This window comes from Sebastes umbrosus, chromosome 22 (assembly GCF_015220745.1).
Source record: "Sebastes umbrosus isolate fSebUmb1 chromosome 22, fSebUmb1.pri, whole genome shotgun sequence".
NCBI lineage: Eukaryota > Metazoa > Chordata > Actinopteri > Perciformes > Sebastidae > Sebastes > Sebastes umbrosus.
Window position 1 is genome coordinate 7,382,641 of NC_051290.1, and position 234,631 is coordinate 7,617,271.

Below are 234,631 nucleotides of genomic sequence, written 5' to 3' on the forward strand. Positions count from 1 at the left end.
TGCTTTGGAAAAAAAAAAGGAGGACTATAATGAGAAATTAATGGGAAAGTCATGGGATTGAAATAGTCGGTTTTTTTTGGAAACCCTGCAGATGCACGGATTGAACAAGTTTCTCCAGCTTTTTGCTTTTTCCCATCCAGTCCGAATTTCAATGCATTGTGGATCCATGAGGTTGTACATACATCTGGCTTTCACTTACCACTTTGACTGCCTCTACCTACAAGCCTGATCGTCCATTGTTTAGAGAATCTCTCCTCCCATTGAAAACGCACCACAAATATCTCTATATATATATAGTGCCCATTTTCTTTAAAAATGGGGCTACATATGCTGGGTGTCAGGGTTGAAATGGTGTGTCGAGGAAGTGGGAATGGATTGGGACTCATGCTGTTATTCTTACTGGATTTACTGGGGACGACTGCCAGCAATATGGAGCCCATCTACTGGAATTCCCTCAACGAAAGGTAAGAGCAGTTCACCTTTAACTGCATGTTTTAAGTGTGATTATGGAACTTGTGCCACATTTAATGAATGCAAGTGACTCTTAATGACATAGAAAACACCATAAAGTTCAATAAGGTCACTGTTTTGTCAACTGAATGCACTTTCTAACCAAAGTAACACCATTGTTTACGCGCTTACAGCAGGGGGTCAATAGAAACAGTGTAGTTAGATAAATGTCTGCACCTTGAGCTGCTCTGGTTCACAGCTGTTCTGCATTTGTCTCACTCCTGGTTGACTATTGTGGCTGATCCAGCTGTGGTTCTGCTCATTGGTAAAGTCCCTGTGAGCTGCAGGGCAGGTAGAAGCAGGGTAATAGAGAGAGAAAGTGTGTGTGATGCTCTAATTGCTGTGTCTGGATGACCTTGGTTAAAAGTGTAAAGGCCCCACAGGCCTCCTCTCAAACACCCCACTCGGCCACACTCATTTGCATTTTTTCCCCCTGTCCTCTGGAGAAGGTGTGAGGCATTAGCTGAGGAAATGTCATTTTAAACACCTCTCGGGTCGTAGGGGCCTTAACGACCCACACCACTTTTCTCACACCTCTGCCAATTTTCCCCACCAGTGTCTGAATAGACGCCTGGTGGCTGTGAGGAGGAGGAAGGGGGCTGGAGAATAACAAGGCGGCTTGTAGGCTATGCATGGAGGCGACTCGGGCTGTCCTCAACCAAAAGAAATCCGACTAATCGGTTTTAATCGACAGATCTGAGTTTCCTCACAAAGAATCGCAGAAAAAATCGGGTGTTTATCAGAGATGTGCTCATAAGTTTATTAGAAATAAGTCATTCAGCATGGAAAAAAGCATAAAAAACAGCTAAATGACGAAATAAATCTTAGTCGGCTAAGACCAAAACGACCGATTAGTCATGTTTAGGACCCCTAAATTGACACATTAGGTCACGGACCCCCGTTTGATAAGATTTTGCATCAGTGACCTCCATCTGAACATATTTTGATTGTTAGATATGATTAAGATCAACTACAGTCTCTCAACCCAACCGCCTAAGGCATCCAAATAGAGCCGGGTGCTGACCGAGGTTTCTACCCGCTAAAGGGAAGTTGTTTTCTTGCCACTGTCGCACCAAGTCTCTCGGGATCTCTTGTTGGGACTCTAAATTATAAATAGTAAAGGCCACCAAACTGTCAGCCTCCAGGAAACTTCTATGAGTAGCTCCCAGTTCTTGAACTTGTATCTACATGACTAACATTATAAAGCAAAAAAGCTACAAAAGCAAATTTACACTCACTGAGGCTTACAGTAACAGCCTACCAAACCCTTCCATCAGCTCACACCCAGGCCAGGGGCTTCTTTTTAAAGAGTCTAACAGGTTTTTAATGTGCTCCCGTAGGCTGTGGCCTGCAGTTTCTCCACAGATGTGACTGTGCGTGGGCCCCCGCTGTGGAGCCAGGCATGAAGCCCTTAATGAGGGCTTTTTGTCAGCAGTGGGTGGATTCACCCAACAGGGAGTAGAGTTGGACACGGGAGGGTAATTTTCAGCGAGAAAGCTAACGGCTCGGGCTTTTCGAGGCCTTGCAGGTGATTCCAACGCTATTGTCTCCTAATGGAGTCTGGTGTTAGGTGGGTGTCGGGGCTTAGTGGATGGGCCTGGCTGGCAATTAGAGGGGTGGAGGCTTTGACGCCAGACTCCGTAGTCGTCCCCACAGATTTGCTCACTCATATATTCAAAATACAAAGCCTATTGTATACTATGAAGCTTATTCATGAAGCTTACTATTCATAGTTAATCAGCTTAGTCATTCCTCCAGTTTATTTTCTTGGCTCCTTTCTACACACTTCCTTCCATGTACTTGTTTCTCTTCGGTCTCTACAGTAGACTACTTTTCAGCTGCCTCGGGGCAAAATAGGTTTTGGCCCTGGGCTGAAATATGTTAAGAGCCCAAAGCTTGTCCGAATAGTGTGCATCTTCCAAGGACAGACAAAGTCCCGAGCCCACACACATGTGGTTTGTACTTCTGAAATGAGGCGCAAAGCGAGCAGAAAGCAGCAGTCTGTATCAATCAGGCGCAGGAGGAGCACATGGATGGTTCATGTCTCGTCTGTGTAGCAAATGGACTGTCACATTGTTAACCTCTAGACCTCTGCTGGATGTTCAGCTTTGAAGTTTAGACCGTCCACCTGCAGCAACCCCTTCTTTCCGCCTCCGTGAACATCCTCCAGCTCCTTCTCTTCTTCACCCTCTTGCTTCCCCTCATGACGCCTCTATTTCCACTCCTCTCCTGGCTTCCTCTCCATCCACCATCTCCGTCCTTCTCTTCTTCCCCCCCTTTTTATTTAACCTCCTGTCACTTTCCGTCTGTCTCTATCTCTACCTCGCTCCATCGCCGCCCCCCCTCCGGTGCAGTGACCAGACGTAGCAAATTGGAAACATGTGTCACATCCAGCCACTAATTATAGCGCTACAGCAGCCGCTGACGCACCCAAAGATGTGACAGAGGTGAGGAGGAAAAAGGAGGCACCCCATGGGTGTAGAGGAGGATGCACATGCCTCAGACTCTGATTAATTCCTGGTATACGTTATAAATAAAATAGGGCAGTCAATCAATAAAAATAGTTAATTAAAAAAATGAATCTCACATTTTTTATCTGTTCAAAATGTACCTTAAAGGGAGATTTGTCAAGTATTTAATACTCTTATCAACATCGGAGTGGACAAATATGCTGCTTTATGCAAATGTATGTATATATTTATTATTGGAAATCAATTAACAACACAAATATTATCCCTAAAACCCTCACAGGTACTGCATTTAGCGTAAAAAATATGCTCACATCATAACATGGCAAATTGCAGCCCAACAGACAACAACAGCTGTGTGTCAGTGTGCTGACTTGACTATGACTTGCCCCAAACTGCATGTGATTATCATAAAGTGGGCATGTCAGTAAAGGGGAGACTCGTGGGTACCCATAGAAAAGCCTACATTTCTGGTAGGAAGGAGAAATACACCTACTTTAAAACATTTATGAAAAAAATATACAGCATCAAAACGCTAGAGGCCATCAAGTGCTGCATCCACCCTCTTATTGACTGCTCCATCAGTTGAAATTACTACGGCCCAGCCCGGAGACGAAGAGAGGCAGAGATGTGCAGGGAGGCATATAAACAGATCCAGGTGCCAGGAGGTGAATGAGAAGCAGGAGGAGCGGTAGAGACAGTCCTAACCCTAAGTAAATCAATAGCAGTTAAGTCTCAAGTGCCAATACAGGTTCTGCTTGAGGAAGAGAGAACTGAACCAGAACGATCACCTTGGGAAGAACCCCCCCCCTACCAGACATACATTATCCTTATCTCAGCATCTCCTATTATCGGCCTTACACGGGCGCCTAATGAAAGATCGAATCTTACATTACTGCTCAGGAGTTTGGGTGCTGGGGTGGCAGGTGACCCACACACACACAGAGAGGTCACGCTAGTGGAGGACACACACATAGAGAATGAATGTAGGCGTTGGTTGCTCCTCTGATCACAGCATGTGGAGATTTGTAGTCTTTGGCCCTTTTGCAGAAAGATCTGTTCTAATTCAACCCCTCCCTCCGCTCCCTGCTCCTTTCCTCTCTCTTTCCATACTTTAGTAAACGGCTGTAGATTAATGTAAACGGCTGCCGAGGGTGGGCGTCTCCTCGCTCGGCGCTCGCGGTGACTTGTAATACAACTATTCCCCCTAAGATCCACATTAAAATTTAATCCCCCCCTTTCCCGTTTCTCAATAATTCATTAATCGCCGGCTAATTGGCGCCGGATAAAAGACTAGCTAACTGGGCTAAGTGTTTCAACTACAAAAAAAAGAGAAAAGACTCCCAAAAATCACTGGAAATCGTCTTGGCGAGGGGCTCTCTGGGACTGAGTGGAATAAGTGTTAGTGGGTCAAACAAGGGTGTCGTATCAAAGGAGCAGCATTCCACACGTTTATTGATTGTTTGTATGTTTGAAAGTCCACACCCGGTTTCACCTCCTCGTAAAAATCCACCCGTAGGTTTCCTTTTTCATGAATAATGCATGCGTGCACCGAGGCTTTTCTGGGCTGTGTGGATAAGTAAGCAGGAGCCTGGTAAGCCTACACGCATCCTTAGGCTAAATGATTAGAGAATATCCACTGGGTAGTATTTTTTTTATTTTAAGAGCGAGGGAGTGTAAAAACAAGAGAAGGAATGTAGTAGAGAGGGAAAGAATATGAACCATATTGCCGTAGCCGCCTGTTAAAAGCGAGCAGCTCCCTCTCTCGAACCCTTTCTCTCCCTACCTCCCCTATCCCTCGGTGAAAAAAAAAAAGAGGAGTGTGTGTAAGTTTACGAGCTGAGAGCAACAGGAGCTGTGAAAAGAGGTTTCAGCTGATGTGGCAGAATGGAAAGGCCACGGGGGGAAGGAGAAGGCAGCCAATCCCGCCAGAGGCTGGAATCCTTTTCTTTCTTTCTTTCATTCGTTCATTCATTCCTTCTTTGGGCATTGCAGATGGACACACAGGTATGCAGAAATCCAGATCTGTTGCATGTTCTCAACAGATGCCTGCACACATAAAAGAGACTCAGGGGGCGCGACCTCCCCTCCCCATCGATGTCGGACACATGTGTAAAGAGTGTGTGGTCCTAATGCATCTCCTTTGTCGCATGTGCAAGTGAGCATTTAACACACACACATTGAAACAACAGATGTACACACACACACACGCATAGGAGAGGTGAGGGGAAATTGGCAGGCGTCACGGACTGTTGTTCCACTCGGAATTCATTCATTATTTTATCACTCGATTATAAGTTTATTTGGCAGGAGCAGTGCACATTCATCAACATCATAACAGCTATAAAGCGGGATGTTGTAAATATGCTGGGGTTGGCTAAAGAACTAATTTACTCCCCCCCCCCCCTCCAACCTCCCACACCCGCCTCCTGGTTCCCGGGGGCTTTAGAAGTGACTTTGGGATTTTGGTAATTGTTAAAAGTGCTGATGATTAGGACGGAGGAGATTAAAAGCGTGTGGCTGAGCTGAGCTAGTTCAGATGTTGCAACACATGCAGGAACAACTTTCTTCCCTGGAAAACAACATGCATGCACACATTCACAATGGTAGCGGCGGCGGTGGTAACAGTAATCCAGGCCTATAGGTCTGAAGGGGTCACATGCGTCTCAGCATCACCGGGCAGATTGCCCAGGGTGGCTGAACCCAGAGCCCCTTAGCAAAGCCAGACAGCACACACACACACATACACACACACTGGCCTCTCATTAGCTTGCTTCACAGCACACCCTGCCTAAGCAGGATCATCCAATCCTCCTGGCAGCATTTGGACTAGGCCAGGTCAATCCTCCTCCCCCGGGTGACACAGAGAAGCGGACTGGTGGGATGAGAAGCCAGTATGAAAGTGTGTGTGTGGACTTTATAGGCCAGACGGGAGTGCAATGTAGAGGCAACCTCTGTCACACCGCTCATCACCTTCTTTTACTCGTAGCTCTTCCCTTTCTTCTTCCTCCTCCTCTCTTGCCATCCCTCCATCCTCCCCCCTCCTCGCTCTTCCGTTTTGTTTAGGCTCAGTATCACAAGACTCCCAGATCTTCTGCGGCCCCGCACATCTCCACAGCATTGGGTTGCAGCAGCTATACTGTGGCTTCGGCATCAATCCAGATAAACAGCATAGCAGCGGGAAGGAGTTGACGCTCTTGTCATTTCGTGTGTGTGTGTGTGTGGATTCTGGTTCGTGACAGAGGATGTGCTGGTATGTGTGCGTTTGTGCCATGAATACTAAATTGTGTGTTAGGATCTCCAACCTCTAAGCCGTTCTGATGCATGCCATGTGCAGAAAGTCTTTTTTTGAGTGTGTGTCTGTAATTGAGTCGTAAAGCCTTGTTTTCTCGCCAAAATCCGCCATTGTAATAAGATTTTTCCAACCTGTTTCCAATAAAAAAATCTGGTCGTTTCAAGTATTTTCCACAATTAAGTTGAAAATGTCTCGATTGCAGTGCAGCAACCTGCGTTATCCTCACCTGTTTCAATATACAGGCACTCGATTTTGGAACATTCTTAAAAGGTTGATTTCTGCTGGAAAACAAGATTATTATTATTTTAAGTGTTTTGGCAGATTTCTTTTCTCTTCTTTGAAGAAAATAAGATTTAATTTTAATACTCTTGAAATTACATAATTACATGGAGACTTTTTTTGCAGTGCGTGTTAAGTCTTTCAACAAATCCTCATACAATGGTTCATATGTTATCTTACAAAAAGATATTCCTCATTTTTCGTGCCTTTTCAAACAAATGTACAGCAACACGTGTCAGTTTCTGCTTGTTTCATGCATGCAGTCTTTTCAAAATAAACTTCCGTCTTCACAGGAAACAACTTTTTTTAGTTGAGGCAACAAATATACTTAGTTAGGTTTAGGCAACAAAACTACTTAGTTAGGTTTAGGTAACAAAACTACTGAGTTAGGTTTAGGCAACAAAACTACTTAGTTAGGTTTAGGCAACAAAACTATGTAGTTAGGTTTAGTTAACAAAACTACTGAGTTAGGTTTAGGCATCAAACACACTTAGTTAGGTTTAAGCAACAAAACTACTTAGGTTAAGGAAACAAAACTACGTAGCTCGGATTAGGCAACAAAACTATTTAGTTAGGTTTAGGTGACAAAGATTGTGGTTTTGGTTAAATAACTCCTAAAGTGGCATTAAGTGACACAACGAATAAATCAACGTTGACTTCTGGTTTCACACTGGGTACAAACTCTGTCTCCTGGGCGAAAGTCCGGTGTTTTTTTGACCCACCCGACCTCCCTACACGGCTTTGTCGTTTTTATACTTCCTGGTTCGGGATTACGTGGATTACACACAAATTGATTTTGTGGGATACATACGAGTTACAGTGCATTACTTTTCGTAGGTATATCTACTAACGGTGTACGAGAACAGCCTGAGTCTTTTCACACCTGCTCTCCCCTCAAGTAACATGAAGGTGGAGTCCTCTTTTGCATATCCACACACACAGGCTTATGCAGAACTTGTAAAATGCAAAACAAAAGACAAATGCTTTGTCCTCCTATCCCCCAGTCAAGTCCTCAGCAGCCAGAGTTCATTCCAGTTTCAGTTGCCTCTGCGTCCCGTCACTTTCATCCGCGCTTAAACTCCATCACTCCAGTGGAAGTCAACGCGCCGCTTTGATTGGACGCCAGCCCAAAATGGTTTTGTAACTGAATGTTAAAGAGAGAGAGAGGGAGAGAGTGTGTGTGTCTACACAAGAGAGACAAATGAGCGGGGTTTGCCGTTGGACAGCTGTGCCTTGTCACAGCTGACGTTTTGGCAAACATCTCCGACCGATACGAGCAAGAGGGCAGAAATAGGAGAAGTGGGTGTTGTCGGGGTGAGATGAGGGGAAGATGGAGGAGGGTAGGGTCAGAGAAGGAAACTAAAAGCATGAAAGACAGCGAGGGAAGGCGAGTTATTAAGAGAGAGATGGATGGTTTGACAGCGGTACTGGCTGATGTGACGCAGCCCAGACAGGGAGAGTGACTGATGATCTATAGGTCACCACCATGACTAGCTGCTTCCTGCTCACATACAACCGAGCCGGCCCCTCATTCCTCATTACTGACACGTCCCATAATATTTATCCCTGTGAAGTCCAGCATGAAACCTGGTAAGCTTTAAAGGAATTCATTGACGTTTTTTGGGCAGAATGAGCTCTTTGATGGACTTAGCGCGGAGCGATTTAAGACACTGGCAGCTGTTTCCTTTCTCTGTATTTACTACAGTTCATATGATGAGATGAGACGCGGCAAACACACATTTTGTGCTTCAACTTCACACAAAGCATGCAGGACTAACAGAGGCAGAAGTGATGCCAAATGCCTCGCAGCAGAACAATGTGTTGATGGACTTAATTTGCCAAAAGCGAAATCAATTCCTTTTAAAAAAGAAAGCTTTACTGTTCCGCTGTATAATCGATATTTGAAGTTCATTGCACTCCAGGATGAAGTGTTGTAATTTACCACCTTTCATATACTAAAAGAGAATGTGTTGTGTTGTATGTGTGTGTGTAGGGGAAGATATACAGAATGCAAGACACCAAAGTATTTTTTGAGTCTTATTCAAAAGTCAACTTTCATTCCGGTCTATTGAGGCTATGTCAAATGGTGCCTCTGCCTCGTCTTTGATGGATTTCATCCTGTGCGATTGTTGGCGAGTCAAGGAGTCCTCGCTCTTTGATTCCGCACACCAAAAAACCTGACGTTCACCGGGATGCTTTTCCTTTTTATTATACTCCGTTGTAGCTGAGCACAATCTCTCAAAGACACGTCGGGAATAACAAAACAAAATACACGAAATGGACCTAGAAAATGCGAGGCACACACAACCAGTAGTGCTTTTTATAAAGCGGTTACAGGTGGCGTTCTTTCTTTAAATATCTCATTTTATATTTTTGGCATAAGAAGCTGTCATCCAGAGATTTGCAGAAACATACAGAGCCGCTAAAAGTAAGCACACATGAATCACCCTGCCTGCGAGGAGCCCGGTAACAAAGCAACCGCTCGACTACAAAACAGTACTTTTATTTGTGCGGGGGGTGGTTAGAGGGGGTGTGGATCCTCTGGCGGTTGCACTAGATGTTTGGTCTCTCGTGTGGGAGATGAGGAGACCTGTTCCTCCAAAGCATCTTAGCTTTAAGATAATCGTTACCCGTTGACTTACAATGGGTCAGAGATGATCCTCATGCTAAGAGGCTTTGGTGAGGGAACCCTGTCCCGCTCGGCCCCTGCTGCTATAGCAACCAATCATCTTGAAACTTGGCTTACTAATAAACAAACGCATTTATTACCCCATATGAGCACAGGCCTACTTCTCCACCTCAGATCTTTTGTAATATTCTCCATCACAAACGCCCAGCACCTTGATTATTTTTCCAGCCTTCACGCTTTCTTCTCCTCCGATATGTGTGTGTGTGTGTGTGTGTGTGTGTGTGTGTGTGTGTGTGTGTGTGTGTGAACATATGCATAGCTCTAATTAGGAGGTAAAAGACCGTACAGTCCATCTGGCTTTGGCATTAGCCCATAGTTGTTACAGTCTATGGGGAAACTGACCTTGGCTAGCTGCGCTGGGGGAAAAAAAAAATCATGCTCCATTTCCTGGGTTCTGCATTGAATATAATTTAAGTGGGATTGACGTTAAAAATGCACGATTAAGATGGAAAATGTGAGATTAGGATGAATTCTCTTCAGTTTCAGATGTGGAGGGTCTGGGCTTCATGTGGGGTGGCTATAAGCTGTCAGTGTATCTCAGTGTGTGGAGATCACATACTGAGATGGAAGGCAGCACATGCCAAGTGTTTAAATTGCTTTTGTGATTTGAAAAACTTTCTCACTTGTGGTTGAGCACAGGGAGCTTTTGTCTCAAGGTTTCCTGCTTGTATGTTTCAGAATGCTGAGAAGAGAATAGAAACAGTGAAAGCAACAATATGTATTTCAGTCAGTTTTTTTTGCATAGCTGGGCCGGCCGTGTGTTCCTGGTAGTGCATGTGAGCTTGGTCCACTGCACTGCGCTCATATGGTGGTTACAGCTGATAACCCGGTCTGACAGCGTTGTCACAGAAGCGTAGCACCAACCCTCCAATTCCCCCCCCCAGGTTAACACTGTTAGCTCTGTTGCCTTTGTTTGCACTGTTAACACCATTAGCTCCGGAGGCAATAGAAATGCTCTGAATTTCGTGTTGAGCAGCTTTTAAAGGAATAGTTCAACATTTTGGGAAATCTGCTTATTTGCTTTCTTGCGAAGAGATCAATACCACTCTCATGTGTTTGCGTTAAGTACAGTGGGCAACCTCCGGGTCTGAGAAGTGAAGCCAATGCTGAAGTGCCTTAAACCTGCATTCTTTGTAACAGCCAGCAGGGGGCGACTCCTCTGGTTGCAAAAGGAGTCTGATTGTATAGAAGTCTATGAGAAAATGAGCCTACTTCTCACTTGATTTATTACCTCAGTAAACATTGTAAACATGAGTTTATGGTCTCAATCTCTAGTTTCAAGTCTTCTTCAATACAGCATGATGTTCATTTAGTAAATTATGGTCCCATTTAGAGTCAAATAGACCATAAAGCAGGGGATGCTTTAGGGCGGGGCTACCTTGTGATTGACAGGTCGCTACCACGGCGTCGTCTGCTCTGGGAGTTGTCTTTTTGTCTTATAAATTTAACCCTTTCACAGTGTGTTTTCAGTTCATGAAAGTTAATAATAACCTTTTTGAAAATACCTTATTCAGCATTCGGTTGTACTTAGCTCCACCCCCTTGTGTCACTTCTGGTTGCACAAAACCAGAAGCAGGGGGAAACAGTTAGTCTGGCTCTCTCCAAAGTTTAATAATCCACTTACCAGTACCCCTAAACCCCAGTATTAACACGTCGTATCCTGTTTGTTTTATCCAGACATAAACAGCAATGTAAAAACGACTCTTTATGGAATGCTTAGCAAAGATAATTGCCACCTGGCTCTACTTCCATTCGCTTAGATAACTTGGCCGCGTTCTTAATGTCATTGTTAATGTCATGTTACATAGCCTCACTCTGGCATCGGTTGCGTTGCATTGTTCTCTCTTTGGACTGACAATATCCAGCCTCCTGGGTTTATGAACCTCTTTCCAAAGCTGCATTGGATAAACTCCAAAATGCTCGGTTGTCAAACCAAAACAAGGCTGTTTCTCCCACTTCCTGAAGAGCGGACATTTTGCCGATAAAAGTATTTCAACCTGAAGCGATGATTTAAGGCCGAGCATGTAAGTGAGCTAGCTGACTGCTTCCAAATGGTCGTTTTTTTTTGCTGTAGCGCAGCGCTTTGTTGTCTAAGACAAGTAACCCTAACAAGATCCATCTTGTATAGAGAGAGCGGTGAAGTGGATTGCTGTTGCCCCGTCCACATGCCATCATCCGATACCCCGGCACTGGCTATAATACACGACTCAGTGCGCGCTTGAAGCGACAGAGCTGCTTTTTAGCGGTTTTACCCTCCTTTGCTCTCTCTCTCTCTCTCTCTGTTGCCTTTGTCCTCATGTCTTGCAGCCAGCGTTAACACACACCAGCATTCACTGGCATACACACAGCCAGGCAAGCATGCACACAGTGGAGGGCTTGTATATACACACACATACTCATGCATGCACAGATGAAAAATGTTATTGCTCTCAGTGCTGGAAAAAGTCCAAGTGGAAGGGTTGAGTTTCTTCAGAGGTACACTCCACCCCCCCATCTCTCTCTCTCTCTCGCCGTCAGTAGCATATCCCTCACTCCTTCCCTTCCTTCCACTCCTCCTTCTCTACTCTCCCTCCTTCACTTCATCCTCCTCCCTCTGCTCCCCCGTGAACAAAAGAGCCCCCCCTCCAAGCGCTTCCACTGAAAGCCCTCACACACACTCGGCTCTCCGACATCGCACTCTCCCACACGCACTCTTACCCCTCTCGTCGTCTGTAAAACCGGTCCACTTCTCCGCGCTAATCCCCCCTTCATTTCTTTTGTCTTTCCTTTCACTTTCTCTCTCTCTCTCTCGCTGCCTGACTCACCACCGGGCTACATTTCCTTCTCTACATATCCACGGCCGTTATCATGTTACAGCTAGTTGGCAGACAGTAAAATGTATTCCCTCCTTTATTTAAAAAACGCTTTCTTCTTTTTCTCTTTTTTTTTTTTTTTCTCCCCCCAGACTGGCCCTTTTTTTTGTCTCTCTTCTTCTTGGTGGGTGGTTTTTGATGTGCAGTCTCTGTTTCTCCTCACTCGCTCATCACTGTCCAGCAGTAAATAGGTCCTCTGTAGTGAAGACAGGATGAATAATCATGATTGCCTATCACTGCGGTGTCAAAGTAATTTGGGAATGACTGTGAGCCAGAGCTCGGCCTGCACACACACACACACACACACACACATGCATGGGCAGATGTACCACTCCCTCAAAATCCTCTGCAAATCAGGAAGCCATTCCCTCATTAGCTATCCCGTCCTCTATACCCTCCCTTCCAAAAATCCTTCTCTCTTTCTTATTCTTTATCAGTCTTTCTCTCCATCGAGGTGCAGCTGTATTGCAGGTCCCCAGCCACAGGAGGTGGGGGGGGGGAGAGAAACAGATGGAGCGCCCTCCTTTCTTCCTTTCTTTCATCCTTCCTTTCTTTCTTCCCTCTCTCCCTACTTCCCCACAAAGCAAATCAAGCCAGAAGAATGCTGGTGTGCAGGGGGGGAAAAAGAGGGGGAGATGGGACAAAAGCCTTCCTTTTCGACAGTCTCTCTCTCTTGTGTCCTTTGGTTTTCACTTGATGGATGGGTGGCACGACTGTGGGTCACTGTGCTCAACACGTGCAGTCCTGTACCTTGTGTGTGGATGCATATTTCCATTACGTGGCACCATAGATAAGAATAGGAGTACATATTGAACTGTTTTCCGTGGTAATTTGACTAGTACAGAAGAAAAAAAGGCGATTATTTTTTGTTATGTTGCAACAGAACACACGTCAGTGGGGCCGTAAAGTGTGGTCGCGGCTCGCTGGGAAGAGAGCGGACGCAGCTCTGGAGGGATAGCTGGCTATTTAGATTGTCCTTCTCCCATGTGTGACGGGGTGTAAGAAAATATCGATATACGAGTATCACGATATTGTGTTTTGGGATATTGTATCGTTTCTCCAAAATGCTGTATTGGTTTTTAATTAACCTCTTTAAAAATAAAAAGGCAGCTATTCGGTCTTTCGGAGGTTGTAGCGGGCTAGAGTGAAAGTCCTGTCGCCATACCTGCATGTCCCAAAGGAGGCTAAATAATGCTCCAAAGTTACGCTAAATTTTGGCAAGGAAAAACTAGCATGGCCAATATTTCTGCATACTGGGGTCCCTAAACAGTCTTGTAATTGCATAAATTGGGTATCACTGTAAAGCTGAGACTCTTGTGGATCCAATGAGACCAATTGTTTTTTTGACTTTCAAGACTTTATACATATGGTGGTGTGTCTTACTATGACCGTTTTCCTAAAATATGTCACCTTCCTTACAGTATCGTGACCCCTGTATCATGATACGTATCGTATTGCCAGATTCATGCCAATACACAGCCCCAGAATGAGGCGGAGGGACCGTTGCCGCTGGCCACCAGCCCGCTGTTCGGCTCATTTTCTATTACCAGTGTTGCATTAAAGCATGGTGGAATTAGCAAGCTTGCTAACTAGCCAGCTGTCCGCTAGTTAGCTGGCTTGCTTGCTAATTCCACCATGCTTTAATGCAACACTGGTAACAGAAAATGAGCCGAACAAAGTTGTCACTCATCTGGCGATAGCAATGTGCTTTCCTACGCTTTGACAAGTGTGTGTATGAGGCATTAAATGTTGAATTTGACTCATTTACTCTGGCTCTCTATGTTCGTAACGTTCATACTCCACTGCTCGTTTTAGTAGTTACTGCAAAATCTCACCACAGTGAGTACGCGACTTACCGTTATTTGGTTTAGTAAGTTATATGTAAGTTAGTTCACTACAACGGTCGCAATGGCACCAGTTCACATAAAAATTGCCCGCCGCTCTGAACATCCTGCTACATTGATTTGAATGGGAATGTCCCTTCTACTCCTAATCTATTTCTGTGCGTGGCACTGATAACCCTCCGTACGGCCTTGGCGTTTTGAAAAGTACACGCACGTGTGTCCTTGCGAGCTAACACACACAGCTGCCGTGGTGTTTGTATTTGGTTCCCCATTTTGTGTGTTTCAGTAAAGCCACCGGTCCCAGTTCGGCCTATAGCCCATCTGGAACCTCAGTCCTGGGTGGCCGACCGTTATATGTGTGTGTGTGGCGTGTGTGTGTGTGTACACAGCTGAGCGTCTCTGAGGTGTACACTTGGTAAATCCTACATAGTATCTGACTTCTTAACATAGCTGCCTCCGAGCGTATCATGAATAAGTGTTCTAATTCAACGGTGTATTTTTCCTCCATAGACAGCATGTTATCTCTTTTTAATCAAAACCTTTGTTTCTCTCCTTATGTTTCCTCTCAAATGTAATCACTCCTGTGATGGGCGAGCTAACTCTATTATGGTGCTACTTAGCTAGAACAAAAGAATTCACTCAAGGTCTTGTTTAAGTGCTTCTGTACCCTCACGGTGCCCTTGCATGCTGAATAGAGTTTTTCCGTGTGTGTGCGCCGAGTGTGATTGTGTGGATGTCAGGCATGCGTCATGCGTGGGTTGCGTGTACTTGTGTACATGCCCTGCGTGGGTTTGTGTACACCCCCCCCCCCCTCTCTCTCCTCTCCCTCCCCTGCTGCTTACCACCCACCCCCCCACCCCCCGTGTCCCTCCATCGCCGCATTAAGCATTATTTGCAAAACAACACAATCATGTGAGACAAAGCAAGGTTTCTGGGCGAGCATGAAAAGAGAGCGTGAAAACAACAGAAACTGGCCTGTACCACTTGACCCTATCGAGGGGGTGGGGAGGAGGTGATGAGGTGGTGAGGGGGGTTGTAAACCAGGGGAGAGATAATCCCTCCTGCCCACAGCAGCCTCCGTGTGCTCGGGCTCTAACGTGGCGTGCTGGGCTGTCAATCACTCAACAAAGCTGTCTGTAAGGGGATTATGAACCCACGGACCCTCCCTCCTCTCCCTCCTCTCCCTCACCCCTTCTCTTTTTCTCCTCCCATTGCCTTTTCCCCTCTCCCCATTCATTCCCATCTCTTTCTCCCAGGGCCATCTCTTGCATCCACGCCCCTGTTTTTCCACCTTGCCTGTCAGTCCCCTTGTCCACTGTCCCCCCAACTCCATCACAACAAAGTACGTCTTTACCCCAACACACATTTTGCTTCGCTGTCTGAAGCTTAGTTTATCTGCAGCTTTCCATCCGTCCTCCCTCTGTCCTCCGTAAGCCCCGTTTCTCTCTCTCCAAAGCCCGTCTCGCTCTTCCTCTATCTCTTCGTCCCACCCGTGCGCTATGCCTCACCTAGAAGACAAGAGACAGGTGTGTGTTTTTTAGGAGGTGACAGGTGTCCCATCAGACTGAGGAAATCGGCACCTATACATACACAAAAGAAAGAACTAGAAAAACAAGTAGAGGTGAGCAAACAATCAGCGCATACTCGTTATTTTAATTTAAATCGTCACCATCGTGGTTATTCTTCAAGAAACATGTCAACTTTCTGTCCTTCTCGTGGCATGTGCACACACACACACCAAGTGTGTCGTGTGGCTAAATGTCACCCCTCCTATAAATGTGATGAATAGCTGGTAGTCCTATCTTATCTACATCCTTAAACGTGCTGTTTTTAAAGCCAACCACTGCTTCCACCGGCTCCTGCGGGTGGTGACGGAGGCCCCTCCTCCAGCAGTCACCCTCCATTAATTCCCCGTTTCTCCTCACCGACTATCTCTCCATCTATCTGTCTGTTAAACGTCTGTTTAGTTTAAGCGTCTGTCAGTGCGCCGACGAGCTTTCACTCTTCGCCTCCTTTAACCGGTTGGCCCGCCTGTGGTCCTGTTTTTTCTCTCGCTGTCTCCTTTTGTTTAACTTCACTCTCTGTTTTGCATCTCTCTCGTTCGACGTTTGTCTTGCGCGCTGATGATCCGACCAGTTTGGTCACATAGTCTGCTTCAATCCTATGAATATTCTCACTGCTTTAATCAAACATCCAGCAGTCAGCCCTGCATTAGAGAAATGTGTCTTTCTGTTTGTAGTGAAAGATGTTGAAGGGTCAAGGTTTCTACGGTTTCACAGCATCTTTTAATTAAAGTTCTGTTTAATATCAGGTTGCTATTAATGGTTCTTATTTCAGGTCAGTTTTAATGTAATATCTGACAGGTATTTCTGTATTTAAAGGGGACATATTATGCTTATTTCCAGGTTCATATTTGTATTTGGAGTTTCTATTAGAACATGTTTACATGCTTTAATGTTCAAAAAACACATTATTTCTCTCATACTGTCTGGCTGAATATGTCTGTATTCACCCTCTGTCTGAAACGCTCCGTTTTAGCGCCTGTCTCTTTAAGACCCCCTTTCCGAAAAAGCCCAGTCTGCTCTGATTGGATTGCGGGAAAAATATGGTGCAAAGGTAGTTTTCAAGCCGTGGGTGGATATTTACTGATGTATTTTATATCGTAGAACAAAACACGTTAACTACAGACCTTATTTCAGGCTTCTACCTAAAAACCCGTTCAATAAACCCATTGACTTCCAGACGAGGGAACAGGAAGTGCTTAAATGGTAACTAATTTCCGGGTTTTAGGACTCATTCCTGTAGCATCGATTGTCTTATTTCACAGTTTGTGGGTTGGTAGGTACTCCAGATACCCAAATGGATGTGCACAAGCATTGAAAAAGTGAGTTTTTCATGATACGTCCCCTTTAAAAACCTTCCAAAAATGTTTGGAATCGGTTATTTGATAGTTTTCTCTGTATTTTTTGGCAAAATAAATCATATTTTCATTAATTTATTTAATGTCTCCATGAGCATGATTTAATTTACTTCAATTTCTGCCATAATTCACTTTATCCAACAGTGTTTTCCATGGCTAGATTTAGACTTCTTGTTAACAATAATAACCCTGAAGGAGACTATGACGCAAAGAGACTTCAATTAAAAGAAAAAAACTGATGGGGAGATGCTGACATTTAACAACCATTCATTTCACCATTAAGAAAGCGAGATTCGACAAAGAGTGAGAGTGAGGGAGACGGGAGGCGGGGGAGAGCGAGAGACTTAATGTGGGTGACAGGGTTGTTATCTAGCAGGCGGCTGATGGTTTTAACAGCTGTATTATCTTGTGTATCTTATATTGGATTAAGCTTCATTCTCTCACACGCGTCGCACTCTGATTGACGCTCTGATTAAAGACATCCACTGGCAGAGACAGAGGGAGGGGAATGAGAAAGAAGGGGGAGGAATGGAGAGAGGGAAGAATTGGGTGAGGAGCAGTGCTTGAACTGGGCCAGTACTTATCAGCCAGGACCACAACTTCCTAATGAATGTAGGCATAGTGATTATTGTAATGCCGTTTTTTGATATGGGTGGGTGCACAGAGCTGAGTTTAAACCATGCCAGCACATGTGTGAGTTTTTATTTCCTCCTGCACAGCACGACAAGGTGGAAAAAAACTCACCTCGAAGACATTAAAGTGCGTGTATTGCTTGACTTATTCAGTCCCGATAGTGATAACGTCACCTGGGCTTTGGATATCAGCCAATACCGAGTACCGATCCGATACCAGTGTTTAATTATAAGCTGTATGCCTCACTGTGTGGAAGTGACTGGGATCATTATTTTATATGTAAGTCAACATCAGGCTTGATTTAAACATCACTTTCCTAACATTGTAAAACTAAATGTAGCAAATAAATAATATAAATTTAGTTATTTATAATTAAAATAATCAATTTTGCACCAACAGCTTGGTGAAAAATCTTCAAAATTAACAAGTGCCTTTTTAATGCAGCAACAAATTGGTCAAAACTTTAAACAGGAATTAAAACGACAGTATATAATGTATATAGGATATAAACATAGAACTGAATTTAATAGATTGGCCCCATTGTCATGTTACCTGATCCAGGTATTTGAGTCGGTATCGGCCCGATATCCGATCCGGTATCGCTGCATCCCTAGCTCTCTGCAAGCTCAACTGTTCCTCCCTGCAATACTGAAAACTGATCTGCTGACCGAATACTGCTGATTATGTCCATGTCGTGTTGTGTAGAGCTTCTTTTATTCAAGAATAGAAACAAATACACTGCATTTCCTGTAGATGTCTCACAGTTTCTCCACAAAGAATCACACCAAAGCACCACTTTAAATCTCATGTTTACCAGAGATGTGCTCATAAGTTTCTTGGAAATGAGTCATTCAGCATAACAAAATGACTAATCGACTAAAGATATGTTATATAAATATAAATATCATCGGCCAGTCAACAACCAAATGGATACTCCAAGATGTTACAATGAAACGGTTAAGCTAAGAGGGGTCGTGGTTGCTGCTATTATTAGTATTAGGTCCATTATCTCAAGATCACAACTTGAATATCTTTCAAAGTAACAAGCAGTTTTTCTCTTTATTTAGACTTATATTTACATGACATAAATTATGATTCTGTGGTTCTAATTTTGAATTTCAAAATGTTTTTTCCACTAATAATTATCTTGATGAGAGACTCGAGATCCGGATCTTGTAATTATGAGATAATACTCGACTCGACTAAGACCAAAATGACCGATTAGTCGACTATAAGAGGGGGCAGCTCTGTTCACAATAGAAGGCTTCCACCGGTTCGCCATCGTAAAACTTTTAATGTGCAGCAGCAGCACACTTTGGCGCAATTAAAGTGGGCTTACCTGGGCCCGCGGAAAAAGGAAAAGCAATATAAGCCTCAGCCAAAATAGGCTTGTTTCCTGCTCAAACAAGCCAAGAGGGGTGAAAGGCGAGAGGTGAGAGGAGGTGTGAGGTACAATATGAGGTCTGGTTCAGTCAGAAAGCAGCTGGATAGGAGCTTAGATTTCTACCAGCGCCTCCGAAATCCTCTGGCCATACATATTATGAACAGATCCCAGCAGGTCATCTGTGCACATGAAGTGTTTTTCATTATGAATTAGTAATTTATACCCTCAAATTAACAATTCTTGTGCATAATTCCAGCCCACGCATGTGATGTGCACACTGTACTGTTTTTTTTTTTTTTTTTTTCCAGTTCAAGCACTGACGAAGAGTAGAGACACAGGAGAGATGAAGGGAGAGAGAGGGAGGTGGAAAAAAAAGAGGGTTAAGAATAAAAAAAAAAAAAAGAAGAAGAAAGGTAAAAAGATGAGAACGTGTCATACCTCTTATTAGAAACTGTGACTCTGATCTATTCGGTCTCATCTCACACCTCCGCCTTTGCACGCCACTTTCTCTCTCTCTCCCACTTCTTTTCTTACCCTCCCTCTCCCCACCTCCCCATTCTCTCCCCCAACGTCTCCTCAAATTCTCACCCTCCGCTTGTATCTATCTCTCGCTATTTCTCGCTCGTTCTCTCTTTTCATACCCTGCAGTCTCTCACCAGCAAAAAAAAAACTTCTCATGCTCAGTTTGGTGTGCAGCCTGTCAAGCTTGCTTTGAATACACACACACACACACACACATACAGACACACATACGCACGCACAGCAGCATATACTCCTATAACTCTAGCATACAGCCAAGGGAATAATAGAATCAAGGAATACTCTGAGATAAAGCGGGGAAGAGGGGCGAATAAAAGGATAAAGCAGACTGAGAGGGATAGAGAGCTTCATATTATTAATTTAGCTGGAGAAAGAGAAAGCAAGGGAATTTCTTTCAATCCCCCCACCCCCCACCACCACCACCACCACCCTACACCGCTGCTTCCATAGAGCTCTATAGTGGCACACAATGGAGAGATTGGAGCAGGAGGGGGGGAAACAGAGAGGTAGAGATAATCCATCCCTCTGTATAAACCACGGAGTTAACTGTTTCATAGCACCGGCTCGGCCCGGCTTTTATCCTTCCGTCATCATGCCTCTCGATCTAATTTCCGTCTATCCTTCGTTTACTTTCTATTTCCCTCCATCCCTCCCATTGCTCCTCCATCTACCTCTCCGTGGGCTCCCTCCCTAATCCTCCCAACATTTTCTTCCAGACCTATAGACTAGAATAAACCTGCCCACACCCAGCCAAGATCGTGTTTGCGTCTCTTCCCGCGCACACACACACACACACACACACTGCTCTTTGTGTCCTATATGCATGCGTCACATGCCAGCGTATGATTTTCGGTGTGCGGTTGAGGGTGTATGTTCGCAGTTGGCAGCCCACTTGCTTCGTCGAAATTGGCAGAATATCTCCTCATCTGGCACGGGAAGAAGGCAGGGCGTCCCACAGCGAGGGATTACACTGACTTACACACACACATGCATTGGCACATTTTTGCACATTAAGAAATGCAAAGCTTTCAGCCACACACACGGGCCGATTTTTTGGGGGTGGCTCGCTCATTCAGACATATCGGTTTCTCTTTATTACGAGCTGGAAAAGTTTCAAGAGAAGTTCAATCCTTTCCTCAAAAGGTAGCGTTCATCACTCCTCGAGGTTTTGGAGAAGGAGTAAATATATCCGCATGCAGCGAGAAGTCGACACCGCTTTATGTTGCTATAAACCGAGCTGTCTCGGCAGGATGTGTCTGGTGTTGTGAAGCAGCCTTTCTAGCCTCCCTGCCCAACAAGAAGTGAAATGCCAATGAAATGCATTTCTGTAATGGGCCTGCTGACAGTGCAGCATGATACAAGCACCGGGAGGAAATAGTCTCGAGCAGCAGCCTGTTACTGTAAAGTGTTTCTTTGTCTCTGAAGAGAGATGGAGGGAGCTGGCGAGAGGCGGAGGGAGCCCAGACCCACGGCCCTTTTGTATGAACCTGATTGATAGGTGTGTCTGACCTTTAGCACCTCTTGAGAAATCCGACAAGTCATTCTCTCACCTTATATTTAGTCCCCTCTGTATCTGCCTCACACACACACACACACTTTCAGACAGGCCCTGGATGGAAACCTAATTCTGTCTTTTCTTTCTCTCCTTTTCAAAAAACCCTCCCAATTACAGCCACTCCATTTTCCACCTCCCTTCCTCTCTCCTTCTCTCCCTTTTCTTAACGAGCAATCTCGTTAATGTCAGAGCGTCTCTTTCTCTCTTCTCATTCTTTCTCTCATTCAGGCTTTTGGCCCATAGAGAGAGGGAGATATGAAGAAGTAGAGATAGAGAAATCAGAGCTCAGCTGAAAAGAACAAGTGCTGGATGAAAGAGGTCGAGGGGAGAGGCGGGCAGGCGGGCAGGGTGTGGGCAGAGAGAAGCCAGAGCCTCCATAATAATGGCCAGACAAGTGTGTGAGATTACTGCCCTGGTTTCAGGGGGGACATAATTATATGCTGCACAGGCTGTCAGAAAGAATGAGATGAGGGGGGCTGTATTTAGTGATGCACCACTGAGAGATTGGTGAGGCGAGGGCGATGGCTAAATCTGCGCCACAGCCTGGGCGCTTCCAGACCTGTGTGTGTGTGTGTGTGTATGTTCGCAGGATGAGTAATGTTAAGCCATTGAAAGCTGTAAATTATTCAGAGGCTTCATGCATGGAAACATTATAATTCCATGTCTGAGTGTGAATTACCCTCCGTTTTACCCCCAGGCACATATCTCACTCTAGCCCAAGGCCTCATGGGAGATTAAAGGGAGTAAATACTATGGAAGCTGGACCAGCATATAAACCACATATATATCCCAGCAGGATGTTGCACCTCAACTGGACTCTGAATGGAGTCGGTTTGAATCCATCTCGCTGCTTGTTATCTCTGTCCTGCTCCCATGTGTCCCCCCATGTGCTCTAAGCAAGAAGAAATGACCAAATTAAAATCAGGCCCTTCTGGTGATTGGTGTCAGGCGGTTCAAGGCCGCACTTCCCACCGAGCAAAGGCTGGAGGTGTTTCCAATTCATCCGGTTCAATTACTGCAGTGTCTTCACACTGGGATGTTATTTACTGTCTGGCCCTGTCCTCGGATCGTCCTCATTTGGGCTCCTTTAGTAAGGGATGTCCAATGAGTGTTTAAAGGGGACATATCGTGCTCATTTTCAGGTTCATGCTTGTGTTTTGGGTTTCAGCCAGAACATGTTTACATGCTTTAATGTTAAAAAAAAAACATTATTTTTCTCATACTGTCTGTCTGAATATACTCATATTCACCTTCTGTCTGAAACGCTCTGTTTTAGTGCCTGTCTCTTTAAGACCCCCTCCTGAAAAAGCCCAGTCTGCTCTGCTTGCTTGCTCGGCTTGCAGGAAAAATATGGTGCACGTTTCCCCTAGGAAGCGTGCTGGGCTTTGGCTTTTTATAAATAAAGATACTCAGATGGGGGGCGTTATATTCTAATGAGCCTGCATGTGACATAGGAAGGGGAGCCAAATCTGAATGGCTTCTTGAATCACATGTTTTCTGATCCAGGCAGCCCACAAAAAACTGACTAGGTCGTCTTATTTCACAGTTTATGGGTTGGTCAGCACTCCAGATACCCAAATGTGCACAGTGAGTTTTTCCATGATACGTCCCCTTTAACTTTTTAACACTGGTGATATCAGCACTACAGGTTGTTAAAACAAATAGGTAAATATCTCAGTAATATCAGTGCAGAGATATGTTGGCAACTTTTTAGTTTTACACTGCAAAGAATCAGATCCACATGGGAAGCATGTGAATTTGTGCTGAAATGCTAAATAGATGGCCAACTGGGGAAAGAAGCATGAAGACCCACAACACAGTAAAACCCCAAATAATGAATATACATCACCCCAAATATGCTCCCTTTGTTGTTGACAAAGTCTAGAAGTTATGATTTTTTAAACACAGAATATGTTGCTCATGCATAATGATGGGTTATTTAACTACAGTAACATATGGTACAATAAAATGTGTTTTCATCCCGCTGCCATATTTTGTCAATAACTCGACTGTGATTAGAGAGGCCACTTCCTGTAAATGGGAACGCATCCATGCACACAATAATGCCATAACTGCAAAAACTGTGAGACTTTGAATTTAGGAAGCTGAAACATCCGTCCGTAATACTAAACTTGATGTGACAGACTTTTACTTACAGTAAAATTAAAAAGTCCAGATGGCTCCGATGGAGCTCAGGATGCAACCTGCGCTCTTTGTAATGCTTATGGATCATAGTGGTGCTGAATATGTTGTGCCTTGAGGCTTCCTCTATATTTGGTGTGACATTTGTTCCGGCAGCGTGAGAGCATGACGCATGAGAGTTGGCAACCCTGGCTAAACGCTGCCATGCTGCAAAGCCTGGAACATGCTAATGCTAGTCAGTTACGATCGTGCTTCGAGCTAGCTGAGACAATAATGATACACAGTATATTTCAGGGATATACTGTATTTATAGAATCGTCTCATAACTGACGTGCCTCTTTTGTGAAGCCGTTCATACACCAGTAGAGACGGGTTATTTAAAGTGGATGATACAACACAGCTTAAAGGCACAGTAGATTTCTATGTTTTTTCTCTCTGTTCCCTGAAGGGTCAGCTCTATTAAAAGGCACATATCATGAAAAACTCCCATTTGAAGTGCTTGTGCACATGCATTTGTGTATCTAGAGTGCCTACCAACCCACAAACTGTGAAATAAGACACGGTTTTTGTGGGATGCTCCCCTCCCAATGTCCAGCCCTTTCGCTCAAAAAGCTGTATAAATGCCATGATGATGCGCAAAGCGTGCAATAAGTACGCCTTTTTTGATTTTCACGTGTCATTTGTACATCACGTATCCTGTACTGACTGCAATGTAAACGCGTCCGCCTATAAATGTAAGGTAAGGGTTAGCGATGTAGTATAAAAAGCGAGAAACAGCACTTATGGCAGATGGATGGGTCCAAAAAAGTCACGTTTTTTATTGACGTTTGTCACGTGTTTTCCATAGTTGTTACGTTGTTTCCATACGTGTTTAACTTAGTTTACCTACTTATTTTAAGCCCAACGTAGATGTTTTTCCTTACCCTAACTAAATGGTTTTCTTGCCTAAATTGCGGGCATTTGCATGACGTACAAATGACATGCAAAAAGGCTGAAATGCGTCCTCATTACACGCGAAATGTCCGTGTAATATTGTGGTATTTATACGCCTTCCCGTCACATGGAGGCTCATTAGAATATATCCCCTACAGCTTGAGAACTACCTTTGCAAAGGTGCACCATATTTTTCTTGCAAGCCAATCAGAGCTTTTTCGGGAAAGGGTCTTAAAAAGACAGGCGCTAAAACGGAGCGTTTCAGGCAGAGGGTGAGTACAGGTATATTCAGACAGTCGGTATGAGAGAAATAATGTGTTTTTTTGAACATTAAAGCATGTAAACATGTTCTAGTAGAAACTCCAAATACAAGTATGAACCTGAAAATGAGCATGATATGTCCCCTTTAAATATATTTTTTCATAGCAGCTTAACATACAGTATGCTTATAAAGTTAGCTGTAGAGGGGAAACAAGGTTGGTGGAGGATTTCTAGGTTTTTCATTGCTTTTGTAATTGTAGCACTATACTGCGTTCACCTGCAGAAAGTGACAGTTTTACGGCCGTTCATTAGGAGCTGTCTACTCTAAATACATCCCGGAGCAAACCACTAACTTATGTTGACACGACAAGAAGAGCAAATATGGGTTCACCGATGACGTAAATTACAACGCAAGACGTTAAACATCACAGACTGGTAATAAACGGCACAATGTTCCCTTTAATCTGCAGCTGGTGGGTCGTCTTCGTGCCCTCCTCCAACTGTATTGTCACATTAAAGCTTTCTTCTCACAAGTCCGTTTCCTCCTCGCAGCTGACAGGAAGTGAAGTTAGGGAGAAGCAGGGTTGCAGTTGGTTTCTTGTGTGTGTGTGTGTGTGTGGGTTGTGGAGTGTTGGGTGTGAGTGGGAGGTGAACTAGCATGCAGCATTAGTTCTGCTTGAGCTGATGTGTTAATTAGCCAGCCGGGTGCATAGATAATTAATGAGAATCATGATTAATGACTGTACAGTATGCACGGCTAAGGCGGAACGCAGCCCACTGATAAGGCGGAAGGAGGAGGAGGAGGATCGCTGGCTATTCACCCTCCGCTGAGTGCCCGTCGTGTGTGTCTGTGTTTGCCTGTAAGAGCTTGCACATGTGAGTTTGTGTTTTCTGACCGACGTGTGTGTGTGTGTTGCCAGGCGTGGGCGTTGATGCCAGTATGAGTTAGCAGGCCTGGCAGTCGGTAGGCCTAATAACAGACTGCAGCAGGTCAGGGGGGCATTTAACACTTCTAAACACACTGGCAGAGCTGCCCACTGATGCCAGATCAGTAGGGAGACCTCACACACAGATCAACAGTTGAGTGAAGGACATCTAAAACTGATCTGTTGTTGTTCTGCATTCTTTCTTAGGCTTTGTTTTACACTATTACACTGTAAACAAAGTCCTCAGAGGCTTAATTTGTGAACAAATCTGTGAGTGCAAGACTTGTTTCACTTATCCAAAATCAAGTCTAATTTTTCTTGATTGCAGTGCAGCAATCAAACCTTTCTTTTTCTGAGATATATACATAAACAGCTTTCTGTTAAATTCTGGAAAAAGTTGATTTCTACTGGAAACTGGTTTAAATATTCTCAGTTCTTTAAAACAGTAAGCTTTAAGGACCCAGTATGGGGATTTTGTAATAACGTGCATACCACAATAAGCAAATATAATCACCCCTTTTTTTCCTTCTTGGTTGTTGTTGTTATTTATGCTGCCCATGTTACTATCTTGTTTCAGTTAGTTTGAGTCGAGTTCTCCGGCTTTACTTGTGCCGTGATATATGTTTTATATGCATTTTATTATCATAAAGTGGGCATGTCTGTAAAGGGGAGACTCGTTGGTACCCATTGAACCCATTTACATTCACATATCTTGAGGTCAGAGGTTCAAGGGACCCTTTTGAAAATGTCCATGCCAGCATTTCCTCGCAAAAATTTAGTAGACGTTTGGAGCATTATTTAGCCTCCTAGTATGACATGGTTGGTACCAATTGATTCCTTAGCTTTTTAGTTACATATGATACCAGTATCTTCACTCTAGCTTTAAAACTGAGCCCACTACAACCTCTAAAAGATCGATTGCGTTAATGCGTTAAAGAAATTAGTGGCGTCAAAACGAATTTGCGTTAACGCGTTATTATCACGTTAACTTTGACAGCCCTAGTTTTATATGTTTGTTTTCACGTTGATCACATGTAGCACTTAAACAAAAAAATAATTATAAATAAATTATCTAATAAACAGGATATTTTCCCCCCAAAGAATTCAAAAAGAGTTAAACTTTTAAGCCTGTTTGAAATGGAAATTTTAATTCCATATGCTGATAAAGATAATGTGATATCATACATACATCATTAAAATACATAAAAGGATATTCTTCGGAAACAGTTTGTCAATTTAAGTATTTGTGTAGTTAATTCATTAATTAATTATCAAAAGAAAAATGCTGAACATTTGCTGGTTCCAGCTTCTACTCTCTCTTTTTCACCGTAAATGTATAATCTTTGGGTTTTGGGCTGTTGCTTTGTCAAGACGAGCGATCTCAAGACATCACCTCGGGCAATGAGGAATTGTAATGGCCATTTTTCGACATGTTAAAGACCAAATGTTAATAATCCATCTGAAATAATCCTTAGTGAGGCCACATAATATCATACAATGTCTGTGGAGGACCATTAACATTAAGTCCTAGTGGTTAGAGAAACTATCCTCGAGGTGTGAGATCCCAGGTTGGCGATGCCCTGGGACAATTTCCCACCGAGGAGATATAAAATAGGACATTATTTAAGCCGATAGCATAAATTGAGTTTGCATATTAATCTTATCTTGAATTCCCTGCCAGTCAGAGCGGGGTCAGCCTAGATGACTAAATGAAATTAATTTAACACGGCACAGATAACATTCTTCCGATTCTTATTGAGTTTAGAGACTGAATGGAGTTGATCTTATAGATCAGTGAGCGGAGCACGGCACCAGCGCAGGGTTCAGCTTCCAGGTGTGCTGCGTTAAGAGTGGATAAGAAGAGAAATGTATCCACTAAATGAGGAACCAAATGACGCCTAGTGTTTGTTCGCTATGAATACTAACCCGGTTGTGACATCACCACCCGTGGCAAGAGCTGGTTTGACCGCTGACCGCACACACAATGAAGGCCTTGACCTCTCATTGGTGCAACCTGCAACATATGATGCTATCTCACCCAATGAGACCGCGGCTTGGGAACATGCTGGGAAGAGGGAGGGGTGACATACCACTGCTCGCCCTCGGTGTTAATCTGCTTTGTCTGGCAGGATGCACCATCAGCACTCAAGCGTGACCCTTGACCTCTAACCTTAAATAAGGGAGGATAGGGGTGTGGAGGTCCCTACACCCCCACTGCGTTAAATCTATTTAGATCCATGACACACAGAGGGAGAGGAACTATGTTTAAGTGTGTTTGTGTTGCACAGAGGAGGGAGACGAGCAGGGGGAGAAGCAAGAGCGAGGAGGACGGAGATGAAGAACAGTGCGTTCTGTACTTTCTCTCCTCTCTGATGAGGAGACAAATAGCTATTGTCATCTAAGAGATGCTGGAAAAAAAAGCAGCTCCCGCTCTCTTTGTCTTCCGTGTTTGAGAATGGATGACAAAGGCCGTTTTCACGCTCTGCGTCTATCTCCGTCACCTCCTCCTCCTTTTCTCTCCTCTTCACTTTTAAACCTCTGTCCTCCGGGCTGCCCTTTCTTCCCCTGGTCCTCTCACGCTGAGCCTGCCATCTCCTTAGTCATGCCTTCGCCTTTTTTTTCCTTTCTTTCCCCACTGCTATGTCACCGCGTCCTTGCCTTCAACCCTTTCGCTTCTTCATCTCCCCGCCGTTCATCCATCTTTCCCCCCTCCGTTCGTCCTTTCACCTGCCACGCTCCTCTGCCGGGGGTCGGCCTAATTATTCCTCACTCATCCTTTTTTCCATCATTTTCTCCCCTACGACTCCCCGACAAGCACACCTGTAACCCAGCATGACATCTCACAGTCTTTCATCCCTCCTCCTCTTCATCGCTCTCTCCTCCTTGCTCCCAAATTTGCAGCCTATTTTTCACTCTTGCACAAACTTACGTAAGTACCGAACTCTCTGTGTTTCCCTCTAATTCCGCCGTTTGCTCTTGTTCCTGTTTTTCCTCTCTGTATCTGATGTTGCACCTGTTTATGCGCCGGCTGCCGCTCCTCCTCGCCGTCTCCCTCTCACTTTTAGCTGTCAATCAGCGAGTCACTGAGGTTTCTTTTTTTGCCAAGAACATAAACATGCACCCAATTTGAACCAGTTGCACTCAATCCAATTTCTCTCTTTGAAGAAGAGTGTTGCAATCCAGAGATTTGGGTGGCTGTAGAGGGAGGTGTTCACGGAGAAGCACAACTCTTTCCTTCTCTTTCTCCGTCTCACTCTCTCATTGTCAGCCGGTGGTCTCTCCGGAGTTCCCCCAAAACAAAGGGAGGAATAAAACAGTATTTTTAGACCCCTTTCATTTTTCATTACCATAATGATTTGGGCTTTGTAGAATCTTTTTCATGTATATTCGACTGTGTGTGTGTGTGTTCAACAGGGTGTGCAGTGTGTTTCTTCTGCTACACTGCCGCTCTCCTCACTCGGGAACCCAGAGGTTGAAAAAGAGAGCGCACACACACACACACACACTCTGCAAATCAGTCATACTCATCCCCAGCCGTGCCTCCTGTCTATTTATTCCTCGATTCATCCGATTCTTTATTTATTTTACACGCTGCTTCCTAATGCAAATAGGTTTGCCTGCTCCCTGCTGAACTGTGGGAGCAGCATGGGATCCGGCGTGTGTGCTTCTCAGTGTGTGTGTGTGCGCAGGCGTGTGCATGTAGGAGGATGGGTGAGAGTTTATATGTGTGTGTGTGTGTTTGTGTGTGTCTGTGGGACCCAGTGAGTAATAGAGCCAAAGTCCTTATCTGTCACCAGAGAGCTGCCTGGCTCTCTCTCAGCTGTCAATCATCCAGCCCTAGAGACAAACACTCTGCTTCAAACACTATGAGAGGCAGAGAGAGAGAGAGAGAGAGAGAGGATGAGGGATGGATGAGGTAGAGAAAAAAAAGGGAGAGAGAGCAGGAGGGAGGTGGGGAGCGAAGGAGCAGGGAAGAGAAGGAGGGATAAGGAAAAGATGAATAGAAAGAGAAGGAGTGCAGCGGGAGGAGGCAGGTGTGGAGGGACGGGAGGAAAGTGAAGGACAAAAGGATAGAAGTTGTGATAAAAGTGAGGGAGAAGGAGGGGAGGGTAGGAGGGGAGGTGTTATTTCAACACCTCTGTTGTGTGTTCTTCAGGCCCCGCAGGTAAACTGGGAATGGAACTTTAAAACACTTCACCTGCATGAATTAGACAGGCCCCTTGAAAATACCCGGGCGACTTTTTTTTTTTTTTTTTTTTAAAAAGCCACTCTTTAGAAAATAAAGTGGGAGAGAAGTGGCGAGGCACGTGCACGGACGTGCTCAAGCACATGCCCACACACAGCCATGCACATGCACACACACACACACATTCTGGCAAAGCTATCAGCACTGAAATATTGGCATGACACACTTCAATATCCTGACGGGAGTGAATAGGATTTTTGATGACCTGGAGGCTTTTCTCTTTCAGCATGTTTGTATGTGCATGTGTTTGCAATTGAGGCAGCCGTCAGCTAGCCCTATACCCTGTCTGTCTGTCTGTCTGTCTGTCCTACTTTCCTGGACGCATCCCTCCAACCGCTCGGACTCTCTGCTCTTTGCAGCGGGCTAACTGTTGATTTTACCGCGGGGCTCCACAACCCCTGGGTCGAGCCGGGACTGCCGCTCCAGCGCTTTCCCCTAAGCCCTTAAAGCTTCCTTCAGCCGAGAACGGGAGGAGGCGTGAGGGGGGTGGTGGTGGTGGTGGTGGTAGGGGTGATGGAGGGGGGGGGGAAGAGAGGTTGAAGAGCCAAAGAGGAGGGGAAAAAAGAGAGGGAGCAGCAGAGGGTTTGAGCCCCAAATCGCTTCAAGATGCGTTCCACTGGAGTCGGAGTAGCTGAGAGTCTGGGAGTCGGGTAGCGCTGCTCGGAGCCTGTGGGGAAACCGAATGGAAGCCAGGTTCCCATTTCGAATGGTGGATTAAGCACTGCTGCAGATACACAAGGCCCCCATTGGGATACACACAGCAAACACACACATATATTTGGACTTATATCCTTATGAAAACCTTCTCAGGAGTATAATAATTCTCTTACCATAAACTATCCTTAACATATAGATATTTCTTATTCTATTTGTAAACTTAAGCATGATCGATCAAAAATGAGGATAAAACAACCCCAACTTGACAAAAATGTTGTCACTTAAAGGTGCAGTGTGTAGGATTTGGTGGTGTCTAACAGTGAGGTTGCAGATTGCAACCAGCTGAAACGTCTCCCGTGTGCCAAGCGTGTAGCAGAACTACGGTGAAGAGGACTCGCTCCGTATGTAGATATAAACGGCTCATTCTAAGCTAACGAAAACACGATTCTTATTTTCAATACCCCCCCAGGAAATGCACTATTTACTCCTGTTTGAGTAGGGTTTGCTAAAAACGACAGTATCCAGCTGTTCTAGGAAATCGTTTAATGCTTAAACTATATGTTTGTGACTGTCTTCAGTAGGAACTTGGAGCTGAGTTGACAGGGTTACGGGAGTTGGAAGCTTTTAGTTGGAGAGACAAAAAAATATTTTTTTGTCTTTTCATGGGTTTTGTTGACATTAAGAAAAATATAGAATAACACCAGCCTTATCTTTTAAGCTGAGGTTCACACACACAAATAAACACGGATATACTACTCTGCTCTTTCGCTCACATCCTCAGCAAAATAAAAAAGATATGTCCCAGGAGCCCTGCATACTTGGTGGCCCCTAAGGGCCCCCTATGGATTACACTGCTCCTCTGACACCGTGGCCTGCCTGAGCTTAAATCGAGTCGCCTTTAGCTAAAGTTTCAGCTTCTCTGCACCCTGTGGCCTCTCCGGAGCAGAGTTGAGCCTCCACACACACACACACAACTGGCCCTCCGGGGTCACAGATGGGGATAGGGGACCCTCCGGAGAACGCCTACATGCATGAACGCATGTGGAAACACACACACATGCAGGGAGCTTTGGAGCTGTAGGTGACCCACACTGTGGCAGGTCAGCGTCTCACCTCACTCGTTCACTCCCTGAGGGACGGCCCTTGGATGGTTCTCTTTCTCTTTCTGTGTGTGTGTGTGAAGCATAGAGAATGAGAGCCACCACATGCATTATAACCTTCAGTCCTCCAGAGCCAGGGGTGACCTAATTAAATTAGCGAGGTGGTGTTGGAGTGAATGAGCTGGAGCTCAAAGACTTTTTCCCACACCGGGCATTAACACCAGCTGCCACTATCCGTGTACGTGTGTGCAAATATGTCATCGTGAGCTATATACTTAAACACACTAAAGACCTCACTGGGAGTTATAGAGGGGTCTGTAGCAGGAGTTTGTGTGTGTCCGTCTCAAGGGTCTCCTTCGGCCTCTGTCGAGGGGTTCACATGCGTGAGGTGTATCCATTTGTGAGCTGGGGGGGCCTCTCAATCTCTTCTCCTCTCCCTCACACACACACACACACACACACAGATTTGTCAGGACCGGCGGTGCTCTATCACCACACACCTCCACTAGACGACCTTAATGGGCCCAATCCAGACTGCTGCAAATCATCCGGAGTACATGCTGAAAATGGGGGAAGAGGGGGAAAGGGGACACAGAGCAGGAGGAAATGGTGGTTTAGGAGTGAGAACAGAAAAAGAAAGAGATGGAGGGGATACTGTAGCCACGAGGAGGGACGTCAACAGTATGATTTTAGGTTTGTATGATTCCCCCAGAGGAGTGGTTCGGTTTCATGGTGGAACAATTCGTTCAGTCAGGACGCAACATGTCTCCGCTGTGGCTTCATGGCTGCTGGTTAGTTCATGGCTTCGTGTTCACTTCCAGACAGAAGCGGGAAATACTGCCATTAACTGTCGCTGTTGAAGAATTACAAAATAATAAACAGTTTCACACAGGAGCAGAGTTATTATAGTAAACTAAAACGAAAATAAGCAGTGAAAATTATTTTTAGTAAACTGAAACTAAAAAAAAATATATGCTTTTAGAAAAAAACTAAACTAAAATGATATTGACTGGTTAAAAAAAATAATAAAAATAAAATAAAAAATATTGTTTTAGCTTTAATAGATCACTACCAAAAAAAGGAGACTAAAACAAACTAAAACTGCTGTAAAACTAAAACTAAATACATAAAAACTGAAACTAAACCTTTCTGAAAAACTGAAACTATACTAAAACTAGCAAACACTCTCTGAAAACGAACTAAAACGAAACTAAAATTAAATCAAAAAGTCCAAACAATATTAAAATAAAAACTAATTGAAAATTCTGAACTCTGACATTGGACGGGGGGGAATATAACGGACAACAATTTTGATAATCAATTAATGAGAGGAAAAGTGATTTGCTTGTTCCAGCTTCTAAAATTTTAAATTCAGTTTCCTTGTTTAATACCACTTTAAATCAAATGTCTTGAATATTGATTATGAAATAATATCTTGAGTTTTGGACTGTTAGTCAGACAAAATTAGCCGTTTGAAGATGTTACATTTTGGCACTGGGGAACATTTCTCACTATTTTATTGACTAAAAGATTAGAACAATCAAGCAAGGAATCTATAATGAAAGTAATCATTATTGATAGTTGCAGGCAGGGGAAAACAATCTTTGAGTATTGATTTAGAGATTAATATATCATTGCTTTCCAATGAAAAGTGGAAATTGATACTTGTTGCTGGACATTCGTAAACGCACGAAAAATTAGGAATAACTTTTCGTAAGATATCATAAGAACTGTTCTGTGAGTTTATGTTGCAGAGACATGTAAAACGGTACTACAAGATACTGTAATATGCATTAAAATACAGTAAAATGAATTTGTGATACAAAATATAATACAAAGCAGAACATTAATAATATAAAGATAAATATTAAAACTATGTAAAAATATATAATATAGTCAGCTAATACAAGTACATGCAAAACACTGAGATTTCAAAGCATGTTCCTAAAATGCACCAGGAGTAGATTTTAAATTGCTCTCTAAATTTTTTCTTTGCACCACGATAAAGTGTTTTAGAACAAACTAAAATCAAAGCAAAGCTGCGAATTAGTGAGGTGACATATGGTTGTCTGGAGAGAGAAGAAAGATGGGTATAAAGAGAGGTAAAGAGAGGTGGAGAAATGAATAAAAAAATAGAGCAAGGTGGAGGCTCGGTGAGACGCGGGATTGAATATAGAGCAGAACTCACTTCTGGTGAATGTTCGGAGGAGTCAAAAGAAGCCACGAACAAAAGTTCTGAGCTGGAGATGCAGGAGCAGAAACATGAAGAAAAAAAAACAGGAACAAGGATGCAAATGAGAGAGAGAGATGAGGAAAGAGAGAGAGAGAGAGAGAGGAGATGTTTGCTTGAGAAAAGTTTTCTGTTGACCTGAATATGGATGCGTTGTTCAGCTTTGTTCAAAGACGAGAAGAAGTCTTTCTCCACAGTTGGTTAGTTAGTTTCTCTTCATGGTGCAGCTACAAGTTTCAACTCAATGCGATACGCTCATCTGCTGCATCGTATTGTATGGAAGGTATTGAACGCAGCAGGAGCGTAGCGACAAGGGACATGAAGGGTGTGTGTGTGTGTGTTTATGGGAGAGACAAACACAGTGTGTGTGTGTGTACGTGTTCTTTGTAAATGCCAAGGCATCCTGCGTGCCTCCATCCCGTGTCTCCGTGGTTACGCTGGGTGTGATATGTACTGGATGTGACACAGACGCTGCAGCATCCTGGACCGCCTCTGGACACGGGGATGAGAGTGTGTGTGTGTGTGTGATGACAAGGACGCCGTTACCTTCAAAGTCCCAGGATGCCAACTAACTATTCAAACACGGCTCTGCATCCCGTACCTGCTGACTGCCACCTCCCGTCTCTCCCTCCTAAACATCATCAGCCTCTCTCTACCTTTTCTCTTTTCCTCTCATCCCTCTCTCTCTCTCTTCCCCTCCCTCTCTCTCTCTCGCCATATGGAAACTATTACCGCCGTTGTCGTTTCTCACCACCAACATTCCTGAGGGCTTTCCAGCGCTCACTGACTTTACATCAACCTTGTGCTCCTCTCTCCTTGTTCACGCTGCTCTTCAGAGTTGGCTTATCTCTCATTCTGTCTCTCCTCTTTTTTTCTATTTAACCCTTTAGCATCCAGCTGTCCTCTTCTAGTCCCATGTGAAGATTTAAAGCTGCATTCATTGCTTTTTTTAAAGGGCTACTTGGAGTAATAAATATATATGTTATACGGTAGCAAACTGTTACAAATTTAGCCACGATAGCATCAATTAGAAGTCGTGTTAGCTCCATTTTGGTCTCCACCAATCCCTGAGGGAAATATTAGGCTCTTTAGCTGCTAAATGCTCCGCTATGTTCACCGGCTAGTTGCTAACTTTTCTGTCTCGTGCTTGGTGCTGGGTAAGTAGTTGCTTTATTAGAGCTTTTTCCCCGAAAAAGGCTTCCTGCTGTGACTGGAAATGAAGTTGGTGAGAGTGGAGTTTATGAGGCAGAAAACCAAAACAGTGAGATGCTAAAAGGCTCTTTGGGGCTTAGAAGAACTGCAGAGTTAGTGATCAATCTCTGTGGGTTCATCACTACGAGCAACCCCTTTAACATTATGCATTTGATCCATTGTTTATGCAAAAAAAAATATTCATTAGCGCACCTTTAAGGTTGGAATAATTTGATGTTTTCTATGACTGTACCATTCCATCAAATGCAAATATTCCTCATGTTTTGTGCATCATTTTATACACATTTTTGGCTCCACAGCATACGTTTGTGCTGACTGATCTACCAGTCGAACGGTGGGGTTGAAGAGGATACGTTTTTTGTTTTTAAATAGAAGACATTTGTTCAAAATGTGCTCTTTCCATCCACCTTTTTCTAACTAAACGGATGCTAATTTACAAAACAAAAGTTCTTGGATGAAAACCAAGCTTGTAACTTTCTGTCTCTCTCTCTTCCTCTCCCCCGCTGAACTCACATCCATTCCACCATTTCATCCATAATAGAAATGTTCGGAGGTATCTGGGCCATGCCTTCTAGAGAGACTCAAACTCTCATCAATTTACATTATAGCTCTCTCGTTCCCCCTCTCTGTCTCTCCCTAACCCCTCTCCGTCTCCCTCTATTTCGCACAAATTGTATCTCTATCCCTCTCCGGCTCTATACACACAGTCAAAGACCACTTTCTGCAGCTCTTCTCCAGGGTATATGGTTCTTTAATGAAGACAGTAATCATGATTATGGATATTTTAAAACCCTCTGTCTGCCCCGCGCACTGACGGAAGCGGGGCGTCTGCATGATGCTGAATTTCAAATAACTAAGTTATGAGCATCGATTATTAATTCCAAGAACAGCTTAAGATGACAAATATTGTGTCACAGATGATGCAGGAACTGGAAAACGTCCTTTAACTTGACGCTACAGCGAGGATCTAAGGCGCTTTATGAATTTGCAATGAACAATTTAGTGCTCTCAGACTGATATATGAGTAAATTATTCTGTAAAAACATGAATGAGGTATTAATTCAGCAATATTTCATAGGATGACCTCACACTGATACAGCTGCAGATGATAATGGCGTTTTTTTTTTTATGCAAGGCCGCAAGTTCAACCTGCAAAATGGGCTTCAAAGAGGCTTGTACCTGCGGTGGAAAAAGCCCTTTTTCGATTACAGAACCGATATCAAAGATGAGGTCAAGATAAAAGCCCGAGAGGAATTTAAAAGCTCCTGAATCTTTTATTGTAAACCTACCAGACGGACGATGTAGGTGAGACGTGCGGAGCGCAACCGGTCAATTTTGACGGAGCCGCCGTTTCTTACAAATACTGTGTCAAAGAGAGAATGTTTTACGTACTCCCGGACATATGTTTTACATTACACATGGCTGGTGTTTCACAGCGTATAGGGGTACTGATTGCTACAGCAGAACAGTGGAAAACGATAGCCGCCGCAGTCCCCTCTCTGTGTGGGTTGCTCCATCGTAGCAAAGTGATTTAATCCAGCGCCGAGGCTTGGAATAATATTTTTCTTAAAGTAGGTAAAACAGTCTGTAAGTAGAGTGAGATAATTTTACCTTTCCAGATCTCTTGAATCATTCTCCTCACACCAGAGGAGTGTTTTTTTAATTCTTTAACATTACTTTGAAAGGAAATTAGTTAAAGCAAATGAAAGTGCGTCGGCGTAAAGTTAAAAGTGCGGTTTAAAGGTTCCATGTGGGGCTTTAAATGACATGTTCGAAATGGACGTCTTCCGCTGCGTGTGTGTGCGCTCATTGTGGCATTCTTTGGATAAGCACCTCTCCTGCAAATGAGACCCGGCGGATTTACTTTAGACAGCTACTAGATGGCCTGCAGGTGTTGCAGCTCAGCGGGTGTGTGCGCGCCCCGTCCCATAGAGTGTGTGTTCTCGCCGTAGCCGATCGGTTTGCTACTCTTTAGCGTGCGTGCTCCCCTGCTGTGCGTTTGACAGCGTGTGTACATTAAAAGAGTAGGGGGGGGTGCACTCAGGAGCCCCTGTGTGTGTGATTACGCTGTGTATACCATGAGATTAGTGCAGACAGCTTTATGCGCAGGGCCCGCCATAAATCTCCGCCACCGAACCGAACACCGCCATCGTTTATTATTCCCTAATAGATCAGTGCTCTGCTGTCTCTCCTCGGCTCCACACCGGGTTGTGGTTATAGCTCAAGGACGAAACCCCCGCAGAGGATGGAGGGAGGTCAAAGTTGACGTGGAGTTGTGGAGTAAATCCGCCACGCTGATTTCATTTTGCCATCTTCAGTGTCCTTCCCCTCTCCCTTTTCTTCATCCTTCTGTTTGTTGTTTTTTGCACTTTTTCCACATTATGTTCTGTTGCAATCTGTTCTTGCTCTCTTTGTCTTTATGTGTGATGCTTTATCACTTTGAATCCCACGTCTCTCTTTTGCCTCCCGCCTCATTCTTTCACCATCTCCAGTATCTTCGTTTTTCATTTTTCTCTCACGGACTCGCACTCGTCTGCCCTCCCTCACCCCGCCTTCCCCTTCATATTCTCATGTTCGCACAGACATACACTGGCACACACACACACCGCCCTTGTCTCCCCCCCAACCCCCCCCGCCGGCTGCACCTGTGTGCCCGGCTTTTGGTCCGGACACGGCTCGGGTTGCCGCTGTGGAATCTGGGAAATGTTCGAGCTGTCCGATACACCGCCCAGAGCAGGTACAACTGCAGACAACATGTAGATGGACACGAGAAAAAGACACACACATGGAGCTCACAGAAAAAAAAAACGGCGTCCAGGAGGCTGGCTTTTAAATGTTTGTTTTTGAATTTTATTGGAAATCAATTACAAACCGTCTCTTAGTGGTGTAAAATGGAAGTTTATATGTTGACAACTGCGTTGAAAGGGTGGGAGAGGAGTGGAGGGTGAGAAGCAGGAGGTGTAAGAGGTCGGGGGGGGGGAGGTCAGGGAGGCTGACACTTGAGTCTTCTCAGCTCAGCCCGGGGGTCGCGGCGGGGCGACGCTTGGGTTGAGAAAATGATGTTTCTGCCCTCATAAAAGAGCTGCGGAGAAGAAAAGAAAGGAAAGCTCCCCCCCCTTCCATCTCTTCCTCCTCCTCCTCCTCCTCCTCTTTCTCCTCTTCCCCCCTCAGTGTCACCTCTGGCCCCCTCCAACCCCATGTTTCAAAGTGTGGCCACATGAATGGCTCTATTGTTAACGGCTGAGAAAAAAAGGGGAAGGGGGGGAGAGAAAGAGGGAGAGAGTGGACAGCCGAAAAGAGATGAGGGAGAGTGAGAGGGAGAAAAAAAAGCAGACACTCGGAGACAGAGAGAGTGTCTCTGTCTGAGCAAAATGTGGCAAAAAAAAAAAGCAGAGTAAAGGGCTCAGGGCTGTGTCTCAATGGGATGATTTATTTAGACGTGGTAGCAGACGAACTCCATAAAGTTGTTTATAAGTTCACCTCACTTCACTTCCCCCTCCTCTCTTCTGCACTTCTCCACTGGAAGTGTGCTTCACAGCATCACAGCACGGCGGACGGGGAGATTCACGACGCCCACAAACCTTTTAAGGGGGATGATTTAAAGCTGGAGTAGGCAAGGGGGAGCAAATATGATTTAAAAAAAAGTTATTTTTATAAAACGGTCACTATATCCTGACAGTAGTGCGTGAGACCGGTAATCTGATGTGCCTCAGTGTCCTCCGGTGCTCCTAATGGCATCTGCAAGATTTCACAGACCGGAGGAAAACAAGCAGTAAGAGCCGAGCTGGAGCCTTGCCGTCTCTGAGCAGCTGTCAATCACTCGCGAACGCCAATCAAACGGTCAAACTAGGCAGCGCTGATCAAATATGAATCAATATTCTGTTACTGTAATGCCTATTTCTCGCGTAATATTTGATCAGCGCTGCCTAGTTTGACCGTCTGATTGGAGTTTGCGAGTGATTGACAGCTGCCTCCGTTGAATGAACAGCCAATAGGAACGCTCTCTCTCTGAAATGACTGCGCTAGGTTATTTAAAGCCTGAAAACAGAGCCATGAGGAGGTGCAGAAGTCTAGTTTTTGAATTACAATATGCTGAAAGGTTATTTTGGAATTTTTTGCCCAATGATGCCAAAAATATTCTACCTACTGTCGCTTTAATGCATCAAAAACTGTACGTGAGTGGTTGTATCCTCGCCGTTTGAATGCAGTTCAGGTTTGTTGACATTGAGGGCGTCACACGGAGGAGATCCTGCGATAAATGCGCGCTATTTTTTTCTTGCTCTACCAGATGATTAGATTGGGACAAGGTGTCCCTACCTCATCCTGTTTACACACACACACACACACACTATCATTCACTCACACACACAAGGTTAACCTGGGTTAACTCAGCAAATCTGACACCCTGAACATGGAGCCTATCAGAAAATTGAGTTCTGTCGCAGCCAGGAATGTGCTGGAATTCAGTTTCCTCCTTCCCTTCTCATTTGTCCTTCTCCTCCTCTCCCACGTGATATTTTAAGGTCTTTTCCTTCAGTGTTTTGTCTCCGTTTCCTTTCTGCTTGTTCGCCACATTTCTTTGTTGTTGCTTCATACCTTGCCTGACATGTTCAATATTTTTTTTTTCCACTCCCCTCCCGCTCTCTCTCTCTCACTTGACTGATTTCTCCCTCTTTCTTTCTTTCTTCCTTTCTTTCTTTTTCGAGCACTGCACCTGCCCGGTGGCATTTTACCTTAACACTCATCTGTGTGTGTGTGTGTGTGTGTGTGTGTGTGTTTGCTCTGCCATTCTGCAATGCAGCTCGACTGTGACTCAGGGTACCATCAGATACACTCGCAGAATGCGTCATGCAGGAAGCAAAAGGGGCTTGTTTTTATAAGATCGTGCATGTGTGTGTGTGTCAGTGGGTTTCAGTGTTCATGTTTAGGGAAAACTAAACCTGTGTTTGGATGTGGGTGGATGTGTTTGGGCGAATCTTTTGTGTTTAGCAGGAGGGCATTTGTGTGTGTGTGTGTGTTGAATAGATTTTTCTGTTTAGGCTGTGCAGCAGACGCCTCAGGAACCACCACCGTGTTTACAGTTCATACTCTATAAATGGTGCGAGTGCAATGGGCTTGCCCGTCTGAAGCCGACAGGAAGGTGAAATATGTGTGTGTGTGCGTGTACGTGTTGAGTGAAGCTGAGTGCCTGCCTCTCCAGTCTGAGTATTGCCTGATAACCCCGAGTGACCCGGGTAATGAGAAGTGGAACAGTGGCTTCCCAGCAGGCCTCTGGGCCCGCCTCAGCAAAAGCTCCTCCGCCGCTCAGTCTGCTTTCTCGCGTTCCCCCCCTCCGGTGCTCGCCGCCAGCCAAACACGCCAGCAGATAAAGCTTTGCGTCTCAATTTTACAGCAGGTTTGAGGTTATTAGCTGGTAGCGCTAAGAGGTGGATGTAGACATCGTAGAGGGGGGAGGATGTGGTCAGAAAGATGCAGGTACAACAAAGGACACTCATAAAACCCCTCACTCGACCTATTAAAACTCTAATAACGTGTCCTGTATAACCTGATATTGCCTTTTATCACATAATGGGGCTTTTGGAAAACAGATGTGTTGTCCAGCAGCGCTAACCAAATACCTGCAAAACAAATGACATTCCCATCAGCTCAGGGAAGGCCGGACCATGACCGGGAGGAAAACTGTGGAGCTATCAAGCTTCAAGTTAGCAAAATTCATTTGGACAGCAAAATTGAGCTCATCTTGCCTTTTGTGTTCATCGTCAATATGGTGAGAGAGCCTTGTGTCTTTTATGTCTAAAAACCAGTAAGCTACCTCCAGGTCTGAAAAGTGAAGCCAATGTGCATTGCATTCTCTCTAACAGCCAGCAGGGGGCGACTCCTCTGGTTGCAGAAAGAAGTCTGATTGTATAGAAGTCTATGAGAAAATGAGCCTACTTCTCACTTGATTTATTCCCTCAGTAAACATTGTAAACATGAGTTTATGGTCTCAGTTGCTAGTTTCAAGTCTTCTTCAATACAGCATGATGTTCATTTAGTAAATTATGGTCCCATTTAGAGTCAAATAGACCATAAAGCAGGGGATGCTTTAGGGCGTGGCTACCTTGTGATTGGCAGGTCGCTACCACGGCGTTGTCCGGTTTGGGAGTTGTCCGTGTTTTACAACTTTATCCCTTTGACAGTGTGTTTTCAGTTCAGTATGGTCGCCTAAAAATGTAGCTCCACCCTCTTGTGTCACTTCTGGTTGCAAAAAACCAAGATGGCGACGGCCAAAATGCCGAACTCGAGGCTTTGAAACCAATGGGTGACGTCTTGGTTCCTACGTCCACTTCTTATATACAGTCTATGTTAAAAACATTGGCAGTTTGTGCGAAGTTTGACTTCACACATGTGGATCAGTTTACTTCTCATGGTTAGTGTTAGTGCTACACTGACTTTTGTGACTCTGGAGGGACATTTCTAAAGTCTGAGAAAATAACCCTGCTGATGTCATAGTGATGTCATCAGCTATCTGAATTTGGGCTTGGAGACCTCAATAATTTAATGGAAAGCTTGTGTTAAAACTGGGGGTGTTGAGTTTGTACAGATGTGGGCATTTAGCAGATAGAAAGGGTCTAACAAAAAATGCTGTTAAGTTGCATTATGGGGAATGTAAGATCCAGTGGTTTTGGAGCTCAACCCACGCAAGGGAAGGCGAGATATCTCAGCCTCTTTTGCTCCAATTCTGACAAAAATCTGTCTTTCGCAATACCCTCAACTTTATGGAAGTACAATATTAAATTCCTGAAGTGCCCCTTTAATTTGCACAATTATATCTGATGAGAAACATGCCTGCAAAGAAAGTTAATGTTTTTCCAGATGAGGTTATAACAATAAAAATCCACTTGGCCTCTTTCATCATGTAAATAAATAGTTAATTGGTATGAATATTTGTCAGCTTTCAAGTGGAAGCCAGAAAGAAAATAGTCACTGATTTAAGCTAATTGGACAAATGAAAGTGCAATTTGTTGCTAATGTGACATTAGTAGGATCCATTCAGTCTTTTTAACAGCACATTTACGTAGCATAACACCCGGCGTGTTCGTGCTTTGTGATCCTGCATTGTTTATTTTTTAATGGTCAAACAGTTGTCTGACAGCAGAACAGAGAGAATAACTAAGCCGGTTTGAGTGCTGTGACTCCCGAGTGTTCCTGTGGATTTGTTAGAAACAGAAGCGTCTGAGTCAGAGGTAACGGAAAAAGAAATGGGCTTCTTATTAACATTACAGGCGTTTTGCTTCCTCCCACTTAAACATCAAAGTGTCACTTAACATTCTGCGAGAAAATCCAGCAAATCTCCTCCTCCTTTTCATCTTTTACCACTGTAAACACTTTACTTCTTTCTGCCAGTTATGTGACATTTATTTTAACCTGAGATAAAGTCGCTATGCATAGACTTACTTTGTGATTTCCCACTGTTGGCCATGCATGCTAGAATGGAGCGTTAAAGTCACGACAGGCCTCGGGAGCGAAGTTGATAACTCATACTATTTGGCCTTATCAGAAAGAGATGCCCCTGTGCTGTGAGGGGGATGACAGAGTTTGAGTCATTTGTTGAGTTTATACCCCTGTGACTGCTGTGTTTTATGTTCTCTGCTCTGGAGAGACCTCTGAAAGCTGTACAGCCACACAAGTCAGCCCACCGGCCCTCTATATTGCTTTTCAAAAAACACTTTTCATGTCAGCTTCTAAATGGATTTTGACCAATTTGGGTTTTTGCTGATATGCAGAATTCATTTCAATTTCTGTGTGGAAATATTCTCTCAAAACGTGCTGCAGTGTTTACCCCCAGGAAAGCCATTTTAACGACATTAAAAGGGACCTATTATGCTTATTTTCAGGTGCATACTTGTATTTTGGGTTTCTACTAGAACATGTTTACAAGCTTTAATGTTCAAAAAACGTTTTACTTTGCACCTCTTTTCACCCTCTGTCTGAAACGCTCCGTTTTAGCACCTGTCTCTTTAAATCCCCTTCCCGAAATACCCAGTCTGCTCTGATTGGTCAGCTGGCCCACTGTTGTGATTGGTCAACCGAACCAAACTCTTCGGACTCTGCTCCAGCTTTGCTCTAACTAGCTTTGTCTGAGGGCGTGCCAAACTAGCCGCTAGGCAGGTATAATGTAAATGTGTTACTTGGTGACATCACCATGTTACGGAAGAAAAGGCAGGACTTCAAGCAAGGCTTTTTCAGGCAGTCCAGGCAGCCGATTAGACTGTTGTCAGGCAATTATATAGGCATTATCAGTCGCTATAAGCCCCATTGATGTGGGTCAATAGGGGCCCACTACACCCACTAGTAGGTTTTGTCATCTATTCACGTGGTAGATCACTGAAAAAAGGTATAAAAGTACACGACAGCGAGCTCTAGCGACCGTAGTAATTGTGACAGGAGCAGAAGCGGAAGTCAGATGCTGTAGTATAGACAGTGTGAAACCAACAATGTGTAGTTGTCTTTGTGTTCGTAGATATTTTAACCCATAACACAATAAGTTGTAGTTCCTTTGCCTAAACCTAAAGAAGTTATAGTTTTGTTGCCTAAACCTAAAGAAACCCTTTTGTTTGTGTTCAAAATGTAACGTTTCATTCAGTTTTACATATTAGAACGTGTTGCTTTTAAGTTTCATTTTCACTTTCATCAACGTAGAGGGAGTAGTAGGTCCCTACTGACCCATATCTATGGTGCTTGTAGCGACTGTTAATGCCTATTTAATGGCCTGATAACAGTCGAATCAGGCCGTTCAGGAGCAGTGTTTCTGTGGGAGAGAGTAACTCCCTTTGGCGTGGACTTTGGGCTTTTTAACTAAGGGATAAAACACAAAAGTATAATAGGTCCCCTTTAAGACCACATTACATCAAAGCTGTTCACTGAAAGACACTAATGGTGACGATAATAAACCTTATTCAAGCATATTTCTGTTGGATTTAGTCAAGCTGTTGCATTAGAATCACTTCAGGCTGCAGGTTTCATCCCGTAGATAACAGGTTTCGAATCGCCAGTTAGGCTATAAACAAACAGACTGCACATCATTCATATCAGACGCTGGATGACAGACATCAAAACAACTAATTAGCAAACTAATTAGCTGTACATACCTGTGATTTGGCGTTGGTAGCGCCGTTCTGCTGATCTGCGGCGATAGCTGTCTGCCTGTTTTCTTCCTCTACGGACATGCTTCAGTTCTCACTTCCAAACGTATGAAAAAAAAAAAGAAATGAGTGCCAGAAAGAAAAAAGTTTTCGTTGCTTGCGATATTTCTATTTCATTTACCATGCATACATTCACATGTGTGTATACATTGCAAGTCTTTGTGTTTACTTCACATTTGTTTGCAGTGTTTTGAATTCTCTGTAGCCTCCAGTGAATTCCAGGCTTTTATTTGAATGCCAATATTGCTCCCGTTCCTCCACTTGTGAGTGCCAGAAGTTCACTTTTGCATACATTTGTCTACTTCAGAGATGTACATTTTGAGGCTAAACATAAAGTTAACTAAAGGTAATTTCTGTGGGGTAGTTGTGGTAAGTAGGAAAAAAGCATTTTCTAATAACAGAAGTCTTTTTGGCTTTGGATAGGGGGTTATTTTTCCCATGTGGATCATCAACTGGTGGTTATATTTCCTTATGTTTTTCCACCACTTCACAGGGTCAATAGGGGATTGTGTGTTAAAACTTTATTTGTGCAGTTGATTGCACAGCAGTTCCTCTGTAAAGACACCTGTTCTCAGTGAAGGAGAGGAAATAAGAAAGAAGTAGGAGAAATAAGAGAGGTACAGGACCCATCTGTTGCTCATTCAGCAGCAAGGACAGGTGGCTCTGAACTGGTTTATTTTGCAGGAAGCAAAAGACTTTAATTAATCCCTGCCTCCGTTCTTTCTTTCTATTTTCTTCTTCCCTCCATCCAGGTTCAGAGACGACAAGGGCTACGTTCTGTACCCTCAGATCGGGGACCGGTTGGACCTCATCTGCCCGCCGCTGGACACCGCCAGGTCCACGCCGGAGTACGAGTTCTACAAGCTCTACCTCGTGTCGTCGCGGGAGCAGGCGGACCGCTGCGAGGTGATGGGCCAGCCCAACATCGTGCTGACCTGCGACGAGCCCACCCGCGAGCGCCGCTTCACCATCAAGTTCCAGGAGTTCTCGCCCAACCTGTGGGGCCACGAGTTCAAGACGCTGCACGACTACTTCATCATCGGTGAGTCGGGGGAAGCGGAGCGAACGCTGGAGATTATGGGATGGAGAGTGTGTGTGTGTGTGTGGGGGGGAGAGGTTGTTATGATTGCATGGCTGATTTCTGATTGTGCCTGAATGTGTTTGTTTATTTCAGTGATGATGGTGATGATTGGGCGGGCGTGTTTAGAGTAATTAGGTTTGAGGATTGTGTGTGATCCGGCCCACGGGTGGATACACCACAGGACTTACACTGCAAGAAATGACCAGATGAGACAGTTGTTTTCAGGATATTTCAGGGATTTTCTTTAATTGACTAGCTTTAATTGATTTCCCTTGTTTCACCTTTATGGGATTAAACTAGGACTGTAAAGGGCAGACTCGTGGGTACCCATAGAACCCATTTTCATTCACATATCTTGAATTCAGAGGTCAAGGGACCCCTTTGAATATGGCCATGTTTGGAGCGTTATTTAGCCTCCTTTGCAACAAGCTAGTATGACATGGTTGGTACCAATGGATTCCTTAGGGTTTCTAGTTTCATGTGATGCCAGTATCTAGCTTTAAAACTGAGCCCGCTACAACCTAAAAATCGCAAGTTGCGTTAAAGAAATTTGCATTGACGCAAGGTCTCTTTTTTGAGCAAACGGAAAAAATAGTTTTATTTTTTTTTTGCAGCGTGGCCCAGGATTTGTCCTTGTGCAACTTGTGCGGGATTCTGTGTTTAGTGAAGTATGGTTACATTTCTAAGAGTGTGTGTCTGTCATTGCTTTATCCTGCTCTGATGCTGCGCCGGCCTCGGGCCTGTTTATTGTTACTGCCAGCCTTGCTGTGACCGCAAACGGCGGAGCACAGTTTGTTTTGGTTTATTCAGAAGGTTTGTTTGGAGCTAGGTCGCGTGAAGACCCGATGAGGTCATTAAGGGCGAGCCAGAGTCAAGCGTTTGTATCGGACGGAACGATCTGCAAGTAAAGGTCGGCGTCAACCGAAACCTGCGGGTTGTTTTTAAGCACGGAACCAAGAGCCAGGAGCATTCAGCGCTCACAATGCACACAAACACACACACACACACTTCTTGTGCATGTATACACACACTTTCTCGCACACCCACAAGTTTCCAGTACAAACACAAGCGCTGTAAAAACACCCCAGGAGTGAGCGAGTGAGCGGGGTAGACAAAGAGAGAGAGAGACCCTGTTTGATTCCCATAGCTCTCCTCCCACGCACCTGCAAGCTCTATTCACTCAGGTGTGCAAATGCTCTTTTCTCTTCTTTTCATCTGCGGGTACTAGAAAAAAAAAAAAAAAAACTAAAAAACGACGGAACGAGTAGAGCCAGGAGGAGCAGGAAGCTGGGACAGAGATGGAGAGACAGACCGAGATAGAGAGAGAGACGGAAAGAGACAAAGAGAATACAAGATCTCTCGAAGTCTGTGAAGTCCCTCATGCCTCTTTGTGTTCTATATTTGTTCGCCGGTTTCAGGTGCGCTCTGGTTTTTTCGCTATCAGTCCTCGTAGCCGGCGTGTTTGTGAAGAGAGGTGAGGCACTGGGCATATTTCTCCTGCTCCCTGCATCATTATCAACATACAAGTATTTCTCTTAGATTAGATACGAGGGCGTGAGATAGCATGCGTTGGTGCAGTAAACCACCACGTACTGTATGCATGTGCACCCAGGGACTCCATGATACAGGAATTTTGCCTCGATAAGGCAGGAGGAAAATTAATGCAATCTGATACCTGCTGATACCTGATTCAATGACTGACAGATGTTGAACAGCCACGTCAAATATGGCTGCAATAAACTGACACTTACAGGATACTTAAAACTACAATTTCTTCATTTAAAATCCATTTATGTGCACATACACGTTTTAAACGACTGGGGTTTTTGTATATCTTTATTATTATTATACTTGCCTCAAGTGCTTTATGGTGTACTGTAGTGGAGATTTATCTATCTCTACGGTACATTTAATGACATTGGTGTATCATTACTATATCTTTTAAAGTCCGCTACGCACCCATTGTTCAATATTTGACAAAGCATCTCACTTTTATTGAGTTGCAGCCGTGTAACACTGTCCACGTCTCATAGGTGTGGACTTAAAGCTGCAGTTGGTAACTTTAGTAAACAAACTTTTTGTCATATTTGCTCAAACTGTCACTATATCCTGACAGTAGTAGATGAGACTGATAATCTGTGAACAAATCAGGTTCCTCTGCCTCCTTTTAGTGCTCATAACGCCATTTTTGGTTTTGGCTCAACTGTTTTCAACATGGCTGCCGGGTCACAAACTTTCTAATTTTACAGCTAAACAGTACACTACAAGATGATTCTGAAAACATGAAATAGGCAGTAACAGAAACGTAACGCTTCATTCAGTTTATTTAGTGTTAGAACATGTTGGTTTTAAGGTTCGCTTTCACTTTTACAACATAGTAGGTGTAGCAGGCCCCTACTGACCCACATCTATGGACTGATAACGCCTATTTAATGGCCTGATTACAGTGAAATCGGGTGCAAAAGGAGGCAGAGGAACATGATTTTTTCACAGATTATCTGTGTCATGTATTTCTTTCAGGATATAGTGACAGTTTGAGCAAATATGACAAAAAATATTTTTACTAAAGTTACCAACTGCAGCTTTAACATGTTGATTTTGACGTCACACAACCCAAAATTCCGGAGAGGAAAACACACGAGTGGTTGCCTCATGATCTGCTACTGGGCATCCATAATTCAGAAATACAGTATATACAGGTAGTTTGAAGCGAGGTATATCATCCAGGGATTGTGTTAGCATTGTCATGGGGGCCTCTGTCGAAATCTATTGCAACAATATCTTTTGGCTGTTATATGTCAAGCCAACACATGATGTGTTGTTTTCACCTTTGACTTTCAGCAAGATATTCAAATTTCTCATACTGGTTATGTGTCGAACACACCCAGTCGACTGTTTACTCTTAAAAGCCAGTGCACACAAGATGTTTTTTTTTCAACATCTGTCTCGAACTTGAATTTTACGACATCGCAGTAAAATAAAAACAGTCATAAAACCCTTCGCAAATGTGGCCCGCAGCCTCCATTTTGCCTACCTCTTTTCTCTCTACTCCAACTGTGAGTGTCCAGAGATAGAAACACCTTTATCTCTACACACAGACCAGACTGATCGATTGACAGCTCCAGCCCAAATCAATGAGGGCTGCAACACAAGGTCACACACACACAAGTGCACTCACACATTTAAAGAGAGGGAGAGAGAGAGAGAGAGCGTCGGACAGGTGAAGAGACGGGGGAGTAGCTGATCATAGAGAGCGTTTGGTCCTGATAACTTATTGATAACGTCCGCAGATAGCTTGCTTTGATCATGTGCTCTTAATGAAGAATTGCAATCCGCCTCTCACCAGAGCTTCTGTGTACTTAATGAGGCTGGGAGATAATTAATAATCTACTGCTCATTTAGAGGAGAAGCGTGTGTGCTGAGTGGCCTTATAGGGAAGATTTCATGCATACTGAACACCCGGAGTCTGGTTACAGTAAATGTATGTTTGTGCATGTGTGTGAGGGGAACCAATGTATGCGCAGGCCTCGGGGAAATCCTGTTTAATTAACCTATAGCATAACGTGGTTTAATTTGCAAACTGCTGCAGACCATGCAGGCACACACGGAAAGTGTGTGATGTGGTTGGATGGTGGAACAGCAGGAGGAAGCAGGCCAGTGGAGGTTAATTTCAAAGTTAAACCCATTACAGATTACCGGTAACTTGCTTTAAGTCCACTTTCCTTTTGCCACGATGATCCTCTTTAGGATTTCATTCCTACGTGATAATTTGTGTTTAGGTCAAGAAGTGGCATCACTGATCATTTCTAGAGAAAATCATGTTTGTGTTTTGAAAATCTTGCGAGAAAACTGCAAAAAAAATCCAAAGTTTCCTTTGTTTTTTTTGTCACTAATGCATCACACATGCCACTGTTTTGTAATCAGATTACATGAATCCCATTAAATGTAATTCTTAACTTCTGCTTCCTGTGGAGAGGAGCGAAAGAGTGGGGAAATTGATTAGTTCTACTCATTGATTGATGTTTTCATTCATAACACAAGGTCAGAGTTTATGTAAACCCATTTCTCGTCACACTCTCTTTCTCCCCATCCCAACCCCCCTCTCTCTCTCTCTCTCTCTCCGTCTGTTTTGTCTGTCTCTCCACCCTTTTAGTTTCTCCTCGCCATTCAGATCCCACCACACACAGACATGCTCAGTACATCAACCCAAAACCGCAGATCAAGCCTTTTCACTGCTTCTAATGAATCCTTTGAAAGCAGGCGCCAGGGCCCTGTGAAACACACACTCTCATTGCATGCATGCACAAACACACACACACACACACACATTCACAATCAGAGTGCGGTCTTTGTGACGTGTTTTCTTAATGGGAACTGCGGGAGGAAGCCGTCTCCATGAAGCTGATTGCTGCAATTTAAAGGACGGCGTTCACATGGGGGAGAATAGAAGAGTTGTTGTTGTTAAAACTGGTTCAAGATCAGCTGATTTTTTCGGTCGGACCGCAGAGGGCCAGCCCTACAAACGCAAAGGTCTGTCACTGATTGAGTGATGAAGTTACACGATTGGTCAGCCGAGTGTTGGAGTTTCCTCACTGGCAGTTGCTCTTTCAAAATGGAAAGGTGGGGAACCGTCCTTTATGCAAATGAGCCCGTCCAGCGTGATGCGTCCGCCTCACGAAACGTGGACTAAGCTGTCAAACTCGGCGATCTAGTTGTAAAATGAAACCAGATTCAACCATACACGGTCCAGCCATATAGTCGGTTTTAACCAAATCTTGTTAAACGGTCAGTTCACCCAAATTACAAAAAAGACCCCTTCTCACTTACTCCTTGTGGTGGCAAGCCATGCAGATAGTTTTAGTTTCATTTCCTCAGGTTTTGAGGTATGTCCCTGCTGATATATATATAAAAAAAGATCCACCGCAACATCTCCAGAATCAACGTTAATCTGGATAATCCACAGACCTCAAACTGTGGATTATAGTGTTATTAGATTGTGCTGAAACATCATTTTTAATCTCTTCTTTTTAACATGAATCATGTTCAGTTTATGGTACAAAGTGGCAAAAACAATTTCCATCGTGCACTAAAATGGGCTATAAGACATAATATTAAAAGTAACAGGCCTGGCTAGCAGTCACACCAATGTCCTTTCCTTTGGGAGATTGAGTGATGGAAGTGAAGGCTGGAGAGACGTAGAGAGGAAGAGTCACAACAAGGAGGAGAGACGGGGAGGATGTGGGGAAAGAACAAGTTAAGAAGATGTATGTGCAGGGATGAAAAGAAAGAAAAAGGGGGGAAAGAGATAGAAAGATAGATAGAAGAAGATGGCAACCGACAGGTGTGTCGTTGTGTGTGTGTGTGCGTGTTACTGATGGGAATGGGATGTGAGTGTCAGTCGACACACACACACAGACCCGGCTTCTCATCTGCGGGGTGACACTGAAATAACACGGCCACTTTCAATCACCGCTGCTGCTGTCAGGGGACACACACACACACACACATACATGTTTGAACACACACCGCCGTGCACGCCAGCGGTGAATGATTGCAGGCTCACAGTCAACATACATATGACCTCATATGTGAGTGACCCCTCTCACTCTCACTTTCTCTCACTCACACACACACACACACACACACACATGTCACTAATCTTCCTCGGCGCTCCCACTAACATATGCATGCTCACATCGCCGTACACAGGGGCGCTCTCATAAATATATGCACTCACACACACTTTGGCGTACGAGCAGGGTTGTGGTTGTAAACACACACAAAATAGTCTGAAAATAGCACACACACACACACACACACACTCACACTGGTTGCAGTGAACGGGTCAGTCGCAGTGGGACTGCAGTGTTGTTGTTGTTGCACACTCAGGCAGATGGCAGTGTGCATGTGAGTGTGTGGTACGAACATTTTGTGTGCAGCTATGCGGCTATAGCATGTGCACGTATGCATGTGCCGAATGGACTTGAAGGTATTTTTTTTTTCTGTGTTTTTGCGTGCGCATGAATGACTCCCAGCGGTGTGTTTAGGGAGCAGGGCCCCCGGGGCTTTGCGGAGAGCCTGGTGCTTGCCGTCGCACAATAGCAGAGATAAACAACCCTCTCCGCCCCTCCCCGCTAATATGAATAATAGAAGAGCTGAGGCCTGCACACCTAGAAAAATAAGTCTGTGTGTTTGTGCATGTTTGCATGCACGGGGGAAAGTTAATGGTGTGTGTTTGTGTTGCATCTCTTTTCTGCAAACTTTAATTTTCTCTCTCTTTGAGTTGTTTTCCTCTTCTCTGTTTACCTTTCTTTTCCATCCATCTGTCTCTTTTCCCCTTCTTGTGTGTATTTATATGAATTTGTGTGTCGTTAAATGGCAAATTTCGGTGTCTCTGTGTGCGACTCGGGACAGGGTGGGGCTCCATGTGTGCGTGTGTGGTCTAATTGTTGGACAGCACGGGGCCGGCACAGCGCGTGCAGACAGCAATGTCGAAGTGTTCAATAATGCAGAGGTACTCGCTGGTTTATTTATCAGGGTTAAGCTGAAATAAATGACACAGAATCCAGATGGGGGTGGGGGGGGACGAGAGAGTGAGAGACAGATGAAGAGAGAGAAAGATGGGGAACATTAGTGAAACGGAGAGTGAAATAGAAGAGAGAGAAGAGACAATGGAGGAGAGGAAGCGGAGAGAAACACTGCAGTGCAGCCTAAATGAGCTGCACCTCTCCGCCACTCTGCGTTAGTTTATGATTCGCCGTGTGCATACGTGCGTGGCTGTCTGCGCGAGTGTGTGTGTATGTGTTTGTCAATGAGCGGCACACAACTTTCGACTGCAGCGAGGAGAGCGAAAAAGTGAGAGACTCAAGGAAAAGGACAAGAGGGCGGGAGGGAGGGAGGAATGAGCAGCTTGGGTGGAAGAGGTGGAGAATCCAGGGACTGTGAGAAATCTATATCTGCTGAATATTTGATCAAGTTTAAGCCCTCAGATTTGAGCCTCCTGCCGGGCTCTAAAGCAACCGCAGACACAGGGGAGAGAAGAGGAAGCGGCGGGAAGGAGGGTTGAAGGAGGTAGAAACGAGGTGACCACAGCGAGGGGCTTAGAGCCGGGGTAGGGTTTGTTTTATACAGAAGAATCCCACTGAATACTAAATGCTTGTGCAGCACTATATATCCCGTCTCTACTTCTGTCATAGATAAAGAGATACACTTTAATATGTGTTGGGAAAGTGGTCATACATCTCATTTAAACATTATGTTGGGATATTAAAATGGTTTACACATAGAGAATATTAAGGCTCTGTGCTTTCACCAGATGACGTCTCATTCTTGGCCCATATCAGGGTGGCTGCTTTTGTTTTTTTAATAATCTCATCACTGAGAAGGAACCAGAAATCCCACACGATGTCAGTCACTCATACTAACTTTATTTATTCGTGACCTTTTGTTTGGCAGATCTTCATCATAAGTCTTATGCGATAAATCTCACCGGATGAAGGAAAACACTGTAACTAAATAATCGAGTAAAATGACTGACAATGTGCAGGGAGGCCCTCTTCACACCTTAGCATTAGCATGTGTCTTGTAGAGCTGCAACGATTAATCGATTAGTTGTCAACTATTAAATTAATCGCCATTATTTTGATTATCGCTTAATCAGTTTGAGTATTTTTTTTATGAAAAAAAGTCAAAAATCTGTGATTCCAGCTTTTAAAATGTGAATATTTTCTGGTTTCTTTACTCCACTATGACAGTAAACGGAATATCTTTGAGTTGTGGACAAAACAAGACATTTGAGGACGTCATCTTGGGCTTTGATCGACATTTTCCACTATTTTCTGACATTTAAAAAAGAAGAAAATAATCGACAGATTAATCAACAATGAAAATAATCATTAGTTGCAGCTCTGAGTGTCCTGAGTGATCCGATCACAAGTGGACAGCTTTAAGTACTTCAGTTCACACCTAGCATTAGGATGCGTCTCCACATGCGTCTCGAGTGACCACTTGTGATCTGAATGTGGTCTGAATTTGTCTTGAGTGCATTCACACCTACATCTGTGTGGTTTGATCACCCAGGACGCATATTAATGCCATGTATGAACAGGGCCAAAGCAGACTCTTATGTCCTATGACTTTAAGGCGCGCAGAATCTCCGTCAAACTTTTTACCTGTTCATTTTCCTCCGATCCCCATGAATCCATAGTGACACACAAATAAAATTGTGTTACACATTTTCTCAACTTCAAGTGTGTTAAGGCTTTTTCACATCTGTTGTGGCCCCCGGGGGACATGCCTCGAGTTCGCTCCGAGCCAGCCGCTGACAACTATTTTGAGGTGGACCTGAGACTGCTCTTCTAGCCCCGCAACACATTTTTCACACCCCACTAAACACATCGAATTCTCGGAGGCGAACCGCCTCAGTTAAACTCTCATGTGTGAAAATAGCCTCAAATACAGTGCAAAAGTGGAAAATGGAATTGAATAGGCCAGCAGGGGTTCGGCGCAAAGGATCCGACTAATTTCCCCTCTCGAGATAAAGTTTATCTGCATCCCTCAATGGATGTGAAGAGGGAGTGAATAGTAGAAAAGATGACTCTATTTAAAAGGGTAGTCAACTCAAGTGTTACAAATGATTAGGCTTTAAATTGCCCCGAGCTGTACTGTATGTATCTTCATTATATGAACACGTACTTAAATACAGTATACAGCTCACTGCGAGAGCACTGTAAACATGCAACATACTGCACGTTGACACCTATGGCGTTGGATACAAATGAGGTTTTTGTGGTAAAGATAATAGAGGAGAGGAGAGGGGAAGGGAGTGAGCTGATGTAAAGTGACACTGGGAGAGAGAGAGAGGGGATATTTGGGCAAGAAGAGAGAGGGAGAAGAGAAAGGGGAGGAAAAAGATAAAAAAAAAAAAAGATGTGTGTTGAGTGTGAGTAAGAGAAAGTGACAGATCGCCTGGCCGATTTAGGTCAGCAATCAGAGCGGCGCTACTGTCTGTGAGATTGGCTGTGCTGTGGTATGTGTGTGATGTTGTGTGTCTGTGTGGGCGGAGGGTGAATTTGTGGGTGTTGGTGTGTTCGTCTGTTTGTGCGGAGGGCTGACTGTGGAGTTTGTGTGTGTGTGGGGGTTGATTGTGAGTGTGAATACGTCTCTCCTGTTAAAGGTCAGACAAGAAGAATCCCTCCCTAATTGGATTGGGCCTGGTTTACATTGTATGATCCATTTAACCTTCCTACACTGTCTGTCTTGTCTCACGCACACACGCATAGATACACAAACTTTTCTCGTTCCCCATCGCAGCTTGACAGACAAAGGCGTCATTGTGCCGCTGCCTTCTGTTGCGGAATCTTTTTTGCAGAAGGACGTGTTACCCGGCAATCAGGCGTTGAGGGGGGGGGGTTTAAAACAAGCGCACCTCTCGGCTGACCTCTGCCATCAGTAGAACGCTTTAGCCTGCTAATATAGCTTTGATTTAGTGTCCAGGTTCACGCAAACATGACCCCTGATCAACATAATGAAAACAGTCACACAGATGCGTAGCCCCGACACACAGATGTGATGTGTGTGTGTGTTTGCTGACACACACATCACATCTGTGAAGAGTGCAAACAGTGGGAAACTGCTAGCCTGGCTCCGTCCAAAATAAAAAGAAAAGCAACATAGCTGTCCTATTTACACATGTATCTTTCTTTTGGAAAGTGAGATGAGAAGATAGCTGGAGTTGGGCTGTGTTTATCCTAGCTTCGCATAAAGACCGGAAGCAGTGGCAAACAACTAGCATCCTGACTCACAGACAAGAAATTGATATCAATCTTCTCCTCTAACTTTTCAGAAAGAAAACAAACGATTCCTCCCAGAGAAAGCAATCACTCTGCTGTTGCTTTTCATGGGTTTGTCTGTAAGTAAGAGACGTGATCTTTGCCATGTGTGAGGGAGATTATGGTTGTTCTTGGAGTCGAATTGGACCCGACAGCTGTTCAGATGGAGAAGATGGAGAGGAAGAGGAGGAGCAGGAGGAGGCAAAGTAAATTACAGGGGAAAGAGACGAGCTAGAATAATTTGAGCACGCAAGAAGAAGAGAGGGACGAGGGTTGTCTGCGGACGGGGCTGATGAAAGAGACAGTGGAAGAAGACAGTGTTGACACTCAGTGGAGCAAGAGGGCCCACGGCTCAAAGACACAAGGACAAACAATCGGCCGCAAATCCTTTTTAACCACCATTTAAGCGGCCCTAATTACCCCAAAAAACTCCACAAAGAACATCATTATCACCCTGCGCGCGTGCACGTGCACGCTGTGTGCGCATGTGCACGTGCACTCCACTTGTTTATCGAAGAGAGATTCATTAGCGGACTGGCTGTTTACTTGTTCTCGACTAATCGTCATTGTTGTGAGATACTTTGGGTGCATTTCACAAATACAACAAGGCATTTTCTGCAATTTTCCTCCCTCCCCGTCTCTCGCCGTCACAGCCCAAATCCTTCCCCCTCCACACACACACACACACACTCCACCTTTATTGGCAAGAGGATCTCTCTCTCCCTCTCTCAGCCGGGCTTATTTTTACTCTGGGGTCAACTCAAGCCAAAAAAGCTTAATTTGATGCATGTTTGTCCGCTCCGGAGAGCCAATGGTTTTGATAATCGTTCAGAATGCGCAGAACGCACGAGCCAAAAAAGAGGCTGGGAAGTGGAACGGGCGGTGGAACTAATGGTTCTGATGTTGTCATGGTCCCTGTAAGTCTGCGTGACGTGCTGCGGGGCCAGACGGGGCGAGGCTCGACGCTCGCGAATCAGCGGCAGCGCCGGGGTTTTGGCATCTTGAATGTCAGAGTATAGAGCGGCGGAGCGCTGAGTAAGTGATACAGTGAAGAGTTTCAGATGAAGACTGCTTCAAGTAGTCCCAGTAGGTCTAATATGAATCCTTAATGTTCCCTCTGGGGGAGGGGGGGGGCTTATCGTCCATATTAGTACCGCACATCTGCCGCTGCTATATACGCTTATTATATATTGATGACGATGGGGGGGTTGGATAATTGAATACCCTCATCATGGAGGGGAGCGCTTGGTCTCGTTTCTCCACTTCAGACTACCTCAAGTGGGTGGGGGAAGGTGGAGCTAGTGCCACTTCTGTCTCTGTGTGTGTGTGTGTGTGTGTGTGTGTAATACCCTTTTGTCCGCCCATACCCACCCCCGGCTCCAGCTTTAGATCCAGGCCCCCACCACGGCTCCAGCCCTGCTAACCACTGGTTTAATATATGCAATTAAGAAGCTAATTAGAGTAATTAATTCAGCCAGGGCCAAGGCCCAGCCTGGCCTCTATTCACAGCTTTGGAACTGCCATAATCCCCTCCCTCCACACACACACACACACACCCTAACTACACAAAGAATAACACACACTCAGACACCGCTATGCCCTCATTATGAGCGGGGTCTTTGTTGGCCTGTGTGTGTGTGGTGCCAGAGAAGTCGGGAGATGAAGAAAAGGGTGTAAATAAAGACAGAGAAAAAGTGAGGCAGTCAGTCCGGCATAATGAGTGAAAACAGTGAACTAATTCATTGGCACCTCCAGCCTCGCTCCGTTGCTCTCTTGGTGGCGCTGCGCAGAGAGAAGAGGGCCCCGTTGTGGCGTCTTACCTCATCTGTAGCAACAGCTCTGCTGTCATTGCCTCTGGAAGGCGGCCGGCTGGGAGGAAAGACAAGGTTTAATGGAGAATGGCCGCTCTGTTTTATTGGTTTAACCTTTATTTATCCAGGTTTGTCCCTTTCGAAGATTTAAGAACTGTTTTAACAAGCCCGACCTTGCCAAGAACGCACTATTACATTCCTGCCGGTCCATTTCAAATTATTTGAAGCTTTAATTAAGAATAAAGTCCCATTTTTTTTCTTTTATTTCCCAATATAACAAGGTGAACGGGGTAGTTTGTTAGTCTTTAGTGATTTATACGCACGCCGTAAACCTTTTGATGGCTTGCATTTGGCTCGGCTCGCAGAGAGAAGAGAGTAAGTAATTCCAGGTTTGTTATTTTTGGAGTGTGATTAGGAAATGTGTGATGAATTGAAGATTAGAGGAGCGGGACAGATTTACGGCACTTGGAGCACGCCGCTTTGAACGGATTACTGATAAAGTAATCGAAGAAATTTTGGCGGCGGGGGGAGAAAAAGGTCGCTTAACCCCACAAATAGGACACCGAGTGTCAAATTAGTCATAGTTTATTTAGGGGATATATGAGATGCTAACGCGATTCAGCCTGTTTGCTGGGATTTGTGCTACCTTTTTTTTTTTATCTATCACTGAGTACTCCTGTGGAATTGATATTTTTAGCTAAGTACCCCTCATTGAAGACACTGACGTTGAAGTGCACTCTTTTTGCTCCCCGAGTGTCGAGAGTACATCACACTTATATCAATCCTTACACCACCAAATCAGTTCTTGTTATGTGAGATTTTGACAGTCAGTCAGTTTGTGAGTGGAAAATGTCTCCCATCTGCCGTGTTTTGGCATGCAGTGGCAGCTTTTTTTTCCTCTTTTTTTTACCAGGCCTTTAAAAGAAGCTCCTCAGAGGTAGGAGTAGTGGGAGCTGGGTGTGTTCGTGTGTGAATGGCACTTTTAAAATATGAATCAGCCTGAGCTGTTTTTACACTAGAACCTCATACTTGACCCTGTTAAAAGTTTCACTCAGGTGGTCTTTCTCTGTTTTTGTCATTCTGCATGTCTGTCACTCTCTCTTTCTCCATCTCTCTCTCTCTCTCTCTGCACGGCAGCACACTCATTACTCTTTTAGTCGCTCTGTCCTCTCTCGGTTCCCCGCTGTAACTCGAAGACGGCACGGAAAAGTGAGCGGTGAAGAGATACAGTACATGCATTCCTTTTGCTATCAGATGGAGCAGAATGATGACTTTTACCACTCAAATTTCACATGCACGAGTCAAAAGATGAAATCAGAAAATGAAAACGTTATATGCTATAGGTGTCCAGATCAGGACACAATGATAATTTTCTAACCATCAAAACACGTCAGAAAATACACTTAAAAGAGAATATTAGGTTGAAACTTCTTAAAGCTGAAGCAGGCAAGTTGGAGCAAATATTAAAAAAAAAGTTATTTTTTGTAAAACGGTCACTATATGAGACAGGTAATCTGGAAAAAAATCATGTGCCCTCCGTTGTCCTCCGGTGCTCCTAATGGCATCTGCAAGATTTCACAGACTGGAGGAAAACAACCAATCAGAGCCGAGCTGGAGCCTTGCCGTCTCTGAGCAGCTGTTAATCACTCGTGAACTTCGATCAAACGGTCAAACTAGGCAGCGCTGATCAAATATGAATCAATATTCTGTTACTGTAATGCCTATTTCTCTCCTCAAATGTTTTCAGAAACGTCTTGTAGTATACTGTTTAGCTGTAAAATTAGATAGTTTGTGATCAGCCATGAGGAAATACTAAGCACCGCCCACCAGCCCAAACACGGAAGAAGCTTCATTTGGTTGCAATCTGCAACCTCACTGCTAAATGCCATCAAATTCTACACACTGCACCTTTAAAATGCAAAGAAATCTCTCTTGATTTTGACTTTTTTGGACAAACAAAACTGCATGTAAATGAGACTGAATTTAACAGGTTTACTTACAAGAAAAAGATGCAAGCATCCACTCTGCTGAAGTGACCTTGTGCAATCTTTTCCAGCAAAATAATCAATGAAGCTTCATAATATCATTCATGCATTATATGGAGACTTTGATCAGACACATAGATTAAACCTGTAACCTTCTATTTTAATGGTCAGTCACTCCATGAATTGAATGTGTTGCTTGAGCCAGAGTTTTTAAACAAGCACGTACACATAAAATATTTGTTACATATAGGAATGTTCTAGTAGACTTCACAGTTAAAGTTGCAACACAGGTTTGTTTCGTCTGTGTCGACCTTGACAGACTCCGCGTTGTTTACTTAACTTTGGCGGCGCGAGAACGATCTTATCAGGCTAATAAAGCTTGTCGAACTTGAAAAACTGAGGTGACAGGAAGAGACAGACGGATATCTCTCAGCTGTCAGATGAAATGAAGTCTCCCGTCAAGACGCACAAGAATGCAAACAAACATCGGGGGACAGCGCCGAGAGAAACCTTGTGCTAATGAGCGCACGCAGGTTTTTCCAGTTCCCGCGTGCCCCAGACAGATTTCACTTAAGCAAACGGGACCGCGAGATAAGACGTTAAAACACACATTTGGGGGAGATGCATCGCATGCATCAACCCCAAGACGCACTCGTGACGTGCAAATAAGATTTAAGACACATAAACACAAACCGGAGAGAGACTGACACATGCGGCGTGCAAATACACCCGCATTTCTGAAGAGCGAAAACAAGCACGAGCATGCATGTGCACACACACACACACACACACAATAAAAACCAGACAGACTGCCATACAGCTAAGCACACAGCTTCTAGCAGGCTGCTTTAATCACAGAGGAGCTAAACAAACACAACTGTCATCGCTCTCTTTCTCCTGCTGTTGCACACATATAGAAATATACACTGACACACACATTCAGTGTACATGCACACACACACAAACAGTATATAATTGCCCTATGCTTTCTGCTGTCCATCATCTTCCCCTTCATATCTCACCCTTCTTCTTTCCACTTTCCCCTCTCTCCAATCTCTCCCCCCGAGCAGTGTGCAGGCGCAGATGTCAAGATGTATTATTTCGGCTGGCTGGCTCCCATGTTCTCTATATGTGTATGTGTGTGCGTTTCTGCTGCTTTTGGAAACAAGAATAATGGTGGGGGGTGGCGAGGAAGAGGAAAGGCGGCTGTACTGGTAAAGATGAGTCAAACATTTATGTATTACAACGTATTATATGCCCGTATAGGCTAAAGCATACATTATAGAGAGCAAACACACTCTGTATTCAGGTATTACAGTCGCGGTTCAAGGACATTTAAGGCAAGTATACACACATACCGGCGCATTGAGTTGAATCTGTTTTGATCCATTAGAAGGACCTCCATGCTCGTCAGGATTGTGTTATAGCCGAGTCTTGGCTGGTGCATTTAAACACTAGGACTGAGCCAGGTTTAAAGTGCTTCTGTGTGTGTATGTGTGTGTGTACACAGTGTCTGAAGTGGATGACATAGCCGCTGGTTGAAAGAATGGCATGCAGTGAAAGAAGGAAAGTTGAGGGAGAAAGAAAAGAGAGACTGTTTTCTGTGTCTGTAGTGTTTCTTGATCTACGAGTCGGGGCCCCGACATGGACGGTGGCCCCTGACGTGGAAAGAAATGATAATAGTAAAAGTAAGAGTAATAGAATAATAATAGTAGCGATAGTTCAAATGTGTCACTGCTTTTAAGAGATCTTCTTTATACCATCTAACTATAAAGTAAGAAATCTCTTTCTGTCTGTGGGTATGTGTGTGTGTGTCCTTCGTATATCTTGACAACTGTTCATCTGATCGACTTCACACTTGGTGGGTGTATTGCTGGGGACCTGAGGACGTGCAGTGTCGAATGTGGTGCAATTTGGCCAGATGGTGGTGCTATAACAGTGAACTCTATGTTTTGGCCTGTAACTTTTGAACCGTAAGTCTCCATAGACTGTATGTAGGAAGTGGACGTAGTCACCATGACGCCACTCATTGGTTTGTTGGCTGCCGTTTTGAAGCCTTTAGTTCAGCATTTTGGCCGTTGCCATCTTGGTTTTTTGCAACCCAAAGAGACAGGAGGGTGGAGCTAAGTACAACCGAACGCTGAACAAGACATTTATAGGCGACCAAAATGTTACAATTAACTTTCATGAACTGAAAACACACTGTGAAAGGGTTAAAGTTCTAAGACGAAAACACGGACAACTCCCAGACCGGACAACGCCGTGGTAGCGACCTGCCAATCACAAGGTAGCCCCGCCCTAAAGCATCCCCTGCTTTATGGTCTATTTGACTCTAAATGGGACCATAATTTAGTAAATGAACATCATGCTGTATTGAAGAAGACTTGAAACTAGTGATTGAGACCATAAAGTCATGTTTACAATGTTTACTGAGGTAATAAATCAAGTCCAGATGAATCTATTTATATAAGCCACGCCTGGTTGTGTCAAGATTGATTCTCCGCCAATTTGAATTGTGTCCAAATCAAATTTGTTGCTACTCCTCCTACAAATTTTGAGCAATCGTCACCAAATTTGGTACAGAATATCTCTGGACCAAGCCGGGAAAAAGTTTAAAAAACAAATGTCATATCGCGTGAATACTTTGTGCTATTGGAATCACATTTGGTGGACATGTGTAGATATGATGTCTGAGTGACCATGACAAATTCGGTGCCATTTGGCCAATAGGTAGCGCTGTAGCAGCATAAAAAACTATAACTTCACACTTACCACGGTTCTCTACAACGCTGCAAGCAGCACTTCTTGGGCCAAGCAATTGGCCCGTTCAGGACGGGCAACCGCTCCAAACAAGCGCTGCACTAGTCGGAGAAGAAGTGAGAAAACGTGTTGTTTTTTTGTATAATTTGGGTGAAATGACCCTTTAACACAACAGAGTGTACCCTCTGCCATCATTATGCATGCTTTACCTCGCCCACCCAAAATCAAACAAGAGTTGATTCTGTTTATTGCTCTCTATCTGCCACTGGATCACGACCTAACATTTCTCCAGCCTTTGAGCGCAATCTATTTTCCTATACCCGGCCAGCCAACAACAGAGTGCAGCCAAGAGTCTTAGCAGCCGAGCTTAATGATGTATAATGCAGATTAGCCCTCTGAGGGGAAGTACTTTAGCTACAATCCTAAATAAAGTTTTCCTTAATGGCAAATCCAATTGTTTGAAAGGTCTTTCCTATAGGTCCAGTCACGCTTCTGCAGTGGGCCGGGCCTCAACACTTTATCACCATAGAAAGTGCGACAGGAATAATGAGTTGTGTGTGTGTGTGTTGCAATAGGAGACCCAGGTATGCAGCATGTTTATTAGATGGTGGACCTCAAAGCTGCACTCGGGCTCATTAAAATGTTTGATTGTGTTGCCGTTTATGCGCACGTTCTTCCTTGAGCGCATCATTTATCACACTCACGCACAAACAAACATGCGCGCGTTCCAGCGGCTGGCGGCTTTTTGTCCTTTCTGAGCTCTCTTGGAGTTCATTAAAAGCCTTAATTAGACTGACAGTTATGTGTAATTACAGTCTTTAAGATGTACAGCTCCTCTGCAGGCCCACTCCTTCACTGCCTCCTTTCAAAAAGTCATTGTCTGACGGGAGAAACTCTTGTGTTCGAGAGCGTCCATACATGTGTTTGCGTGTATTTAGGAGACCTAACCTCCTGTAAGTTCCACGTCTTTGACATTTGCCATTAATATCACCCAGAGAGGAGTGACATTTACGAGGCCATTTTCTCTAACTGCCTCCCGTGGACTCCCATCTTTCTCTCACATTTCCGCCCTCACTCGTCCTCCTCCTTCACACCCTTCTGCTTCCCTCCTTCTTAATTTAGAAAACCCCTCCCCTCTTCCCCGCCGCCATCTTCCCACTTGCTTTCGCCTTCTTTCTCTCCTGCTACATGTCACAGATCGCTGTCGCGTTCCTCCCTTCAGACCGTTGACCCACTTCCCTCTTTCTTGCATCGCTTCCTGTTTTACCAGACGTTCGTCCTTCAGTCGGGCAACTTCTCTCCCCTTCCTGTTCCCCCTCCGTTCTGCCAATTTCACCAAAAGAAGCATAACCTAGATATCAAACCCAAAAGCAAGAAATAGGCCCGACGTCATTTGACCGCCTGTCCTTCAGAGAGCTTTTATATAATCTCAAAAATGACTTAGCCTGTGATGTTTCAACATGATGCTTTTCTTTTTTAGCATTTCTTTATGTTTTTGGCGTGATTGATGTTAATAAAAGTGGATATTAGCCAGCGTCAGATGGACATGATGCAGCTCAAAGTGTTATTTTTCCTATTTTGTCAGGCGTAGCATTTCAAGGGGACACTGAATCCGGAGATTTGTTTTGATTTTAAAAGGAATAGAAAGATACGAAATATCAGCCAATAAATGAATCCAAAAATAAGTATTCTCACCTCTCCCTAAACAGTATCATGCCAATTCTTCTTCTTCTCTATTGTGTGAAAGTCACCATCAGCTACAAAGTTGACTCAAAGTCACTTATATTATTATATCTGACAGCTCCAGAGGGAAGTTTTGGCTTCAGATACATACAGTGTTTCAGGAGTTGTTTTTCCTAGTGGAAGGGTTTGCACCCCGTGGCAGAGCAGAGCGCACGCGGCGAAGGGGTCGCCTCCTCCGCGTCTTCGGCATGTTCGTGGCGAGGCGCCAACTCTGTAATCCCGCAATGACAGACAATGTCACAGCGAGGTTCTGCCTGAGAGGAAGCCCCTACAAAGAGGGGGACGGCAGGAAGGCTGGAAACATAAAGGCAGTAATTGAAAGGAGAGGCAGAGGGAAATGTTGGAGAGGAGGGAAAGCTACTGGAGGAGAGAGTGATTGCTGCAACAGACGGCTTCTTCTATTTTTTCCCTCCTCCCCTGCGATGAAAGTATGACAAAGTGACAGGAGACGTGGAACTGCGAGTTAGGTGTTAGTTGTCTCCTGTTTTCCTCTTCGCTGCACAGAAACCGTGCTTAAATTGAGACGGTAAATCAGGCTAATGTGAGACTGAGGGGCTTTTATTTAGAGATCGTGTGCTCACACAGGTGTGTGTGTGGGGGAGTGTGTGCGTACATGGAGGAGGAGAGGGTTTTGAGGGCAACTTACTGGCCCAAAAAAGACAACAGGATGAATGATGGGAGCATTAATGTAAGAGAGGGAGAACTCTCTCCAGTACTATTAGTCATGACTGCGGTATCCTGTTACCTGTGTCGTGTCTCACCGCCTCCGACTGGTTTGGCAACAGGTGTGTGTGTGTGTGTGTGCGCGCGTGTGTGTGGCCACCCTGACGAAACACTTAGATTTGGTCACCATGAGCCAGACCCTGAGCTATAAGAAGAACGAAGACACCAAATATAGTGGAAATTCACTGTGACATGTTTTCAGTTAAGTCGGCTCAGGTTCATCAAAATCATCATAGTCGATCATAAGACTGTGCTCGTGTTCGTGACTCCTTCAATCTTAATGTCAGGAGACGGCAAGAAGTGTTTCACCGTAATTGGAAAAAGAGGAAGGAAGGAAAAAGAGGGAAGAAGTGAGTGATGGACTTCGCCGGTTTAACCCAGATCCAGGCAGCCGCAAGGAGGGAGTGGACAACCGGAGGTGTTTCGTTTTTATTCTGGGAGCGACTTGGGAATAAAAGAAAAAAAACACACGAGCAAAGAGCAGGAGAGACAGCGAGAGGGAACGACGAGGCTGGCGCTGACCCATTTCTCCAGGCCTCCAATCTAGCGGCAGATATAATGCAGCGCGGCTACCCGCACGCGCAAACCTGAAGTCGGACGCATGCCGCCAGACGGCAGCAGACGAGGACACGCCAGGGTCCAGCCAGATTCCTCCTCGCTTCAAGTGTTACTGCAAATCACCTCAGCCGACACTGGAAAATAATATCACATTCAGACGTTCAAACGCGACCGTGAACTCCTCTTTTTCTGCCTCGCCGGTGTCGGTGGGGTGCGTTGCGTGCCTTTTTAAAAAAAAAAAATCAGTGCTGTAGAAGTCACTCAGGGATTCACTGATAAGTATTCATTAAGTATTGATAAGTAGTCATTGAAGTATTCATCCAATATGCATGGGGGTCCACTCAGAGGTGCACTTGACAGGGATTGCAGTGGATGGCGGTTTTCTAGTGTGTTTGTGGAAGTTAACGGACAGATACTCGCTACACGCAGAATGCCCTCGCTGCCCCGGGACGGGAACAGCTGACCCAGTTGTAAAGAACATTGGTCGTGACTGTCCTACATGGCTAGCACTTTACTGCCGTTACACAAGGCTCATCCACCCAGTCACTGGGCCTCTTTTTAATGGCTGCCTCTCTTTTCTTTTTTCTCTCTCTCCCTCTCCCTCTCTCTCTCTCTTGCTTTGTGCATGTCTTTCTTTCTTTTGCTCCATTATGCACGTCTATGCTCTGGCGGTCACATTTATTCGGCGTGGATTATTCGCCGTCGGACTTAGTACGCTTGCTCGTCCACGATTTGTTTCTCGTCGTTTAATTAATGCTGGAATGAATGGGAAGAAATGTGCTTGTGTGTTTATGCCTACTGATGACTAACCCCCCCACCCCCTCTCTCTCTCTGTCTCTCTGACCCGTCTCTACCCTATATATCTCTTATAGAGACATAAGCAGCTTTAGGGGGGTTGTGCGTAGATTGGTTATTGATGCGCAGAGACACAGTGACCATACTGTCGACCGCCATCATTAACCCGCTGTGCGTCAACCAGATTATGAACCGGGGGATCTGACCTTTGCACACATGCGTGAAACATTTAGACGTATGAGGTTGCACAAGTGAGGTCACACACACACACACATGACAACTGGATTATCTATAGTGCCGTCTCATAAATCGCGATATGGATTTAGTCGACGCCAAACAATGTGACAGCAGCGTTTTTCCGGCCTCCAACAATGTTTTTTTACTCACCGCCTCAGAACTAAAACCATGAAATGGCAACGGATCTGTCACAAGCGATCAGACTCCCTCTCAGCGGTGTGCGTGCATGCGTGTGTTTGTCAGATGTGGAGATCAGGTGCGTTCCACACTCTAGTCCTCCTTTTCCGGGACTCTGACGGGCAGGAGGAGGAGGGAGGAAGAGGAGGAGGGAGGAGGGAGGAGGGAGGCTGCTGTGCCGTGGCCCAGTTTGTTGTGTGTGTTTTGGTGCTGGAGGTTAATACGATGTGATTCTGAGTCGCCCACCCTCCAAGCGCACGGGACATCGAACGACAGAGGGGAGGGAGGGGTAGAGGAGAGAGAGGGCGAATGAGGAGGCGGCGGGGCGGAGGGATGATTGTAATAGAACAGGATGGATGGAAAGCGAATAACTGCTGAGAATTAAAATGTCATCGGGCACGGAGGAGAGATCAACCGCACGCAAGCAAAGACACTGAGATCATTCTCCCCTGGTGGATTGTGTGTGTGTGTCATGTCTAGGGATTGAGGTAATGGCGTCCTCCGTGGAGGCATGTGTGAAATCGGGTCTTGCGTGAGATTCTCTGTGAATGTATGTGTGTGTGTTTTCGGTCAGCATGTGACGCATCATGTGAGTCCAACCTGTGACCGTGACTTTGCTCCCGATGTTCCAGGTCCCAATCGCCTCGGGTTGTCTCACGAGAAGCAGGTTAAAAATAAGTTTACTTTTATACGAGTTCACACAAGTGCGAATGTGATACTTGTCTGCGTTTTAAATCACATTATTACAGAGTACAAAATGAGAACGAAAAAGGGAGAGTTCCCATCAGTTTGGTTGCCAGCAGAAATTTGGCTTTAATTTGTTCATGCACTTTAGGTAGTAAAGTAATTAGATTTATCTTACCCTTTCAGTATTGCATGGGTCAGATTAAATGTCCTCCTCTGTAAAGAAAAATAATTAAAAAGTAGAACAGTAACCATAGTAACCAAAGTATCCTTGAAGGCCATATTTTGGTGCAGAATATATTGGTACCAGGGCTGTCAAAGTTAACGCGGTAATAACGTGTATTTTTTTATGTTAAATGCAGTACCTGTGAGGGTTTCTGGACAATTTTTGTCATTGTTTTGTGTTGTTAATTGATTTCTAATAATAAATATATACATACATTTCCATAAAGCAGCATATTTCCCCACTCCCATGTTGATTATAGTATTAAATACTTGACAAATCTCCCTTTAAGGTACATTTTGAACAGATAAAAGATTAATTTGCGATTAATCACGATTAACTATGGACAATCATGCGATTAATCACGATTAAATATGTTAATCGATTGACAGCCCTAATTGGTATATAATGTAAGAGGTACTTTGGCCACTATTGGATCATAAATATCATATTTAACAAGCCAACAACAACTGTACCAGCACAAATCTCTTCCCATCCTCGCATTACCTCATGTGACAAACACACCATCACACTTGTCCCGTCTCCAAAACCACATACATACTGCCATGTCACCGCGCGACAGCGGCGCCGAACACGCAGACGTCTGTGTTGCCGTCCTCGTTTGTAGCCGGTCCCATTTCGATCAAGTGCTACCACAACACAGTCAACAGTGGCCCTTTGTCTGCAACAATAGAACAAGAAACCTGCACTCTTTGCAGAAACCAAAATAAGTTTGGAAAACCTCATGCTATGTTGGAAGTAATGTAGTGTGTTGTGTGTTTGGAGGCGGAATGTGAAAATAATACTCGGCTGGTGTTTTTTTTTTTTTTTTTTTCGAGCGGGAGGGAGGGGGGTGGGAGCTAAAATAATGCCCGTTCTGTTTCAGTACACAACTTAATACCTTTTCCCCCCTCCTCGCCGCCGCAGAGAGGTAATGGCTTGTGATAGCTTCGTTAATGCGTCATAGCCAGGTTATAAAAGCGCCATAGGAGATTTATGGAGACGCTTTTAGTTACAGGAAATTTCGATGGCGAGATCCAGCATTTTTTTGGGGGGTTGGGACGTGGGGAGAAAGAGAGAGAGAGAGAGAGAGAGAGAATGAATCCTTCAGCTTCGCCTCAAGGGAGAGGGGATCAGGTTATATGCTCTTCATCATCTAGATGACACACATTGAGATCATGGAGCCTCTAGAGAGTGAGGACTACAAATTTAAATAGGAAGGCAACTGTAAATCCCACCCCCAAGTACTCTCTGCACCCACCCGACCACACACTCCCACACACACACACACACACACACACACACACATCCAAGTCCACCTGAGTGACAAACTTAGTTTGGTGGTTTCGTGTTTTTAGAGGATGTGGTCCAAAAGCCAAACTAGTGCAACTAAAAGGGGGATTTTAAATCTGCTGTGAAGCAACACATTGGTTTTAGGTTGATTTGCACAGATGGGATCACTTTACACACACACACACACACACACACACTCAAACCACTCCAGCCTCAGCGTGCACCACCAGTGGGCCCAGGAGCAAAACAAGAACACCCACTTGCATTCGTGTCTTTCACGTCTCATTTGCATTCGTGATCATCGCGTCCGTTGACCTGACACACTCATGACGCGGCTAATGCGCCATCGCACACCAGAGGCTAGCGGGGGCGCCGCTGTGCTCGCGGAACATGAGACGGCATGAGCAAGCGAGCTTTGTCCTTCCCCGGCCCGTGTTTGTTTGCTTGTTTATTCAATCCGTTTGTTGTTTAATCTGCTCTTTCACTGCGAGCCACATTCCCAGTTTTGCTCCCTTTAATCTCACTGTCATCGGAAAAAAAAAGATGTTCCCGCTCGAGGCGCGCTTGTGTAATTTGAGTGTGTGTGGTACAGTAGCGAGCGTGGACTGTTGCAATAGCTCCGCCACACATCCAGTATTTATGCACAACAGCAGCAGTTGGACAGCTCCGCCTCAATCTCTGCTATCATAACAAACCTGCAGCTTCAGAACTTTACAAGTTATGGCATGAATCTGCCTGAGGTCCCTGGTGACCCCTCCTTCCTCTCAATGTATTCTGTATCTTGTCAGGCGCCAAGTAAAACATATTAAACACATATTTAACAAGTCGTTTTCTTTGCCCCGTAAATGCCCTAACCACAGCCTGAAATGATTTTCTGATTAAAAAGAAAAAAAACATTTTATTCAATTTTATTTCCAGTCAGTTTTCTAAATAGATGCTTGAATTAAACATTAATCAAACACAAGGACACACTTGTTTTGAAGCAGAGATGCAAATATTGTTATAATGTATTCCATTATAAAGTATGAGGTCTCTGTCGGTGAAAACAAAATGTGTGTATTAGTGTATTAGTCTTAATGCTGTAATGTGCATAGCATTACATTTCTTTCTGTTAGAGTAACATTAATTTGGAAATCCCAAACCAGCTTAAGCCTGATATCTTACCCCTACCTCTAAAACCAAACCTACACCCTTACATGTAGGCGCAGGGACCCTCAACAAGACAGACAAGACAATGACCCAGTTATAGCCACTTATCTTTTCATTTGATACTGTCATTTATTGGGGATATTCTTAAACAATTTGTAACTTTTGCAGACCCTGTGGTCGCGGGACCCTGGGGTAACTGCCTTAGACTGTTTATAAGAAGTGGACGTAGTCACCAATTGGTTTGTGGGCTGTCGTTTTGAAGCCTTGAGTTCGGCATTTTGGCCATCACCATCTTGGTTTGTCACCATCTTAAAGTCTATTTGACTCTAAATGGGACCATAATTTACTAAATGAACATCATGCTGTATTGAAGACGACTTGAAACTAGCGATTGAGACCATAAACTCATGTTTACAATGTTTACTGAGGTAATAAATCAAGTGAGAAGTAGGCTCGTTTTCTCATAGACTTCTATACAATCAGACTTCTTTTTGCAACCAGAGGAGTCGCCCCCTGCTGGCTGTTAGAAAGAATGCAAGTTTAAGGCACTTCCGCATTGGCTTCACTTCTCAAACCCCGGAGGTTGCCGCTTGGTAGCTGCCCACATTGCCTGGTCGATAATGCAGCCGTGGAGCAGTGCATTTTGGGTTAAATCACCTCCCTGTTTCCTAAAACAACACACTGCACCAAAACCTGGAATGTATAAATGATGTCAGAAAATACGTGAAAATCAGGCAAATAAAACAGCACTTCTTGTGACTTTTGAGCAGTGCGAGTCGTGTCCCAAAGTAGACAGAAGGACGTGTTGGAAATAACAACATCAGCATGTACACAAATTCACATCACTCACATAGGAGCGAGTGTTTTGCTGCGGGAGGCCGGCTGTCACTCAGCATGTTTGGAATGTATAACCAGGGCTGCAAAACACACCACAGGAGGGGGGAAGGAATAGAGTGGGATGGCAAACATCGCCGAGGTCCGGGGCCGCGTCTTCATGCAAATGAAGTCGCTTTGCATATAGTCCACTGCGAGAGTCAATATGGAGCCGGACGCATGTCAGATGTGGGGTTTAAAAGTCCCTGAATGAGTGAACAATGTCATCTTCCACTTTTACGCAACTTGCGCAGCGAGAATGGAGGCAGAGAGGAGGTTTGGCCCAGCACTGACCTTGGTAATAACAAGAAAGACTCTCATCCAATCTGTGATCTCTTCTATGGACTAGATACACCCTCCTCCCACGGCCTCCCTCCTCGTGCGCAGAGCCCCAACGCTGTGCAGTCTGATTGAGGTTGACTGCGGTATTATTTCATTAATTAAGTTTTTCCACTTCCTCCGCCTCTCCCTCCTGTCTTCCTGTCGAGCGAGGGTGGCGGAGCGACGCCCTTCCTCTCCTCTGTCCTCTGGCGCTTCGCATCCCCCCCCATCACTGCTGATCACCGTCTCAATTACTCATCCCTCCCCTGTCTCCCTCTTTCTCTCTCCCGCTGCTCTTCCTCCTTTCTCCTCTTATCTCGTCCCAAATTGTTCGACACACTCCTCCCCGCCTCTCTCTCTCTCTCTCTCTCTCTCTCTCTCTCTCTCTCTATATCCTCCCAAAGTGAGGTGGGAAAGATTTGAGGCATTCCTACATCTCTCCATCTCTCGGTCTCTCATCAGGATTTCACAGATGTTCTGTGATTATTTCTACCTTGATTTGGTGATATCTATTCCCCCTCAAGTGCGAGGGGGAAATTTCCGCACTTCCAGTGTTTAGCAAACCGAGATTGGGGTAGGGGAATATTTTCGATCCAAGGACAAATGATCTCTTTGTTCGCTTTGTGAATTGAGATTCACAGAAATAGTGGCACCTGTAAGAGGATTTTTGTCGTGATCATTATTATACCCTTGTGATATTTGTGACCTGTTGATTGTGATGTTAAAAAATGCATTTGCAAAATCACGTATGTGGAAGCTCTCCTGGTTCCATTTGTCTTCTTTGTGTCCATTACCGCTGCACTTTTCCATAATGGAGACATTAGAGTCTTTTACCTCCCTGCTATCTATCACGCCATTTAAACTCTTCCCTTACTTTCTGTTTTTAACTGCTCTACTTTCTCTCTGTCCCCCTCTCTTTCTCTTAATCTCGTCTTCCTCCTCCTCCTCCCTCCTGTGTCCACTGGGCTCTGTATGGGTCATCTCCATCGTCTCACACAGTCTCCTGTCCCCATCATATCACCAACAGCTTGTCACAGGCAATCAGTCTCCCCCGCCTCGCCTCCCCGCGCCGCCTCATCCTCCCATCCTCAACCCTCTTCTTCCTCACCTCCCTCGTCTCCTGTCACCTTCTTGTCCTCCTTCGTGTGTCAGGAGTTATTACTCTCCGAAATCACAGTCCTCCACCCTTCTATCTCAGACCAGTTGAGGGTGTTTACTCCACCCTCCATCCTCCATCCATTCCTTCAGTCAGAGCTGCTACATCTTCATCACAGTGTGTACCCCACTCTTCTGGGATGCAGTCGAGGGTTAAACAATGATTTCTAGCTTTAAGATAATTAAGATAGATGATACATTTTAAATCATTGATTTAATCATTTAGCAATTTTGTTTTCACACACTATGCCTCTGGACGTAGATATGTAATCAATGATGCTTAAAAAATAAATGGGATTTTGTGCAGTTTCTTAAATTAAAATATTTTTAATCCACTTATAATAGAGGTGGTCCCTCATGGGAATAGAAAATATTTTTTAAAATATTTTTATATTTGATTCAGTGTCAAAAAAATACATGGTTTACATGGAAATTTACAAAAAAGATGCAGAAAAAAACTGCAAATAAATGTGATTTTGTGCAGTTTGTTAAATTAAAATATACATTTTTTTCCACTTATAATAGAGACAGTGCCTCATAGGCATAGGAAATATTTTTATTAATATTTTTATATTTGATTCAGTGTAAAAATGTACATGGTTTCCATGGAAATCTACAAAAAGATTCAGAAAAATACTGCAAATAAATGGGATTTTGTGCAGTTTATTAAATTAAAATATTGTTTTTATCCACTTATAATGGAGACAGTCCCTCATAGGCATAGAAAATATTTTTAGAAATATTTTTATGTCTGATTAAGTGTCAAAATGTACATGGAAATCTACAAAAAGATGCAGATAAATAATACAAATAAATGTGTTTTCTGTGTTTCATAATATAAAAGGAAAATAATAAATAAATATCCTCTGAGTATCTCTGAATGATGTTCAAAAACATATTGAATATGACATCTTAGCAGCCAAAGATATATATATATATATATATAAAAAGTTCAATGACACAATTAAGCCCTGATGAAACTAGAGCTGTACTTAGTTTGATACTCTATTTATTTCCATTTATTTGAACTTCATTGAAATAAATAAAATGTTCCTCCTACATTAGCGTAACAGGATATATTACACCGAAAAATAAATACTATGATTTAAAACGCCCTGCTTACACAACAGATAGTAGAAGAACTTGAGGAAGGTGCAAACTTTATATAAACCTTCTTTATATATCCCCTCATCCATCCCTGTCTTCCGGCTTGTGCTGTCCGCCTTGACCCCCGCCTGCTTCTCTCCTCCTCCTGCTTTCACACTCCGCATCCTGCAGAGATGGAGAGAGAGAGAGAGAGTGACGGAGGTGTTAGAAGTAAAGCTGCCTCTTTTTCACACCTCCTTCTCCTTCTCTCTCTCTCTCTCTCTCACGAGCCATCCGCCATCCCTCCCTCCCTCCCTCTCTGCCTCGCTTCAGACAGGCTAATCTATAGCCTGGAGCGGAGTGGCGGGGGGAAAATGATTTTTATATTTCTTTAAGGAGGCAGGGTGAGGGTTAGCCTCGGGGGCTATAACGGAGAAAATAAGGATAGACGGGTGGTGTGTGCCGGGGTGAAGAATATGTTTACTGTCTTTTTTTTACTAGCACTGTGGCTGCACATCATCTGGAGTGATGAGTGAACATTTGTGTACAAATGACTGCAGCTGCAGAGGTGTGATTCTCTCTTCACCCCTCACCTCCTCCTTCCTTTCCTTCCTCTCTCTGCGTCTTCACATCTCCATCCTTCCGCTTTTACCGTTTGATTCTCACTCGCTCCTTCCTCCTTCCTCCTCCTTCCTCCTCGTCCAGCCTCTGTGACCTGCAGACCAGTGATCTTTAATGCACTCGCTGACATGCTTTATGTAAGAAGAAGTGTTGCAGGGATTCATGCGCCCTCTTGCCTGTTAGTCAGCACTGCTTGACCTCCTTTGGCCTCCTTCCTATAGCTTCACTAGAGAGAGTTTGATTCAAGAACAGCTTATTTGAAATGTGACACAGTATCTCTTGTCAGCGTTAAGAAAAGCTTTTTTGGCTTAAAAATGCATATTAAATCCCCTCATTGCCTGTTTTAACACATCAGCCCCTCAATTTTAAATAAAAAAACGCTTTAATTTGCTTAATTAAAACATAAGCTAGTGATAGTAATGGGGTATTAAACATAGCTTTAACTCATTCAACACAGTCTGCATGCTAACCAATCAGCTCCTCTCTACACACTGTGTGTTTTTGTGTCTCAGGGGCTCAATTTTATTTTATATGCGCCCCTGATTGGATTACCATCCCTTTTTTTTCCATCAGCCAGTCTAGATTACCCCCCTCTCCTGCTATTTTCCCAGCCCCAGCAGCAGTTGCAGTTGACTGAAATGCGGTTGAGTCCATGCGGCGCGACGGGGGTGTTAATGAATTCCAGTGGACTGCTAAATGAGGACTTATTAAAGTGCTGCCGCCTCGTAGTTTGACATTTCAGAGCTTCTGGTGGAGTTTTAAATCGCTGCCTCTGCAAATGTCACTCGCTGACTCTGGCCATATGAATAGGAGCTATTGTTGGCGTCGGCTATAGATTGAGAAAGAGAGTGAGAGGTTTGTGTGGCTTTAACGGATGGTGTGTGTGTGTATATATAGTATACCTCCCTGCTACTTGGCTAATTGTGCAATTTTGTGTTTTCCATCCCTCCAGCTACGTCAGATGGGACGCGTCAAGGCCTGGATGGCATGAGAGGCGGAGTGTGTGCCACGCAAGGCATGAAGGTGGTCCTGAAAGTGGGGCAGAGTAAGTCTTCTCAACTCTCTCTCTCGTCCTACATTACTTTCTCTCACACACACACACACACATGTGAGCTCTCCCATATGTGCAACTCCTGTAGTCCACCACTCCTCTTCACACACTCGCACATTGTTATTCATGCTTCACACACAATAAACGCTCACTTAAAGGGATAGTTCGGGTGTTTTGAAGTGGGGTTGTATGAGGTACTTATCCATAGTCAGTGTATTACCTATAGTAGATGACGATCGGCACACCCCAGCGTTGTGGAGTAACAGCACGGGAGCAAAGCAATGTACTGCTGAGGATTTCAAAAAGATATTTTAGGTGTCTAAAATACGTTTTGCTGCTGCCCCCGTTCACAGCAGTACATTACTTGGATCCCGTGCTGCTACTGTAGATAATACACTATGGATAAGTACCTCATACAACCCCACTTCAAAACACCCAAACTATCCCTTTAATACACAGTACGACTACAACCAGTGGCTCCAGCCCGCCTCATCTCCCACCATCTCCCGTCTGTACAGCACAGAGCGTGTACACATTCCTTATCTGACATGCAGCCTCTTCCACTTTCAAAACCATCCCTCTTATCTTCCCTCTCTCCTACACACACATATACAAAACGTGTACGCACTCACTTTCTTTGCGAAGCGTGTGTTCTCTCTGAGCATATTAGGGCTCGTTAAGTGGTGAGAACAGCAGAGAAGTGTGGGATCAGTCAGCTCTAATGAGCCCTGTTGACTCCCTTCTCACTCTCCCTTTTAACTACTACTGACTCATGCTGGACACACACACACACACACACACACACACACACATTGCATATATCCCAGTGCGGGATATACATTACAGGCATAAACATTAGCTCACGTATGCAACCCTGAGGTGGTCGTGCAGGCGCGTGGACGCACACGTACACGCCAGAACACACACATTTCCCCACGCGGCTGACCTGCCGGCGAAAGCGCGATAGCGAAATGACTCCATTCAGCGTCGAAGCACACAGTCAGTGATTTTTAATGAGTCGTAGCTGCGCACACTTCTAATTTGTTTGGAGAAAATGTTTCCAGGTAATGACCCTCACATGGAGGCTTTTTGAGAATAGCAGCAGAAAAAAAGGCCCGTTTAAGCATTTTCACTGACCTGCACATTCCTACACATAATGGACACCTGTCCTTCACACGACCCCCCCCTTCTCCACCTCCCACACACACTCGCCTAATTCTGTTTCTTTAGCCTATCCGGTGTTATCAGGCCTTGTGTATTGTAGGTGCTCTCCAGCAAAGAGCCAAGTGGCGCTGATGTGGCTCTATCAGCCAATAAGATCAGCGTAGTCAGCTCAACTCAATAGAAACGCCACACACACACACACACATTCTCTTTCACATGGCTTTTCACCACATGGGCAATGGAAATGCACACACACACACACACATTCAAGCCACTTTTACACAACTCTATGAAGTTCTAAGATGCACACACATCTTTTTATTTGTTTCCCTTTTCTCTCTGTCTCATCTTCTATCTTTTTCTCCTCCTCTTCTTCTCTATTCCCTCTGCACTTCTTTCTTTCTTTTAACCCCTTTTCATTCAAGAGTCGCTTCCTTTTCAAATTCCCCTTTTCCCCGTCCTCATCATTCCTCCTTTCACTTTGCATGCTGGCCAATCTCTCCTCCCAACTCTCTCCTCCCCTCCTCTCTCCGTTATTTTCAATTCTTCCTCTGTCTTTTCTGTCTTATCTGCTGTGTGGCTGAAAGGTCACGTCTGTGTTGTTTGTCATCTAAATAAGCGGCGTGCCGCCTCGCCGTGATCTCTGATGAGATATGCCGCTCCGCTCCGCTCCGAGGAACACACACACACTCGTGAAACCCACACTTGCCCCACACACACGCATTGACCTGTCTTCTCTTATTTTATTCTTTATCTATCTTGCTTGCTCTCTGTCTCTGTCACACACACACACACACACACACACACAAACACACACACATTGAACCTCCCTCCACGGCCGACCACACAGCAGTTTCTATTGATCCAGACAGCACCGCCCCTAACTTCTGTTTGGTCGACTGTCATGAGGGAGCCGCCGGCCAATAGCCTCACACTCCTCTAAATGTCAGCATGTATAGGTTGATGGCTGTGCACGAACACACACACACACACTCACTAGTTTGTGCATGGAGTGTGTGGGTTTACTGTACACTTTCATCCATAAGCACCCCACGGTCATATCCATTCTGCTCTCCCCTGCTGCTGCAATGACCAATAACAGACTTTCTTTTTAAAAGCTGCAGAGCTGAATAGTCATACATCCCAATATAAAACTACATGGGAATCTACAAAAAGATGCAGAAAAATACTGCAAATAAATGTGATTTTATGCAGTTTGTTAAATTAAAATATATTTTTTTATCCACATATAATAGAGCCAGTCCTTTGAAGGCATAGAAAATATTTTTATATATATTTTTATATTTGATTCAGTATCAAAATGCACATGGCTTACATGGGAATCTACAAAACGAGGCAGAAAAATACTGCGAATAAATGTGATTTTATGCAGTTTGTTGAATTCAAATGGAAATTTTTTTACCTACTTATAATGGAGACAGTCTCTCTTAGGCATAGAAAATATTTTTATAAATAATTTTTTATTTAATCCAATGTCATAATGTACAAGGTTTACATGGGAATCTACAAAAAGATGCAGAAAAATACAGCGAATAAAAGTGATTTTGTGCAGTTTGTTAAATTAAAATAGAATTTTTTTATCCACTTATAATGGAGACAGTCCCTCATAGATATACAAAATATGTTTATATATATGGCAATCTACAAAAAAATGCAGAAAAATACTGCAAATAAATGTGTTTTTTGTCCGTTTCATAATATAAAAGGAAAATAATAATAAATAAATATCTGGAATTCCTCTGAGTATCTCTGAATAATGTTCAAAAACATGTTGCTACAACCTGAATATGACATCTGAGTAAAAGTTCAATGACACAATTAAGCCCTGATGAAACTACAGCTGTATTTAGTTTGGCACTTTACTTATTTCCATTAATTTGAACTTCATTGAATTAAGTAAAATCTTCCTCCTACATTAGCGTAACAGGATCCCTGTCTCCCACTCCTCTAAATGTCAGCATGTATAGGTTGATAGCTGTGCACACACACACACACACACTCAGCAGTGTGTGCATGGAGTGTGTGGGTTTACTGTACACTTTCATCCATAAGCACCCCATGGTCATATCCATTTTGCTCTCCCCTGCTGCTGCAATGACCAATAACAGACTTTCTTTTTAAAACGCTGCAGAGCTGAATAGTCATACATCCCGATATAAAACTCTATTCTTGCAGCCCACTGTTGGCCAGATGGCTCCGAAAGCGAGCAAAATTAGTATTTTCTGAAGCGTCTCTTTCAGCGGCGAGGAGTGGCACTTCTACAATGGCTGCATCTGTGTGTGTGTGTGCATGCGCGCGTGTGTTTGCATGTGTCACATAAACGCACTTTAATGCCATCACCATTACTGAGGGCTTGCTAGACAGATGGCCTGATTTAGCGACTACAGATTACAAGCCGTTATGGCCTTGTGTAAATTCGTTCTGGCCAAAACAACAAGCGGCCTCTCTTTAGTTTCCCATTCAGACAAATGGAAAAGTGCTTATACGCGGCACGTCGAAGCCCCAATCAATATGTGCTCTCCTATAATGGCAGCGGAAAGGAGGGAAGCCTTTATTACAGCTCCTTCGTTGCTATTTCTCTTTCTGGCCGGCTCTCTCTTTGCTAATGTCACTTATTGGTTCCAATTGCGAGAGCCTTGGCTGCTGTAGAAGATGTGCTCATATTGCAACCTTATTTTTCCTCCACAGGCCAATACGGGCTGCCTCCGAAGAAGGAGCCGCCAGCAGGACGCACCACCAGCAGAAACCCAGGTAAGCAAGGCAAGGAGACCAAACTGAAGATAATCCGCATCCACAAAATGGATGGAGGGAATACGCAGAGAGTGGTAGATAAAAAAAGAGAAGCAGCGGGGAAAGGGAGGGGAGGAGGCGACAGATGGAGAATGTGCAGCGGTGACATCTGTGGATCTCTCTATTTAATTCCATATCCTTCTCTCTCTCTCTCTCTCTCTCTCTATCCCCTCTCCTCCCGGTCCCTGCGCCCGGCCCTCCGAGCTAAGTGCTGCAGGCGGGGAATGGATGGCTAATAGCTACCTTGGGAGAAGGACAAGAAAAAGAGAGGGAGGAAGAAAGAGATAGGGGGCAGCAGGAGAGAGGGCTAGACCGGCGGCGACATTTCACAGAGTTATTATTGTCATTAGTTTGGGTGGCCTGGATTCTCTTATTCCGTCAAGAGAGAGAAAGAAATGAGAATTATGGAAAGATGAGGGAAGGGAGAGAAGACCGGGGAGTGATGGGAGTCACATAAGGAAGGAAAAGAAAAGAATAATTGAAAAGCAAAGAGGAGAAGGGAATAGAACAAGGAGATGGAAACAGAGAGAGGCTACATTCATACCTCATTCAGTGGAGGAGAAATGTTCATTTCTTTTTAATTTCTGCTTTTGGTTGTGAATCTGTGTACTATACCAAACGTGTGATCGGGGGCATTCACACGTTGTCCAATCACGTGTCCTCACATACAGCACATAGGTGAGAACTGTACGTGTGAAGCGAAGCAACAACGGTATGCATTGTTTTTACTAGAACGAGACAGATAACACCGGACACGCCGCGAGAGTGATTTACATCACACACATAATGAGGGGTTTTACACGTTTGTGACGCTCACACAACGAGATATTAGCACGCACTTATGTGAAATGATTGTTTTGTCTTCTGACACGACCACTCTGCCAGAATTTCTAATCCTCATGTGAATCATTGCAGCTAATAACTGGAATAATGCCGGTTTATTCACAGTCATTTTGTTTGTTTGTCTCATCTGGTCATTTCTAGGGATGCAAACAAATACATTATGAACAGATAATGCTCTACACACCACGCTCCTTCTCAGAGTCATAACTCAGACATCATACACACTACTAACTCACTCATTACAGTGGTGGCAGGATCTCAGTCGTCCGTAAATCTTTTGAAACCATAGACATACTCGCCAACCCTCCCGATTTTCCTGGGAGACTCACATTCTTCATTTCTTCTGATTTATGACTAATGTTCATACCTTTTATTTTCCTTTTCATTATCTCAACCTGCTTGAGAGCTGCTTGCGGTTTGAGTTGTTTCCACCGCTGGGTTCAGCACACATTGTCAGTGCGTGCGGCACCCAAAGTTGGGCTTTGCTCGATGCAGCAAATAGCCACCGCGGTGCGGCACAAGCCATTGGAACAATGGGTTTCAGAGCGCAGTGGTGCCGTTGTAGCGTTGTGTCTTAAAGGACCTTCAGTGAGTGAGAGAAGGAGAGTATTTAACGTAAAACTTCTGTTGCAGTGTACTCTATAATTATAATTATTTTCATTCTTTAAAAGTCACCAGAATGTGGTGCTCAAAGTGCCCCAAAAAAAAAAAACATTTGAAAAACACAACAGCAATGTCTCTTTCCAGAAATCATGACCCGGTTACTCAAGATAATCCACAGGCCTTGTTATGAGCAGTTTGATGTAGGAACTATTTTCTCTCTAAACTAAACTAAATCCACCAAACATATCACCGTGCAGAAGGAATTGTGCATCTAGCTCACCTGTGCTTGATAAGGTTACAGCTCAACCGAGGACGCCATTAATGTTTACATCTCGCGCTGTCACGAGCCTGTCCTTCATGAGTACACTGTCCCTTTAAAACTTTAGATCTGGTCTCATAGTCATTAGATTCAGACAATCCAGTTTATTGTCGCCCGTGCCATGCAAAGAGGAACTGCCAGTATGTAAAGGACTTTTCATGGTGCAGATTTACCAGAATGCAAACAAGTAGCCTGTAGCATGGAGGTGTGGACAGTTTAAGGTTCAATATCCTGACATTCATTCTCAACAACTTTTCAGTTTTCAAAACAACCAACCTGAGTGAAACCGACAGACAGTTTGATCAAAAAGTAAATCGAAAAAGACAGAAGAATGTTTTTCTAATACACTTGCTTCTGCATTTTTCCATTGTAAAACCAAGTATTCATGTCACTCCATAACAAAGGATAGAAAGACTGAAGGTGTCAGGACTGTATGCAACACACATGGATAGAGACAAATGAATTCATAAAGAAAGGCAATCTGTTGTGGGAAGCTGCGATGAGATGTCACGATGCATCAGAGTTACTGGTGCTCCATTAATTATGTAATCTTCTCCGATCCTCTTAATATCTTCTCATAGGTTGTTGATGGCACTGATTCACACAACACATTCAGAAATTTGCAACAGTTTAGTGGGGAAATAATAGTGTCTCTAGCCTTGTAAAACAGTTTTAAAAAAAAAACGTACTCGAGACACAGAAGAGGAAGTACAGCTGGATAAAAAAACAAAGACAAAACTATGTTATCACCTTGACCTGTTCTTTCTTGACCTGGATGTCTCTCTCAAAGGTGAAGTTCACTAATGAAATCAGAGGGATCAAGGGGAAATAAAGGTGCCAAAGTCTGAACTTGTGTGATTAAAAAAAGGGAACACAGGAGGGAGTGAGAAGTGGAAAATAGGGGGAGCGAGAAGAGAAGGCAGAGGCGGAGGAGGAGAGGTGAAGGAAGAGGATATAATAAAGAGAGCCGGTGAAAGGCGGCGATCATAATGGAGATGGAGAATGAGGGATGTTGGCTTAATGGAGGGAGGAAGAAAGCGGGAGGAGGAGAAGGGAGTGTAAATCGACGTCCGGCATTAGCGCTCCGTCTCCCAGTCAGTCCAGCGCGACGGGGGGCCTGGTGAGCAGGGGGAGGATGAGCTGAGGTGTGCTTGCACGTATTTCCTTGCACGGTTGTGTACGTCCGTGTGTGTCTGCGTTGCTAGGCGCTGAGCTCAGAGCAAGGTGGGTCATTACGGCTACAATAACCCGAAGATGGAGAGAACCACGGAGCGAGGGAGGGCGAGGAAGCGGGGGAGACAGACGGGGAGAAAAGAAAAAGGATGTGTGCCAAGAATAATGATAGACCAATCCAAAGGCTCTATATAGCAGGGACTCGCATTACCGGCCTTAACCAGCTCGCCACACACGTTCACACGGTCCGGTGCCAGAGCCTGAGCCCCGGCTCACTCTATAAACACACAGATGCGCACGCTCGCACACACACACACGTCCAGACCATCATTCACCTGCTGAGTTCTGACCCAACCTCCCGCTGAGGAAGCTCCGAGCTCCGAGGCTGTGTAGATCTTAGGTTTCGGGCAGACGCGCAGCAGACGGGGGGAGCGATCGGCTGACAAACACAAAGATAGTGTGACAGACAGTTTGATAAACAGACAGACAGATAAAGAGACAGACAGGCAGGCAGGAAGGCCAGCAGGCACGCGGAGTGTGTGGTCTGGGTGGTGGAAGCAGAACGGGGAGGCTCTCTTCATGTGGTCGGCTGTAATGCTAAGTAAATACAGTTGTTAAGGTTAGGGAAATAGAGTGTGTTACCTTGATACACAGTGTGGCTTAGCCCGGCTGTCCACAAGAGTATATACTGCGCAGCACTCTCACACTCACACGCAGAGTCCACGGACATCCCTCTCCATTTTATAAGCTCCGCCGTCCACTTCATCACGTCAATAAAGAGACCACATATAAGCGTCTGTGAGATTTGCTGCATTCCTCTGGGTTCGGTCTTCACTAGCAGAGCTAAACCAGCACCATTACTCATGTTATTGTGGTACAGAACCATACGGATCGGTATGTTTATTTAAAAGCTCACGAAAGCATAAATTGTGAAAGCAAGCTGTGTTATTGCTCTGGTATATTATGATTAATATGCATATATGAATCAAAGGGAAAAGCAGCTTGTGGATGTTGGAGTAAGATTGTTCTGTGATTTGTTTCAGGCGGAGCGGGGAACTCCACCCAGTCCCGAGGACCCAACAGCTTCGGGAACGAGGGCGGCGGCGAGAACGGGCCCCTGCAGCCCTCCAACATCGCCCTCATCGCCGGCGCTGCCGGAGGCTCCGCCTTCCTCCTGCTGGTGACGGCCGTGATCTGCGTGGTGTGCTACAGGCGGCGGCACGCCAAGCACTCGGACACCCACCACCCGCCGCTGTCGCTGTCCTCGCTCACCAGCCCCAAGCGGGGAGGGGGCGGGGGCCTCGGCAGCTCCAACAACAACGGCTCGGAGCCCAGCGACATCATCATCCCCCTGCGGACGTCGGACTCGGCCTACTGCCCGCACTACGAGAAGGTGAGCGGAGACTACGGACACCCCGTCTACATCGTCCAGGAGATGCCTCCTCAGAGCCCCGCCAACATCTACTACAAAGTATGAGACGGCCGCTGCTCTGGCCGCCTGGACACATCCACCTCCCTCTAACCATGACCAACCAATCCCCTGCTCCACAGCAAAGCTCGCCATCACAGCTCCGACGCTCAATACGACCAGTATTGTCCCATGGACCCCCCCCAATCCCTCCCTCACTGCCCCCGTGCGCCCGGCCACAGTTGTGTTTCTAGCTGAATAAACCACCCCACCCCGTTCTCACACACCAAGTGTGTGTTAAGGGCAAAGTCGTATTGGTACATAGCCCTTCTTAACAAGGCCCTCACGTTTGGGCGAGAGCCTCTGAGTGCCCCCTTCTTGTTAACTCAGAGCTAAACGAGACCCACCCGAGCTCAATTGAAGAGTCGTCCCCGTAACGCCAACGTGTGTGTGCGGCAACACACTTTATTTCTAGGAGTATGGACCTGGCGTTGGGACTTGAGATGTTTTACAAAAGAAAATAAAGACTACAAAAAAAAAAAACTACACCCTCGATCCCACTTAGCGCCGGAGAACTCTGATTCCCAGAGGCCATACCTGCCTAGCCCACCGCCCCCCATGCCCCTGCCCCTCAGAGCTCCATCAGCCAACCAGAGACCGGCCCCTGCCACTAACTCACCAATAGGATTCTAGTTTGTTTGTGTTTGTTTCTCCTGAGAAAACGAGGGGCCTCGGACTCACCCAATCAGCAAGGCCCCGGGCGGCGGTCACATGACCTGGCCCGGGCGGCGGTCACATGACCTGGCCCAGGCCTGAGGAGCCAATCGGTGACACTCAGAATCTTGTATATTTTAATAATGTGTGTGTGTGTGTGTGTGCGTGACTGCGCGAGTGTGCATACAACTTGGATAATAATTATGGCGCTGCTGCTCCACATTAGACGTGTGCGTGCAGTTGCTTCAGTACAGCAAGTTTGCATATGAGTTTGCATATGCGCGCGTGGGGTTTTAGTTTGTGTGCGCTTTGCGTGTGAGTGACTGTGCGTACGCGTGCGTTCTTTAGACTTGTCTTAAATACCAAAACACAAAATAGTGAGCGAATATCAAAAAAAAAGTGAGATTTTTTTATCGCTATCAACACTTATAGATTATATATATGAATATCCAGTAAATAATTTCTAGATGGTTTTTTTTTTCTATTGTTTTATTATTTTTACCCACTCTGTTAAACTACACTTCTGTTGCTAGACATTTTTTTTTTCTTTATCTGCTGTTTTTTGTTTTTCACAACTTAGAACGACCTTGTTTCCTTTCCTTTTTCCCTTTTGCGTTGTATATTAATTTAATCCCTTTTTTAAAAAAAAAAACTCTCCCGGCGAACAGAGGTTGTGTCTCTCTTCCTCTCTTCCCTCTCTCATTCACTCCCTCCCTCCCTTTTTCTCCCCCCCTTCCCTCCCCCCCACCCTCTCTAGGGTCTCTGAACTCTGTGTATATTTTTATAGCTCCTTGTACTATGCTGTAGTTTTGAAGTTTAGACCTCGTTTGTGGAAGTGTTGAGGTAGAACCATCTATGAAAGTTTTTTTTTTTTTTTTTTTTTTTTTCAAATGCTTTTTTTGAAACGCAGAAGTGAAAAGAAGTGAGGGGCGGGGGTGGGGTGACGGGGGGAAAGGGGTGGGGGAGGGGTGAGAGGGGATGAAATGAAAAAGAAGAATAAAGGGAAAAGAACAGGGCGAGAGAGAGTGCTGTCTGGGGAGGAGGAATAAAGCGGCGTCTGAATGCAGAACTTTAAAAAAAAAAAAAGAGAGAGAGAAAGAGAGGGAGGGAGACAAGGGAAGAAAAGACTGTGAAGGAATTGCACACTAAAGAAAAAAAAAAAGAAGCTGAGGGGAGGGGAGGATGGGAGCGGCAGGAGTGAGAGATGAAGGATCTCAAGGAAGGAAGGACGGAGAGAGCAGAAGTGGCTGGCGAAGGAGAGAAACATTTTCTTTGAAACGGAGGGTCTGGACGATGGACCAACAGCCTGAAACAGATTGAACTTTTAACCACGGAAAGGAGAGATCTCATCACACACACACACACACACACATCTTCTGTGACTCAGTAATGTTAACGTGAGGTGGCACATTTCAGATTTGCTCCTCTTTTCCGCCAACATTTGTGTTGAAATGCATCTCTGTATCTGTTTATTACAAAGGCACACTGCTAGCCGCGGGCACACACACACACACACACACACAGGAGAACCCCCCCTCTCTGTTTGACACACACACACCCCCTCCCACTCAAACCTAACGCAGATTTCACACCTTTTAATGACTGTCACAAATGCCTCCTGATTGCATTTAACGACATACATTCTCTCTCGCCACCGCTTAGCTTTTTTCTCACACACTTTTCACCCACACCTCGACGGAAACGCTGATTGCTTTCATATGACTCTATTTCTGTGATTAAGACTAACCCGATGGACGCGGGAGGGGTGAAAAGAGCGCTTGTGTGCTGGTGTGTTTTCTCCTCTCTTTCACACACCCTCACACACACACACACACACACAGACACACACAAACACGCCAGTGCCCAGCACCTCGACCTCGAGGGCGATAACACAACGCTGTGTTCAGAGGTGCAATATGTTCACATGTGCATACTAGAAAAAAAAAGAAGCTGTTTTTGTGTTGCTCAAACATGTTTATGGCTTAATGTGTAAAATGGGTGGCGGCGGAGAGCTTTTTATTTTCTTCAGACACACACATAAGGCCTCCAGTGATGTAGCCATGTTTTCTGTGTGACGCCAGTGTTAAATCTGGACCTTACGACATTTCTCAACCGTGTTTCGTATCAGTATCTAACATCATGTAATTGAGATATCTTTTAAGTGTCACATTCGTCCGAATTGTTCAACACATGACGATGATTTTTATACCATGAGTTTTGGATTGTATTTGACTGTATCGAAAATTGATTTCAAAGATGAAACGAGGGGGAAAAAACACCTCAAATTCTTCTTTTTGTACAACAACAATGTGTTTTTTTTATGTATGCTGTTAAGTCTGTGTCTATTTAAACATGCTCAGAGTACCTAAAATATCCTCCAAGCCAAATGAAGTGTCTGTTTCTCTCTCTTCAACAACTCTTTGGAGCACTCCAATCCAAAATGACAGTATTTTTTTTGGTTCAAAAACGGCTGCAGGCTCGCGAGGGGGACTCTTCTCGGACTTTTGCGACTCCGACGAAGACGCCAACCGCTCCGTTTTCAGTCCATTTCGCTCCCTCTACCCTCGTCCTCTCAGCAGAATGTCAAGTATCTCTTGGACTTTTTTTTTTTCTTCTTCTTCTATTGTTTGATTTCCATGTCGATGTTATTTCAAAGTCGTGTCTCTGGCTCTCACTGTTTGTGTTTGAGCGGTCGACTCGACGTGTTCTTAAAAAAAGGCACGGACCCAGCCGCCGCTCGTCAAAAAGAGAAAGAAGAAAGTGCTGTTTCTATGGAACGGGGGAGGAAAAAAAAGACGCAGCTACCTACCGCCTAGCTCCCTCACCTCTCCGTTGGTGAAAGTGTGTGTGCGTACACGTGTGTGAGTGTGTGTTTTCTTTGTGCCAATAGACAGCAACAAGGCGGAGGCCGCGGAGCGAGGTGGTTTCTCGTATGTAAACGTGTTGAGACTTTGTATTTGGGACACCTCTGTGTGAGAAGGGTTTTTTTGTGTCCTCTCCTCCTCCTCTCCTCCTTTTACCCCCTTGTCTACTCATCACGGCGACCCCTTTCCTCCCCTCCCTCCCCCTGTTCTCTTGCCTCCTCCTCCCCCCCCCCAACACACCTCGAAAGAGAGGAAAAAACTAGTACATTCCTGGTTTGGAAAAAAAGGTTGAATAAAAAAAACAAACAAAAATGTTTAAGCACCACTCTTTTGGTCCTGTTGTGTGATTCATTATTGTGTGGGGGTCTGCTGAGGTCTTTTGTTCTGCGACCGTGTGTGTGTGTGTGTGTGTGTGCGTGTGTGTGTGTGTGTGTGTGTGTGAGTTCCTGAGGCCCACCAGTAACCCAGCCTTTAATAGAAGGTCTCTCTCCTTATCTCTGCTTTGGGCTTGTCTCAGCAGGGGCTCTTTCACTGCCTCTGCTAATAACACTGCCATTACACACACACACACACACACACACACTGGCTCTCCCACCGGCGTTATCAACAAGTTATCAAACCCGGCTTCGTTAGTGTCGAGTGTTGCTTGGCAACGTATTGACGGAGCTGATTCCACTCTCTGTCTCCGTCTCTTAACACCCCTCTTCCTCCTCTTATTTCCCCCTTTCCCTCCAGCTTTGTGCCACGTTTCTATGGTAACCGTTAGCGTCTTTTGCTCCCTTCCAAAATTCATCCGGTGTTGGATGTGTATCTGTGTGTTTTTTTTCCAGAGCGTGGCGTGCCACCAGGGTGGCCTATAGGGTGAGATGACCAGACGTTATCCCCTTTGATCTGTGATGTGTGAGAGTAGATCACATGCCACACACACACACACATTCACTGACCCACAACTACACAAACACCAGCACATGTCCAATCTTATGCGCTGCCACACACCGGCGTTGATCCTGGTAGACACTCGTCACTGCCTCTGCCATGACAACCTGTCATTTGAACTGAGGCCAAGTACAATGAAGGTCGGCGAACAGTAAACATCCATTTACCAGCAACCTGCTGCTAATCTACCTTCAGTCGGTGTCGCTATCTGCTGACTTCTGCAGCACAGCAATGTTTCCCTTTTTAAACACACAGCAGCGCATTTTCAACCATAAACCATAATCATAACCTGCACGTAAACAAAAACAGGTTATTTACTCTGACTGGGGTTTGGAATTGAGCAGCGGTTTCTAATTAGAGCTGGACCGAATTCAAACCACTTCCTGTTATTTCCTGCATGTGCCTGTAGGGCCTTTTTTAACAGCAGACGTTTTGACGAGTCATAGCAGGAGCAGCACAGGTGTTACTGATGTCGTTAACGACGGCTCTGTTCTGTTCAAGTGTCTCAGACATGCACGACACCAAGCAGGTAATTCAGCCATCATTATTTTATTATTTACACCTGGGCTTTTCCTACCTTGACGTGTCAAAATGTCTTCCGTGAAAAGGTCTATTTATCTAACATTATAACGTCATTGCGCACTGAAGACATTAAAGCTACTCACTCACAGAGGTGTTTTCACTTTGCCTGATAAGACCTCTTCTCTTCACCCTCATGTTGCACCTGTTGGGTTGTGGGAGAACCTACACCTCTATCATTTATGCTGCGTTACAGCCAACTCGGAGATTGGAATTTTCACAGTTGAAATTTCCCAACTTCCCACTTCCTGCACGATGCCAAATGTAAACAAAAAAACATGGATGACCGTGACAAACTGATGTTTCTCTGGTAAGTGTACACACAATTGAACTCTCAGCGGTTCAACCACCACTTTTCTTTTGTCACTTTTAACATTTTACCGAATAGCTTTTGTACAGAGAAGATAACTTTCAAAGATTGTTTACTGTAAACAGCTAGCTAATAACGTTACATATTTTGACATCAATTTACATGCAGAACAGGTTTTATGAGATGATAGTATGAATTATTTTAATTAAATACAGGCAGAATTACTTAACGTTGCCTTTCAGATGATGGTTTACCATTCACAATGTGTGCTTCCATTGTTGTGACATCAGACAAATGCTTCTTCATGAAGTCGGGGTAGATGGATTCGCCCCGGTTTCACAAGTAGGAACTCAGACTTTGAGTGGCGTTCCATTGTATTTTTTGTAGTAGGAGGTCGGGAATTTGAGTTCTGAGTTGTCTGCAAAGCAGCATTATACATGCAGTTTGGTGACATCACATAACACCCTGCATAGCTCCACCCATCTTCAACCTGACTAGAGGTCATTCAGCGTTCGGTTGTACTCAGCTTCTTAGCTCTCGTATTACTTCTGATTGCAAAAAAACAAAATAGCAATGCTGAACTCGAGGCTTCCAAACCGTATTCCACAAACCAATGGGTGATGTCACGGTGACTACATCCACTTCTTATATTCAGTCTATGTTGGGTGTGCAGGGCCTGACACAACAGGATGCACTTTACCACTAATTTTATTCATGTAATTGGAAAAATTAACTTATTCAGGAGACCAAAAGCTGTTCTTGTTCTCCAAAGTGAAATGGTACTATATATGATGAGTGAAACCCATTGGGAGGGTAGCCTATCTATGTTCCCAGCGTCCTATGCTGCTTAATATCCTCTTTTAATATGACACATTAACGAGACCTTTCAAAGACTTTTATGTTCTCAGAAATGTATGTTTCATAGGTCAAATGTTGAAATCACCCATCTACGGTTTATAGCCTGCTGACGTTCTTCTCCTTGAAACCTACGCCCTCAAAGTTGGGGCAAGATAGATTTCTTTAGATTCTTTAAAGCCTGAAAACAGAGCCATGAGGAGGTGCAGAAGTCTAGTTATCTCTCAGAACACTTGAATTACAACATGCTGGAAGGTTATTATGGAATTTTTGCCCAATGATGCCAAAAATATACTGCCTACTGCCACGTTAAGGCTTATACTATTTATATATGCAGTTCGTATTAATCCTATGTAATCATATTTGATTTATTATTATATCACATTGTCACAGGCGTCCTATAATCAGAAAAAAATGCCAGTGGGTTAGTAGTCGATTAGTTCTATCTGTAGAGTACCTGGATGATTGGGATGTATTTCTAATCTGTAATAACCAACCATCACTGGATAGTAATAAAGCTAGTGGCTGCCAACATATCACTAACTCTATTACCAAACCAGTAGTGATAATGTTCCCTGAATGGCTCACCACTGTTGCTAATCCATGGAAACCAGCAGCAATATTCCCTTCAAAGAGGAACTAATGCTAATCTAATGGCTGTTAAGCCGTAATGAGTTTGCTTGCTTCTTTCCAGTCGGGTTTAAAGGAGGCCTGTTTAGACTATCGGGACTGCTGTGGTCCCCTTATCATTACATGCTCATCATTACTTCTGCTAATCTGTTCTGCTCAATGCACACACAGATGAATATTAATGCCATGGAGGATGATAGCCGAGCGCGTGTGTGTGTGTGTGCGTGCCGCATGAACACACACACAGACGGATGCAGATAGGCGCCAAAAAGTTGGGAGCGACACACAAAGACGAACACGCGCAATCCTGCGTGCTCTCTCCGTGCTTTGCCAAGTGAGACGGCTGAGCCTTCTCTTCAACTCCGCGGAGGAAGGAGAAGCTTGATACGTCGTCGCCGCCGCCGCCGCACACACAGAAACACACACGCCGCCGCTTCCTTCCCTGATACTTTATCACAGCAGCAGAAGGATGGAAAGAGAAAAGAATCAGTTTTAAGTGAAATCAATAGAGAGATAATCCCCTAAATTAGATTTTGAAAAGCTTCGCCGCTGATGCGCAACTTAAAACCTAAGGATTGGCCCACTTGACTTACCAAATAACAATCCTCGAGTAAGACGCAGTTACCATGGGAATGAGCGAAGGTCAAGGATAAGAGGAGAGCGAGGGAGAAGTGGGGAGACAACGCTGTAAATCAAAGAAATATACCCATGAATCTGCATACTGAATCGGGGCAAAACTGCTGTGATTACAATGTCACTGTGATTAATGTAGTGTAGCGCCTTGACACCCCGAGGAGGAGAGCGGGCGCAGAGTGCAGGGACGGCTCGCACCTGACAGACCTGAAATGTCATGTCATGATTGGAGAAGAGACGAAGGGTTAAAAGGTCAAGCTGTTTGATTGGATGCAAAGGCCTTGCTGTGTGTGGCCAGACCTGGAGGCGGACAGATAGCTCTGGCAGAGGGTAATTAAGCCTCAGCAGAGGAGGAATTATCAGAAGGAAATCCATGATTTTACAGCACTGATGCTGGCAGCTATTTCTCTGCGTTTGCTCTCTCCCTCCATCATTCTCTGTCTTAATCTCTCTCCTCTTTCACCACCTGTCTCTCACTTATCTTTTGTCTTTTTTCCCTCTCTCTCTCTCTCCTTCTCCCCACCTCTGTGAATCTTTCCCTTTCTTTACCTTTCCCTCCATCTCAGAGTGAGAAAAATGCTGCAGTTAATAACAGGCCTGATGACAAGTGCAGCTGCGATCTGCAAATGCAGAGCGAGAGAGAGAGAGAGAGAGTGAGAGAAAGAGGGAGGGATGGGAAAACGGTTAGAAAATAGCTTGGTTGCACAGTGGGGGGGGGGGACATGTTGTACATTATGTGTTTGGCTTGAGGATATAACGGCATTAATTTCAGATGATTAACTTGTTAATATTCCTGAGTGGATACTGCAGCCCTCGTTGTTGGAGACAAGCAAAAGTTCTGTTATGCTTCTGCTTGTCACGCAAACAACTCCCCCACGATGTACCCCACCCCCCTCTACCACACACACATACACACACACACACACACACACACCATTATGCATACACACAACCGAGGCCGCAGGAAATAAACAAAGTAGGTTGTGTTCAATTAAAAAGCTTTGCCTCTAAATCTGATCCTCAGCTGCTGTCGAAAGATCTCATCATTATTCCTGACTGTCTTTAGTTTTTGTATCTTTGCATATAGTTTTAAAGAACAAGATGTAAGGTATAGTAAGTTGCAGCCCGTTCTCATTCCCAGGGTGTCGAATAACAAACGCTTTGTCACGGCCGTCTGCGTTAGATACCGACGCTTAAGGCACCCTCTAGCGTCGGTATGAGACGCACAGATTTTTTCATGGTGAAGTAAGAGTGCTGTTTTTTAAACTGCCTTTCCAATCATCATTCTCTAATGTTACAGTTCTTTGTGGCTGTACAAGTTATCCTACATTAAAAAAAAAAGCCCTGTTCAGAAATGTGGCTTTGCGAGTCACCTGCATTTTTAACCAACTCATTGAGCTGGCTAGCTACAGCTGATGAAATCTGGTCGTGTCTAGAAGGTAACACGCAAATTGCGAAACTCTTGCAAGATGCTTAAGGTTAGGCATTGACCTTAAATGGTTAGGATAGGTCGTCGGTCAGTGAGTCTTGCGAGAGTTTTGCACAATTTGCGGGTTACGTTCTAGACACAACATCAAATCTGCAAGCAACAGAGTCGAGAGCGAGCTAGTCGCACCAGTGTTTCAAAAATGATTATGAATTTTGAGTTGTAAATCTGCCCGTTATTGTAAACTGTGCTATGCAAGAGCGGAAAACTCGACAGGCGTAGCAGTTGCTAAGGAGGGTGGGCTTAGCCTAGAGTATGGTAAATTAGTCTAAATGCTAAATATAATGCTAAAAGTAGTACGAATTGTTATAATTTATGTAAGAGTATTATGTTTCTTTTGTAGTTATAGAAGATGATAGCACTTCACAATGTAGTTTTTTGCAGTGGGGTGAAAATTTAGTTGGTCATGTGGCAATTTCAATGGTAACTGTGAAAGTGATCTGGTTATAACACCTAAAACTGGTAGATTACCTCACTGATTCCATTTGGATCCAGTTAATGTAACTGATTACTCTGTGAAAGTACTTTTCCAGGCGTCACTTTCTCTTCCACAATACAGAACTCCAGCACAACAAGATATTATACACAGATACATTCCACACTCATACACTCAGAGCAGATAAACAAACCCGAGCAGACTTTACATAAACCGCATTCTCCGAGACATTCCGATGTAACCCAGCAAAACAAACCCCACATACTGGTGCGCGGGTGTGTCACGACTGAAGTTTATTTCCAAAACACCCTTCTATTGTTTCATCTGCCAGTTTTTACCAGGAACCTCATTTATTTAAAAAAAAAAAAAAATCTTCTTAGATTCCAAGTTCATTGTGAAGCTGAAGGAATACTCCTTTCTGACAAAGAAGCTGTGTTGCTGGCGTCCGGGGTGGTCTCGTGGTTAAACAATCCCACAGCTGAAGGATTGTGGGTTCTTTGTTCGTAAACATATACCATGCTGAAGTGTCCTTGAGCAAGACACGGGAGCCTGGAGACACTTGTGCAAAAAAATGCATGAAACGAGCAAATCAGAATGTATTGTCGTACAGTATGTGCATCCGTTGTGAATTCTTTCTTTCACAGTGTTACATGACTATTGCACAAACCTGTGAGAAGTATTCCAGCTTGTAGTTGGTCTAACAGCTCCGTACACCGCTGCTGCTGCTGTACTCTTTCAAAGCCGGAAATTTATATGAAGGGACACAAAGCCCAAAGGCACTGCCAGTCAAATAATGATGAAACAATCACTGCATATTGAGCGTAGTTAAAGATTTAATTTACTAAAATAAACATTTGTATTACTAACTGTGTGCATTAGCATAAAGCAGCTTTTGGAAACTATTTTATTAAAATAAAAATTCCTTTGAAGCCAACACAATTCTGTCTGTCACACTACCTACGCTCTAACAATGTTTTATATTGTAAAAGCTCATTGTTTGTTTTATTTATTAAACCCCTTATTCTGTCAGGTAAATATGCTGTCAGATAAAAAAGTGCAATAATACCCTCTGCGATGCAGTGGATTAAAGCATAAAGTCTCCCATTATTGAATTATTGGAGGAAAACAGCTCAAAAAATACTTCAAAATTATAATTAAATGTTGTGCTTAATGTGCTTAATGACCTTACGCCTCTAAAGGCCTTTACACACCGGGGGCGTGGCGGATAAACAACACTATATTACAAAATACTCACCTGCGAATATTATATGTTTAGGGCTTTTATTGTGAAAGGTAAGAACGAAAAATGTGGATCTGGTCTACGCTTCCTTTGTCAAGGTTGAAGGAAGTTTGGTGTCCTTGTTGGGTGCAACTCAACCTGTTTTGCACAACGTGATTGGTTGATGCCTTTATTCACAGTGCGAAAGAGCCAAAACTTTGTTCTGGGAAAAATGTATGTCACTTTTTCGCCACGTAATATTCACATTACTCATGACAAAAACAACAGTTTGAAAAAGAAAAATAGTAAAAAAAAACCTTTATATGTGAGATAATGAAGAATCAAGGTTGCGTACAACTCTCAAACACCCATATTTCTATATCTCTTGCCCAGAAAAAATGGCATAAATTCCCTTTTGACCATTCAGAATCACTCTTGTCATGGTAAACCTACACGAGAAATAGCTGTAGTAGCATCGGAAAAGGGTTTTCCATCTTAGGATCTCAAATCAGAACAGAAAAAGCTCCAGCTTCGTCGGGGCTTTAGGGTGTATGGGTGCCAGACTTGCTGGATTAGTCTTAGCAGCTGAAGCACGCAATTTGCTCTTGCGATTGGTGATGAAGGGGGCTTTTTGGATGAGCGGCGCTCGTCTTCTAGGGCTTGTTTGTGCCACAACTTGATTTGCATACATTTCTAAGACTGAGATGGGAAAAAAAAAATCTCCACTTATAGTTCAAGCAAGTGAAGCGCAAAAAATATGCAGATAGCCCTCGCGAAGCTTTCTGGGCGTGGATCTCTACCAGCTGGTTACAGCGTTCTGTAGCAGAACCTGACTCCTGACCTCCCTGACAGACAGAACGTCCTTATCAGAATCACCCTCTGTATCTGCACTGGATTTCATTTCAAGTATCTCAGGAATTTGATAGGAATTTGCTGGAACTTTACGCACTGTAAAGCCAAACTAATTAGCAGTGAAAGACTTGCTCTGTTTCGCAAAAAGACGTGTGCAACATGCAAGATACGGAACGGTTTTCATCATACCAATTGGTTCATGTCACACCTATTTCAAGTCTTTAATGCATCATCATCGCCGCGAGGAAGTGTATGTGCATAACGAGATGAGAGGTTGCATGAAGAGCCGGGAAGTTTTTCATGTTAAGTTCAAAGTTTAGCACTAACCACAGGGAGGCGGATTTCTACCTGCGCACACATTTCCACGATCAAATTGTGTCATGAGACCTTTCTCTAAATGATGCCTGGGCAGAGTTCAAAGCGAATCCTGTTCAAAGGAAATCTGATTTAATTTTCACTCAGTCAAGTCTAAATGTGATCATGCCAAAGTCATCCTGGTTAGCACCACACCCTTTGAGATGCTCAAGAAGGCAAGCTTTTGGATCCCTAAAGACACTTTTCAATCCATCAAGAAGGATTTCACACCACTTGTGCTGTGGCAGCCTCCCATTAGCTTTTTTCCAGGTAGTAGCACTCCGTGAGAGTAAAATTTTATTCATAACGTCGGCCCCTCTCTCTCTCTCCCTTCACACTTCTCTGGCTCATTCCCTGATTTTTAGAACTTACAGTCCTTGGATCCACAGCCAGGTGTTTTAAAAGATATTAAATCAGATACCTTCAGTAGCATCCCACCGTGTTTTTGATATTAAAGATATCAATCATTGTGCGAGAGTGGCAGTTATGAGAAAGGTTAATGTGTCATTTTCAAAGGACCACAGACACACTATCCGTCCCTGTAGGAATATAAAGTGACTTTTAGTGAATTAAAAAAGGCTTCTGCAAGACTTTAAGACAAATAGTGTAGAATAGATCCCACATGACCTGCACCTTAGCATCACCCAGAGATTGCTTACCTTTTCCTTTTCGCTTGGACTTTAATGTTAGCAATAAGTCTTGTAGTTTGGTTGAGCAGGGCATGTGTAGGAGGAGACTGGAGGGTCAGAACTGATGTCACGCATTGGGGGAAGGGTCTGAGTTGTAATGCGACACACCTGGGAGATGTTAGGAGAGCACTGATGGAGATGTGGAGTTGTACCCACACTGAGAGGATCCCATTATGGTGAAGAGTTTGATTTGTTGCTCTACCATTCAAGAACTTTGACATCCACTCTTTTAACCATTAAACCCAATATGAACTGTTTACAGGCTGGCTAAATGCAGAACAGGCCTACCAGCCGGAACAGCCACCAACACCATCAGTTTTGTAGAAGGACATTGTGCCGCATGAGTGATACAGAGTCCAGTCCTGCAGCTAGAGGTGAGCCAACAGCCCACCCCAGCTCAGGGAAACATGACACACTCATGAAGGACAAACAGGAACATCATGTCAGTCAGTAAAATGTCTGCTACACAACAAGAAAGCTTGGCTATTTCACACACTAGGTTACACTTGTGGTTGTTGGAGGCCAGTGTGAATATCAGTGTTAATCATAGACTGTATGAAATATGGACATAGTCTCTGTGATGTCACCCATAGGTGGCTCCGTCCGTCGCCATCTTGGCAGTGACGACACTTTAGGCCTTAATATCAAGCACCCAGGAAGAGCGCCGGGCTTTAAAGCAAATTTGTGTAGTGGCCAAACAGTGGTACTACAACTTCCGTGTCCGTCACGTGATGTCATTGGGTCCAAAAATACTTTTCCCATAGACTTACATTGGGAAAGAGACGTCTGTAACTCAGCGGATATTTTTATAACAGCTGAATCAAGAGTTATTTTGCTTCCTCCGTTCATGTGAATGAGCCCCAGACCGCGGCTGGAGCGAGGGCTGTGTTTTTTTGTACCAGACTGGAAACATGTTTATTTCTGCTGTCAATTTGGGCATTTTAACCTTGGGGGTCTATGGGGTTTGACTTACTTTTGGAGCCAGCCTCAAGTGGCCATTTGTTGATCTGCAGTTTTTGGCACTTCCACATGGGCTTCACTTTTCAGCACCGGAGGTTGCCGCTTGGTGTTAATATGAATATTGTCAGAATCCAATATCTGGCCATTCTATGCTTAAAATATACATTTGTGCAGTGTTATCCCCAAAATGGTATGCTTATCGGGATTTAAAAGTCTCATCACGGCATGTAAAACTAATTTTTGTTTTACTATTAAGAGTTAAATTCAAAACATTACAATTTCACAATGTATATGGACACAGCAAGGAGGGGACGGTAGAGCGGAGCATACTGAATAAGAAGGGCTCAGTAGTGCAATAGGCCTTTTTCACAGCAGACATTTTGACTTTGTCACAGTAGGAAAAGCACAGGTGTTACTAATAACATTTACCATGGTTCTGTTCTATTCAAGTGTCCCAGTAAGCCATGACAGTGTGACAGTGGGCCAGCATGAATATAACCAGGACCATGACCATTATTTACACCTTTGCTTTTCCTACTGTGAAAAGTCAAAATGTCTACCGTGAAAAAGGGCCTAAGAGTGAGTTACATGCTGCGTCTCCATGAAGCTTCCAGTGGCCACCCAAGCCTCTCGCAAAGTCTTTGAGAAAATGTGCTTCTTTGTCCAAGATAGTCTTCCAAACAGAGAGAAAAGAGATTCAATTACAAGTAAATTATAGGTAAATATCACTCCTGTATTTGGGGGATTAAGTCACGGACAACATAGAAATTGCAGATAGCTCTTGAGCAGTTGCACTCAGATAGAAATCCTCATCAAATCAGAGGTGGATGACATGGCTGCTATCTGACATTACACAAAAAGGACAATTTCAACACCACAAATCAATTCAACTCTAAAAAAAACCACATGCCCAGCAGTGGAGCCTTTTGTCCACTAGCCAACAGCAGATCCAGCATGTTAGTTGCCATAAATACAAAGCGGACACGGCCAAGGATCCTCTCTGGTAAATAGCTGTAACCAACCGTTTGTGTTTACATCTGCTGCAGCCAAAGAGAGTAAACAGAGTGTGAGAAAGAGGTACAACAAGCGCTATTAAAAACGCTGCGAGACGAGCCAAAAAACGAGCCAACCACCCCTAAACCCCCCCCCCCCCAAAAAATACCCCCCAACCCTAACTCTCTTTCTGCAGAAAGGGAGGAAAGTGAATGAGTCACCCGCCTCCCTCTCCATCGCTCCCCCTTTCTCCCTCCCCCATCTCTTTATTGAGGCAGCTGCACCCTTTGACCTTTACGCCTGTGGAATGTGTGGACCAGTAGTGGTGAGGGCCTACGGTAAAGGGGAGTAGAGGGGTGAAGGCAGGCAAGGGAGGAGAGGAGAGGAGAGGAGACGGGGGGAGTTGGTGAATTTGGGAGATGGAGGGAGAAAGGAGGAGGGAGGAGGGGAGAGGTCGCTTTTTCTCCCTACCACAAAAGCTGTCAGTGGGAACAATAAGCGCGGAGAATGGTGTGTGTCCAGGGAGGCACTGAGCCGTGTTAGTGTGCGAACCGGGCAGAGAGAGGGCATAAGAAAGACAGGAAGGAGAAAGACAAATGATGGAGACTGAAACTAGATGAGAGGACTACGGAGGAGAAAAGAAGATGATGAGATAGAGAAAGACATACAGAGACATAAGGAAGACGGGGGGAGGACGATGGGAGAGAGGGAGAGAGAGACAGAGGAGTGCAGGAGGGTATTTGTTTTGTCTAGCAGCGCTCTTAAATACTGAACTTCCGTTGCCAAAGGAAACAGAACACAAGGCCCAGTATCGGGACATGTGTGTGAGTGTGTGTGGCCAGCATACCAAAGGGGGCCCTCACTGTACCAATGACATCAGTACGGTTTAGCGCTTTACATTCACCAAGTCCACATTAAGCATATCTGAGCGAGTGTGTGCGTGCCTTGAGTTCAAACTACGCACATTTCCAGACTACACACCGCGCAGCTGGCTGCAGACAAAGGTGTTCAGCGCGCTTTGTTTGTAGGATGCGGGTGAGTGTGTGTGTGTGTGTGAGTGTTTGAACAGTTGCAGGGGCGGAAGAGAGCGGGGGTGTTGGTAGTTGAGTGGAGACGGGGGTTCAATGATAGGGTGTTTTGCTTTGAAAGCAAACTGGGGGAACGGCAAGCCCACCACACACACTCAGTAAAAGTATTGATTTTCTAGCCGGTGTGCGAGGTGTGGTAAGTGGTTGGTAATAGCGGGAGAAGAGTTTTGTGGAGTGGCGCAGGTTAAGAAGTTTGGCTGCTGGGTAGAGATTTTATCTCTGGGATGGGGGCAGCGTTGATGGGTTGAGATGGACAGGGGTCAAAAAACACTCCAGTAGCTCTAAATGGGGAAGAGAGATGTGGAAAAACCCACTGAAATAAAGCATCTCCAAAGGCACAGCATGCACATATGTCTGGCTTAGATGCTGGAATAACATGGAATCTCACACACATGTTTCTGTGAACACATGCAGGGATGTACATGCCTGTATTGCACATGCATACATTCATACATTTTGCACCAACACGTACACAATATGCATACTTACACACATGCAAGTACACTTGGATGTTGGTGAACACACACACAGTATGTATGCACATAAACATGTCCGGATGTACACACACACACTACACAGTCACAGCAGCGGAATAGAGCTGTTGTGCTATTGAATACATTATGCAAACACATGAACACATTACACAGACACTTAAGTACAAAGTACTTACATAATTACATACATAGACACACCTGAAGACGCTTTATATAAACACACACATTTGTACAAAAAAACGAAACACGTGGCGGTAAAGTGAGCACGTGTTCGTACATGCTACCACATTACCAGACTCATTATGCACACGCACTTCCTTGAGCAAATTACATGCAAGGCACATGAGCCCACATCTTACAAATCCATAATGTATCGTCAAGTCTCATCTTTTATAAAAGCTCTCCGTTTACATTCAAACAACAGATGCATTAAGAGAACTGCATACCTTGTTCCAAGGTGGTGCCCTATTCATTTCAATAAAAGTTGCACACTTGGGGCACAAACACAGTTCATCAGGCTCCTGTGAGTCTGGGCTTTTTGAGACCTTTTTATTTTTATTAGCTCTAATGGTTTAAAAAATGTAATTCTGGAGTGTTTGTGATGGTCAGAAAAATGTAGTGATTGTTTTTCTTTTCTTTTGTAGTGGTTGTGTATGGAGGAAAGTAATTTTTGGGCCTAAGCAGGTCACAGTGAAACTCAGGCCAGGCCTGGGGGGGAGGTAGTAGGTAGTGTTGTTGTTGAGGTTGTGCATTGATGAAGAGGATGGTGACTATGTTGATAATGATGATGTCGGGGATATTGGTTGTGCTAATATTTTACGATGCTTTACGTAACATACTTACGTAACTTAAAATAAGTCAACGTTGACTTTTCGTTTCAAACAGGAGACGTCTCCTGGGTGAAAGTCCTGTATAGAAGTCTATGAGAAAATGAGCCTACTTCTCACTTGATTTATTACCTCAGTAAACATTGTAAACATGATTTTATGGTCTCATTCCCTAGTTTCAAGTCTTCTTCAATACAGCATGATGTTCATTTAGTAAATTATGATCCCATTTAGAGTCAAATAGACCATAAAGCAGGGGATGCTTTAGGGCGTGGCTACCTTGTGATTGACAAGTCGCTACCACGGCGTTGTCCGGTCTGGGAGTTGTCCGTGTTTTCGTTTTACAGCTTTAACCCTTTCACAGTGTGTTTTCAGTTCAAGAAATTCAGTGTTTGGTTGTCCACCCTCTTGTGTCACGTCTGGTTGCAAAAAAACAAGAAGGCGACGGCCAAAATGCAGACCTCGAGGCATCAAAAAGGCAGTCCACAAACCAATGGGTGACATCACGGTGATTACGTCCACTTCTTATATACAGTCTCATGTCTGTGAAAGTTTAGAGCCATATACATGAGTGTTTTTGTCCTCCCTAGAATGTGAATGTATTTGCTGTGGAGAGCATTTTGGAAAAAGCACAGTTTTACGGCGCTGTGAAATGCCAGCTGAGCGGAGTACGGAAGGCCTCATTCAACCGAGCTGCTGCCAGCAGTAGCTAAATGCTGTCTACGAGCACAGCGAGGAATAACATCCTTAAGACCTGTGAAATCCTCCGCCGCTTCTGTCCTTGTTTGCCGACATGCTCAATCTATGTTTTTGTTTTTTCCTCTGATGAAACAGGTGGTCTCTGTATAGATCCGACAGCCCGCACCCCCTCCCCTGCACACACACACACACACGCTCCTACTCCCTTTAGGTTCACTCCATAATAGCTAAAGGATGCTTTTCCTCCCCAGTGCTTTCACGGCATCCCCGTCTCCCCCATTCTCTCTTCTCTCCCTCCCTCCCTCCTCACCCCCTTACCATTACACGCAACAGCTGCCGGTGTCCTTTGGAGGAAAAATGATTCGCGTCCAAAACAACTGATTTCTCCTTCTCCTCCTTCATTCTGTGCCCTCCTCTATCGACCAGTTCCTACCCACCTCGGCCACCCCTTCCCCCCGTCTCCCTTCCTCACTCTGCAGTTGAAGCGTGTACCACATTACATTCAGACAGGCAGGCTGAGCAGAGAACAGTGGTGATGGGAGATTTCCTGTCTGCCAGGCGTGCACATGTGAAGGTCCCCGGTTGCCTTTATCATCTCGCCTGACAGATACACTGATAGCAGCGTGGCGCACGGAAGCACAGACTCTCTCTCTCTCACACACACACACATGACTGAGGCGCTCACATGACGCTCATTCGAGAGCAGATTCTTCCACTGAATGACCCGGGTCAGAGTGAAGAGATTTTTTTTCTATTTAGTCACGAAAAGTTGGATGTGCTCCCGATTCCACGTGTTCTGAAAGAATCACACATCACAAAAGGCTATTCACATACAGTTGTGGAGAAGTGCAAAGCAGAATAGCATTGTTGTTATTGTTCGCAGAGGAGAATGGACACACACAACAAGAGCAATGGCACCTATAGTCACAAACTTTCAAAGCCTCTCGCGAGGGCTCGACGCACAATTGGAGGTCTAAAGGATAAGTGCGTGCGTATGTGTGTGCGCTTTTGTCACATGCACCTAGGTGTTTAAAGGGTTTGTTAAGGGTCTTGTTTTATTTTGTCCTCTGCGGCGGTGCGATAGAGGGAATTTCATTATGCAAATCTATGTCTCTCTGCTGATGAGCATGCCCTCAGGCTTCTGTCTCATACACAATGGCGCTCACACACACACACAAACACTCCGTCACACACACTCACGCATATAAATACTCTCATCCATGCAGTCTGCGTCCCTCTCTCTCTCTCTCTCTCACTCACCCACACACACACACTCAGACACACACACATGCTCAGACACTCATGAAAACATGCGTGACTGTGCCACACAGACACAGTCACGCATGTCATGTCTGAGACTGGAGGCACAGCGGGGGAGTGTGTGTGTGCCCGTGAATGTGTGTGTGTGTGTGAGGTTAAAAGGGGCTGCTTAAGGTTATGAACCATTTCGGGGTTACAAAACAAATTTCCTCAGATTTCTTTGTACATGGCTGCACTGGATACCCCCTTTACACACACACACAGTTAGTCGCCACAGATACAGTGACACACACACACAAATATATGAAACAACACACTTTAAAAAGCAGCCCAAAAATCTGCGTACTTGCAAACACACACACACACACACATGTACCCGGATACACACATACACATGAAAAATATCACACAATTACATGTGTGCGTGCAAAAGGTCAAATTACACACTCACACAAAAGGGGAGCCCTACCCCATGTGGATGTGACCTGATGACCCTGCTGTCACACACAGTGCCCATCTGCCACAGAGAGGCACAGAGGGAGGGAGGAGGGACAGGGGAGGGGTTGGGGTGTCTTGAGGGAGGGGGAGTTAGTTAGTAAGTGCTCCGGAGAGGGGGTTGGGGGAGTCGGAGCAACTTAGGAAGGAACAGAGCAAAGAAAGAATGCGCCTTCACGGTACATTTTGAGTTCACTTTTGCACAGATGTGCTGTTTGGTGGAGAAGTTTTAGTGGTTTTAGACCCCCCCTCCCCTCCCTCTATTCTTTCCCTATGTCCTCCCCCTCCTTACAAACACAACACACACCTATGGAACAAAGTGTATTCCTGTTCGCCCGGGGCTGATCTATCCAGAACCTCCTGTCCGCTCCCGTCTCAGGCTTCCTATGGTAAATAAAGAAACCACTCAGAGAAGCAGGCTGACTACTGTCCTGAATGTAGAACAGATGAGGGAACAAAGACGTCAGAGGCGAGGGAGGGCTGACGGGGGGAAGGAGGAACTTGCTGTTGCCATGAAGAAACCACTTCTGTTAATTTTTTAAACTTCCACTGATGGTATTATATCAGCTTAATTCTGCAGGCTTATAAAATTACTTATAGAAACTATTCATTAAATAAGAATAAAAAAGCAACAACAACATGCTTTTAATCTGAATTCTTGAGATATGAGGTTTTCCTTGTAATACTGATAGAAAATCTGTTCCAGTCGAACAGGAAATTTTCAAGGAGGCTTCATGGAAACTTTTTGGTAGCTCCCAAACAGAGCCAAAGAAAGGGAGGGATGGTCTGTTGTGTAGATCTGGTTATAGTTATATGGAGATATATGATCTGCAGTCACACTGGGCAGTTATTGCTTTTTTATTATATCATATATTGGCATCCGCTGGCAATATGATGGCAGTTCCTCTCTGACCAAAGCAGCCTGAAAACAGTCTGCAATAAAGTTTTATTCTCTGTGCAGACTATGTTTCATTATTTTATTGTTCAGTTTTATATTTTTTGCGAATTAATTTTTCATTTAAATGCCAGCTATAACCAAGCAAAATATTGGACATCTTTAGTCTCAAAATCTCAGTGCTGGCCTTCGAAAAAACTCAAACATGCAGAATCAGGAGGAAGATGAAAAGTGGGAAGAAGGCCGGAAGAGTGGAGCAGGAGGGAGGGCAGGTTGAGGAGCAGGAGAGCAGGGGGTGCGAAGGATATCCAGAGGGGACCAACTGTAGTGGTGTCAGACGGGGATGCTGCCAGCACACATCCTGCCAACACACACCAGGAGCCAGGCGCACACACACATGCACACACACCCTCAGGCCTGGCCCTAAGTGTGTGAGCAACCCTGCCAACTGTACCCACCACCACCCAACCACCCATCCACCCCACAACCCCTGGAGACCCAATCTGGAATCGGTCTACAGCGACAACTCTGGTGCCAAGCTTGCCCTGCTGCCGGCCCTGCTTGTGTATATTTCTCTGAGTTAGGTTGACTGAGCTCCCGACACAAAGACTGATTACACATCACAGCGCTTCGAGGTCGAAATGCATTTTGGAGCTGTTTGAGAATATTTGTATCCTTCTGAAACGCCGGAGCCAAATCAACCTGGATGTTGTGTGACGCTGGGAGCAGTACGTTGCGAAGAGATTGTTTTCCATAGGCGACCATTAGCTTTCAAGAACCTTTGTGCACACACCCGCAATTTATTTACTCCCAAGGGTGAAGTGCTGCTTCAGCCGACACATGTAGTACGGCTTTTGTTGTGGATTTAAATTCCTCTCACAACCTTTGTGGCATGACATCCTCCTCTTAGTTTACCCCGACTGTATGAAATGTGTACTATCTTAGGTAGAAATGCCATAATGCATCTTTAAAGCTCTTCTCAGCCCTGCCCCCCGCCTCTAAGCGACGCTAACCCCTAACCCTCTTAATTCCCTAATCATGTTTATGCAAATTCCATTTGTATGTAATGTGTGTACATAATGGATGCTGCTATCACCTATGGGACAGACCTGCCTTATATATATGCAGGTTCCCTATTACAGGGAAGCTGATAAAGATTATATCTGGAGTCTGCAGATGGGGGAAATGGGTTTTTTGATATTTCAGACAAGCCAGGCTTCTAGATGTGATTATGTAAAGACAGTACTGTAACCTGGGGCGCAGTGTAGATTCTTATTCAAAGATAGTTTGGAGAAATAATCATTCTCCAAAAGATATGGTTAAAGCATTGCCACTATGATCACTAGCTTTGCCAGCTTTCCCCACCCCCCCTCAAATGGTGGTTTAAAAAGAGCTGAGGTGTGCTCATAGACTGTATACAAGAAGTGGACGTAGTCACCGTGATGTCACCCATTGGTTTTTCGACTGCCGTTTTGAAGCCTTGAGTTGTGCATTTTGGCCGTCGCCAAGATGACCAAAATGTGATAATTATATTTCATGAACTGAAAACACACTGTGAAGGGTTAAAATTGTAAGACGAAAACATGGACAACACCCAGACCGGACAACGCCGTGGTAGCGACCTGTCAATCACAAGGTAGCCCCGCCCTAAAGCATCCCCTGCTTTATGGTCTATTTGACTCTAAATGAAACCATAATTTACTAAATGAACATGATGCCTTATTGAAGAAGACTTGAAACTAGCGATTGAGACCATAAACTCATGTTTATAATGTTTATTGAGGTAATAAATCAAGTGAGAAGTAGGGTCATTTTCTCATAGACTTCTATACAATCAGACTTCTTTTTGCAACCGGAGGAGTCGCCCCCTGCTGGCTGTTAGAAAGAATGCAGGTTTAAGGCACTTCAGCATTGGCTTCACTTTTCAAACCCCGGAGGTAGCCCACTGGGTGTGTTGTGTTTTTGCTAAACTCATGCTAGCACCTCTGTGAGGCTGCACACATGTACAATTAAGACCCAATATATAACATATAACCACAGTGCAAATAAGTAAATACAAAATGCTGAGAAGTGGGATTATTGTTAAATATAAATGCAAGAATAGTATAAATACTATTTAAATAAGACATGCATTAGCCTATTGCTGTGGAGAGATGTTGGAGTGATGGGGCTGCCATAGTCAGGCACTCTGAGCAGATGGGGGTTCACTGCTCAGTTGCACCTCTGCGGTGCCCAGGAGGTGAACTGGCACCTCTGCAGCAACCAGTCCATTCTCCATGCCTGGTCCGTGCTGGACTTGAATCTGGTTCTCTCCGGTCCCCAAGCCAAGTCCCTACGCACTGAGCTACTGCTGCCCCAGAAATATGACATAAACAGTATATATTTATGTATATATATACATGGCAGAACTACAAAAAAGGAGTCAAAACATTCAAACAAACAACGTTCGGATTATAATATCATCAAACAGATGATCAGAAACAGATGTTGAATGTAATGATATACAATTTCCTCCTGAAATGAAAGCCTCAAATTGAATTCCTATATACAGACTTGTGAAGTAAATTGCTTGTGCTTGTTAGTCCATATAAAACAAACTAGGTTTTTGATTTAATTTCGTTTCTTTTGACAGATTTGTTTGTATATTAAACATCACCTTTAGGCAAACTGGATGCTGCAAACCTTCTTCTTTTATACCAGCCTGTATCTACCCATCTGGTGGTCAGCTACGGGGTATATTGGATAAGATTGTACAGGAGTTCATGATAATGTTGAATAAATCGTTCTCCTAGATTGAGATGTATACATTGAGCTGTCTTAACAGCAAGACAAACAAAACCGTAATGGGTCTGACTCTGACGCTAACATCGGAGCAGGCATCCTACAATTTGCTAAACAAACTCCATCCCTTTTGCCTGTAAACGATTTCCTATTATAAACACATGTTGGAGATGAATCACTCTTTAGTTCAACTCTCGGAGAGGACATTTCAGACAAGTTCCCCCTCCTGTTTTCCATTTGGCTGTTTAATTGTCTCAGCGCTGTCAACAGACTATCAAGGTAATTAGCCATGACTGCACAACAACACAATCAGACAGACAGGAATGAACTGCAGCCTCTGAACATGATACTTAGAGAGGGAATGGGTGGGAACGACTTAATGTGGGCGCACGTATGCACACACACGGGGTATGCGTGCACACATCCGGGCTATATACTCCGACACACACAGCCCCTCATCACGTGCACAGTCATTACCGTACCCTGAGTACATAGTTCCATGCCACACATTATATTTCCTTCGCCAACCATAACCCTCCACCCACCTCCTCCTTAATCCTTCTACCTCTTACAACTCTCTCTCCCTCTCACACACACACACACACACAGTTACAAAACCAAAACCTCATTTCCTCTGCGCCTCCAGCTATAGGAGCAGTGTTAATTGCGAGAAGGTGGGGAGTGAGCAAGGGTGTGCTTTTGTGTGTGTGTGTGTCGGTGGGAAACATGAGCTTTATAGTAAGCCGTTGCAACTGTGTGCATATCTATATGTGTGAGCGTGTGTGTGCTCGTTTCTTTTTAAGTGTGTAGGCAGTCTCTCCTATGCCAGTCTGGGCATAGCTCCAGGGTTTCCTGCGCCACCTGGGCATCTGTGAGTCCTAGTGCCTGTCATTGGGTACCGTCCCAGCTGGAGTGTGTGTTTCTGCGTGTGTGTATATGTTTGTGTTTGTGTGCGTCAGCTGAGGAGGGGCCGCCCATGATGAGCCGTTAGTGCCAGCACAGCAAACACCATTGTCTTATCCATGTCTTATCCTTTGAGCCATGGGGCCCCATGCACACACACACACTCAAAGTGTACATCTGGTTCCCACCTCCGCCTTCTTCTCCACAGATTCATCCCTTTGAAAAACATTTCCAATAAAAAAAAAAACACAAGGAATTAAGATGGGGTTGTTGGGGGGGATTCGATTAAACAGCCACCATTAAGTAGCCAATGAAGCTTTCTGTGCCCGCTTGCTTAGACTACACATACACCATTAGTTGTTCAGGCCATGGCGGACTTAAAAGTACCCTGACTCAAAGGTCACCTACCTCCATTGAGCAGAGCTAATATTAGATTAGCTCTATAGCACTATGTGAGGAGAAAAAAAGCAAAAAGAGAGAGAGCATCCTGGGCCGATTGGAAAAGAAGAGATTATATTGACTCTGGGGTGGCTATTGTCTCTGCTCTGTTGAAACACAATTGAATTTGCAGCTATGATTTATGTTTTTAAGGGGACACTTTGGTAAAAAAGATGTAACAATAAGGGCTGTAAACCCGGCAAAACTGAGTGCAACTGCCATTATATTCTGCAGGAAAAAAAAACGTAATGGCACAATTTGTGGCTGATGCACAGAATTATGTCTTTTCTGTAATTCATAATTATAGTAAAACGCTTTAAGGTGATATAAAAAAGCATTCATTAGTAGAAACTGTGTTTTTCTGCTTCATGATTACCAACTAAATGTGGTTGGTTATTTGCATTTTTATTAACAACTACATTATTGGGAATACTGTAGGTACTTACAGGTACAATAAGTACAATACAGCTAAAAGCTTTATTTGGTATTAAAGGGGACGTATCATAAAACAAACTCACTTTTTCAGTGCTTGTGCACACATTTGGGTATCTGGAGTGCCTCCCAAAGCACAAACTGTGAAATAAGACAATCTATGCCGCCCACACCCATCTGTGTGTCTACACCCACAGCTTGAGATCTACCTTTGCAAAGGTGCAGCATATGTTTCTCGCAAGCCAATCACAGCAGATTAGGCTTTTTTTTGGGGGAGTCTTAAAGAGACAGGCACTAAAATGGAGCTACATCCACACTAATACTCGTATCTAACGTTTTAGGGCCATTTCAGAATTAATCTCCATCCATATTACCACTCCTGAAAACGCAAATCACATGACCATTCACCCACACTGGGCATGCGTGTGCCGGTGTAAACAGGAAGCAGCGTTGGACACAGGAATTGATGCAAAAGCGCTCAAATAATAGCTTGCCTCTTGTGCATGTAGGCAGTAGTGGCATTTTTAAGTGCAGAATTTAACTGCACAACAGCTGTTAGCATAGACAACAGGGTCAGCAACGCTTGCAATTCTATATCTATGTTGAAATTAACCACTGGTGGTCGAGGCTGATGTTTGTTTTCTTCCAGAAAAGGTTCACGTCATGACTAATGACACCCAATCAAGAAGCGAACGTAGGTGTCTGCGTCATTGTTTTCAAAGGGCTCCGTTTCTGTCCGTCAAGACTAAAACGCAACCCCGGACTTTTGAAACTGAAACGGGGTCAGCAGCGTTTTCAAATATCTCCGTTTCAGGGACTTGAACGCTAGAGCAGTGTGGACGCCAGGCATAAACGTAGCAAAAGTCATGTTAAAACTTAATAGTGTGGATGTAGCCTCATACAGAGGGTGAATACAGGTATATTCAGACAGACAGTATTAGAAAAGTAAAGTGTTTTTTGAACATTAAAGCATGTCAACATGTTCTTGTAGAAACCCAAAAATACAAGTATGAACCTGAAAATGAGCATGATATGTCCCCTTTAAAGTTAATGCTTAAATTAAGTGATAATAATATATTATAGAGTGGTAATATTGCTGTCAGTGGGCATGGGCATACGTAACAGAGACTAACTTAATAACAACAACAACAACAAAGAGGGAGAAGATAAAACTGTAATAAGAGAACGTCCTTGCTCCTCTCTGTTGCTGAAATTGCCCTCAAAATGATGCATTCTCTCTCTAGATGATTATGGGAAAGTGGTCCAAAGCTTTTGCCGTGAAAACAATTTTAAGAGCATTCAGGTAGGGGTCAACAGATCGCTGTGTACCGAAACACTTCAGGGTTGAAACAATACACCCAGCCCCGACACAATAACACTTCTGGCTTCGGGCACCACACACACACACACTTACACTTCCCTGCCCACTGTTGCCCCAAGGTTGAAACTCTAAACCTAATCACTCAGTACTCGGAGGAGGCGACTCTCCCGCACTCTACCGACCTAATCCCTCCACACATTTCTTTTACTGTGTGTGTTTGTGTGCATGTTTGCATGTAAGCAGATGCCCTGTTATACCTTTGCGTATACAATAGAGGAGCATGTCTGTGTGCTTGGGTAATTTCTTCTTTCTCTTCTATCTCCCATTCTTGCGTGAAGATATTAGAGCTGTGGTGTAGTGAAGCATCAAAGTAAACTGCTGGAGTGTGTGCTGAAATACTGCGTGTGCTTTCCTATGGGTGAAACTTGCAGTGTAATTGTCTGTATATACAGTACGATCTTCATCTGTGGTTATATTGGCTGGAGTTAGGCACAGACTAACCTGGGATGCAGTAATGTGCCCAATACTACCCCAAATGTATCAACATGTAAATAAAAAAAAATATGAATCATATAATAAGCATTATAAAATCATTAAAAGGTAACACTTCATTTTACAGGTCTGCAAATTTCATGGTAATTAGGTGATATTAGCAAGTAACCTATTTGAAATTACTGCCAAATTACCCAAATATTTACCTGAAAATCTATAAAAAATACTTTATTATAAACATTATTTAATAATTATACGCTAAAATAGCATATAATGGTTCAAATAGGGCCCTTAGGCTTGAGAAGAGGCTGTGCGCTGCTTTTCATCGGAGGTGGAAAACCAAAACTCTACACAATTGTAACTTGTGTAATTGGAAACTTCAAATAAGTTAAGCTAATTATTATCTATTTATCAGCAGACATGGAAATAAAGCATATCAATTAACTTTGTATTCTTTTCCTGGAAATGTATTAAATAAATTACCAGTTCTCTTGAAATGTTTTTTAAACTGACTATACCTGGGACATTAAAAAAAATTGATAATTAGAAAATAAATTAAAAAGAAGAAATTCATTTTCCAATTATTCCCATCACTCTTAGTGAGAGAAGAAGATGAAGAAGGGTGTCTGCGTCATCGTTTTCAAAGGTCTCCGTCTCTGTCCGTCCAGACTAAAACTCTCCGTTTCACGAACTTAAACGCTGGAGTAGTGTGGACGCTAGGCATAAACGTAGCAAATGTTAAAACTTAATAGTGTGGATGTAGCCTCCTAAAGAGGGTGAATACAGGTATATTCAGACAGACAGGAGGAGAAAAATAATGTGTTTTTTGAACATTAAAGCATGTAAACATGTTCTAGTAGAAACTCAAAATACAAGTATGAACCTGAAAATGAGCATGATATGTCCCCTTTAAAGTTAATGCATAAAATAAGTGATACATTATAGAGTGCTAATATTGCTGTCAGTGGGAACATTTCAAATAAGTTAAGCTAATTACTATGTATTTATCAGCAGACATGGAAATAAAGCATATCAATTAACTTTGTATTCTTTTCCTGGAAATGTATTAAATAAATTACCAGATCTCTTTTTAAACTTTTTTAAACCTGGGACATTAAAAAAAAAGATAATTAGAAAATAAATTAAAAAGAAGAAATTAATTTTCTCATTATTCCCATCACTCTTAGTGAGAGAAGAAGAAGAAGAAGAAGAAGAAGAAGAAGAAGACTCTTTGATTGGTTGGTTTGCCAATTAGAGGATGACGTCATGCAGGTGGGCAGTGATGTTGAACTTCGCTGCTGATGATATCCAGAATACAACACGTCTGAAAGGTCAGTGAACTGTTTCATGGACATCATTTGGACTGTTGCTGTGTTTCTGGACATTATTACTGACTTGTGCAACGCTGCTGTGCTGCTCAGAGCGTGTTTTGGTGTTTTTAAGGAGAGTTTCTCACTGTGTGTCGCAGTTTAGCTCATTGTGCTATCACTCTCCCACTGTGCGCGTGGGCCCGCACGCTATGTTTACTCCCTGTCTGAGCTCTCTCTTTCTCTCTCTCTCTCTCTCTCTCTCCACCTCCCTCTTTCTCTCCCTCCACCTCCCTCTTTCTCTCCCTCTTTCTCTCCCTCCACCTCCCTCTTTCTCTCCCTCCACCTCCCTCTTTCTCTCCCTTTGTCTCTCCCTCCACCTCCCTCTTTCTCTCCCTCCACCTCCCTCTTTCTCTCCCTCCACCTCCCTCATTCTCTCCCTCTTTCTCTCCTTCCACCTCCCTCTTTCTCTCCCTCTTTCTCTCCCTCCACCTCCCTCTTTCTCTCCTCTTTCTCTCCCTCCACCTGCCTCTTTCTCTCCCTCTTTCTCCCCTTCCACCTCCCTCTTTCTCTCCCTCTTTCTCTCCCTCCACCTCCCTCTTTCTCTCCCTCTTTCTCTCCCTCCACCTCCCTCTTTCTCTCCCTCTTTCTCTCCCTCCACCTCCCTCTTTCTCTCCCTCTTTCTCCCCTTCCACCTCCCTCTTTCTCTCCCTCTTTCTCTCCCTCCACCTCCCTCTTTCTCTCCCTCTTTCTCTCCCTCCACCTCCCTCATTCTCTCCCTCTTTCTCTCCCTCCACCTCCCTTTTGTCTCTCCCTCCACCTCCCTCTTTCTCTCCCTCCACCTCCCTCTTTCTCTCCCTCTTTCTCTCCCTCCACCTCCCTCATTCTCTCCCTCTTTCTCTCCCTCCACCTCCCTTTGTCTCTCCCTCCACCTCCCTCTTTCTCTCCCTCCACCTCCCTCTTTCGCTCTCTCTTTCTCTCCCTCCACCTCCCTCTTTCTCTCCTTCCACCTCCCTCTTTCTCTCCCTCCACTTCCCTCTTTCTCTCCCTCTTTCTCTCCCTCCACCTCCCTCTTTCTCTCCCTCCACTTCCCTCTTTCTCTCCCTCTTTCTCTCCCTCCACCTCCCTCTTTCTCTCCCTCTTTCTCTCCCTCCAACTCCCTCTTTCTCTCCCTCCACCTCCCTCCACCTCTCTCAAACTGGATGTTTGGAGCATCTTGTACACAGTATACTGTTTTTAAGGATTTGACATAGTTTGCTGGTGGGATGACTTAATCATGAGCATCCTCAGGTTGTGCTGTGAGGCTTGATATATTTAAATTTAAGCCTGGATTTTGTCTATTTCAGATCCTTTAGGGTGCATGTCCATAATGTCTCACACTGCTCTAACTCTCTTGCTGTTTTTGTATGGTAGTATAACTATTGGAGTAAAACCCACTCTGAATCTTGAACATACAGTAACTTTCTGTGATTCTTTTGGCCTGGCCAGTGGTGGACAAAGTATTCAGTATCTTACTTGAGTAAAAGTCACAATACCACAGTGTTAAAATAATCTTCATTCAAAATGTACAAAAGTATCAACATCAAAATATACTTAAAATACCAAAAGTAATAGTACTCATTATGCAGAATAATATATATTACATTATTGGATTATAATTATTTATGCATTTATGTGTTCATCACTTTAATGTTGCAGCTGGTAAAGGTGGAGCTCATTTTAATTACTTTATTTACTGCTGGGTAGTTTAACCTATAATATATATTATATATTTTTTATTTTTTTATTAATAATACAAATTTTCAAAGTAACTAGCAACTGAAGTTATCAAATAAATGTTGTGGAGTAAAAAAAAATACAATATTCCCTCAGAGATGTAGTGGAGTAGATGGTTAAAGCAGCATGAAATGGAAATACTCAGGTAAAGTACCTCAAAATTGTTCTTAAACCTGCAGTAGGCAGAATATTTTTTGGCATCATTGGGCAAAAATGCCATAATAGCCTTTCAGCATATTGTAATTTAAGTGTTCTGAGAGAAAACTAGACTTCTGCACCTCCTCATGTCTCTGTTTTAAGACTTTAAAGAACCTAGCCCGTGACGGGAGACTTTGGCCAATCGCAGGTCATTTCATTGAGAGAGAGCTTTTTTCATTTTACAGCAAAACAGTACACTATAAAATGTTTCTGACAACATTTGAGACATAAATAGGCATAACAGTAACAGTGCTGCCTAGTTTGACCGTTTGATCGAAGTTCGCGAGTGATTTACAGCTGCTCAGAGACGGCAGCTGGACAGCAGACTCCAGATCAGCTCTGACTGCTTGTTTTCCTGTCTGTGAAATCTTCCATAATAAGACACAGAGGAACATGATTTTTCCAGATTTCTAATGCATTACTGTCAGGATATAGTGACCGTTTTACAAAAATAACCATTAATAAATACTACTTTTTTAATCATATTTGCTCCAATTCTACCCACTGCTGCTTTAAGTACAATACTTGAGTAAATGTAGTTAGTAACTTTCCACCACTGGGCATATATTTCTCTTATGGAGCAGTTGTAATATATCATTTCATGGTGTAGGTAGGGCCTGGATAATGATTCAAGCCCAGGGGCCCCAGCCATCCCAAGGCCTCCCTCCCACTACTATGTGTGGGTCTGTTCATTGTATACAGTATTTGCACTTTAGCCCTGGGAGGAGACTTCAAAATTGCTTTTTGTATGAAATAGATACAATGCTTATGCATCTATGCTCTGTCTATGTGTGTGTGCATGTGCAGCACATCTTTAAGTATATATTTATCCGTGCAGAGACATGTATGTATGCTTGAATGTACACTGTGTGTATATATATAGATATGTGTGTGTGTGGGTGTGCAATAAGTTTAGGGAGTCAGCAGGGGTCCCGCGGGGGCTGATTAGTGGACCCTACCAAAATGTCATTAGGGTGTAATGAAAAAGCAGCCCTGGTGCTAATGCATAATAAAGTGAATGGGCTGTTACATTACCGCAGTGTCCAGACTACGCCTGTTGGCACATCAGCACTCCATTGGTTTGTACGCACATGTGTGTGCGTGCGTGTGTGTGTAGAAGCCCTACATCAAATATCTGAGGAAAAGATGACGGAAACAGAGTTGACAGAACGCCAACAGGAGTGTATGTGTGTGTGGGAGAGAGAAAGGAAAGAGTGAGTCGGACCTTTCAATTGTGTTCGAGATCTCATATGCGTGCAATTGCGTGTGAGCGTTCAAAGTCAATTTTCTTCTTTATGCACATATGCCTGTGCATACGGGCCAATGTTTATGGGTGGATACTATATTTGTGTATACAGGTCGTGTCACTGAGTGTATGCAAATATCATACAGTAGATGTGTGTGCATCTAAAAGTTATTGTATAAGCTAGTTTTCTTGCCTCCATTTGTGCGTGTGTGTATGTGCATACTGCATATGTATTGGCTCCGTGACTCCCATCTACATTTTCAAAGAGTAATATCAGTGGCAGGGCCGAGAGAAGTGCTTTCATTCAGTGGTTGATACAGTAATCACAGTGAGGGAGAAGTAATAACTGTCTACTGTGCCGCTATTTAACTGCTGCGGCCTTGACTTCACTATTGACTGCATTAGAGAGCGTCGCATTCAGCTTCGTTACACTCTTGTGTGTGCGTTGTGGCCTTATGAGTGGTGCCGTGGAGTGCAGTGACTGGTTGCTTATTGTGCCAGGCAGTTAAGTATAAAAAGTGTATAAAGGAAAAAGCCCCGTTGCTCTGAAACGTTAAACGGCTGCCTGTCTTCCTTTTTCCTCGACAGGGACCACAGTGAAGGGCGAACGAGGATGCGTGTGTAATCCATTCCCCCTCTCTCTCTCCCTCCCTCCGTCTCTGTCACAGCATCATCTCTTTTCTTTTCTAAGTCCCTTCAGAATGATTGAATATTTACTCTCATTTAATGTTGCTGTCCAGAAGACATCGGGCAACAGAGACTCACACATACACAAATTCACAGCGCTCACACTCACACAGCCTAGTCTACCCATTTAATTAAGCACTCTATGAATAATTCAGTTTGAGCCTCTGGGCTGGAGATAATTATAACGATCAGGATAATAATGTTTATTTTGCTTTTTATTGTATTAAGACATCAATATCTCTGCAGTGCAGTGTGGACAGTTTGCAGCTACACTTCTAACGCCTGAAGCACCACCTCTAATGGCAGAGTGTCTATCTTTGTTTATGTGTATGTTTGTCGCTTGAATATGTGAGAGGAAAGTTATAAAGTTGTTAGAGTTGGCCTCCTTGATGATGCCAGACAGAAGCTCTTTTTTATATTTTATATCAATTATGAATTGATAATAATTACGGGGTGTAAGAAAATAGGGATACACATGAGTATCATTAAATTATGTTGTGTGATACTGTATTTATTCTGCAAAACACTGTATCCATTTTTAATCTACCTCTTATTCTTATTCTACTTGTCCGGCCACTATTTGATCTTTCGGATGTTGTAGTGGGCTCAGTTTTAAATCCAGAGTGAAGTTACTGGCATCATATGAAACTAGAAAACCTAAGAAATCCATTGATACCAAGCCGCATGTCATACTGGCATGGTTATTTTCCTTGACCTCTGACCTCCAGATATGTGAATGAAATTGGGTTCTATGGGTACCCACGAGTCTTTCCTTTACAGACATGCCCACTTTATGATAATATAATTTGAAATTGATTTATTAATGCCAGAATCGCAATACTTGTAGAATTGCAATACTTAAAAATCGCAATACATATCGAATCGGCACAAAAGTATTGTGATAGTATTGAATCGGGAGATAGGTGTATCGTCCCATCTCTAGTTATTTTTGCCTATTCTAAAGTTGTTTGTTTGACAGTTTTCCTAAAATTGAATTTAAATAAACAGCAATATATCGCTATATATTGAATTGTTGCTCCTGTATCATGGTACGTATTGTATTACCAGATTCTTGCCAGATCACAGCCCTAATAATAATCCCGAAAGTCGCCGTTTCAATCCCAGCACTGCGACGTCGACCTTGAAAACTGTGACTCCTATCACTCCCAGTAGAAATATCAGAACCCATAATCCTCAGTTTAGTAGATCAATGATATATAATGTGATTACAGTGGGGCTCACTGGGCACAGCAGCTGCTCTCCATCCTATGTGGCCTCTATCAAGTTCTGATTAGTCAATGATTGTCTATTCTTTGCCGGGCATATGGAATCAGCAGTCTATTCGCTGTTGCTGCATAGTCATTGATTAACCCCGGCAATAGACGCGGGAACTGTGATTGTGCTGTATTGTTGGTCTGCACCCCGGCATATTGCGACACGGTGGGTAGTCTTTTTCCAAATGGCTGCAATTTGCTATTCTCTCTGAAGATTATTGTAAATCTTTTCTCTTTCTTTATTCTGCAGCCGAGAGGTGGGAGAAATGAAATGACATGGAACTGAGTCATGAGTTGAATTTGATGCCGTGACGTATTTGGGGTGTGCCGTATTTTTCTGCATTGTTCATCATTCTTCGTCACCACACGTGTATTGCTGTTATTAAAGCAGCAATCATCTTCATCATCTTGTCTCATAGATTTGCTGTCACCATCATAGTTATTTATCCATCCATCCTACCCTTCCATCCTCCTACTCATCATCAAGCAGCCCCCATGCACACAAAACAACACACATCTATTCTATTAGGCCTGAGATCCTTAAAGTCTCCCATTGATCCGTCTCTCTGTCACCCGCCCAAAGCTCCAGGGCTTTTGTCCAGACACCCAGCCTCGTCGAGAGGCCTGGCCCAGCCAAGGCCTCTCCCTGTGGGCTTCGGCAGCAGGGAAAAGTCCATCTGCAGAGCTGGAGCTGCTTAGAGTTAACCCATCAGTCACTGGGGCTGATGGATAGCCCAGACAGACAGGGAGGTTGTTGGGGTACATGAAGACACACACACACACAGAAGCAAACCGAACAACAGATTGACAGACTGCCTGTGTGTGTGTGTACACATGTGTGTGTGTGGTGCACAAGTCTAAGAAACTTGAGAAACTTTCAAGTGCCTCTTGTGTCCCCTCAGCGTCCGCCTCATTTGATTAGTGGCCTGAAGGGGCCCGTGGATCAATAACTTTGGGTTGCCCCCTACAGCTTTGCACACACGCACACACATACAGTCAAACACACACACACATGGCACAGAGCTCTGCAGCAGTTCATTTAGGCCAAGCCGTCAATCATCAAAATGTGGACAGGTCCACTCTGGCCCAGCCTATCTAGGACGCTGGAGGGGGCCTTATGTTGGTGTGTGTGTGTGTGTTTATGCGGATGAGATATTATGTGTCAGCTTAGTCCATCTGTCTTGTGTATATGTGTGTGTGTAAGTACCAATTAGTTCATGTTCCTTGTTATTCCCGCCAATAATGGCACGCCAATATGAGCAAGTGGGTCAATAATCCTGAAGTCAGACAGATTTTTTCCTCTTTAATCCTCATTTAACCAGGTCTGATAATTTAAGAAACATGCTTATATGACTTGACAACAGTGTACACACACACACACACACACACACAGGCTGGTGTGATGTCACCACCCAGTATGACCGCAATCCCCCACCACTGGATATTAGGTTAACTGCTGTGCTCAAGGGCACTTTGACATTAATTGTGGAGGGAGGTTAGAGCATTTTATCATTCAAATTTTCCCATGTGGCCCAGTAATTGGAACGGGTGGAACAAAAGAACCATTAGGGCGACCACCTGCAGCTTTATAAAGTGGATAAAAGACACTAAATGATGAAAACAGCATCTTTGTACACGTTGGATACTTGAATAAACACAAAAAAAGGCTCGTGTTTAATCATCCCACAAGTGATGTGACCACTTTTGTGGCAGTTTTTACAAAGTTTTAACATCATTAAATCAAGTTAAGTTGTGTGCCACCAGGTAAAATTTGTAATCTGCTTTAAGGCACAAATGAGGAACTCTTTTTACCATAATTCACTGTTCTACCTGCATATCTTCAGCTGCACAGTGACTTAACTTGTCAGAATGTATATTCACTATCAAAGGCTGCAGGGCTGTTAACGCCTCTTATCCTTCTTTTTGCTCTTCAAAACAACTCAAGGTTGAGCGACAGTGAGGCAGATATATAAAGCATGCAGCATATGTCCTGTTTTGTGACAGGAAGTGTCAGAGTAATTGTAAAAGTGGCGCTGATTTAAATGCTAGGTGCAATGTTGTGTCTGGCAGGCCAAAATCTGACCTCCCACGGGCGGCCGCCAGAGATTGTTGTATTCATTATCCTGTTTAAATCGATCTAAGATCAAAAGCATAATGGGTAGAGCATTAATTCTTTTTGCATTGGAAAGCTTTTGTCTTTCACTTTATCCCATTGTACGCTTGTGATGACATCATTCCATTACGTTATGTGCAGTACAAATTGTGGTGACCACACGCCGTGGCGCCAGAGTATTGCCTCGTAATGGCTGTGGGAGATCGTTGTCAGCAGGATCCTGTTTCCACCAATCTGAAATAAAAAACACAATAGCTAGAGCATCAATTATTTTTGCAGCAGAAAGCTAAGGCTTCCTTCTTTTGCGTCATCACATTGTACGCTTGTGATGATGTCATTATGTACATTACGTGAGGAAACTATCAAAACGACTTTGCACTCGATCTGCTCATAAAAATGAGCATATCTCAATAACTAAAAAATTAGCATACTTCAAATAACTTATGGAGTGTTAATAAATATTTTGTTCATTAATTTCTACATTTAGAAATATTAAATATATTTAGAAATAAATATATAAATATAACAATATACAATATATGTTTTGTGTTCATTTAGTAACATTTTAGGAAAAAAACATTTGATTTATTTTTAATTTATGATACAATGTCAATACTTTTATCAATTATTATAGTTTATTAACCGACATAACCTTGTTGCTTAGGTTGTACAGATTTCAGGGATATGAAACATTTGAAGATACCCCAAGAAATGACCTCACAATAAGGAAAAATACCAATGTAGGCACTGGTGGAACCATTTCTATTGCAGAGTTCAATGGGTTAAACATATAGCTAATATTTCTATCTCCTCCTCTAAGATGTCAGATTTAAACACTGTCAGCCGGGGCGCCCCGGAAGCTCACCTGGTAGAGCAGGTGCTACATATACCAAGGCTGAGTCCTTACTGCAGCAGCCCAGGATCGAATCTGACCCATGGCCATTTACAGCATGTTGTCCCCTCTCTCACCCTTTTTCAGGACTATCACTATCTCTATCTCTATCAAAAAAAGGCAAAACGATCCCACCCACATTACAACCTGAGGAAAAAAAATTGCAAAATCTGACCAAAAGGTGCAAATTCATCCCATCTGAAGCTGACCTCAGGTCCAGGCATGTCACAGGGGGTCAGCACTCAGTCCTAGTGGTCATTTTGGTTCCCTTTGTGATCCACTTGTCCAAGCTAAATGGAACAGAGTGTTCGACAAACGGCCTGTCCACCCACGTGTGCCTCAGAACCTTGTAGACGCCACCGCAGCTGACCGCATTGCTACTCACTCAATTTCACACAAAATGCTCACACTTAAACACACGCTGTCACCTTCCCTGGGGTGCTCTCCTCCGGCCACCGAAGCACAGCCCTTTCGCCCACGCCGCTGTCACTCACCGGTAGCTCCGCCCGCTCGCTCTGCCTTCCCACACACACACACACGCGTACACACATAAAGTCATCGGCCGCCCACACGTGCCAGTTAACCTACTAATGAGGCGGCATGGGTCGTGTCGTGTTCCGCTGCCCCCACGGGGCTGACCGACCTGTCTGCGCGTCAGTTTCATTCCCGCCCACGCTGACTGCCTGATGGACTGCCTCGCCTAATTGACTGACTGAATTACCGACTGACCGTCTGGATGACTGACTGGATAAACACGTAGCATGCTGGGATAGCGTGGGCGTGGGAACTTGAAGCGAAGCATGTGGGTGTACACTGGAGCGCAAAGGGATGGCTGCAGAGCAAAGAATCCATATGAATCCATTCTTTTAATATTCCTATATGGATTCATAGCATGTTGTAGTTATGGCTGAGTAGTAGCTTTTGCTCGCTTCATACATATTGCATTACTGCCTTTAATGGTTCCTCGACATTCCTTTAGGGTATAGTTTTGCTGCAGGACTAAATAGTCGTAATGATCAGACTCATTACAGCACTTTTAAAATTCATTCTGCACAGTTTAAAAAGTATTTTTTATGGCTTCAGAAAATAAAAAAAAATCTAAAAAAATATTCATTTTTCATGGTAATAAAGATGATTAAGCACGTTCTTTAATAGATGTACTGTGTGTTTTACTCTGTTTCTCTGGTCTATAATCACCTAGGAACTCTTGGCAGAGCAGTTTTCTTTTGCACTCTGCTTTTTAAGTGCGATAGTGAGCACATTGTCAGCAAAATGTAATAGATCTGTGCAGGAAAAAACAGTTTATTCAATTAATTTCCCTCACATTAAACATGTTACACACCTCCTGTTCTTGCACTGTCAGAGTAATGGCTGGGAGTGCTCAGGCTTAGCTGTAACAATTAAAACCAAATGGAAGTTTGTTGTTTCCTGCGCCGAACTGATGGACAGTTATTTTAGTACCAATTGATATGCAGCACCTGTCCTTGCTTTCCCTTTGAGCGAGTGTATGGTGTCATGTGTTTTCTCTGTGTGTGTGTGTGTGACTCATGCCAGTCCCTGGGTGATGATCATCTATTGTGAGCGCGGCAGCAGCCCGAACACTTGACTGCACAACTGTTAATTTCTCTCTCAGCGCATAAATTAATAGTTCATAAATAAGCGAATAAATTAAAGAATGGATGGGAGGAGAGAGAGGGAGGAGAGGAAAGGGGGCAGGAAAAACTTTCTCATCAGAAAAATTTAATTTCTCACTCCGACACCCACGAGAACGGGGGGAGGGAGGCTCGGGTGGAGGGTAATGGATGTGTGTGTGTGTGTGTGTGAGGGATTCATTTTCAGGCTTTCTATCACACCCCTCTGAGCACTGACATGCTGGCATGTTTTTTTTTTTTCTCTTTTCCCGAGATCCACATTCGACAAACATCTGTGCCTATTGCTGAACACACACACAACTAAGAGGCCTGACAGAGCTGGTTTGTCTTTTTTATTATGAGGAGCCATAATGTACCAAAGCACAGTTTTAACAACAGTAACTAGATAACTCCTCGGCCTCCACCTTACAGACATCAGGAGAATGAGAGGCAGAGCATGGTGCTCACCTGTAGATACAGCATGGTATCGCGATATTTCGCGTGGCAATATTGTATCAAACACAGACGTCAAGTATCGATCTTTTACTATAAACTATTAATATTGGTAATACAATGTAGACTCTAATCCTAACAGTTCAGTTTGTCATGTGCATGATGCAACATTTATGTTTTCTGCCTGACAATCCCATTTTGCTAAAAAATGATTGAAGTGAGATGAAGGGGACTGCATTTATTTATTTTTGTAAAAGTTGCATTGTTCAAAAATACCTGTAATGGTACAGTAGTCCAGTTTGCATTCAGTTAAAGTCCCCATGAAATTAAAAATACATTTTCCCAGTTTTAATCCTGTGTCCCTGTGTTAATTCTTCATTTACCTCTTGATATACAGTATGTCAAAAAATCAGTATCAGAGTATTTTAACATCAAAATCTGATCAATATCCTTTTCTCTTCCTGTAAACAGTTTCAAATGCTTGATGACTCATCCTGCGTTCAGGGGCATATACTTAAATTCATCCAATCAAATGAGACTTTGGGCGACCAGCTGGCCAATCGTTTGTGGATCGAATCAATATACGTTCTTTGATCGAAGTAGCTAACAGAACAATATGGAGAGAGACAGGAAGAGAGGGCAAAAGTGGGCGAAAACGCTGTTTTCATTTCCAAAACAATGTGGCTAAGATCTGCTTTGAAACTTTACTGACTCTGTGTCAGTGCAGCGCGGCAATACATGCTATGAACGTCCACCAGATGACAACGCAAAACGACCGATGGTGTTTTTGCCGTTCATCTGCATGTACTTCCTGCGCTGCAGTAACGTTGCCTCACAGCCAGTTGAAAATTGGCAAAGTTTCCCTTTCATCTCGTCCTCTGCCTGATCTAACAACAGCCAACCATGGAGCCGAAAGTCCTCTGCTCTGTAGCTCCTGGCTCTGTATCGAACTAAACTCTAAGCCCCACTTTTCAGCGGCCCAATCAAATGCGAATGATTCGATTTAAATCCCTCTTGCGATGTACACCGCTCAAATATTCTGTTTCACTGTGAGATACATCACAGTGCAGCAGTTAAAGACGCTCTAACTTCTGTTTCATGGGGACTTTAAGTTGGACTATACAGTATGTAGACTATAATACAAACAGATCAGTTTGTTGGGTGCATGATGTAACATGTATGATAGTGTTGGCCAATCTGTCTGCTTGACTGACAGTCTCATTTTGCTGCAATAGAAATGATTAAAGTGAGATTAACAGAGTGAAAACTGTATCTTATTAGATAAAAAAGATGTTTACAAACTGCATAATTTGTAAAAGATAATACTGTATATCGCAATATATCTTATCGCAATACACATATAGTATATCGCAAAATGTTTGAATCTCAATAACATCGTATTGTGACTTGTGATAATAATGTATGGTGTGGCCTCTGGTGATTCCCGCCCCTAATAATGTCCTCGTAAAAACATTGAATTTGCTCATTGTTTCATAAAAACACATTACACACACGGGAAAAGTGTTATTTCAGTCCAAAATATCACAGTTAATCATTATGGCAAATACAATTCACCTTGGTGTAATCGCTCCACTCAAAGCCGTTTTTACTGTCAAATCAGAAAGCAATACTTTCCTGTGCAGAGTGCAATAACGTAAACCTCCAGGGGTACAAGACACTGCTGAAATGAAGTTGTTGTTCCCTGTTATTTTCAACAAAATGCTAGTTGATGAAATATGTCTTTAAATGTCTTGAATATCATAAAAATAGAAATCCAAATAAGGTCAAGTGAATCAGCTTTCAGTGGCTGCTGACAGGTTTAACGCAGCAGCAGCCACTTGAGATTAAAAGCAGTTAGCACAGCAGCAGTAGCACATGCCAACAGCAGTCGTAAATATAGAGATTGATGTGTTAAATATAACATTTTTGTTTGGGAATGTGTGCATGCTGTAGGTGAGACATAACACCCTGATGATCACCTCACATCAGCTAATGATAAGCTCATATGAGTGGCGCTAATGACCCCGTGTTCCTGTCTGAAGCGAAGCTAAGAGCTCCATTTTGGCAGCTATAGTCTAATTATAATGCAAAGAAAGTCAAACTACAGAAAACTTTAAATCCCCCTTGTATCCCTGTTTCTTTTGTTGTTTTAGACTAGGCGGATATACTGTAGACTTAAAACTAAAAGCTTCTCTGTTCCGTCTAAAATGGTACATCATTAAAATCCGATGAGCTGAACTTTAACTGTAGCTAATAGACGATAAACATGACATTATATCCAACGTTTTTATCCATTTATATCATTAAAGGAGCTGTATCTCCGCATGATCTTGTCATCACAATTTCCCCAGACCTCAGTGAGCTTGAAAGCACAGTGTGTAGGATTTCGGGGGATCTTTTAGCAGAACTGGAATATAATATTCATAACTATGTTTTCATCAATGTATAATCATCTGAAACTAAGAATTGTTGTGTTTTCGTTACCTTAGAATGAGTCCTTCATATCTACATAGAGAGCAGGCCCTCATCCACATTATGTCTCGCCCCAACATCTAGTTTCAGTTTCAGAAGTATGTTGAATTGCAGAAGGAAGACATTTGATCGGCTGCATAATCACAAAATAATATGCAAGTGTCCGCAATGTGCGATAATGTTTGTGGTTGAGAATGTGTAATGTGCAAAAGCTGATTTCCCTGGCTAGTCATTAGTGTTTCCAATAAAGCGTGGATTGGCCCAGTGCAGATATTTGGCCAGCCATTTGGGCTTAAGGATGACTCCGTTGGGTTGGAACGCGGCCACGCTGGTGAACAGCTATGTTGTTTTGTTTGTTTTGATCCACTCCTCAGCACAGCATGCTGCTTGGAAGACTTTTCCCAGGATTACATGAAAAGTAGTTTACTACACTCACTGGATTCCGCCCAAAGACTGCTGAGAGACGAGGTCTGCTAAGACTACTTTGATTCAATTATTTATTTTGGCGCCCTGCTTTTGGATGTAGGTCTTTGCGACTGAGTGAATTCCTGAGACGCCTCTTTGACTTTATGTCGTCCTGAACCGAAAATGACGGTACGCTTGGTGGAAAAGAACAAAACGAAACACCTTGAATCAATTACAAAGACGCAAGAAAGAAGCTGCGTGATCCAGTTAGCCAGATAGCAATGGAGGAAAGATATTTTTTATGGATGTTTTGCAGCTATACCTCCCTGAATAACACAGTGCTATCTTTTTCTCTGTGTTTCCAAACTTTTCCCTCGGTGTGATTGTCCTGAATGTGCCCTTGAAGGTAGCAGCCGACAACAGACGCTGCAGAGAGCCTTCCTGTAAAAGTGTTTTTAATTATTAATGCTGGCCCTCCATACTGGCAGAACTCCAGGCTGCCCGTGGACGGCCACCACATTTCACGCACTCACTGCCATGAATTATTCTCACAGAACATGCTCGACACTCTCACACACACACACACACATGCCTGTACACACACATGCAAGAACACAAAACACAGGCCATTTGAAGTATTTATCATGTAGGTAAACACATAGAGATGCAGTAGTTATGCAAGAATATACACAAAACCTTCAAACAGAACGCACCTCCATGTTCCCTCTGTATGCTATCTGACACATTACACACACACTAAACCAGAGACACAATGGATCCCCGAGCACACACAGGCCATTTGCAGTATTTCTTCTATTCAGTGTATTCCGTCCAGCTGTCAGCCGCCTGTCAGTGTGTTCAGTTGCCAAGCAAACAGCCCCGCCTCCTCCCAATAATAAAATATGCCTTTAAAATGTCACTCTCTCCCCAAAGAGCAAAAGCAGAGGCAACAAATCGATTCACATTAGTTGTTCAATTGACTTTGGCTTGAACTTAGCTCCCAGTCTCCCTTTGTCTCACCCATGTTCATTCTTTTTTTCCTCTCTCTCTTTCTTTCCTCTGTTGGTTTTCTATATTTTTACCCCCTGTCCCCGTCTAGCTGGTTCTCTCTTTGTCCCCTCCTCGTCACCTGCTTTTTCATTTCGCTTTTTTTCCGGGTTCACAGATCTCTCCTCCTCCTCCTTCCTCCCACTCACTCATTTCTCACCTCTTCTCTATTTTCTCCCTCAGCTAATCTAAGCGAATGAATGCAGCGGTGGCGGCACCATTCACTCTCCCCGCCGACCACCGCCGTGGCAGCACTCATTTCAATTTTCACCTCGTTTTAGACTTATCACATTGACATCATTAAGGCTCCCTCTCAGCGGCGCACTCATTCGTTATCCTCACCATTTTACACCTTTCTATCTCTCTCTCTCTCTCCCTCTCTGTTTGTGTGTGTCTTCCTTTCTCCCTCTCTCTCGCCTCTCTCTCTCCTTATCTGTCTCGCTCATTGTCAGAGGATTTAAAAAGGCTCTCCATTTGAGAGCGGTGAGTGTCTCGGCTTTGGTTTTTCATCCCAGTGACAGAAACCTGTTGGAGTGTCTCCTTATTCACAATGAAAGAGTTGGACATTTTTTTTTAAAAATGGGATAGCAGGGGAGCGGTGTTGGGCTTGTAAATCTGAAAAAGTGACACATGACTCATTCTGTTTGCTCGTTTCAAAAGTGATGATATTTCATTTCCCAATGGGAGGAATATTTTTTTTATGACAATTTCTAAGAGAACCCAGCAGAGGAGTCCAACTGGTAATTCTGAAGAGAAATGAAGAGAGATGATCTGTAGTAGGAAACTGTTGCAATACTGTACTAATATACTACCATACAAATAAAGAAATACTACACTACATCAACAAATGACACACTACTAGTGCTGGAACAATAGTAGAAGATTAGTCGCTCAACATGTATTGGGAGCAGTTTGAAGACATCACCTTGAGCTCTTTGAATTTGTAATAAGCAGTTTTCTGTCATTTTATTGACTAAATTATTCATTAGTTATTTGGCTAAATAATCAACCTATTAATCAATAATGAAAAATAATCTTCGAGACGAGGACGGGAAGTCCTTGAAATGCTCACAAGAATAGAAATTTGAGCATCTACATCTAATTTGCACCATCACAAACTCCATCTGCGGAGGAAGATTATATGATGTGATACAAGTTCCAGAACAGCAAGGGCCCTTGTGTTGTGATCATAGAAATAGAATAGGAGTAGAACGGACATTACCATACCAGACGAAACGCTGGTGCTTTTTTTGACAACAGCACTGCCACCATTTTTGCAAAAGCATAGGGCACAACCTCTTATACATCTGTGGTCTATTGTACATCTGTTTTGGAGGTTCTTGATATGAAAAAAAATAGAAGATTGCTCTCTAAATCTGTGTGCGGATTTTTCTTACTTCCATTTATGTCCATCGGTAGTCGCTTTCAGTCCAACGTGGCGGAAGCATAGCTCTGCTGGTGGCCACTGACGTTGCAATGGAACAACCAATCTGCTTTCACTTCTTACCAATATACGTTCTTTGGCAGGAGCGGCAGCCGTCGCGGACTCACTCATGCCGGCGTGACGTTTAAGTACTGTAAGAAAGAAAGTATGAATTGGCCTTAACAGACATCGATTCGGCCTTGTGAATACCTCCGTTGCCAGCTTAGCGGCGAAGCAACACACTTTACGGCTCCACTGGCGTGTGTTGTCACCATAACAACTAACAACAATCACCATTTTCCTTTGTACTAGTCAAATTAACACGGCAAACCGTCCAATGTCTGTTCTACTCCGATTCTGTTTGCGATTGATTTGTCAATACTACACAGTGTACTTTCTTGTGTGATATTAGGGAGAAACCTAAGCCGAATAATAGACACAATTTCCACATCCCAGTTTGGTAAAATTCAGCTTTAAGCAAAACAGTAAGCGGAAATAGAAAATGTTGATTAGTTTCTGTAATGTCATGTGACTGGCCCAGAGCGCCTCCTGCAGCACTCTACTGTACTCTGTGTTTATGCATACATGCTCTGAGCTATATGTTTGCCCCACTACTTGCACCGGCTTATCTTCCAGCCAGCAGCATCTTGTTATCTGCGACTTGGAAATAAACACAATCGTAATGTGTGGTACTTTGTTCGCCCTATCTCGGTGCAGTGTTTTCTCAACATTGAATCAGTTTTGCCACGGCGTTGGTACTTCACTAGGCTTATCTCATTGTGTTGTCGTCCACATTAGAGGAGCCCTGCTGCAGCTTGCTACATCTGAATACCGTCTCCTGTTTGGCCTTCGCTCTCTCCTTACCTTATCTGAGCGCTGTTTTCACAGACGGTGTTTGACACAGAGGACCCTACCGTTGGCCGGGTGGCAGGGGTCAAGTGGAGAGAAACAGGCGAAGGGAGAGGTCAGGAGAAGGGGAAGAATAGAAAACAGGGAATGGAGTTGGAGGTGGAGGGAGGTTAAGACCCCACTGAAAAGGAGCCCAAAGTTAATATCACACGTCATCCCCCCACGACTTAACCTGGGGCTAAACTAATACGGCCTTTCCTAATGAACAACAGTGGCCCACATCTGCATTGTTAGTCAGGAATCTGCGCTGCCATCTTGGATCAATTTGAGGGCAAATAAAAAGTGCCAGGGCCATTTCTGGGTCTCCAGTGTCCCGCTTGCCTCACCGCAGGCTTTCACAAGGTGGGAACCACAATGTAAGACTGTGCCCCAGGGGAAGGAAAGTGCAAGTTTCCCACAGACACACACACACAGAGCTCACCTCCCATCTATAAACAGAGGCCCAGGGTAGGGTGCGGTCCTGCGGCCAGCATCGGGGTGGTGTGTGTGTGTGTGTTGGGGTAGAAGCTACAGGTTAGAGGCTGGTGGCGACAGTGGCAGCGCCGCGGTGAGCATTACGAGCTTGGCGTCATGCACCCAGCGTGTCGCACCTCCCTGCCATGAGGGCCTGTAAAGGCGTTTTAAAATCCAACAGCCCTTCTCAACAGGAAACTGAGGTTTGCTGATGGAATTTTTTTCTTATTTCTTTTTATAAACATCAAAACCAGCACGTCCTAATTAGCATCCAGCGTGCGTATGCATATTTGAGCATGCGTGCATGTGCATCCGTCTGTCTGTCTGTCTGTCTGTCCAGTGTGCACGTGCTCACCATTGCAGATGCACACTCCTGACAGCTGTATTTTGATTACGCATGTGTGTGGGTGTGGGTGTGATAAAAGTCAAAATAAGGGTGCCACATGGGATCGTTTATCTCGCGACAGACCACTTCTGTCTAATTAGTGTGAAGCACAGTAGAGAAATATAGGAAACTGTAATTAAAGTATGGGATCAAGATGTGAGCTGCTGCATATATGGTGCATGCGAACGTGTTTTGCTCGCAATATGCACCGTGTGTCTGAGTCCCTCAGGTGTTTCAGGTAAAGCTATCACTGCTGTCTGAGTTAATCAGCTGCATATGTTCATTCACACCCCACATGTCTTCTGAATGCAAAGAAACTGAAAGATTAAAGGTTTCCTGTTGTTGGGTAAGCCTAAACCCCACATTTTCAAACTGGGTGAATCACTGGGATGATTTAGGATGCGTTCACATCAAGCAGCAGTGTATTTGAACTCTTAAAATGCTTCATTCGTCCGTCCAGGTGAGAACGAAGCATTCACATTTACAGAGATACCCTTTTAAAATGCAGCCCTCTCTGTCCTCCTCCCAGACAACTGCAGCATGTTGTGGAAGGAGTTAGAACATAATCTGAACAGGAAATTGCTCCGGAACGCAAGGGTTTATGGGTATATGGAGACAGATTATAACGTCTTAAAGCCAAGTCACTGATGCTTGGAAAGCATAACAGAAAAAAAATAACCGAGGGCAGATTGCAGTCTGGGCCGATGCTCAGATTCTATTTTTGTATGTGTTTTTAACTGGTTTGTACAGCAGAGGAGGTTGATTATAAGAGCAAAAACCTATTATGCGAAGATGAAGTTTAAGGGACTAGAATCAGATTTGTTTTATGTGCCCGTAGGGCTAAAGATACAACTTAATAAGAAGTTACCATAAGTCTAATAAACAGGATTTTTAGTCTGTGTTGTTTTTGATTGGTTTTGAACCTTGGGTCACCTGTAATTAGGCATTTTCCACCAAAATAAAGCATATAAAAACTTCCAACATGGTTTCAACCAAAGGAAATGTGATGCTAGCTTGTCTGGAAGGAATAACGCTCCAAAGTTATGCTAAATTTTGGCAAGGAAAAACTGGCATGACCATTTTCAAAAAGGTCCCTTGAGCTCTGACCTCAAGATATGTGAATGAAAATGGGTTCTATGGGTACCCACGAGTCTCCCCTTTACAGACATGCCCACTTTATGATAATCACATGCAGTTTGGGGCAAGTCATAGTCAAGTCAGCACACTGACACACTGACAGCTGTTGTTGCCTGTTGGGCTGCAGTTTGCCATGTTATGATTTGAGCATATTTTCTATACTAAATGCAGTACCTGTGAGGGTTTCTGGACAATATTTGTCATTGTTTTGTGTTGGTAATTGATTTCCAAAAATAAATATATACATATATTTGCATAATGCAGCATATTTTCCAACTCCCATGTTGATAAGAGTATTAAATACTTGACAAATCTCCCTTTAAGGTACATTTTGAACAGATAGAAAATGTGTTGTTTAGTGAGGGAGGAGGTTGGGGCACCATTTCTTTTATATATATTATATATTTATATTATTTATGAAGTACATTAAATTGATATAAGAGTTTTCTTCTGACCTCCTCTGCCTCTGCGGACCAGCCTCCTCTGCTAAGCACATAGCTTGATATATCGGGCCTGTAGAGTCTGACTCGGCTCTCCGTTCTCCTCTCCCTTGTTGTGACATTTCTTCTTTACCTCATCTTTACCATTCTTGCTGTGTCGCACATCGAGGTTTTGGGAAAACAATTTGTCTCCGCGTAGAATGTGATAAATGAGAGCCATATGTCTTTGCGAGAACAGATTGAGCCCTGTGTGTGTTGACAGTACATTTTGTCCCAGTGGGGCTTCCATCGAAGCCTTGACATTTTCAGACAATATTACGGTGTTGAGCCACAGTTAGGATTTCATAAGTCAAGCTAACACTAGAGACGTGTGTGTGTGTGTACGTGGGTGTGTGTGTGTGCGTGCGTCTACTAACATCACAATCATCTCTCTCCCTGTCTCTGCGTCTCAGTGTCTTTGTCACAACGCTTATTACTTTCTGCGGCATGTGTGTACACGTTTGTGTGTGTTTGCATGCATCTGTCTCCGAACATACTCTGAATCTCTGAATATATGTTCCTTTGAATCCCTCTCCCAGTCACTCTGTTTGCCCTTTGTTTCATAAGCCTGTCTGTTTGTTGTCTGGGCTAAGATGACACATTATTTTTCCATATTTATCCGTCTATCTTTCCCCCAATTTTTGTCTTTTATCCAGGTGTTTTACTTTGTGTTTTTCGCCCAGGTATCCGTGCCATTAGGGTGCACAGTCTCCGAGGCCTTGATGCTATCTGCTGCCTGATATCTGAACTAATGCTGCACTTTTGTACCATCCCCATGAGCAATTGGCTGGTAAAAAACAGGCTTTCCTCTCTTTTCAGCTGTCACAAGTCACAGGGAATGGCCTGATAGGAGGCTGAGAGAAGCTTCAGTTTTATATTTCAATATACTTATCTGCCTCTGCTGCCTCTACTATACAGCACTGAAGAAAGAATTGTCTGAAGTACTAATGCATTATAGATGCAGGAGAAATGCATGAGGGGGGATTTCTACAGTACAGTAGCTACCACTGTGTATATGACTTTTTCTTTTTGAGGTCCCTTTAGCTATATGTCCTACTCTATCATACATTATGTTTAAGTTTACAGCTTGGGGCGCGCCGGTAGCTCATCTGGTAGAGTGGGCACCCATGTACCAAGGCTGAGTCCTTAGCAGCAGCCCGGGTTTGTATCTGACCCGCGGCCCTTTGCAGCATGTCATCCCCTTTCCAGTCTATCTGTCCAGTCTATCTAATAATTGCAACAACAGCTGTCAGTGTGCTGACTTGACTATGACTTGCCCCAAAACTGCATGTGATTATCATAAAGTGGGCATGTCTGTAAAGGGGAGACTCGTGGGTACCCAAAGAACCCATTTTCATTCACATATCTGGAGGTCAGAGGTCAAGGGACCCCTTTTGAAAATGGCCATGACCGTTTTTTCTTGCCCAAAATTTTGGAGCTTTATTTATGTTCCTCTGCGACAAGCTAGTATGACATGGTACCAATGGATCTTTAGGTTTTCTAGTTTCATATGATACCAGTATCTTCACTCTAAAAACTGAGCCCGCTACAACATCTGAAAGATTGATTGCGTTAATGAGCTAAAGAAATTAGTGGCGTTCAAACTAATTTGCCCTGACAGCCCTAGTTTCTGTATGTCCCATATACTACTATGTAATATATGTACGTCATATTACATAGTAGTATATGGGACACTGTGAAAAGCTTTCAGGGATGTGACAGTGTTTGTTCGTTGTGGCGGAAGCACAACAGTGAGAAAAAAGGGAAGAAGCAATTCTGCACTTTATCCCCCTTTCAATATATAATGTTCACTCTGGGAATTCTTTGAGCCACAGCCACAATCATCGCCACCCTCTGCCCTCTCTCTCTCTGTCTCCCTCCTCCTCTCTTTGTTTCTCTTCCTCTCTGTACCCATCATGCAGCACTGCTTGCTTTCTTCCTCCTCTTACAGACTCCTGTGTGTCTCTGTGTGCGCTGCTGCATCTGCTATGTATCTGCACAGCATGTGTCTCCTGTGTGAGTGTGTTCCTCAGGTTTTATGCATACACATATATATTTTAGATGTCTGATTCCTATGGCTGCCTTGATAGCTTTGGTGTGTGTGTGTGTGTGTGTGTGTGTGTGTGTGTGTGTCTGTTATGAATCTGAACAGCATGTCTGGACGTTGTAAATCTCATGCATCTGTTTTTTATGCACATGATTCCTGGGATAGTCTTTATAGCCTGTGTGTGTGTGTGTGAGTGGATTTCTTATGAGTATGGACATATCTGTTATAAATCAAATGCACGTCCTTCATCTCCGTTATGCATTTCTGATTTCTCCATTTACCTTTTTATCGCGTGTGTGTGTGCACATCTATGTCACGAATCTGCTCTCTATTGTAAATCTCTCGCACGACTTTGATGTTAAACGCAGAGTACAGTATGTCAGATTTTTTTCTGCTTGTCTCGCTCGGTTTTGTCTTCACAGTATGAGTTTGCATGTTTGCCAGCATGTGTGCATGCGTGTGTCTGTGTGTGTGTGTGTGTGTGTGTTTGCCTGCCTGCTTGTGTATTAATATGCAAGGGAAACAGCTGGCATGGCTAATGGCTGTCCCTCCCCACGTCCCTCCCAGATCCCGTTCACTCCTCCACACTCTGCTCAGTCAACTGAAAACTGCTTCTGCTTCTCCTTCTTCTTCTTCTTCTTCTTCTTCTGCTCCTCTCTCGTCCTTGAGGCTTCAAACAGAGGCAGGTGTGTGTGTGTGTGTGTTAGTTGGAGGGGGGTGATACAGCGGCATAAAGACAGGGGGAGCAAATGCTGCAAATGAGAGAAGGTTGAAAATAGGTGATTGCGGGATTAGTGTGGAATTATTTACAGTAATGATGAAAGAACGGAGATTGCATTAGTCTATGGAACGGTAATGTAATCACCATGCAAATTTAAATTAAAGCTAACAGCATGGTGTTGAAGTCCAGAGAGAGAATGAAAGAGGAGTGGAGGAGTAGGAGGAAGAGAGGGGTTCGGCATAAGCGAGTTCAATTAGCAGAATTTAGCCTATTAATTAGTGCTATTAGCAACACCACGCTGGGGTGTTACTTAGCGAGCGTGAGTGTGTGTGTGTGTCCGTTTGAGATCTGACATGAAAGTGACTTGTTGAGAGCCATAAACAAGAAGCTTTGAAATGCCAGACGCAAAAAAAAAATACACACACACACCGGTTATGGAGATTTGCAAATTAGCATTTTTAAGTGCATTCCTGCTCCTAGTTGCACACTTCCACACACATGCACATAGCATTTGTAGCGTGTGCAGCGGTGCAGGCCGCTTTACCCCGGAATGTGTATGTGCTGCCGTGAAGTAGGCGCAGTTCGGTGTCCTGGCTCTGCGTGCCTTTTCTTCATAAAAATGCCACTCAACTCCTCTGCTGAGGAATCGGTAGCAGCTGGCGGCATTTCCTCTCTTTTTTCCTTTTCTTTTCTCTCCTTTTGAGGCCACTCTAGTTGCCTCTTCACGAGTCTCTTCCTCTATTTTTAGTTTCTTGCATTCATTTGTGCATTTCTTGGTTTATATCCTGACTGTCTGCGTGCCTCGTTCCCTGACTTTTCTTTTTTCTTTCTTATTTTTGTTTGAAAAACTCACCGGCTTCTCAAGAGTTCCAAGGCCGAATGCTTCACTTTCCAGCAACCCCGAAACACATGAATCATTTTTATTCATGATCAGACAGGCCTCTGAATGACGCTGCTGGGGGCTCCAGGGGGCCAACTGTGTGTCTGAGTTGTGTGCAGTGATCGATGGTGAGAAATGGGGGTTGTGTGTTTTTTTCGTAACGGGCGCACTTGAACTACTTTCAAGTTCAGATGAGAATAATTTGAAGGGTGAGGTCACTCGCAAGCTGAAGCACATACAAGCGTATTTCCTTACAACCATACACGCATGTTGTAGTTGAAGGAATGGGGAAATTGATGGAGAACTAACAAAGGAAAACCTCAGACCACCCTCCTCTCTGTCTCCACTGAGTGGGAAGCTCATCAGCGCCCTCTGCTGGCAGGAAGCGTCACTCCAACGGGCCACTTGTTGCCTCCCCTCCACTCAAATGGTTTAATTGTGTTCTTATTTATATATTTCACCATTGATTTCTCCGTTGAGGCTGACATGGCTCTAATCAACAGCGACTGGCTGTCATGGTGTGATGGATGGAACAAAGCCAGCAAGCAAACACAATGCAAGACAAGTGTGACACGCTCGTGTGTGTGTGTGTGTGTCTGTTGGTTTAGGTGTGTGTTTGCACTTCTCTATCAAAGTGTGTCCGCGTGCAGATTCGCCACACCATGTGTGTGTTTTTGTGCGTAATTGTTTGTGTGCGTGTACACATGATGAGCATGTGGTCGCTGCTGAAGAAAAATGGCAAGAAGCAGGACAATGTGTCATAATTACGCTCAGGGTGTCACCGCGAAAACAGCGGTAAAGCCAGATGAGGTGGTGTTTACCAATATGAGCAGACAAATAGAACACCATATTGGTGTCAGCTCTCTCTCTCCTCATCCCTTGTGGCCATGCTTCCCTTGTCTGTCACTTCCTGTGTGTATTTATGGGTGTGTGCCAGTACGGTAAATGTATGCAGTGTCTGCCCCATTTCTTCAAATGTGATAGAGGGGAGAAAGGAGGGAGGTGTGGGAGGGGGGGGCAAATGAGAAAAAATCCCGCAATAGATCCAGGCCTGGAAAGAAGGTCAGTGTATTACTTATCAAACAAGGAAGAGAGAGAGAGAAACATAAGAACCAGAAATAAAAGAAAAAGTAACAAGAGAGGAGGAACGTTAGGGGAGAAATAGAGGGTATCCATTAGATGGTGATACAACTTGGCATAAACATTAAGCAAGTGAAAGCCAAATTAAAACATGGATATATGTACAGGACAGAAACCTGCTTATCAAATCCCAATCTGTTCCAATCTCTTATTGAATCCACTCAGGTGGATTTCAACCTTTTGTAAGTAACAAAAAATGCATCCTTTGTTAGTTGAAAAAGCAGAAAACTACAGTTTTTAGTAGCAGTCATGTTAATGTGCCACCTGTAGCTACAACCCTAAAAATGATGTGAACAGCAAGATCGGAAATTTTGTATGAATTTGACACATTGAATAATAAATAGGTGGAGCCCACTTATTTTTGTTGTATTTTGTTTTTCACAAGCTACTTGCCCCAAGCACGGTACGTCTAGCAGTGTTAATTTTGTTAGCTATTTTAGCCTTACTCTTTAGACAAAAACGCTTATTAGTTTTAGTCACATTTTAGAGATTTTTATCCTTCATAGTTTTAGTCGACAAAAAGTCATGACATTTTAGTCAACTTTTAGTCATTACCTTCAACATTGAACATTTCAGTCAATCTAGTCGAGCCAAAACAATAATTTTGTTTAGTCAAACTTATTTCGCATCAGAGTTTATCTTATTATCTGATGAAACACATGATTAAGAATGCAGCTTTGCAGTTAGTTTGAGTCCTCCTGTATGTGCTGATTATTGATGCACGGGGCCCGTTACGGGAGCCAATCCGCACCACCCAACATGCAAAAATATGCGTTAATCAACCACCCGTACCTGACCCACAAACCATAAACTTTATGTATTATAGTTGCACATTTATCAGGACTGAGGACTGAGACAAGAATGACAAAGACGAACTGAGTGCCGCTGCTGAAGCACGCGGTGCATGTGTTTGAGACCAAGAGAGTGACAGCGAGAGGAGACGAGTAGATGGAAAGTGTCGAAAATAAAAAGAGATTTTGGTAAAGTTTAAATTCTTCAAACTACGTTTTAGTCTCGTCATTGATATTGCATGTTGATATCATCACAGTTGGTGTTTAATGAAGTCTTTACTGTCTCGTCATCGTATCGTTGACGATTTTTCATCATAGTTTTCGTTAATGAAATTTACAATTAACAACGTCTAGAACATCTACAACTATAAAGTTGATCCGCTTGAATTATTGATATGGATGAAACTTTGAGTGAAGACTTATCATTCTGTTGGTCCTTAATGAACTGTAAAAACTCATATTCCACTCTTGATCATGCAAACAAACAATCTTTTGGCCGAGGACAGACACCAGTTTACAGAGAGCTGGCGTCTAGAAATTCCATCTAAATTGGACAACAACTTTGTCATAGAAAATAATCTCAGGTTTTGCAGGATGGTCCTATATCGTTATTATTTTCTGGCAATAGGGTTGAAATAGCACTTGGCTGTTCCTCAAGTTATTTACAGAATAATGTTAATTAGCTGCAGCTGTAATAATCTGCCACCTGCTACATTTGTCGAAAGCGATGGCCAGCGCCAGATAAAAATGAGAAACCTGGTACCCGAGTACTTTGTGCATTTTACTTCTCTAGTAAGTAAGTTGCAAGGAAAGATCAAATATTCCATTGTTATACTCGGATCTACATAATTCGCCAACATGAAAGCAGTTATCTGAACTCAACCCTATAGAAAGGTGAGTTAAGACGGCATGGAGAGAAAAGATTCAATAGTGAAGGAAAGAGGAGATTAAGACAGTGAAAGAGAAAAGAGAAACCAGACAAAAAGGGAGATAGGAGTCTCTAGAGACGGATGGCAGACTAAGAAGACAAACAGAGAAGAGATTCAATTTCAAACATTACAATTCAATCAACATTATTCCTCCCCAGGCAGCGATAACTGCAGGAATGCATTAAAAACACATAAAAACTTCACAAAGATTATATTATACACTCCAAAGGTCAGGATTGATTCAAGATAGTGTGTTACGCCTATACTATATCATGTCTGCAATGCAAAACGTATAAGTACATAAACGATGAGGGAGGACTGGACTGACAATGAAAGAAAAGACAAAAAGAGAGTGTGTGTGGTGACTGTGAATGAGAGTTGGCAAAATGGGAAGATTGACGAAAGGGAGAGACAGTACTTAGCAGAAGGAGACAGGAAAATGCTTGTTAAGAGGACGGAGCGATAAAAAAAGCTGATAAAAGCAGAGAAATATGCTTCAGCTGGAGACCGTGCGAGTGGGAAATTATCTAAAATGATATAAAAGAGCTTTATGCATGCTGGCATAAAGGAAAGAACATGCTTAATGTGCGGCTTGCACTTTCCTTCCTTAAATCTCCCTCAAGAAAAAAAACATTTCCTTAAACATCCTCCTCTGTCGTTTACTTTCAAGCTCCAAATATCATAAAAGGTGTGTGTGTGTTTGTGTGTGTGTGCAGTAAGTGGCCGTCCATGACAGTGAAGTGGTGTAATGTGTTGCAGTCTATCCAATATCCAATATCACCCTAATTCCACTATTGAGCTACATGGCTGCCAGCTATAGTACCAACCAATACTAGACACACTCGCACACAGCAAAGGCCACAGTGATTTTATTTTTCATTATTTTGAATCAAATGGCATAGACTCTATATAAGACGTGGACGCAGTCACCGTGATATCACCCCTTGGTGTGCGGACTGCCGTTTCGAAGCCATCTTTATTTTTGGCTTTCGCCATCTTGATCTTTGGCCGTTGTCATCTTGGTTTTTGGCCATCACTATCTTGATTTTTGTCTGTCGTCATCTTGGTCATTTGCAACCAGAAGTGTCATGAGAGGGTGAAGCTAAGTACAACCAAAAGCTGAATACGATATTTTTAGGCGACCAAATAGGTCATAATTAACTTTCATGAACTGGAAACACACTGTGAAAGGGTTAAAGTTGTAAGAAGACAACACGGACAACTCCCAGATCGGACAACGCCTTGGTAGCGACGTGTCAATCCCAAGGTAGCCACGCCCTAAAGCATCCCCTGCTTTATGGTCTATTTGACTCTAAATGGGACCATAATTTACTAAATGAACATCATGCAGTATTGAAGAGAGACCATAAACTCATGTTTACAATGTTTACTGAGGTAATAAATCAAGTGGGAAGTAGGCTCATTTTCTCATAGACTTCTATACAATCAGACTTCTTTTTGCAACCAGAGGAGTCGCCCCCTGCTGGCTGGTAGAGAGAATGACAGTTTAAGGCACTTCTGCATTGGCTTCACTTTTCAGACCTGGAGGTAGCTCACTGAAAAATGGTTCAATTCCACATGTTTCTGTTTAACTAAAGCAAACACACACGTTTTAATTTACTAGTAAGGAGTCTCGTCACCCTTAACCTGTACACTCAACCCTAAAAAAGGACATTCTTCTAATAAACTGCTGGGAAAAGGACTCTCAGGAGACCACTATTTTTTAGGGTTATCTATTCCCACGGGGGCATTTTTTGGCGTCGCAGGATAGTAAAAACCCAGTCCACTCACACTTACACAAACATGCACAGACACGGCACGATAAACCAAATTTATGACGGGTTCAATTTATGCTCCATGCACAGCCACACACAGCACCACCACCGCCACGTATAGGGTCATATTTGTCTTATACATCATCCCAATGCGCACACTTCACAGTTTGTAGAGGAGGAGCAGCATAAAATCGAGCCGTAAAAGTGAATCTGTCTCTGATGTCGTCATGCATGTAGTCATAAATATGGTTGATTTGAGCTGCGCAGGCTGAATTCAGCACCCAAAAAACACAGAAAATGTTGTTTGAGTTGCAGCTGGCAGAGGGAGTTTGAAGGACATCCCTTTTTGTGGTGATGTCACGATGACTTCACAAGGTGATGCCACCAGCAGGAGCTAATTATCTCCTCTTTTCGTATCTTAATTAATCAAAGCTTTGTGTCTTTCTAACCTACTTATGAGATTCTGAATCGCACTGTGAGCTCACCTTCTCCCGTTTAACAACCGGAGGGGTAGTTGTATATTCAAATCAAACCGTTGACTCAATACAAAGCACAGCAGGAGACCAATAACTGTTACAAACACTTTATACAGGTCCATCTTCTTCAAAGGTTTGCCTGCAGTGAATGGCTGGAAACTGCAAATGAGAAACATTTCTCTCTGATTACCTACCCTGGAGCGGCGAGACTACCTGATCTATCTGATCAGGATTATGAAGCGCTCATGTAAATAATTTGGATTGGACTTGGATTGAAGGAAAGATATTGGCTCGTGTCATTTTTAAAAAGCACCTCATATAGATTCTGAATCTGCTAACTGTATTAAGAAGGCTTGGGAAAGGGAAATGAAGGATGTGTTGGCTCTTTTTGGATCCTCAGTGGACTCCTCAACTCTCCCTTTACATATTCAAACAGCTCTATTGATGGGCATAGTATTAGCAAAAAAACGTATTCTCAAAGACTGGAAGACACCAACTCCACCGTGCTTCAGAAACTGGTTGCATGAATTGTTCTCAGTTATCCACATGGAGAAATTGCGAGCCAATAATTTAAAATGTCAACATAAATGGGAAGAATCTTGGGGCCCCTTTTTTGCAATATTTGGACTCAGTTTGACAATATTTCTATTCATATATTGATTGTTTTGTTTTTCCTTTTCTCTGTTCTGTTGATGAATACTCCCACTATGGACGGCTTGCATTTAACTATCACATGGATGATACTGTATGTAACGATATGTATGTTTTGTCCTCGACATGTGGTTTAGATAATTCTCTCTTTAGGTATTTGTATTACTCCTCCCCGGGTGTAAAAGTGTGTGTGAGTGTGCGAGTGCAGGTGCGTGAACTTTTGGGTTTGGTTGCGGGTTTTGATTTTTGTTTGATGTATGTGTTGTCGTTAAAATTTGTCAATAAAAATAATAAAAAAAAAAGAAAAAAAAAAGCACCTCATATTGTTTACAGAAAAACAACATAAAAAAATCTATGTTAAATCTTTTTATTGGCACAAAACATATAGTACAACAGTACAACTATAAAGGGACTATTTTACATATTTTGCAACAATATTATCCTAGACCCATATTTCCTAACCCCCCTAATCTTCTTTGAAGTGATGGAGATAGTGTGGTACACATAGAAGATTTGGCAACTTAAACATGGAATTACATAGAGAAATCACAAAAACAAATAAATAAATAAATAGATAAAGAAATATGTAATACAATAAATACATTTAAGAAAGAAATATACATATAAAATAGTAATAATAAAATCATAATAGCACAGACACCGAAACAAGCATAAAAAGAGTTAGTGGTTGCTGACACTCAGGCAGTCATGTTGGGAGTTTTTATAATTTCTGTAGTGATGTAGTGGAAAATGGAAAAGTATGAGCATCATGAGACGAACAACAACCAATGTAAACAAAATTCAATTTCTCCCCCCCTTCTTAAAATACCTTCCTATAACTTGTATCTGTTTGATGATACTCACTATGAAGTAGACGTCGAGTTTATCTCATAAATATTTATGTCAGCCTCTGAAGGTGGGTAAACTCTATCCTGCAAAAAAAGAAGGTGTATACTGAGATTAGGTTGGTTTCATTATGATGTGTACAACATGTATCAAAAGCTGAAATGGCTGCCGCTGCCACAGAGGAGGGTAAAACACGCGGCCGGTGTTTTTAACACGGAGAATGAAGCAAACACGCAGCCTGCAACCAGACCTTTTCTCTCGGCGTGGTCGCTGTGAATAGTGCCATTACTTGTAGTTTTAGACAGAGCGAAGCCCAGGGTGGCTCAAAAAAAAAAACAACACATATTGTATGAGTGGTAAAAAGGGCTGCAAGAGAGAGAGAACGGGAGGGAGAGATTTGCACACATCTCGCTTTGGCCTTTAAGAGGCGGAAGCTGTCTCTGGTTTGTCATTTAGTGATGAGCACGTGAACAGAATAGGGTCGTGACATTAACAGAGTACCGAGGGAGACAGAGAAATGGAGGATGGAAGGGAAGGATGGAGATAGAGGAGATGCTGAGAGAGGGAGGGAAAGAAAAGGGAACGACATGATGAAGGACAAATTTAGATGGGGGAGGAGAGAGGGAGGACAAAAGGATAGAGAGGATAACAAGAAGGAAAAAGGCAGGACTGAGTCATCTTACGAGGGAGGAAGAGGAGGAGGAAGAATGGTTGGTAAACAAAAGGACGGATGGTGTTGATAGCAGGATGTTGAATGGTGCTTTTGGTCATTATATTTCAACCCATGGATTCTGTCAGGGCAAGCCGGAGTGTGTGTGTGTGTGTGAGATTGATCAACGGTATCATCAACAGACAGATGTGAGTTCACACACTTATATTGAAACGGCAACACATTGAATCCGTATGACACACACGCACACATTTTGACGGGCTCACGTGCCACTGACACAATCTTGTGCTCTCGTCCTTCCAGCCACATACTGTATCCCTCACTCAATCACACGGATCCCTCACTCTCTTCCACACACACACACACACACACAATCAAATGAAAGAACACAGCGAGCGTCCCACAGCTGGGCACTGATGACAGAGAGAGAGAGGGCGTTCGACCCGCTGTGTGAACAGGCGGTATTTCCATACAAATCAATGGAGCGTCAGGCTAAGCTCGGGGACACATCGGGGGACAAGCCTGGTCACACACGCAATGGAGCCGCACACACACACATCACGTCGTGACATGCAGGCACAGGAAACTGCAATCACCTGCCCTTTACACTACGACGCACACACACACGCGTACACACACACACAGCCAGCTGGCTGAAGATGGCACTTCTAGAGGATGGGTGAGCAGACAAGGTTACTTTCACAGTAAAATCTGCTGCACTGATTACTGTTTGAAAACCTCAAATTTGTAAGTCCATATAATTACACCGAAGATTACAGAATTAGGCTGATGTACACTACATGCCAAAAGTATGTGGACACCTCTTTCTGCAAACTCACTTATTTGCTTTCTTGCAGAGAGTTTTAGGTTAGAAGAAGACCGATACCACTAGGGATGTCACAATACCAGAAATGTAGTAGTCAATACCAATACCAGTGAAACTCCACCATTCTCAATACCAATTCGCTACCATGGTAAAAAAACAAAAAGTAAAACAATACATTTACTTCAACACACACCTTTTTTACCATTTGTATGCTGTTTTTTTGTGTGAAGTTAAACAGGTCATAACTCCTTTTCTATTATCAGGGAAAGTAGCATCGATAATTTGTTGGCTGCGTCCCAAAAACATTTTCTATCCCGACGCCATTAGTCTTGAGCCCTGACGGTACCTGTGGTACTGTAGAAAAACTTGTTCTCTACTTGTTACCAAAGTACTGTATCTGTTCTCATGACATTCCTGGATACCACTCTCATATCTGTCTCATCAATTTGAAGCAGCCAGGTGGCTTAACTTGGCATTAAGACCAAAGGTTATAAAATCTGCCAGCAGCACCTCTAAAGTTCACTAATGTACATGTTCTATTTCTGTTTTTAATCTGTACAAAAACCAGAGTGTTAAAAAGACACCTTGTGTTACAGTATGGGTTGTGTGGGACTATTTCTATTTAAGAAGAATGCAAATAAGTGTATTTCCCAAAATGTCGAATTACAGTATTCTTCATCACACACAGATAGTTTAGACCGGGGTTCGGCAACCTTTCTGATATGAAGTGCCATTTTCGATTTTCTTGTTAATCCGTGTGCCATATCAACATTAAGGTTAACGTTAAGTTTAATTATGACACCACATCAACATTTAAAACTCCAACAAATCTGTAATTTTATTCCATCCATACTGGCAACGTGCATTAAAACATTTTTAAAAAACATGTTTTGCCTATAATCAGGACATTGTAATTATATATGAGAGTGCTATACAAGAAGGTAGGCCATCCTTAACAAACTTCAATCAATCTTGTTCATCGGCAATAAACAATTCTGCGAAGAAGGCAACGAGTAGGAGCCGATCGGAGGCATAGTAGGGCGGGTCTTCACGGGGAAAAAAACATTCAAACTACCGTAAATAACAGGCCGCACAACTGCCAATGTCTGTGAAAGAGGTAATTTGGCATGCAGATGAGAGGGCACTTCAACATTTCCGAAACTTTCTTGCACACTTATTGCTAGTGTACCATCGGTTAAGCCTCCGCGTGCCAATGGTGGCACATGTGCCTAATGTTGCCTACGCCTGGTTTAGACAGTGAGCTAGGCCTTATTGCCCAGCATCAGTACCCGACACTCTTGGTTGACATGTTCATCCATCACATTAGGATGTAATATGTGGGTGTCCACATACATCTGACTATAACGTGTATATTTAATTCTCTTAGCCTCTAAAAGCTATGTAATATACACTAAACACACTACTGGCCTTTTTGTTGGCGTTGCCTTAAAAGGCCTGCCATGAAAGCGTGTCTATATACTTTATGTTTCAAGTATTGCTGTATCTATCTCTCTGTCTGATACCCTCTTGGGTTCACATAAGCTTGCTGAGGACCATTTCAGACCTTTTGATGAAAAATGAGATACGGTTCACAGTTTAATTAGTTTCCACATGTGAGGATACAACTTCTTCTTTCCCTTTTTCTTCTTCTTCACCATCATCTTTGCTTGCAGTAGATGTTAGTGTCACATTATCTTTGAGCCATAAATAAAACTCTGCAAGCAGAAACTGGTTACTTTCCTCTTTCTGGCATGAAGACTGTCAAATGTTAAATGAATTCAGCCCAAATTCTGTGTAATGGAAATGGAAATGCCAAAAAATACTCATCAGTCATAAAAAACATAATGTTCAAACCCTACTGCACACCAATTTTATCTGCCAGCATCTTTCTTTGTGATGGGGGGGGGGAGACAGGAATTAACTATCACATTAGAGTAAGCTTATTAAATGGATAAGAGCATCACTACAAGCCCGAACAAAATTGTCCAGTGATGAGGAGAAAAAAAGGACAAAGGGAGCAGAGAGGATGGAAAAAGGTTAACGCTGTTAAAATGAAGAAGAAGGGGGGGTAAAAGGAGGAGGTAGGAGACTGAAGAAGGTTGAATTACCCTGAGTGCCAGGATGAACAAAGATGAGGAGGAGAGAGCCCGAGCGAGGGCCATTCATGGTCCGCTGTTTGGCGAAATAAAACACAAGGATGGAGAAAGAGGGAGATGAAGAATTAAGAGGGGTGATCAAACAAGCGGGGCAGAGAGGGAAATGAGAAAGAAAGCAGAGACAATTCATTATTATACTGGGCAGGCTGGACAGCTAGGGACTAGATGGATGAAGGGAGAAGAAAAATAGAGTTGAGGACAGAGGGAGAGAGAGAGCGAGAGAGACATAGGAAAGAAAACAAACAAGCCATCATCCATCCCATCCCTCCATTGTTGCTCAGTTCCACTTAAAGGTCGCTGTTCTTTTCTTCTACCAGTGTCGACAGGAGGGAGGGAAGGACAACGACGGAGCGGCGAAAGGAGGGGAGAAAAAAATGGTGAAGATTTATTTATCGAGGGGAGGAGGAGTGGCGGCGGCGCTTCAGAATTCTTGATCATCGCCACGGCGACCAGTCACCTGGCAACCGGGTACACAATGGCTGCGGTAGCCTTGGCAACAGCGTGGTCTCCGTCGGATGCACGGCGGAGGATGATGAGGCGGGCAGGCAGGGAGACAGGTAGACAGATGGAGTGATAGGGAGAGAAGAAGTGTGAGATGGAGGGCAGGAGGGTGTAGATGCAGGAACAGGAGGAGGAGGTGGAGGAGCAGGTGTAAACAGGGAGCCGGTATATCACACCTCAACAGGTGCAGAGGAGCGGCCAAATGTGTGTAAAGACATAATGAGAAATGTAATGAGCTACTGGCCAGGAGAATGGCCCACCATATGTGACCCTGCATGAAGGAAGGATGTGTTTGGGTACCTTATACTGCATGTGTGTGCGCGTGGGCGTGTTTAAATGAAAAGCAAGTGACAGCTCGCTTGTTTTCTAGCTTGCAAATGCACACTTTTTAATCTTACATGTGTGGCGTCTGCAATCAGCCGCTAGCCCGACTACAGATGAGAGCTCCAGACGCTCGTGCAAAAAAATGATTCAAGTAGTTCTGCAGGATGACCGCGCATAACTTGATGAGTCACACGTCTGTCCATAAAAAACACTGACTAATACATCAGGCCCCACTTTATTTAATTTTTTTTTTTTACCTGGCAGAACTTTGCGGTGATTCACATGTGCGTCGGGTTGAAAGGTTTGTATTGCATATTCATGCGAAACGCCCACACGTGTGCTCACACACACGTTGTGACGCAACACCAATGCAAACCATGATGAATAAACATGCTGGACGAGAACAAAACAGCATACCTACACACACACACACACACACACACACACACACAAGCTAAATTGATTAAAAACATAGTGGAGCAATACATCACCGGCACACTCTAAATTAGTCAGTTTTTAATTTGACATTCTGCATGGACATGATTTAATAGTTAACATTTCAGATAAGACTTATTGAGGCCTTTGGGGCCCAACATTGCAGAAATTTGGTTATTTTGTGTATGCGCGTGCTTTTGGAAGGGCGACTGGGATTGTGTTTGTGTCAGTGTGTGTGTGTACTGTAGTACAGCCTATAAGCCCATTAGCCCCAGGTTAAGTGATTTACAGCTTCAGCTTTAAGCCCCTCCTGCAATCTCATCCCCAATACCCCTGTCTATCTGCTCGCTCTATCTGCCTACCTTATCTGGGAGATTACACACACACACACACACACACACACACACACACACACACACACCTGTCAGTCTGCCTGTGTAGACACACTACCAGACACAACTTTGAGCAGATACCAGCTCGTCGTGTACAGAAAAACAAATATAAGACAAGAAATCTACTAATCGCACACATGCGCGTGCTCGCACCTTCGCACACGCGCCTCCTCATTAGAAGGTGTTGTGCTCCTGGAGCCAAACACAAAGGAGGTGTTTCATCTGCTCTGTATGTTTGTTCTCATTGTGGATTCTCTTTGATGACGGGCGTCCTCATCAATGCATCTAATAGCTCTATACACTCCGTCTCTCTGTAATGGTGAGTGTGTGTGTGTTTGAGAGAGAGAGAGAAAAGGAAATATGTACAAGAGAGAAAAGTGTGTGTGTTTGTGCGTGTGATCAACCTAATAAACTTCACGGCTGCTCTCTCACACAGCCACTTTTACGGGAACGGCGAGCAGCCTCCAACCTCAGAGACAAAAGGAAATGTAGAAAGCAGCTCTGAGGACAGATAAAAGCAAGAGAGGGAAGTGCTAAATGATTGCTAGAGCTCCTGCATCCCCCCCCCCCTTTTCCGAACCTACCTCCCTTACCTCCTCTTCTTCTCCTCCTCTCCCCCGTATGTCGGCCCCCGTTTTTTATTCTCTTTTTCAAAGGGACAAAGAGAGAAAAAAGGAGAAACCAACAGCGGCAAAGCAGCAACTCCACTTACAAACACGCAGACATTATAATGGGGCGGCTGCGGCGTTGCCACGACAACACACGGGGGGGGGGGGGGGGATATGGCGACACCGAGGCAGAGATGGGAGAAAGGAGGAGGAGGTAGAGTAGGTGGCAATAAAGAAAGAGAGAGATGGAGGTTGTTATCTTGGGTGTATTTACCTCCAGCTCTCGTGGCTGTTTGGCAGAAATGTCTTTCCGTCTCGCCACTGATCCGCCGTGTCAGTCACCGAGTCGATGTGTTTATCATGCTGCATTTTATCGTATGGGAAAGACGGCAGATAGAGTACAAGCTCCCAGCTAGGAAGTACAGCTCACATCTGCATTCAGGAGCTATAACACCACCTGAGCTTTCACTATACTTGCAGTGATCATTTTAGTTTAGACAATATGAACAGTTGTTATCATATATATTACTTTGTCGCAGCTACTTGTTGGAGTTTAGATGTTGACACAGCAAATATTCTAATGTGGAATAAATATAAATCTGACAGGCTGAATGGAATAATAGAGGCTGAGATCTTTCTGCATCTGCATTGTTTTATGAATTCTTGGCCTAAATAACTCACAGCTATCCGTTTGCAACATTATTTGAAGCTTGAAAGGAGCTGAATCTGATATCCAGAGCATTAATATAGCAGCAAATAACTATTTGCTAAAGAGATAGAGGAGTAATGTCTACCAGAGCAGAGTATGAAGTCACTCTCCATCTGTGTGTGCTGTAATCCGAGCTTCTCCATGCTTTGTTGACATAGCCGGGCTGGCCACGCATAATAACAGACCATATGCAGAATATCTTTGTTTTTGCTTTGAAGCCCAGTGTCGTTCCCGGCCCAGTATATTAGAAGTTACGTTCACATTGGACGATTCTGGTGTCCATAATTTACATCCAATGTCCACCATTATGCCAATACAATAAGTCCTATGTTCTTTATGTTGCAGGGTGAAATGTAGAGTGTGGAGGCCAAAGTGTGTGGGCATGTAGAGCATCCAACCTTCATGCTGGAGACTGGAGTTTGTGTCTGTGATCGGTAAGTCCAACAGGTGTTCCAATACGGGAAGACTGACTGTCTGTCTACTGAATGCAGTGTCTCAATGTGCCATGACGAACTGTCTGTCTTCCGCAATACTCATCACTCACACACATTTCCCATAAAAAAATGGATCCCCTCTGGATATTCTGGCTAAAGGTGAAAGCCAAGAGCGTGGCATGTGTTGCAACCTGTTACCTTTTGCTATTCAGCACCGCGGCTTTGGTACTTTAGTTGCTGATGATGTCAATCAATAGTGTAATGTGGAGTCTGTTGTAGGTGGAAAGCGTGAGTCAATGGCGTCTCTCATTCTTCCTTCAGCAGCAGACGGGAAAGTCAAGAGTGGGAAAGAATCCAACAAGACAGAGGAAGAATGTAATGCATGTAGATCATGTCTACTCCAGTGTGTTAGATTACAAGAGTAGCCATACTTTAACTCTGAGATGTTATCATAGACTACAGTCAAACGTACTTCATCAGTTCAGGGAAAAAAAAATCTTTATTATTCTAAAGATGTCTCCTCATAAAACTTACATCATTGCAATGCTGCTTTGATGACTGATACATAGGTATTGGTGAAATGGTAGATATCATTATCATGATATTAATGATATTATCAGATATCAATATATATCATAATATGGATCACATTTTAAAAGCAGTGAACTACTGTTATATACAGTGCAATCGCACGAAAAGGTGTATGAATGACATGATAATGCGCAAGGCAAAGTGGGCAATAACATTTTCTACAAAGTACTTATCCTGATTTTAGTGCTGTATAAATAATTGTTAGGTATATTGTTTCTTTTTAAATGACAAAGATGACTGTTTTAAAACAAATTAAATACTTGTTTATTATTAAATGCAGGACACAGAAGGGCAATGAGGCGCAGCGGGTTTTTTTCAGCTGAGACGCTTTGATTGCTACAATAGGGAATATCCGCAGAAGTAAAAATGTCGGCACTAGGTAGAGTACTCTGGATGAAGGGAAGGCTGAAGCATGCAGGGAGAGGACAGATCTGCAGGTCTGTGTGTATTAATTTCTCCTCCATAGTTGTTGTTCAGCACTTGTAGCCTACACGGATGTGACGAGTGGTCTTTGTAGTATTTGTCCCACCTCTCCTCTATTGTGATTGGACGGCTGAGGAAAAAGTGACGTTCCCGGCAGCCGGATAAAAAACACCAAATATGCAGCGCTCAGTGCAGAATAGACGCTCAGCACCTTGTTACGCTCTCAATATAACATAGCAGTAGTGGCAGTTGTTTGCCATCTGCTGCAGGTGGCTTGTCAATAGTGCGGTATTGCAATATTGTGGTTATTGCGACAGTCCTAGTTTATGTACATGTTTTAAGGCCAACCATGACATTTTTCCTACACCTAACTAAGTGGTTTTGTTGCCTAAACTCAAGTGATTGGTGTTGTTGCTCCCTGCTGGTATGAACTTTCATACACACGTGTAATATTCACGCCTTGGCGAGGCGAAACATGACACTGACACGCTATCCTCTGCTGGACAGGCGGGTCTTTTACTTTGGCATGATACCATGTTGTTACATGAGGCCAAACTCATGTCTAATTTGTTAGTTTTTAATTACAGCTTGCATAGAATCATTCATTTGAAACAGATGTTTGTAGAATAACATAATATAATTCTGTTGAATTATATTATGATACATTTTAATATTGAATTACAGCCCACTTCTACTTGTTTATATCATCCTTAAAAGCTGGCTAAACTATATTCTGCAGATAAAAAAGCCAGTAAACTGAGCTTTGGTAGGTTTAACCTCCACTATATCATAGGTCACTGAAGCTGACACAAAGCACACCCTTGATTCAGGTCGGCACTTTAGCAATCCTAGCAGCTAATTCACCAAAAAGAGCCACTGACACATAAAATACAGGCAAACCACAGCCTCAGCTTGTAGCTGTAGAAGGCTGAGCCTCTGACATAGAAGGTGCAGCGGCTCACAGCTCTATGAAATAAGGATTTAGGTTGTTGCCGGTTTAAAGTATAGATGTCTTCCAGAGAGCGTCTGCAGAGGTGGACAGGCCGCGCTGTGTTGCCTGTTGACAGCCGGGCGCATGGATCGAATAGCCTGGGCTGTTTTGACGGAGACAAACACGAGATGAACGCGATGTCTGAATGTCAAGTCGAGGCTGTCAGAGGGTCAGAGGAGTCAATGATGGAGCCACTGGAGTCAATGAAGGAGGGAGGGAACAGGGGGAAGACAGAGATGGTGCAGTAAGAGATGAATATAGAGAGAGAATGAGTGCAGGAAGGCATACGGCATACTCTCCATGCAGGATTGGAGAAATGATTCCGTATGGGGAGTCAGAGAGTGAGACGGAGTGGTGTGCAGGAGAAGGCAGATGGAGCTGGTTAAATCCTTGTCCTGAGTATTGTACCAATTGTGGCAGAGAGGCAGACACAATAGCTGAGCGGTCTCCTGTCGCTTCCATAAACAAGATAAATTGATGGGGCTCCCCCGCCCACTAACATCCACAGTTTGTTTTTATTGCCTTCCAAGAGTACGGAATGGAAACCTACTCTGGTAAAACAAAAAGAAACCCTCTGCTAAAATTCCTTCTCCACTCTCTAAGGCTTTCTCAATAGCATCATGGCTGAGTGGCAGCATTTGATGCCATTGTCTCATATGAGTAGCTTTGAGTTGTATTAGGAAGAAGTCTGCAGTCTGGCTCCCATGTTGCTGAGGACAAACTAAAAGGGATGTAAATCAATCAGTTTAAAAAGACGCCTCTTTACAATATGATTTGATTATATATATTGTTTGACTTTAGATAGACAAAACATGATGGACCATAACCAGTATTGATTTTGACTACATTTCCTCATCTTTGACAATCCCGGGGATGTTTTCTCTGAATCATACTTTATTATGATTGACAGAACAGACACGGCAAGCTCGGAAGAACACAAAGCCAAATATTCAAAATGGGATTTGTGAGCCAGAGAGATTACAGAATCCCAGTTCTCCCAGAATGGATTGTAGAATAACAAACAGGAAAGGAAAATACACTAATAACAAACCAGGATTGTGTTGAATTTCTCTATCTGAGACGTTCATTTTCAACATATGTTAATTTGATCCAAGTAAAACTCTGAGGTAGAACAGGAAAACCTGGAAATAAAGTGAAACAACAATCTCTCGATGACCTTTTAGAGGCTGACATTTTTGCGGACGAGAGATCAAAAAAAGAAAAACATGTTTATTAAAGTTGCTTTCTGTCTGACGTGGTATTTCTTCTGTGCTTGTCTACTTGTTGATGCAGCGTTGTTAGCGGTGATCTATGCTGCCTTCAGCGGAGTCTGTGATTTAGTATGAGCTCTGACTCTGACACGGGCCGGGGCGGGGAGGGGGTCATGTTTAATGGCTGTCTGACCACCATCCATCTTCCCGCCCAATCAATGACGCCATTCAGGCAGATTTTATCCAATCAAAGCCGCCCAATACGTCATGTCGGGATGTGAACGGTGGAGAAAGCCTTTACAAACAGATTGTAAGGAAGTTTAGAGCCCATCTGGACAACAAATACAATGTAATACACCTACCAGTGATGCAAAACATAACTCCACTAGAAGACACACTTGGGTGCAGCGATCATAAACTGTGACAGTCAGGCACAAAATATTTCCAACAAGCACAGTTTACATCACCTTCATGCCTCGGTTCATATCTGTTCTGTGAATTGCATCATGTTCTGCAATAATGTTCTTTCCAGACATGTAATACATAACTTCATCTGTCTGGTAAAATGATGACTTCCCGACACAAGTGTTGAAACACTCTCTCTCTCTTGTACTTAACCTCGTGCTGCTACAATAATCTGAGGACATTCTTGTGCAATGTTACATGAATGGCACTAGGTCCAACCCTAATACGATTTTCATCGTGACTTTTATTAAGACAGGAGACCAATAAAATTGCCATCACATGTACTTAAAGAGGTGCGTGTCTGAAAGGAACTTAATTGCATGAGTCTCAATTATAGACTCTGGTAAGCTAAGATACAGCTGCAGTGATTAGAGGATTAATCAGTCAGTGGATAAAAATTAATGTGCAATTATTTCGATTTTTTTAAAGGGGACATATCGTGCTCATTTCCAGGTTCATATTTGTGTTTTGGGTTTCTACTAGAACATGTTTACATGCTTTAATGTTAAAAAAAACACATTATTTTACTCATACTGTCTGTCTGAATATACCTGTATTCACCCTCTGTCTGAAACGCTCCGTTTTAGTGCCTGTCTCTTTAAGATCCCCTATGAGCCCTTCATATCTACATAGCGAGTGGGTCCTCTCCACAAATCAAACACTGGCTCTAGCGAGAGCCTTTCACGTTTTTACGTTACCTGAAGGCCACCGTAGTTCTCCGACACGCTTATGAAACTGCGGTAACCTGAGCTGCAGAGTGCAAAGCCGTGGTACCGCCAGTCGCCGTCTGACTTCCGTTGCTCCTAAAGTAGTGTTATTATGGTAAGAGGTGAACAGCGTTACCGCGTTTTTTCACTTGGTGGCTCACGTTACCGCAGTCTTGGAAAGGGGGGAGTGAGCGGAGGGGTATTCAGTTGGTTGCAATCTGCAACCACGCCACTAGATGCCGCCAAATCCCACATATAGTCCCTTTAAGCAAAAATGCCAACCATTTGTCTGTTCTCGCTTCTCAGATGTGAGGATTTTCTGCTTGTCTTTGTCATACATGTGAGCAAACTGAATATCTTTGGACTGTTAGTCGAGGCTGTGGGAAATTAAAACGAGTAATCGGGGTAATTATAAAAACAATCTTCAGATTAATCGATCACAAAAATAAACGTTTCTTGCACCACAGTGATTTTGCTAGCTGTACCTCAGCTGTCTGAACATCTTTATGTTGTCAAAAATCAACCTCCCAGATACAAGGATAAGTAACCACAGACAACACGGGGAAAGATCTGAATGAAGACATGAAATGTCTTGCTTTTTGGCAGCCTACAGGCAAGTTTCCTATATCACAATTTACTTTAAGGGAAGAATTATAAAAGCAGAACTGTTCACAACTACATTAGTAGAGAGGTGGGAAATCAATCTCCATCTTACAGCAGTGTGCATTGGAAAATGGTCAGCACTGATGTGAAGTATATGTGATTTGTAGTTAATGGACTAAAATGTGCAAAACTGCCAGTATGGTCTTTTAAGCTAATAACCCCGCAGAGAGGCGTCCTTGTCAATCTCGAGCCCATAATCCATCTGTGTGCTCTGAATGGCTCCTATATTATTCATGGAAAAGTTTCCCTGTTCCTTTAAGGTCATTTATTTTCACTGCGAGCTCCTGCTTGGGTTTGTTTTAGTGGCCTCTGTGGAAGGCATTTCTGTGGGAACAGACATTGTTTTTGGATGTCTTTATTGGGTTTTACATACAGTATAAAAATGTGTGCTTGTTTTAAAGTGTTTGGCCTCTTTGTAAAAGTATGTCAAACCAAATCTTAACGAAAAACAGCAAATTTAAAAAGACACGTTTCTATCCAGTATCTTGGATTCATATTGCCTAAATATTTTGAGGCCATGATTGCCTATTTGTCAAAAATAATTGGCAACAAACAAGACACATTTTAAATGCTACTTTCTCCATCATCTGTTATGCACTCCACAATGACTTCTAACATTTGCCAAGTCACACCCAGGCTTGTTGCCCAGTGCCCTTGCTTCAGAAAGTAATCCTTCCCTTCAAAGTCAAGCATTAACCAGAGAAGCACATGGTCAGAATTGTAAATAAATCATCAAGTTGGGCGCAGACATCCCACCAGGAGGAAAGCCACACACTTCTAGTGGTAAATGATTGGTGTGTGCGTCTAAGCCAGGCTCCTATAGAGGAGGTAAGCAGGCTGCTGATGAATGAGAGTCTGCGGTTTAATGAAGTGTGTTTATTACCGGGTGATCAGTGGTTAACGGACAGACCCTTCTGGGCAATATACTAAGAGCACTTTACCATATACAGACGGACAAGCAGGGGGGAGATAATGTATGGATTTAGGAGGGACGGAGGAAATGTTTTATTAAAAGGAGAAAAAAATTATTTTTCAAAAAAAGGAAATAAAAAATGAGGAAATATAAAGGATGAAGATGGAAGCAAAGTAGAAATAGGATTCTTCCGTTTAGCCCATGTAGGAACCAGTGCTCAAAGTGGGGGGAAAAAAGTGCCAGTACTCCTCTTAATAACATGTTGGCATGTGTATCAGCAACTTATTCCTATTTATTCATCATTTCTTTAAGCATATTATGCTGTGTCAGTCATAATCAGTTGTGATTTTATTGCTCTATTATTATACTTTGGCTATGCTTCTTCTGTAGTAGGCCTATAATACTCAAATAATATTCCAACTGGAACATTATAGGGTTAAGGTGGTGTGTTTGTATAAAGTGTTAATAGTTAAAGTGCTTTCCTGTGTCGTTTATAGAATTTGGGGGCCCTCCCCCCAAGAAAAATGTGAAGGTTTTTGATTTAAAACTGCAATTTTACATAATTTTGGACCATTATTATTACTAATTAAATCATTATTTTTTTTATATATCACAGCCTTCATCTGAACATTCAATTCTTCTGGAAATGTTTGCCCTGTAAATCAGAACAGCACATTCAGAAATCGTTTAAATAATGTTTCATTAATTGTATTTGTTCACAAAATAAAAAAGGGTTATGACGAACCGTAATTAATTTACAAAAAGGCCGTGAACATTGTATTGATAAATTACAGCACCCTTCGTTCTCACTCCCCCGTGCCGTGCGTTGGCTTGTCCAGAAGCGCCCCACCTAGTTTTAATGTTCACACGACATACACCTCTTCCTAACATACAGCGACCGAGCGAATTCTACCGAATGGAGCACGAAAAAATCGTCCAGATTGTGCGAGCGATGTCGCTCTCTATTGCATAGAGAGTGCGATAGTGTTGATTTTGACAAGTTAAAATAGGTTGGAGGTACGCGGAACTTTGCATAAATAGAGCCAGGGCGAGCGTTTTTTCAAACAAGAGACATGTCGCTCAGCCTGTTTGCTGAAGCACGGAGCAGGTTAGGACATCATTGTGAAAAACGGAAACAATCTGATGTCTGCTCGCAGTTAGGAAGAGGTGTTATGAGGCACGGTGCAAATATGCTGGCGCTGCACTGTTACGAATCGCCAATATGAATCTCCTGGAGAACCTGATATGGAGAGAGCACGGAGAACCAGCAGCTTGTGAGAAGTTTCAGTTCACCGCAAGAAAAAGTAGTATAGGAATTGTCCATAGTAAAATTATATTACAGCACTTAACATTGCAAGCCTCCATATAACTGTAACAGTATGAGGTATTGCAACATTCACATTACACCTTGCCAGACATTACACACACACACACACAAATAGACACATAAAGCTCGTCACTTTCAGTTTTCATTGTTAGTTTATATACCAGCAGTTCTGGGAGTTCCTCTCAAGGTCATCTTAATAGACTTTTGCTTTCTCACACATACTCGCTCACACAACCATGTACTACCCCCCCAGTGCCATAAATCACATCCACACACTCGCGCACATCCATCACCGTGAGCGAGGCAGAATGACAAATAATACCTCCAACAATAGGTCTTATTCATCAATACGGCCATATGTTTTTCAACAGCGAAAAAATGCAGGCATAATGGAGCGAAACGTATTCAAAACAAACACGCATGACAAATGTGTGCAAAACCTAATCGCAGGCCAAATTGAAGCCGACTATTTCTGGCAACGGGAAGCTATAAACTTTGTGTGTTTCATATAGCTGTGTTCTGTGTTATGTGTACTCGAATGAAACAAATGCACATTGAGAGTTGCAGTATGTTATGTAAGGTGCAGAGAGCTGCTTTACATCATGTAAATCAGTGCTTTTTTATAGAGAATATGTTATATGTTTGTGGAGGATGTGCTTTTTAGAGAATAGTTTATTACAAGATGGTTATTTTTATTTACTTCCTATCAGAAATAACAACACCAGTCGTGTTTCCATTCACATCTTTATGCACATTTTTAAGTATCGCATTAGAAAAGCTGTATGGAAACAGAAAAATTTGATAAAACTTCCTCAATTTTTTCACGCTCACTTGAGATGGTTTTTGCCTTCGTCGAAAAAAGAGTTGATGTGCTGAATAAATTATGGAAAGAAACACCTTTGCAGAATAAATTCAGACGTAGCAAACATTTAACGAACATGACTGATCAGCCGTTTCTGCTGTCGGCGTCTTATCGGATATTCCCATAACATGCAAATGTTTGTCTTTGTATCCAGACAGCATGAAACATGGCCAATACTAGCTGACATGAAGGAACAATTAACTTGTCCAACTGAAACAAATTCCTGAAAACCTCTCTCCATTTTAGACGGTTAGATGGCCATGGCGACTTTTTCTTTCCGGTTTCGCAACGTCTACTTCTTCTAGTTTACTGGTGGATTACAGCCATGTGTAAAGCGTAGCCTATAGCGCCAACTTCTGACCACACTACGCTGTAGCCGAGTTTATTTTCTCCAAACCAGTTGATGAAAATGCGCGTAATTTGCATTTCTTTTTTTTTGCAACATTTTAAAAGTTTGCTTAAACAGTTTGCTTGACAATTGAATGGAAACGCAGCTATTGTAGTCACCAAGTTGCAGTAAAGGCCTTTACACACTGGGAGCATTTTTTTGTGCGATTAGTTGGCACTTCAATGGCACTTCGAACTATTGTTTTTGTCATAAGTACTTTCACACAGATTGGGAATATTACGCGGCGAAAAAGCAACATAATTTTTTTCGTGAATAAAAGCATCAAACAAATCCCACGCAGAACTGACATATTCAATACGAACACTATAGCGCACAACAACACGGAGGTTCCGTACCAAGACGGGAAAACTGTATTACTCTTTTCAACCTTGACAGAGGCAGACCAGATCCAGTCCTTTTGTTCTTACCTTTCACAATAAAAGCCCTAGACATACAGTATACACTGTGTAACTGTTTATCAGAAGCAAATTCATTCATTAGCATTTCACTAAAAAGAAACTAAATTAGCTTACAGTAGTTTTAGGCTGTGCAACAATTTACCTCAGACAGACCGCCAGACGCTGTTCTGGGTCAATAGGATCCCGGTAGTTGGTCTAGTCAAACTTTTTATTGAAAAAGTGTTGCAACTGTCACAAATTGTATCGCTGCCAGTATGAATAGTTTTGTGAGTTTTTCGCATTTTCATGTTGTTTATTCGGCATGCCCCCGGTGTGTAAAGGCCTTAAGACGTAATAATAAGCCGGAATTATACATAAGGATTTGGAGCAGGCACAAAAATTAGCCATCTGGAAACAATATGTTACGGGATATCAATCATTTAATAATATCTAAAAGGTAGATTCATACAAACTAAATATCCTCAACTCAATACAACCCATGTAGCTGGGTAAATTCACCAACTATAACAGCTCCATAATAAACCTGTTGCTCAGCTGCAACGTATTGTTAGCTCCACTATACTGCACAAGCCAGATCAAGTCAACTTTATTTTTATACAGTAACCCAACATGTATATAATCCTTACCCCATATGACTCTCTCTCCTATACCAGAGACGCATACACATGATTTCGGTGTCCGTTTAGCGACCATGTGACCTCCTATTAGAATCAATTTGAATATACTCGAGCAGAAAATTACAAGGCCAAATACAGGCTAGATTGGGGCTCTGATGAGGTTCACAGTGTTAAGGCCACCTCGCCATCCAGCCCTGTCAACAATCTGCATTCAGGCACAATGCTGACTGATTACTAATCAGAGACACTAAGAACCAGCCAGCTGCTCAGCCTATCACGGCTTTCTGCACACACACACACACATGCACACGGAGTGGAGCCGAATACACACAGAGAGCCAAAAAACTGTGATTGCATCTAGTAAGGAAGCAAGTATAATGCACATGATGTATGCGTTTGTGCACACACAAAAAGACATTCACACACTTTTTCTCTGTTTGTCACACAAACACACACACACACACACAGACCTCTAACAGCCTCCAATCAGCAGCAGTGCCATGCAGAGATGAGAGGACCACACCTTGTTCTGAAAATAACTGAAATCAGTTTAAGGACACGTATTACCACAGTGCTCCTCGTGTTCCTCCCTCCTCCTCCCACCATTCCTAACTCCCTCTCTCTTTCATACGCTCTCTATATCCCTCTCCCTCTCCCTCTAACTCCTGCTTTATATTTTTCATTGTGTACCACCTGAGCTCTTCAAGGTTGCCGCCACAATTTGGGTCATTCAGCTCGGCCCCATTTCAGCCACCCCGCGCAGACACACACGCACACACACATGCAATCACACACCTCCCCCTCTGTGTATTACCTGACACCGCCAGGTGGGAGAGACTCCATTACCGAGTTGAACTCTGACCCGGCTTCGACTGCCTGGCCAGAGAAGAGAGATGTGTGGTGTGTATGTGCGTGTGTGTGTGTGTTTGAGAGAGAGAGAGAGACAGAGGCGAGCAACTGAAATGAGGCCAGCCCAAATGTTAGTGTGTGAATGAGCATTCACATTTGTTTGTGCGTGTGTGTAAGCGTGTGCGTGTGTGTGTGTTGCAGGGGTTGGAGGGTTGTGCGTGTCTCAAATGACACCCCCGGCCATTATTAAGTCCACTTTACTCTCCAGTCTCTGGCATATTTTCTACTCTCCATATGTTCACATTTTTCTCCTGAACCCACTTCCATAACAAATGCTCACGGAGTCTGCACACACACACCAACATCTTATTGATATTCAGGAAAGTAGTGTCTAAGTTTGAGAGTTGGCACGTAAGCATCAAGTCTCACTGACAATAACCTGGAAAAGCCTCTATTTTGATTATGAAAAACCACAATAAATCCGGTTGGATGTTGATATTTGAGAGACTGGCTCATAGTTTCACCACATCCATTTATTTATTTTGCGATACGTGCTGTATCAAGTTGGAATTCAGTACACTTGCCAATTCATGCACACAGATAATAACACAGTTCAAGGGTCAGTCCTGATTATTAAGAAAAACAAGGGCTGTCAAAGTTAACACGATAATAACGCGTTAACACAAATTTGTTTTAACGCCACTAATTTCTTTAACACATTAACGCAACTTGCAATTTTTAATTCTTTATTTAATTCATCATCTGAAACTAGAAAACCTAAGGAATCCAGGTACCAACCGTGTCATACTAGCTTGTCGTGAAGGAGACTAAATAACGCTCCAACCTAGTATGTCACGGTTGGTACCAATGGATTCCTTAAGTTTTCTAGTTTCATATGATGCCAGTAATTTCACATACACACACACTTAAAACTGAGCCCACTACAATCTCCAAAAGATCGAATAGCGGCCAGGCCTTCAGATTTTTAAGCGGTTAATCAAAAAGTTTTGGAGAATCGATACAGTAACACAACATAATATTGCAATACTCATGTGTATTGATATTGATTTTCTTACACTCCTAAGGAGTATCAGGAGTTGTTTAAAATGTTAGTTTTCACTGCTGTTAGTACCACAAATTAAATTCCATTCACCACCACCATTTGTATTGATGTGGAGGCATAAATCTTTACCCTCAAATTGTCTTTTAAGGAGTTCTCCACAATATGTTTCCATAGGTAAACACCTGTTGATTCAAACTGTAGCCCCTTTATTCTACTCTGAGCTTTTTGTAGTAGATCTTTCTTGAGTTTTGAAACATGATGGAAATAATGTAGCGGTGGTTTAGTTTGGAACAAAAAGTAAACACGAGTGGTGATGAATACCACGGTTGAACAGTAAACAGGGAAGAGAGAAGGTACATACGGAAACTCAAAGGAAAAACACGAGGCTACTGCCAACACTGTTTGACTGACGAGTAGGAAACGTAATGCCAAAACAACGCAGCATTGTTTATTTTAGTGCCAAAGATGGAGAAAATGTTGAAAAAACAAAGATATCATGTATTACCAATCTAATCAGGACGGGAGCTGCTTGCCAAAATGTTGTGCCTTTGCATGTAACACGGCACCGCTCGGCTCTGTTTACAACAGAAACCCCCGAAGCAGCGCGCTATGATATGGGGAAGAGAAGAAGAGGAGAGAAGTGGAATTTTGGCTAAATTTTGGTGTGAGCTCTCCATCGAAGCAGAGCAACAGCCCCCTTCTGTTTTCTAAATGTGGCCTCCTGCCTCTCTCTACGGCATGCCAAGGCTGCCGCGGTGGGCGGAAAGAGGGAGAAGGGTTTCCTCTGTGTGTATGTTGTGTATATATGTGTGTGTGAGTCTGCTAGGAAAAGAGAAAGAAGGAGAGATCTGCTGCATATGGATGTATCTTCGCATGTCTTTTTCATTATGCATTCTGCATCTCTGGGAGTCTTTGCATTTGTGTGAATGTGTGTGTGTGTGTGTGTGTGTTTGAAGTTGGGGGAGGTGGCTGTGTGACAGAACGCATTTGACAGAAGCAGGCAAAATGGTAGTCAGATCAGTCGCCGTGGTAATTGGGCGCTCTTGACGTTGTCATTTGCAGCGCCTGGAGCTGCCATTACAGCGTGTGTGTTTGTCGCTGCGAGTGTGTGTGTGTGTGTATGCAGCGCGTGTGTGTGCTATATGTCTTGACTGACTCTTCACATTAGGCACACCCCCCCTATAACTTCTGGCTTCTGCATATAGCTTTACCTTAGCGAGGATGACTGTAACGTATGCGTAACTGCATTCTCACACACACACACGTTTATGCAGATCAGTTTAATAGTTAACGAGACAAATCCAATGCATGAATATTTAATGATAACATGTGTCCCATATGGAGCACCCACCCCACCACACACACACACACACACACTATACATGCCCTAATTGTCATAGATATGCCTCCCCCCCCAAAAAAAATCATTACACACCCCATGTCACACACTTTAGTACCTCAGTGAGAAACAGCAAGTTTCAAATTGAATGTGTGTTCAACCCTGTCTCCTAAAAATTACATTCATATACAATTAATTTGCATTAGCACATACGTTTGGAAGGAAATCGTTTTTTTATCAACATAATGAGGAAATGATTATTTTTGATAGTATCTACCAAGCACTCACTGTCAATGTATTGTACCAATGGGTTTCCTTCCAATATGAGCTCCTGGCAGCAGGTTTTTATGGTTATGTTTAGGTAATTCAAAGCACTTGGTTAAGACTCGGGAAAGATTGTGGTCCTGGTTAAATAATGAATAGAGCGGACTGGGTGCCCTGACTTTTTCAATATTTAACCAAAACCACAATCTTCCTCACACCTTAAAGGGGAACACCGCCTAAATTAATAATTCCAGTATGTTACTTTCATGGCCTAGGAAAGTTCGATCAATATAAGTGAACATGAGCTACTCTATATCAAAGCCAGAAACCACAGAAGTAAGTCTAAAACTTGTGATGTCATCAAGTATAAAGTCTGGAGCTGCTCCATGGACAATGGACAATGAAATGAAATTGCATACTTATTATTGGTGAAATATTACAGTATGCAAACGCTGGACACTATGGCGGCATAAATATCCCACAATGCAATGCGGTAGTGACGACAACGTTCATAACAGACGTTGACGGACAGCTCTGTAACGTCAATTATCTATTTTATATTGCTGTGAAAATATCTTCAAACAACTGGATTTATTCAAGTTTCTCGCCAAAAGATTAGATTTTATAATGATAACATTAAAATGTACCTTTGCCCAATATCATTTTTTACTGAATAGAGCCTGACCGCATCATAATGTAAATCAATGGCACGTTGAAATAAGCAGGATGAGAGCTAATTGACGTTAGCTGTTAGCAGCCGGTAAGCAGCACAGTCCTGCTCGATGTTAACGTTAACTAGCTCTAGTCCTTCCAGCACGCCGTTAGTCTCGAGCCCTGATGGTACCTATGATACCTGCGGTATCGTAGAAAAACGTACAAAACAAAAAAGTACCGTCACATTTTCCGAATTTTGGCATCAACTTGGTACATCCCTACTTGATGACATCACAAAATTTAGTTTTAGGACTCTAGTTTCTGGATTTAGGAGTTGTTTACTAACACCATAGGAATTATATGTATGCATTTTGAAAATGGGCATAGTTCCCCTTTAAATAAGTATTTTATCAGCCTGAACCTAGTATTGGGGACACAATCCTAGTCTCCAGTCCTCTGCTTTGTACCCAACTTTGACCTCCTCCCAGGCCTTGCTTACTGTACATCACACATTATACTTATATATTTTAAGAGTTGTATATGAACGTAGTTTATAAGGAATAGGGCTTGTATCCATCGCTCATATCTGAATATGCTTACATCCATTAGACTCATATTAAGGCTTGATGTGTGACGTGTCCTCCTACCTTGTCTCTATGCGTGACAACTGCTCTGCTGTCTCTCCCCCTCACCTACAGCACACACAGTACAGTCACAGCAACCTGTACACTCACTAACATTTGCATATGTACCCACAGACACTTAGATACAAACACAGATACTCCACACTTTCTCATTCCCCACCTTTTCTGTCTCTCACCCTCCTCCCTCCCTCCCTCCCTCCCTCTATCTGTATGTTTCATAATGTGTGTGTTGAGTTGACATTTTACCGTTCTCTCAGTGCCGGCCGGCATCTCTCGCTCTGCACCCCTCAGTAATTTCCCCACTGACTGTGTGCTATCTGCCGGTCTATGCCTTCCCCTGCTCTCTCCCTCTATCTCTGCTCTCCTATATGAGATGGTATGTCTGAATCACCTCCATTTTTGCCGCCATGACCTCAATAAAATTTGTCCACAGGCCCATATTTCCACAGTCTATATGTATTGCTGTTTATACAGTAAGTGTGTTTGTCACTGGGGCCACCTGTCTCGTCTTTGTCTCCGTCTCTACCGATAATGAGCGCTGATCAATTCATTACATTTACTGACCTTTACAGACACAGACTGTTAGTCTGGCGTCACTGGACAGAAAGGAATCAATAGTTCTCCATCAATGATTGAATATAAATAAAAAGTAGAGAGCAGGGTTTAACTGCTGTCCTTTAATGGTCAATACCAAAGCAGCCAATAGCTTTTATTTAGTATATTCACTACTTTAAATCCAATCATTCAAAGTTTCCCTCAGAACTGCACCAGACTGGAAATGCCTCTGAAGCAGCATTAGACATGGTCCACTGAAACCTTCTGCACCAAATCCACTGATACAGAGGATGATGATCATAATAATAATTAATTCATGCACATTTGAAGAAATTCCTGATTAAAATATGATGTTGAAGCTCAATGGAAAGGCCTCTCCTTAAAATTTACTCTCTGGAGATTTATTCCAGTTTTTCTCCTCAAAGGTTTTTACTGGTCTTCTTAGACGTAATTCAGACCTGTGTTGTTGTTGTTGTTCCATCTGATTGAATCACGTCAGCTGACCTGGGTCCATGACCCCACTGGTTAATTGTGAGTTGGTGAATAGCCATTATCTTAAAGGGAAACTCTGCTGATTTTACACATCAAAGTTTTGTCAGGTCTTGGGAAGCACTATTGCATATGTGGAAAAAAAGTTGTCTAAAGCCTTCTATGGCTCCAGTGGGAGCTGTGTGAAGTCTGATAAATTGCCTCAAGTGATGTAACATGAGTCAGCGTCCGCTGTGGCTGGAAATTACAGGTTTAAAAGTGAAAAAAAATCTGGAGGTGTTAGACAGAAGTGAGCTCACCGGTAGATCCCCATCTCTGCCTAAGGCTAGCAGCTCTAGGCTACGTTAACCGCTAATAGCATGATGGACCCATATCTCTGATTGAGCTGTCGGCAGTCCAGTTGCGTTGTGGGTAATGTATGCTGCAGGTTTTAACAGCAGGGCCTTTTTTTAGTGCTGCCCCCTCTTAGTCGATTAGTCAACTAATCAGTTTTGTTGGTTTTAGTTGACTTGGCTGTGCGTTTTATGCTTTTCTCATGCTGAATGACTTATTTCTAAGAAACTCATGAGCAGATCTGTGGTAAACACAAAATTTAAAGTGGTGCCAGATAGTTAATTTTCTGCTCAAAACCACATTTTGTTCATTAAATACCAACTCTAAAAACTTTCTGTACATACCCTAACTCTATCAAACCACGGCAAACCCGACTCAATATCAAATCATTCTTTCAAAACGCTCCACTACACTACATGTTTTCTATTCAAGAGGAAGATATAGCAGATCATAGCACGACTTTCAACATACTAACAGTTGATGACATTACAAAAAATGCATTACTTTAAATGTTTCAGTTCTACCTGCATACAATAGATAAAATCCATTTTTTATAATTCAATTTCCTTTTATTCTGTAAGCCACTCTACAGATATGTGTTTAAGTTGAGTGTCGGATGTGTGCATTTCTGGCAACATACTATCTATAAGTGAATGAGTCATCTTTACTTCATATAAAGTAATAATAAGTAACAGAATTGCTCCAGTAAAATATAAAATTGCTGCCAGTGATCAACAAAAATCCAACATACTTGACCTTTGGTTCCAAATGTGTAAAAATAAAAAACACAAATACAGTGAAAGAGGCTCATAAAGAGAAAAAAATACACATTCTTGTTCTAATCTATACAGTCTCCAGCATTTGGCCACATGTTCTCTTCCACATCACAGTTTATTGTATGTCGTCTCTCACTCGACACCTTGAATACAAACGCTTGGCGTGCCTCACCCACCCCTGGCACTCTATTTTATACAACTTACAGTAAATTAGCTGTTTCTCAGTGTTTCAATGATCTGTTCATTCGAAAATGCTTATCAGCTGTTTCAATATAGCTTTTGAGCTGCTGTTGTTGTCGAGGCTCTATAATATATTCAAGGTTTTAACATTAGGTTTTCATTTCTGGCATGCTGTGTGCAAGCATTTGTAAATAAGACAGGAAAGATCCATAATGTTGGTATTGGGTAAGCTTGTATGCAAAGAAAATTTAACATTTTAGAAACGTGTTAATTGAGTGCATATTCTGGGAAAACAACATGAAATGTGTTAATGGTATGGTCCACAGACGGATGTTGTGTTAATTGTGTTTAGAGTTTAGAAATTGTGACTACAGATTGGACATAAGGATGTTATTGATTTGATAAAAACTGTATGTAGAAGATGATTTGGTCCAATGTGCATCACATGGCTGACATATTTTGCGAATTGTTCCTTTGTGCGTCTTCTTCTGATTAATCTTGAGAAATAATAAAAAAAAAGAGACGACTACAGTTGCAGACTGGAGTCTGAATGCTCACAACAAAAGCATAACCTGATAGCTCGCTCATATAAATGGGTCAAACGCGCATTTAGTAGAGCTGCGTTATACAACTGCTGTATTAAAGGGCTCTCAGACAGCTTGGGTTGGGTATATAAAGCCCATTAAGACACTGAAGGAGATGTTGGGCTATAAAAACAAACCTGACTCGACAACGTTGTTCTCGTCAATACCAATGGGTGATCAATTATTCAAATATCTAATCAATCAGACTGCATCAGCTCGAGATAAAGATGTCACCGAAAGGACCGACTCGTATATCAGCGAAACCAATAATCAGTGTGACCTTAGCAGAGAGTGATGTTGTTTTTGACGTTGCTGGTGCTGAGATAACCCACCTCAGTTTGGTATCAGCTCCCTGCGCAGTATCTCATGATGTCTTGAACCCTGAAGTTTCCATCTATTTCCTCTAGTTTCAATCTAGTTTGGCGTATTTGCTCCTCTGCCTGTTTGTCTCCGTCTGTTTGCGTTCCGCCGTTCTTACTCTCTGTTTATTGACCTTTTGCTTTCCGTCTGTCTGCTCATCTGTCTCCCGCGTCCTCTTAGCCTCCCTTCCTGTCTGTCTCTCTGACTCCAATTTACTTTCTATATCTGTGCCGTCCAATCACACGCCTTCGCATTCACACATCCTTAAACCTACACCTATTCTCCGCTGGGGATGAACCAACAACGCGGGTCAACGGTGTGTAGGTGTGTGTGCTCAGGTGTGTGTATGCGTGTATCCATTGTTAATTAACCCCCTTCACCCTACCCAACCTCCCCCAGGAGTGGCTGTGTGCTGAGCTCGCTCCCCGAGCCCCAGCCTGCTAATCCACACCTGTGTCCTCCACACACACACGTTTATATACAACCACACACACACACAGATCACATAGTGAGCGCGAAAGATATGTAACTTGTACGAATCCGTCCTCGTGCGAGAACACAAATGCATATCAGCACCGCAACACCTGTGAAACAGCGGTTGCTGTGTGTATCTGTGTGATATCACACGGTCTGAGTTGGAACACATTATACACACCTGGCCGGGATGATTTCAGACTCATTATGCCACATTGCTACACACCCAGTAGTCACATAAAAAAAAAAAGTACACACACACACACACACCACAACTATGCACACACACTCAGTCGCGGCCAGGCGCACCTCTCTCCAGGCCTGAGCGGCGAGCTGTCTGGTTGTCACTGTGGCGTGTTGTGCCAGAGAAAGAGGAAAGCGAGGGTAAAGCGTGCTGTTACGCAACCCACTAAGGACGACCACTGTGTCTCCTGATGACACACACAAACACACACACAAGGGCTGGGTCTGGATTACAGCCTCATTGTGTGGATACCAGACATGGGGTGCCATGCTGCCAATGCAAATGCCAACCCAGATGCCAACCAGCATGTGTGTGTGTGTGTGTGTGTGTGTGTGTGTGTGTGTGCGTGTGTTTTGGGTAGGAGAAGAGTGACGGCTGCAATGCACACACGAGTGGCGTGCGTTTGATTGGTGAGCAAACAAGCAGCCTGGCATGCATATATACAGACGGCTGAAATGCATGCACGCACACACACTTTGGCACATGCATGCACACTTATGCAAACACATAGACATGCATGCACTCAAACACACATACTCACATTGTGACTTTCTATGCAAGAGTTAATTGTCTCTCTGGTGCTTTTTGTTTTGCCATTATGTGCTTTTTCCCTCTACTCCCCTGTTTAAATGGAGATACTGTCCAACTCTGTGTGTGCATGTGTGTATGTGTGTGTGTGTGCAAGTACAGGCATGTGTGCCATTTCAATCCCCTCACTTGGACGCCCACAAAAACGCTTGTCCTGAAAGAGTCCTGCTGTTGATGTGATTGTTTTATGGCTGTTTCCATATTTGGGCAGATTCAATATTCTATTCTACTGTCTCACTTGCCAGCAGCTCTGACCATGCTATTTGCCTTTCCCCCGTCATTCAGGAATGCTCGGGCCCATTCAAACCTAAACACAGCTTGTGTTTATACCACCAGCCTCGCGAAACACTGGGCCCCGTTAATACACTTGAGAATTATCCCAAAACAAATAACTTTCAATCGTCAAGGTCAGGGGACTATGAAAATATGTGATCCCCGCGTTGCCCGGTCCTCCCGGTGGTGGTGTTGAACGTTATGAGCTGGGCTGGCAGCGGAGCATTTTATGGAGCCCATATTAGGGTTGGAGGGTGATCAGGATGTTATTGAATGTGTGTCTGGCCTGCCGAATCTGGATGACAGAGCCAACACTGTCAGAGAGGGCTAAACACCCTTCAGATGTAGATCTTGCTGAGCCATAGCTCTCTCTACACTCAATTTCACTTCATTTTAGAGCTGAGCCAGCACTAGTGAAAAAAGTCATTGCCAAGTGGGACTAAAGGAGTATATTACTGTGGCCAATCACAGTCCAGGGAGGTGTCCAAAACTGCCTGCTTCATGAGCACAGTCTCTGGGAAACTATCCTCTGTTGAACCTGCACTGACTAGGCACAGGTGTCCAGGATTTAATTAAGAGGCTGTGAATGTGTCGGCTAGAAAATACAGAAATATGGTATATAATAGAAAAGAAGAGCTTCAGCATTTGTCAGTACTCGAACAAGACAAAAAACTCACAGCAGTGACAGAAAACAGTCTACTAGGGATGTCATGAGAACTGATACTTCGGTACAAAGGCGATGCCGAAATTCTTAAAACGTGACTCTACTTCTTTTTCTACAGTACCGTAAGGTACCGTAAGTATAGGGGATCAGGGCTCAAGACTAATGGCGTCTTGGGGACGATAGAAATAAGCGAAGCCAATGCTGATGTGTCTTAAACTTGCATTCTTTCTAACAGCCAGCAGGGGGCGACTCCTCTGGTTGCAAAAATTAGTCTGATTGTATAGAAGTCTATGAGAAAATGAGCCTACTTCTCACTTGATTTATTACCTCAGTAAACATTGTAAACATGAGTTTATGGTCTCAATCGCTAGTTTCAAGTCTTCTTCAATACAGCATGATGTTCATTTAGTAAATTATGGTCCCATTTAGATTCAAATAGACCATTTCCAGTCTGGGTGTTGTCCGTGTTTTCATCTTACAACTTTAACCCTTTCACAGTGTGTTTTCAGTTCATGAAAGTTAATTGTAACATTTTGGTCACCTAAAAGTGTCAGCATTGGGTTGTACTTAGCTCCAACCTCTCGCTCCACCCTTCTGGTTGCAAAAAAAAGAGATGGCGACAGCCAAAAACCAAGATGATGACGGCCAAAATGCCGAACTCGAGGATTCGTCCACTTCGTATATACAGTCTAGGTGCTCTGCAAATAACAGAACTAACAGCTAACGTATGGAGGTTGTGTTACATTATGATGCATTCAAGATCTATCCAGTATAAATTATTATTGGGCGAAGGTAAATTCTAATGTTATCATGATGTGTTCAAATGTAGTCTTGTAAAATTTGAGGCGGATCATCAGGGATAAGTAATAATGTAGCAAAAAATTATATACCAACAGTAATAAAGGAGTGTATGTTGAAATACATGGGATTTATTGTTTTGTTTTTTACCCTGATATCGAATTGGGTATTGAGAATCGTGGAATTTCACTGGTGTTATCGACTACTAAATTCCTGGTATCATGACATCCCTACAGTCCACCAGCTGCTTTCTACAACAATTCTTGAATTGCTGTTTTCTTTTAGAAGCCGTTTTCCTTCCCTTTACTTTGACTTTTCTCTCCAAACAACCAGCACACAGGATGAAGTGTATTAGGAAGCACTTAGCCACTTAGCAGTTATAGCTTAGCTGCTGTAGAGCTGGTCTTTAACATAGTTACACAATATTGGACAATGCATTACAGATGCTGCTGTGCAAGCTGCTGTGTGTTAGACTAAAATTGCTTTTGTCCAAAAAGCAGCAGCTTGTTCACTTTGTCTGTTCCCATATAAAGCTGAATCTGTGCGTTCTTGTAAAGACACACATACACACTCACATTTGTACAAGTGAAATGCCTATCATCATGAGTACATGTGTTTTTCTCTCATCCTGAATGCATGTATTTTGCTGTAATGACCTCCTCCGTCCACCTATGGAAGTGCTGTCAGCCCTATAGCGTGACCCCTTCATTACATGTGTGTGTGTGTGTATGGCCATGACACTGACACGCGGGTTAACATAATAACTGCTATGATAATGAAGCAGCAATTTCCCTCCCGGACCCCATGCTGCTCTCAGGTAATTGGAGTGTTTACAGACAGAAATGTTGTGATGTGTGAGAAGATGCGGTTGCATCTGTTTAGTCCGTGTCGGTGTGTGTGTTTATATGTATGTGTGTGTGTGTGTGCGCGCAGGTTTCGGGTGTGTGTGCTTGGACAGGTGGGCGGCTGTGTTTGGACAGTTGACAGTTGAGTGTGACAGATGACGTCTCTATCCTGCTATTATAGAGAGATGAGAGCGAAGGACGAATGTGTGTTTGTCCATGTGATTTAGGAGGTGGGAGGGTGGCTTCAACCATCGCACACACACACACACACACACACACACACACATTTCAGCCGTGTTCGGGGGGGGTGCTGTGTGTGCACGCGCTGGCGTACATGTGCATTTTGGTGCTGTTGTTGTTGAGAAGCGAGGGGCGTAAGCTGACAACCATGACAGATGATGTCTTTATCCAGCTGTTTCAGAAGACTTTGTGCTCTTTGTGTGTGTGTCTGTCTGTGTGTGTCTGTGTTAGTTTCAGGGTCATATCTGCCCCCGAGCATTTTGGACCTGATTCCACGCAGGATAAAAGGGAGGGGTTGTTCCCATTCACACCCCAGGAATGTCTGTACTCCTGTCTCCTCTGCTGGGAATTTCCTCTCTCCCTCTCCCTCTCTTCTTCCTTCCCCTCTCTCTCTCTCTCACTCATTCCTTCATCCCCGAGGTGACAGGCAGGTAGAGGGAGGAGGGAACGCCAGATGCACACCTGGTTTATTTTTGCGAAGAGAGGGAGAGGGAAACAGAGAGAGAGCGAGAGAGAGATATAGACAAGAGAGAGAGAGAGATAGTCCTTGAGTTAGTCCTCTGCATCACTGGTTTATTCATTCAGGATCTGCTGCATAAGTGCGTAAGTGTGTGTGTGCCTCAGTGTCCTTGTTGGTTTGTGCATCACTGAACTTACTTATGTGTCCTCTATCTTGCATGCATACACAATATATGCATAATATGCATACATTTTCACATTGACATGAAGTACTGTAGATATCAAAGCTGTAAAGAAAACACATTTCAGTTTTGTCAGGGCGCTTAGAGAGTTTGATCATACGCTGATCATTTAACTTTCAGATGTTGAGAACATTGTTTATTCCAGAGTGCCGTGGCAACTATTTCACATTGGCAGTAATAATTAGCTCTTATCTTTATTGTCAATGTGTGGGTAGCGGTTGTGCTGGATGCGTCCTACTCCTCCAGTGCAGGACAGAATAACGCTCATAGAGCCAACTGTGTCATTAATTTGTGAATAGAGTTGTAACTGTGTGGCGTGTACGCTCTGACCTCATCACCCCCTGCAGCAGTCTGCGTATAGGGCGTGACGATAATAAATCTCTCCCTTCAGGGGAAATGACAATCAGAGCCTACAGGTGGGTGTTGGAGTGGAGGCGGGGCTGATAAAATCTTAATGGCATTGAAAGACATATCATGATTCATGAGTTATGTAGTCCTATCTGCAGTACACTGAAGGATCACCTAAAACATATATCTGTTTGTCAGGTAAACTCAGCTATTGCTTACTTCTCCTTCTGTTAACAATGACGGAGAGACACCAGAGCAATAGAAAAAAAAATCCTATCTTTTCTAAATGCACCTTAAAGGGAGATTTGTGAAGTATTTAATACTCTCATCAACAAGGGAGTGGACAACATGTATATATTTATTATTGGAAATCAACTAACAACACAAAACAATGACAAATATTGTCCAGAAACCCTCACAGGTACTGCATTTAGCATAAAAATATGCTCAAATTATAACATGGCAAACTGCAGCCCAACAGGCAACAACAGCTGTCAGTGTGTCAGTGTGCTGACTTGACTATGACTTGCTCCAAACTGCATGTGATTATCATAAAGTGGGCATGTCCACCCCGACCTCCTTCCTACGTGCCATTTGTTGCTCTTTATACTTTCTGGTTCAAAATGATGTAGATTACATACAAATTGATTTTGTGGGATATAAACAAATCACAGTGCATTACTTTTCATAGGTATAGCTACGAATGCCGTATGAGAACAGTCTGCTAAATAATGTAGCGAACAGCTGTTAATAGAGTTTCCTTATGGTGTGTTTAGGCTTTATTCAGTAAAAATGAGTTTTGGGCGAAGGTAAATTGTAATGTTATGATGTGTTCACATGTAATCTTGTCAAATGTATTTTTGGCGAGAAACTTAAATAAATCCAGTTGTTTGAAGATGTTTTCACAGCAGTATAATAGATAATAGAGAGGGAATTATGACCTGTCTAACTTCCTAACACTACCTCTAAGCAGCTTATCATACATAATTAAAACTACTAATGCCAATTTATTTTTTAATCAAAGCAAGCATTTAAATACAAATCTAATAATTTATTTCCTAATCATTCAAATTGTGTGTTTTTATGCAAATAACCACTATAGATGACAATAAAGTAAAAAGGATAACATTTAGAAAGAGATGGTTTACACTGACACGGGGACGGTTGAAGTTATGGTGGTGAAGAAAGTTAGTCTTGAGCCTCATTCGATCATTATCAGCCATACCATGTATGCAAAAAACATGATCAGGGTGTGAAATGTGTTGCTTCCAGCGTACTGCCGACACAAGCCAGCTAACATTTCTGCAGGGCATCTCCACTTAAGGTTAATGTGCTGTTTTTCATTTTTTTGATAGATTACAATGTACATATATATGATATTAAATATGTTTGGGCATTTTATGACTCTATTACATAGCCCCTGAGAGAGAGAGAGGGATGCAACAAAGGTCACCAGCCCCATATTAGAATATATTATGAATAGCAGCTTTAAGCTCTTTCTTATGTCCATGTTGTGCTTCCGTGTGTCTGTTTTCTATTGGCAGTTAAACAGCCTAACTACCAAACAGATGGAATTTAAACAAGCTGCAGAAAAGACTTATCGGCCTCTACGCGGAGTTGTTATGTTATGGGAGAAACCTAGGTGACTGTGGACAAAGCCGGTCTATTTCAGAGTATCACACCAAATTAGTTGAATTTGAGGTAGCAATCAATTCCTTGCTTCCTTTTAGTGGCTTTGCAGAACATTTTAACTATACCGCTTAACACTTACCTGTCAACATAACCGCAAAGGAAACAGGGGAGTAGGGTGATGTAAAACCTGTAGGAATCAGTGTAACCTGTGATCACCCCTCAGCACTAACACGGCGCTCTACTGCGGAACAGTTTCGAGGTCGGCCCGTATGACGCCCGGGAACACAACGGGACAATGGAAATTACCCCGCTACGCTGCTTTTCCCAGTGTGATTGCCACCTCTCTCCGAGAACACTGAGGCCAGGAAGCTGCATCGCTGAGCCGAGATTGCAACATGCACTCTTTCTTTATTTTGTTTGGTAGCATGACGGTCCATGAGATCCACCTTTCATGGCCCTGAGATGCCAGCTAAGACACACAATGTGAGTTTCACGGGTAAAAATCAGACTTGACAGATGTGTTAACAGATGGAGCCGAGTACCTAGCATGTGGGAATGCTTTTTAGAGTATTGGTTGAGCGAGGCCGTGTTGTATGTATATAGAGGGAGCTTTTGCATTTGCATTAAGAAAAAGAGAGCAAGGGACAGATTTGCATTTGGGTAAAGGTGCAGATGTACCTTGGGCAACCCTGTCTGCTCTGTGTATGCAGTCTGCATCAGATATACTAAATTACTAAAAGGTCACTCTTACTTTCTACCAGTCTGCAATAATTTATGCTAAAGTGATTTACTGGTGACACACGGATTAAGTTTGTGTATCCACGTCTTAACAGAAAAACTGACCTTGGGTAAATGTGAACACGTTGTATATCCTATCAGCCCCAGTATGTTGTTTTGTGAATGGTGAACATATTTGTAGCAGAGCGCCTCTCATTGGAACACGTCTAGCTGCATTGATGTAGAGACCCTGTGTTTTTCTTTGTGCTGATAAGTGGTCAGGCCTTGGGCACTTGTATTTTAATTAGCATCAGGTTGTATGAACTCGAAATTCATGAAACGGCAGCGCAAGATCTGTCCTTTCGCTGAATGCCGTATGAAGAGGCTTTGTCAGAGACGGCAAAATGGCCAGGGCAGCCGAGGGAGAAAGAGCTCCGAGCGAGAGAAAATAACCTGAAATGGCGGCGGCTGCTGGGTTCACGGCCGGAGCACGATCGTGTGTGTTTAGCAAGGGAGATACAGAGAAAGAATAGTACACAGGGAGGACTGAACACAAGGCAGCAGAAAAATACAACCTGACAAACACAAGTATTGATTTGAATGTCCTCTCTCTGTCTCGCTCTCTCTCTCCCTCTTTCCCTCCTTTGCCCTCGCCATCCCCTCAGCTTTTATTTCCTTGCCTTTTTTTTTTCTCCATCTAAAGAGCCGCTGGAGGACTTTATTTTCTATCCATCTTGAAGTAGTGTAAGGATGGATGGAGGACAGGATGGAGGGGTGGAAAAGACGACGAGGCTTAAGGAGAGAGGCAGAAATGGATTGGAGAAGAAAAGTGGAAATGGAGAGACAGCGCTAGAGAGAGAGAAGGAGAGAGAGAGAGAGAGAGAGTGGGGGAAAATGGGGCCGGTAGTTGTTGAAATGAGTGCAACCGGTGCAGCTGAAATGGAAAGAGATGCTTAAAGTGGAATGGATGGATAGAAAGAGGAGAAGAATAAGAAATAGGGGGAGTGTGAGGCGGACAGGGAGGGAGAGAGGAGGAGAAAGGGGAAGGAGACTAAAGCAAAGGAGGAAGCAGACAGAGGGAGTACAGGAGCAAAGGATGCTGGGAGAGGTAAAGGTCTCGTCTCCCTCTCTGCTCCCCCCCTCCTCAACACCCCCTCGTTATCCCTATTAGCACCTGCTGGGCTAACGAGGGCCCCGCTCCCCGTTGCCAAGGCAACTCCTCGCCAACCTTCGCTCATTCTTTCTTTCCTCCTCTCCTCACTCCCCCCCCCCCACACCTCTAACTCCAGCAACCACTAACTACCTTCAATCTCAACCCCTCGCTCCCCCCCTCCGCCGCTTCCTCTCCAGGTAATGAAAGGAAGATATGAAGCAGAGGGTGTGTGGGGAAGGAGGTGGTGGTGGTGGTGGTGGTGGTGGTGGTGGTGGTGGGGGGGTGCGCTGAAAGGGAAAGAAAGAAGATTTGAAGTGAACATGCATTATACCCCGTTTCCCTTCCCTCTGCCATATTATCTGCTGCTGTATCCTATTGACTATTCAATGCATTCAGATGGTGTACTCATTGATGTAATGGTTGGATGTGGAGTGGACAATGTTCCCCGAGTTTATTGCAGGAAACCAATGAGAGGAACCCATAAACACAGAGCTGATGCACTGCATGTTGCCCTCACTGACGAGCCTTTCAGTCCTCAGAGTTAGCCTTGTTCTGGTCATGTTGGGCATTATGGTTAGTTCATTAGCTCTGTTCACTTTATCCATTCATGGTCAGCTCCATCAGGGCCGTTGCACACATTGTCAGGAAAAGCAGAGCTAGACATCACTGCTAAAGCTGCATGCTAACTCTGTCATGGACAGGAAACGTTATTGTATTGCAGTAACGTGCGGTCAAGCCGGCCGTCACTCTCATCTCTGTGGTCAAATGGGCCGACGCTACAACTGTAGAGCACATGCTGACAAGTTAGTGGAAGTATACACATGTGACTACATCCGATATTTCAAAATAAGGTGTTAACAAAGGGAACTGTTTTTACAAAAAAATTATTTAGAAATAAGATGGATTGGATTGTATTCACCAGAAGTATTAAAGATTACATGTGCCTTATAAATTAAAAAGAAAATACCACTAATTTTTTGAGGGAAATGTCTTTATATTTTTGGGTTGCTGTAAAAAATGTAATAAATAATTCCTGACAATGACTGATATGTTTGACTTCAGGGCATCTGTGACTACATACATGCTGAAAGTCAAACATTTTTACTGTATTCATTTAGATATTTTCCAAATTAAAACTCCGTAGACGTGTATGATTCACCTTTTTCTCATGGTCTAGTTTTAAAAAAGTTAACAAAAATAGCAATAAATCATTATATCAGATCACAATACATATCGAATCAGCACCCAAGTATCGTGATAGTATCGAATCAGGAGATAGGTGAATCGTCCGATCACTAAACCATACAGACATTTGGGTGGTATCGACCTTCTCATCTAACTCTCAGTAACACAGAATGAGCCCATTTCCCAAAAATGTTGAACTATTTCTTTAATGTACAAGAACTGAAGTACTTGTGTAATCATACTTAGTTACTTTGCACCATTGGTATTCACTGTCACAGTGCTAAAATAAGCATTTTAGAAATAAAGATATTTTCTGTACTGATATTGATACTGGCCTTCAAAAACTGTATTCATAATAGAATCCTAGAAAAGCGTGGAGCGGAGGGAGGCCTTGCTGATGTTGCTTACAAAAGACCATTTTGTGTTCTTGTTCTTTCCTTCCTCCTTTCATTCTCTCACGGTCCTCCTTGATCGTTCAATACTTTCCACGGCTCTCAGAGAGGTGTCTCAACAACCGCGCTCATTAATTCATGAATAGACTACCAGTGAAAACGTTCACTGCGACTGCTGTGGACGACTGCAGGGATACATCCACAGTGATTACAGGTAAACAGGTAGGATTAGAGTAATCTGATTACAATAAATAGCGCCTCAATTCAGTAGTAAATTAAGATAATTTGTCTCCTTTACAGGGTGGATTTAGCAAACCCCAAATAACCAGAGTGATACCATCAACTTGAGGAACTCTACCAGACTACATTTAAAAAGTAATGTACTCAATACCGCATTAACACACACATGCACGCAGCCACCCACACACAGAAGGAAGCGGTTGTGAATTCACCGTGTGTCCAGTAAGTGCTGATAATGAAGCTGTCTGTGGTGATCAATAGAGATCAGCTCTCGTCACTTCTCTCCGCTCTGGCCCTCTCTGCTTCCCTCGCCGTGTCTTATCTCAGTCCTCCCTCTCCATTCCCCCTCCGCGCCTCCTCACTCCTCCACTGATTTGTGTTCGCTCCGTCATCGCTCACTCTCCTCCTCCGTCTCCACCAACACCGTCGGTCTGGAAATGTTTGGTCCAGCTACGCTGAAATGGAAAGTTCCCGTCTGAAGGGTATTTCCTTTTTTTGCGATGCACATACATAGCTAAACGTCAATGAATTGAAATACATAAAAATGAGTTAAGGTCATTTTTATGCCTCCGTGCCGGAGACAGCCGTGGCCAGAGGCATTGTGTTTTCGTGTTGTCCGTCCCATTCTCGCGATATCTCAAATTTGCCACAAATGTCCACTCTGATTCAAGTCAGAACTGATTAGAATTTGGTGGTCAAAGGTCACCGTGAGCACCATAACTCAAGAATTCATACGCTAATTATGACAAAATTTGACACAAATGTCTAGTAGGATAAAATGATGAAGTGAAGACATTTTATATCCAAAAGGTCAAAGGTCAGCTTCACTGTGACATCATAATGTTCTGCAAAAAGACTTTTCTGGCCATTATTCAACGCCATAACTCAGGAGCAGAGCAGAAGTGGAGATGGTGACCATATATCACATATATCTCGGGTGCCCACCTTGAAACTGCGGTGACTGTATAGATCTTCTGTGCTGTCAGGTTGAAGATGTGTGTGAGACATTTAGAACATTTTAGAATTTGTAGCTTCTTTGCAGCAACTTCCTTGCCTGGGTCCAGACCTTTGAATCCACCCACTCCACCGAGTTCTAGTTCACTGGTTCGTCTGGCATTGTGACATGAAACAGCAGTTTCTCGGTTAAAAAGCGATCGATCAATGAGCGCCATGGGGGAAACTAACGATTATCTAATCAGCGCCATGGGGCAGGACTAACGCTGTCGTCTCTCTTACCTTAGTTTGTATTTACTTTGCAAACCCCAGCAAAATCAGTGTCAACTCCAAATGCCGTTAGATTCAGTCGGATATGTTGGTCTAGTGATTGATTAGGAAACCCCCCCGGTTAGAGTGGATGTAATGTCAGGCTGAAGATGGAAACTGAAATAACAATTCTGTCTGATATCAGGCAATCACCATCCATATTTGAAGCATTGTCTACTGTCACGGTTACAACTGGTGTTCTATCAGAATCAGCTTTATTGGTAAGCGTGTCGACACATACAAGGAATTTGAGTCTGTTTTTATTGATTTGGACCCCGGGGTACTTGTATGAGTCCACCCTCTACACTTCCTCTCCCTGGATGACAACCAGGACAGGAGGGCCTCCGGTTCCTCTGGTAGTCCACCACTTGCTTTACGCAACCCCATACGCAACAAACTGCGATGCGCTGTGTGTTCTGACACCTTTCTATCGGAACCAGCATTAACTTTTTCAGCAATTTAAACTACAGTAGCTCTACTATTGGATTGGACAACACGGGCCAGCCTTCGCTCCCCACCTGCATCAGTGAGCCATGACCCTGTTGCCAGTTCACCGGTTTTCCTTCCTTGGACCACTGCAGACTGGGAACATCCCACAAGAGCTGCAGTTCTGGAGATGCTCTGACCCAGTCGTCTCGCCATCACAATTTGTCCCTTGTCAAAGTCGCTCACATCATTACGCTTGCCCGTTTTTTCTGCTTCCAACACATCAACTTCAAGGACAAAATGTTCACTTGCTGCCAGGTGCCATCGTAACGAGATAATAAATGTTATTCACTTCACCTGTCAGTGGTCATAATGTTATGGCTGATTGGTGTATATTATATGAGCCTGGACAGACATGGATGTAAATTGCAACTCGACTGGTTGCCGGAGGCATACAACCGCGAGGCGGTAATTATTAACGTTTTGGTCATGGCAGTGTTTTTGAAATGGTAATCCTTGAAAACATTGTTGATGTTTGGAGGTCAAACAGCTCATAGTGGAGATTTAAAACACCAGTGAGTTTGGAGAAAATATGGGGATATGGTTCAGGGGAAGCTGTCAAGCATTACAAAAGAACCAAGGAATGTTTTTTTGATGTTGCACCAATCAATATTGTCATATTAACAATGGATGAAATAACTGAGTGTAATTTGAAAGGGGACGTTTGTAGTGAAGGACTCATTGAGTTTCCCTCGAAGCGCTTTAGTGTCCTTCAGCTCATTGTTTTGGTTTTCACAGAAACAGGTGATTAATGCAGCTTTAATAAAGCCAGGGAATACAGCTTTAAAGAAGAATCCCATCAAATATAATAAAATTTTACTAAAGTCCATTATCTAAATCACTAATTTAGAAGTGAAAACAAAGGTCACCATTAAAAGTATTTCCTCCACCTGATTTTGGAGAGCTGGTTCCTGCTTTTGTAAAGGACAATTATAATGGACATTTTCAGATGCATTTACTGTACTTTGTTTTCCCAAAAAAAAAGTAATTTAGATAAAGTCCACATGACTCCATCTCCTTGCAATTAAACCGGTGAATACTAAAAATTGTTATCACAGCTGATAGGAGTAAAGAGCATATTTTCTGCCATCAGTTGCGTTTCTCGACTCAGCATGCTTTTATATTTTAACTGCTGAGATCACAATTTGGTTTAATTAAACCCATCCAAGGTTGAGTATGAAGTCACGCCTCACCAGTAACAACAAATAGAGAATCTGCCATGAACTGGGAATATATATATTTTAAAAACGTTGCAGGTTATTACTTTAACAGTAGAATAAATCATTGCCAGTGCCATCGGTACCCGTAGAGTCCAGTCAGTTCTAGGCTTAAACGTGAAGCCGCCGCACTCTACCATCAGTGTCCTTAATATTCCTCCTCTTCATGCTCTCTGCACCCCCTCGGCTCTCTCAGAAGATCTCGGTTGATTGCTGTGGTTGATGGCTGCCAGGAGAGAAGGAAAGAGCCGAGATGGAGAGGGAAGATGAGCGGGCGGCGCAGAGAAATGACGGGGTGCGGTTTGCCCCCTCGCACAAATTTCGGATTTAGGGTTTTCAGATGTTCACACCGCCGCAGCTGCGAAATGGACCAGAGACGAGAGATGTGGGAGAGAAACGGAGCGGGAGAATGGAAAAAATGAGAGAAAAAAGACTAAATGGCATAAAACCCAGAGTGGTAGCAAAAATAATAATAGCCGTAGCAGACACTGCAATTGTTGGAGGTGGTGGAGGTTGAGGATGTTTTTCTCGCTGTTGCTATGGTTGTAGTTGTAGCAGCTATTTTTGCTGGTGCTGTTGTGTAGGTGGTTGTTATAGTGGATGTCCTATACGAAGAAGAAGTTTTAGGTGTTGCAGCAGGTGTGATTCGTCCTCTCGTTGGATGCTTTTATTGCCGTCCTTGATGGCGGTCTTTGCTTTTGTTTTGTGCCGATATCTTGGTTGTTTATATTTGTTGTTTTTTTGCCGGAGCAACTGTTGTCATAGTTGTCACCGCTGCGGTTGTTGTCGCCGCTGCGACTCGACTATTTTTCATCCGTGTTGATCCAGCCAGCTGGCCGCTCATTCTGTGGCCCTGTGTCAACAGATAGGCCCGAGATGGATGCCCACTGGTCTTTTGTTGGAGGGAAAGAAAGAGAGACCCCCGCTAATGCCTCCCCCCTCCCTTTATCATCTGTCTCTCTCTCTCTCTCTTTTTCACCGTCTCCCTCCGTCCTTTCAGTGTTTCTGCTGCTGTGATTTGTGGGCAGCGGGCAGTGATAGGGGAGGAGGTAGCTGCAGGGTAGACTTGTAGTAAAGGAGGGGAAGAAAAGGAATGGATGGAGAGAGAGAGGCGTGGAGGGCACATCGCTGGGTAAATAAAGGGATGGGAGCTGGGTAGCAGCAGTTTGTCAGGCCATGCACACTGTGCCAGCCAGTGTGTGTGTGTGTGTTTATGCCTGTGTCTCTACATATGGATGTGTGCACAGACCTGCGCTAAGTCACTAAATCTGCATGATATATGTGTGTGTCTGTGTGCGTGTGTTTGTGTGTGTGTGTGTGCATGACAACACACATGCTCCTCTGTGAATCTTCCAGATGGACCGCTCCAAACACACAGCAGAGCCGACCTCATTCATATTAATGAGCCAAATCTATACAATGAAAATTTAATGCCAATAATTTGTGACTTGGTGGACCCCGTGTATGTCAGTGTGCACATTTAGTGGAGGAATTGGTATGTATGAGTGACAAATTAAAGGTATAATAACCGACATCAAGTGTCTTAATAAGGTGCCGTTCCACCACGAGCCTCCAGTGCTCCTCGGTTCACCCGTGTTGAACACCATTCTCCCGAAAGATGTTGCCTCATTTGATGTTTTGATGATGGTGGTGCACCACCAGTTGGGTTGAGATGTGGTGAATGTGAAGGCCATTGCATATGGTTCATGTATGTTCATCTGCTCCTGTCTGTATCTGCAATATACTGCCTCGGCTCGGCAGTACGGCCTGTCAGACATTAGTGGCTCCGTTAGTCCATTTATAAAAGAAATAATATTATGTTAATCACATTGCTTATTACTAATGCAATGCTGGATTTAGCGCCGTCGGCACAGGTTGCTGACGTCGGCTACTTTTAATTTGCCAGAATGTCTCAAAATGACAAATGCCAAGCAGCTTGTGCACCGGACCGGACCGGCAAAACTGGAAATCGACCCAAGTCTAAAGAGTCCTCTCTGCAACAAGTGCCCACATACAGTATATTCTGAGAACATTTATCTTTATCATTATCTGTATGTATCATTATATATTTTCCCTAAAAGCCTCCTAAAATTCCACATGTATCCTTGACATTATTCTTTTATAATAAAACATTCATAACTTTCTGTGTTTTATTAGATGACCCTTTAATGACCTCCTTATTGGTAACAGTTAAAGCGTACATCACGACTATTGGTGAAGTGACGATCACGATTTGAAAATGCTGACGTCAACCAAGTTGTGTGCGTGCGAGTATATAGAAAAATGTGTGGGACTTTTTTATTATTTATTATTTTCCTGTTCTTTCCCATAAGGCCTCAGCTATGTGTCACTGAATCACCATCTTTCCACCCCTCTCCATTGCAACAATACCACCAAAAATAAACCGGCAGAGAGTTGCTTAGATGACGAAACATACACACACACACACACACATACACACAGTTCATGCGTGTATAACCATCCCACCAGCGTTTGTTCTTGCCGGTGTGTCACCACCGCGATGCGCTTATGCAGTTATTTGGCAGTGACGGTCGTTCTCATGTCAAAACACACGCACACACACATACATACCTGATACCCAGTCCAATATCAGTGTAAATGAGACAGGAGGACCACTCTTACACCGGGTGCACACAGCACTCAGTGTCACTGTCACCGCGGGAGGAGAGAGGGCGAAGAAGCAGAGTCAACAAGACAGGGAAAAGGGGGAGAAAAGGGGAAGGATAGAAGCAGAGAAAGGAAAGGGAGGGCAGAGGAGTGGTGGATACTGCTCATTGCCATTGTTATTGCCCCCTGCAGAAAATGGCTACCTCCATTAAGTCACTAATGATCCCTGCATTGTGCCATGGCAGCGTCGGAGAGAGGGGCCGAAATGTCTGAGCGGGAGAGACAGTCGGGGAGTGAGGCAGAGCAGAGGTGAAATTATGGAGTGAGTGATGGAGAGGGAAAGAAACGAGGAAAGACAGAGGAAGGGGAGGGAGGGTTGGGGGGGGAGTAGTGGAAAAGTAAGTGGAAAAAGAGTGAGGGGACGATAAATGAAAGAAGCGGTGCAGTGGAGTGAAGGATGGCGCCGCAGAGAGACCGAGTGAACACGGATGTGACACGCACTTTCCATACGCCACGGCTTCCTAATGTGGCTTCTCTTCCTCCCCGCAACGCCGCCGTCTGATCCGTCATGTCGCACGCTCACCGCCGCTGGAGCGTGACATTAATGGACATGCCTGGTACAAGCAGGCGCATGAGAGCTGAGGCTCTGTATGAGCAAATCCATTTTTTTAGACAAAGAGCACAGAGACTCTCCCTCGCACTGAGTATAAACACATGCATCATGGGAGAGCTATAGGAAGAGGCGGCAGAAAATGACTCTGGAAGACGAAGCGGCGCAGACGCAAATGCCAAGGATGACTCACTTGAACTTGGAAGTTTTGTGCACACACAAACTCACCTGTGTGCTCGCAACTCCCCCAAAATATCAAATTAATCTCCTCCCTCCACGCCCCGATGAACACCGTAGTCGCACGGACCCCCCCCCCGTCCTCCAGCCAATCACCCCACAGATCTGCTTATTGAAGAGCGAGTGGATGCCACGGCTAGTTGTTTGATTTAAATTTGAATTTTAAAACATCTCCCTCATTACATTTTCCATTATTTAATCAATTATTCATGAAATCCACAAACGAGTGATGGGCGCTCGGATGCCGGTGCAAACACTTGGACAGCCCCGAACTTGATTCACCGTTTCTCCTTCATAACCTCCAAGTATATGAGCCCCCCGCCTCGTCTACAAGTGTCTCCTAAGGACACTCAGGGAGACGGAGGAGGAGGAGGTGGTGGTGGTGGTGGAGGGAGGAGATGTCTGACAGGAGAGAGGGCTGCCATAGACAACGGGAGTTAGAGGGACGGAAGCAGAAGGGGATGCAGAGAGGGGCGGCAGATGGATGGAAGATGAGAAGTGGGGCGCTTGGGAGAGGCAGAAGGATGGAGGGGAGAAGAAAACGGAGACGCAGACACAAAGTGGAAGAAAGGCAGACGGCGAGACAGAGGGCAAACCGAGTCAAAGCAACCAAGGCAACCGGCAGCATCTGTGATCAATAATATGCGTCCAATGTGTGATAGGCAGAGCAGAGCGCCAGCAGGGCCCCGGCCTTCCATCACCGCCACCCACAGCAAAAATGCTCCGCCTCCTGCAACAGGATATTGTGCTTAAATAATAAAATAAATCACTTATTTTCTCTTCCCATCACCGTTCGTCTTTTTGTCTCCTCGTCCCTTCCGTCTGCGCTGGCAAGATAAATAAAGAGATGTAATGAGAAATCTTACAACCTCGTGAGAAGCAGCCATTGTGTTCTTATATTGCAAGTGGTGAATAGTAAAAGGCCCTAGCTGTCTTGCTCTAGTCAAGACACAATTCGTTCGAAGACAAATAGGCACTTGGATGAAATAAAAGGTGAGACAGGGGGGCTCGAGGATATTGAAAAAGCAACAAATGACCTTCTCCGAGTTTCATCTCTTCCCCCTTGTCTTTCTCTGCCTCGCCATCTCCCCTCTTTCCCACTCACTCACCCGCTAATGGTTATTTACCTTGCTGGAAAGGGCTTCGCTTTCTCACCGGAGAGATCGACAACAGGACGCGAGCGAAAGCCTCGCGAAAAAAAGAAAAAGAGCACAGAGAGGAGAGAAGGAGCGAAGGGGAAGAAGCGGGAGAAAAAGAACGAAGAAATATATCATTCATGTCGGTCTCCCCGGTGACACCGACTCTCTCCCTCCCACTCTCCCTCACAGCTGTAATGGAAGTGAAGGTTTGGCCACAGACAGAGAGAGGGGAGAGAGAGAATGGAAGAATTATATGTCAATATTTGTTCCCACTGGCTGCCTGGATAGAAACAGATACATTACATTCTCTTAGTCTTTTCCCCCCCTGAAGCCGATTCAAGAGCTCTACCTTTTGTTTGGGATCAAGAGGACTTCAAGGGTCGCCTGGGAGAAAGATAGTGAACGAGGCGACCGAGGAAAGGTATGAGTGTAAGGGGAAACAGGGCGAGAGCATGACTAACACTGACAAACAATGATTTTAAGGCCACAGAATGAGAAGAAGCCTCAGAGTGGACATTTCCCATAGCAAGTCTTACAGTACAAACAATGAGTCAAATCAGTGTCCGGGCCGGCTGCTTCTCCATCTCATTGACTACAGGCTGTATCATCAGCATGAGCTGTTATTGCTCTTGAGCCACAGGCTGTCCCCTTACTTGGAAATTACATCGGCTATAAGAATAAATGTTTATTTCATTGTATTCAGCGAGGAGAAGTACCGAGAGCAGAAATGTTTGCTGCACTACAAATCGGATCAGTACGGGTAATAACATCACATTTGCTTTGCTGTATTTGTTCTCGACAATACCTCATTACCAGTAAGCTGTAGCTCGAAAACCATCATTTCTCGCCTTAAACCATCGCATCCGAGTAAACCCACAGACTGCTGTCCGTTGCTCAGGCACAGCGAGAAGCGCTCTCTCCTGCTGAAAACAAGGACGCTTTATTGGACAGACTTTTAGTCATCCGTCATCCCAATAAATCCGAGATGTTGGCTTGTGTTGATGGGACCTGCCTGTGCTTATTCTTATTTGGCAGTGTGACACCAGTTATGAAAACATGAAGAAACAGCTTGATAGGAGTCTCAGTCCAAACTGTAGTTTCCAGCTCGTCCCCTTTATGTTAAAGCAAGGCTAAGAGTCCACAGCCTCACTAGCGGCACTGTGACACATAGGCACAGCAGTGATTTGAGTTAAAGGAACAGTGTGTGACATTCAGGGATCTATTAGCAGGAATGGAATATAATATTCATAACTATGTTTTCATTAGTGTATAATCACATGAAACTAAGAATTGTTGTGTTTTTGACCATGGAGGTCCACTGGAAGGGGCGGGACTTCACCTCTCTATTTAGTGCCACCAGAGTTTGAATGGCATTGTTGCAACTAGATCAAACACTATAAACCAAAGCAATAAACTTCACCACTTTACGCTAGTTGAATCCCAACACATCATGCCTACCTGCTCATTCACCACTAAGGTCACAAGTAAGCAAAGGGTCAAACTACAGTAGCGTGCAACAAATTGACAACCCCACTATGTCACATTCAATATTTCATTATGCACCACACTACATGACGCACCAGAGCTTGTTTGTAAATCAGTTTGTATGTCAGGATGGAGGACGTGCGTGACACAAAGTAATGACTTGTCCAGAGGCGGTCAGCACTTCCTATGTGGCACCATTTGTAAATCCTTTCTGTGCTTAACAAACAGCACTTACAAATCAATGCGGTGCTATCTAACGATGATTACAGCCATCGGTTTATTGAATGAGACACATATTGTTAAGGTCATCCAGAGCTGTACAGTTGGAGCAGCCAATGCCTGCTTTAATTGTGTGTCCCTCTCGCACTGAGCAAACATTCAGGAAGGTAGTTAGAGTTATCTGAAGCAAGAAAACAACTCCAGGATAAAGTAATTAAACAGGTGGAAGACCCTTTAGTGCTTTAGGTTTACGGTAAAGGAAACTGGTGTTACAATTTGTTGTATCATTCTCCAGTTATTAACCTCGACTAACTGCCTTTCAGTCACCGTGCTTCAACAACAACCCTCCAACCTATTCATCATTCAGGAGTTTTCACAAAGTCGAGTCTTAAGATCCAAATCAGGCCGCGTGAAACAATGACGTTGATTGTCACCGAGGCAACGGTTTTCTTGCGTCACCGAGGGCGCTTGATTGCGAGATTAGAGTTGCAGTCATTTAACACAACCTGAATAAAGGTTAATTATGACTGTAGATAAAAAAAAAATATCATGGCATTCAAACTAATCTGTTTGGAATTAGTCATCTGTTTAGCATCATAATAATTTGCTGTTTTTGCACAGAAGTTGCATCACCTCGGGCCACCCTGGGATTTGTAATAATTGCACCAGTCGTCTGTGTTCTTAATCCCGCACGAATCTGCCGTGTCTGTAATCTGGCACAATATGGTAATTCGTGATGGAATTTTTTTTACAAAGTGATCATTTGATAAATCATCCAATGTGATTCTACATCTCATTAATTCGGGATCATTTTATTTTCCATAAGCATTTTTTTCTTTCTCTTTTGGTTTAGAGATTTATGGAGGCTTGCTGTGGAAATTTCCTATGAAATGAAAGCTTGATGGTAATTTGGGTGCAAATTCAGGATGCTCATCTAGCTGCTCAGCGTGAAGACGCATTATGTCTCCGTCGTCTGTAGAGATGATCCTTGGGATTAAATTAGAGTGAAACACTCACTTTGTTTTTCTGGTGGGAAGGCAACACATGAGGCATTGACGTGGATTTGATTCCTAAATCATACCAGGTCCCCAGGTCTGCCAAAATCAAACATATGGACAGAAATTGGATTATTACATACAGTCAGACTAGATTCATATTCTGTGATTCTGTTGGCTTCTAACGAGTAAAACGTGCTGAAATATATAACGATTCGGAGTGTAAGAAATAGGGCTGTCAAAATTAGCCAAAAAATACATTTGAATATTCATTCTTAAAAAAACACATAGGTTTGAACTGTTCAAATATCTACTTTTGCTTATTAATCCATGACACCATGTCCTCACTGGCCAACGCGCCGCTTTGAACTGCACTTTCGTTGGATGCCATGTTCCTATAACATATAATAACATGGCAAACTCAAACCCATTAAGCAACAACAGCTGTCAGTGTGCTGACTTGACTATGACTTGCCCAGACTGCATGTAAATTATCATAAAGTGGGCATGTCTGTAAAGGGGAGACTCGTGGGTACCCATAGAACCCATTTTCTTTCACGTATCTTGAGGTCAGAGGTCAAGGGACCCCTTTGAAGATGGCTATGCCAGTTTTTCCTCGCCAAAATTTATCGTAAATGTGGAGCGTTATTTATCCTCCTTTGCAACAGGTAGGTATGGATTCTTTATGATACATTTTCATATGATGCTAGTATCTTCACTCTAGCTTTAAAACTGAGCTCGCTACAACCTAAAAATCACAAATTGCGTTAATACATTAAAGAATTTAGTGGCGTTAAAACAAATTTGCGGTTAACTTTGACAGCTCTAATTGCAATATATTGAATCGTAACCCCTGTATCATGACATGATACGTATCATATCGCCAGATTCTTGCCCATACACAGCCCTAGTAACAATATAAAAACGTAAAAGGTCAACACCATATTGTACCCGAAGAAGGTCAAATTGAAGAAGCCCTCTGAAATGACACCTCCAGGTCCAGCCGGAGCAGTTGGTTTGTGGTCTTGCTCTTTGGCTAAATGCAGAATTACTGTATGTGGCATGCGGTCCTGAAAGCCCTTAATTCTGGGACAGGGTGGCCTTTTTTTTTAAATAATGTGACCTTCAGAATGTGAGAGGTGACTGGTTGTGCTATTCACTGTACTCATTTTAAACGCTCACTTCAAAACACGGCCCCAGGGGCCTCATTTGAGTACGGGCAGCACTTCACAGTCAACATTTGACCTTTAAAGCCCCAAATGGTTTTTCCTCAGTTATTTCGCTGTTACATATGCACATTTCCCCAAAGGATATGAATTGCAGATGGCGAATAGCTTTTTGGATTGTTTTCATTTCGATCTCCCCCAGAGCTTTTCAGTCCAACGCAAAAACTTGATTTGTAACCCACTGTTTTCAAAATAAGACAAATCGAGACTTTAAAGACTTTTCCTTTGCGGACAGTCCTTCTTGTAAGAGCTGTGTCAGTCATTCTGAAGAAGAAAACGGCTCCACATGTTGTTTTATCATCTGTGACATGGTCATGCTTTTGCCGCTTCCCACGTGCCACATTCATTTCGTCTTATCTTATTTTCTGTGTTTGCTCCCTGTAATATCACTGCAACCGTTCAAGATAACCATGAAACAAAAACTAAAGCACACACTGTGCCGGATATGTCCACATGGAAGTTAATACACTTTTTAAAAATTGCACTGTTGTAATGGATGGAACCCGTAATCTCTTTCTCAAAAGTCAGAGATAATCATTTTTTTCTGTTAGGGAAGGAGATTGACCCGTTCAACCCTCCCTGGCATTTTGGAGGAAATAACTTTTTTGGCTTAACACCTCTGCCCTAAAGAGATTTGCACGCCACTGGGCCCATGCAACCATATTGTGATTTCAATCTCACCCAATACACTGATAGGGATCATCCCCCCCACACACAAAACCACACATTACACTTAATATTGCAGCATGCTGTAGCAATCGCATAATACAATAAGATGTATTCCTCCATACTGGGATGAAAAAAGCAATCATCACAAGGGAAAAAAACTAGTTCTCATAACCAAAGACGGTGTTTATTACAGATCTGCATGGAGACAAATGGATTTACAGCAGCCACGGCTGAGTCTGTATGCTAATTTGTGTCGGAGCGTTAGCGCGAGGCATTCCCTCAGATTCCGCGAGACAAACATCCACCTCCTCCTGATGGCCTCGATGTACACTTTACACTACAGAAATAGCAGCGCTTCTCATTCCTGCCAGGAGTTCATGAGACGGACACATGAAGACGCACGGATAAAAACAAAAATGTGGAGATGAATTATCAAACGAAGAGTGAAGTGCATTCCTTTGATTAAAATGTATTTATGTTTGGTAGAAGCTGTCAGAAGGGTGTTCTTTATACATAGCTGGCCGTGTTGTGAGTCTGGAGAGGAAGGTGGTAGAGGGTGCTATATGGTAACATACCAGAGAAAATGGACGGGCGCGTTTAACCCTTTGAACTCTGCAATAGAAATGATCCGCCAGTGCCTACATTGGTATTTTTCTTATTGTGATGTCATTTCTTGGAGTATCTTCAAATTCTTCATATCCCTAAAATCAGTACAACCTAAACTAAAAGGTTATGTTAGTCAGTAAGCCGTAATAATCAAGAAAAGTATTGAAATTGTGTCAAATTAGGATACATTTTTTCATAAAATGTAACTAAATAAACACACAAAACATATAGATCCAAAAACATTTATTCTATCAGTCTAAACATCGATTAAATAGGTAAGATACAATAAATAACAGTGGAAATATTTAATACGTACATACATTTATATCAACAGTAGCCCAGAACAGACAAACCAAACACTGTTAACTTTTCCTGCTTGGGCCGGGGTCGATAATATCACTCGCTCCCGTCGTCGCTGCTCTCTCTCTCTCTTACTTCACCACTCGCTTCCCATGTACACACACACTCTACGCACTCTATTCTTACAACAACTGGCTCTAGAGAGGTCCATTCGCGCTTTCGCTTTGGCCACCGTAGCAAACCAACACGCTTGGCACATGGGAGAAGTTGTAATCTGCAACCTCACCGCTAGACACTGCCAGAGCCTACACACTGTTCCTTTAAGCTCTTTTTAAAAACGAGACATTTTTATATCGTTATCAATTTCATCCCATACTTATAGACCTCTGCAAACCATACTAAAGCCCATACATTTACAGTAAGTTTACGTTTTTTTACACTTTATAAGATGCTTTTTCCTAGTCTTATATGTATAAGAGGGAGAATAAGTCGGAATAAGGTGACAGAGTCTGTTGTTGAGCATTTATACATTATACAGTAAGCATCAGAAGACTGTAGCTGTGGAAAACGGGGTCAGTGGGAGGATTTATCTTGGATAACGATATGGCACGTATGACTTTCCTCTGTAAAATCTGCAATTTTCATAAGACAACTAGGAAAAGTATTACACCATATAACTATATAGTGATTGATATGAGGCTCTGTGGATTATCCTTCAGCGATTAAGACACTTTTCTGGAAAGATATATTGTTATCAAAATATAAACATATGCTTTCAACAATATTTTATCCACCCCCGTGGTGTTGGGGTGGAAATCTCAGAGACAGATATCTCAAAACCTGGGCAAATAAAACCCAAACTATCAGCGTGGCTCACTAATACCACTAGAGGTAAGTGAGAAAATGTTTGTCATTTGGGTGAATCGACCCCTTTAACTACAGGTCAGCTGCTTTCTGACGCCTAATGCAGTGATTGTCAGCATTATTATAAAGCTCAGGTGCCACATGACAAATGACTGATTACACTCGTGTGATTAATTTGCAGCAACAAAGAGTTATTGAAACGTATCGCCTATAGGATAACCCTGATTGGCAGACTTATTAAGAAGCTCAGGTGCGTGGCGGTAGTGTTCTTAATAAAGGAGTCCGAGTGGTGTCAGATGCCCATCAGGGTACAATGGAGGGGGGTGACGGGGCTGGGCTGTCCCATCAGTCACAGCGCGGCGGGGGGGTCAGAGGTGACCCTGGCACCCCATCTGGTTCAGAATGCACAGATAGGGGGGTGGGGTGTTGAAAGGAGTGGTGGTGGTGGTGGTGATTGGGGGTAGACAGACACACAGATATGGGGGCTGATGCAAGCACATGAATGTGTACATGTTCAGAGACATGTGAACACACTCTACATCTGTGGTGTGTAACTAGAGCAGCACACACACACACAGTCTCTCCCCCCAGGGGGGTGGGGTCAGGGGGTGATCTGTCACACGACGCACCGCGATTGTAACAGATGGACGCACACACACTCTCACATCCACGCACACACACTCTCAGACACACAGCCTTGTGTCCCAGTGAGGCTGGCAGGGTCCTGACCTGTGTGACCAGGCTCGCAGACCAGGCAGGCATATGGGCCAGGACCCTGGGGGCAGCGAGATAGACAAAGAGCTGATTGGCACCGTTAGAGGATAAACACACATGGTTTACCCAGCTTTGAAGTCGGGGGAGATGAAGTTCACACACCTTTTTTTTTTTTTTTTAGTACAGCAGATTGTTTTTTTCTTTGCTATCAGCCTCATGTTTGATACATGCTATTATTGTTCTCTTTTTAAAAAGAAAAAGTCAAGCATAACCCGATGCTGATAGGAAAGTGTTTTTGTTTGTTCAGGCAAGAGCTGGGAGGAAGCAGGTGCTGCTGGTAGTTGGCATTGTCAGCTTGGACGAGGAAGGACATACATGGGTAGGCATGGCTGGGTCCAAATTAACACGGGTTGGCTCACCTGCTGCAAACTGTGTAATTTATATCCCACATCAGTGAGTCTAATTCCTTTGTACTTGTTTTTATATATAGTCATTTTGTCTTTGCCGTGGGGCAGTAAAATTGGCAGATGGCTATGAAAACAATCCGTGCCTGCTTCTCTCTTCTCTCACTTAAAAATGCAGATGCATATGCTCAACTGTGCAGGAGTTTTATCTTGTTGGATACGTCACCTTAAAACCTTCAAGAAACTCTTTTAACCATTCCTGTACTGCAGTAACACAACAATGACACCACTCTAAGAAGTCCTGCGGGAGCTCTTTGGAGGTCCAAAAAGGATGGGGATGGACTCAGACTGAAAAAAAGACCTGTGACTATCTTGCATAGACAGAGATGGGCATATTTACAGTATTCAAACACCAATCTACACCATAAAGGAATAGCTTATTTGCTTTCTTGCTGAGAGTTATATGAAAGGATCAATACCACTTTCATGCCTGTATGCCTGGATATGAAGATGCAGGCAGTAATGGATTAGCTCAGTGTTGGGAAAGCTACTTGGAAAGTGTAGTGAGCTAAGCCAGTGGTTTTCAAAGTGGGGTTCGGGGACCCAAAGGGGGCCTTGAGAAGGTTCCAGGGGGTCCCCAGCAAAAAGGGGACAGAATGTATGACTATTTTGGTCATGGGTTTCATACACTTTCTGTAATAAAACGTCAAAAAACAAAACAAATTATCAGATGGGGGGACCCTGGGAGAACATCTTATCAAATGGGGGTTCGTGGTCTAATGTGTGTCAGTTTAGAGGTCCTTGAAGAAGGAACCACTGACTAAGCTATCAGTTACTCTACATTAAATGAAGCTTCTCTACGCTGAAACTACCCCTCAGAAACATGGAACATGGCAAAAGTAGTTTAACTATGTTTTTACATTGAACCAGCTTCATTCCAGGTCAATGCTATTAATATAATATAAATATATATAGGCCTAATATAAATTATATAAACATTTAATAATATAATGCATAATTAATAATATAATATAAATTATAATGAGTGTTAAGCTATGAATGCACACTTTATTCTAACATTCATGGACAATCTTACCAGCATACTGTAGCAATATCCACCTGCACTAATGTACAGAGTGCTACACTGTCTGTAGCATATTAATATAATCAAACCGTGCATGTTCATGGCTGTATGTGTAGGCCTACGGCGACTCCCTCGAGATCAATTCCTCTCCGTGCTCACCCTCTGCCACCTTTCCATCAAGTATACACAAGCTCACGTATCTGTATTCCCTGCAGCAGAGACGTCGTACAGTAGGCATCAGTGCAGGGATTGGTACGGGATGTCATCGTCATAAGGGAGTGCTTCTGTCGGCTACACATATGCGTCCGTGCATGGTAGTGGCATCACTTACTGTCTGATCCTTCACAGTTTTGTTTCAGCAGAAAGTTCCGCTGCGCTTGAGCTTCAGAAATAGAAGTTGAAAAGATGCTATTACGTTGCATTATGGGAAGTGTAGTATCCAGTGTTTTTGGAGTGTGACCCGTGCCGGATGTGTTGGGATACGGTTGAGTCTTAACGTTTTAAAAGGTGAAGCTGGTCTACACACTCGATGTACAACAATCTCCCCACAGTGTAGTTCATTTTATCAGGTTTCATTAGTCAGTTACATTCCCAAGTGTCTCCTGCCTTGATTGTTTTTAGAGAACCAGCCAGGTCTGCATTCTACTGATCATCATCACCCTTCACCTACACCTCTTTCCTCTCTCATCAACAGAGATTAGCCTTCTCCTCACATTTACCATCTATCACTCCATCCATCCTACGTCTTTCTCTCTCTCTCACACACACACACCTATAGCAACATAAGCGATATACACCCAGTCGATCAGCTTGAGTTGAAATCTCTTCACTCCCCATTTACTCCTGACTCTCTGTGTATGCATGCATACAGACACACACACACACACACACACACACACACAAAGAAGTGTGCGATGTGCACAGGAACAAATCACCAGCTGCCAGCGGCAAATGAAGATATAACCACTCCTGGCCGCCATGTACCTTCAGCAGTGCCACTTAATCCTGCCATAGGATCTAATGTGGATGGACACTCGGTGATGGAGAAAGACATGCGCTAACAAACACATCCACTCCGGCTAACAGTGATTGACACGAGCTCGCACAATGCTCGCTCTGTCTTTTACACACAGTCACCCACACAAACAGGCCAACATGCAGAAACTTACAAGCACGAGAACAAACACACAAACTCAGTCCACAGATCACTTTACAACACCTGCAATCACACTTTCTGTAGATTTAAACTGCTGCCAAATCTTTGATGTTTATCACTGAGTTACATTTTTGCCAAGACGGGACTTTGATTCCTCTTTTACATTCTCACACTCTGTCTTTTTTATATACACTCACCGGCCACTTTATTAGGTACACCTTGCTAGTACCGGGTGGTCTTCTGCTGCTGTAGCCCATCTGCTTCAAGGTTCGACGTGTTGTGCGTTCAGAGATACAACCATGCCACGTTCAAAGTCACTTAAATCCCCTTTCTTCCCCATTCTGATGCTCGGTTTGAACTTCAGCAAGTCGTCTTCACCACTTCTAGATGCCTAAATGCATTGAGTTGCTGCCATGTGATTGGCTGATTAGCTATTTGTGTTAACAAGCAATTGAACAGGTGTACCTAATAAAGTGGCCGGTGAGTGTATGTCAACTTTTAGCTACATATAGTATATCTTCAGTTTTGAGATATAGTGTCTTGCATTTCCCAAATGAATATGATGAGATTCAATATCTAAAGCTGCAAATTGGAACGTAAAAATCAGTTACAATGACCCTTAACAGAACCGAATAAACATAATAATAAACCTGATAAAATAATAGCATGTAGCTATAATATGTAATATAAATAAAGCAGTATTGTAGCATGTAATTAACTACTAAATGAAAAATAACATCAGCTGTGAGCTTTTAAAACAAAGTCCTATGATTATTAACAATTAACATACAGTATACTGTAGGTGCGTGACAGCACAGCTAGGCTGCTTCTGTCTATCTTTAACTCACACTCACTCATGTCAGTTTTTTTCAATACCGTAGATAGAAAATGTACACAGTATGATAACCGTAAACCACGGTATACCTTTATACCGGTATACTGTTACAACCCTACCAAAGTCATTAGGATACATCATCAGGGAACCAGATATTTCACTGGAATAGTGAAAACTTTGACCTGCTGTTTGCAGATTTATCCTCTGGGGACCATGAATGCACAGGATTTTATGTAATTCCACCCAAATAGTTGTTGAAATGTGTCAGTTTAGAGCAAAGTGGTGAAACAGATAGACAGCCATCCCTAGAGCCTGGCTGAAAAAACTCTAAATGATCCCTCTACAGTTGCCTCTCTCTCTCTCTCCCTCTCTCTCTCTCTCTCCCTCTGTCAGTCTCTTTTGTTCCCCGTCCTCCCTCTGTCGGGGTCTGTCACCATTGCCTCCATCTGCAGAGAGCAGTGATCATCGTTAATGACAGGCGGGCTTTAATTAGCCCACAGTAAACAATTAACACAACAGCAAAAAATTCAATGCAAATCACATCCTCCAGTGATAAAGTGCTGCAACAATATCAATGAATACATTTGCCTGTAATTAGAATACCTTCCAGGTTATTTTTCTGCGTGCGTGTGTGTGTGCGAGCGCATGCAAATGATTGTGTGTTGTCTTAATACATTCCTTTAAAAACTGTTTTCCTTTCCACTTTGCTGGCCTTTTTATGCGCCTCACTCATTAATGCTCATAGAATTGCTATTTCAGTAATAGAAAGCCATAGAAACGCTGATCAAATGAGGCTGAATGGGCCGCAGATGAATAGGGAAACAGGATACACTGGAAATAGCTTTCTCTGTACGTCTGTATCTCTCTTTACTTGACATGTTTTTAACACATCCTGTTTATTATTTCCAATGCAAAGAACGATCGGTATCTGTATTGAATGAATAGACCTGACAGTTCACGACAGAGAGCGCAGGAAAAGAAACGTGGCAGACGGCCAAGAATAGCATACTGTACAATGACACCAGTTGCATTGTTGCTGTATGTGGAAATACATCCAGCCTCGAATTGCAATTAAATTGCTAAGAACAGGACAAAGAATTACAGGCCGGAGGAATTAAGTCGTATTAGTCCATCTGTCAGTTATGGGTTGTCAGACGCGAGGGAACATCTTCTCTCTGTTGGTGATTTGGTATGGTGAGCCTCTCCATATGCATCCCGCTCCCCAGATCCCTCAGTCACGCATGAAATACTGGACTCGGGCATCCCCAACAGTGTAATATGGCTAACAAATTAAAGACAGAGAAATGGCATCGATCCTTGAATGCACAGGCTTTGTGTTAATTGCCGCTGAGTAAGTAATTGGTCTTGGCTAAATCTCTGCTAAAGGCCGTCTGCACGTGAGTGAAAGTTCCCATGTGGAATGAAACAAACGGGGCTACAGTGGTGTTTTTCACTTTAGTAAAATGGCACGGAGTGAAAACGGTGACACAGTAAATAATTTGTCACTCTCTGGAGGTGATACTCTCGGTTTTAGTCTGCAATATACCCGCTAAATAGACCTTTTACAAACAGCAGAAATGTCATTTCCAGCAAATGCTGCTGTACTTATCTGGGTCAATCACTAACAAATATGTCACCTTGTTTCGACCCGTAATTGTACAAGCCTCCCTTTGGGCCTGTCACTGCGATATATAAAAAAATAACAGGGGCCAGATGTGTAAATGATGTATCGGGGACAAAAGAAAAATACCGTTTATTGTTAAAAATGTGCATACCTTCACGCACACTTTACACCATGTGTGCCACTTGGTTTGAAACCGCAATCTTTCATGACATCATAGCTTTCAACAACAGCCTGAACTCCGTTTTGATAACTTTTATGGCCGTGGGAATAAATATCTCTTGATTCTATTCCAGCATGTGCAAAACGTTTTATATCCCAAATTATACAGTGTTTTGGGAATAAGAATAGTCATAAATTTGCCCCACTTATGTATCATTATTCTTATTAGTGGGCTGTTCTGGATCACAATGCACAGTGTACCGATGCATATGGCTCTGTGTAACACCATCTACATCGCCGGTGCCAGATCAGGAATGGAATGAGTCTGGGTTATGTCCAAACAAGATTAAACAGGGGGAGTGTTGACATAAATTCATAAATAATTTTGTGGGGAACGGGCGTTTGCCTTGAGCACATGCAAACACTTTCACAATGACTCAGATGCATAAATCTGCCGTGAAGATTTTTGTGCATATGCAGATGTTTAGCGTTTTAAACACCTGGTCCCAAGAAAAACAGTGGTGTGCTGTGTCATTTTTTACAAATGTAAAATGTTGCTCGTGAGAGTCTCTTCTTGTTGTATTCCATTTCGAAGCAAACCTGCGTTGTCTCCATCTGGATCCCCGGGCCTCCAAATGGATTTCGCATTGTTAAAATTACCACTTTGATTTTAGCCCATATTGACTCCATCCCTTTAAGGGCTAAAATCACTCTCCCTTTCTCTCTCCCCTCCTTTTTATTCCATGTTTTTTCATGGCATCTCCATTTTGGCCCTGTTCTCCCATTTTATCCCCCCCCCCTATCTCCCCTCTCTCCATTTCTCTCTTTCTCCATTCTCTGGAGTAATTGCATTGATAGTGAACAGTGCTGCTAATTAATTATGCAACAGCCGAAAATTGAGGTGAGAGCGAGGGATGAGAGGAGGAGAGATGAGGTTTGTGCCAAATGGTCGACGGTGGAGAGAGAGAGAGAGAGAGAGAGGCAGGGTAGAGTGTGTGAAGTACTTTGAGAAGAAAAAAAGCCAGATGGGAAGCAGAACAAAGAGAAAGCACAAGAAAATGAGGAAAGGAGGAAGATGAGAGGCGAAGAAACGTAACAACTGAGAGGTTATGTTTGTAACGAGGATCTGTCAAAACGTGAAGATCAACAGCGCCGAGGCAAATCAGGGCTCTCCAGCAGAGGAAGGATCAGAAGGATGGATGGTGGAGAAGTCAAAGGGAAATATCAGCATTCCCTGCTTTTCTTTAGTGAAAGGCACAGATAAGTTATTTAACATATGTCCCTGTACTCCACAGAGGAAATCCAATGGGATTACTAGATCTGATGGACCTGGGAGGGCCAGGTTCTCTGGGTAAATATATTCCAAATTGAAGACTGGGATAAGATTGTCTTTTATGAAAACATCTTTCTATTCCATGTGCGTTGGATTAGCTAGTAGCTTATAGCATGTGGTGGTTTAACTATTGAAGCTCCTCATTAATTTACACAGCCCCAGCAGCAGAAATAAGCTTTTATATTAATTAACTGCTTAACCTCTCACACAATAAAAATGCATTTATAATCTTGAAAAAAAGAAGATTAACATTAGAAATGTCATCATTATAGTATTTTATAATAGCTTAAAACATGTTTTTGTATTCCAATACTTCTTATTCACATTTATTGAAATGTTCCTTTTGCATAACATGTTCTTGCAGTCTGTGTTATTGCATAATGTAGTAGCTTCAGTATAGTTAATAATACAATCTTAACTTAGACAGATAGAGACGTAGAGTAAACTTTTATTGTCTCCAAGGGGAATTTTGTCTTGGGCACAGTGCTACAGTTTTTTGCTTCACATCAAAAAACATCACAAAAACAACATGAAAACATCGTGAGACACCCCAGGCAAAAAACATCATTCTTTTATGCACCGGTCAATTTTGAGAGATTGGGCTATTTTGAAAAGAAAACATCCTAAATACACCTTTAGGTGTTTATTTTGCAACACTTTGTGTATTTGCGTCTGTAGATTTCTCCTAAATTCACCAAAGGTTAGCATTAGATAATGCTTCATTTGCACATTTAAACATAACATTCCACAAAACTTGTCTTAATGTAATTAACTGGGGAAGTTTCATGCTGATTTCTATTAATTAAAATTGTTTATTCACCTGTAGTGTCTTGTAAAATGTGTGGAATTTTACATAACGTATCTTTAAAGGCTGTTTTCTCAAAATGAGTTTTTTTTTCTCATACTTTGAGCCAGAAATCTCCAAACCAATCCACCAAACGTTCCAGTTTCCATCTATATTCTGAAGGTTTTTACAGAGGGGTTTGCTCATATATCATTCATAACCTGATTTATACAACATTTTATTCCTAAAACATGGCCAAAATGGATTTTTTTATATGGCTGTTGACACTATTTTATGATTTATGGAGTGATAAAAGGGGATATCTAAAAATCCCTCAGTAAAACCCTTTAACTCTAATATGTCAACAAAATGAAACAAGAATGTTGAACCTGGCTTTATCCAATGTTCACATTTCTGTTCAGGGCATAAATGCAGACGAGTGGAAAGAAATCATCCCAAATACACATTGAGGTGTTTATTTTACTACACTTTGTCTATTTACGTCTGTCGATTTCTCCTTTTCACCAAAAGTTAGCATTTGCATATTTAAAGATAACTTTAAAAAAAAAAAGTATAATACAAAAAATATTTGTCTTAATGTCAGTAATCAACTGGGGAAGTTTCATGGGGATATCTATTAGTAAAGAGGTTTATTCACCTGTAGTGCACAGCAGCTTAAAAAAGAACCTGTAAAGCCACCCATACATGATCAGTGGTAAAATCGCTCTGCGCTGGCTGTGCCATTGTTTTCCTCTGGGGACAGCGGTGCCGCCCGACTAGGCGGAAGCGATACCCTTGGCGTGGCACATGAAATCATCACCGAGCACTGTGCTTAAAGTTGAAAAAAGTGTTGTAAAGTGTTGCCTAGAAACTGTGCATAGCGCTCCTTGCGCTGTGTTTGGGGAGATATTTTACCTGCTGCCTCTGCAAGTCTCTGCACCTTAGTCTCTCCTAGTGAAAGGACAACGTAAAAACTCTTGTCAGAAAGAAAGAGAATAAGCATATTTCTCAAAATGTAAAAAGTATAGCTTATTTAAATTGTAATGGATTGAATCACACGACAAATGTTCTTTTTACATTCTGAAAAAAATTAAATTATATATATATATGTATATATGTATATATACACACACAAACAAACATTATTTATTTATTTTACATTATTATATTATATTATTTATTTATTTTATTTCTTACAAAATGTTGATTTGAATGTACATAACATAAATGTTATTCTTAAAAAATATAGACATTCTGATTTGGTAAAATGTGTATGTAATGTATAACAAAGAAAGAAAGAAAGAAAGAAAGAAAGCAGGTTTAAGGCACTTCCGCGTTGGCTTCACAGACCCGGAGGTAGCCTACTGGTTCTGCATCACATTTCCCCCCCAGTCACGTGCGCCCCACCTGTCATGTCTCTGCGCCCCACTATGAAGCCACGCCACACTCTTTAAGAACTACGCTAAACTCTTTCCTCCGTAGTGTATCTTAGTTAGCTTCCGCTGTTCTAACACTATTCCAAACAAAATAGCTGTACCATGATATCATATCTGGCAGTCATTTGGGTTGACATTGAACCGAGCCACCTCTCTCACATCCCCGTCCAGTAATTGCTTGGTGAGTATTATTGAAAAGATTGCTATCAGTATCTTTCATAAGTCAATGTCAACTATTTTAAAACAGAGCGGTAGCTCACAAAGAACTATGACCTGCCGAATCACTTTTGACAGAATTCTTTAGTGATCAGATCAAGCTCTCGTCCTATGTATTTCAAATTTTTCCGCCCCGTGTGTCACTCGTTCTCTGCTTTTCATTATTATATTATTCAGAGTGATCTTCAATATTGCCGATATTATATTAATATTCCTTGTCCCTCCCTTTGCTCTTTTGCATTCTCTCATGTTACGCCTCACCTCGGTCCTCTCCACAGACTCTTCCAATTTCCTTCAAATCCCGCTCCCGCCTCCCCTTCCCCGCCTCCCCCCTTTCTCTCCCACTGTCTTCTCCATCTCTGCCGCCCTCTCCAGCTGAAGTGCTGGCTCGACTAATTAAAAGCCTTAATCAGGATTCATAATTAGGTCTAATCAGCGCCTTGTACATCATTCCCGTGCATTCTTCCTTCGCTGGTGGTGAAGGCCGAGATGCTTATGAAATAATTTAGGCAACTTAATGCTTCCAAATGCGGAGCTGGGAGCAGGGCTTCAGTGAAAGGGAAAGAGAGAGGAACATGATTAGGACCAGGCGGCTGATTGCTTCCCCTTCCTCCCTCCCTCCTCCCTCTGCTTCTCTACTTCACACATCCAGATTTGTTCCCCGTCTTTCTTTCCCTTTCTGCTCTTTTTCCTCATATATATGTGTGTGTGTGTGTGGTGGCCTCATGACAGGACAGTGGGGGTAATAAAGCAGACAGCCTCCCAGATTACAGCTCCCTCCTCTAACTCCGCCGCATCCACCTGCTTCATTACAGCCGAGGCCACAGCGCACTAAACCCAGCAACAGCCTCTCCGCTCTTTACTGCCTTCTGTCCACCTGAGCTCTCATCTGTTAGGATTAACACCCCAACACAATACAGCGCAGGAACAGAAAATAATTATACTGTTCATTATGCAGAAGGCCTCCGCATAGCTAAGACTACAGCCTCCCCGGTTTATTACCATGTCTCTGTGCTGCTCTCATCACTTCAACAAAGTCGGAATATGATCCCACTGCAAAGGAGCTGCTCCTTTTGAATTTCACTGGTGTGTATCATCGTAGCTCATAGGAGTCCTGGCCGCGCAGAACATTTCTCTTTTTGCCTCTGTGTCAGCCTCCCCGCTGTCTGAATAAGAAATTGTTCAAGAAAAAAAATTTAAAATCGCCTTCAAAAAGAAAAACAGCAAACAGTAGGAGTCTGTGGAAAAGCTGCGTAGAGCACATTTCAGTGTGGCGCTTATTCTGCCCCTCTTTGTCTGTGCTGTCAGAGGCAGGCCATTTAAAAAGTATATACGAGGTGCCCAGGTGCGTGCTCACGCTGCGGTACACACGTGTAAGCGCAATTACGATGACGAGCGAGCCATACAGAAATTTGTCAAAATTATGACATGCATTGTTCTGTGCCAGCTATTAGGCTTATAATGGAGCGGTTACCCTGACGACCGTAAATCAAGCCGGGGAGTGCAACAGGATGAGGGTTATTGAGGGCAAAGAAAAACTAGAATTGGTGTTATTTTCTAAAAAAAAAAGGTTGATTTATTATCAGGGACGTCCTGCAAAGTGGTCTCAGGAGCTGTTTATGTACTGTACCGAAAGAAAAAGCCAGTCAGAAACACATTGGATCACAATTCAGCTTACTTTAACATGAACCATAATATAAAATGTATTAAATTTCTCATTAGTAGCAGGCAGAGGCCATGTGTGCGTCCAGTCCCAATGAAGAGCAGATTAACTTTTAACACGTTCTTTATGAGTCTGGACTTTTGGAGCACCTAACAAGAGTCTTTATACCATAAGCAGGCTGTTCTCATACACTGTTCGTAGCCAAACCTATGAAAAGTAATGCACTGTTTGTATGTAATCCACAAACGCCAGGTAGGGAGGAAGTCGGGTTGGATGGTTGGGTCAAAAAATCACCAGACTTTCGCGAAGGAGACTGGTGTTCGTACTCCATGTGAAACCAGAAGTCAACGTTGATTTATTTGTCACGTAACTTCCATACTTAAGTTACGCCACTTAATTTTGTTGCCTAAACCTAACCAATTTGTTTCATGTGAAGACGGAAGTTTGTTTTGAAAAGACTATACATTTAATTAGCAGACACATGCGTCATGACATTCGTAGGAAAACGCACAAAAAACAGGTATGAGGATACATTCCCATAAGCCATCTTTGCTGGTACACCCTAAAGAAAGTCTATTAACATTAGCAACAGCTGTTGGAAAGACGAAACATCGAGGACCCTGGACAGAATAAACCCCAGAACCAGCCGTCTGTTGGAAGACCAGTCTAAAACTGCCATGTGACTGACTAGAAGTGAATCGAGGTCATCGACCAGCAGACTGTAGATGGCCGTAGAAAGATCAAACAGGGCCGAGACCATCCTTGAACCTAGATAGGGGTTACCATCACCCACCTCTATACGGCTACTTTTTTTTTTATGTGACCACATGAAAGGATAGGTTTGCTTTAATCATTCCTCTGTCCATACTGGTCATTAAAAGGTCCCTCGCTAATGCGCTTCCAGTGCAAGAGACGATCAATCCACAGTCCTCGTTCTTTGCCAAAATACATTCCAAAGGTTAGCTGAAGCTGATACGAGACTAAAGGTCTTTACACACCAAGTCCATCTTTTTCGTATGCGTATAGCGTTGGGTTTAAATCCCAAATATTGCCAAATGTGCGCTTTTTGCTTTTGGCTTTGACACCAAATCCTCCGCCATGGTCTTGTCTGTCAACTCTCTCTCGTCCCGTGTGTGTGTGACATCTGACTCCTGCTACTCTTGAGCTGAGACTCCATACGGAGCAGACACTTTCACTTTCAGTTTCTCCGTGGTCCGATTATGTGTTGATAACACTCCGCTGATACCTGATAATGAACTGAATGGGTTTTATTTCTATAAAAGAACAAAATGACGATGGGGGCGGTGTGCAAGTTATTTAATTAGTGTATGCCAGAACACCGTGTGACACCGGTAACACTGACTACCGCGGCAAGCCTGGATTACAGCAAATGAAAAACTGTTTCGATGCACATATGGTTATGTGAAAATGTGACCCTATACTTTGAGGTAATGTGATGAAGCCTGAGCCAGCTCCGTTTTCTGAATGCAAACCGTGATATGCAGCTGCTGACTAGTCTGAAGTCTAGTAAGTACTTGATTGCTTTCTAACCCACTAGAAATAACACATTTTGTTCCTCCTCATTTTTCTGAAGGCTGCGGTTACTGTCATAAAGATTTTACATGCAAAACATACAATAACTGTTATAGGATAAACTACCCAACATTGAATACCCTGAAAGGATCCATTCTTCAGAACCATCTGTCCTCCAAGTAAACTTATAATGGAGTATTTCTACATCATTACTTCCCACCACTTTCCACTGGCCGTTATAATGAAATGGAAAACAGAACTTCTGAAATGAGAACTGGATGGCGTACAACGCGAGGTCACTTCAGGCAATAGAAATGAATCACACCCAATCAGACAGTCCTTGTGGCATCTGTTGTAGCTCGGTTGAACAATGACACCCAAAAACAAAAAAGTTGTCTCTCCTAAATGACTGCATTCATGCAAAAAAATCTAAAAGCTGCTGCGACTAGAATTCTTAATCATTACTCTGCAGTTATCAAATTATGTATACAGTACCTTGGTATAAATGCTGTAATCAGCTGAGACAATGGAGGAGATGATTGCTGCTCCTCCATCTCATGCCGCGAGTATTTTTAGCACGTGTCCACATTTCCCATGATTGCTGTTACTTTTTGTTGCCAAGGACAATGTATTATGGAGCACAGGGGCCTGTAAAGGATGCTATTCCACTCAGCTGTGGATGTTTTGGTTTATGGGTAATTGTTTTTATGTCTCGAAAATGAACGTGACACTGAATTATTGATGTTGAAATGTTCCACATGGCACCAGTAATCTTGTAATATTGGTCTCATCAGTCCCAAAAAGAAGTAGACCTATAGTAAGGTTTGCTCTTGAACGCGCCTCCGTGGGAAACTTCAAAAATGTCTTTTATTGCTCATTGCAGCAGGAGGGAGGGACATGAACTGAATCTGCACGTCGGCATCCCAACACAATCCAACAGTTTTAAAAATTCAAATGTGCTTTTAATAAATGCATGAGGGCTGCACCTGTGGCCACTTTGGAATTACAGTGAAGTAATATTTACAAGCCTCTCGGTGTGCATCCTTTTGACTTCACACTGTGTACGGCTCAAACTAATATCATTTTGATGAATGCAAACGGAATTAATGCATGCCCGCGTTCTCCTCCCAACACGCTCGGCACACTTCAACTTAATGCCATTAAAGTCATTTATTTTTGTGAAAGTTGCCGTGTTTATAGTGCTTTAGAGAAAGTAATGAGCCAAAGTGGAACTATAAACTAAAGGTCAAAACTTTACTAGAGGCTGGCTGAAGTACAAATGAATGGTGAAAGTGTTTGTTTGTGTGCATGCAGCTGTGTGTGTGTGGCTGGATGTGGATCAGTCCACAAAACAAAATATGTCGTGGACGTAGTCACCGTGATGTCACCCGTTGGTTTGTGGACAGCGGTTTTGAAGCCTTGAGTTTGACATTTTGGCCGTCGCAATCTTGGTTTTTGGCCATCACAATATTGGTTTTTGGCTGTCCCCATCTTACCCTGCTTTATGGTCTATTTGATTCTAAATGGGAGCATAATTTACTTAATGAACATCATGCTGTATTGAAGAAGACTTGAAACTAGAGATCGAGACCATAAACTCATGTTTACAATGTTTACTGAGGAAATAAATCAAGTGGGAAGTAGGCTCATTTTCTCATAGACTTCTATACAATCAGACTTCTTCTTGCAACCAGAGGAGTCGCCCCCTGCTGGCTGTTAGAGAGAATGCAAGTTTAAGGCACTTCCGCATTGGCTTCACTCTACAGACATGAAAGTTGCCCCCTGGTTCGAATCCCACTTACGATTTGAAAGAGCATTAGTCATGTGACTCAATGCAAGGTGGTCTCACCGCCTCTTCATGTGACACACACACACACACTCTGCAGCCGTCTGAGCAGTCATTTCCAGGGATATTAGAGGCCCTGTGACATGGTGGGCCATTAACAGCAGAATAATATCACAAGTTGACCCTTGACATTCATAGCAGCTTATATCTCCCTGCTGATAGATGCGGGCGCTCTGCATATAGCCCTCTGTGCTGGAAATGAAGCCACGTGGAGGGAGAAGAGGACAAAATCCTTCCATCTTAAGCCCCGCCGGAGCGAATAGCAGAGCAGCTTAGAGGGTGAGGAGGGGGAGAGAGAGAGAGAGAGAGAGAGAGAGAGACACAGAGAAGCTTTGATACAAACTGGAGAGAGAGGGCGAGATGATGGGATAATGAGAATGTAGATAGCAGACTTCTTTGGCTCTTTTTAGGAGGTTGCATTTGCACCCCCTCTCCCATCTCAACCCCCGTCGCCCCCAAACCCAGCGTGACGCCTGTCGCATTCAACCGGATGACATCACCTGTTGATTTGGTAGCAGTGATGCATTACACCTCTCACTCTTTTATTGTATGCTTCTTTTTTTTTTTTATTATTCTGCCTGTGCACGCCACTCGTCTCGTCTTTCATTCCTGCGCCATTACTCATCTAGTCTCTCGCGCTTTCGCCTGTTGCTTCCCCTCTTCTTTTTATCTTCTGTATGTTCCTGTGATTCCCCCCCCGCGTCCTATCGCACCCTCCACCTTTTCCGAGGCAGAGTGATTAATAAAGCAGTGACACCGTTCATTTGCATTTCTCAGTTCCTCCAAATCCCCCAATGTGCCCCATATTTTGACCTTTTACCCTTTCCCCCTTCTGCCTCGCTTCCCTTTCCCACATTATTTCGGTTTCCTCCCTCCGTCTGTGTGCCCTTAAGCGGCGGTGTAACCAGTTTCCCATGAGGCTTGAGTGGCAGCCTGACCGACCGGCTACCTAACGTCATCTCTTCTACCCCTCCCTGCCCCCAAGTTTTCCCCTCCATCCATCCACCTCCCAACAACCGCGGATGACTCAGTGCCCACCTGCCCCGCAGCCATCATCTATCAGTCAATCTGAATCACACACACACACACACAATAGATCTCTGTGTGTGCTCCATGGACTACACGTTTACAGTAACCGCTGTGAAGGACTAAAATGACAGCTTTAGCCCTCAGGGATAGGCTGAACTTCTGTGTGCATGCATGTGTGTGTGTGTGCGCATGTACATGTAAATGCAGTTATCTCTTATAAATATGTATGGTAATGCACGGGGAGAGGTGGTGAATAAAACATGGGGACAGGTGACGGCAGCTCTACTTTACTCTTTATGGATGTTAATCTCTGAGGCTGTGATTGTGAGGACTTCACAATATCCTGTTCAAATGTCACTGCATTCCGCGGTTACGCCGAAGTGAATGTGTGCCGTGTGACTATTCTTCATGTTTGGGAATTGCATTACAATAACAATGACTTTTGGATATATGAATATTCTGGTGGAGATCTGTAAAACGTCCTCAATATCATTTTAACCATCAACCATGAAAAAGTTTTGCAATTATTAAAGGGCAGCCACAAGTTCTCTTTTTTATGATAAAACTTTCCTGAGGACATTCATATGCATATTTTAATTCTGAATGCATCACTCAGTTTGATAGACTTGTGCTTTTTTGGTTGATGCATGTAAACATCATAACCTGCTTATAATGACCCAGATAAGCTTTTCTCCCAGTTATGAAAAACCGGATTAACATATCTTGGATGCATCAGTATTATATGAAATAGTGAAGTAAATATGCTTAATATTCTTCACCTTTTTACGCCTCCGTGCCGGCGACAGCTGCGGCCGGAGGCTTAGTGTCTTTGGGTTGTCCGTACGTCCATCTGTACATACATCCCATTATTGTGAACGCTATTCTCAGGACCGCCTGGAGGGAATTCCTTCAAATTTGGCACAAACGTCTACTTGGACTCAAGGATGAACTGATTACATTTTGGTGGTCAAAGGTCAAGATCACCGTGACCTCACGTCCGTCCCATTCTCCTGAACACAATTCGTAGGAACGCCTTGAGGGAATTTTTTCAAATTTGTCACAAACATCAACTTGGACAACAGGATGAACTGATTAGAATTTGGTGGTCAAAGGTCACTCTGACGTCACAAACGCACGTTTTTTGGCCACACAAACCTTCACACAAATGTCTAACAGGATAAAATGATGAAGTGAAGACATTTTGGACAGGCATTGATGTAAACTGACACTTGACTGGCTGGTGGAGGCGTACAAACTGCGAGGCGGTAATTCTAGTTTGTTTTGTGGTAACGTGGAATGTTGAGTTGATTTACAGATGCGTCCGTAGAGGAAATGAAAAAAATGGTTTGCCCATAATAAGACCTGAAAATGAGAGTGAAAGGCCTTTGTTGAATATCTTAACTGAAGGTACTGGCTTGCTTACAAGCTAAAGCAATAGTAATGTAAAAATGTGACTGTTTTTCATTGAAAGCTATCAATCAATCAAACCTTATTTGCATAGCACCTTTCATACAGGTTAGTGAAGTTCAAAGTACTTCACAGATGACTGACGAGCCAAAAATAAGAGCATGAGTTTGACCGTGAAAACAACAGAAAAGATAAATAATTCAGCAATTTAACAATTTGACAATTTTGACACCAATGCACGCGAGAGAATAACACGATAAAAGTATATTAAAAATGTAATTAAAAGCTGTAATAATAGTAATAAATCAGCGTGAAATAAAAACTAGATAATTCAAATAATAAATTAAACAACTTAAATACAATAAGATAAGTGCTTCATAAAATAACAATAAAATAGAATAACATTTTGCAACTTAAATACAATAAAATAAGTGACTGAAATAATGTAAAACATGTCTAAAAACTAATCGTACTCAAAGGCTTGGCTGAATAGGTAGGTTTTAAATTTGCTAGCTTGACAGCTGTGATTACTAACAACAGACATGTTTGTCGTTTACATTCATCTTGATAATTTCAGGGGAGTGTCTTTGGTTGGAGGCCTGAAGGGACGGGCTGTCAGAGCTGCCGACTTGGCAACTTTCTTGATTGATTTAGGGATTTTTGAAGCTAGTGCTGCGAGCTGCTTTCATTGGAAAAGAGTTGGCAACACTGGGCAGGGTTTTTCGGTTGGATGATTTTTAAAATCTTGTGTATTCCTGCTAGTTTCTTAAGATTACCAACCCTAGCTTGTGTGAGGCATTTCTTTTTCAATACAAAGCCAAACTAAAGAGTCTAGTCTAGCTGGCTAGGCACTTTTGGCATAACAGTATTAACTCGTACACATCTCTAAAGACAGCACAGATTGACACTCATTAATGTCCCACAGACAGTCAACAACATAGAGGGTTTGAAATGGAGGAATTACACTAGATGCTGAATTTCAAGGACCATTTGTCTCCAATGAACATTTGGTTTGCCATTAAGAAATCCATGACCTTTATCAGCTTCTATCTACGCGGCCATTAATTCTCCCAACCAACATTTTCACATTACCAAGTAAGAGTTGTCTGGTCTGGAGGCAAATTCAGACATTGCAAAAATACTGGAATAATAATAGTGCTTTGTCGTGTGCTGTTTTTGGCTATTCACATCGCGGAATAATTGCTGAGTGATTCGTCTTGATCAACAATTTAATTATGGTTGTTTTTGTCTTACGGGGGCAGGAAAAATCACACTTATTTCCCTCTTTTTATTAAAAAACAACATAGATTACACACACTTATGCAAAGTGTCAATGCACAATTCATCCCTGTCACGATCGTATTTAGTTTACTTAGTAATTAAAAAGAGAAAAATATCAAAAACGAGAGGTCACTCCAGAAAAAGAGGAAGGCGGCAGACAAAGAAAAATGTCCTATAGTTTAGAGGATCGGGATGAAGGATGGCGGGGAACTCCCTGTGGGCCCAAATGAGACAGTGTAATGAGTTGCCAGGGTTTGATACAGTTTTCCCAATCTTACTAATGCATTCTGTTGTAGACATTTTCCCAGCTTGCCTCCCTCCTTCTTGCTTTCCTCTCCCGGCCTCGTCTCCGTCTCCCTCTCTGTTCCAGCCTATCAGACATGACAGTACCAGCTGGCTGCTGGCAAACTCACAGCCAGAGGATATAATCTGTGTGTGTGAGTGTGTGTGTGTGTGTGGGTGGCTGAGGGTGTCAACATATCGGTCTTTGATATTTTCTGACGGTCTTAGGTGTGTTTATGTGTGTGTGCGTGCTTGCGTGTGAGGCACATTTGCGCGCAATGCGTCAAAAAAGCTTGATTTAATGCCGTGGAATCTGAGCCTGAGTGATGTGAGTCACAGGTGTGTGGCGGTTACTCGGGGGTGGGGTTAAGAGCAATATTTAATTCCTATAAAGATAGTTGTCAACACTTGCTTGAAGCAGCTGTGTACTCTTGTGGGTGCTTGGCATTTGCTTTTCTCTGACTCACTGAGCACATTAAAAGCCACTTATTTGCCTTCCTAGCTGTGTGGATGTGAGCCTGTAGAGATGTGTACCCTTGCTTTTGTACTTTCGTTGCGTTTCACTGAAGTTTGGGTAATTTATAGACACGTCTAATGAAAAAAAAAGTGTGAGAAGACCACCTATTTCTTTAGCACAAAGAAAATCAAACATCAAACCCCCCCCTTCTGTCTTGGCAGCTCGGTACACTTTCACAGGGCTTCAGGAAACATTTAAAGCTTATTGGAAACATTCAAGATGAACAGCAGATGTGTCTGTGATTTTGGCCCTGTTCAACATGTTCACCCCGACCCCAACCGCCACTGCCCCCCTCCTCACCTTTCTGTCGCTGCCCCCCTCTCTCTCTCTCTCTCTCTCTTCCCCCCCCATCGATTAAAAACACATATTCCCTTCCTTCCATCTGTCCAGCCGTACCTCCTGTTGCCTTCCAGAGTTTTGCCCTAGATTCAAAGTGGGGGAAAAACATCCCAGTTGGGGGACACACTCATCTCCCAGTCCCCCAAATCCCATCTAAATGTGTATTTTTAGATCTTCAGTAAAGCAGACATAAACATCCCTTTTTAGCTTTGCACTGATCAGAACTGATTGCTTTATATTTGTACTGTCCTTTTACCTCTGTCACCATTTGTCTGCCTCATTCGATCTTTCTATTGCTTAAAACTTTACACATCGGTTGTGTGACAAATAAACAGCACTATAATGCAAAGTACTCGCCTGTGAATGTTATATGTCTAAGGCTTTTATTCTGGATCTGGTCTGCACTGCCTTTGTCAAGGTTGAAATGAGAAATAAAGTAAGTAAGTAAAGTGAAACAAATATTCGTGTTCTGTTTGAAAGTACTCATGACAAAAATAACGGTTTGAAAAACTATATTGACGTTCAACTTAATCACACAGGAAAAAAAAATGCCCCCGATGTGTAAAGGCCTTTAGTTGATTTTTACTCATTACATTTGAATGCTAAATTCCCAAAATTAGAAGCTACTAATAATAAAGACTGCAAAGGTCAAGATCCTGGTGACTTTTAAATAATCCTGTTCAGCTTTTATATACGGTGATGTTGCTAGGTACTGCGTCCTGCGTCTCCTATTTGAATAAGACATTCTTTAGGCAACCAAAAAGGTTATAATTATATTTCATGAAGTGAAAACACACTGTAAAAGGATTAAAGTTCTAGGGCGAAAACACAGACAACTTCCAGACCGGACAACGCCGTGGTAGCGACCTGTCAATCACAAGGTAGCCACGCCCTAAAGCATCCCCTGCTTTATGGTCTTTTTGTCGCTAAATGGTATCATAATTTACTAAATGAACATCATGCTGTATTGAAGAAGACTTGAAACTAGTGATTGAGACCATAAACTCATGTTTACAATGTTTACTGAGGTAATAAATCAAGTGAGAAGTAGGCTCATTTTCTCATAGACTTCTATACAATCAGACTTCTTTTTGCAACCAGAGGAGTCGCCCCCTGCTGGCTGTTAGAAAGAATGCAAGTTTAAGGCACTTCAGCATTGGCTTCACTTTTCAGACCCCCGAGTTGCCCACTGTTCACCGTCCAGGGGATGCGTCGTGTTGAAAAACTCTTGTCATAAAGAAAGAGAATACGCATATTTCTCAAGATGTTGAACTATTAAATTTATAAAGTATAGCTTATTTAAATTGTTATGGATTGAATCACACTTTTAAATGTTGTTTTTAGATTCTGAATATATATAAAGTTATTCTTAAAAAAATATACTTACATTTCTATTTGGTAAAATGTATATGTAATGTATACACCAAGCACGAGTTTAACACTACAATCTGTCAAAAAAGACAAATTTTATTGGGTACCGATTCATATAACCACCTGTGGGTCCCGGAGACTCACTACATTGAAAACCTCTCAACATCACTGTATATTTATGGTCAAGGTTTGGCACCAGACCTCCAGCCCGGGTGAAGCTGAGGTTAAGGTAATGCTTCAATAAAAATCATGGCTGCAGCTTAGCAGCTTGGCCAGACACTGAGTAAGAGCCCTAATTTGAAAGGACCACAATGGAACTTGATGTAAACCGGGACCCCGCGGGCCTGTCCAGACGGGGCCTTAAACCAGCTCTGTAGTAGTTGAAACGGGCCAGAGCTGCTGACAGACAGGCAGACCAGAACTGACGAGAACAGGGGCTCCCATGTTACATGCTGTTTGTTCTGTACAGGCTCCAAAAATGTGTGAGGCACAGAGGGACGGGGAGAGATTTAGACGGCGTTTGGAAAGGGAGAAGGAGCAGAGGGGAGATGGGAAAGGAGTAGGAGTATAGGGGTGAAGGAATGAGAGGAGGTGAGAAGCAGAGAGGAAGTGGGTCGACAGTGAGTAAGGGGAGGTGGGAGAAGGTAGAGGAGAGGAGAGAGAGCGCTGTGGGAGGACACTTTATAAGAAAAGTTTGAGTTTTTGTTTTAGGTAGATTTTACGGTTAAGGGGTTCTGTCTGCTTTATGTCCTGTCTTAGAAATGTCACTTTTCTTCCAGGAAAGGAAGGAAATAGATATGTGTGTGTGTGTGTGGAGCCCCCAGAGGTACTGTAGGAGGAGTATAGAGGGAACTACTTAAACCTCAGGCACAGTGACATGGAGGGATGGATGAAAAGGGAAAGGAAGGGAAAGAGGAAGTTATGGAGTGAAAAGGAGTCAGCTGAGCTAATGTAGTGCGAAGTGAAATATCTAATTCTGGAAAGAGCGAAGGCGAAGAGAAAGGGGGAGAGTAAAATAAAGGCTACAAGATGTGTGTTGAAGAGAAAATGAGAGCAGGGCAAGGGGGCGAGTGGATATCGCTCTAGGCCGGTCACTGACCATAACGGCTGTCATTGCGAGGTGTTGATTTTGCTGCCCTTGAGCCACAAGCGTTTAACCTCGACAACAGCCGAGAACAATAGCTAACAGACGCATAAACGGATAACATGTGAGGTGAAATACAACGTTTACTAAGACAATGACGTCTGGAGCTGGAAAACTGAATCAGAGCTCGAGGTGCAAGGGGAGGTGAGGGCGAACAGGATCGGGTGCTGGTGAGCCCTTTGGGTAAAGGGGAAGATGTGGTGGTGCATTGTGGTTAAAGTGCGTCCCTTTATAAATCCCCTAGATGCACAATCCGCTGACTGAGGGGCCTATCAGGTTCCCAACCAGTTTCCCCCGGGGACTCGTTTAACTGCGGCGCAAGCCCTGTTTTCTTATGAATCACCTGCAATGTAATACACGTCGCTGCTCATTACTGACGAGACTGACTGTGATGTGGTGCTGGGGGGGTCCCAGGAGGGGGGCGGCGACTCCTGTGGCGAGGGCTGAGACCTCTGACGTCGCGCACATCGACTCATCACCACTAACACGTACAACGCAGCCTACACGCCATTAACGAATGTGTGTGTTACCCTGTGATGCGATTTTGCGTTCGCTGTAGGCGCTCTTTGACATACCGTTTCTCTTCTCAGTGTAGATGTCCAATAATTAGCCAATGTGATTTGTGTCTTATTTCCAAGGAAGTCTGATAAGTAAGTGTCTGCGAGGGGAATGTGTGTGTGTGTGTGTGCGCAAAAGAGACGGAGAGCGAGAGTGGCAGCGAGCAGAGCGCTCAGTGTGTGTTTGTGAGCTCTGCTGTGAATGTGTTCCAGATAGTGCAGCTGATGGTTATCTTTCGGAGAGAGCTCTATTGATTTGGCTGGGGTAAATAATTGGTTGGGTCTACAAGCTGTCATGTTCGGCCTGATTGCCGAGCATTGGTGGTCTCGGGCAGTTATCTTCCTCCATATCCCTCTCTGATCCTCCTCTAGCCTCCTTAGTCTATCTCTACATTTATCGATTAAGTCCCTATATGACCATTTTCCATCCTTCAATTTGGGCAATAATCCTTGTCCCGGAGCCGCGTGTTACAAGTTATCTGCTCGCCACTCCTTGTTCCGCCGCAGGGGGAGGGCAGGTACAATTTGGGAAGGCGAAAAACAGGGAAATGAGGAGAATGGAGAATGAGGACATTTGGAGGGGTCAGATGTATTACAGGCTTGCATGGTCTGCCCTACTTTTCCTTGACAGTAGACTACATTAGTGCAGCTACTGCAGAGTGAGGTGGCTGGGTGTTAGGGTGCACTGGGAGTGTGTGGGGCAAGTTTCATTTCGTTAAAGTGGCAGTAGGCAGAATATTTGTTGGCATCAATGGGCAAAAATTCCATAATAACCTTTTAAGTGTTCTGAGAGAAAACTAGACTTCTGCACCTCCTCATGGCTCTGTTTTCAGGCTTTAAAAAAATCTAGCCGGTAACAGGAGACTTTGGCCAATCAGAGGTCATTTCAGAGAGAGAGCGTTCCTATTGGCTGTTCATTCAACAGAGGCAGCTGTCAATCACTCGCAAATTCCGATCAAACGGTGTAAAATGTTTTCAGAAACATCTCGCAGGATACTGTTTAGCTGTAAAATGAGAAAGTTGGGTAAAATGGGCAGTGCTTGGTATTTCCTAAACTGATCTCAAAATGGTGGCCGGCTCACAAACGTTCCCTTTTTACAGCTAAACAGTGTTTCTGAAAACATTTAATGTGAGAAATAGGCATTACAGTAATAGAAGACAATAGAGATACACCAACTGTCATTTCCTGGCGGAAGAGAGCAGTTTATGCCTGCGACACAGCGCAGCTTGAGCTCATATTCGAGCTGCGCTCAAAGTTGGGCTTTGCTCGATGCAGCGAAAAGCCGTCTTGGCGCGGTGCAAGCCATTAGAAATAACGTGCTTCAGAGTGCAGTGGTGCCATTGTGGCGTTGTGTCTGAAAGGACCTTCAGTGAGAGAGAGGGAGAGAGAAATGGAGAGTACTAAGAGAAAGAAATACTTTAGTCGGTGGTTCGATCCCCGGCAAGCAGGAGCAAAACTAAATAAAAACAGATGAACATTAGTTTATGCCAGCGATTCACACGCCAAGTTCACACCAGAGGGGCGAATTATTCAGTTTACTTTCCTGGGAGTTAAAGGTAAAATCAAAAGTTGAACATAAAAATGCTGTTGCAGTGTACTTATTATGTTGATCTTTTCACTCTTTTTAAGTCACCAGAATGCAGGAAACAAAGTCTCTGATTTTGGTTTTGAATTTTTTAAGGTCTCAAGGTTGGCAAGTATACTAGTTTGACCGTTTTATCAGAGTTCGCCAGGGATCGACAGCTGCTCAGAGACGGCAAGGCTCCAGCTCGGCTCTGATTGGTTGTTTTCCTCCGGTCTATGAAATCTTGCAGATGCCATTAGGAGCACCGGAGGACACATGTTTTTTTTTCAGATTACCTGTCTCACTACTATCAGGATATAGTGACCGTATTATAAAAATAACTTTTTAAAATCATATTTGCTCCATTTCTACCTACTGCTGCTTTAACTAGAAATAAATAATCTAAAACGGGTGGGCTATTTTAAACATTATATTCTTACTGCCCATTCCCTAATTAACATCCCAAAAATGCAGACAGATTTAATACTAAATCAGGACTAGAAAGTCAAACCTCCTCAGGTGGATTTGCCTGCTGGCTGCTGCGGTCTATATATCCTCTCCTCTGGGGAGGGCTGGGTGTCAAGTTCTTGGGGCCCTGGCCCACATGCATACAGCCTCTCACAGGGTCACTGAGCTGAGGCGATGAGAAGACCATTAGCGACCCCGCTTGAATGGCTCTGGGAACTACAACCCCCAACTGAGCACCAGAAACAAGAGGGTTTATTATCCAAAGCAAACCCACAGAGCTCGCTTTTCAATGTATGGAGAGAAACGCCTCATTTACTGCAACTGGTGGTTCGTTTTAAAAAACTATACCGGCCGGGCCCGACATTACATGCACATAATCCCTGCCAAACTCTCAGGGAACAGCTGTAATATATCCCAACAGGGACTTGGTCTTATTTAATTATGGTTTTGTTAAAGCATAAATGTATTACGCCTGCATAAACCAGTAGGACACAGATACCACAAAAGTGACCTAACCGTCGATTTTCTCCAGTGGTTAGCTTTCTATAATGGATTTTACATTCATACTTATTTTTTAAGCTGTATTTAGCTGTGATATGTAACTGCAGTAAAACGTTGTTACAGTGCTTTAAATACGAGGTTTCTGCTTTGAAAACAGAACGGTACTTTTATGGTGCTTTTTCACAGTACAACACTTTTAAATCGTACACCTACATGTGTTTACAGAGGTATTTTTGGGTGTTTTAGACATCTTTTCATTAGCTTTCATTGCTTCAGTTTATCTCAAACAGTAGCTAACGGTTCTTCAGTTGTATACCTGGAAGTTTCGGGAAAAACGGAAAGCTTCCTCCGTGTGTTGCCACGTCTGAACCCCGGCAGCACCACTTCCTGTGGAGGACCTAGCTGAAAAGGAGCGAAGGAGAGGGATATAAACTTGAATTAATTAACGGTAAATTTGAACAAACACGTTTTTTCCTTATTTTCTTTTTCGCCGGGAGGTCTTAACAGAGTAGTCTGAACCAGACGGAAGATGTTTCCCATCACTCCTGTCACCGGGGCTCGGCAGAAATCTGGGTGTTTTTGTTTTTTTGTAAGGCGAGATAGAGAAACAAACGTTTACTAAAAAGCTTCTTTTGAAACTTCATCAAAGTTAATTGTCACTCTCTGGTTTCCCCGCAGCGTGTGAGATAATAACAATGTTGCAGAGTGGGGAGGAAAATTTACAAAATCCAGTTTACTGCTGCGGCTCTGTAGGAGCAGGGGCTGCTGTTTGCACAAGTAGGTTGTTTTACAGCAAAGAGGGAACCCTTAAGGCTGTGTTTATGTTGCTTTATCTCAAATATGAACAGTGCTATAACAGCATGAGTAGCTTTACACTGTTAAAAAAAAACAATCAGTCACAATGTGCCTAATGAATAGAGCTCTTTGCATTATAAATGAGAGGAATGCAGGCTTCATTCTTCTCATTGTTACACGCAAATAGTCATAACTTGCCAACCTTGAGACCTTAAAAAGAGGGAGGATTTCAAAACCAAAGAGGGGGGTCCTACCCCCTGGGAAAAAGTGACTTTCAGAGACTTTGTATCCTGCATTCTGGTGACTTTAAAAGAGTGAAAATAACAAAATAATAAGTACACTGCATCAGCATTTTTTGTGTCGCGAGCAGCTCTCTTCCGCCGGGAAACGACATTTGGTGTAGCTCTATTGACGTCCGGGTGGAAACACTAGGGTTTATACACAGGCTAAGATAATGAAAAGGAAAAAAAGTGTGAACATTTGTCATAAATCAGGAGAAAAAAGAGTCTCCCGGGAAAATCGGGATGGTTGGCAAAGTATGCAAATAGTTTATTTTGCTGACTCCCCTCCCTGTGCTCTCCTCTAGGTCCGCCATGCTGCCCAGGCTTCCCATCTATATCCTCATTTCTTTGCCAGTTCTTCTGGTGCAGGGCGGCACTGCCGATTCATCCAAGAAGAGTCCTGCTGCCCCCTCCGGCCCTCCACCCCGCCCGCCTCCTCCTCTTGGTGACCCCACCTGGGCTCTCGGTCTACATCTCTACCAGGCCCTCCGCTCTGACTCCAGCTCTGTAAACACCCTCTCCTCCCCTCTGCTCCTGGCCTCCTCGCTTGGAGGAGCGCTGGGTGGAGGTTCAGCGGGCACCACTTCCAGCCAGCTCCAAGACCTCCTCAAGACGCCATCATCCCCCGCCAAGGCTGCAGAGCTTCTGTCCGAGGCGTTGAAGAGCTTCACCGCAGCCAACGGTACCAGCTTTCACCTGCACGCATCCTCTGCTCTGTTTTCCAAGCAGGCTCCTGCAGTCAGCGAGGCGTTTGTGAAGGAGAGCCAGGCCAGGTTCGGGCTGCAGCATCGGCCTCTGGTGAAAGGAGACTCCAAGGCTGACCTGAAGCAGCTCCATGGCTGGGCTAAGGCTGGGCTCGGTGGGCTGGAGGGAGCTCCTTTAGAGGCTGAAATCCAGGCTAGGGCTGGAGCTCTGATACTGGCCAATGCCCTGCACTTTAAAGGTATGTAGAAACAGTGGAAATACACAAGAATTGGGCTTGTCTATACTCACTTCACCATACTAACTGATCTGTTGTCACAAAACTTGGAAAATATGACATTGGTTGGGAAATGATAATCGTAAAATAGCATGCAAACATGTCATTATTTCTCAGTGTGTCCAGTCCTGACTGTGACCCTCGATGATGCAACTTTATAGCCAGCTGAATAATTCATTATGGTGCAGCTAGGCTGGACTGAGTAATGCTGAGTTAGACGGGTGTGCTTTGTAATTGTGGAGTCATTTATAATTACGCAATGTGTCTGCATTGATGTTGTTTGCTGCATTGGATGAGAAGTCTTAGAATATTAATATGACATGTACCGTTCTCGGTGTTCAGACAGCATACACGCCAGTTTTCCCGCCACACTGTGTGTGCCAGCACGCCCACCTGTGTGTAGCGTGCATGCCTGTGTGCATGCCTGTGTGCATGTCTGTGTGCGTTCATGTGTGCGTGCGCGCACGCGGCGGACTCCAGCTGGTGGACACAGCAGATAAAGGATGATTCTGGGGTCCATCACTGAGATCGTATTCATCTTCCATCGGGGGGTGATGTGTCATCTTAAATAATTGAGTAACAAGTGTCCAGACTCTTCTCCCTCGGTGTCGTGCCTAACATCTGTGCATGGAGCGCTCCAAGTCTGCAGCGGCACAGCTTGGCTCGGATCGGTTCTTTGTGACAGGCTGCAGTGGAGGAAACTAGTCGACGTTTCGGTATGAATGCAGTCAGTTAGAAGCCCCATCTGCGATTTAGCAGTTGCATACCAAAAATCATATCTGAAGTTCATCACTGTGCCCTTCCTTCCGCTCCACCCCTCCTCACCATAGACCCATTTTTGTCTTTTTTACGGGGGTACAGGGGGTCTTTAGGGGGAGATAGCAGGTTAACAGTAGATGTCACATACAAGTGGTGTACATCATCTGAAAGCTGGGAACCTAAAGATTAATTGAGATGCAGCTCAGCACTGTGTGTCAAGTTGTTCTAGTCACAAATCAGAAATAAACACAAATTAATTAACGAATTAAAATAACTAGTAGAAGTGTATAAGGGCTTTTGGGTTGATACCATCTGTTACACAGATTTGGTGCTAAATTTAAACTATTTTTTTACCACTCGAGAATTGATAAAAATTATCAAAAAAAACTCCAGAATACCACATTAAGACACTGAGACCTTGATGAACACCATAGAAAAAGCCATGCTCTTATTTGGTTTCAAAAACTTTGGACATTTTGAGATTTCTGCAAGAATCACATTTTTCGACGATTGGATGGCGAGCACTTCTGTTGTGTAAACTGCTCAGAAACCCCCTTATTGTCGATATAGCTAGGAAAGCCATCCATCCTCTGAATGCTCTAGGTCTCTAGTTTGTGGCTGTAAAGCTTCATGAGGCTGTGATTATCCTAGAGGTCACCACATCATTATATACAGTGAGGTCAAGTTTCAAAAAATGGTCTCACTACAATGAAATGGCTACTATGGGGACTAACATCATCACACATGAATACAGTTGGGCTCATTGGATCCACAAGAGTCTCAGCTTTACAGTGATACACAATTTATGTAATTCAAGACTGTTTAGGGACCCCAGTATGCAGAAATATTCAAATACATCATTTTTAGAATAGGCGAAAATAACACATTTGTACTGCATGCATAAAACTGCATGGTTTTTGCCCAAAACTGCATGTGATTATCATAAAGTGGGCATGTCTGTAAAGGGGAGACTCGTGGGTACCCATAGAACCCATTTTCATTCACATATCTTGAGGTCAGAGGTCAAAAGACCCCTTTGAAAGTGGCCATGCCAGTTTTTCCTCACCAAAATTTAGCCTAAACTACAGCCTCTGAAAGATAGTCAAGTCAGCGAAGGTCGCTGGCGTCCTCAACAAGTTTAAGAGGTTAAAAAGTACCAGTAAAGGTTAAAGAGCTAGAATACTTGAACTTTTATTTGGCTGTTAAAGGGTGTCAGTATTTGTACAACTAGATTTGACTTCATTATGAGTCAAAGAATTAGCAAATAGCTTATTTTCCCTTTTCATGACTACTTTTCAGGGACGTAATCTACCATCTCTCTCTTTCTCAGAGCACAGCCAACTTTCGCATGCCTGCTGATTTTTGTTTGCCGTCTCCACAAAAGATGATGATGTGTTAAATATATCCTTCTGTTCCACTTGTTCTTTTTCGTGGCGTTTTGTCTCTGTTTTGGTGCTTTTGTCATTGTTTTATCATGTGTCTAATCTACCCCTGTCTCCTCTTCTTCCCACATGTCTCCTTATCTGCTCCTATCTGCCTCTATTCCTTCCGTTTCCTCCTGCAGGTATTCTTTTTATTAGGCGCAAAGACGGCAGAAGTGAAAACAGGTTGCCAACAGATAGACAGCCTTTTTGAAAATAACATTCCCTGACAGACCATACATTGATAAGCAACTTAATTAATTTTCTTTGTTTGATGTTTTGACTTCATTACGAAATGAGTTTTTCCTGTGAACCGACCCTCGTTGGTCGGTTCATTAATTTTGTGGAGGAAATACACAAATTAGATTATACAGCAGATTGAAGCACACAAATTAGATTACGTACAATTGGATTCCGTTAGTTTTGATTCATAATTCACATGTGGTCGATAGTTTGCTTCTCGCTCTTTCTAGCTGCCTCTGGATGGTTGTAACTTTTATTATTTGTCTTTGATTTCACGCTCCTTAGACAATTCATAGTGTGTGATAATGTAATGGTTTCAGAGATGCTGCCGGAATTTCTTTTGGCGGCGAACGGGCTTCTTGCTTCCTTGTTTGTTTCACTTTCATTCCCTTTAGTTAATTATTGAAGGGGAGAATTAAAAAAGCTCTTTGCTGTGCCTCCTTCCCTGGGCTGTACACAGCATTCAAAGAAAGGGAAGGTCAGGGGCAATTAGTAGTGGAACGTGTTTATAGTGGAGAGATGTTAGAAGCAAAAGGGAATGGCAAGAGAAAGAGCAGTGTAAGGAGGGATTTCTGGGTGGGAAAGGGGACAAAAGAGACGCAGGGAGAAAAGTAAAGAGCGAAAAAGTGAGCAAAGTAAAGAAAGAGAGGGTCGGCCTGCTGAGAGAGCGAAGGAGATTGACAGACATAGTGGAGGGATGTAAAAGGCCTACCATGGGAGATCCAGTCCACACTAGTTAATTAATTCAGGCTTTGTTCCCGTTTTAGACAAACAAACACTGGAGACGGGAGAAGAAAAATAAGATTGCGAAGCAAAAAAAAAACACAGTAGAGAGAAACTTATACACAAGATAACGCAGCAACGTGGGGAACTAGAAGAGGAAAGGAAAGGCGAGAGAGAACAACAAGTCCCCACATATTTTACCTCTAATAATAGCTTCTGAAATACCACAACTACTTGTAATCAGAAGTTGATGAGGGAGGAGAGGGAGCCGGTCGCTCTCATTGATTCTCCTCTGGTTTGTGCCTCAAGTTTACAGTATGAATTGGTAAGCCTGTGAGCGATTGGATTCCTTAGCCGCGTGCAATTGTCTCATTGTTTCTTGTTGATGGATATTAATGGATTCAGGTTTCAAGTGATCCCTCTCCGCCACGGCGCTGTCCCATAAAACGAAGATAATGCAGTGCAAACCCAAAGCAGGCCCGCTCGTCTAGACACAGCCACACACGGAGGCTGGTGAGGTCATTAATAAGTCCCCGCTATACGCATGTACACATACTGGCGGGGAGGTTATTCCTCATCGTGACATCATTTCAACAACACGGCTGCCACTTCAGGTAATCTTCAGCCAGTTTGTTTTTGAATTCCAGCGCGATCATATTTCACTCTCTTGATGGTTACAGGAAGCGGAGCAAATGTATGTGACTTGCGCTAACATGCCTGGAAGCTGCAATCACATGTCGTTCTGCTGTGACTTGTTGTTGGCTGGGATCCAGTGGAGGCTCGGTGGGATTTGGGGAAAGCCAACAAGTAGTCGATTAACTGATCAACAGAAAATGAATCAACATGCAGTGTTTGACACTGTTGCCTCACAGCAAGAGGGTCGCAGGTTCAAACCCAGGTTGGTGTGTGGAGTTTGCATGTTCTCCAAAAGTCACACAATAACACAAACAAACTAACTGATCGATGCAGAGGTAGACCAGCTACTCCTGTGTTCTGCGAGGTAAAATGATGTTTTTGTGAATGGAGTCTGGTGGCTTTGAAGAGAGCGATATAACGGCTTCAGTTCCCCTTTGGAAATGTCTGTCTCCTATCGATTAGGTTACTTTGGTAACTTACGTTATTGCTTTTTACGAAAGGCTGAGTGGGCGTTTCCATTTGAAAAACCCGAGAAAGAACGCAGACGGAGTCGACCTTTAAGGACCAACTGATTATCGATAGAGAAAAGAAGGCTCTGCAGTCTTTGTCCAATGCAAGTATTAATGATAAAGCAAAGCAATTGGTCTCTAGACTTTCATCAGGGCAAATGAGCCATTTGATTTCTTTGGCCTTCTTGCACCTTTAGTACTGTGCGTGTCATGAGTGTGATGATCGATAATGAAAATCATGATTAGTTGCAGCTCCAGCCGGCCTCAGGCGTCATTCACAAAGGGTGACATAACAGTCATAATCTGTCGACCTCCTCACCTCCATCCAGTGTCCCCTGCGTCGCTGAATGGGCCAGCGGCTTTGGGGAATGTGTTGTGAGGTTATTACAGCAGTAATTCCACTACTACTCTCAGCCCCTTCTAAATTGACAGCTGTCAGGGGGTTAGCAGGGCCAAGTGGGATGTGTTGAACAGTGAATGGGCCGATGTGGCCTTAAGGACCTCATAACTGCCTCAGTACAGCAGAGGAGTGGACACTTTTTAATGGGCAGCAGATATTGATGATTCATGAGCGGTGTCAGCGTGTCAGCAGGTGTCACCGTGTATGATTTCCGTATGTATTTTATGAACATGGCCATTGTTTAACCTCGTGTTCACCTCTTTAAATCATGCAGTATTTTCTCCCAGCTTATCCATGTCTGGCATTCTGCATTCAAAATGGTCCTGTCCTCTGTGTTTGTTTGGCTGTTTGCTCAGGGCTGTGGGAGAGAGAGTTCAGCGTGGGGAGCACAGATCATCGTACCTTCTTGGGGAAGAAAATACACCAAAGTGATGATGATGCACAGAGCAGGTAAAAAACACAATCTGTCGCTGCTCCGCTCCTGCCAGCGAATAAATGCAGCGAAAAGCAATTTGAGTTCTAAAATGGCTTGAACATCTGTAAGGCCCAATCTGCTTCTCTCCTATTTATCACTGTGTGCCTTATGATTTATTTAACAGGCTTTTCATATTTTATGTATTGTCTTAAAACAACAACAAGGCAGAGCGAATTTTTCTGCTGTGACGGCAGTAAAAGATGTTGTAGGGACACATTATATTCTATTTAATGTTATAATATAATGTCATTTCCAATTCAATGAAGAAGATTATTCCAGTGATCCGTTGTCACGCTGGGTGAGGCTGCATTCACATTACGTTTGAATGGATTTAACCCAACTATGTAGTGTTTTCTCCTGTAGTTCAGCTCATTTTAGGCAAGTGAGAATTCAGGTGACTGCAGTGACACAGCAGAAAATGCAAGTCTGAACCAACCTCCAAGAGAGCTACTGCTCTGAACTACTGCTGAAAAGCTTATGGCATATTCTCTCCCTGACTCTCTGATCTCTCCTCACCTCTGTGCATGCCTCTGCCTGTCGTTTCCTCCAGGTTTGTACCGTCACCATGAAGACATGGAAAACATGGTGCAGGTCCTGGAGGCGCCTCTATGCGGGGGGCAAGGCCAGCGTGGAGCTCCTCATGCCCTTCCACGTCGAGAGTCTGGCGAGGCTGGAGAAGCTTCTGACCCTTGAACTGTTGTCCAAGTGGCTGGAGAAGACCAATATGACCAGTATGTCCATCTCGCTGCCCGTGGCGAACATCAGCAGCACACTCAGTCTGCAGGTTAGTACAACAAAATATATGTTTGTGTGATCTAAAAAGTGAACACTCAGAACTTTAATGATGACTTTAAAGTTAAAACTAGAGCCCGATCACGGTAAATTGCTAACTAGTTTATGAAACACACTGCTGGAAAGTTATTAAACAATGACCCCATCATTTTGCCTTTTCAATATTACTCTAATATAATCCTGTCCCTTTCAACTGTCATGTCATTCATGCTTATCACATCTGTGTGCTGTGTAACTATAGCTAGGTATAGTTTGTCAGTACAGTCAGTCAGGCCCGCCGTGTGTCTTGCTCGTGCCCTGACTACGCACAGGTTGCACATTATGCCTGACTTCCATCAACATACTTACAGCGCCAGAGGGAGAATAAACACTCTGGATCACCACAACGCACCATTCAAAAACGTCCACAGAACGGAAACGCTGCTTGCAAACGAGAAGAGCGACCGTGCGGCCGTCTTGCTGCGGTCAAAGTATGTTAACAAACTATGCCGCATGCCGCCAGTGATGCGAGAGGCCAGGTAACGGTCGCTCATTTGCTCTTTTTGTTCTTCTTTTCTAAGCACCTGACTTTTGATGACTGGCAATGTTTGTATTCATAGTTATTTATAATAGTTTAATTCCCAGTGAAGTTTACTGTTTAAGTGCACAGATGTAATTTTGGACGATACAGTATATTGTTAAACTGTGTGTGTGCATATATATACACACCCTAGGACACAGATAATAACACGATGAAAACACCAGCAGAGCAAACATAACCAGACATTTAAGCAGACACAAATAAACAAATAAAACAGTAACGATGTTAAGGGAAGGCCACAGAATCATGGACACTACAGTGAATAAGCCAGTTTGAACAGGTGAGTTTTGAGGTGGGACTTGAATGTCGTCATAGTGACTGACTAAGATACGTTTAAACTTACAGTACGTTATTGTGATTGTAGTTGTACTAGTGAAATGGGCATAAAGATATCTTACCTTAAGTTGGAATAAACTTGACCTCTTTAGTTCTAAATAAATCACAATGTAATCTTTTTGTTTCCCATATAGTTCAGCCTCATACATCATGTCTGTCTTCCATGGCAGGCAGAGTTGTATTTCAGATGCTGATTGCTCTTACATGTTTGGACAAAAGAATTGTCCCTAGAGGGGCTTCTTTTTGTAGCCCATGTGTGACGCCCTGTTCCATTTTAGGGTGACGTCTTTAAGCGAGGTACATCCTCTAGGTTTGTGGTTGCATCCCTCTGTCCCCTCCCTGTGGTGTGCATACGGCTGCAGCACAGCAGCTGTTTGCTTCCTGAATTTTCCCCCACGGGCCTTGCCTGACTCTGGCAAATCCTCAGAGTGAGTATGAACAAGCAGGTGCTCCATTCCCACCAGACACAGCCTTATCTTGAATTAGCTTAATTTCCGGACTCACCTACCCGAGCAACGGGGTCTACAGGTGTTTCTCTGGGAGCAATACTGCTTGATTCTTTTGTCTTTTAATCCCTGTATTTGTATTTGACACAGTGGACTGAAGTGATATGCTTGTACAGCACATTAAAGGTGCAGCGGAGAAGCAGTTTCTCTGCTTTTTTTAATACTGTAGAGGAGTTTGTCAGGGTGGATCCCTGCACGCAGCCGCCTCAACTATTGTTTCTTCTTTTAGTTTCTATCTTTCCTTCATTTCCTGTGTCCGCACACTGCATCATTTTTCACTTCACCTGCTGCGGTTTCTCATATCTCCAAGAAATCCAGTCATTGCTCTCATTGTTTCTTCGGCTTTGGTTTTTCCCATGTCTCCTCTTCTTTGTTCTATGCGTCTGTCTTGGCCACCTCCTCTTCCTGACTCTGCTTATCTTGGTTCCCTTTCTCTTCCCCTTCAAGAGTAATTTTTTCTCTATTCATATGTCTTTCCTCTTCCTCTTCTCTCTCTCTCTCTGTCCTTGTGCCTTGCTGCTCTGCCTCCATGCCGTGCGGTGTTTCTCACATGTCATTTCTTCCTCTTTGTTGTCTTCCTCTGTGTACCTGTGACCCCTGTTTCTTGCCTACTTTTCTGTCTTCCTCTTTAGTGCTCTAAGTTACTGAAGCAGTGGCTTGGCTTGCCCCTTCCAGTTCAATGCAGACTCTGACTCAGATGAGTTCAAATGTCACTCCTTCCCATACTTCTCCTCTCTCCCTTGAGGTGATGGGCATCCAGCTGTACACACAGCATTGGACTGTAACAGCCTTCAGCAAGAGGCTAAAGGGGTCTGAGCATGACCATGACCTGTAGCTCCTCGGTGGGCTTCCGAAGTCTCCCGCAGACTTCCTTTTGCAGGAGCACAGAGGTCATGCCACAGCTCAGCTGGTAGTCTGACTGCGTCTCTGCTCCTCTTAGCCCCAGAGCCAGCAGGTAGCTGGTCTGAGTCAGAGGAGAGGAAACCAGGAGGATCGACAGGCAGCAGCTTAGTGGCTGCCGATGCTAATGTGAGTGCATGGGGCTTGTTAAGGTTCACACAGGCCAAACCGGAGGCTGTGTCGGGCCGCCGGCTGAAAGGTTGGAGAGTTGTCGAGCTAGTGTAAGAGCACGTATTTGACCAGGCCGCCGGGTCCATAGAGGGGGGCAAGGGCACAGACAAGTTGCTAGAATCACAAACACCTTGGAGAGTATCCTGCTGGTGTGGGTCATGGCAAAAAGAAAGTTTTTTATTGTACTGACATTAGTTTCAGTCATACTGTAGTTCTACAGGTCAACTTATTTCATTTGCAGTCGCCAATTACTTACTAGGGTTGTCTCGATCAAGTTTTTGTGACACGCCTGATGCTGATGGTCCTGGTTCAAACCAGAAACACACTCTTGCGATTGCACAGTGGTGTTACTGAGTGAAGGTTCTTCCCTCACAAATAGTCTTTCGGCTTTGGCTTTGGCTCACAGAGAGCCGAGTTAAATTTTTTTAAAGTTACTTAATGACGGTTGACTTGATCTTCCGAGAGCAATGTTTGCCATTTAAACTTGGCAAAATGAGATTTCTCAAAATGAGAAGCTGCTACATGGATGTTTTTTACCCTGTCCTTTACTAATAAGAAAGAGAGTGGAGAAAAGATTCTGTAACAGATTTGTGAGCTTGTTGACTTGAAAGCAAAAGGCTCACGCTTAGAGTCTGGCTGGCGTTATGTTAAGTAGGCTGAGGTGAGAAAAACACAGTGAAGGAAGGATTGGCATTCAAGACAATACTGAACCATCAAAATATTCTACAAACATCTCTAGAGTTCACCGTTACTCATCAGTAAGAGACAGACCTTAAGATGCATCTAGCTGTATCACAATTTCAGAACTCTTTCTGTTATTTCTTTGTTATTTTCCACCAGTCTCTCTCCTTTTTCATTTTGTCTCTGTACGATTATGAAGTGGAGTCATACAACCTCCTGATCAATCTTTTTAATTAAAGTTACAGTTTGCAACATTTCAGGGGATCTAGTAGCAGGAATTGAATATAATATTGAACATAATGTTTTCATTAGTGTATAATCGCCTGAAACTAAGAATCGTTGTGTTTTTGTTAGCTTAGAATGAGAGTCCAGTAGAGTAGCCCAGAACGGACAAACCAAACTCTGGCTCTAGAGAGAGCCTTTCATGTTTTTACGTTACCTGAAGGCCACCGTAGTTCTCCGACGCACTTGTGAAACTGCGGTAACGTGAGCCGCCGAGTGCAAAACCGTGATACCGCCAGACTTACGTTGCTCCTAAAGTAGTGTTCAATCAACTTTTTACTGTCACACATTGTACATAGCACAGCACACAGTGAGATTTAGCTTCTGCATTTAAGCCATCCTAGTATATCAGGAGCAGTGGGCAGATACTATACAGCACCTGGGGAGCAATTCGGGAGGTTGGTGCCTTGCGCTAGGGGAACCTCGGCAGTGCCCCGGAGGACAACTGGCACCTATCCAGCTATCAACCCTCCAGTTCCCTATGGATTGAGCTACTGACGCCCAAAATAGACTGCTGTGACCTTGATTCAAACAGGGGTGGCTGCGGCCACAACGCAGAGTACTAACCACTATATGATCACAGCTAGACACCCATCCTGGCACTTATCATGGTAAAGATGGCCTCTGAGTGAGGCCAACAGTTTTGCACTCTGTGGCTCACGTTACTGCAGTCTTGGAGCGGAGGGGTACTCAGTTGGTTGCAATCTGCATCTGTACCACTAGATGCCTCCAAATCCTACACACTGTACCTTTGAAACATTTCCAAATTGCATGGATGCGTCTTCACCTCGATTCCCACAACTTAGAGCGAGTTCACTTCTGTTTGCATCCATCTTTCATTCTCGCTCTGCTTCTAAACTTTGCCTTGAGTTCAGTCTGAGCCTACTCTTTGAGTCAGAGAGAGACAGTATTTGGTGATGTAACGGTTATGGCTGAGTGAGAAAGACATACTAAGAGAGAGAGAGAGGTTAGTTGAACCTGACAGATACAGAGGGCATGTCAGTAAAACCAATTTCCTTAGGGCAGGGTATACTGACTGGAACCTATTACCATGTCCTCTGTAGATGTACATTGTAACCTCATCATGGACTGATGAAATCCACTTTGGCCTCTTTCTAGTTTAGCAAACATCTCTGAAGAGTTGCGCTGCCATGTTATTCCACTAGCCATGCCCTGAAGAACAAGCTTTTGACATTAACATTGTCAGGACACTCTGGGGAGGAGGCTGTAATCTAGAACTAAAGCTTGAAACAACTCCTTTTGACACGGCCACGACTTTGCCAGGGAAAAAAGAGCAGAAAACGTCCTGTTGCACAAATCCTCTTTTGTCCCTGCAAGAGAGTTTGCCAGACGGAAGAGGAAAAAAAACAAATAACTAAAAGTAGCTTTGCTCTCATTATGTAACCTAATTATGGACAAGCACTCGAACGTTTTGGCCTCGTCAAGAGTCGTCTGGCTCCGTTTGCTCTCAAGAAAAAAAAGGAGGTGCATTTGAGGAATCATTATGAAAGGGCTCAAGCGCTGAACAAACCCTAAACCCACTCCGATCTCATTTCATCTGTCCGTCCAACCCCTCTGGCCCGTGACAGCCCCGCCATGTCTTCTCTGACGATCATTTTTCCAATTGGGTCTGGCAAATAATTGCTCATCAGCGTACGTTAATACTGTTTACCACTCTGTCTGTCAGTGCTTGGGACAGCCATGGACTTTTGAGATTAGAGTGCGGCATCTGGACAAACAGAAGATCATAGCAGTGTGTGTGTAACGTCAACCCTAACATTAGAGTTCTCAAATGAGAACAAACCAAATCACGCACCTCTGGGTCATGCTACATGGATTTGCCACTTCTGAAACGCACCCATTCCCTCCCTCACCTCCGTCATCGCCGTCATATCAGTCCCAGGGATCTAATTCCTTTTTGTAGGTCTCACATGTGACCGTAATACGGCATCAGTCAGCGGCCGCACATCGGCTCCGCTGACCTAAATAGGAGTGACATACGGCAGCCAAGTGAGCAGAAGAGGTGGAGGAGGACGAGGGAGGTCAATGATTGCTTGGGGACAAGGTGGAAAGCGTCACAGAAAACTATAAATAGCTGCAGAATTCTGCCTTTTTTTCTTTCTCTCCGTCTGCCTGTATTCTCCTCTGGTGAAGGGCAGACTGTGTCGGAGTCTGTAGTCGCGAGACGGAGAACCCTCTTAACAAGCCTGGCCCAGAGGTCACCGGATAAACCACCCTCATCGCTCTCTCCCTCCGTCTCTGATCCAGTGCTGACCAGGCCACACACACACACAGACACACACACACACACACTAATGGTCGAGCCTGAGCTCCATTCTGGCTATATCTCCAGTCGGTGACTAAGACATACGAGTGTGCACCGGAGAGCTCACTCAATCACGGCTAATGAGGTCAAAAGGCCATCAAATATTTACAAGAGCACACTCCGCAGTATACAGTGTCGAGAGACGGCTGTTTTAACACCGCTACCGCAGCCCTGCATCATATGAATTAATCAGATGCGTTTCATGGCCATTAGTTAAATATCGCACTAAAAGCTAAGGCTTCTTTTCTCCTTTCTCATTTGTGGTAAAATAGCCTTGTGGAATAAAAAGCGGTCCGTGCGTATATGCGAGCGATTGAATGAGACACACGGAGCGTATTGACTGTGCAAAAGAGGTAAAAGCCCATGTAAATAAGATACCAATAGCGGTATCGCTGATGAGACTCAATAAAGAGATGGAGAGGCTTTGAAGCCTCAAGAGAGAGTTTTGTTTTTTTTAAAAGCCTACATTAAATGTGTCCGTGAAATGGAGCCGTGATGATGCCAGTGCCACATACTGCATACTCGAAAATCACCCACACAGAATGTTAAGGGCAGCATTGAATTAAGCAGAACACGTCTGTAGTTGTTTTGAGGTGGCGACAGCTTAGAAGAATCATTTGGCGGGTGTGATTGGTGAGCCAGAGGGAACAGGAGGTGTGAACTGTGCAGGAGCAGTAGAAGGTTCACCCTGAGTGTTTTATGATTGTTGGACTCATCATTAGCATCACAGTTGATTGGACAAAGTTGGACCTAGTTTGTTTCAGTCTGGGTCAGTTGATGTTGACAGTGGGGGAGATAAAATCATGCAGTGTTTGGTGTTCAAGAATTTAAATAATTTGCCTTCTGATCCAGAAAATGCTACGGAAGCCCTGAGAGGAAAGTGTGAAAAACAATTCTTCTCATCGAAAAAACATTTTTCTCTCCTGTATTTATGGCTAAAGGCTGGCCCACCCTGAAAGATTTTTCAAATCTTGACAGATGTTGAAATTTTTTGAGACCCTACACATGACATGTTATGATAAATTCAACAGTTTTGTTCCTATAGTGTGTGGAGAGCAACAATTTGACCAAAACATCAACACCACACGCTAACAGATTCATTCATGAACAAGAGTCCTCACTCAAAAAAATGGAAATCTCGCAAAATATCTTGCGATCAAAAACGTGACTTCGGTGTAAACAAGCATGGCAGACGACGGGGAGGAAGAATTAACGATTCAGCTACCAGGGCACTAACATATTTGATATTTACGACCGGAATTGTGACCTGCGAGAATTCATCTGCAAGTGTTTTGATAATCGATAAAGTGTTTCAGTCGTTTCTGGCTTCTTATATATGAGGGTTTGCTGCTTTGCGCTGTTTTATACCATTGTAGAGTGGACATTTTTGGAGATTTGTGTGTTACTTACTGCAAAACAAACAATTTGAAGATGTCGTCTTGGGCTTTTGGAAATCATGATGGGTATTTTCTGACTATTTTATGACATTTCATAGCCCAAAACCAGAATATAATCAATAATGAAATAGTTGCACAAGTACATTCAGTTCTACACCCAACCATTCAAGGCTTTTCATGGGGTTTCGTGACATGACTTCATTCAGTCTATCAGATGTCCTCTTTACTCAGTTCAGCATGAGCTCCTATTTGTTGAGAAAAAAAAACTGGCGTTGGTGGAGGTAGTTGTTATGTGTGGCGCGTAGTCTTTCCTATGTTTTAATCATCTTAAGCTCTTTTCCCAGTTCAAGTCCCGTAGTATGCAAGCAGCAGCTGATATAAAAAGAGCACTGTTTAGCAGCAGTCTCCCTGTTTGATCTCTGCTTTTCTTCTCATCTTTCTTTTTTCCCCATTGTCATTATTAAGGCTGCTCTGTCTTCAACTGCAGCGACTCCTCACAGACAGAGCTGTAACATGTCCTGGCTGCCACAACCTATCCCCCTTAAAACCCCCACAGGTACACCCAACAAGCTACTTAGCGGGCTCAACCATCGAGCTGAAATAATGTGTTGCGGAGTGCAGCACGCCTGAGGGTTGATGCCATGTTACCCTCTTGCCCGCTTCGACTGCACCGCTGTAGGCCAAGTAAGCCCTACACACACACGCACACACACACACACAGAGGAAACCACCAGCTGACAATGCCTGTGGCTCTCACTCGCAGACAAATAGCTCATTGATGCTGTGTGCGAGGCATCAGCAGTCCGCCCAGTGCTGTTCCATCTAAGATTCATGCGGTGCCTCAGAGAGAAAGGGCAGCCATAGAGCACCTCCCAGAGGTTTCTTCTCCTCACATAATGCAGTGTCACACCTCTGTTGGTGCACGAGGCCTCCATAGGTTCCTCTGACACTCTTGTTCTGTGCTGCCACGGGGTCCCTTAATTTTTAAACACGTTATAGCTTCAAAAAAAATTAACCAAGTGCTTTTGCCTTGACAAGCTAGAGCAAGGGAGTCGGAGAGGAAGGCTGGGTCATGTGGGGTTGGGACTATTTATATACTTCATAGTGGCACTTGCACTATAGGCACATATACTGTATATAAGAAGTGGCGTAGTCACCGTGATGTCACCTATTGGTTTTTGAACTGCCGTTTTGAAGCCTTGAGTTCGGCATTTTGGTCATCTTGGTTTTTGACCGTCACCGTTTTGGTTTTTGGACTCTAAATGGGACCATAATTTACTAAATGAACATCATGCTGTATTGAAGAAGACTTGAAATTAGCGATTGAGACCATAAACTCATGTTTACAATGTTTACTGAGGTAAGTAGGCTCATTTTCTCATAGACTTCTATACAATCAGACTTCTTTTTGCAACCAGAGGAGTCGCCCCCTGCTGGCTGTTAGAAAGAATGCAAGTTTAAGATACTTTTCAGCTCACTTGGCAGCTCACACACCTCCTGCTCAGACACGCAGCTCACTTGGCCTACACAGCGGGTAACCCGGAGGTTACCCGCTGTGTAGGCCAAGTGAGCTGCGTCCTCGTGGAATACTGGTGAAGAGAATGAGTTAGGCTGGACATGGGTGACACAGAGAGACACGAAAAACCAGCTGCTTGTCCTCACACACACATTTGTCTGCAACATTCACCAGTCTTGCTTTCCGTTTCCTCGTTAGATAAGGAGCGAAAAACCCTTGAAATGGTCGCATGTGGAGATCGAGGAGTCGAGAGAGCGACGAATGCCTGGCCCGGCCGGCCTGTCAGAGAAAAGAGAAGAATGAGGCGGGGTGGGAAAAAGACAGAGTTAGGAGCAGAGAGAGAGAGACAGAGTGGGATAAAATAGAGGCAGGCGGGGCAGATGAGGGATGGGGATGCCAGGCAAGTGGCAGAGCAGCGGAGGAAGACAGTGATGTAGTGGTAGCGTGTGGAAGAAGAGAGGAAGAGTGGAGGAATAATGGATGAGGACAATAGAAGTGCATTAGAGCAGGAGGTGTGTGTGTGTCAGTGTGGAGGGGGAGCTTTGCGTGAAAACACTAGGATGGGATTGACAGATGCCTACAGCTGTATATACATCTACTTATTTCATGTTAAGCCGACATGATCCGGTCCAACTTCCTCTCGCGTGCACATCTCAACTTTTAAGTAGAAAAGCAGACACACTACATGGATTAATACAGTTGTCCATTAGCATGTGGTTTTAAGAACGGAGCAGTGTTATACTGAGCTGTAACAGTGTGGTTTTGAATAGAAAGCCAAAGTCAGCACCCACAGAGCGTTCACATTTACTCAACCAAATGACTTGCTGTTCCTGCCTGCCGGTAAAAAAAGATATTTCCGATGAAGAGTTTAATCAGCGAGAAGTTTAAACAATGCTAGAAGACAAGATCTTCACCCACTCATCTCCCTCTGCAAGTTTTCCTTCCAGCCGCCGCGGCCTCCCGCACATCCACACATACATGCTCACTCTTCTGGCCCCTGGAGAAGCCTGTCACTGTGAGTGGCCCTCTGCCATGGGAGGATAAACTACCTGTCATGACGACGACTTTCTGCGGAATTCATATCAGAGCCAAAACAAAGGAGGTGCCGAGGTCACGGGGCATCACTCTTAAATTATTCATCCGCTTGCTTCCTCCTTTCCGTCTCCTCTCTGCCTGTCGCCCACTTTGTTCTGCCAGCTCACAACAAGGGCAACTGTCAGCCCTCCTTTCCCATCTCGAAATTTTTGGGATGGAAAGTAAATAACATTATGGTCGAAAACTCCTTTAGGGAAGTTACTGATTGACTGTTTTGCCGGGTATGTTTACGTTAATCGTGTGGCGAGGTTCGGGAAGGGCATCGCGTTTTCTCTCGAGGGTCACAGCATCATGAAATTTTAAAATGTGCTTTCCTGCCCACTCGTTGTTTGGTCTCCTTTCGTGCATAATCGATCAGTGTCCTGGCAGCTGCATACGCTCGCAGAACGTCTCTATACAGGATGGCCTCAAAGCTTTGGGGGAATTGATTCAAGGGAGTGCATAAATGCCATCACTTTGTGTTTTCCCGTTCCAGAAACAGTTGTCTGCTCTGGGTTTGACTGACGCCTGGGACAAGGGGGCGGCCGATTTCTCCGGGGTGTCAGACAAGGGCAAGGGGAAGCTGCACCTGGGCGGAGTCCTTCATTGGGCCTCCCTGGAGCTGGCTGCTCAAGCTGGGAAAGGAGGCGCGGACCTACAGGAGGAGCACATAGAAAAGCCCAAGCTGTTCTACGGCGATCACCCCTTCATCGTCTTTGTCAGAGACGACGCTACTGGAGCCCTGCTGCTGATGGGAGCTCTGGACCATGCAGAGGGAGAGGCCCTCCATGATGAGCTGTAATACCCACCAACATCTATCCCCTTTCCTGTCTCTTTCTGTCTCTTGTTTCTTACACACTCCCTCTCAAAGACTGCACACTGGTTTCTAAGTCGAGACATTGTCATTCACCGTGGCACACTATCACATCAGACCACGGCTGGCTGTCACACATTGACACTGACTAGTCTCGCGCTGACTGACACTGACACCGCCATACCCGACACTTACACATACCGACACCTACATGGCATACATAAAAATACAGTACAAGACATTACTAAAGTTGACGGGTACAGCTAAAAGCACCAACTTGGAGAGACTCCCTGCGTTTTGTCTCTCCCACGCATGTGCACCCACACACACACATTCAAGGCCTCAGTGATCAAGTCAAAACAAAAATGACAAGAATGCACTGACAAACACTAACACGCTGACAAGCAGAAGTGCTAACACTCACTCAACACTTACAGCAGCATCCACAAAGAACATTCAAGAATAAAGGCTCCAAGTGACACTTGAGGCAAACACCAGGGCAGGTGAATGTGTGTGAATGTGTGTGTGTGTGTGTGTGGTGACCGACAGATCAAGGGTGCCCATTCGGCTGCTCTCGGAGCTGGCAGGGACCCACGGCGGGGGTCCCCTGGGCTACATCAGAGGAAGACTGATGGATCAGCCAAGTGCTTATTGATGAGCCAGCTTAATGCTAATGGCCGTAATGAGTCACAACGCTTGTCAACAACACGGAGAGGACGGGGGAACCTTTTAATCTCTTAATACCATCAGGGATCAATGACAGCATTGTGCCGCTGGAAACGAACATGACTGACATCGCTTGACTTAAATGTAACAAATTAATATTTAGGATGATTACTGCTATTCATAGAGGTATTGATTTTCAGTTGTGTACTTGTTTTTTAAAAGCACCAGAGGGGGATGGTTGTAATATGGGAATGAACTAGAGTAGCTACTGTTGATGAGGTTTAAATACATATTTCTATTTGATACAGACCAATAAATCATCAAAACGTGTACTATTAAAGAGGACCTATTATGGTTATTAAGGTGCATACTTGTATTTTCTACTAGAACATGTTTACATGCTTTAATGCTTTACTTTGCTGGCCACTTCTGTTGTGATTGGTCGACCGAACCAAACTTTTCGGACTCTAACTAGCTTTGTTTGAGGGCGTGCCAAACTAGCCGCTAGGCGGGTATTATGCAAATGTGTTACTTGGTGACATCATCACGTTACGGAAGAAAAGGCGGGACTTCAAGCAAGGTGTTTCAGGCAGTTCAGGAGCTTCTGTGGGGGAGAGTTACGTCCTTTGGAGTGTACTTTGTAACTTTGCAGACCTTTTACATGCACTAAAAACTTTATAACACACTCAAAGAAAGGAAATAGGTCCTCTTTAATATCTAATTTGCATGGACTGCCACAACTCCAACTTTCTTGACAGCACGGATACAGGCTAAGGCAGGAGGCTATTTTTTTTTTTACTTCTACCCTGAACCGATTTGGCTGACAATGAGCCTCAAGGGGTGTATGGAAGCAGATTTAAAGCCCTGAACCAGCATCAGTTATTGAATTTCGAGGGGCAACACATGGTAGGCTCACAGTGCCGAGAAAGTGCAGCAACAACTTCAACAACCAAATGCTTCTCAACAAACAAAGGTACATCTTATATCATGTGTATCGACGTTTTCTTAAAAACACTACAACATTTCTGTCCATCTACGTAGGGTACTTTTGTGTTGTGGGTACACGCACAAAAACACTTGCTGTACACAGTGTGATGTGTTTATTTTCTAGATGCTGTCAAAGTTTGGTACCAGAATAAGAAGTGTGTTTTCTTGAAAGTGAAAATGTGTGCTACATCTGTTCTGTTCCAGCGTCTAGACACACAGCTGCTCCGTCTGATGCACAGCACACAACGAAGCTGTTTCAGGAACAAATCCGGCTATCACAGCTTCGTTCCTAAATTAGCCCCTCTGCACAGGTCTGCTCAGCAACAGTAGGTGCTGTGTACATGTGTGTGCTGTTCGTGTGTGCATTGATGTGCGAATAAAGCCACTTCAATGACCTCTGCAGTGGCCTCCTGTGCAGCAGAGACTTGTAAAGGGCACAATACTGCAGGTATACTACG

General features: G+C 43.5%; 2 protein-coding genes across 2 annotated transcripts; both read left to right on the top strand.

Moving 5' to 3' along the window:
- Nucleotides 1–315: 315 nt before the first annotated feature.
- efnb3b (ephrin-B3b) lies at nt 316–86,119 on the top strand. Its single transcript, XM_037759057.1, has 5 exons — nt 316–464; nt 44,614–44,903; nt 73,919–74,011; nt 77,891–77,953; nt 81,974–86,119. Exons 1-5 carry the CDS (start codon nt 316–318, stop codon nt 82,405–82,407), a joined length of 1,029 nt encoding a protein of 342 aa, XP_037614985.1. The 3' UTR covers nt 82,408–86,119.
- Nucleotides 86,120–110,219: 24,100 nt separating this feature from the next.
- Nucleotides 110,220–233,755, top strand: serpinh2 (serine (or cysteine) peptidase inhibitor, clade H, member 2). Its single transcript, XM_037757743.1, is given in 8 exon segments — nt 110,220–110,304; nt 146,483–146,571; nt 215,306–215,943; nt 221,027–221,085; nt 221,087–221,120; nt 221,696–221,757; nt 221,759–221,929; nt 232,203–233,755. Coding segments are annotated over 7 exon segments (1,302 nt in total). The 5' UTR covers nt 110,220–110,304; nt 146,483–146,539; the 3' UTR covers nt 232,509–233,755.
- The last annotated feature ends 876 nt before the right edge of the window (nt 233,756–234,631 follow it).

Excerpts from the sequence above, each read along its gene's own strand:
- efnb3b (XM_037759057.1), top strand. The coding sequence starts at position 316 with ATGGGGCTACATATGCTGGGTGTCAGGGTTGAAATGGTGTGTCGAGGA. Across the intron at positions 465-44,613 it reads TGGAATTCCCTCAACGAAAG|GTTCAGAGACGACAAGGGCT; the intron begins GTAAGAGCAGTT and ends CCCTCCATCCAG. Across the intron at positions 74,012-77,890 it reads GGTCCTGAAAGTGGGGCAGA|GCCAATACGGGCTGCCTCCG; the intron begins GTAAGTCTTCTC and ends TTTCCTCCACAG.